A 255,214-nucleotide genomic window follows, 5' to 3' on the forward strand; every position below is an offset into this window, starting at 1 on the left:
ACGCATGCTGTTACAACGCAAGTATTACAACGCAAAACTTTACAACGCATTACACTTGGGGGTGCTGGATAGTGAATAGTTTAATTTATTATTCCAACTCCAGTCCCAGTGGACACTAGGGAAGGTGTTGGATAGTAAATTAAAACTATTCTCTATCCTAGATCGCCCCCCAGTGTAATGCGTTGGACAGGTTTTCGTTGTAATAGTTGCGTTGACACAGCACTGCTTTGTAAAAGTTTTGTTGTAAAGGATGTTTCCCGCCATGTACAGAAGTTTGAGGCCTCGGTATTTCATGTGGCCTAACCTGGCTTCCTGAACACTCTACTATTGCCATGCTAAAATCCACACTGAGCTCTGTCAATGCACTTCTCCAAGCCAGAACCCTCCCACATACAATCCAGAGACCCTCGCATACCCCACGCCTAACTCCAGGCTAGGCCTCGACTCTGTTCTGCACGTCACTAGATGTGCCTTCCAATGCCACGCACGTCCCATCGTTACATCTGCCTCATTTATGCACACCTTATCCAAAACAGGCTCATAATTCTTGGGGCTGGAGTTTACATTAGCATTTCTTGCCCGAGATAAAACTGCCTGCTATGGTGCAATTAAGATACTGGAAGCTCCGGGTAAGCTGTAATAGGCGCCATACATTGCAAGTGACTGCAAAGAAAATAGAGCGGCGGCGGGGGGGGGGCGCTTGCGGAGCAAAGTACAGGCAGGTGCATAGTCAGATGCACACATTTGAATACACAATAACTGACTATTCATTTCCTCAATCCTGAAATTGCCACCCTCCAATGACTGACACCCATGCCTCATGCACAATCAACCACTACGTCTCATGCAGATTTAACCACCCCTTTAACATCAGACTGCTTCATTCGTTGTATGCATGTAAATAATTCTGCATGCTTCTCTGTTTACCTTACAGAGGGGCTGGAGAAGGATTTCAAGCTGTCCTCATAATATTATAAATCCAATACCGAAAACTATTTACACAAACCGACATAGTGGCCTCTAAAACTGCTAACCTACATGCGCCAGGACATGAAGAAGGGCTGCGTAGATCCGCCTATATGATGCTTGATATTTAGTTGTACAAATGGAGCTGACTCAAACATTGTTGCTCTTTGGGTGGACGGGTTTTAACGCCTCTTTTGGCAGTAAAACACCTGAAGTTCCACCAAGTAGTTGGTGTAAAACCCCAGCGGTGGTTTAATTTAATTTAATTGTGGGTTTCTAAAGCGCTAGAATCGACTCCCGAAGGAGTATCTCTGTGCTATAGACCGCTGGGGAACCCGTCCTGGCTTTCCCTGTGAGATGGTCTCTACTGGGTATCTCCAAGGTGAAACCAGGCATTCCCGGCGTTTGTGGGGGGCCGTTGTGGAGATGAGGCAAGCTAATGCCCAGAGTTGCCAAGTGTGATCCCTGGTTAGAGTAGGCACCGAGGCGAGAATTATCCAGTCTGTTGACCCTGGCGCACGACCCTGCCGTGTTGGGAATTGAACCCTGGTCCCGGGCCGTCCTCTGCTTCCGGGTCTGCCACCTCTAACCAGTGAGCCACACCACACCACTTAACGCAGTGATGCCGCTAAGGAGGTGTTCTTTTACTGGGCTTCAAATCTGAGAAGTGGCAGAGATTCACATGTATGCCACGTGTATGCCAGTAAACAGAAAGCTTGCTGGGAGCGATCCATACCCACGAGCGTGGGCATTAACAATAAGGCAATCATGGGGCTCAGGCTCACAGTAGCAATGTCGCAATGGCTCGCGTCTGGCTAACCTCGGGTCTGTGAATACAGCACACCCCACCGCAGGACGTGATTGTGATATTGTGATGATGATTAGCTGATTTTACTTGTCTCACCTGTGACCTGCAGCTTTTGTAGTGGGAACAGACTGCTGCCAAATTATGGAGTTTAAGAGTGGGAGAGGAAGGACAGAGCATGCACCCGGAATACCTTTAAATGTGCCTAAATCATTAAGTGAATTGACACCCGTAAACTTTGCAGCTGAGAAAGCATATCTGTTACACCAAATATGTCTGCTTTCTTATTCTGAAAAGTTGTGTCTAACTGTCAGTAAAACTGGACATTGAAGAAATTCCTAACTGAGACCTGGTGCTGCACACGTCACGACATGCTCCTGCTACAAATAATAGTGGCGGTCTTCCGGTGCGTGTGTGCTTCGCGATCATAAGGCGGACCGGCAGTGTGTCATTTTAAAAAGGTAACGCACGCACGCTGCCACCGCACCTGCTGCAACCACACATGACCAAATCCAGCAAATCAGAGGCCCGGTCACCGGCAACACAAAAAAAGGCATGGATTTACAATTGGCTCAGGTCTTCATGGGGAGACAAAGTGAGAGTGCAGATCTTGTGAACGGTCAATTTTATTCATTTTTTGATGCACACTGTTGATGTGAGTTGGCAGTGGCAATCTGGCCTAGACCTGGCCCTGATAAATAAGGGCCGGTGCTAAGCCCTGGAAAGCACCAGCACAAATGGAAGCACTGGAAGAAAGGACCACATTGATTGCTAAAGGTAAGCCACGTGTAGCACTGAAGGTGCTCTGCGGCTGCGCAGCCTGGACTGACCGCATGTGTGCTCTCTGGGGGGAAGCAGGGGCTGCAGACGAGGCGCAGAGTGGGCTGAAGGAGCTGCAGGAACAACAGGACATTGAAAGGTCGCTTCTCTGGGGAGCTCTTTAATTGAAGATAGCACCAGGTGCTGGAAATAGCGAGTGGCTGAGCAGGTCTGTAAGCAGGCCCCTTTCTGTGTGTTTTACCCGGAGGTTTCACAATTCCAGGCTAGAGTTTTGTGGGCTGACCAACTCATCCCCGCAGGGGACCCTCATAAGAGGGCAGCCCCTTTAGTGCCACAGGATGGCACACTGGACAGCCTAGTGTCCAGTGACCCCTTCGGGCCCGGACTCCCCGGCTGAAGTAGGGGCCCCTCCACGCGGGGTTTGCCCGTGGGGGGCACCGTCCCAGCTCCTACCCCCCCTTTAGCAAGTGTTGAAGTGCCATGGGTGTTCGGGGAGAGGGGAGAGGGATGGGGGTTGGGGACGAATGGTTTGGGTCCCGATGGCAACAGCGGCACCAAGCCTAGTTGGCAAGGCTGCGGCCTCGCTTTCAGTGTAGGGCCTTTATTTCAGCGCCTACTCCACCCTAGGTGACCTTGCCACGACTCTTTCTGGGGGGCTAGGCCTCCTCCACCCCCATGTCTCGGCGTACAGCAGGCCCTTCCACCCTTGGGGGTGCAATCGTGCCATGAGGGGGCAATTAAATAGAGACGCCCCCCCCCCCCCTTAGTGGAGGGTGGGCCAGTCGAGGGCATTAGTACATTGCCAGAAGCTTTAGATTTTGAGCAAGCTCAATGACGAGTAGCAGGCCTCGGGACCAGCTCCCAAGCTTCTGGGGCAGAGGAGCTCTCCAAGCCAGGCCGGCCTAGGCTACCGGGGGCATCTGTCACGTGGCGTTCGGCCTCAGCACCTCCCCACGCGCCATGTCGCGGACCTCTCTGGGGGGGTTAGGCCTCTTTCTACAGCACTTTGAGGCAGTAAGGCTAGCGCTTTACAATTATTAAGGGTAACGCTTTCCAAATAAGGTCAATTTTACGTACTACCCACCACCCCATGCACCTAGGTCGCGGCTCTCGCTAGTGGGTTAGGCCTCTTTCTACAGCGCTTAGAGGCGCGTAAGGGGAGCATGTTGTATCTTGTATCTTCCTGCTGCTCAGCTAGAATGCATTTGTTGTGGAATGTTGGATGGATGGAATGCTAGTGGTTTATGAATGTCAGTTGGGTGAGGGCTGAGCAGCAGGACAGCTGCTCCTGATGGGGTTATCATTATATCTTATTATCTAACATCTTAACTTAAATAAAGTAACTTGCTTAATCTACATGGAAGTTCCAGCTTCTTATTGATTAGATCAGAGCACTTTACAATTGCTTAGGGTAGCGCTTGTCTGAGATGTCTATTGTACGGCCTCTTCACCACCCCAGACGGCTGTGTCGCGGACCTCACTGGGGGGCTAGGCCTCTTTCTACAGCACTGTGAGGCCCGTAAGCGTTTTAATTCTTAAGTGTAGTGCGTGTCTTTAATGTCTATTGTGCGGCCTTATCACCACCCCAGCCGGTTAGGTGGCGGCCCTCTCTGGGGGGCTAGGCCTCTTTTGAAGCGCTTGGAGGCCCTTAAGGGCAGCGCATTTACATTGGTATATGTAGCGCTTGTCTGAGTATGTCTGTTGTACGGGCTCCTCACCGCAGCGCCTTGAGGCCCGTAAAGTCCTTCCCACCACCCCGCCCACACGCCGCGAGGTGGTCTCGGCTTTCGGCAGGCCCCTGGCCCCATGGGGGAGGGGCGACGGGCCATGGGGGGTAGGCTTTAAGGGGTTTATACCCCGGGAATAGGACTCAACTGCAGCTCGGGCATCATGGGGTGGCGTGGTATCGGGTCAAAGGGGGGCTTGTTTATGGTATTTTAACTGCAGAGTGCAGGGCGCCTAGTGTTGACCCGCGGGCAGCAGCTGCACTTGGCTGCGGCGGTCATTTCGGGAATGCATTTTCACGTTCTTGTTGTCCAACCTCCGAGCGCGTCTTTGTCGCGGCTCACTCACGGCTCCCCCCCAACCACCGTTGTTACCATGAGAGGACTCCCAGGCAGGGGGCCATTATAGCGCACTCACAAGGCCCCTCCGCGCAGGTTGCCCGGTGAACTACACAGTGGGACATGGAGGGGGGACCAGGCATGCTGGGCGCCTCCACCCAAGGGCGGGGCTTGGGCCCAGAATGAGCGCTAGCGGGGTCAATCCAATGGATACAGTTCTGCCAAGTGTCACGCTTCAGGTGTGACTCTAACGCATTTCAGTGCGGTGTTCCGCATCACCGCACTGAAATGTATTGTCACACATTTTTAATGCCACCTCTGTGCCCCTGCACGCCGATTCTGCTGCTCCCTGCAGGCTTGCCAGCAGCTCTGGCTCAGACTGCTTGGTTAATAAACAGTTAACTATCTGCTCAGCTCTGTGCTACAATGTTGCAAATCAGCTGCCCTTCTGCCATTGAATCCTGCCTGTGGCGCGGCTGTCAATCACTGACTTACACACCGAATCAGACCCGGGGTCGGGCTCTGCCCTCAGCAGTAGTTGCTACTACTGGAGCTGTGTAGCACCGTGGGGGGTTGAGGGTGATTGATGTCCGGATGTGACCTCACCTCTGCCAAGTCGTCACGTCCGGAAGAGTAAGTGAGGTTCAGAAGTGGCGGGGGACTCAACCTGGTAGTGTGCTGCTCTGCCCAGCCCTGCTGCTAAATAACCCGGCGGGAGGCCTGCAAGTGCCCCCTGTGCATCATCATGTCACTGCTGACAGTTCAGGCGAGGCTTCGCTTGGGACAGTGCAGTGACGGGCTCAGCTGGAGGGACCAGGAGATCACCGCGGTAATCTTAATTGCATTGAAATCTACTCGGAGTTGCACTACAATTTGTTTAATGAAACTGAAATGACAGGTCACGCAATTGAGAGCGTTTACAGTGTAGTGCACGGAACTCCAGAGGTCACTGTAATGTTTAAGAACGCAGGGCAGCGGTCTAGTCACCCGCGTATCCACGGGTGCCTGTGCGCAGACGTCCAACGTCACGCGCACAAGTATAAAATAAAGAGGGCGTGGCCGAGACAGTCAGTCCGGACCACGCGGTTAACCAAGCAGTGTGTCCTGTGTGTCATTCGTGCCGCAGCGCCAGGGTCACCATGCGCCTGCGGCCTTAGATCATCACACTGGCGACGAGGGTCTATGAGCCCATGCTGTGCCCCGAAGCACGCCACTTTCCGCCACGTCCCACAAGCGCTTAGAGAGGCGTTGGGCATGACGACCGGCAGTCTCCGCGCTGAGAGCGCCCTCCGCGTCGTGTTGTAAGGCGGCCCGGCGGGGCGAAACATCTACACGCTTCCCCGTCAAGATAAGGGGGTGGAGCCCAATAAGGCGAACTGCGCCGCCAAGTAGCCAAGTACAGTTCCAGGTGCAAGAACTGGCGCCCGGGCCTGAAGTGGCGGCCTACCACCCTACGGCCCCGCGAGAGACTCAAGCATACAGGCCCGTCCGGCGCTATCGCCCGGAATGAGACGGTTGGACAGCGCACCGGAAGAAAAGAAGGTCAGTGCCGGCGGGAAGAGACCCCAGCAGGTCGGAGCCAGCGTACGGAGAGCCCGCTTCACCCCAAATCGCGCGTCAGCCCAAACTGAGCTGCGCCTAACCTGGCCAGGGGACCACCACAGTCAGAGACCCCACGCTGTGAGCCTAGGCCCCTCCACGTGTCGACATGGCATCAATCCCAGCCATAGAGCCGTTTGTGGTGGATGGTGCACCAGCGTCCCTGGCACCTCGCTGGAAGGACTGGACAGATCGCTTGCAGATCTACTTTGAAGGTGCAGGTACAGCCAGAGACCGCCGCAGGGCGCTGCTATTGCATTTGGGCGGGAAAGACATTCATAGGATATACAAAACCATCGTCGAAGCCACACCCAAGACCTACCTCACACTCCTCAATGCTCTCAATGCACATTTGGAACCCATGGCTAGCAAGGACTATGAAAGATTCATATTTCACCAAGCGAAGCAGGAGGCAGAGGAGTCTTTGGACGCCTATCACGGACGGCTGAAGGAATTAGCCAGCACATGTGGCTTCCGCGATGAGCAAGAAGAGATACGAGGACAGATAATTCAAGGATGCTACTCCTCCAAACTGAGAGTTGCGATCTTGCAAGAGGACGGCAAACCATTGGTAGACATCCTCAAGCTGGGATGCTCCAAAGAACTGTCACAAGCCAGAGCCTCGCAAATGGAGGTTGCCCTACACCCACCCATCAAAGCGGAGCAGATCAACACGGCGGAATAAGTAAATGCCGTCAAACCAAAAGCGCGCCAATACAGTGGGAAGAAGCCACAAGAAAGACGCAGGGAGTGCGGATACTGCGGGGGACAGCCCCACCGCGCGCAAGACTGCCCAGCAAGAGGAAAACGGTGCAGTTCATGCGGGTGGATGAACCACTTCGCAGCGGTTTGCAGGTCAACAAAGTCAAAGAAAGAGGCAGCCCACGCGATAGTGGAGGATCAAGACAGCGAAGATATGGATGATGACACCAGCGACTATCCCGTCCATTACGTATTCGCCATTGACCAACCACAACGCAAGAAGAGGCGCCTCCCGAAGTGTCGTATCAAGATTCACCAACAAGAGGTGAGGGCTACTATTGACACAGGAGCATCCATCGAACTAATGGCGGAAAACGTATATAACCAGCTGAGCGCCAAGCCCCCGCTACGAGAAGCGAAGATCAGGGTGTTCGCATATGGTCAGAAAACGCCAATCCCACTGATAGGGTGCTTCAAGACTGAACTCCAGCACCAAGACTTGAAAGTCCCAACAACTGTCTATGTCACCAAAGAAGGCAGCGGCATGCTGATCAGTGGACAGGCAGCTGAAGGACTCAAGCTGATATCCTTCGCCCTGGCCGTACTGACGGAAGAATTGGACACCATACTGGAAGAGTTCGAAGACACATTCCGAGGCATTGGATGTTTAAAAGGGAAAGAGGTATCCCTCCACATCGACAAGTCGATCCAACCGGTGGCCCTCAGGCACAGGAGAATAGTGTTCCACCTCAGGAAAAAGGTCGAGGAAGAACTGGAAGCCCTGGAGAAACAAGGCATCATTGAGAAGGTCAACGGACCCACTCCCTGGGTATCCCCAATTGTAGTAGCTCGCAAACCGAAGCAACCAGGCCAAGTTCGCATATGTGTGGACATGCGTTTACCCAACGCCGCAGTGAAGAGGGAGAGACACTTAACCCCCACGGTAGATGACATCTTAGGGGAGCTAAATGGGGCACGGTGGTTCTCGAAAATGGACCTCCGCTCGGGCAACCACCAGCTGCCTCTTCATCCCGACTCCCGTTACATAACTACTTTTTCCACCCACGTAGGCCTGAGACGCTACCGACGCCTCAATTTCGGCATCTCAAGCGCCGCCGAGGTATTCCAGAACACCATTCGGGAAGTGCTCAGTGGGCTCCCAGGAGTCCTAAACGTCAGTGACGACCTGCTGATCTATGCCAACTCCATTGAGGAGCACCACCAAGGACTGAGAGGTGTACTGCAGAGAATTAAAGATGCAGAGAGAAACATTACACCGAGAGAAGTGCCAATTTCTGCAAAACAAAATCAGTTTCTTCGGCTACACTTTCTCGGACCAGGGGATAGCCCCAGACCCAGATAAAGTAAAGGATGTGCAAGATGCGCCAGCCCCCTCCAACATATCTGAAGTGAGGAGCTTCCTGGGGATGGTGAACTTCTGTGGACGCTTCGTGCCAGACCTGTCCAATCTCACCAGACCTCTACGAGAACTAACCAAAACTACCACTCCCTGGCAGTGGGGCGATGAACAGGAGAGAGCGTTCCGAGATACCAAAGCGGCCCTATCCGCAGACAAGACACTATCGTACTTTGACCCTGCCAAACCCACCAGCATCGCAGTCAACGCCAGCCCATACGGCCTCGGAGCCGTGTTAACCCAACGCCAAAACAATGAGGAATGGGCCCCCATTGCCTATGCCAGTCGCTCCCTGACAGACACTGAACAGAGATACTCACAGATTGAGCGGGAGACAATATCCACTGGGCATGCAGACACTTTCATGTCTATGTGTACGGACACCCTTTTACCGTGTCAACTGATCACAAGCCACTGATACCCCTGTTCCGGGGGTCAGTTTCAAAGCCACCTCCAAGAATTGAAAAGTGGATTCTCCAACTGCAAGAATATGACTATCAAGTGGAGTACAGGCCAGGGGCGACAAACCCGGCAGACTACCTCTCCAGGCACCCTCGCGCAGCCACCAAGGTTGAGAGAGAAGATGCGGAGGAGACCGAGGAGTACGTGAAAGTTGTGCTCGAAAGGTCAAGACCCCTGCCCATGAGCCTGGAAATGATCATTGAAGCCACACGAAAAGATGAAGTACTGCAACTGGTGGCAAGTGCCGTACAATCCAACGACTGGCGGCCGATCCAAACATCCCTGGGCAAACGAACACTACAGGCCAGAGCGTCACTCGAAGCACTCCTGAGAGTAAAGGAGGAACTGTCCGTTGACACCCGAGGATGCCTGCTGAGAGGCCCGAGGATAGTGATACCGGTAGGTCTGGCCCACCAGGTGGTGGATTTAGCTCACCGAGGGCACCAAGGCATAGTCAAGACAAAGAGCAGACTCCGAGCCAAAGTATGGTTCCCAGAAATGGACACAATGGTGAAGCAGACAATCAGGAGGTGCACGTGGTGCCAAGCCGCCTGTTGGACTTGGGCCTTAGGGCAGGTTCACCCCTAATCTTTTTGCTTTTATTTGTGACCCAGTGTTAGTGATTTTAGGGTCTCTGCGCACTTTTTCCCTGTGTCCCAGAGTAAAGTGCGTGCGTGTAGTATGCCTGGCCTGCTCTCCCATAGGAATGTATGGGGAATGTGTGTGTCCATGTTAGTTCCTGATGCGTGGGGAGTGCAGGCTCGAGTTTAGTATGTATGAACTCGTGAGAATGAATGCTGCACGATGGTATGTGCGGCTTGTATGTGTCTAGAAGGGAAGTGCTACTTCTGGACATTGATGTATGTGTGCAGTGAGGGTGCTGGAGCATGATTGGCTGGAGCTGGCTGGCATGCCAGGCTCCAGGAAGTCTGGATGGGTCTGCCCGGTGGTGAGTGTGAGATCAGCATGAGTGATGTGTGGGAGGAGTGCACCTGGGTCCTGGATGGGCTGGGTTTTTCCCCACACAATGCTGGCTCCGCCCCCCTGTGGTGTATCTAATGACCCTAGCCTACCCAGTGAATGAAAGGGGTGGTTGGGCCATCAAGGGTACTCCCAAGCCAGCTGCAACTGGTTTTCCCCCCACCCTGCACCCTGAAACAAAGGATTTCTTAGTATAAAAATGGGGCTGTGTCCCCACAGAAGTTGTTCTCTGTTCTTCCAGGATCCTTGCCAGAGGGGGCTGTTGCTGTTGCTGGGGCCAGGAGGACCGCCACTTGGCTTGTCTCCCTGCCTGGAGACCCAGTGTGCTGGCTCTGGCCCTGCCTTGCCCCCCCCTGCCTGCCTCCAGACCTTACTGGAGCTATACTTTTGCCAGAGCGCCTGGAAGCGCTTTCATTTGCCTTATAGCGCTAAAGAGCGCTTTATTTTCCTCCCTGGCGCTGGGAGCGCTTCTCTTTGTCCCCTAAGCGCTGGGTGCGCTTTATTTTGATTATAGCGCTTTGGAGCGCTTTGCCAAGCATAGCGAGTGCCTACCTCGCTTTATATTCTAATTTGAGGCCGGTGCCCACCTGGCATTGCCCCGTTTTCATTGTTAATTGGAAGCCGGTGCCCACCCGGCATTGTCCGTGATCACCGCCGCAGCCCGGGCCGAGTGGAAACAGCCGCCCGCGTCATTGCCAGGCCGCGCTGGGATTGGCCCATCCGGCCGAGCCTCCCGCCGCGTCATCGGGGGAGGAGAGAGAGAACCAGGAAGCAAGGCTTCCCGAGGAAAGCGGAGCCTGGCGGCGGAAGGTGCAGGCGGGGCTCCGTTGTGACCGAGGAGCCTGCGCCGCCCAGGAGGAGAGAAGCCGGCCGCGTTTCCCGCCTCCCACAGCACCAGTGAAGTCCCGGTGAGTGCGGGGGCGGGTTCTTTTGTGGTTCTCTGAGCGGCCCCGTTGTGAGAGGGCCGCTCCCACGTGGGCAGCATTTCGTTGTGGGAGCCAAGGGCTCCGGGGGCAATTTATCTTTACGAGCCTGCGAGGCTCCAGGGGCATTGGCAGTTGTTCCTGAGTCCCCAGCAGCGGGACTCCAACGTCGCCCCATAGGTGCTTGAGGCTCACAGCCCCCAGTTGTATTTAGAGCCAAGAGAGGCTCTAGGGGCATTTCATTGTCTAGAGCGCTGAAGCTCTAGAGTGCCGACATCTTTGTTTTGCGAGCCCAGAGAGGCTCTTGGGGACACGAGTGTGGTCAGAGCCCCGAGGCTCCCACCCAGTACTTCCCCTCACCTGTGTTCTTGAGCCCACGAGGCTCCAACGTGTGCCCATCTGTGATTTACAACTGTCCAGCACTTAGTGGACAGTTGCTACGTTTAGGCTTTGTGTGCTGTGCTGCCTGCGCAGCTTCCCTGACATTGAGACTCAGGGCATTTCAGCCCTTGCGAGGCCAGTTGGCCTGGGGGACAATTCTAGTGTGTGCTGCATGCACCCTGCGCAATTTAGGAGTTACTGCTTATGTGATTCCTGCGCAAATGTTCTACCTGCACCTCTGAATGTGTTTTAATGTTTCATGTGCAATTGTTTGTTATTACCTTTACTAAAAGTGACCTGCTTAGGTGATTCTTTATGTTTTATTCCCCTTTGCTAAAAGTGACCTGCTTAGAGGAATGTTTTTTTGTTACCTTTGCTAAAAGTGACCTGCTTAGGTGATTCTTTATGTTTTATTCCCCTTTGCTAAAAGTGACCTGCTTAGAGGAATGTTTTTTTTGTTACCTTTGCTAAAAGTGACCTGCTTAGGTGATTCTTTATGTGTTTTATCCCCTTTGCTAAAAGTGACCTGCTTAGAGGATTGTTTATGTTATTACCTTTGCTAAAAGTGACCTGCTTAGAGGAATGTTGATGTTTTATTGCCTTTGCTAAATGTGACTTGCTTAGGTGATTATTTTAGGTTTCCTTCCCTTTGCTAAAAGTGACTTGCTTAGGTGATGGTTTTCCTTCCATAGGTCCTGATGATAAGGTCCTACTTCCCTGCGTGATTTCCCTACAGTGTTTAGGGTGGCGTAGGAGGTATTTTCCCTTTACCAGTAGTTACTGGTTGTATGCTACATTTACTATTTCTGTGTTACAGTCATTATATGTTGATGTGCTAAAGTGTTATACCTACAAGTATTATTTCTAAAAAGTGCATACCCCTGACAGTGGTCCAGGTGGCCCTGTCCTGTACATAATCCCTTGTAAATCTTGCCCGTGCCTGTTGGCACATTGTAAAGTGTGTGTGTTATCTAATGTGTTTTACTATAATACAAAGGCTATTTTTATATAACCTTGTGTGGAGTTTCCTTTGTGGTGGGCCTAGGGTGTTGTCGCTGGGGTGCGTGCGCGAATACTTAACTCATACCGCCTCCAAGTTTAGCCTTGCTGCTCGCGCCACGTTACCTAGAGGGTGAGCAGGGGTTGCCTTGGTGTGTGACTCCCTTGCCCTGACTTGGAAGTGGTGGTCTCTGACTGACGTTGGCGCAAGCCTTGGCCAGCCAGAGATCCCGTTTCTAACATTGGCGGCAAGCGGTGAGGATAAGGATTTGTGTTTGCGCTGTACCACAGTGGCGACAGGCCACACTACAAAGCTCTACAATTTTAGATAACCACATTTTGGGGATTATTGTTTTTTAGGGAAGTTCAGTTTTGCTTCTCTTGAAAGGTGTCATTTTGTATTTTGTCCAGTACCCTGTTCCCCGCCATGCTCCCAGAGTTTGGTACCTGTGTCACTTGTGGTCAGGTTGAGAAAATCAGGGGTGGTAGAAACTGCCTTACCGGTCCGAGGGGAGGGTTGTGTGTGAATGAGTGGTGTGTTACACTGGACAGTGGAGTGCAAGTTCTCTGAGATAGGAATCTTGCTGAATTGTGTAATTGTATACTCCTGTGTAAGCTCAGACCCCCAGGTTCCCTGTGTCAAACTCTTCTTGAGAACGTCCGCCAAAAAGGAGCCTGTTTTTGATCTCTGTTGTCTTTTTAGGTACAGTAGGTCAGAGCTGGTCAGATTCTGTGAAGAGGGAGGCATGGAGGTGAGTGAGTCGGATACTCAGTCCCAGCTTAGGGACAGCCTGATCCAATGGCAAAAGGGTCAGTGGGATCTTGAGCACAGTGAGAGAGATAGGGCCCGGGCCGCACGCCATGAGGGTGGTGAGTCTGTGGAGAGCCCTGAAGAATGTGAGTTGTATGATGATGACAGTGGATGGATATCAGCAAATAGTGAGGACCCCATAGATAGGGAGTCCCTTGCTGGGTCCAGTGTCAGTACCAGTGCCCCATCCCGTGTCCTGTCCCCAGAGGAGTGGTTGGATAGGAGGGAAGAGCGGGAGCATCAGCTAGCGATGGAACAGCTCAGGTTGGAGCACGCCAAGCTAGAGGCTGAAAGGGCCTTGTTCAGGGAGAAGGTAACCCTAGAGGGTAGGTTATCCCCTGAGTGCAATTTTGATTTTCTGGATTCCCCAGGGAGGGTTGAGTCCAGTGGTGGCAGCTATTTTAGTGCTAGTGTAGACAGTCCCACTCCCAGTTTCCCGAGTGTGGTGCCTGTTTCCCCAGAAGAGGAGTTAAGGTTGAGATTCAGGAACCTTAGGAAACTGTCTCACCAGTCTTGGGAAGAGTTTGTGGATGAATGTCAAGATGCACTGTCTGATTGGCTAGAGGTTCACATGGGAACTGAGATTACCAAGCTATTTGATCTGGTTCTGAGAGAGCAGGTGCTCAATAGTTGTTTGCCAGGATTGCGCCAACACCTGTTGGAATATGGGTTGACTGATCCATACACCCTCGCAGAGGAAGCAGAGCGCTGGGACAGTGCGAGAGGTTCTGTAGAGTCACTAGTGAGTGATTCCAACAATAGTGGGTCAGGTGTCCTCAAGCCCAGCGTGGTGGAGGAGGGTGAGAGTAGCCCAGCTAGGTCCCAGGTTAGTGAGGAGGGTGTAGGGGCTGACTGCCTGTCTCAGTGGAGCGGGAGTGAGTGTGTGACCGAGAGTCCCCAGATGCCCGAAGCCCTGTCACAGAGCCTGGATGGTTTCTTTAGGGAACACCAGGATGGGAACCTAAGCTTGCCTGTTAGTTCACTTGAGGGAGATCTCCTAGTGTGTAGAGGACCTGGAGCATCTGTAAGCGGAGCTTATATGGTTCTAGAGTCTGGCAGTACCGCTCCAGTCGGGAGGGTACAGGAGTCCAGCGAAAGGAGTGATTGGGGGATAGTATGTGAGTCCCCAGAAGTCCTGGAGTGCCAGGCATTGGTTCCACCAAAGGTTCTAGACCGGAGGTTGGAAGGCCAGGTTCAGGATCCGCCTGACCTGAAGGGTGGGACTACTGTAATCAGTGTCCTGACCAGTTCTTTTTCCAGAAGTACCGCCCCGGTTGGGAGGGAGCAGGACTCTGGAAGGGGGTGCAGAGGATGGGAGAGCCCACCTCTGACCCCGGTGCAACCTGAGGGGTTAAACCCTAGGTTGGGAGAATTGTGTTTAGAGGGTACCCCTCGCAGGAGGAGGAGGAACCCTAGAAGAAGAGGTAGGGGGAGGAGAGCCTTCCCTGAGACTCCTGGTCCGCCTGAGGTTGTAGACCCTAGGCTGGAGAACCAGTGGCAGTCTAGCCCTGTCTTGCAGACAGGAAGAGTGGAGCATGGCTATTATGTGCCAGGGGTTACTACCCCCCACTTTGTGAGTAGGCAGGGTCCAGTGGCACCTGGGTGGCCTAGGGCCTGGTCCTGGCCGAGGGCAGCTGGAGAGTACCAGTGGGGTAGCCCAGTTAGTCCCTACAGTAGTTTTAGAAGGAACCCTAGGGGTTCACCGTGGCGTAAAACAGGAGGGTGTCCATGCAGTTGTGGGCCCGCGTCCGTGTTTTATCGCCCCAAGCAGGGAAGTCCATTACGGTGGTGATTGGTCTGCCCTGCGTTTTGGCTGGAAGGGGGTTGTGTTGGACTTGGGCCTTAGGGCAGGTTCACCCCTAATATTTTTGCTTTTATTTGTGACCCAGTGTTAGTGATTTTTGGGTCTCTGCGCACTTTTTCCCTGTGTCCCAGAGTAAAGTGCGTGCGTGTAGTATGCCTGGCCTGCTCTCCCATAGGAATGCATGGGGAATGTGTGTGTCCATGTTAGTTCCTGATGCGTGGGGAGTGCAGGCTCGAGTTTGGTATGTATGAACTCGTGAGAATGAATGCTGCACGATGGTATGTGCGGCTTGTATGTGTCTAGAAGGGAAGTGCTACTTCTGGACATTGATGTATGTGTGCAGTGAGGGTGCTGGAGCGTGATTGGCTGGAGCTGGCTGGCATGCCAGGCTCCAGGAAGTCTGGATGGGTCTGCCCGGTGGTGAGTGTGAGATCAGCATGAGTGATGTGTGGGAGGAGTGCACCTGGGTCCTGGATGGGCTGGGTTTTTCCCCACACAATGCTGGCTCCGCCCCCCTGTGGTGTGTCTAATGACCCTAGCCTCCCCAGTGAATGAAAGGGGTGGTTGGGCCATCAAGGGTACTCCCAAGCCAGCTGCAACTGGTTTTCCCCCCACCCTGCACCCTGAAACAAAGGATTTCTTAGTATGAAAATGGGGCTGTGTCCCCACAGAAGTTGTTCTCTGTTCTTCCAGGATCCTTGCCAGAGGGGGCTGTTGCTGGGGCCAGGAGGACCGCCACTTGGCTTGTCTCCCTGCCTGGAGACCCAGTGTGCTGGCTCTGGCCCTGCCTTTGCCCCCCCCGCCTGCTTCCAGACCTTACTGGAGCTATACTTTTGCCAGAGCGCCTGGAAGCGCTTTCATTTGCCTTATAGCGCTAAAGAGCGCTTTATTTTCCTCCCTGGCGCTGGGAGCGCTTCTCTTTGTCCCCTAAGCGCTGGGTGCGCTTTATTTTGATTATAGCGCTTTGGAGCGCTTTGCCAGGCATAGGAGTGCCTACCTCGCTTTATATTCTAATTTGAGGCCGGTGCCCACCCGGCATTGCCCCGTTTTCATTGTTAATTTGAAGCCGGTGCCCACCCGGCATTGTCCGTGATCACCGTCGCAGCCCGGGCCGAGTGGAAGCAGCCGCCCGCGTCATTGCCAGGCCGCGCTGGGATTAGCCCAGCCGGCCGAGCCTCCCGCCGCGTCATCGGGGGAGGAGAGAGAGAACCAGGAAGCAAGGCTTCCCGAGGAAAGCGGAGCCCGGCGGCGGAAGGTGCAGGCGGGGCTCCGTTGTGACCGAGGAGCCCGCGCCGCCCAGGAGGAGAGAAGCCGGCCGCGTTTCCCGCCTTCCGCAGCACCAGTGAAGTCCCGGTGAGTGCGGGGGCGGGTTCTTTTGTGGTTCTCTGAGCGGCCCCATTGTGAGAGGGCCGCTCCCACGTGGGCAGCATTTCGTTGTGGGAGCCAAGGGCTCCGGGGGCAATTTATCTTTACGAGCCTGCGAGGCTCCAGGGGCATTGGCAGTTGTTCCTGAGTCCCCAGCAGCGGGACTCCAACGTCGCCCCATAGGTGCTTGAGGCTCACAGCCCCCAGTTGTATTTAGAGCCCAGAGAGGCTCTAGGGGCATTTCATTGTTTAGTGCGCTGAAGCTCTAGAGTGCCGACATCTTTGTTTTGCGAGCCCAGAGAGGCTCTTGGGGACACGAGTGTGGTCAGAGCCCCGAGGCTCCCACCCAGTACTTCCCCTCACCTGTGTTCTTGAGCCCACGAGGCTCCAACGTGTGCCCATCTGTGATTTACAACTGTCCAGCACTTAGTGGACAGTTGCTACGTTTAGGCTTTGTGTGCTGTGCTGCCTGCGCAGCTTCCCTGACATTGAGACTCAGGGCATTTCAGCCCTTGCGAGGCCAGTTGGCCTGGGGGACAATTCTAGTGTGTGCTACATGCACCCTGCGCAATTTATGAGTTACTGCTTATGTGATTCCTGCGCAAATGTTCTACCTGCACCTCTGAATGTGTTTTAATGTTTCATGTGCAATTGTTTGTTATTACCTTTGCTAAAAGTGACCTGCTTAGGTGATTCTTTATGTTTTATTCCCCTTTGCTAAAAGTGACCTGCTTAGAGGAATGTTTTTTTTGTTACCTTTGCTAAAAGTGACCTGCTTAGGTATTCTTTATGTTTTATTCCCCTTTGCTAAAAGTGACCTGCTTAGAGGAATGTTTTTTTGTTACCTTTGCTAAAAGTGACCTGCTTAGGTGATTCTTTATGTGTTTTATCCCCTTTGCTAAAAGTGACTTGCTTAGAGGATTGTTTATGTTATTACCTTTGCTAAAAGTGACCTGCTTAGAGGAATGTTGATGTTTTATTGCCTTTGCTAAATGTGACTTGCTTAGGTGATTATTTTAGGTTTCCTTCCCTTTGCTAAAAGTGACTTGCTTAGGTGATGGTTTTCCTTCCATAGGTCCTGATGATAAGGTCCTAGTTCCCTGCGTGATTTCCCTACAGTGTTTAGGGTGGCGTAGGAGGTGTTTTCCCTTTACCAGTAGTTACTGATTGTATGCTACATTTACTATTTCTGTGTTACAGTCATTATATGTTGATGTGCTAAAGTGTTATACCTACAAGTATTATTTCTAAAAAGTGCATACCCCTGACAGTGGTCCAGGTGGCCCTGTCCTGTACATAATCCCTTGTAAATCTTGCCTGTGCCTGTTGGCACATTGTAAAGTGTGTGTGTTATCTAATGTGTTTTTACTATAATACAAAGGCTATTTTTATATAACCTTGTGTGGAGTTTCCTTTGTGGTGGGCCTAGGGTGTTGTCGCTGGGGTGCGTGCGCGAATACTTAACTCATACCGCCTCCAAGTTTAGCCTTGCTGCTCGCGCCACGTTACCTAGAGGGTGAGCAGGGGTTGCCTTGGTGTGTGACTCCCTTGCCCTGACTTGGAAGTGGTGGTCTCTGACTGACGTTGGCGCAAGCCTTGGCCAGCCAGAGATCCCGTTTCTAACACCGCCGGACAACCCGAACGACCACCCCCGGTTATCACCGAAGACAACCCGCAAAGACCATGGGAGTGTGTCAGCGCAGACTTCGGGCACTTACCAGACGGAAGATACGTCCTCATAATCATCGATGACTTTACCAAATACCCGGAAGTGGAGATTGTGGAAACCCAAACCGCCAAGGAGGTCATCGCAAAGTTCGAAAAGACCATAACGACCCATGGCATCTTTGAAGTAGTCAAAACGGACAACGGACCTCCGTTTCAGGGACAACAGTTTGCTGACTATCTCCAAAACTGTGGGATCCACCACCGGAAGGTTACCCCCCTCAAGCCAACAGGGAGGTGGAGAGATTCATGTGTACGTTAAACAAAGTCATAAGAATCGCCCACGCAGAAGAGGCCCCACTGGAGAGAGCAATCTACAGTTTTCTGAGAGAGTACCGTTTGACCCCACACCGGACCACAGAAGCTGCACCAGGTCCATCAGCCATGGGTGAGTGGTCAGGGACACCCTCCCCAATCACCCTGACTGGAGGCCAAGCCGCGTGGACCCACAGAGGACACTCTCCAACCGAACCCGTTCCAACAACGACGCCAGCTCCAGGCGGAAGGCCAAGGACTCGGAGATCCGGGAAAGGGATCGTGTATATGTGAGAGACCGATACCCGGGGAGCAAGTTCCACCTTCTGTTTGAGCCCAGGCGGTGGACAGTGATGCGTCGTACTGGAACCATGGTGACAGCCCAGCGAGGACCCGAAACGGTCACCCGCAACGTATCCTTCTTAAAAAAAGCCCACCCCGACACCTTGTGCCCCCAGGAACCGGAAGGTGTCCAAGACCTCCCCGGCCAACCCGAGGGACCCGACGGATCAGAACTAGAGGGTCGAGACATCCAGGGAGAGAGCATAGGGGAGAGTCCCTCGACACACGGGACCCCCAGGATGGACACCCCCTGCTCTCCCGTTGCTCGTCCTGACGCCCGAGCATCCCCAAGGGTGATCCTGTCGAGGGCCCTGGCCCGAGGAGAAAGGGCCGGGTATAGCCTACGAAAGAATCCAGCACCATCATCCCAGCTGGCGGTCTTTGCGGTGGGCTGAACCAGGGACACTGAACCAAAGACTGGTAATTAGTTTAGCGATTTCTGCTAGATATTGTGATTGCCATTGTTACCCCTTGCGGGGCATTTTCTTTTTCGTTAAATAAAGGTTAGAACGAATGTAATGTTTAAGACTGCAGGGCAGCGGTCTAGTCACCCGCGTATCCGCGGGTGCGTGTGCGCAGACGTCCTACGTCACGCGCGCAAGTATAAAATAAAGAGGGCGTGGCCGAGACAGTCAGTCCGGACCACGCGGTTAACCAAGCAGTGTGTCCTGTGTGTCATTCATGCCGCAGCGCCAGAGTCACCTTGCGCCTGCGGCCTTAGATCATCACAGTCACCTGGATCTTTAAAAACGGTTTAAGTGCTGCTGACAGTAGCTGTGTTGTACTTGACCTGTGCTGCCTCGTAACCGTGGGTCAAGGGGTCACCTGTTAGTTGGGTAATGCAGTGGCTGGAGTCTATGCAGACCGTCACTTTTTCTACTAAAAAATCGAATAGAGGGTGCCACCAAGTCTTTGCTCGGCTTGCCCAGATTGTTCATTTCTACCAGGAGGGGTATATAAACTTTGTTACGTATTCTCTTTTTCTGTGATATGCAGACAGTTTCATTGCATATCACAAGCAAGCATCCCTCGGATGTATTCTACATTGCTGTGCACACTTGAATAATTATCTTAAATTCATTTTTACGTCTGCTGTATACATTTCAAATAAGAGCATTTTTTTAACACAGAAATATGTTAAAACATGCTCTTATCTGAGATGTATACAGCATACGTAAAAAGTTGTACTGAAAAATAAGATAAGTATATCAAAGACTGAGTGAGCTGCATCAGTCTTTGTACTTTGCTCATACTAATGCTGCTTTTAGTGATTCTTGACTCGCTTGTAAATACTGCGTTCCTAAACAGGACAAGAGATTAAATTAAAATTGCACATAATAAGAGACATGCAGTACAAACACCACTGCAGCTGTGTTTCTGTGGGAAGGGTTTGCTTGCACTTAATCCTCCTTTTGCTAGGATCATCATATTAGCTTTTCTCCCTAAAAGAACATTGTGTGATGATAAACCACTTTTTTCCCACTCTTCCACACATCAGGCATGCTGCCACTTATGGGTCTTGGTATGTTTTAAGGCCTCCACTGGGTGACAGACTTTCCTGTTAATTCTCATGTCTAAGGTAATTAGATGACTCCATGTAAGTAGGAACACAATGCTCTAGTCCTAGGATTTTCTGTTAGTTCAAACGATGCGAGCCAGGACTGCAATTCCCAGAATGCAGTAGATTCGTTGTTGAATGAAAATTTACAACAGGAGCAAGGCATCCTTGGTAACATAGGGTTATCTTGTCACCGTACTGGGTCATTGGATCCCCGTTTTCTCATCTCTAACTACATTATAGTATCTCTTCCCTATATACCTGATGGGGTTCTACCTCAAAATCTTATGTCTTCCAGAAGAAAGTAGGCAGCAGTCCTCACCATTGAGGCATCCACGCTGCAAGGGTACGAGCATGGATCTGCCAACCTGCAGTCACAGAAGCATTGCTTATGGATACAGAGAGCTGTCAGAAGCAGCTGGAACCTTCTCTCTCTCATTCCCTTCCTTAATGTGCCGGTCAACCCGGGTCCAACAGCAATTACTTTACTTTCAGCACTGATCAGCAGCGTCAGTGTCAATAGAGCCTTTCTTTAGCTCTGTGACAGGCTGCCTCCGGCTGGAGTGATCTGGTGCTTGCAGCAGGGCTGGGCACATAGGCACCGCTCGCCAAATGGGTAGGACTTCTCAGTTAGGGTTAACTTTGTATTAGGGTTGAGGCTGCTATAGTAGTCTTGAAACAATAACATACAGCCTGGCTGTGACATATGTGTGTCTCACCCTCACTCTCTGGTGTCATTTCTAATATGTATATTGTTCGTGAGAAAGTGTCACTCATAATCGTTGAAATGTCACTCATAATTACATTGAAATTATGAAAATGTCACACATAGCAATCTGAAACCTTGGCAGCTTTGTGGATATGCGGGGGCCGATGGGGGTGGAGGTTCCTTAAAGCGGCACTCACATTTCTTGGAACTTCATAACATGTAGGCGCGTGCCAATAGAAGGAAGCGCTTGGTGTTTTCCAGTGTTGTTGTTGATTTCAGGAATGGTGAAGTGTATTTTCCGGTATGGTAGGAAGTCCGGGGATGCTGCCAAAGGTTGTTAGAGTCACCCCCAGGCCCCAGCCGGTGCCCCATTAGGTCAGTAGGAGCGCCAAGGTTTGGATCCCTCGGTAGGGCCCTGGCTCCCTGGCGAGCAGTCCGCGCAGGGGACGCATGTTTTGTGTTGAGAGGGTGACACAGTGGGTTTGGCCCCTGTCAAGGGAGCCGACGGCCATGCAGACCAGGCGGCGGATCGAGATGGCGCCAGGAAAGGCTAGGGCGCTCGACCTCGGTCCCGGGGATCTGGGTTCGAGTCTCGGTAACGACGCCAAACATCCTGTGATTCTGGGCAAATCACTTAATCTCCCCGTGCCTAACAAAAATGAATGTGCGTTCTCATGTTACGTAACTGGTGCTGTGTAAAGCGCTCTGATACCCGATTCAGTTTGGGTCAAGTTTGCGCTGTATAAAACTCTGCAAAAAAAAATACTGTTGGCCTACTGCCAGTGTGGGTGGGACAGAGATCACTTAGCGCAAATATCTCCAAAAGTTGGTAATAGGAGATAGCGATGTTAGCGACTGTTTCCAGTCGCTAACATCTTGGCACACCCACTTTGCATGTCATTAGTGACAAATTTCTCTGACATGCAAAGCGGGGCCCAAGATGGTCGCTATCTCCTACTAGCTGTCGCTAACTGGTGTTAGCGACAGCTAGGTAATAGGGAGATAATTTTATCTCCGATTTCTTGGCTTTTAAAGCCAAAAAAGCGGAGATAAATCCCTTGATAATATGCCCCTCAATTCCCACTTGATGAAGTGACGGCAGCAGCAGGTGGCCAGAGTTGGACAGCAGGTCACAGCCGTACCACTTGCTTAGCTCAACGCTTGTGCGCTTGGAATACAGCGGATCCTATTTGGTGGAAATGAGCTAATGATTGAAAACATTTAGTTTTCGCTGTTCATCACTCTTTATTTTCGTTTCGTATTTTCATTTTCATGTATGCATTAGGCCCATCTCCTACCAACAGACCATTGCTACAATTCGGCGCCGGTGCAAAGGTGGTGGATTCTATTATTGAAATGCGCTTGTGCCGCATGTACAGGGGACGTCGCCAGCGTAATAATAATAATATTAATAATCCACATTTGTAAAGCGCGAACAATCACCCGTAAGGGTCTCCAGGCGCTGGGGGCCATCGGGAAGATTAAGCGAGCTATTGCCCAGAGTCACATGGTGCTGGGCTGACCTGCCGCCGGCGCTGGGGATCGAACCGTGATCCCCAGATTCCGGAGTCAGTCGCCCTGGCCGCGGCGCCACACCTCTCCCTCAGCGTACATTTAGATCTGGTGTTACCTGTTTTCAGAAGCAGCGACACAAACATCTGTTCCAAACACGACCCCAGCCTGCCCTTCAGCTTTCACCCGAGGAACAGGCAGGGTCTCTAGGATATACCCAGCAGGCAGGGTCTCTAGGATATACCCAGGGACATCTTAAGGATTTTGGGGGCCCTGTGCCAATCGTATTTTGGGGGCCCCTGTTCAGAACAGCTTTGAATTTATGATCCATTTTCATCCATTTCAGGGCCTCTTTGGCCAGGTCACTGACAGTGCTCAGACACAATGGTGCAAATACTAAATGTGTTTACATCTAATATTGAAGAATAGTGACGTGTGTTTTCAATATTGTAACACAACAGCACCTCACTAATATTAGTGCAAAGAATCTCTGTGACCCCCCTCCCATTTCTCTTATATGAGGTCATGTTTTGAGCTAAAAGACATTTTTGTTGGATGTTGTATGAAACAAACACATTTTACTGCAAAATGTCTATAATGTATTCTCACAAATCACACACATTAAAAACACATTTAAGAAAAAACTGTATTAAAAATCATCTGTTTAAAATTATTCAAGGTGATCAGGGCTAGACTCTGCTGTACAGAACTGGCTCTATCAGGGGGCCCTGAAAGGCTGGGGCCCTGGGCCAGAGCCCACTTTGCCCATTCCTTAAAACGTCTCTGGATATACCTGTATATTACCGACCCCAGCCTACCCTGTAAATACAGGCCGAGCACTGCCCTATTAATACAGATCTGAGCCAGCCTTGTAGCAATCAGAGACAACATACAGGACAGGTGGGGTCTTTATATGTTACACCTGTAGTATAAATACTTATCCCAGCCTGATTGTAAATACCGACCCGACCTGTCCTGTAAATACCGACCCCAGCCTGTCCAGTGTAGATACTGACCCAGCCTGTCCTGTAAATACTGACCCCAGCCTGTCCTGTGATGTTCAGAGACAACTTGCGGCACAGGCCGGTTCTAAGGGATATACTTGCCCTTTAATTACCAGCCACAGCCTGTCCTGTAAATACCAGACCCGGTCCTACCTCCGAAACAAGTGTGATTAGTTCCTAATGTGCAGGGATGGGGAAATATCTTCACATTGTGCTAGCATCACACGTGATGAATGCTACTTGACAGGCGTGTAACAGTCAATACAGCCAGGGGTCGACACTGGTACTAAGAGCCTGTACACCAACAGAGTCTTAAAAAAAAAAGCAAGCAAAGTGTACACAGTTTCTTTAGAAATGCCTGCAAAAACTTTTAATTTTGGTTACTTTATTATCAAATTTGTACTGCAAAATGCACCATTTTAACCTATTTAAAAAAATATATATATATACAATTCTCGAGGGGCAGTCGCACCTGATCAGGCAAAGTCTTGCTTCCACTTTACGGCCCACTACTTTCAAACTTCACCAGCCGCCACTGTACTTAATTGTCATTATCCAGTCCATTTTGGATCAGGGTACTATCCTTGTGCTCCTCCACATGAATTGTGCCCTCTAATATTTCAATAAATCATCATGCTTTAATAATAGCTCTCTCTTCCGGAATGACTGAATGCCGTTCTATTTGCACATTGCATTGGACCTATGGGCTTGATATAAAATGAATCTGAGCAATTTTATAATGCACAGATTTGACCCAAAGGCATCAGAGTGTTGTAGTATGTTATCAAAGCTGCGCGCGTGTTTGTTGAGTTAAGTTTGATGTTAGGTTATGGTAGCACAGCGAATGCTGAGGGTCGGCTGGCGATGCAGACGTGACTGGTGTTGCCTGGGCGCACATTGATTAATACCTCCTCTCTGATGGCAATGCACAGCCATCTTCAGGACGCTTGGTGGGCTCTGGCGCGTTTTAACACTGCTTTTTGGAAGTTGTGAGGTCAGGAGTGCATACTCGGGCACAACACCACATGCGGTAGGATTATCAGTTGCCCTTGGTAGAAACTTATTTGGGGGCCCCTGTTTGGAACAGCTTTGAATTTGAAACAGTCCAGCTCTTTCATGCCCACTTTGGGAAGAGTTACTGACAGTTCACAGGCATACTCCTCCAATTTCTAAATGTGTTTCCATACAATATTCGGGGATGGTGACGTGTTTGCAATACGGTAACACAACAGCAGCTCACTAATAGTAATGAAAATAATAAGTGACTCTACCAACTAGCATATAGGAGTTTCTGTTTTGATCTAAAAGAAACCTTTAGTGATGTTGTAAGGGTGGAACACATTGCCCAAGTGGCGTAGGGTGAAGCTTTGCAGGGAGGCATACTGGGCTCGGTAATCTGAACCCTGTGGGTCGGTAGTGCGACCATCGGTGTTCGATTCGCTCTCACAGGTTGAGAAGAATAAAAATAGACTTGGACTTGGTTGGCGCCAATTTCATAAGGAACTTGGGGGCATATTATCTAGAACAGGCGATAAAATTATCGCCGCTTTATCGACAGGAAACTGCTGCTGAAGCAGCGATAATGTCCTTGATAATATGTCCTTGTGAATTCGCCTAGAAGCCCAGGTTCTGGTGTTAACCTGGGCTGCTATGGGAATTCACAAGGGCATATTATCAAGCCCATTATCGCTGCTTTAGCGGCAGTTTCCTGCCGATAAAGCGGCGATAATTTTATCGCCTGTTCTTGATAATATGCCCCTGGGTTCTTCGCAAGCACATGTGCCACCTGTCCAGAAGAGTTGCATTTTCAGTATACTACTACACCAAAGTCATATTAGGGCAGTTCTCCTGGTTGGTGTGCTGTGCGCAAGAGGGGCAGATTCGGGCCTCCTGTCCCTGGGTAGGGGAGGGCAATGCTCTCTCTAGGTGCAGCTGCTGTAGTGCACTCAAATGACGGAAATATCACACAGCTAGGGGACACACCACACATTTCCAGGTAATAGTAGCAGTTAGTACCAGTGCATCTAGGCTAAAGTTAAATAAAGGGGCTTTTAACTCTGTATTTGATTTGCGGCGCTTCAAACACATGAGGTTAAAGGTGAGGCTAGGCTACCATTATAAACTCATGGGTAGACTGCAGCACGGTTGATATTCACCGGCTGCTCAGGACCTGTCAGTACACAGCTGCTTGAACTAAGAACCGACAGATTTAACTTTGCCCACATTAACTTAAGTTGGATCACAATATCACCTTTTCCTTAGACTCAGGGCCACTCCCATTATGGTGAGGCGGCAGCAAGTTGCACAAACCTTGGGGCCTGCAGTAGCCTCTTATATACCACCTCTATTCTGGCCCACACTTGGTCCATCCGGCTATGACTGCACTGCTGGTCTGGCTGATACAACAAAGCCTTTATTTGTTCGATCTCTTTGGATTTAACGGTTTGTTTTATTTTCTGTCCTGGCAATCCACCTTAGTCGCACAAGGGGGAGGGGCACTTACATTTTCTCCCCGTCTAGGTAGTTGCGGGGTACGCACTTGTCAATTTTGTAACTGGTTTACCCCACAAGGTGAGAAAGTCAAGCGTGGACTTCCGGAAGTGTGGCAATGGCCCGCCACTGCTACTTCCAGCAGCAAGTTCACTGGTGCTCAATCTGACAGGGGGGCCTTTTTCTGGTGCGCGGCACCGTCCCTCAATTGTCACCACTGGCGCCTCTGACAGTCGGCCACTAAGTGGCACTGGCTGGCTTTCAGAGAGGACCACTACAACATGCACTGAGTAAGTCAAGATCATTGGTGACTATTGCCTTTGGATTTAACAGTTGTTTTTATTTTCTGTTGCCCAGAATACATTGGACACATATTGGCACGTTATGGCCATATAGGGTTGTTTCTTTGCAGGAGGGCCTGTGATTGGTTTGACTGGTTTTCCTTGTAGAGTCTGGATGTGGGCAGGCAAAAACAACAGTCTAAAATGCAACAGCAGGGGTTCACACGCAGTGGAGGATCCTTGGCTAGGTGCACTGGTAATCTTTTTACCTTAGACAGTATTTATTTAGTGGTTATTCAGGTACTAAGGGGGGAGATCTTACGCAGTTTTTACATGCCAGGAAGTACGTAGTGATGAAGTAATAGTGTCCCAAGTTGCGCAACATGATATATACATTTGGATAGGATGCTTGTTAGAAGTTGCCTTGGGTCCAACGAGTGCCCAAACAGGGCGACTGGTCAAGAGAAAAACATGAATAGTTACTCTGCACAGTGTACTAGAAGGGATGTTGTCTAAGCAGGTCTCAAACTAGCCTTAAATGCATGATGAACACAATTAGTGACATGCCTAAAGAGGTAAACCTTGTGTTAAAGGGATGGGATGTCAAGGGAGATACCTTGGTCGGCTTGCACAGGCAGGCGATTTCCGCAGGGGCTTAGCTAAGCTTGCGGCCAGGAACGGACTTGTACAACTAATGTGATCATGTTCGGGTTACAAGCATGCACCAAAAGATGGATCCTCCAGACCATCCAGGAGAGACAAAAACACCCGCTCTATAGCCAGGTAGCTAGGCAGTTGTGGTAGCTGCCAGATAATTTGTGGGTTGCGTTGCAATAAGCTGAGGGTAACATGGGGTCAGAGCATAATTTGGCTACAATGGTTGAAGAAGGATTGTTTTGGTGTTCCCACTTTTTAAGAAGGGGCAAGTATTTCGTTCATGTGGTTCCCACTTTTAAACGGCAAATACATGAGGACACCCGTGCTCTCACATATCCAATGGCAGGATAGTCACCAAAGGGGGGGAATGGCCATTGATATGTCTTGCCAGGACAGGGATAGCCAATTGTACAAACTGGAGCCTGTAGGGGAGATATATGTTAGAAACATAGACTGGGGTGTGCTGGGCCCTAAACTCCTCACCAAAGCAGCGGGGGCATCAGGCTGTCAGGTGTCTTTGAGGGATGGGCAAGGGCATTAAAGGGCCGTAGTGTGTGACACAGCATTTGCAGGGGCGCAAATGGGTCCCAGCGGATCCACCAAAGGGACTACAGTGAAACATGTGACACAAAATCTTGTTGTCCGACACCATTACTGGTGTAAGTATCAAGGATCACAGGTGGATAGCAGGGACTGGGCATCTGTGACTAGTCGAAGGTTCGGCAAGCAGGGTAGGCTGCGTAAGTGTCACTTCACGAAAGGGTGCAGTGTCTATTAACAGGCACCATACACTTATTGCCTCAAACCTGTTGTGACACCATTACTATGTGCACCAGGGATAAATTAAAAAGAACTATGAAATTGTCTGGTCAATGTGGCTAAGTAATGCACCCTAGAAGAAGACCACAAAGACGAAACAGGGCAAATTAGCAACCAGTTGGGGACAGGTGAACTTAAGTGGTCGGAAATCACCCCCGGCTCCCGTGGCATGGAGCCCGGTCGGGGGAGGCGATGGAGCCTGCGCGCATGAGGTTCATCTGCGCTGTGGGTAAGTTCACTGAGCAGAGTGGCTTAATTAGACATGGGAGCTACACGCCAAATTCACAGGGTGTTTTGAGGACGGTGGGGTACATCTGTCTAGTTTAAGCATGGACCTGTTTCTTGCTGGATAGGGGAGAGGTCCTAGAAATAGCAGGATGTAGGTAGGAATGCTGGCCTTTGTGGGGGGCACTCGCTGCGATGGTCACCACACCCAGGGCTGTGGTGGAGTTACAGGGCGATCCAGAGGTGGAAAGGTACTCAGGGGTACCCTCTTCAGGAGCACAAAGGGTGCTGAGGCCTAATATCCCCAGGAAGTCGGTGTGGTGGACCCTGGGGTGCGACGGCGCCCCGTCTGTCTTACGGGCAGTTGGAAACCTGTACAACTGGGGGTCGCTTGAACGCTCCACCCCTTGTTGGAGGTTGGTGTTAGTAAGAGGGTGGACCGATGGTTCACCGGAAGTGGGAGGGCTATCCCCTCACCACAACCACTAAGCACCGATTGGCTAAGGCATAATTTGTATGCTAATAAACCTGCATCAATTTTTCCCACCAAAAAGTTGTCTTGTCTGCTTATTTATGTTACATGTATGTTGCTGCGGGAGGGCTGGTAAGTGTGGCCGATATTGGCACTATGTGGGCTGACTGGCTCGTCCCCGCAAGGGACCCTCATAAGAGGGCGGCCCCTTTGGTGCCACAGGATGGCACACTCGACAGCCTAGTGTACGGTGACCCCTTAGGGGTACCATTTTTTAACTGATGTATGTACAACAAAAAGTGTTTTTTAAGAACTATTAAAAATCTTGGTAATAATGACAGAACTCTATTATTGATGTATTAAGTCTTCCATTTATCATTGTGTAGAGAAGATACAATTGCCTAGGTGTGTTTCTTCTCATAAACACACGCAAACACATACACATATATATTCTGAATGCCAGCCGACTTAAAAAGAAGATTAAAGTGACAGCAGTGTCTTAAAATTAGGTACAGCCTTTTAACGATTTAATTTTTTTTTGATCAAATGGGCAATTCTCTCGCACACACGGACTAAGTGCACGCTATCCAAATTATTTACATGTATACACTTTAGTTCGCATATAGTAAACATACTCACGTATTTACATGCATGTGTTTGAGTGTGTGAATATGTGATTAGATATGTACCTGAATATATCAGATATATATTTTGCATATTGTGCATAAATACATTATAATCACACACACATATATTCATATAGTCACATATATATCTATGCTTAACCCCTTCCCCGCTCATGACGAGCTCAGCTCGTCATGAGTTGTGCCGCTCGCACCCTCATGACGAGCTGAGCTCGTCATGTAACGCAGCTTTTAAAAAAAAGCCGCACAGATCGAAAAAAGCCGCCGCACGCATGCGGTTAATATAGAAATATATATATATATATATATATATATATATACGCATATACCCACATGTATTTACAATTAATATATGCATATAGTATATTCACGAACACAGATTCACACATACATCTTTATTTATTCATTACGGACATTTGGGGAGAGGAGTTGGCCTAACGGCTAGGGCGCTCGACCTCGGACCTGGGGAACTGGGTTCGAGTCTCGGTAACGACGCCAAAACCTCCTGTGATTCTGGGCAAATCACTTAATCTCCCCGTGCCTAAAATGAATGTGTGTCCGTCCTCATGTAACGTAACTGGTGCTATGTAAAGCGCTCTGATATCTGATTCGGTTCGGGTCTAGTTTGCGCTATATAAAACTCTGCAAAAAAAAAAAATTTGGTATATCATAACTCACCCCGGGAGGGGACTCTCGGTGCTGCTCCTGAGAAGAATAGACATTCTAAAACAACCAAAACTTGGACCTGTTCTTGAGGGCAGTGAGAACCGGGCAGGGACGGCAATGAAGGAAGAGGGCGTTTATTTCCATGATATGGGGCTGCATATCTATGCTTATTTAGATATGTATATATTAACATTTGTATGTGGTTGTAGAGAGGCAGTTTATAGTTATGCATTGGATATTATATACACACGTATGTTCAGTATGTAATCATTGGCGTGCAGACACGTGTGTGCACATTTTTGCTCATGCCTGTTTGTATGCACCCCCTCCTCTCACCTTTCCATGAATGTGTGAATAACCCTGAATTAAACCCTCTCTAATGACGCGCAGTTGGTGCCCATAGCGCCACTTCACTCGTGACTGCTCCTCTTAATAACAGCTGAGAGAGTGTGTCTGATGTCTTATCCTGGTTGGGTTTTCACGGGCGACCCCCCCCCCCGATGCCTGTCTCCTGCAGGCAGGCTTCTTAGGGGTGAATCGGATTGTCACCTCTGTACTGTGTGTGCGTGTGTGTGTATGAGAGAGGGGGGCAGATAGTGAGAAGGGTTGTGTGTGTAAAAGATAGAACAGACAGATTATGTATGCATGTGAGAGAGATTGTGTATGTGTAATAATAATAATAATAATAATAATAATAATAATAATTAGACTTTGAGAGAGAGACTTTGTGTGTGTGCCTTTATGTGAGATAGTATGTGTGTGCACAATAGAGAGAGAAACAGGTTGTATGTCTGTGCGAGAAAGACTGTGTGTGGAAAAGATTGCAAGTGTTTGCATCGGAAATATTGTGTGTGAGAAAGTGTGTGTGTGAGAGAGACTTTGTGTGTGTGCAAGTGAGAAATATTGTTTGTGATAGAGATATTATATGTGTGCCTTTGTGTGAGATTGTATGTGTGTGTGCGAGAGAGAGAGAGACTGTGTGTGTGAGTGAGAAATTGTGTGCGTGTTAAGATAATATTGTAGTGGGGAGCCATAGGTTTCATTGTTGTTTACATGAAGGCAGATTAAAGAATAACACCAGCAACCTTCCTGGGTTGTGTCCACATTCAATTATTACAATTCCCTAATATACGGTCATTCTAATATGAATCATGTTTACCCAGGAGTCCACAGTGGGTCGTTCTTCCGTCCAGGATGTATTGTGACATGCGAATTGTGGAGGCTTTTACAAATTAATCGCGCAGGGCCTTTAGGCAAAAACGCCTGTTAATCTGGAAATGTACAGGCACTTGGAGACATCAGATCTCTGTGATGCGCCCGCTGAATCCCGATATAAGGCTGCAGGCAAACAAATCACCCAGAGTTTTTTTCCCATCCTCTTTTTCACAAGAAATATCGCACCGTTGAAGCCCGGGAGATACAGAATCTCCCACTGCGCACTATGCTGCAGCAAACTACTCAGGCGAAACTATGTATGGTAAACATGTATTATGAGGTACGTGAAGTGACAGTGCTTGAGGGCAGAAATAAGCTACGAGGGACGGTACTTTTTAGGGGACATTGCTGCGCACGCATCCCTCGTGTGCTTGGCACATCATCGCAAATGCGGTGAAAACTAAAGTGATCGCGATGGTGATGACGTGCTAAGCACGCGAGGGTTGCACACTCAGCAATGATTGGAAAGGCGGAGCGAGGCACGCATGCTTGTGCACTTAACTGCAAGCTGGTGGCCGGCAGGTATCACGTTGAAAAGCCCCTTACTAAAGTCGAGCAAGCAGCGCATGCGCTGCTCTAGGATCGACCTAAAAACAAGGAGAAATAAACATATTTCTCCTTTTTACGCCTCACCTCTGGAGGCATACGGATTTGAGGGGGGACGCTGACACTGGGACAAACGCCGTGAGGGCAACGGCCAGTCTTACTTATCTGTCCTTGGGCTAAAGGAAGCCTCCTACTCCCCTTCTGTGCCGTGAGGGCAACGGCGGCAGTTCCTTCACGCCAGACCGGTTGGCAGCGGGAAACCACATCTCCCAGCTGCCCCGGGGCCCGGCGCACCACGCACCACCAGTGAAGACATCTCCGCGCCCGGAGGTGCTACAAAGTGCAAGGAGGGCCGAGAGTGCTTGGGCGACGCTGACACTGGGACAAACGCCGTGAGGGCAACGGCCAGTCTTACTTATCTGTCCTTGGGCAAAAGGAAGCCTCCTACTCCCCTTCTGTGCCGTGAGGGCAACGGCGGCAGTTCCTTCACGCCGGACCGGTTGGCAGCGGGAAACTACATCTCCCAGCTGCCCCGGGGCCCGGCGCACCGCGCACCACCAGTGACGACATCTCCGCGCCCGGAGGCGCTACAAAGTGCAAGGAGGGCCGAGAGTGCTTGGGGGACACCGACACTGGGACAAACGCCGTGAGGGCAATGGCCAGTCTTACTTATCTGTCCTTGGGCAAAAGGAAGCCTCCTACTCCCCTTCAGTGCCGTGAGGGCAACGGCGGCAGTTCCTTCACGCCGGACCGGTTGGCAGCTGGAAACTACATCTCCCAGCTGCCCCGGGGCCCGGCGCACCGCGCACCACCAGTGACGACATCTCCGTGCCCGAAGGCGCTACAAAGTGCAAGGAGGGCCGAGAGTGCTTGGGGGACGCTGACAATGGGACAAACGGCGTGAGGGCAACGGCCAGTCTTACTTATCTGTCCTTGGGCAAAAGGAAGCCTCCTACTCCCCTTCTGTGCCGTGAGGGCAACGCCGGCAGTTCCTTCACGCCGGACCGGTTGGCAGCGGGAAACTACATCTCCCAGCTGCCCCAGGGCCCGGCGCACCACGCACCACCAGTGACGACATCTCCGCGCCCGGAGGTGCTACAAAGTGCATGGAGGGCCGAGAGTGCTTGGGGAACGCTGACACTGGGACAACCGCCGTGAGGGCAACGGCCAGTCTTACTTATCTGTCCTTGGGCAAAAGGAAGCCTCCTACTCCCCTTCTGTGCCGTGAGGGCAACGGCGGCAGTTCCTTCACGCCGGACCGGTTGGCAGCGGGAAACTACATCTCCCAGCTGCCCCGGGGCCCGGCGCACCGCGCACCACCAGTGACGACATCTCCGCGCCCGGAGGCGCTACAAAGTGCAAGGAGGGCTGAGAGTGCTTGGGGGACGCCGACACTGGGACAAACGCCGTGAGGGCAACGGCCAGTCTTACTTATCTGTCCTTGGGCAAAAGGAAGCCTCCTACTCCCCTTCTGTGCCGTGAGGGCAACGCCGGCAGTTCCTTCACGCCGGACCGGTTGGCAGCGGGAAATTACATCTCCCAGCTGCCCCAGGGCCCGGCGCACCGCGCACCACCAGTGACGACATCTCCGCACCCGGAGGCGCTACAAAGTGCAAGGAGGGCCGAGAGTGCTTGGTGGACGCTGACACTGGGACAAACGCCGTGAGGGCAACGGCCAGTCTTACTTATCTGTCCTTGGGCAAAAGGAAGCCTCCTACTCCCCTTCTGTGCCGTGAGGGCAACGCCGGCAGTTTCTTCACGCCGGACCGGTTGGCAGCGGGAAACTACATCTCCCAGCTGACCCGGGGACCAGCGCACCGCGCACCACCAGTGACGGCATCTCCGCGCCCGGAGGTGCTACAAAGTGCAAGGAGCACCTCCCGGCCGGCGGGACGAATCCGGGCGAAGCCCGGGCAAAGGGCGGGCCGTCTGTGGCCGTCCGGGGATGGAGGAGGCCGGGCTGGGCCATTCCCCTTTCATCTGCCCTCCATAGTTCCTAGTTCCTAAGGTACTGTCTCTGCATAGCTTCCAATAGTTAGCTCCGTTTTGTCTGCTGCCTTGTTCCCCTGCTATTCTCCTGCACCATTCTGTACCATCCCTACTATGGGGAACAGGAAGTCTATGGAAGGCGGGGGGGGCTCTCATAACCAAAAGAGGGAAAAAAGCAAAAAAGGCACCCCATGCTGCAATGAATTGTGTGCTGTCTAGAATAGAGGGAATTGTGAATGATTGTGAGGAGGTTATAAGCCAAAGTAGCACTGTAACAGCCAACTGTACAACGTTAGAGGCTATTGAGATCTCCCCCCCATGTCAAGGTAAATTAATTCCTCCTATGTTTACTAAACGAAAACGTGGTGCGAAAGCTGGGAATATCATCCCCGCCCCGTTAGAGGAATATCTCGATCTACCTATCACCATGCATACAAACTCTTCTGTGGCCCCTTCTGAGGAGTTGGATGGGGCGCAAGTACGGGCGTGTTTGGTCCCGTGCTCAAACAGGTTTGCCACTTTGGATTTGGAACTTGACGAGGACGATCCAGCCGTTGTGGGGGGTCATCCTCGTGCCAGTAAGTCCTGCGTAGAGATCCAGGCGAGTTGTAACCTGTGTGGGCCCTTTAAGTCTGATTTGCTGTTGAGGATTTCGGAGCTGGAAAAGCTGGTTGCATCCTTGTGTGACAAGGTAGAGGGTCTACTGGTGGAATGGGTACCCTCCCACAACCTTCGAGCTCAACTCCCCCCGAGAGATAAGCGATTGAGTGGAAAAGATCCGCATAGTGCAGCTCAGGGGTGCCCCCCCAACCTCCCTCTATCACTTGCCAACCACACACACAGCTCCGCAGGGCTACATTTCACAACACCTACCACTAGATCATATGCCGACTCTGCAAGATCTAGGGTAACCCAAGGACGACCCCAGGGGCAGGGCCCAACTCTGGAGGCGACTCGGTCTGTGGCCCCCCTAACAGAGCGCTGACTAGGCGGTTGATAGATACAGGCCCCCAAAGTGGCTCAACTCATCATAACAGGGCCACTGTACATAATGACACAGGTGTCAAAACTGACAACAGTAGGGGTTATGAAAGTAATGAATCCATACACAATAAGGCAATCCACTGGCTGAGACACACTAGGGGTTGTAGAGCCATCATACGGGAGGATATGGTCAAGGTGAGGCGGGTCACTAGGGTGAACTCCGAAACTGATTGCATCGAGATCCAGTTTTCCGATTCTTCCCTAGCAGAAAATCTTTTAGCCTTGGAATTCAGAACATCCCCCCCGATTATTCATCTATCCAGATCCGTCGGTCTCCGCTCTGGATAACGGCCTGGGAGGAGGGAGGTTCCGGACTGTCCCAAGTAGACTGACTAGAGGGGGAGCAAATAGCAGATGACTCCCTTGTTGTGCACAAGAGTCGTGCATTGGGAGCCGATGGTATGTGTATGATGCCATCTGAGATAGAAGGATTAGTATGTAAGGGCCGTGTATCACTGCTAACCCCGGCCTTCCCGGGCCGGGCGGGTCGAGGCATGAAGACCATGACACCGCCACCGTGGGGGGAACATCACTTACAACGAATTTTTTACAACGCACTACCATTACATCGCAACCATTACAACGCAAACCATTACAACGCAATGCGCTGGGGGGCGCTCTAGGATAGGGAATGTATTTAATATACTATCCAACACCTTCCCTGCTATCCACGGGGACTGGAGTTGGAATAGTAAATTAAATAATTCACTATCCAGCGCCTAAAAGCATTATGCGTTGTAATGGTATGCGATGTAAAAACCGCGTTGTAAAGGCATGCGATGTAAAAGCATGCGTTGTAGTGACACCAATCCCCACCGTGGGGACAATCCAGATGCTTTCTTGGAACATAGCTGGATTACAAAAAAAATTAGCCCTTCCTGAGTGGGATGATTTCATCCACAAAACGATATCTACTTGTTCCAGGAGACATGGAGTCTGGTCCCCCTGTACATGCCGGGGTATACTACATACTATATCCCCGCGACAATCTCGGGTAGAGGCCGGCCTTCAGGGGGGCTTTTGATTTGGGTCAGCATTGGTCTGAACTGGTCGATAATCCATCGTAGCACCTCTTCCCAGGACATCTTACATTTATCTATCGGAGGGGGTAAAGAGGTAACCCACATAGAGATCTTTAACATTTACATTAGGGGCTCGCCCAGTGCTGTAGCGGCATCTACCCTATCAGTTTTAGATGCTGAGCTGTCAGCTATCTCCAAAAAAGCATTGTTGCAGGAGATTTTAACTGCACCTTTGAACCCCTGAGTGAAGATGATATTCTGGGCACCAGGGAGGAAGACTCTAAACGGTCCATTCCTACACTTAATCTAGCTCCAATTAAGAAATGGTCCCAAACAGCTATACAGATTAATGCCTTGGCTCTGGAGCATAATTTAAGAGCAGCCAACGGTAGGACCCGTTCACATCCTGGTGGGGCAAATACATTTAATAGGATCAGCTCCCCCTCCCGCATTGATTATAAATTGATAGATGTGGGACTTTGATATGGAGGTCATTCCGAGTTCAGTCAGTGACCACAATCCCCTGTCCATGCAACTTTCTTGACCAGCAGATACCACATCCATCGCCAGGGATATAATCCCGTTGATATCACAAGGGAGGTTCAACCATCCAACTGTAACCGCCGCCTTAGGTGGCATATGGTGGCTAAACAGGATCAGACTCTAGAAAGTATTAGGGCCATACTGGAGTCTAAGAGCTCTGAGCTCGATTTATTACTAAGCCCGTTTCCAAAGGCCACACGGGATCCTAGGTTTACTGAGTTATATCAGGAGACCACGGGCAAAATAGGCGAGTTTAGTATAAAGGACAAGAGGGGTCCCAAACCACACTCCACTCAAACAATAAACTTATGGTATACTGCCCTGTGCCGCGAAAGGAGGCAGGATCTCTCGCTAGCCCTTAGAACAAAAGATCAGGCAAAAATAACAACAGCGAGGCAGGTATACTACAGGACAGTAGACAAAGCGAAGCGGGAGTGGGAAGAAACCCATTGGCAGGAGCTTAAACTGGCAGCCCAGGCGAAGGGCTCCTCCCCGTTCTGGGAGCTTATCAACATCAGTACAAAGAAGGGAGAAGCCTCAATCCCAAACCATATTACACCCCATCAATGGTATGAGCACTTTAGTGGTCTGTACTCAGGAGGAGGGGGGAACCCATCGCTTGACCAGGGGCCTCGGCTGGTCACCTTCGGGATCCAGGATCTGGGGGAGGCATTTGGTTTCGAGGAGGTAAAATCTGCCGTTGCTAGTATCGCCCCGGGTAAGGCGGCGGGCCCAGATGGCCTTCCCGGTGACCTAATACGTCACGATAGTGAGGTTTGGGCCCTTTTTATCCTCCGAGTCCTGAACTGTATTGTGCGTGGCCACCCTGTTCCCGACTCCTGGAAGAGTGCTGAGGTGGTCCCGATCTACAAGAAGGGGGACAGGGAGGATCCTGCCAATTATAGGCCGATCAGCCTAATCGACGTTGTGCAGAAAGTGGTTGGCAGGGTCCTCCTTACGAGGCTAAGGTCATGGATCAATGAGGATGAAGTTCTGTCTCACTTCCAGGCAGGTTTTAGACAGGGAATATGCACGATGGACCAGGTCTTTAGATTCTGTATGATTTGTTGGAAGACGGTAACAATCGAGAAAGGCAGCCTTTACTTGGCATTTATTGATTTAAGAACAGCCTTCGACCTGGTCCCTCGTGCCAGGCTCTGGCAGGTCCTGTCCGATCTAGGTATCCCCACCCCTGATTCTGGATTTGATTGTGCGCCTTCTTGACGGGAATTACGCCAGAGTGAGGTGGGGCAGGCAGGGACACCTGACGGAGAGAGTAGCGGTTGAGAGAGGGGTCCGCCAGGGTTGTGTTTTGGCTCCGACCTTGTTCTCCCTCTTTATCAACGGGGTGGTGGAGCACCTGAGGGAGGACTCGTCTGATGCGCCAACCCTGGCAGGGGAAAAATCACCCACGCTGCTCTTCGCAGATGATACCCTCCTGATCTCTAAAAGCCCTATGGGTTTACAAAAGCTTTTAGATCGGTTTAGCCATTTTTGTGTGTCCAGAGGCTTGTGCATTAATACATCCAAAAGCAAGCTTATGGCACTGGCCCCATCCAAGTGCTTTAGAAATTTCAACAGGCTGGATGACTCCCCTTTGGAATTAGTCATAACTTTTGACTAGCTAGGCGAACGGGTCAACAACCTGATGAAATGGAACTCACATCTGGCTAAGATGTTGTTGAACCATAAACGCGTGTCGGGGGCTATTGCAAGACATCAGTGTCTATCATATAGCCGTCCGATCGCGCCTGCCATTAAGGTGTATAAGGGGAAAGCCTTGCCTTCGTCCCTGTATGGGTCAGGACTGTGGGGATTCGAGAACATCAAGGAGCTAGAGGGATCGGAGAACAAGTTCTACAGGGACTTGGTCTCTCTTCCACCGTCGACCCCTCTGGTTCCTCTCCGCCACGATCTTGGAAAACATGCAATAAGGGATATAGCAAGGCAGCGCTGTGAGAAGTTGGCCTGATATGCAGTGCTCACTATTCTAGTGATCACTATGTATCAGTCCAAACAACCCTTATTGATATTTGGTTGTAAGTCAGCCTGATAGACCAGCTATCCTAGTAGCATGGGCACGTGCAGTCTTTAGGCTAAACTCTAGAGGGCGTGTTAAGCCAGCTGTTTTACCATCACATTTACCCCTTGAACACCAAGTGAAAGGACACCACACAAGTTGTTATGAAAATAAAGTATATTTATTTGTAACAAGACTACCCTGAACTCTTTATGAGTCAGGGAGCTAAGCACATAACAAAACTCTTAAGAAAATACTTAAAGTCGCACAATTTACACAAATGCCCGAGGGGCACGAAAAACCATATATTACAAAAGTGGAATGCGAATTACTAGCAGGTAAGTAACTATTCTCATAGGCTTTAGGATCGCTAGGACTAATCTACTGAACCTTCAGATTGCAAGCAGGAGGCCTAGGGACGTCGTGTGCAGAGTGGGAACTCTCACGCGTAAGGCGGGAAAAAGTCTATGGAGGCTAGTAAAAGCAAAGTTAGTGTTCCCGGGCGAACCCGACTATGTAGAGCTGAAACGACAAAGGATCCTGACACTTAGATAGTTAGACTATGCTGGAGCACCAAAATGCTCAGGTTACCTAGCCCAGGGGCTGCGGCTGCATAGGGCTGAAAAGACGTCGGAGATCCTCGTTGCAGTCTATGGAGCCTGAAGAAAGAAGTTGCTGGCAGGCGACCAGTGAAGAAGTTCGTGGTGATCCAAGCCTGGATCGATGAAGAAGGAGACCTGTAAGCAGAGGGGACCAAGTTCTGAATCACTAGCCAGTGATTAGGTGGGCACCAGGATGGCACCGGACGAAGTCACCTCGACCAGGTGAGTGGGCGACGCTGGGCTCTGCAGTCTCTCGGACCAGGAGGCGTTGTCGGTGACCAGGATGGAGGTGCGAGCTGTCCCACGATGGTATCTGCTGTCGACATCGCTGGACCCAGGATTGGGGCAACAAGTCTTGGCAAATGCAAGCCCACGCGGTGGACTCAAAATGGCGTCTGGAGTGGACCAGGAGGGTCCGGGGTGCTCCTCTGTTGGAGGGGGAGCAAGGGCCAGTCTGGAGCAACCAGACCAGCGGTGTTGTCGTCGTCGTTCGTCGTCAAGAGGGCCACTAGCCAACGGGCAAGTGACCTGGACAACGCGGTGAGCAGCAAAGAGCAGAAGGGCCCCACGCAGATCTCGTGGATGCAAGGGGGCTGGACTTTGGTGCTGGTGCTGCTCAGGGCTGGGGCTTCTCGAACCCCAAAGCACTCACGTGAGGATCCCTCAGAAGTCGTGCTGGGCAAGCGTCGTGTAGTCTTGAAGATGGCCGGTCCCTCGAGGTCTCGTCACACCCACGAATCTCAGCTGGGCTGAAGATGCAGGTAGAGGTCAGAGGTGCCAGGGAAGCCGGTTCTCGTCGAGCTGGGCAGTCTTGATCCGGAGGAGAGACTTACAGCAGACCGCGATGCTTGGATGGTGCCTGCGGATGCAGGGTGACTACTCCTTAGTCACAAGGGAGAAATCTTAGGAAGAAGTCTTGAGTTCCTTTCGTAGAAAGTAGTTTCAGGATTCAAAGATGATCTGATTTGGAAGGGGGCCTGCTCCTACCTTTATCCTGAGAAAAGGGGCTGGCACGCGACTAAGTCCTGCCCTATGGGTGGGACTAGGAGGGGGGTGGTTACACCCCTCTCCTTTGTCCGGTCTCTCCCCAGCTCAGGGGCTGGTGTGCCCCCAGAACTGGTTTGAGCCGGCCTATGCATAGTGAGCACCGGGGTGCCACTTGCAGTCACCTTCCTCTAAAGCCCTGCCTACCTAGGATACACAAAATCCTGTCTGGGACGGTGCTGGCACCGCCCCTGACAGGAAACCCTTTGTCCTTGCCTCCCGCGCTGGGAGGACTCCCAGCAGCAGGAGGGCAGACTTGTGTCTCGGTGGCAGCATCCATCTTGTGGAGCTGAGGCTTGAGTTAACTTTAACCGGGGTTACAGCTACCAACATGTCTTCTCCCTCTAGAGGGGTGGAATGCTACCCCCGTCGCCAGAACTGGCGAGGGGGTAGTATTCCAAAGCATATGACACCTTACACGACATGTTTAGATATTGTCAGACCAAAGTTACCATAACCGCGAGGATTATAAGGCACTTAAGAGTATATGGTCTGACGCTATCATGGAAACGGCTAAGGGATAGATCCCGAAAGCCGCAGACAGGCTCAGCTCATGCCAGAGCACTATCCCACACGATTCCAAGCACTCTGCCTCCAGGATTGTTAAGGCCTGCCATAGGAGTGACTGATAGGAGGTCTGTGTGCCCATTTTAGGTTTAGATATAGGTATACTATATCTAAAGCAAAGGGTGAGTACACCACCTTGCCCCAGCTGTCAAGCAGCTAGTTGTGTCAGTTTAGTTAGTCAGCCCAGGGGTGGCATAATACATGCTGCAGCCCCTGGGAGACTTCTGGGTGCACCTCTGCCCTGGGTACAGGGACTTGGAGAGGGCCCAGTGCCAATTCAGTACCTGGGTACAATTTGGAGTAGAGAGAACAGCTAGGCTGTGGGTCTGATTAGCAGGCCCACAGCCAGGGAAAGTCGTAAACCAGTGAAGCAAAAAGCAAAAAACCTGGGTGATCATAGGATTGCAGACCCTACTCTCCTACATGACCCCCCCCAAACTTTGGGACAATAAACTAACCTTGACCAGGTGAGTCTTCTTGCTCTAAGTGGAAATACCTGGAGAGCCCATCAGCATTGCCATGATCAGTACCAGGTCTATGCTCCACTGTAAAATCCATCCCCTGTAGGGAAATGGACCACCTAAGTAGTTTGGGGTTTTCACCCTTCATCTGATTTAGCCATAAGAGGGGCTTATGGTCGGTCTGAATCTTAAAGTGAGTGCCAAACAAGTATGACCTCAACTTTTTCAGGGCCCACAGCAAAGGCCTCCCTCTCAATGGCTGACCAATTTTTCTCTCTGGGGGTCAGCCTCCTGCTAATAAAAGCAATGGGCTGGTCGTTACCATCAAAATTCAGCTGAGATAGAACAGCTCCCACACCAAACTCAGATTGGACTATGAATGTTTTGGAGTAGTCTGGACTCTTTAGGATAGGTGCTGTGCACATGGCCTGCTTTAGGTCATTGAATGCTTTCTGACAGCTTGCTGTCCACTGAACTTTCTTTGGCATCTTTTTACTTGTCAGGTCATTAAGTGGAGTCACAATGGACCCATAATTCTTGACAAATTTTCTATAGTAACCAGTCAGGCCCAAGAAAGCTCGAACCTGAGTCTGGGTGGTTGGAGGAGCCCAGTCCTTGATGGCCTGTATCTTGCTCTCCAATGGCTGAACCTGGCCTCCACCTACAAGGTGGCCCAGGTATACAACCTGTGTCTGCCCTATCTGGCACTTAGTGGCCTTGATAGTGAGACCTGCCTTTTGCAGTGCCTCTAACACTTTCCTCAGGTGGACCAGGTGATCCTCCCAGGTGGAGCTAAAGACAGCTATATCGTCAAGATAGGCTGCACAGAAGTCATCCAACCCATTGATAACTTGATTCACCAGCCTTTGGAAGGTGGCAGGTGCATTTTTCAAACCAAAGGGCATTACCACAAACTGATAATGCCCACCAGGGGTAGAAAATGCTGTCTTGGGTTTGGCCTCCTCAGCTAACCTGATTTGCCAATACCCAGCTGTCAGGTCAAATGTACTTAAGTAGTTGGCAGAAGCCAATCTATCTATAAGTTCATCTGCTCTTGGTATTGGGTGGGCATCAGTCTTAGTGACTGCATTGAGGCCTCTGTAGTCTACGCAAAACCTCATCTCTTTCTTACCACCCTGGGTGTGAGGCTTTGGCACTAGAACTACTGGGCTAGCCCAAGGGCTATCTGAGGGCTCAATGACTCCCAGCTCCAACATTGTCTGCACTTCTGTCTTGATGCAGTCTCTGACATGATCAGGCTGTCTGTAGATTTTACTCTTGACAGGCAGACTGTCTCCAGTGTCAACTTCATGGGTACACCAATCAGTTTGACTGGGTGTCAGAGAGAACATATGTCTAAAGGATTGCAGAACTTGTCTACAATCCTGTTGCTGATGTTCAGAGAGGCTGCCACAAAAGACAACACCATCTACTGATCCATCATTAGGATTCTGAGTGAGCAGGTCTGGGAGAGGGTCACTCTCTTCCTCCTGTCCCTCATCTGTGGCCATGAGCAAGCCCATGTCCTTCCTGTCGACATATGCCTTGAGCCTGTTTACATGGAGCACCCTGAGGGGGCTCCTGGGAGTTCCAAGGTCCACCAGGTAGGTGACCTCTCCCTTTTGCTCAATGATTGTGTGGGGCCCAGACCATTTGTCTTTGAGTGCTGCTGGGGCCACTGGCTCCAGCACCCACACCTTCTGTCCAGGCTTGTACAGAGTCAGGACAGCCTTTTGGTCATGCCAAGCTTTTTGGAGTTCTTGGCTTGCCTCAAGGTTTTTAGATGCCTTTTCCATATACTCAGCCATCCTGGAGCGGAGACCAAGTACATAGTCCACAATGTTTGTTCCAGGCTTTTTGAGAGGTCTCTCCCATCCTTCCTTTACCAAACAAAGGGGTCCTCTTACAGGATGCCCAAACAGAAGTTCAAAAGGGCTGTGGCCAACCCCCTTCTGTGGGACCTCTCTGTAAGCAAACAAGAGGCAGGGTATCAGGACATCCCATCTTCTCCTGAGAGGTTCAGGTAGTCCATGAATCATCCCTTTGAGGGTCCTGTTGAATCTCTCAACAAGCCCATTGCACTGTGGGTGATAGGGTGTGGTGAACTTGTAGTTGACACCACATTCCTTCCACATTGCAGTCAGATATCCTGACATGAAGTTTGCACCTCTGTCAGAGACGACCTCCTTAGGGAACCCCACTCTGGAGAACACTCCAATTAGGGCTCTTGCCACAACAGGTGCTGTAGTGGTTCTAAGGGGTATAGCTTCAGGATACCTGGTGGCATGATCCACTACCACCAGTATAAACTTGTGCCCTGATGCTGTCTGGGGTTCCATTGGACCAACAATGTCAATCCCCACTCTCTCAAAGGGTACCCCCACCACAGGTAGTGGTATGAGGGGGGCCTTTGTGATGCCACCTGACTTACCACTGGCTTGGCAAGTGACACAGGAGTGACAAAACTCCTTGGTATCTTCATTCATATGGGGCCAGTGAAAGTGTGTGACAAGCCTGTCCCACGTCTTGTTCTGGCCTAAGTGACCTGCAAGGGGAATTTCATGGGCCAAGGTAAGAAGGAAACCTCTCTGAGACAAGGGGATGACCAGCCTCCTGGTTGCACCAGGCTTGGGGTCTCTTGACTCAGAGTACAGGAGTCCATCATCCCAGTATACCTTGTGGGTACCTGTGGCATTCCCTGCAGCCTCAGCAGCAGCCTGCTGTCTGAGGTGTTCAAGTGAGGGGCAGTCCAACTGTGCCTTTCCCTGGTCGTCCCTGGAGGGTCCCCCTGAGCCCAGAAACTCAACCTGATCAGGTTCAAGCTCTTTAGGCTCAGTTTCCCTCAGTTCTTTGAGATCAGCCTCCTCAGAGACTTGATCCACAACCTGGGGCAAGGGGGAAGGCAATGCCTTATCCCTACTGCTCCTCTTCTTGGAAGGTGTCTGGTCCATTGTTCCAGGATCCAGCACCTGTTCAGTGGGGCATCTTTTGGCCTGTGACCTAGTCACAGCAAGGACATGTGCTGGCAAGCCTAACATTTCCATGTGAGTCCTCTGCTCCACTTCTGACCATAGGGATGTTTCCAAATCATTGCCCAACAGACATTCTTATGGGAGGTCTGAACTAACCACAACCTTCTTTGGGCCACTTACCCCTCCCCAGGAGAAATCAACAATTGCCATACTGTGATTGGTAGTGACATTGGTCACCAGGTAATCTGCACCTGGCATGATCTGTCCAGGAAACACAAAGTTAGGTGTCACCATTGTGACACTGGCACAAGTGTCCCTGTAGGCCTGAGCCATTTTTCCATTAATTAAAGGTGTCTGCCTGTATTTGCCCAAAGTATTGGGACTTGCATCAGGGAATATATCCACATCCCCTGTACAGACAAGGACAGCCTGAGTGAGTGTGCCAACTAAGTTGTCAGACCCCTCAGTTCCCAAGGTTAACCCAACTATTCCCTTGGGAGGTGCACTACCACTACTGACTGTACTGGGGGGTGCAGGTGCCTTAGGGGCTGTAGTGGTAGGAGTTTGCCCTCCTCTCTTGGTGCACTCACTAAACCAGTGAGACTTACTTTTACAGTATTGGCACCACCTTTTTGACTGGCCTTCTTGAGTCTTCTTTTTCTGCTGTGAAGCCTGACCCCCACCCTCTTTGGTTTGTTGGGGACCTGTTGAAGACTTCTGGTCATTTTGTTCATTCTTGTTACTACCCTTTTGGTCTGCTTTCTTCTGACCACCCTGGTTCTGAGTCTGGTTCTGCTTGACCCTTGTTCTGACCCACCTGTCTGCCTTCTTTCCCAATTCTTGGGGAGAGGTCAGATCTGAGTCAACAAGGTGCTGATTCAACAACTAGTTCTGACAGTTATTTAAAATCTGCTCTCGCATGATCAGATTGTACAACCCTGTATAATCAGTAACCTTACTGCCCAGCAACCATCCTTCCAAAGCCTTAGTGGCACAATCCACAAAGTCAGACCAATCCTGAGACTGAATTTTCTGGGTATCCCTGAACAGCAACCTGTACTGCTCAGTGGTTAAGCCAAACCCATCAACCAGTGTATTCTTCAGGACTTGGTAATTGTTAGCATCCTCAACTCTAGTAATGAGGAGCTTATCTCTACCTTTGCCTTCAAAGGAGAGCCACAGTATAGCTGCCCACTGACTCTGGGGGATGCACTGGACAGTGCAGGCCCTCTCCAGAGCAGCCATCCACTTGTGGATGTCATCCCCTTGTTTAAAGGGGGCACTATCTTACTCAGGTGTTTAGTATCTAAACTCCTTTCTTTATCTCTTGGGAGATTGCTGCCACCAGTGGGAACTATCCCACTCATCTGCTGCTCCCTAGCAAAGGCAAGCTTCTCTTTGGCCAGGGCAAGTTCTTCCCTTTCAATCCTTAGATTAGCCTGTTTCATCCTTGCTTCATGCTCTCTTCTCTGAGGGGAAGTCAATATCCTCTGGGGAGAAATCCTTCTCCTCTGAGAAGAGGCATTAGAGTGCAGAGATCTATTGGAGTCCCTAGAAGGAGATCTATTTCTCCTAACTCCAAGGTTAGGCCTCATTAGGGTCAGTACTGGGGGCCCCCCAGATCCTTCCCTAAGTAGGTCTAAGTTGGCCCTAGTAAGTCTGCTGACTAGCTCAGGCCTATTGTCTGCCTCATCCCCAGAGAGCTCCTCTTCTTCCTCCTCCTCAACTGCATTTTCAGTGTCAAGGAGGTCTGGATCACCAAGGGTACCCTCTAAGGCTGGCATACTCCCATCTGTATGAGAAGCTTTCCTAGCATCATATGTCTCTAAGAGACCTAACAGAAAGGGAGTGGTGGGGTTAGACCCCTGTTTCAATTTCCTGGAGGTACACAAGTGTCTCAACTCCTGGAAATTGAGAGCTGCATATCTTGAGATGACCTGTGGAGGGTCAACAGCCACAAGGGGAGTCTCTGAAGACTCTCCCTGGGTAGACATGCTTTTCTAGTGAGGTGTAAGTGGTGCACTTACCTACACTATTTGTTTGCCTACTGATCCCTTGCTAAGAGTTGTAGTCAGGGTGTGCTAAGCCCTGTTGAACTACAACAGCGGGTTCAGTAGAACTCAGAGTATTCTAAGTTAAGTTATATGTACCTTGGTACTTATGTGATCTTTCAAATGATATTCTTAGGATACGTGTGGTAAAACAACAGCAAGCTCAAATCCCAACCGCTGCTCACCAATGTGAGAAGTTGGCCTGATATGCAGTGCTCACTATTCTAGTGATCACTATGTATCAGTCCAAACAACCCTTATTGATGTTTGGTTGTAAGTCAACCTGATAGACCAACTATCCTAGTAGCATGGACACGTGCAGTCTTTAGGCTAAACTCTAGAGGGCGTGTTAAGCCAGCTGTTTTACCATCACATTTACCCCTTGAACACCAAGTGAAAGGACACCACACAAGTTGTTATGAAAATAAAGTATATTTATTTGTAACAAGACTACCCTGAACCCTTTATGAGTCAGGGAGCTAAGCACATAACAAAACACTTAAGAAAATACTTAAAGTCGCACAATTTACACAAATGCACGAGGGGCCCGAAAAACCATATATTACAAAAGTGGAATGAGAATTACTAGCAGGTAAGTAACTATTCTCATAGGCTTTAGGATCGCTAGGACTAATCTACTGAACCTTCAGATTGCAAGCAGGAGGCCTAGGGACGTCGTGTGCAGAGTGGGAACTCTCACGCGTAAGGCGGGAAAAAGTCTATGGAGGCTAGTAAAAGCAAAGTTAGTGTTCCCGGGCGAACCCGACTAAGTAGAGCTGAAACGACAAAGGATCCTGACACTTAGATAGTTAGACTATGCTGGAGCACCAAAATGCTCAGGTTACCTAGCCCAGGGGCTGCGGCTGCATAGGGCTGAAAAGACGTCGGAGATCCTCGTTGCAGTCTATGGAGCCTGAAGAAAGAAGTTGCTGGCAGGCGACCAGTGAAGAAGTTTGTGGTGATCCAAGCCTGGATCGATGAAGAAGGAGACCTGTAAGCAGAGGGGACCAAGTTCTGAATCACTAGCCAGTGATTAGGTGGGCACCAGGATGGCACCGGACGAAGTCACCTCGACCAGGTGAGTGGGCGACGCTGGGCTCTGCAGTCTCTCGGACCAGGAGGCGTTGTCGGCGACCAGGATGGAGGTGCGAGCTGTCCCACGATGGTATCTGCTGTCGACGTCGCTGGACCCAGGATTGGGGCAACAAGTCTTGGCAAATGCAAGCCCATGCGGTGGACTCAAAATGGCATCTGGAGTGGACCAGGAGGGTCCGGGGTGCTCCTCTGTTGGAGGGGAGCAAGGGCCAGTCTGGAGCAACCAGACCAGCAGTGTTGTCGTCGTCGTTTGTCGTCAAGAGGGCCACTAGCCAACGGGCAAGTGACCTGGACAACGCGGTGAGCAGCAAAGAGCAGAAGGGCCCCACGCAGATCTCGTGGATGCAAGGGGGCTGGACTTTGGTGCTGGTGCTGCTCAGGGCTGGGGCTTCTCGAACCCCAAAGCACTCACGTGAGGATCCCTCAGAAGTCGTGCTGGGCAAGCGTCGTGTAGTCTTGAAGATGGCCGGTCCCTTGAGGTCTCGTCACACCCACGAATCTCAGCTGGGCTGAAGATCCAGGTAGAGGTCAGAGGTGCCAGGGAAGCCGGTTCTCATCGAGCTGGGCAGTCTTGATCCGGAGGAGAGACTTACAGCAGACCGCAATGCTTGGATGGTGCCTGCGGATGCAGGGTGACTACTCCTTAGTCACAAGGGAGAAATCTTAGGAAGAAGTCTTGAGTTCCTTTCGTAGAAAGTAGTCTCAGGATTCAAAGATGATCTGATTTGGAAGGGGGCCTGCTCCTACCTTTATCCTGAGAAAAGGGGCTGGCACGCGACTAAGTCCTGCCCTATGGGTGGGACTAGGAGAGGGGTGGTTACACCCCTCTCCTTTGTCCGGTCTCTCCCCAGCTCAGGGGCTGGTGTGCCCCCAGAACTGGTTTGAGCCGGCCTATGCATAGTGAGCACCGGGGTGCCACTTGCAGTCACCTTCCTCTAAAGCCCTGCCTACCTAGGATACACAAAATCCTGTCTGGGACGGTGCTGGCACGCCCCTGACAGGAAACCCTTTGTCCTTGCCTCCCGCGCTGGGAGGACTCCCAGCAGCAGGAGGGCAGACTTGTGTCTCGGTGGCAGCATCCATCTTGTGGAGCTGAGGCTTGAGTTAACTTTAACCGGGGTTACAGCTACCAACATGTCTTCTCCCTCTAGAGGGGTGGAATGCTACCCCCGTCGCCAGAACTGGCAAGGGGTAGTATTCCAAAGCGTATGACACCTTATACGACATGTTTAGATATTGTCAGACCAAAGTTACCATAACCGCGAGGATTATAAGGCACTTAAGAGTATATGGTCTGACGCTATCATGGAAACGGCTAAGGGATAGATCCCGAAAGCCGCAGACAGGCTCAGCTCATGCCAGAGCACTATCCCACACGATTCCAAGCACTCTGCCTCCAGGATTGTTAAGGCCTGCCATAGGAGTGACTGATAGGAGATCTGTGTGCCCATTTTAGGTTTAGATATAGGTATACTATATCTAAAGCAAAGGGTGAGTACACCACCTTGCCCCAGCTGTCAAGCAGCTAGTTGTGTCCGTTTAGTTAGTCAGCCCAGGGGTGGCATAATACATGCTGCAGCCCCTGGGAGACTTCTGGGTGCACCTCTGCCCTGGGTACAGGGACTTGGAGAGGGCCCAGTGCCAATTCAGTACCTGGGTACAATTTGGAGTAGAGAGAACAGCTAGGCTGTGGGTCTGATTAGCAGGCCCACAGCCAGGGAAAGTTGTAAACCAGTGAAGCAAAAAACAAAAAACCTGGGTGATCATAGGATTGCAGACCCTACTCTCCTACAAGCGCCCCCTTTTGTTCTGGGTACGTCTTGGAAGGACCCCAGAACTGTGTAACTATGCTGCCGGACTGGCGGAATTGGTTCACTTGGATACAGGCCACAAGATAGCTTGGATAACAAAATTGAAACAGCTGGTGGAGACCATCGGCCTAATAGATGTTTGGGAAAGCCAGAATCCGCCACCAAAGCAACTAGTCAAGAAGGCCTACTGGGAGTGGGTGTCTAATAATGCCATACGAAATTTGAAACTTGGCCCCTTGATGGAGAAATTCTTAGACTTTAATCCTACTCCCAAGCTGGAACCCTTTCTGGATTTCATTGAGTCCCCGACAGATAGGGCATTGTATTTGAAGTTGAGGTCTGGCACACTCGTCTGAATGATTTTACATCAGGCTGGAAACACACAGGGGTGAGGGTAAGCGGGTGCCCTGGTTGTGCTTCCCCCACGGAATCTATTTCCCATTTTCGTTTTGCCTGTCCAGTGTACTGGCAGGCAAGAAGAAGGTGGTTGAAACCTGTGTGCGCTAACCTGGGGGTTAGGAATCACAAGGAGGCACTCTGCATTCTCACAACAGACACCTCTGCCCCTAGTATAGTCTGTGCAACAGCAACATATTTGGGAAGTGCCTGGCTAATCAGATCAAAGTGCTTTAGGCGATAAGTAGCGCCACAAACCCCCGCCTCCTAATGTTCTTGGTTTAGATACATTGTTCTTAAAAAAATTGTATAACTCTTTTAATAGTTTTTTAAACTTTGTACATATTGTTCTTTTAAATTTTAATTCATACTGTATGTATGGCAAGAGATACATTGTTTTTTAAGATACTCACGTTCTTTGCTCTTAACCTACGAATGAATTGTGTAAACTTTTATGATACATGTATCGAATAAAGTCATACGACAACAACAACATACGGATTGGATGGTTCCCCAGGTTTACATCACTTTGTAAATCTGTGGCAGCGTCAAATTCCATGGGTGTTACGTGGGATAACCCACTGCGACGCCCATGGAACGCTTCCTGGGCGCAGAGTAAGGCTATGCTATGATTTGCGCTGCATCAACTTACCCATGATTTATGAGGCCACTCAATATCATGCAGGGTGGGTCTGCTTGGCTTCATAAATCTTTATGAGAGCCCTGCGTCACACGTGTACCAGTTTATTTGGTGCAGAAGTGACGCAGGACTCTCATAAGTAAGCCCCCTACTTTCTGCTGCCCAAACACTGCAGCAGCACATGTCAAAAGAAACCATGTGATTTCAACAGTACCTAAGTGGCAGGAAGATTGGGTGGTTTATTTACTGGCCACTCTTGCTATAATTTGGGAGAGGGAAGTGAACAGCAACTGGTGTAGTATGAAATGAAATGATGACGCACTTGTATAACGCACGACTACCCATAGGCATCTCGGCACTTGTACAAATACCGCCGAGGAACCCTTCCTAGCCTTTCCCTGTGAGGAGCCCACTCCTGGGCACCCCCAAGGTGAAGCCAGGCATCCTCAGCGTTGTTGGGGCCGTTGTAGAGATTAGGCAAGCTATTGCCCAGAGGTGCAGAGTGGGACTCATGATTAGAATAGGCACGAGGCGAGAATTATCAGGTCCGGGGAGATTGAGCCCGAGACCCGCAGAGGCAGAAATTGAACCCTGGTCCCGGCCAGACTGCTGCATCAGGGTCTGCCGCCACTCTAACCATTGAGCCACACTTCTCTACAAGAGGTAGTAGTAGTAACAGAGGGATGTATGTCGTTTCAACGCATGCTTTTACCACGCATGCCTTTACAACGCGGGGATTACAACACAAGTCGTTACAACGACTTGCGTTGGGGGGCGCTGGATGGTGGAATAGTTTAATTTTCTATTCCAACTCCAGTCCCCGTGGATAGTAGGGAAGGTGTTGGATAGAAAATTAAACTATTTCCTATCCAACAGCGCCCTCCAGCGAAAGTCGTTGTAACGTCTTTCGTTGTAATTCCTGCGTTGTACTGGTAGTGCGGGGTAAAAGTTTCGTTGTAAACGATGTTCCCCGTAACAGAGGACTAGCCTGGAGTCTAGTCTTTTGACATTTTTATATTAAACATGATTACGTGTGAGGGAGGCTTTTGAACTGAGATCTGCCCAAGCCAGTCTCCTCCTGCCCACAGTTGAGGGAGTTCTGTATCCACAACCAGACAGGGAATGTTTGCAGGGGTGGGTCCTTATTTCAACAAGGCTGTAGATGTTGCAGACCCTGGGTCATGGGTACTGCCACCTTAGAATCCCCAGAGCCGGGTACTCTCGACAGTGTGCAGCAAAGCAAACAGGAACAGCTGAGAAAGTAAGCAGTTGGACGGTCAGGATTGGATCAACAGCGACACCTACCCATAGTTAGTGTGCATGACAAAAGTCCTTTCCAACCACCATTTCAGCTGATCCAAATTGAACTGAGAAGATATGAGAGATGCCAGTGGAGGATGTCTGCCTCCTGTCTGCCCAGAAAGGGACAATTTCCTGGACCTCCTGTCTCTTGCACCTGAGCTCTGCAGGTGCCCTCAGAGGTCAGGAAAGCTGGACTGTTGTAGCCGCAAGGCTGAAACGGCTGAAAAAGGGATCTCCCTTAGTGGAGGGCCAGCAGTCCAGGCGGAAAATGGGGGGCTCTGAGCTAAGAGAGAACCCTGGCTGGAGTGAGGGGTTAAATCTGTTTCCCAATGCTGACCTGTAATGGAGCTCTGGCAGGAGTGAATGGTCAAGCCTGTGTCCCACTTTGGAACTGTGGCTTGGACCATAGACGCCTCACCAGCTCTATTATAGTTTTAAAATTAACCAGGAAGAGGTTATTTCAAAGCCTTGGAGTTTATTAACCTGTTGAGTAACTGAACCTACCTTGACCACTCGGAATGTGTAAGACAGAAGAGTTTCATGGTGAAGTTTCCATTTTTGTGGGTTTTTTGGGCAAGAGTGGCCTCTGGTGGCCTGTTTGTGAATGTACCAGGATTAATACTTGTTTTTATAGTCCCATTCTGTCTTCTTCAATATGCACATTTCTCAGCCTCGACCCCTGTGACTGCAACTCCTGCATGTGGTTTTTGTAATTTTTCTTCCAAAATTCATACTTACTTATTCAGTTGTTATCATTCAGTCTAGTCAGTATATTGTTTATCTCGCGTACTAATTTATGCCGTGAATTTTACTCTTCGCTTTTCTGACTTTTTTAAAAATTGTTTTTGGGCTGCTTAAATATTTAAATCAAGCATTAGTTGAGTCACTTTCTAGTCATATTATATCAGACACCTGCTAAACTAATTCAAGTTGACGAACAAAAATTGTGGCCTGTCCAGATGCTTTCTTGGTAATAATGTGCTAGGGGAGCTTTTGCACCTGCACTGTAGACTATCCTTACTTGAGCGTAATTGAATTCAGTATGCCTTGGTAAATGTGTTTGGAAATTCTACCATACATGCTTTTGAGAACATTGATTGATTTTTGGGTTTTCTCCTGAAATTGACAAATAACGTAAATAGCGAAGCCCCCCCCCCCATGAAGGTGTCACAGGCAGCGGCGGCTTCTGTTCTAAGGCAGAGAGCGTCGCCCCTCAGGAAAAATAAAATAATATAAACACCATGTTATTATCATTTTAATTTTCAGAAGGCTCTGAAGTTGCGGGACATGGCTACCCACAGAGCAGGGTCGAGGAGCCGTGAGCACTTTATAAGTGCTCATGACAGTTTTGCCGGCTGTCTTGGGTCTGCCAAACAGTCATGCGCACTTAGCATGTTACCCACCCGGCTGTATTGCACAGCCTTGGTGGTGAACATGGACATCCTCCCACTGCATGTCTAAACGCGCTGACCAATCACGACGCTGCTGTCACGCTGGTGATAGCAGCGTCGCAATTGGCTAGGGGAGTCTGCTTCCTGCTTCAACCAAAGCAGACAGAGAAAAAGCGGCAGCTGTCAGGTAAGTGAATTTTTCTTAAACCCCCGCTTTGCCTCTCCACCCACCCCACTCTAACTCATCCCATCACTACTGTCCCGTAGCAGCCGCTACTGGTCACAGGGGATGTTATGCTCGTACAAACCTTGCCACCTTAATGGGATCTACAACTAAGCACATTCCTGCACCATCATTGCATGGACAACAAGCATTGGCAAATCCACCGGTTCTGGCATTGGCTGGACATGCTTTGGCGTTGTCAATGCTTGTTTTGTTGTAACCTTTTCCCCAAAAACTTAGATTTTTGGTTTAGTTTCAGCATACTCTCCAGTATAAAAAAAAATTGCTAAAAGTCAAAATATAGTTTTGGTCTTAAAAAGTACACTGTGCCATAACAGTCCCTGACACTATAGGGAATTACTTTGAGGGTGGATGCACTCCTTGTGAAAGAGCAGCATACTGTGCTTTACAGTAAAGTTATCCAATGGCTCATGTGGGTTGATTAACTGCTGCATGTGCTGTTTATGCTGCTGTGTGTGGGTGACAAATGAGATTGAAACAGCAACAGACCAATGGATGAAGGGGGGGGGGGGGTAAGAGCTACAGTAAGTAAGAAAGTACATTATCTATGTAAATGTAGTGAAATCATAAGGTCTTGGGTAATGCCAAACCTAAAAAACATGAAAGTGTTGCGACCCCTTCCGCAGTAAAGTGCAAGGAAGCATCACAGAGCACTGGGACAGGTAAGGAGGGGGAGCACCACTTGAGCGGTGCAGTGAATGGGTAGCAAGGTGCCTGTGGAAGGATACGTAAACATGTGCAATTGTTGAAAGCCTTTTGCATTTACATGTATGCGGGCAACTTGACTGAGGCATCAGGCATAGTCAGGCCAGCAGGGCCGGACTGGGAACCAAAACCGGCCCTGGCAAAGTGCTCGGCCGCTTTGCCAGGGCCGCTTTTCGGCCGATTTTGTTACAGGGCCGATTTTGCAGCTATGCTGGAAAAACGGCTCTGTAACAAAAACGGCCCGCATGGCCCAAAACCGGCCCCCACCCTTGCGGCCGACCGGGGGATTGCCCGGTGCCCGCAACGGCCAGTCCGGGCCTGCAGGCCAGGCTATCACAACGTTGTAAACTCCACACAACCAGAAGTCTGGGTGACTACCGGCAAACCATGAACCCTAATATCTGAATGAATACCTAACAGAAGGCACTTAGGGCCACATGTACAAACCTTTTTGCTGGTTGCAAATGGGCCGATTCACAGAATTGACTCATTTGTGAATGTGGAAAGGTTTTTCGGGATGTAGAAAGCCCTAGTTGCTGTTTGGTAACATGTTACAGAATCACAAATTGGGTTTTCGATTCGGTGTTAGGAAGAGCGTGTTTAGGGCTTCCCTTCCTATTACCGAATCGGAGTGGTATGTCTGTATATTTTGCTTCTGAAATGCAGTCGCAAAACACTTGCAATATACAGACAGTTTCAAATCAATAGCAACCTCTTCGCACATAAAAAAAAAATGCATTATTTAAAAGCAATCACAGACACAGTGGTCTGCTGACTCCAGCAGGCCACCACCCTGTGATTTTAGTGATTCCCAAAGGGTTGCAAACCGAGAAATACCGCATTAATATCCATGAGGCAGGTCTATTTGTGACCCACTGGGGATCGCAAATGAAACTCAAAAGAGTTTCATGCATTTGAAACAGCAATTTCTTTATTAGGATTCGCATGAAATCTCAATTAAGAACTTGCAATTTCAAAGTTCTCTACATGTGGCCCCTTGGCCCTTGAAGTCTAAATCAACGCTGTTCCCTTTGTTCCGCGACCTGCTTTCTTTCTCTTCTGTTCACTCAAGCCGACAGCAGTATACAGACAAGCGCCTCAACTCAACATATTCCTGTTTTACATTAGCCTCTGTGGGGACATTTCAGAAATATTAGCTGTCCATGGGCCATATGTAGGAAGCCTAATTGCACTCGCCAATGCTGAAATTATCAGAATTTCAGCATTTGCGATCGCAATTAGGGCAGTGTGCTATGTAGCACAAAAAAACCCACATGCAAAATAAGGAATCGCAAAATTTGCGATTCCTTTTTTTTGCTATTGCATTTAAGGAATCGCAAATTGCGATTCCTTAAATGCAATGTAGGAAGCACCCAAGTTGTGCAAATTTTGGCTTAAGGAATCGCAAAATACCATCAACTTCAGATTGGTGGTATTTTGCGATTTCTTTGAAAAATGCACTTTTTGGCATTTTTCAAAGTGCCATGTGAGTCACATATATGCCCTTAGGGCATGTATGTGGGCCACATGTGTGCACATGTTAATTTCAGGGGTGCAAAAGAGTGTCCTATTGACACCCTTACAACCCTGAAATTGCATTCTCAATTTGCGATTCTCTAATTGAGAATCGCAAATTGAGAATGTCTTCCCATTCATTCCTATTGGCCTTCGAGCCCATAGGAATGAATGAGAAGGTATTCCTTATTTGCGAATCTCAATTTGCAATTCGCAAATAAGGAATAAGTGGGATTCTCAAAACAATTTTGCTGATCCTACCTACATTGCGTTTTGCGATTTTCTAATTGTGATTCCCAAAAAATCGCAATTTGAGAATCGCAAAACACAAATTACCTACATATGGCCCATAGTCATCTCAGATTCTCCCCTTTAATCTCCCACCCACCATTCCCCACTCCCAGCAGCCAATCTCAGGCAGAACATGGCGGCGCTCGAGAGCCAAGATGATAATTCTCTTCTCCTCACCGAGAGATGGAAACAGACACACCTAGAATTGAACTTTGGAGACCACGTGGACTTATATATCCATTTTATTGGAAAATTCACAGACAATCAATCAATCAATTTCTAAAGCGCAGCCAATCACCCAGCAGGGTATCCAAGCACTTACGGGCCTGAGGAACTCAGTCCAATCACTCGGTACAATCCTGCTAAATCTACAGATATGACCATAGGACATCATTTGTAAAAGGTGGGCGGTGCCCTTTCTCGGAGACCACCATCTTCCTCCTCCTCTTGGACTCACTCGTCTTCGATCCTTAATTTGAGGATGGCCCTGCAGTCATTTGACATGGTGGCCATAGCACGGTACCCTTCGACATGGAGCTCAAGGCTTTGGGCGGATTTTGATAGTTGGGCTCTAGCAAAAGCCTTGTTGGGGCTCATTTTGTAATACATCTCTTTGTAGAGCTCCCCCAGGCCAGAGTATTGCATGTCGTCCTTATAGATGTACAGCGCATAACATATGTCGTATAGGTTGTAATCGAATGGGTTGGAGAACATCAGGCAGAGGGTTAAGTTCCCGCAGTCGTAGGTCAGAAGACCGACGCTTCCAGTTGGAGCCAGTTGCTTTTTAACGAAGACGCAGTTTCGCGTTTCTCCAGGATGGATGGTCGGCGCTGGAGGAATAGAGTTGTAACCACTTTCACAGAAAGTCCTGTTGGCAGAAATTGAAATCATAAGACATTACTTGCGATGAACTTTGATATATCATGTCATTATAATGAATATTATTAGGAACCAAGAACACAGTCATGGAGGACATTGTGTGCTATGGCTTTTTAAAATTGAGGGGTTGAGGGTTAAACAGCACCAAATGTTTTGTTTCTAATTTACTTTCCAGTGCTTGTTTTGTGCTGGAAAGTACATGAAAAGTCACGCAAAGCAGCGTGAAGCACTCCTTTGCATTTCTCAGAGCCAAGGGGGCACTACACAGGTGGTACATGGGCGTTCTCATGCAATCACCCATGCCTTTCAATGCAAAACCCTATCTACAAACAATAGCAGACAGGGTTTAGCCCCAAAAGTTATTGCCATTTGAAAAGAGGAATGTTCTTATTTCTCCTTTATTTTCCAACTTTGCATGCATGATGCACTGTGCAACACACATACAAAATAGGAATTTTTTGAAAGTGTGTATAAGCATAACATTATGTACTGGAAGAGAACCCTTTCTGTACAAAACCTATGGTAGACTCAAGCACACACTAACACTGTAGCTCTAAGATGTATGCCTGGCACGCATCAGCTAAAATCTGCACTCCCGCTAGGGAGAGGGGAGGAGAGAGCCATATCTCTGAAGGTATGGTGCTCTCCTGCTCCCTCCCTGTCATGCAACGCAGCATTTTGGGTTGCTGCGCTGCATTCCGCAAATATTCAGACAATCTGGGCCTGAATCTGTGATATATAAGGAACTTCACAGGTAATCATCGAACCTTAGCCATCAAGGTGTAGCAGTCTATAAAGTAGCACATCAGAGGGGCAAACAGGTATAATCTGTTCTATGTGCCATACCAACAGAGAGTGACCAGAAAAAACAGGGGGGTCACAAGAACAAACATGGAAAAAATGATGAAAGGGAGTCAGAAGGTCATAGTGAGTATTGAACCAAAGATGTGGCGTGGGGGGAAGAGGAAAAAAGAAATCAGTTGAGTCGCCCTGGTAACCAGATGTTCCTTATTAAATACAAGCATCTTTGGCTCCTTACTTTTTAGTGTCCTTCCACAACTGGTGCACTTTTCTCTCTCGTAATATATCTTTATAAATACCCATTTGCCTTTAGATTTCACCCATAATTCATAGAGTGTTTCAATCTGTAAGACATTTCAGACAGTTCTAAGTCATCCATGTATTATGAGCGTTTGCATCAATTTTATATGAAAGTCTGTACTGAGTCATAGCCCATGATCACCAATGAATGTTAATGTAAATGTTTTTGAGCTTGTAAAGCGCACTGCTACCCGTCCATAGGTCTCCTGGCGCTGTATAACTCTGGGAAACCCGTCCTGGCTTTCCCTGTGGGATGGTCCCTTGCTGGGAGTCCCCAAGGTGGAGCCAGGCATCCCCGGAATTGGTGGGGCCGTTGTGGAGATTAGGCAAGCTAATGCCCAGAGTTGCGGAGTGGAACCCCTGATTAGAGTAAGCACCGAAGCGAGAATTATCGAGTCCGCTGACCAAGGTCCACGACCCTGCCGCGTCGGAAATTGAACCCTGGTCTCGGGCTGACTTCTGCTCTCGGACCTGCCGCCTCTAACTAGTGAGCCACACCACTCCACAAGTAGTGTGGAATAACATAACTGGGGTTGTATAATGAAAAGTGCCCAGGTGCGCAACGGGCATGTGCGCCTACTTTGCATCCCAGGGCACAGTGGTATTGCCGGAAGGGCTGCATATGCTTGCGTGGCCCCTTCTATAATACAGATCGCGCTGGCATACATACATCAACACTATCCCCAGAGGGTGTTCCCTCATTTCCATGGGAGTGTAGCCCCATGCAATGAGGCAATCCCGTTTCCTCTGCACCGCAGGGTATTATAGACATGGGCGCAGAGGTAATGAAGCTGTCAGGAGGTGCAGTGACAGTGCGCCATCTTTGGAGGGGGGAAAGGAGGGAACACCCCCTTGTGATAGTGCTGGCTCTATATGTATTACTGAAAGGGCCACACAAGCGTCTGCATCCCGTTCTGTAATACCAAAGTGCCCCTGGGATGCGCAAAGTGGGCACACATGCCCGTTGGGCCCCCTGGGCACTTTCCATAATACAGACCCTGGTTTTGGGACCCATCCAGGGATTTGGGCTAGATGTACAAGGTTTTGGACTGTCGCAATTGACCTGGTTTGCAGAATTGTAAAAAAAAGTAAGTGTCCTAGCAAATACATAACGTCAATGGGCTCTGCCCCTTGAATGGAACAGTTTTTAAGAATAGCCTAGCAACAGCTTTACATATCCGCAAGACTTGGAGAATAATACATAATTTAACTATAATAAATATAAGCAAATGGGGGCTTTAGGTCAGCTCTCTTCAGCTATTGCTCAGTTGAACTGTCAGTCATACTTTGGTTCAGCCCACAGGACGGCATACATAGAGAGGGGCAATGGCTGTGCTCTAGTCAGAAACTGGCCTTCTTGGCAGTGCCATGCACAGATTGGATCAACCAGTAGGCCACTCATTCGGTATTTGTGTGTCAGGTGGTGTGAGGGAAGGCTTTTTTCACTTCTCCTCTGCATCCACCTAGGGCAGAGTTCTTCAAACTTTTTGATGCGGAGACCCCCTTGTCAAAATTGTTTAGGCGTAGGGACCCCCTTCTGACAAAAAATTTGAGAACCTGGTACTCCTCATCATTGACAACTATCAACAACCATAAACGCCCCTAATTCCCACGGCAAATAACGTTTACGGTTGGGAAATAATATCAAACAGTGTGTAGCAAACCAAGGGTCAGTGAGCGTGGGGGTGTAGTCAAAGGTGTAGCTAAAAACAAAGGGCCTAATTTATGAGGAATTGACGTAGGGCAGTGCTGCGCGTCTTCTTGCTGTGCTGCCCTACACCAATGCAAAAGGACAGAAATGCACCGTATTTATAAAATATGATGCATTCCTGTCCTCTTCCCTTGTGTTGGCGCACAACTTGCTGTCCAGCACTAGCATAGGCAGGATTGTTTTTGTACATGATGGGGCACCTTCCTTCACAAAAACAATCCTGATAGGCGTTTTTCTCTTTCTATGTGAGCTGCAGAATGTAGCACACATCGAAAGAGGAATAAATGAGGAGAACTGAAAACATTTCTCCTCGTTCCACCTATGCTGGGGAGACGTCGGTTTTTGGAGCTGCTCCAGGTTTACGTGATTTTGTAAATATGGGGCAGCATCAAAATCCATGGCTGTTGTGTGGGAACCCCACGCAAAGGCCTTGCAACCCCTCCTTGATGCAGAGTAAAGCAGCGCAGTGACTTGCAATGCTATGTCTTACATCTATGAGGCTATGCAAAGCCATATAAGTGGCTTTGCACCGCCTCCTAGGTATGGTTGAGATGCTTGTGCCACAGGAGCCTCAAAAAAGTGATGCTTTGGCGATGCAAGTCTATCATAAATAAGCCCCAAAATATTCTGTACATTTTCACCATCAGATATCTGCATATAAAATAATGGGCAGCGTAAATGAAAAATACATTTTAAAAAGGTGTTACTCAGTGAGAAATGCACAGTAGTTCAATATGAAACCTCTATTAGTTAATGCACTGCAGAGGTATGTGTGTAACAGAGAGCCACCGAATTGAATCTTGTTTTGTGCAGTGGAGATTAGTGACCTGTATTTTTAGTGCTACCAGGGCACAGCATGTGACAGAAAGCACTGTGAATATGTAAGTCATTATTTTAGGCTTGCATTACAATCAGTGTAAGATAGACTGCTACAAAATGCACAAAATGGTGCTTCCAAAAGGTAGATTTTAGGAATACCAGGGCGTATGTAATGCAATTGTTTTTTACATAACTGTCTGTTCAACACCTCCTTTGGGGTATTAAGGGCTGTGTAAATGCAGTTACTATTAAAAGCATGCACATCATAGCCCAGTTGTTAACTCTTTGCATTACCACTCCAAAAACCCCAAATCGTTGTGATCCCAAAGCTTGGAGTGATTGCATCAATTAAAGTAAGAACCAGCTTCCAAACACCCTTTACACTTGCAGATTAACTAACAGAGCACATTTGCACTTCGTTCAGGCAAGCAGGCTTCGTGGCAGAAAGCTTTTCACACACTAGACAATTGATGAAACTTCAGCTGATAACAATATAAATTAGCCGTCCCAGGACGGCTGACTTTTTCCAAGAGGAAAGCAAGCATTTTGAATTGCAGGAGCAAGTGAAGCTGGAGAATGCGCGACCCCCTTCCCAAGACTCCACGGCCCCCCTGGGGGTCGCGCCCCACAGATTGAAGACCTCTGATCTGGGGGGGAGGAAGCAGTAACAGGCAACGAGTCAGTCATTGACTTCCCACCCTCGGTGGGGCAGCTGTGTGAGGCGGTGAGGCTGTCGACTTTGGAGCTTTCTCTTGATTTGATGAGGGCGAGTGGAATCCAAATCCAACCAATCCCGGAGCTGCTCTCAAGCTGCTTTCAGCATAAGAGCAGTTCCAGGATTGTTTGGAGCAGGCTAACCCAGCACTCATTTTGAGTCTGGGGAACTGTGCCAGCAATGCCCTAGAGGTTTGACAGCCCTGGGATTGCTGAGTCTATAGTGCACATGTCAGCCTGGCTGTAGCAAGACAGCCGGCCAGTGCGACATGCACACTGGCAGGATCAGCAGTTAGCCTGCAATCGCAGGATTCAGCCTCGCCCCCTGCCCTCACACTTGCGCTGTACCCAGTGGAAGCTGGTGGCAAAATAAAATGGCATGGCCATGCCATTTAATTTATGTGTGTTTGCCTGCTGCACCCGCAGCAGGTGGGGTGACACTCCTCCGCCCTTTAGGAGGAACCACCCCTGTGCACAACAGAAGCAGGAGTGGGTGTGTTCTTCGGCTAAAAACGGTAATCCAAAATTGCAACCTGAAGCATTGCAAGAAGCTTGACTATTACCCTTTCTAAAGTTCTCCGGTGCTTGTAGCTTGTCCGGCCTGAACGACAAGTACTGTGGGGTAGCCAGGGGTCCTCGGGCGAGCCCTTGCTGAGGTGGTGGTGTTGGCAGGTGGGGACGTCTCTGCTCGTTCAAGAACTCTGCAGCTGCAGGATGTGAACCATGAGGCAAATGATGAGCCAGATTTGTAAAGGGGTGTACGAGTACATAATTGAGCACTCCTGTAATACTATGTTGATACTAACAACAAAACAAGGAGTGGGGGGTCTAAGGGAAGTTTAAAGACTAAGCCCAGATTATCATCCCCTAATGACTAACCTGTAAAACTCAATAAACTTGGGGGTCTAATAAAGAGTAAAGAGGTACTAAAAAAAACACTAAGATTTACAGCCTCAGTAGGTGCAAGGTTAGGATACCTTTCAATCTTAGAAGTGTTACTGAAAAAACCAACACATGTAACCACCAGCAAGAGTAGGTGAAACCCAAAGTCCAGAGATGGATTCCCATCAAATTTTTGGTAGTGCTCTAGTTATTATCATCTGGTCATCCTAAGGTAGGGATGGGTCGCCTCTAGAACATCGAGACATATCCAGATCCCACCTTAACAGACTGGGTAACAGCCAACAGTTACTTGTAGACCAAGTGTAAGAACACTGACTGGGAAGGTGCAGTTCAAAAAATGATAACGAGTGTATGTGACTAATATTAAAAATAGAATAGAAGACTTCCAATAACTGCTTTAATGGTTGAAAGTCTCTTTCTCAATTAAAAACAAGAACAGCGCAAAACAGCAGTTTTAACAAATAGCTGCACATGGGCCTACATGTTTCTGCCTAAAGAGGGGGAAAAAACCTCCCAAGGCTTTCCTCAGGGCCTCTGTTCTAATAAATTTCTGCCACTGCAAGTAAGTGTTACCAACCAAACCATATACAAACTGTGAATAAATCAAATCATAAAGGATATCAATTATAGTTCCTCCATGTTAAATGGTTTAAAGTTCCCCCATAATGACAGGGGATAAAGCCTCACCTCACCTGGACCTATCTCAGGATGAAGGAGGCCACGCACTCTCCGTCGTTGCCCCGGACTTAGCGTTAATTTTGATGGGAATCCATCTCTGGACTTTGGGTTTCACCTACTCTTGCTGGTGGTTACATGTGTTGGTTTTTTCAGTAACACTTCTAAGATTGAAAGGTATCCTAACCTTGCCACTACTGACGCTGTAAATCTTAGTGTTTTTTGAGTACCTCTTTACTCTTTATTAGACCTCCAGGTTTATTGAGTTTTACATACTATGTTGATACTCACAAACACATCTGTGAATCACGCCTGAATGTTCTAAATCTATTATCATTTTCCATGTCCCTTTGTGGACAATTTGCAAAGGCATGCAAGAGTACCTGCAAGAGTACTACAGGAGTACTACTATACATGAGATGTAGCACACCATATTTCTCAATACTGAATGCACTGTTACTCACTTCATTTTTGGAAGGTATACATCTTTAGCATTTGCAAGGTAGGTTTCTTTCTATCATACAAAAGAAAATGTAGACCAGTTTAGAAAGAGTGGATTAAAATCAGTTCAGTCTACATTTTGTTTAAATGTTATTAGTTCATGATGAGGTGTTTAGAACACCCTGTGCTTTGTTTCTTTACTGTTCTAAGTAAAACCTAAAAATGAGTACAATGGTAAGTGAAGCAGTACGCCTACAAAAGCATCAATTCCATTTTGTAGTAAAATCACTTAGTTTGCCATACTCTATTCTCGCTGAAACATTCAATTTCAATTCAATTCAATTCAATGGTTCTTTTTTCGGCATTTAAAAAATACCATAAAAGTGCATAATAACTATTAAAATTCAAATGCAATTCATTAGCCCATAATTAAACAATTGGCAGACAATACATTCAGCACCTCCCTCTTGAGTTTCTTAGCCTTACAGAAACCTGAATAAAATTCATAATACAAAACAGAGTATAGGGATCATTAGCCATTTGCAAAAACAGTAATGCAACCTTGGCATGTTTAAACTTAGCTTGTTTTAAAATTCCCACTAAAAACCTACGCCTAGGCAGAGTGTAAAAAGAACATAACAGTACAAAATGAAGGGTATCCTGCGGAGACCTATTGTCGCAGCCGCAGGTACCCTCTGCTCAACTGTTGATGTAAAACCTGTTGGGTCAGCCAGTATGTGATGTAAAAGGTTGAGCCTAAAACGTGTCATTAAAAATCTGTCCTGTGCATTATGTAAGAGGGCAAGATAGGGTTCCATTCCTTCCTCTGTTTTCAATAATCTATGAGCACCAACTGTGGGTTTCCGTTCTTCTAAGGCAGCCCTACGTGCCGCTGCCTGTTCCCCAAAACATTTTTTGACTCTCAATTTGTCATAGGGGATAATTTCATTGGGGTTAGTAAAAAGATTCTTGCAACCAATACCCTCCAGTGTGCCCTTCACATATTTTAACCAGGGGATACTCATTCCTTTCTCTCTTTTCAGGCAGTCTGTGATAATTTGTCTGCTTAGATCTGCCTCGGTATTGGTCCAGATCTTCAGCCAGGCTATAATAGGTCTAAACTTGATTAGGTCTTCAATCTATGCCCCTCCTAATTCCTCATGTATAATATGGGCAGGGATACTTTGCGGAGTTTTAAGTACCTTTCTGAAATATTTATTTTCCTCTGCCTGTAACTGTTGGATGTTTGCAAAGCCCCAAACCTCTGACCCATAAGCCACTTTAGAGCAGTAGATCGATCTGTACAAGTTCATAACTTGTTCAGGTGACCACCCTCCCAGCCTGCGTCCATAGTTCATTATTGCACCGGTTGAGGCCACCAATTTGGAGCGTTGTTTTTCCACTAGGGGTTTAAAGTTTAACAACCCATCAAATAACAAGCCTAGATAGGAAAAATACTGAACCTGCCCTAATTTGTGAGTGCCTATCTTGTAAGAGAACTTCTTACAGGGTTTGACTCCTGTCAGCATAACGTAAGACTTATCCAAATTTGCAGATAAGTCTAATGTGTTCATAAAGCTGACAAACCCGTCAATCAACCTCTGAAGCCCCTTGGGGGTGCGGGCTAAAAACACCACGTCATCCGCATATAACAGGACCGGGACTGGGCGAGTACCTACTTGGGGGAATCTACTCCTAGTTTACCTAATTCCAAGTCTAAATTGTTGATATATAGGGAAAATAGAAAAGGAGCTAAAATACAGCCCTGCCTGACCCCACTATTGCATGGAAAAAGTGATGTAGTACCCCGTTCTGAGTTAAAGCGCACTTTGGCAGAGGTGTTCCAGTGCAATGCTTTCAGTAAATTAACTAGGTCCGGGTCAACCCCTAAGCTCATCATCAGGGCCCACAGCTTCTCTCTGTTAACATGGTCGAAAGCAGCAGAGAGATCCATGAAACCTAGGTTGCCTCGTTGCTAGCTAGGGTGTATTTGGCAACCAGGAGGTAGAGGTTCAGACATTGATCCGTTGTTGACCTTCCCTCCCTGAACTCATACTGTGTGTCAGTAATGATTTGGTGTGCATCAGCCCATTCCGTTAGGCGATTAAGGACCACACGACCCAACACTTTCGCCGTTACATCGATCTGGGATATCGGGCGGTAACTGTGGGGATTGTCCCTATTTCCTTTTTTAAAGATAGGGACTATTATTGCTGTTGACCAAGACCACGGAAGACCAAATTCAACCGCCGCGTTTAAGACCCTCGTCAGGATCGGGGCCCACAACTCCACCTTGCTTAGGTAGAGATCAGGTGGTATGCCATCTGGACCTGGCGCTTTATTTTTAGATAAACCTTGGAAGGCCCCTACTACTTCCTACAAAGTAAACTCGATCCTGGCTACCCACCGATGGCTTGGCCCATCACCCTCATTATTTTCAATGGTATGATTGTATAAGTTTTTAAAATGATTATGCCATTGTTCTGGGAGAATTGTATTACATATTTCTGGGGCATTAGCATCCTGAAAACATGGTTTATTTATGATTTTCCAGAACGCTGTCAAATCCCTTCTGTCTGCTGCCTCCCTAAGGTCCTCCCAGGCTTGAGATTGGAGGGAATATTTTCTAGATTTTAAAGCCTTTTTGTATACAAGCCTGCATTGGGCAATGTGTGACTTGTCCCGGAGTAGGGTTTTCAAGCTGGATTTCAGCTCCTTATGTGCCCGTGAGCAGTCTTTGTCGAACCACCTGGGGGTATTGTTAGCTCTCACCTTCTTGGTGGTCTTTAATAGTCCATCGATTAGGTGCGCCATATCCTCAAATGCCTCAACAACAGCGACATCCTCTAAGGAAAGATCGAGACACACCTTGAATGCCTCTCCACCTTTCTCCATTAAAGATTTATAAAAGGTGTCCCATCTACTTTGGACCATCTGAGTCGTCTCCCCTGGTCCGTTGCCCTCTCTATGCTGCCTACCCCTGGAGTGACATTTTTGTTAGACGGGCCTTTTAGTTCCAGCACTAGGGGGTTATGGTCACTGTGTATACTCCATTCGATGTCTACCCCTTTGACCCACAGCTGGAGACCACAATATAATCAATAAAGGAACGACAGCCTCTACCCTTAAATGTAGGATTAATCTCGTCTCCACTTCCCAATGCCACAAGGTCAATAGTGTGCACCAGGGCATGTCTTTTCAATACCCGATCCAATTCCATCCCCTCGGGGGAGTGCAGGAAGTGTAGGCCATCCTCCATCGTGCAACGGGACCATTCCTTATTAACAGGTCTCAGGGTTGGGCACAGGTGGCAGTTAAAGTCGCCAGCTAGAACCAAAAGCGGCGCCACCGTGCTTTTCCCTGAGTCTGTCTCCGCATTTAGATAAGTGTCCAATTCTTTTATTATGGATCCCTTCCCATTGGCTCCCACAGCATTATACAAGTTAATCAGGATGATGTTTAACCCTTTGTTGTGTAACCCAAGGGCCTGCATGTTGTGTGAAGGCCAGTTTAGGTTGGTCCACACTCCTTCCACCTGCAAGTCCACGTATGTGATCAGCCATCCCATAGCTCTCCCTGATGGTGATTTCTGGGCAGGCACTGCAAAACACTTATACCCCGCTAGATAAAAAGGGTTGCTATCAATCCCCCAGGTTTCCTGCAAACAGATTACCTGAAACTAGGTGATATATACCTTCCAATCCTGGTTATCAAATTTTGCTTATTACACCAAGGAGCTTAGGGGATTCAAGGAACAGGTCGTACCCCTCTCCATATACTAGCAACAACACAGGACCTGTTCCTTATTTTGCTGCCAGTCCCGCTATGTTCCATGATAGAAACTTTAGCCCCTCCTGCATTTGTGTCATCCTTAGCGAAGGTGTGATTAGATTGTTGATTTCTATCCTATCACTAATCAGGCCTTCCTTGGGCCTAAGTGAAGTGTGTAATTTCATCTGTTGCTGAGGGCGCAAGGGGATGATCTCCATCCCCGTTGTTTCCATATCAGTTATGGGCCTGTCTCGTAAGCCCTCACTGGTCCTGCCCATTGTCTCAGCAACTGTACCTGATAAATCTGCCAATAAGGGGTGATAGTATATGATCGAGGACTGTACCAAGTCCTGGGAGGAGCCTATTTCCCTACAATATCTCTTTTGGGGTGCTCTATCCTTCGATAGTCAGTCCAATTCTTTCAGGGACATCAGGGGATCAAATCTGTTCCTCAAGTTTATTACTCCTTGATTCATGAGTGGCGCATGTATGGGTGGACGACAAAGCCCATCCAGATTATACCCACTTCTGCTTTGCCACACGCGATCTAAGCCCTGGCTGCGGATACCCCTTAAATAAAAAAAGCTTAAGGGCATAGATCTGATGTTACTAGAGTGAGTAGTCGGTCCCCACCTTACTATTTAATCAACAACGTGGTGGTTCCTAAAGTTTACCACAATGCAATACCCGATGGTATCCTTTGGCCTATTCCCCAGCCAGTTCACCCTACGAACCAACACAATTTCCCCCTGTTCATTACCTGCTAGAGGCCTGTACTTGTTCAGCCAGAACACAGTTTTGTTTTTAAGCTCGTCATAAGCCTCTGTCTGGTCTGGCCTCAACTCCGGGACCCCCGTTAATACAATTGCATATGGGGCCGCTTCGGGGGGCAAGTCAATACGGGGCAGAGAGTCAGTGGTTGCCCTGAATTGTGATCCTTCTGCTTCGGACCGAGTCGGGGGTTCAGGTGAAGGCTGTCTATGTACAAGAGCTTGGTGAGTGCCTTTTGCCACTCCAGAGGTGACCTCACCTGAGGTGGTAGTGTCACCTTTGGGTACCCGGCTAATGTGTGACCGCTGGGGGCCTGGGGATTGAAAAGGGCATATGGCAGTGGTGTATTGTCCTATTGGGGGTTACAAGATAATATCATGGCCGGGTTTGTGGTGATAGACTCCCCCGCTATGGTGCTGGTTGGTAGGGGCAATGTAATGCCGCCCCCTGCCCCTTTGTTTTTACCAGGGTTACTACCTTATCCAACCTACTAAGAATTAATTTCATTTGAGTGTTAATAAGCTGCTCAAAATGAGTCTGTGGGTCGGTGATAATTTGGGCTACCCACGTTGTGGGGACTTGTATATGTGGCTCGCTCCCTCCATGTGCCCCTGCAGCTGTACTGGGCTTTACAGTCGGCGCCTCGGTGGGTTTACCCCTCTTCTGCCTTGCTTTCTTGGTGCTAGTCTTCTTTTTATTGCCAGTTAGTACTGTCTCCCCCCTTTTTTGTATCCCTTGTTCATTATTAGTCCCCACCTGGGCACAGGAAATATCGATTACCTCGGGATCTGGCAGAATAAGTGATGGGGTTAGAGAAACTTCTATATCACAATCCTGTGTTAAGGGTGTTAGATCAATTTGCGGGGTTAATGAGAGATGCCTCTCTGTGCGCTCTATTTCGTTTGCCACTGCCCCAATAGCTTTACGAAACATTTTATCTATTGCTGTTGGTTTGTCAAGTGTAGGGGGGATTCCCTTTTTTTACCAGCCAAACTAGGGTCAGGTGGTGTTAGCAAAGCGTACCTGGATGACCTTGTTTGGACCGTGCTGGCCATTGTATATGAGGTCTATTGGAATATGGGCTTACAGCAATTGCTAGTGGGTTAACTTGCAAAACTCAAATAAAAAATACAATGCCCACTACTGCGGCCAATCACAGCCACCCCAGTTATCCAAACACAACAAGCCCACTACACCCCCTTGTCACAGAGCCCAAAGCAATCTCAAATAGCTCCCCCTGTTACATTAATCATGATCAGATGCCACCCTTGTTACTAACCCACTGTATGGTCCTGGTTTTGTACCGCAGTTCAAGCCCAAGTTCTTAGAGGGGGGTCCCAGCCCAGCCTCTGCCGGCCCCAGACAGCCACAGACGGCCCCGCCCTTGTCACAGGCTTCTCCCGGCGCCGCCCGCGTGTGTCCCGTGACGCGGGAGGATCGACTCTCCTTTCAGTGCCTACGGGCGTAAGTGGGCGGAAGTGGGTGTCGACAGGACTGCAGGGCGACCTGGGAGCTGTAGTCCCCTCCTCAGCGGTCGCGCAGTGATTCTGTCCGCGGCAGCGAGGGAGACCCACAGCAAGGGTAGAACATCAGGGCAGGTAGGTAAATGCCCGTTGAGATGCACAGCCCCAACGAATAGCCAGCAGACCCTCGCTCCACCGCAGGATCGACTCTCCTTTCAGTGCCTGGGTGTTTGACCAGTGGCCCGGTGGCAGTGGGCTGATTGGTCATAATTTGGCGAGTTCCTGCTTCCCACGCATCCCGCCCCACTGATTACGAGCGGAGGCGATTTCTTGCTGAATATTGGATTTCTATTTTTAAAACACTGTTACTAACTGATTTTAAAGTTATGCAGGTTCTGACCTTATTCTACTTGCAGGGGTGAGTTGCCGACTGGGGCTGATCGTATTTTCGGGGGCTCCCAGCGGCAGCGGGCGCCATTTTGGCTCGGGCAATACTTCCCATCATAGCCCTGCCACTCCCCCGCCGCTCCGCCCCTATTTAGGAGCGCGTTTCCCTTCCCCTCTCGTGTTTGACCAGTGGCCCGGTGGCAGTGGGCTGATTGGTCATAATTTGGCGAGTTCCTGCTTCCCACGCATCCCGCCCCGCTGATTACGAGCGGAGGCGATTTCTTGCTGAATATTGGATTTCTATTTTTAAAACACTGTTACTAACTGATTTTAAAGTTATGCAGGTTCTGACCTTATTCTACTTGCAGGGGTGAGTTGCCGACTGGGGCTGATCATATTTTCGGGGGCTCCCAGCGGCAGCGGGCGCCATTTTGGCTCGGGCAATACTTCCCATCATAGCCCTGCCACTCCCCCGCCGCTCCGCCCCTATTTAGGAGCGCGTTTCCCTTCCCCTCTCGTGTTTGACCAGTGGCCCGGTGGCAGTGGGCTGATTGGTCATAATTTGGCGAGTTCCTGCTTCCCACGCATCCCGCCCCGCTGATTACGAGCGGAGGCGATTTCTTGCTGAATATTGGATTTCTATTTTTAAAACACTGTTACTAACTGATTTTAAAGTTATGCAGGTTCTGACCTTATACTACTTGCAGGGGTGAGTTGCCGACTGGGGCTGATCGTATTTTCGGGGGCTCCCAGCGGCAGCGGGCGCCATTTTGGCTCGGGCAATACTTCCCATCATAGCCCTGCCACTCCCCCGCCGCTCCGCCCCTATTTATACGGACAATATGAGGCAGCGCAGCGGACGAGCGCAGCGGGCGCGACGGAGGCGCGCCGGAGTTGCGCCTGAGTCAAGCCCGTCTGCGCCCGTCCGCGGCCGGCAGGGGCTAGGGGCGCGAGACGCTGCTGGTCTTATCTCCTACTCATCGTCTCAGCTGCGCCTCTACTGGGTCCCCGGTAGCATTAACCCCTCAACCACAACCTATCTACACCATCTTGGCCTATATCGCCTCCCTTCTGATTCCCTCCCTGAGGTAGTACTCCCACTAGCATCACCAGCCCCTACACTCCCCCCGCTCACCCTTCACTTTCTGCCTCCCCCGCCCAACGGCTCACTACCTCGGTTGCCCTCCTTAACACTAGGTCTGCAGTAAATCACCAATATGAGATATCTGATTACATCGACTCCTATGAACCTGATCTCCTTTTTTTAACCGAGACCTGGTTCAAGACTGACTCCCTGCCTAACGTACTAGCCGCAATACCATCGACATATTCTGCTATTCGTGCGGACCGTCCCGAAGGCAAGCGGGGCGGTGGAGTGGCCTTAATAGCCCGTTCTGATTTCAACTTTCAAGCCCTTCCCTTCCCCCCTATCATTGATGTCGACCTCCTTGTAGCTCGTTCTACTTCCCATCAAGCCCCCCTCACTTTTGTTCTTATCTATCGCCCTCCCCAGCCCACCCCTTCGTTTCTCCCTAATATTCAGACCCTTTTGGCCACCCTGTTAGTTAATAATTCTTCTGTATTAGTTTTAGGGGACCTCAATTACTGGCCTAACGACCCTGCTGAAACCCCACAATCCAAGGAATTTACATGCCTTATGGAAAGTTTGAACTTTGTTCCGCTCATCCATAGTCCTACCCACTCACATGGCCACACGCTCAATCAAATCTGGACACTGAACATTCCATCCACACCTCCTACCATATCCCCCTGTCTATGGTCGGATCATTTTATTATCAGGCTTTCCCTCACCCTTGCACCTTTGCTCAAACCCCCTCTTCCCAAAAACACCTGGGTTCGGAAATGGGGAAAGATCGATATGCCCTCCTTTTGTTCAACCCTGACCAAGACCTGTCCCGATTTATCCGACCTATCAGTCGTCCCGCAGCTGGCCGCTATTAACAACTGGCTCACGGTGGCAGGCGACGAATTTGCCCCTCTTAAGCGGCTCTCAGTTAAGCGGACCCATGCAGCCAATCGTTGGTTCACTCCCGATCTTAAAGTAAAAAAACTAGCTGCAAGAAGGGCTGAACGAACTTGGAGAAGAACCTACGGCCCAAAAAGCAATCTATTTGGCCGTCTTGCAGACTTATAAAAAAAGCATTCTGGAAGCAAAAACTGAATACTACACCAACAGGATAATGGTCGCGGAGTCACAGTCGAAGGAAATCTTCTCCACCGTTCATGAGCTCGCCTCATCCACCAGAGCCACGGCTACTATCCCCCCGTCCCAATCCCTCTGTGACTCGCTTAACGAGTTCTTTATAGACAAAGTTGTTAAGATCAAACACAACATCCCCCCGCCCTCCTCCACCTTTGTTGACCCTTTCCCTCCCCCCACCACCGCTAAACTGACTAAAATCCCACTTCTAACTGTTGAAACCCTCCTTCCTCTGCTACATCGGGTCAAATCAGGTTCTCCCCTGGATTTTGCCCCTGCTAGTATTCTTAGGGAAGTCTACTTAGCCTGCCCTTCCCCCCCTCTAACCCTTCTTAATGCCTCACTTACCCTTGGTCATGTTCCCAGTCCACACAAATCGGCGGCTGTCATCCCAATCCTAAAAAAATTGGACGCCGATCCCTCCTCCCCCTCAAACTACCGCCCCATTTCACTCCTTCCCTACCTTGCAAAAGTGCTTGAATCTCATATCACTACCACATTAAGCACTCACATTGAGGCAAATCACTGCCTCTCCCCCTGCCAAGCTGGGTTCCGCCCCCTGCACTCTACAGAAAAAGTGGTCATTTCAGTCATGGACAAGCTGCGTGAAGGTATCGACATCAACCTTCTGCAAGCCCTGATTCTTTTAGATCTATCCGCCGCTTTTGACACGGTGGACCACACCATCCTCCTTAACCGTGTCAGGGCGGCGGGCATAGAAGGCCTAGCCCTCTCCTGGCTGGAGTCTTTTCTTGCTGGGAGGACTCAGGCAGTCCGGTTGGCTGACTTTACGGCGGCCTCTCGCAAAGTAGAATGCGGGGTCCCCCAGGGCTCATCACTTTCCCCTCTTTTGTTCAACCTTTATATCTTTCCTCTCATTTTTATGTTACAGCAACTGGAGGTCACCGTGTTTAATTACACGGATGATCTCCAGTTAATCTTCAATTTGTCTCACTCACCTTCATCTGCCCTGAACGTTCAAACTATCATGACCCTCATTCAAGATTGGATGAACTGCAGCCCCTCAAACTCAACCCGGACAAGACCGAGCTGGTCTTGACCGGAGGTGGCTGCAGTCCGTGGTCTCCTTCTTTTTGGCCCCCCTCCCTTGGAACCCCTCCACTCCCCGTGGCCAAAGTAAAAACCCTGGGAATTTTTCTTAACCCCCAACTCACGGTTCACCCACAAGTCAGTTCGGTGGTTTCCTCATGTTTTTTCTCCCTTAGGGTAATCAGGAAGGTCTCTCGTTTTTTCACCCCCTCAGCCCTTAAAATCATTATGTTAGCCATGGTACTATCCCGTATAGACTATGGAAACATAGTCTATAACGGAGCCCCTGCATACCTGATTCACCGCCTACAACTGGTGCAGAATCAGGCGGCCCGCCTGATCCATGGCCTACCCTGATATCACCGGGTTACCCCACTACTTAAAACACTGCACTGGCTCCCTGTTAGAGAGCGTGCCCTGTTCAAACTCGGCTGCCTTGTGTACCAGGCCAGATCGGGCACTGCCCCCGAGTTTATCTGCTCCCTTATCAAGCCATATTGTCCAGGCAGAGAACTTCGCTCAGCCCATTTGGCCCTTCTCACCATCCCCCGCTTTAAAAAGCAGAGGGCCGGCGGAGCGAGATTCGCTGTCCTGGCTCCAACTTTTTGGAACTCTCTCCCTGTTACTTTACGCACTTCAACCTCCTACCCTTTGTTTCGAAAAGATCTCAAAACCTTTCTGTTTACGCAAGCTTATCTGACCTAACTTCTCAGCTGCTGTCTGTCCACTGATCACCACTAGCGCCATGAAACCGCTGGGTATGCGAGCGCTGTACAAATGTTTTTAAATTCAAATTCAAATGCCTCCAGGCAGAAGTGGGCGGAAGTGGGTGTTGACAGGACTGCAGGGCGTCCTGGGAGCTGTTGTCCCCTCCTCAGAGGCCGCGCGGTGATTCTGTCCGCGGCAGCGAGGGAGACCCACAGCAAGGGTAGAACATCAGGGCAGGAAGTTAATTGCCCTTTGAGATGCACAGCCCCAATGAATAGCCAGCAGACCCCCGCTCCACCGCAGGATCGACTCTCCTTTCAGCGCTTCAGGGCGGAAGTGGGCGTCGACAGGACTGCAGGACGATCTGGGAGCTGTAGTCACCTCATCAGCGGCCGCGCGGTGATTCTGTCCGCGGCAGCGAGGGAGACCCTCAGCAAGGGTAGAACGTCAGGGCAGGTAGGTAAATGCCCGTTGAGATGCATAGCCCCAACGAATAGCCAGCAGACCCCCGCTCCACCGCAGGATCGACTCTCCTTTCAGCGCCTCCGGGCAGAAGTGGGCGTCGACAGGACTGCAGGGCGACCTGGGAGCTGTAGTCCCCTCCTCAGCGGCCGCGCGGTGATTCTGTCCGCGGCAGCGAGGGAGACCCACATCAAGGGTAGAACGTCAGGGCAGGTAGGTAAATGCCCATTGAGATGCACAGCCCCAACAAATAGCCAGCAGACCCCCGCTCCACCACAGGATCGACTCTCCTTTCAGCGCCTCCGGGCGGAAATGGGCAGAAGTGGGCGCCGACAGGACTGCAGGGCGACCTGGGAGCTGTAGTCCCCTCCTCAGCGGCCGCGCAGTGATTCTGTCCGCGGCAGCGAGGGAGACCCACAGCAAGGGTAGAATGTCAGGGCAGGTAGGTAAATGCCCATTGAGATGCACAGCCCCAACGAATAGCAAACATTCACTTTAATTATGATTGGAATAAACGTTCAAGTATATGGTTTACAGATGACTTCCTCCAACTGGGCAGGGAATGTTCCAAGCCTGGCCTATTTATGTCTCTTTGAGACCTTTTGTTTTCTAACAGTGGGCTCAGAGGCCGCCCTTTGCTTACCATTGGTTGGTTTCATAGCCAGTCTCATTCCCTTGCTTCCTACTGGGCAGTTGCAGTTGGTTTCTTCCTCTTCCTGTGTTTGTCCCTCCCCTGGAGTATGAATGCAGTATTTGTGTTCTTCCACTTATCATGTTTTTATGGGTTCCTTTTTACTTTGTGTTTAAATACTCTACAAGAGTCGTATTTTTGAGACGTCTACCTTATGTACTTGCTCTTCCTCATTTTTCCGCTCGCCTGCTGACCCTCTGCTGTCTGTCTGCTTGCCCCAGCCCATCCCTCCCATTATAATTATGCTTGCCCCGGCCCCTCCTACCCCTACCTGTTGTCGTCATCTTGCCCCCAGCCCCTCTGTCCCACTGTCTGCTGCATATGTGCTTTCTACCAACCCCTCCCTCCCACCCTCCATTGTCCATGTTGGTTCCCAACTCGGCTTCCCTCCTTCTGTATTGCCCTCTGACCTGCGCTTCCTCCGTGTTGCTTTCCCATTCTCCTCGTGCTGCCTCCTGTCCCTCCCCCGCTGTGTTGCCTCCCACCTTCCACCCCACAATAAACAATACAAATGCTATAACATGGCCAGTGCTAGTCGTGTCTTAGTGCTTTTTTCCCCACACTCTCCATTGTCCGTGTTGCCCCCATGCACACTCACTACCTTGTGCCTCACAATGAATGAAAAAAGGCTATGATGCAATGCTTCTGTACAGCATGGCTAAAAAATATTGACAAAGGAAATATCGCTTTCATTGGCAAGATCTATTTGGTCTGCCAATGCTAGTTTTAAAAACAAATTAGTACTTGATGAAGGTTGGAGTCTTGGCTTTCTTCAATTAATCGACTTGAGACTAATAGACCAAACTGCCATTACAATGATTGATAAAATAAAAGTCCAGGACTGGATATAGTGTTCCAGACGGCATGGTGTCATCTGATATCCCTTGATTGAATGCACCTGTTGCTGCTAATCAAGTAGTCCATTGTTAGAAATGGGGGTCTCTAGTTGGCAGAGATAGGTACCTTTGTCCTAATAGGGACCCTTGCTTCTAGTCAGGGTAGGGGGATACACTCCTAAAGTATGCCCTGATCACCCCCTTGGTAGCTTGGCATGAGCAGACAGGCTTACCTCAGAGGCAGTGTGTAAAGCATTTGTGAACACATACAGCAATACAGTGAAACCACTACAAATTGACACCGCACCAGTTTAGAAAAAAAGTAATCTTTATCTGAACCAAAACAAGACCAAACGACAAAAACTCACAATACAGTATTAAAAAGAAAGGCTTTCAAATGGTAGAAATAGTTTAGTTCAAAGCACATTGTAAATGCTACACTCTTCACAAAAGTACCTTGGATGTGTCACGCAAAACAAACATAATGGCCGCCGGGAATGTGATGTGTTCGTTCCTTATACTCAGGGAAGGTGATGTGTTGTTTACTTGCTCCTGGGGAGGTGATGTGTCTGTTCCTTACTGCAGCACAGGTGACATGATGCGTCAATTCCTTAACGGAGAGGAGGTGATGCGTAGTTTTCTTACTGCGTGAGGAGTTGATGCGTCTGTTTCTTACTGTGGCCCCCAAAGATACGACAGTCTTGGCGCCGCGATGCATCGATCCGGTATGATGCGTGGCTTCATGCAGCCGCACAGAAGGCTTGCGTCGGGATGGGTCTGGTGATCTCGGACTTCGGAGATCATTGCACCCGATGCGTCGTAAGCAAATACTCGAGCCGCAGCAGGATCTGACGGATTCTTCGGTGATGCATCGGAAAACAGGTGCGGAACCAACACGCTTCTTCAATGTTGCATCGATTTTCTAGCACCCAGCGACAAACAGTCTCTAGAGGTCCTAAACAACAGCAGGCACCTCCACGCAGGTTGGAATTCCCAGCAAGGAAATTCAGGGGACCTGGTGGTGAAGTCTTTGTGTCCCTGGGACTTCAGAACAGGAATCAAGCTCAGTTTCAAGCCCTTGGAGATCTTTTCTTCAAGCAGATGACAAAGCAAACAGCAAAGCCCTTTTTCTCCTTTCCTTGGCAGCAAGCAGCTACTGCAGGCCAACCCCAGACAGCAAACAGCACATGGGCAGTATTTCTCCCCAGCTTATCCAGCTCTTCTCCTTGGCAAAGGTTCCTCTTGATTCCCAGAAGTGATCTAAAAGTCTGGGCCCCTCTTTTCATACCCAAAATTCTTTGTTCTCTGAAGGCTGAGAGTGTCTGTACCCAGCCAAATCCAGTTCTGTGAGGCACTTTGCAAGTGCTCAACAACCTCCATTGTCAGTGTGAGCCCCGGCTCCACACACACCACAGGAAGGGCGGAGCCGTCATTGTAGAAGGCAGGCACAGCCCTATTCAGGTGAAGGTGCTACTCCTTCGACCACTCCAAATGCAGACCAGGCCTATTCAACCCAGCCCTGACTCATCAGACTTATGGAGTTGCTCCCCCCTCCAGCCCCTGTCATCCAAAAGCCAGACATGCAATACACAAACCTAGCAGAGGCACACTGGATGGCTGAGCAAGAAAATACCTACTTTCTAAAAGTGATATTTTCAAACACAGAATGTAAACATCACTTACACTAAACGATGCATCTTTGGATTCTGAGTCCATGCATAGTAAACTTTAATTCTCTACCTTGTTATCAGAGACAGTTATGTTTATAAGATGTTATAAACCAACTTCTCATTCCGTCCTATGGGAACAGGTAGCCTTGCAATAGTAAAACACGAAATTGTCAGTAATTCACTATCAGGACATGCCACACACACCAGGGCATGTCCGATCTTTCACATACACTGCACCCTGCCCACAGGGGTACCTTGGGCCTACCTTAGGGGGGACTTACTTTTTATTTATTTATTTATTTAATGCAATTTTATATAGCGCGAACTTTACCGAAAGGTTTCAGAGCGCTTTACATAAGAACCAGTTGCAAAACATAAGGACTAAGGTTTATATGCATTACATAAAAGATACATCCAAAACTACAGGTCACCCCACTTTGAAGAGCCGCCAAACAGGTAGGTTAAAATCTTCGTTTTTATTGCACGTTTACAGCGCAGAGAGGGAAGAGCAGAAGTCCTGTATAAATGATAGCCTGACGCGTTTCATGCTCGTTGGAGCACTTCCTCAGAGGCTTGTAGGACACTGCGCCGAGCATAGAGTTTCTTTTAATCACTTGCACCTGCCATGATAAGCGTTAGCACTCCCAGTGATTGCTGGTGCATGAAGTCCAAATCATTACGCTGTTTGTGCGCTGCTCTCACAATGTCTCAAATGTTCAAAAATAACACCACAGTGGGCCAGGAAATTGCAATCCTCGTTCCTGCGCCGTGAATACCCGCCTGCAACACGACCTTCCTGTAATAATCACGCTGCTCTCCATTAGCTGCAGCATGAACCACTCATGTGTGCGGGGCTCTTCCCGACCGGGACCGGCCGGTTAAACATCCAAAACTACAGGTCACCCCACTTTGAAGAGCCGCCAAACAGGTAGGTTAAAATCTTCGTTTTTATTGCAGGTTTACAGCGCAGAGAAGGAAGAGCAGAAGTCCTGTATAAATGATAGCCTGACGCGTTTCATGCTCGTTGGAGCACTTCCTCAGAGGCTTGTAGGACACTGCGCCGAGCATAGAGTTTCTTTTAATCACTTGCACCTGCCATGATAAGCGTTAGCACTCCCAGTGCTTGCTGGTGCATGAAGTCCAAATCATTACGCTGTTTGTGCGCTGCTCTCACAATGTCTCAAATGTTCAAAAATAACACCACAGTGGGCCAGGAAATTGCAATCCTCGTTCCTGCGCCGTGAATACCCGCCTGCAACACGACCTTCCTGTAATAATCACGCTGCTCTCCATTAGCTGCAGCATGAACCACTCATGTGTGCGGGGCTCTTCCCGACCGGGACCGGCCGGTTAAACATCCAAAACTACAGGTCACCCCACTTTGAAGAGCCGCCAAACAGGTAGGTTAAAATCTTCGTTTTTATTGCAGGTTTACAGCGCAGAGAGGGAAGAGCAGAAGTCCTGTATAAATGATAGCCTGACGCGTTTCATGCTCGTTGGAGCACTTCCTCAGAGGCTTGTAGGACACTGCGCCGAGCATAGAGTTTCTTTTAATCACTTGCACCTGCCATGATAAGCGTTAGCACTCCCAGTGCTTGCTGGTGCATGAAGTCCAAATCATTACGCTGTTTGTGCGCTGCTCTCACAATTTCTCAAATGTTCAAAAATAACACCACAGTGGGCCAGGAAATTGCAATCCTCGTTCCTGCGCCGTGAATACCCGCCTGCAACACGACCTTCCTGTAATAATCACGCTGCTCTCCATTAGCTGCAGCATGAACCACTCATGTGTGCGGGGCTCTTCCCGACCGGGACCGGCCGGTTAAACATCCAAAACTACAGGTCACCCCACTTTGAAGAGCCGCCAAACAGGTAGGTTAAAATCTTCGTTTTTATTGCAGGTTTACAGCGCAGAGAGGGCAGAGCAGAAGTCCATAAAAGATACATACAGAAAAAATTGCAAATGTACAAGATGTAAAGCCACACAAAGAAGAGACTAGTAATTAGAGTTATCTCTAAATACATGGGGAAGAGATACAAATGGATATACTCTAAGAGTCACATAGGAATGGTAGAGAGTACAAAGGTCTATTGCATTTACTAGTGATTAGAGTTATCTCTATATACATAGGGAAGGGATACGAATGGATATACTCTAAGAGTCACATAGGAATGGTAGAGATTACAAAGGCCTACTGCATATACTAGTGATTAGAGTTATCTCTACACATATAGGGAAGGGATCTGAATGGATATAGTCTAAGACTCACATAAGAATGGTAGAGACTACAAAGGTCAACTGCATATACTAGTGATTAGAGTTATCTCTATATACATAGATATACAAATAGATTTTCTCAGGTCAAGATCCAAAAAACAGGAGAGCAGAGTTCCATTAAGTGGGGTAGGAGGGGGGACGTAGTCACAACACCAAGGGAGGGTGGGAGGGATACAAGGGTATAGAGAAAAGGCAAATCAGAAAAAGGAAGAAATATTTAAGGATCGTCAAGGGGGACATGAAGGAACAGGGGAAAGGACGAGGTAATGGACAAGATGGGAGGTCAGGGTCCAGAGAAAAGAGGCCGTGGACAGCAGCAAAATGGCGGCCAGGACGAAAGGAAAATAACGTAAAGAAGTCCATCAGAGTGACCCAGTGAGTATGGATTAGAGTGCCAGAAGAGGTCTGGGGGGTGCATAGTTCAGAAATCAAAGACAGGAAGCGCTCTCCCGAGTACAGGCTCGTGGCCTGCATGTTCCAGTGGTAGCTCCCGGCGCTGGAGCTGCTGTTCTGGCTGCAGGGCGAGCTGTAGAGGGAGCCCTGGCTGGGCGAATAGTTGAGGGACAAGGAGGGAGGGATGCCAGTCCTGGGTGCGGCGAGGAGTGGGGTCATGATGTTATCCACGCTGAAGCCCTGGCCGTGGTGCTGCGGTTGCTGCTGGTGGGGGTCAGGGCCCTCCAGGCTGAGGCAGCGGCCAGAGGGGCTGCTGCTTGACATGCTGCTGCTACTGTCCAGGCTCTCGATCTTGGGCATGGGGTGCAGCGCCGGGGAGGCGGCCTGCTGGGGCGACAGGGCGACATTCTCCGTCTTGGTGTCCTGGATGCGCAACATGGTGGAAGGTGTCTCCCATCTTGAGATGACTTTGTGTGCTACTGCGACCAGTGTTTGCAACCGAAAACTCTAATTTTGGGGCCAGCTACACACGTTAGGGCAGTGATATTATGCCCAAGCGCCTCCAACCAAATTTTGGCGCAGGAACCCGCTCTCTATTCCGGAGTGGAGTGCTGCAAAGATCACCCCTGTAGCCTGGAGAGCAGGGTCGGCGGGAGCTTCAGCTCCAGGCGCATTTGAGGGCAATTTCGTCCGCCATGTTAAAGTCAGGAATTAAGGATGTAAGAAAATGCCATGTAAGAAACATACATGTTTCTAACATTTAATGAAAAGGGATGGTTGGGTCCTGGCAAGTGGGTGCACTTGCCAAGTCGACATGGCAGGTACAAACTGCACGCACACTCTGCAGTGGTAGGTCTGAGTTACCTTTTCAGGGCTACTCATGTGGGTGGTATGATCAGTGCTGCAGGCCCACTAGTAGTTTTTGATTTACTGGCCCTGGCACACTCAGTGCACTTTACTAGGGACTGACAGGTAAATCAAATATACAGTCATGGAAACACCAATCCACAACAATTTCACAGAGAGCATATGCACTTTAGCACTGATTAGCAGGGGTAAAGTACCGATAGTCCTAAAACTAACACAAACAGGTCAGAGAAAAATTGTAAGTAGAGGCAAAAAGTTTGGGCATAACACTGCAAAAAGGGCCATTTCCAAAATCCATGTTAATAGTTTGACAAAATTTACATCTCACAATGTAATGCAAACAATTATAATGGGTATAAAGCATTGGCAAAGAGAACATGCATATTCTTAATATGTGATGTCAGTTTATATAAACCATACATGCATATATATATATATATATATATATATATATATATATATATATATATATATATATATATATATATATATATTACCTACTGGCGATAGCCAGTAGGTATATATAGTTAGGATTGTTTTCCATATAGAAATCGCCACATTCTATTGGGAATAACTTTGGCGCTGGTTGAGGAATCTTCCTGAAATTTTCCTTAACTTTGCCTCGCGGCGCTCCGGTCTTTCCCTGAAAGTTTGGGGGGGATTCGTCAAGCGAATTCACTGAAAAAACCATAGGTTTCAGGCCTTATATAGTTAGGAATTAGCATTTAAAAAACCTTTGAAATTCACTGAAAAAACCATAGGTTTCAGGCCTTATATAGTTAGGAATTAGCATTTAAAAAAACCTTGCAAATTCACTGAAAAAAACATAGGTTTCAGGCCTTATATAGTTAGGAATTAGCATTTAAAAAACCTTTGAAATTCACTGAAAAAAACATAGGTTTCAGGAGTTATATAGTTAGGAATTAGCTTTTAAAAAACCTTTGAAATTCACTCAAAAAACTATAAGTTTTAGTGGTGTTATAGTTAGCTGGACATTTTACTCATACAAAACCATTGAAATTGCTCCTATATAGTTAGTTGTACTAACTATATTTCAGACAGAAAAAAATACTTACTTTTACATTCTCTTGGTTTTGAAGGGAGGTCTGTTTTCAAACATCTTCTTGAACTTCCTGAAGGTGATCCTGCCTTAAATGATGTGTATTTGGAGACTGAACAAACACTTAAACGGGCAACATCCTTTACAACGCAACTTTTACCACGCAGTGCCTTTACGACACAACTTTTACAACGCAAACCATTACAACGCATTGCGCTGGGGGGCGCTCTAGGATAGGGAATAGGTTTAATTTACTATCCAACACCTTCCCTACTATCCACGGGGACTGGAGTTGGAATAGTAAATTAAACTATTCACTATCCAGCTCCCCAAAGCACTATGCGTTGTAAAGGCATGCGTTGTAAAAACAGTGTTGTAAAGGCATGCGTGGTAAAAGCATGCGTTGTAGTGTCATACATACACTTAAACTTCATTTTGACAATCAACCCAGCCTCATGGTACTGAGACACAAGTTTTTTAAGAGGAAACAATCAGATAACGAAGATGTTGATTCTTATATATCACCTTTAAGAAAATTGGCTGGTGATTGTAAATTTGAGAACTTCACCGACCAACTTATAAGAGAACAATTTGTGTGTCATTGTAAAGATAAGAGTATAAGACAAAAATTACTCTCTATGAGCGATCCATCTTTAGACGAAACTATAAAAACAGCTAAGAGCATTGAAATTTCCATAGTTTCTTTAAAGGAATTGGAAGAGAAAGTTGTTGAGCCTATAAATGCCATCAATCTCAATTCTACAGTTAAGACTTTTAAAAAACCAGTCAAGTCCAGTTTTTCAAACCAGCCTAAGTCTTCCAAACCTTTTAAAACTAATACTACAGATTCTAATGTTTGCATAAGATGTGTTAACTTGTCTCATCCTAAATGGTCACGTTGTCCAGGTTCCAATGTTACATGTAACTATTGTAAAAGAGTTGGACATTTCGTCAAGGTATGTCTCAAATTAAAGGGACAAGGGCAAAAGAGTTTTAAAAAAACCTACTGTATGCATGGTTGATTCAGATTCTTCATCAGATAGTGAAGTTGTCTCTGCTGTTACTGATCTTATGCATAAAGAAGTGGTCGAAGGCGACCCTAAAGATTGTGTTGATCCCATAATAGATATTCAAGTTGGATTTAAATGTATAAAACTTCTGGTTGATTCAGGTGCAAAGATAACCATGATAACACAGAAACTTTTTGATCAAACATGGAAGGGCGCACAACCTCTTCTTCCTCCTGACCGTACACCAGTGTGATGCGAAGGCTGGAAAATTGATCTTTTAGGCTACTGAAGATGAATTGTGCTTTAAGGGGAGACGGATTAGGGGTAAAATATATGTTGCCATTAAAGGTCTAGATATTTTAGGATGGTTTCATCAATGTCTTTTCAAGATGATTTTGAGACCAGGAACCAAATACCAAGTTCTTGTTGTTGATTGCGATGATGAGGTTCAGTCTCTTAAAAAGGAGTTTCCCTCTGTTTTTAATGGGGAACTTGGGAAAATAAAGGGATTTAAACACAAAATAATTGTCAAGGATGGGTCGTTGCCAGTCAAGCATAAGTTGAGGGGTGTACCTTATAGTGTAAGAGAAGATTTAGATATTGAACTAAAACAACTGTGTGAAAAGGGTGTTACTGAGCCTACAGAGTCATCCCTGTGGCTTTCACCTTTGGTCGTTGCCAGGAAGAGGGGTGGTCAACTTCGCATATGTGTGGATTTGAGGTCAGTGAATAAAGAAATTTGGGTTGACTCACATCCCTTACCTAAAATTCAAGATCTCTTTGCGTCTACCAAGGGTGCTAAATTTTTTACCAAACTGGGCCTAGCTAGCGCCTATCACCAGATTGAATTACACCCAGAAACACAACATCTCACAGTCTTCGTCTCTCCTCTGGGGACGTTTTAATACCGACGTATGCCATTTGGATTGGCATCCGCTGCGTCAGTGTTTCAACTTGTGATGAATAATATTCTCAGAGGAGTTGACGGAGTGCTGGTCTTCCAAGATGACGTACTTATTTTTGCAAAGGATTCTCAGTCACATGACAAAATCTTGCAGAATTTTTTGAGTCTTTTTCAAGAGCATGGAGTTGTTCTGAAGTTAGAGAAATGTAAATTATTTTGCACTGAAGTCGAATATTTAGGGCACATTCTTACTCAAGATGGAATTAAACCAAGACCTGGTTTGTTAGAGGCTATTTCTAATGCCGCCACTCCCACAGATAAAACAGGTGTGAAGTCTCTTTTAGGTCTCTGTGAGTATTACTCCAGATTTATACCTCACTATGCTACCATTGTTAGGCCCATTAGTAATTTATTGAAGAAGGGAAGCAAATTTGTGTGGAGTGATGAATGTGTCATGGCTTTTAAAAAGGTTAAAGACAGTCTGAGTCAAAGTTCTGACTTAAAGCCCTTTGATCCAAGTCTTCCTTGCTGTTTGATAGTTGATGTTAGTCAAGTGGGCTTAGGAGCCACCATGACCCAAGTAGAGGATGGTGTTGAGAGAAAAATTGGTTTTGCTTCAAGGGTTCTACGAGCTCCTGAATTGCAATATTCAGTTATAGAAAAGGAACTTTTGGCTTGCGCATGGGCTATTGATAAATGTCGTTCATATGTGTGGGGCAAACGATTTTTTTTTACAAACAGACCGTTGGTTAATATTTTAAGTGGAACAATAACTAAGTGTTCTAATCCTAGGATCATGCGTATGATGAGCAGATTATTGCAATATCATTTTGACGTTAAGCATATTTCGGGTGGTAGGAATGGAAGAGTGGATTTTCTTTCAAGGTTTCCCTCTGTAGACTCAGATGATGATGATGTTTCATTTGCTGATCTCATTGATGAAGATTGCGAAGACTGTCTTGTTGCTGGTGTGGACATTCCAGAACTTAAATTTTGTTATGAAGAGGAGTGGAGGTTGGCTTTTGACAATGATGTATTCTTCAAGAGGTGTGTAACTTTATTAAGTCTGGATGGGCAAGAGAAAAGGTTCTCTCTCCTCCTCTTCAACCATTTTCAAAGATTGAAGATGAGTTGTTGGTGAAAGACGATATTCTTTTACGCAATGACAAACTTATCCCACCACATGTTTTTAGGAAAGGTATCTTAATTAGGGCTCATGAGGGACAATTAGGATCTTCTTTTACCAAGCGCCGTATCCGTGATACATTTTGGTGGCCGGGTATGGATGCAGAGGTCGATGAATTTGTCATGGACTGCAACATCTGCAAAACATCTGTAAAGTCTCTCAAAACCTGTGTTCCTCCACTAATTCCAGTGGAATGTCATGATCATCCATGGCAAAAGGTTGGAATTGATATTATGAGACCCTACATAACTCTCAGTGGAGGTGCAAGGTTTATTTTGGTTATAATTGATTATGCTTCAAAATGGCCTGAATTTAAGTTAGTCAAGGATGTTGATTCTAAGGCCATTATTGATTTCTTGAGTGAAGTATGGAGCAGAGAAGGTTTTCCGGAAATTCTTGTTTCTGATAATGGGAAACAATTTGTCTCTAAAGAATTTGAAGATTTCATGTCCATCTCTGAGGTCAAACACCGCAGAAGTTCTCTATATCATCCTCGAGGAAATGGGCTTGTCGAGAGAATGAATAGAGTGTTGGGTGATTGTGTGAAATGGGCAAAGGCTAGAAATTGTGATGTTGCTAAATCGCTTAACAGCATGATTTGGTTTTATAGAACTGCTTCTCACTCTTCAACACAATTTTCCCCTTTCGAGCTGATGAGAGGAAGGAAACCAAATACTTCTTTTTGTCCAGATTGGATGTCTAAGTGGGTTAAAAATTAATCTGATGTAGAGAAATTAATGTCTTTTGTTAAAGAAAGTGCATCTGTCACTCAAGAGAAACAAAAGTTGAGTTTTGACACTAAGAAAGGGTAAAAAATGAGCACTTTGAATGTTGGTGATTATGTTAGAATCAGGAAATCCATTCATGTCAACAAAGGGAAAAGTAAATTTAGACCTCCTGTGAAAGTTCTGAAAATAGTAGGTAATGCTATTCAAATTGATGGAGGATTTTGTTGGAATTTGGGTAAAGTTGCTAAAGTTAATTATTCCAACCACAAACCATTTTCTAAGAGTGATAAAGAGTTAGTCTCTAATACTCTTTCCAGAAAGAGCTCACGTTCAATTGTTAAACCTATTAGGTATGGAGATTAATTATAGTTTTAATTTTAAAGTTTTGGGTAGTCATCACTGGTGACTACTTTCATGTATATTGTTAGAACATTCGTTTTTGTTTATATATATATTTTTTGTTGACTAAGAAGAGAAGGTAATGTAGTAATCTGTGATGCTAATCACTTATTTTATGTGCAGTGTTGCTTTAAGATTGTACCAGTGATGCTTGGTTACTTTGGAATGTATAATGGTGTATAATGGTGATTTTGAGATGGTGTCTGTAGTAGCAAGATGATTACTATGCTGGCTCTATATCCATGTAATCCTAATGAAATATTCTCAAGACAATTAGCTGATTCCAGCGTGTTTACTACAATATATATATATTTATATTTATATGGGAATAAAATCATTGCACCTGATCCTGCGGTCTGTCTCCTTTCTCGCTGGTTTTGCTGTATGCTTGCCGGAGGTGTTGTGGAGCTTTTCTTGGAGATATATATATATATATATATATATATATATATATACATATATATAGTAGGAGTGCTGCGCCATTTGTTCGAATATATATATATAGATTCACTGAAAAAACCATAGGTTATAGACCATATATAGTTAGGAATTAGCATTTACAAAACCTTGAAAATTCACTGAAAAAACCATAGGTTATAGACCATATATAGTTAGGAATTAGCATTTAAAAAACCTTATTTTACTCACACAAAACCATTGAAATTCCATATATAGTTAGTTGCACTAACTATATATTGCGCACCCGCAATCCACTGCTGATGATGTCACATATTACATCATTCATGACATGGTCAGTGACATCACTGATGACATCACTGATGACATCTCAAATGACATCACTGATGACAACATCCAGTGACTATGTTTCTGTAAAGTTAAAATATGTCTTACATATTGAAGAATGAGTGGATGTATAAGTGTCTGGACGAAGGATTTAGTAGGTGCATGACTGAATGTATGAGTGAGTGATTAAATGTGTCTCACTGAGTGCATGGGTTAGTGACTAAACTGTCTTAATTTGTGCATCATTATGTCTGTTGTTCTGTAAACTGCTGCATGTGTTGATCAGTAGCTATATGAGTAACTATATGGGTTATTGATTGATTGCCCAAGTATTTGCATGGGAGACTGAGTGTGTGTGTGGCTGGATGGGAGGTGTGTGACTCTGTACAGATCAATGTGTACTTGTATCAATGATTGTATAAGAGAGTAAGTATGTGTTAGTATATGGTTGAAAACGTAAGGTGCTCTATGTTTAACTGTATAGAGTAGAAAATGGAAGTGTGATTGATTCTTTACAGGACTGACTAGGTGTGTGAGTAACTCCATGGATGAGTGGCAGAGTGTGAGTGTCTGTATAGGTGTATGAGTGCATATGATTGTGTTGTAAACATGAGTGATTGTATGTATGAATGATTGTATGGGTGAATGAGTGAATGTGTGTGTAGACGTAGGAATCAGTGAGTACGTATGTAGTAACTAGTATTGGTGTGTCAATGGTTTCAAAAATTATACTCTGTTTTTAACACTGGGTGAAACAGAGGTTATATTAAAATGTGAGGAGATGCATTGTATTGTCACATGAATGATATCATAAGTGAGATGTCATCAGTGATGTCATTTGAGATGTCATCAGTGATGTCATCAGTGATGTCACTGACCATGTCATGAATGATGTAATATGTGACATCATCAGCAGTGGATTGCGGGTGCGCAATATATAGTTAGTGCAACTAACTATATATGGAATTTCAATGGTTTTGTGTGAGTAAAATAAGGTTTTTTAAATGCTAATTCCTAACTATATATGGTCTATAACCTATGGTTTTTTCAGTGAATTTTCAAGGTTTTGTAAATGCTAATTCCTAACTATATATGGTCTATAACCTATGGTTTTTTCAGTGAATTTCAATGGTTTTTTAATAGCAAATATCATAAGCTGTCGAATGTCAAGTACGTGGTAAGAATTTTTTTTTTCGTGTTTATGCACACTGATCTGCTTTGATTGCTGCCCCCCACCCCTCATTTCTATTAGGAGTACTCTCTCTTTGCAGATAGTGAAGGGTAGTTAACGCAGCCCTTTCCCCCTTTGTAATCCGTCGTGCCTGCTTCTCTCTCCATTTGATTGATTGTTCTCTTTGGTTCATTCTCTATTTACAAACAAGCACAGAGTCGCAATACTCTGTTTAGTCTTTGCAGATAGCGAAAAATCGTGTAAAAAAACAAAAGGAATCGAGCAAAATCAGTAGGCCACTAATGGGATCTCTTTTGACCTCGCTAAAATAGAAACATTAGGAACAACCTGTTGAAAATAGCAATGCGTATGTATATAAGCGGCGTTCATTTGTGTTCACAGTACCCCTTGTTGATTGTTTCAATCGAGCATTGAATTGTTCGAAGTTAATTCTCTTAACGATCTTCTCTACCTGCAAACGAGGAAGAATAGGAATATTCTATCTCCCTTTGCAGATAGTGAAGGGTAGGTAACGCAAGCCTTTAACACGTCGTACCTATTTCATTCCTCATTGATTGATTGATTGTCCGAACATTGACTGTTTGGGAATTAGTTCTTTTTGGAGGTATTCCCTGTTTGCAAATAAACGTAGGAAAATCTTTGCAAGTAGTGAAAGGGTACGTAATGCGGACCGTTCTCCCCCGTTGTAATCTGTCATGCCTATCTACTCCCCACTGATTGATGCACCTTTTTCACCCGGACCATTTACTAGAGATACGTCATCTGGCCCGACCAGAGAGCACCCCTAGTGAAAAGGACATATGCAATAATAACGAAGTGATCACTGTATCCTGTTAACAGAAACTTTACCATGAAACAACCTGGAAAGAAAAAAATAGGAAAACGAAAATCAGTAGGCCACTGATGAACATGAACTTTTATTAAACAACGAACAAAGAAACGATAACATAACGTAATGATAAAACCTATTAATGTCCTAGAAACAAGAAAACGTTAAAATATGCCAGTGGTGAGAGACCAGAAAAACAGTAAGAGAAACCAAATCACCCCTCGCTGTCCCACCGCCTGCCACGCCAAAAAAATCGATAGACTAGGGAAAATGCAAGTCAGTAGAACATCCACCCCCACTCTGGAAACTTCCAAGGTGGGGCAGGGTTCCGGCTACGCCCAGCCGGGAGCAGCCCATATAAGGCAGGTCCTGCTGCCACGCCTCGGCCAGGAGATCCTAACGTAGGGTGTAGCCGGAGGAGAGGCCGAGACCAGCGGGACCCGGCCAGGGGATTGCCTTTACAACGCTGAACAGTTGCAGGGGGGGGGAATGTCTCCTCGACCCTCCCCTCTCTCTCCCAGTCCGGCCGCGGTGGCCCTTGAGAGTTGCAGGTAGTCCCGCCACATGCTCTTCCGGTCCGACCACCAACGGTCGGGGGGCCGAGGCCGACGGGATCCGGCTGCAGCCGATAAACCAAGAAACCCGTTCATGGGGCCAGAGCCAGGGGCGTCCGGCCGACATCCACCGGAAGCCCGGCCCGAAGACGGACGGGACACTTCTTTCTTTTATAATGGCTGCGACAACACTGGAGGGGGATGTCTTGCACATGCCTCCGACCCCCCCCTCGTCCTCATCGCCTGGTCCGGCCATAACAAATCTCAAGCGAGACGCCGTGGGGTGCACTGGGAGGGAGAGACGGTGCGAACAGGCCTCTCCCGCCTCCCCAGGTGGAGGCTTCCCAGCTGCACCCTCAGCGCTCCAGGCGGTGGCATCCTAACAACTCCAGTGCTGCACAGTTTCGGAACGACCTAGATAACGGTTCTTCCACTGTGGCCATGCTGCAACGTCTCGCCCGGCAGGGTGGAGCCCGTCCGCTCATGTGACCCCGCGATCGCCGGTAGCTGCCGAACTCTCAAAATGGCGGTCGACCTGGCAAGAGCGGGCCCAACATAAAGAAATGGCCCGGTCACTGGTTGACTCCACCACCGTAGTCCTCCACGACCTTGAAGATTCTAGAGGAGCCGCGGGAGTCTCCGACCCCCGATGGGGAATGACTGCCATGATCGCCCGTGGAGTGACGAAACTGTATCCGCGGGACGTCGGCGCTCCCATGCTGGCGCCAGCCTCACTTTGAATTACTACAATCCTGCAGACCTCACTTCCGGTGAAAGCACAGTGTGACCCGGTAGGAAAAATTATTGCACCCCCTCCCCTTTTTGACTGATAGTTCAAACCACCGATCCTTTCCTTTGCCCTTTTAACGGAACTTTGGACTGCCTCCCCCTCTTTTACATTTTCTAGAGAAAACAAAACATTAACCACTACATTAGCATAGCAGTTGACACCAGAACTGTTTTCAAATTGAAAACCAACAACATCTTCAACAGAATCCTTTTTGTTTCTGCTGTGACCCTGCTACAGCACAGGCATTGTCCCCAGCAGTAATTCTGCAATGCCGGTAAGAATAGCTGTGGTGCCTACTGGACTCACTCACCCCCGCGGCGCCCCACGCCGTTATTTGCTGGGCGGCAACTTGCTAGACATCACTTTCGTGCCATCTAGATTTCAGCGCGTTCTGCTGCCTTGGAACTATTCGCACAACAGACCGCTACTGACAAGAATATTTCATTATTGGTCCTGTCAATTTCAATAAATCTATTGGATAATTAAAAAGAAATTGCCACGGTCTCTTCGTTGTTTAAATGTTTTTACTGTTTTTGTTTTGTTGTATATATTTATATGTTATTAAAGTTTTATATTCCTACTACTTTGTTGGAGTGCTATATATTTTTAATGTGACACATAATTGTAAAAACTTTGATGTACAAAGAGTCATTCCTGGAATCTTCCGCTTCAGGCTCGGTCCTCTCCCCAATCACAATACAGGATGGTTTTCAGATAGTAGGAACGCGTGTGCTGTGACGGATCACATCGGGTGTGGGCCTTGATCTACTATAACTCCTTTGAAGAGGGGTGATTCTTTACAGCTGGGGCCATAAACTACATCTGCAGGGCTAGCTGATAGCCTAGGACCGGCCTGGACATTCGGACACAGAGGAAGAGGAGTGTCAGAGGGTGCGGTAGTGAATAGGGCGAAAGGGAGGTGTCGGGCGGGCACAGAGTGTGATTCTCAGGGAAGAGCAGCGCAGATGGGGGAAGGTTTATTGCCCATGCATAAGACAGAGAGCGGTGGTGACCAGTGCCTGGGGGAGATGCTTACGAGGGTGAGGAGCCATGCTACGAATCGACAGCGTGCAGAGAGTGGGTCTGGTCAAGACATCTAAAATGGCTGCCGTGCACGACAAAAGTGTGGCATTTCAAAAAAGGCAAGATGGCGCAGACAATGTTTTTCAACACTTCCTCATTTCCTTCGAATCGAACGTTAACAGACGTTGGGGCATATTACCAAAGTTAAGCGATATTTATCGCTAACGATGCTTACCAACCAATTTTTTACCACTAAGCATCGTCAGAAATTATCGAAGATAAACCTTACTATTATCAAGGTTTATCGCAAATGCGATAATAAACGGCCGCAATGCATGAATATCGCTAAAAACTCAGCGATATTCATGCATTACCGAGCTAATGCTCTTAGCCATGTTATCCACCTCCCATTGGATAACATGGCTAAGAACTGCTCAGGGCAGGTGTTACTTTTTGGAGATATTCGCGCTTAGCGCGAATATCTCCAAAAGTTGGTAATAGGAGATAGATATCTTGCATGTTGTAATGCAAGTTATTGTGGTATATGGAACTCATACCATAATCTCTCAGGAAAGCAGAAACTGATCCTTTTGGAACCGCCTAAAAAGGCCTAGGGGGTGAGGAGTACTCTACTTTGCCCCCTTTTCACGTTCCGAACTATTTTATTTTACTCTCTTCTGTAATTACACAAAATAGCAGCGATAAGATGCATCGGAGACACACAGTGAGAGAAAGGAGGCCGGAGATGAAGAAGACATGTCAAATACACATTGGAGATAATATAGTGGCAGAAGGGAAGTAAATATGAGTAAACTTACCATGTAACATAAAAATGTTGCACTCTATACTATAAGTCTCATTTTATACTACAATCACTTCGCTACAACCTCATAAATTAAAAATAAAAATAAATAATGTCTCAAACAATTTTTGATTTCTAAATATAAATTTATTCTTCAGAATTTTCTAAATTTGAAACAACTACTAACATGTCCTCATCAGTAATTTCCTCTTCAATCATCTCATCTGGAATCTCCTCATTAAAAGTCTGCAATGATGATTCTTGTAACTCTATGGTCTCCAAACACTCGATAAATTCGCCATCAAGAGATTGATCAAAAAAATCATTCAAGTCATCTCCTCCTTCTGACAATATTTCATTATTGGTGCTGTCAATTTCAATCAATGTAGTGGAATCATTCAAGTCATCTCCTCGTGACAATATTTCATTATTGGTGCTCTCAATTTCAATCAATGTAGTGGAATCATTCAAGTCATCTCCTCCTTGTGACAATATTTCATTATTGGTGCTGTCCATTTCAATCAATCTAATGGAATCATACAAGCCATCTCCTCCTTGTGACAATATTTCATTATTGGTGCTCTCAATTTCAATCAATGTAGTGGAATCATTCAAGTCATCTCCTTGTGACAATATTTCATTCTTGGTGCTGTCCATTTCAATCAATCTAATGGAATCATACAAGTCATGTCCTCCTTGTGACAATATTTCATTATTGGTGCTCTCAATTTCAATCAATGTAGTGGACAATTCAAAAGAAATTGCCACGGTCTCTTCATTGTGAGCCATTTTATTTTGAAATTGCTTGCTGTAAATTGCAGAAAAAAATAATCACTTTCATTTATCGTTTTTAGTAATACATAATATAAAACTAACTTCATCAAGTATTTAGTATAACAGAAGGACAGCAAATAAATAACAGAAAACATTTTTCAAATTATCTTCAAGTGTACAACATAGTTCCCCTTACAAATTAACAACTCACCTTTTTAAAAGTAGCAGAAGTGTTAGTACTGTGTAAATCAAACACCAGAAATTCACCACCAAAAATTCCTCACAAATGTACCTCAGACAGTAGTATCACAAAATGGCTGTGGTTTCCTCTCATTTAACATATATACATAACCAATTAACTTTCATCACACACAAATACAAAACCAAAGTAACATTTTAATTGGTTCTAAATTTCAACACTTTCAAATGTGTTTTCCCCATGCAATTTTCCATAGGACATTTACATACGTCTACAGCCTGAATGGCTGAACGGAATTACACCAAACTTGGCAAAATGGTACATCAAACCTAAGAGGTCAGGAAGGATCTACTATGCCCCCTTATGGTCATTTCCCCCTTCGCTTTGGCCTCCTCTTGTCTCTCAATCCTACCGAGGGACAAGATGGCGGCCGCTACGGACTGTTTGGAATGTTGACAGACGACGGAGAACCAATCAGCTTCGCAAAGCTCCGTAACGCGAAAAGTACGCGAAGCGGAGCGCTGTTACAGATATATATCTTTTTTTCAACGTTAATTTCTCAAAATCCACTGGAGCACATATATTGAGACCTAGCAAAGGCACATCGGGCTACCAGTCCCTAATATTTTGCCAAGTTTCGTGCAAATCCATTCAGCCGTTCGATTATTATTATTTTGGTTTTTTTTTGCCCCGCGGGGCCCTTTTAAAACCTCCACATCAAACCTAGGGGGTCAGCGAGGATCTACTATGCCCCCTTATAGTTATTTCCCCCTTTGTTTTGACCTCCTCTTGTCTCTCGATCCTACCGAGAGACAAGATGGCGGCCGCTACGGACTGTTTGGAATGTTGACAGACGCCGGAGAACCAATCAGCTTCGCTTCACAAAGCTCCGTTGCGCGAAAAGTCCGCGAACCAGAGCGCTAACCGGTCCGCTGTTACAGATATATATCTTTTTTTAAACGTTAATTTCTCAAAATCCACTGGAGCACATATATTGAGACCTACAAAAGGCACATCGGGCTACCAGTCCCTACAATTTTGCCAAGTTTCGTGCAAATCCATTCAGCCGTTCGGGCTAAAAGTGAGGCCAACCGCCCTATGGAAAACTCAATGTTAAAAACACGTTTTGGGACCCCCCTTTTTTCTCGGCCCCCACTGGACGAACCCCCCCCAAATTTTCAAGGGCTGCTCAGAAACAAAATGTGCCATTTTCCTGAAAATTTCAGCCGATTCCGTCCACAAACGCCAAAGTTATTAGACATAGAATTTTCAAAAAACCCATAGAGAAAAAATCCTAACTATATATACCTACTGGCGACCGCCAGTAGGTAATATACACACATATATATATATATATATATATATATTCACTGAAAAAACCATAGGTTATAGACCATATATAGTTAGGAATTAGCATTTACAAAACCTTGAAAATTCACTGAAAAAACCATAGGTTATAGACCATATATAGTTAGGAATTAGCATTTACAAAACCTTATTTTACTCACACAAAACCATTGAAATTCGCATATATAGTTAGTTGCACTAACTATATATCGCGCACCCGCAATCCGCTGCTGATCATGTCACATATTACATCATTCATGACATGGTCAGTGACATCACTGATGACATCACTGATGACATCTCAAATGACATCACTGATGACATCACTGATGACATCTCAAATGACACCACTGATGACATCACTGATGACATCACTGATGATATCTCAAATGACATCACTGATGACATCACTGAATCACTGATGACATCTCAAATGACAACACTGATGACATCACTGATGACATCACTGATGACATCTCAAATGACATCACTGATGACATCACTGATGACATCTCATTTGACATTACTGATCACATCACTGATGACATCATTCATGTGATAATACGATGAACCTCTTCAGACTCTAATATAACCTTAGATACACTCAGTGTAAACAGACACTCACAGACTGTCACTCATCCATGGAGTTACTCACACACCTAGTCAGTCATGCAAAGAATCAATCACACCTCCATTTCCTCAACTATACAGTTATACACACCTTACTTATTCAAACATATACTAACACATATTTACTCTCTTATACAATCCCTGATACAAGTTCACAATGATCCATACAGCCACTCACACATTCACTGGCTCTTATGCACAGTTATTTATATATGTCAACTCTCACATGTACTGTGTTTTACATATGTACTTACTTTGACATGTAGCACTGAGATATCCATTCACTCACCAATACACTCATGCACACAGTCAACCGCCCATACAGCTGTTTCGACATGCACTTTTGAACCCATACATCTAGTGAATCAACTGCTCACACATCAATGCACAGAGTCATACACCTCCCAGCCACCCACACACACACTCAGTCTCCCATACAAATACTTGGGCAACCAATCAATAACCCATATAGTTACTCATATAGCTACTGATCAACACATGCAGCAGTTTACAGAACAACAGACATAATGATGCACAAATTAAGACAGTTTAGTCACTAACCCATGCACTCAGTGAGACACATTTAATCACTCACTCATACAGTCAGTCATGCACCTACTAAATCCTTCATCCAGACACTTATACATCCACTCATTCTTCAATATGTAAGACATATTTTAACTTTACAGAAACATACAGTCACTGGATGTTGTCATCAGTGATGTCATCAGTGATGTCATTTGAGATGTCATCAGTGATGTCATCAGTGATGTCACTGACCATGTCATGAACGATGTAATATGTGACATGATCAGCAGTGGATTGCGGGTGCGCGATATATAGTTAGTGCAACTAACTATATATGCGAATTTCAATGGTTTTGTGTGAGTAAAATAAGGTTTTGTAAATGCTAATTCCTAACTATATATGGTCTATAACCTATGGTTTTTTCAGTGAATTTTCAAGGTTTTGTAAATGCTAATTCCTAACTATATATGGTCTATAACCTATGGTTTTTTCAGTGAATTTCAATGTTTTTTTCTTAGCAAATATCAAAAGCTCTAAAATGTATTCTTCTTTTAAAGGAAAAATATATTTTATATGTATTTAATATAATTTTTTTATGTATATAAATTTTTTGAGGGAACGAATTTATCAACTATCATGCTGAAGAAGAGTGTGGGGAAAAAAAAACAAAGAGGAGGACTAAGAGGAAAGAACAATCAGTTCAAAAATACAATTGCTTTAAAGCATGAAGTGCTTTTCCACACATTTACATTTAAATAACCCATATTAGAACATACAAAATATCTACAGAGGAGACGGTGTACATTGAATTTTAGACTCTTCATTGGTACCTACATGTTGGTACTTACATCACCCACACAACACAACAGCTCTATTCAGAGCTACCCTACCTCAAAGCACTCTAAAATATTATTTTAATATTTCCCTTGGTTTTCCCTTCGTTACGCTTTCCGGAACGCTTTTTTTTTTCCTATATGGGCCTCCTCAGCCACCCTCAGAAAACCTAGGGGGTCAGGATATGTCTCCCGTGCCCCCTTATACCCATTCCCAACATTGTTTATCCTCCATCTTGTGACTAAATTTGTCCGAAACACAAGATGGCGGACTCCCGTTACGCTACCGGTGAGCTACCCGGTTCGCGCACCGGGTAGCGCTTCCACCGCGAAAAATCAAAAAAAAATGTATTTTATTTTTTTGCCCCACGGGGGCCTTTAATAGCCCCCACATCAATCCTAGGGGGTCAGGAGGGGTCTACCTTGCCCCCTTTCATTCATTTCCACCTCTTGTCTCTCGATCCTACCGAGAGACAAGATGGCGGCCGCTCCGGACTGTTTAGAATGTTGACAGTCACCAGAGAGCCAATCCGCTTCTCCTCGCGGAGTTCCGTTCCGTTACGCGTCTGGTACGCGAACCGGGGCGCTAACCGGGACGCTGTCACAGATATATATATTTTTTTGAACGTTAATTTCTCGAAATCCACTGGAGCACATATCTTGAGACCTAGCAAAGGCACATCGGGCAAACAGTCTCTACAATTTTGCCAAGTTTCATAGAAATCCATTCAGCCGTTCGAGCTAAAAGTGAGTCCAACCGCCCTATGGAAAACTCAATGTTAAAAACACGTTTTGGGACCCTCTTTTTTCTCGGCCCCCGCTTGACGAAACCCCCCCAAACTTTCAGGGGACGCTCGGAAACAAAATGTGCCATTTTTCAGAAAATTTCAGCCAATTCCGTCCATCAACGCCAAAGTTATTCAACATAGAATTTCCAGAAATCCCTATTCAAAAAAATCCTAACTATATATACCTACTGGCGACCGCCAGTAGGTAATATATATATATATATAACATTTCTATGGCAAAATAAAACCCCTCATTTTGTTCCTTTTCAAATTAAATGTATTAAGTGTTACCACTTTATTCCAATCAAGATGACTTCAGGTGTGCCATACTTTTGTCATAAGTAAGACTGTTAGCGTTCTAGTTGTTCTTTAGAACACTCTGGGACATTTTGTCATTGGGCTATAGTTGGGCTACATCTGGCTGATATTTGGGCTACATTTGGGCTCTTTTGTCTCTGGTGGCCATCTTTGGAGACTGCATATCAGAATTTTTTTAATGAAATATAAGAGGATTTGAGAAGTTACTCAAAATGTGCCCTAATTTTTCTTTCTTCAGCACTAATCATAATTTCTATGGCAAAATGAACCCCCTCATTTTGTTCCTTTGCAAATTAAATGTTTTAAGTGTTAACACTTTATTCCAATCAAGATGACTTCAGGTGTGCCATACTTTTGTCATAAGTAAGACTGTTAGTGCTCTAGTTGTTCTTTAGAACACTCTGGGACATTCTGTCACTGGGCTATAGTTGGGCTACATCTGGCTGATATTTGGGCTACATTTGTTTTTTTTGTCTCTGGTGGCCATCTTTGGGCTACATTGGGCTACATTGGGCTACATTTGGGCTCTAACATATATATAGCCCAATGTAGCCCAATATATATTTTTCAAAGTTAATTTTCGTAAAAACCACTGGAGCATATATCTTGAGACATAGCAAAGGCACATCGGGCTACCAGTCCCTACAATTTTGCCCAGTTTTGTGGAAATCCATTCAGCCGTTCGAGCTAAAAGTGAGTCCAACCGCCCTATGGAAAACTCAATGTTAAAAACACGTTTTGGGACCCCCCTTTTTTCTCGGCCCCCGCTTGACGAAACCCCCCCCCCAAACTTTAAGGGGACGCTCAGAAACAAAATGTGCCATTTTCCTGAAAATTTCAGCCAATTCCGTCCATCAACGCCAAAGTTATTCAACATAGAATTTTCAGAAATCCCTATTCAAAAAAATCCTAACTATATATACCTACTGGCGACTGCCAGTAGGTAATATATATATATATATATATATAACATTTCTATGGCAAAATGAAACCCCTCATTTTGTTCCTTATTTAAATTAAATGTATTAAGTGTTACCACTTTATTCCAATCAAGATGACTTCAGGTGTGCCATACTTTTGTCATAAGTAAGACTGTTAGCGTTCTAGTTGTTCTTTAGAACACTCTGGGACATTCTGTCATTGGGCTATAGTTGGGCTACATCTGGCTGATATTTGGGCTACATTTGGGCTCTTTTGTCTCTGGTGGCCATCTTGGGAGACTGCATATCAGAATTTTTCTAATGAAATATAAGAGGATTTGAGAAGTCACTCAAAATGTGCCCTAATTTTTTTTTCTTCAGCACTAATCATAATTTCTATGGCAAAATGAACCCCCTCATTTTGTTCCTTTGCAAATTAAATGTTTTAAGTGTTAACACTTTATTCCAATCAAGATGACTTCAGGTGTGCCATACTTTTGTTATAAGTAAGACTGTTAGCGCTGTAGTTGTTCTGTAGAACACTCTGGGACATTCTGTCACTGGGCTATAGTTGGGCTACATCTGGCTGATATTTGGGCTACATTTGTTTTTTTTTGTCTCTGGTGGCCATCTTTGGGCTACATTGGGCTACATTGGGCTACATTGGGCTACATTTGGGCTCTAACATATATATAGCCAAATGTAGCCCAATATATATTTTTCAAAGTTAATTTTCGTAAAAACCACTGGAGCATATATCTTGAGACATAGCAAAGGCACATCGGGCTACCAGTCCCTACAATTTTGCCAAGTTTTGTGGAAATCCATTCAGCCGTTCGAGCTAAAAGTGAGTCCAACCGCCCTATGGAAAACTCAATGTTATAAACACGTTTTGGGACCCCCCTTTTTTCTCGGCCCCCGCTTGACGAACCCCCCCCCAAACTTTCAGGGGATGCTCAGAAACAAAATGTGCCACTTTCCTGAAAATTTCAGCCAATTCCGTCCATCAACGCCAAAGTTATTCAACATAGAATTTTCAGAAATCCCTATTAAAAAAAATCCTAACTATATATACCTACTGGCGACCGCCAGTAGGTAATATATATATATGTATATGCAATATACAACGTACATTTTTTACTCATTTAAAATATATAAACAACACACTCCGATATATTGCTTATCATGCCACAATTTTGACATTGCTAATTCCTTACATTTTCTTTTCTTTTTTCGGAGTCCCATGATCGTATATCATTTGTTACTGAAAAGGGCTCTTCTACTAGACCACAGACCCACTCGCTTCCACAAGCCTGATGAGACTTTTGTTCTACTTCTAACTGAAGCGAGTCAAGCAACACGTTTCAGCCCAGCCTCTTACCACTTCCTCTAATCTTCTGCACGTTCCATCTCGATATTCGCTTAGCACAGCCATTGTTTCACATGTGTAATTTCCCCTTCACACTCCTTTTCCTGCATTACCACATATAAGAGCAACTTGAAATACAAAATTTCAGAATATGGGCCATACTGGAACCTCTGTTTAGTATATTTAGATAATAATCTTACTCAATGAAAACAATCTATGCCACAGTTAGGGAACTATCACAAGTGACTTGCCTTTTGGTTCACTACTGGCATTATTGTCAGGGTGGTGGCTGGGAAGGGGACGAATATTTCTAAGCTCCTCTTTAGAAACCATGACTTCTAATAAATACTACTCAATGCAGTGATGCAATCTTATGTACTAAAGTAAAATGCTTCTGCATGTCCAAAGAATACACTTTTTGAATTTCCCCCCAAAATGTTTATTGCAGAATTCACATGCCAAATGTGTTGATGGCTCAGCTCGTGTTGTGACTCAACCCCAGGCTCAGTCGTGCACATTATATTTGTGACTCGCCCACCTCAAATGCCTGTCTTTGTCTTCGAATCTGGCCTTTATTATAAAGTCGCTAATAATAGTCCAAGCTCGAAGCGACAGTGAGAGAAAGATGCATTTGTGTCTGGGCATCAGATGGTTTCTGAGAAACAAAGCCACTTCTGTCGCGTTACACAGTTGAGGTGGGGCTGTGCAAACAGTTAGCAAGCAGAGAAAGCCATGGCCATCCCTTCCCCCCAGTTAGAGGTGGGCGAGCCACTGAAGGCTCGCGCCAGGAGCCTGGCTCTGACTTTGCAGCCTCGAGCCCAAATCAAGCTGAGCTTTCACAGGAGTCGATGTGACCTCGTGACTGCAGCTGCTGTCAACAATGTAACATGAGGAACCAGGTTCAAGTGCAGCCTCGGCAGAGAATCCTGTGAATCCTGAAGAATCTCTCTGTGCCGAAAACACAAGAATAATGTTGTGAAGAACTCCTAGGTCATTGGGCACGGTTCGAGCTATGTAAAACTGTCAAAAATAATAATGCAGATTCTGTGTGTCACCCACAGTTTTATCTCATCTGTCATGAATTAGGGACAATGCGTTTGATGTCAGAAAGAGAAACCCATCTAATAGCTGAATTGCATTGTGTGAAACTGGAAAATATAGGATTGTTCCTGACTTCCCTGATTGACCGCATTTTGTGATCCTATTCATTTGTGTACAGTACACATGACAACTGACTTGCCTCTTAGTTTACTAATAGTACAGTAATCAGGTTGGGACAGGAATGCTTCTTAGTGCATGTTTAGAAATGCTCACTTTAAGAAATATATCCAATGCTGATGTACTAAGGTGGAACACTTCCTGGTGTGAAAGAAATGCACTTTATTGAAGACACCTTATCACATTCTAACATGAGTTTTGCAGCATTAATTAATGGCAAATATTTTCAAGGTTTGGCTCGTGCTCAGATTGTGAAGGTGAGTAGCGACCCATGGCTCGAGCCCCCCCTTGTAATTTGTTGGCTTGCCCAACTCTGCCTCCAAAAGTGTATGCTTAGTGGGGGGAATACACAGGTGAGTCCTATGCAGTGTCTGCTTTGCTTTTAAAGTTGAGAAGCCCCACCCACTGCTTAGTGGTACAGCAATGTGCAGGGACCCTTACTGGAAGCAAGAAACAATGGGCAGTCATGGATAGCAAAATGTAGCTGTCATTTGTGTGCACTGGGCTACTAACACCACATGCATCGGTGCCACTGCACCTACTCCACTGCTGATAACAACACCTCTGGGGCTCCTAACTGAAAGCTGGGTTGTGAGCAAGGCACAACTGCAGGGGGCTTCCAAGCAGAGGTCACAGTGCATACAAAAAGGATGGAAACTGTGATCCAGAGTGCAATAAGGGCGTGGTCAGAGGCGTGGCTAAAAGGAACAGCATGTTATGTAATTATTTTGGTTGTCTTTCACTTACTGGTAACCATATGGAACATATCAAGCACACCTTAAATGAAGAAGAAACACAAGTGCTCTGTTTGAGATGCTCTGTTGGGATGGATGGCCCTTTAGGGTGATGTGACTGCTGCAGATGTCCGCGTGAGTGAGAGTGGGGTGACTGATCTGATTGAATCCTGCTTGTTGCTTTGGGGATAAGTAAGTAACGTGTGTTCATAGAGCTGCAAGGTCCCAGCCTATGAGAGGAAGCAGATATACATGTACCCGTTTGGTAAAAGTGCAAAGAGATCCCTCTCTAGTTCTTTTGATTGTTTGTGAATAGTTGCGGTTTATTCTCACTTCAGTTTTTGGGGCTAATGCACAAATGAAAGTAAGAATACAAGGTACAGTTTTACTTAACTATAAAATGTCTTTGTGAAAAACCCTTTCAGGTTTTAGGATAAAACAAGTGCCTTCAAAATATATATTTTAAATATTACGTGATCGGTCTGTACCTAGTGCAAACATTCAAAAGGCTCTCTTAAAGGGCTACTCCCCAGAATTCAGCTGGTATCACCTTCGCAGTGATCTAAAAAAGACAAGGCTTTGTCTCTGTGGTGCTTCGAATGACTCCACCACTGGAAGCCCGCAGAGGCAGCCTGTAGATTCGCTCATTAACCAGTTGCACGTGTATTTTCTGAGCTCGAACTGAGGGGAAGGTTTGTTTCTTTCTTCAGCTGAGTGTCCCTTCTCTCTACTCACAGTGCCAGAGACCCCACCTTACATTTCAGACCGCGACAACCCCAGGAGGCCATTAACTGTTCTGGATTTTCTTTCTCAAAACGTATATGAACTGCTTAAATGTAAAAGAATGCATGAAAACGTCATTTCAAGTGGATCCTGTCGACTTTGACCTCGCTTCCGGGTGTTTCTGGGGCATAGAGGACTTCAATGCAGTATCTAACGGCGAGATGGACGCCTGGGACAGACAAACAGCCGCCAGAGGGCATCAGCGCACGTGCCAAAAACAAGGAGGATGCCCCGGTGTCCACCGCGCGCCAGGTGGGCTTCGACCAGTTTATGAGGCGAATTGGAACGAATTCCACTGAAATATATATGTGCTTGATCACAATGCTTAACATTTTACTCGACAATGGTGAGAGAACATTATGTTACATGGGGATGGGAGACACTAGATTATTTGTTGCGAATTTTTGAGTATTTAGTGCACTTTAGTGCTTTTTCTTTTTCTACTATTACCCAAGCGCCAGAGAATTAGTTTCACATTATTCACAACTTTGACAATTATTTACTTAACGCTGGTCCTTGTATGTATGTATGTAGGTATGTATGTATGAATGTATGTATGTATGCATATATTTCTATATTCTATATATATGGTATTTCCATAGCAAGAAATTAGGCTATTAGTGCTTTCCCTTTTTTTTTTTTTACAATTACCAAAGCTTTTGATAATTCGTTATAAAGAAAATCAATAAGTCACTCATGTGTGCAATTTATATTTTTACAGCTTTTTAGTTGGATGCATAGCGTTGTTGTAATTCCACTGTAAAGAAAAAACCTTTGCAAATCTAAGTGAATATGAATGTAGTACACACAAATCAAACAATACTTTTTTTTACAATTATCAAAGCTTTTGATAATTCGTTATAAAAAAAATCAATAAGTCACTCATGTGTGCAATTTATATTTTTACAGCTTTTTAGTTGGATGCATAACGTTGTTGTAATCCCACTGTAAAGAAAAAACTTAGCAAATCTAAGTGCATATGAATGTAGTACACACAAATCAAACAATACATTTTTGTTAGTGGATTCATTATTGGAGTCTGAATTACACTAGCAGAGGGTGGGACGATTTGCTTATGTCCAAAACATAAGTGAGGGCAGAGGGAGCCCATGCGAAGCAGTCTTCTCGGTGGGTGGGCAAGACTTTTTCTGAAGAGACACGGCATGTTTATTTTTAGATACATGATTCATTCACCATGGTGAAGTGGTTAAGTACCGTGGAGATGTATGCTTCTGTCTCTCTGTCTTCAGATCTCCTTGTGGCATTCAACAGAGCATAACATAAATACTTTCCTGAACAGGAAGCAGTGCCTTTCATATTTTAAGGAATTCATTTATGAATTAGCATGCTGAGGTGAATGCAGTTTTAGCTCTTATCCAGCTCTATTCAATCAATTGGTAGATTGTTATTTTGAATTGAATAGATTAGGAATATGAACTTGTCAGTAGGCAATACATTTTGCAATACTCCTGTCACTGCACAGAGATTTCTGTATGTAGAATATTGTGGTGTGTTTTTTTCCTCCTCATAATTCTTGTCAGCTAAACTATTATTATGTTTCTGCTTATTTCCATGGCTTCTGTGGTCACTTTTCAGTATTTACTAATCTCACGACTCCCCATTCAATAAATGAACTAAGCAAATGGGAGAGAGCAGAAAGCTTTCTTTAATTTCAATAAAACTAGTCTTCCTTCAGATCTAAAACATACATGCTTCCTTGAAATCATAGTATACCATTAACCACTCTCACCCTGAAGTGACCCAACCTGAAAACAATGTTGTTAAAATGTCTGCACAATGTCTTTTGAATTCCACCCTAAAAAATACTTCTCTGTCAGTTCTGCTGAAAAAAAAAAAATACCCACTGTCTCCTGTTAAAACACCTGGAAACCCTTCTTTGGAAGTTTAATGAGAGGAGATGAAAGGTCTTTGGCATTTATGAAGGAGAGTAGTAAAGCTCTGCAAAGGCTAGAGACAGATGGTCTACAGCTGGAAGGACATTCTTAAGAATATAGAATTAGCAATGTGGCGGACGAACTGCCTAAGCTGATCAAAAAAAGGAAATAAATATCTTCACTTAAACTTCAATCTGAGGATTTAGAAAACAGGAATCATAGGACTAGCTTAACGGTATGGGGTGTCTTAAAATCGACAGAAGTAGGTGACTTATCTAAATTCCTAACATCAGTTTTTTCCAAAGGTAACAGGCAATCAGAGTTTGTAGATGGTTAGCATCCAGAGAGCTCATGGAGTGGGGAAGGATTGCTGTTAACAGCAAAACATACTCCAAATCTTGGTGCATCATTATCTGTTTTTTGGAATATATTGATCTTTTAAGCGCTGAAGCAATAAGAAAGAATGACAAATTGAGTTAGAATGGGCAGATTTTTAAAAATTTCTTTGGATGTTACAAGAGACCCATCCTCTGAATGGAAATTATTTTTGGATGGGGAACCACATTAAAAAATCTCCATGCTAGATATGGCTTTATCCATCCCTGTTTTTTCACAGTCACAAATAAAAGTAAATAGTTTCTTATTCTGAACCTGTCAAACCTACAAAATAGAACTATAGTGAAAGAGATGATGAAATGGCTATTTCTAAACATGGACTAGTTTAAAATGATTCCCCTTTTTTATTCATGTTTCTGTTTTAATACTTTAATCTGTTCTTCCATTCAATTTTAAATATAGAGTATTATATAATCTTTTTAAATATCCTGTTTCCTTCTAGGTTTTGTGGCCCCATTGTGATATGTTGTATTGAATGCTAATATGTTTCCTATCAAGCCTCTTATCTGTTGCTGTGATTCGTGAGCTGTCTCTGTTTTAGTGTGATCTTCAACATATTCTATGGTCATTCCTTTTGTTCTCCAATTTACTTTTGTTGTCTCCCTTTTTGGATATTCATCTTCCTTTTGTCCTTAGTGGGTTAACCTCCGTTATCCATTCATATTCTAGATATATATTTTTTTTATGTTTTTCATTGAACAATTCTACCACTTATTCAAAGCAATGTAGGGAGGTTCTTCATTCTTTTTCATTACATTAGATAGTAACAACAATGTCTCGAATGTCAAGGACTCCATAAACCAGTTAAGAGCCTTAACTCGACTTTCCAGAATGCATATAGATTTTGCATTTTTACAAGAGAATCATTAAAATTACTTTGAATCTCAAATGGTGGTAAGATTGTGGATGGGTAATTTTCCTGCTTTGGGTAAAAAGAATGGGGTAGATATATTATGTTATAGATCGCTCAAAATGGTTGTAATCTCTCCCTATCACTATTCGACATACATGAACCTAATAGTTTTAATCTATCATTTTCGAAATCCATCAAGGAGAAATTATTACCTTGTGAAGATGATAACCAAATTTTAGCTGCTAGCTATAATTTTACCCTGATAAGAAATCAGATGATAAATGCATGCCTAATAAAAATGCATAACATATCTAACAAAATGATTACACATAGAGTGCTATCGAATTCATGGATAACTTGTAATCACAATAAGTTAGTGTTTACTTATTTCCCTGCTACATCATTCACAGTCTAGTTTACGTTTATTTTGGTGGCATAAATCTCACTGTTAATTTGCTGCTTTCTAAACTTAGTTGTATTTTGATGTCAGATCATGCCCAGGGCTTCTTTCAGCATTTGATCTTGCATTGGGGCAAATTAAGAACAGATAGAGATTTAATTCTGCATTATTTGAACATTTTACTTTTTTTAAAAAGAATTTTAACATTTTACTAATTCGTTTTTGGAAATCAGTACTTAAGCTGTTTGATTTTAAAGCTGCCTCAAGGGATTTTATTATTAGATATGTGTCTAAAATGACATAAATTAACAGAGAGCAGATAACATTTACGGAATAATAAGAGTTTGGAGCACCTACACTATTTTACGAAATTTAGGTATAGTATGTCCATGCAAACAATATTAATGTCAAAATATTGTTTATTTAGTTCACTAATGAGCAAGCAAGTGTTAACCGTTTTTAGGCTCAAAGCTAAATATTATGGAGGTAATAAGGTCAGAAAACAGTTGACAGAATCATCTAGAGATAAAAAGAGATATCTATTGTGTGGACTTAGTCACCCAGTCAAATAACTTTATTAGGCAAAATAGCAATAAAGTACAAAAACATTAAGATGCATCACATATTAGTCAGTACAGTAATTTCTTTTAAAACAGAAATTAAAAAATGTATTAACACCCAAAAAGACATATCATCAGGTAAACCTCCTTAGTAATTCATCAATGGTTAAAACAGATTAAAATGTAATCACAAATTAAAAACATAAACACTGTATTCATGCTATATTATGACCAATAAATGTTAAATTATAGGAATAGCCACAAAGAGTCCACCTTTTGAATAAAAGCTCAGTATTTTTTTCAATTTTTGACAGGTATTTTATAAAACTGATACCCGAGCAACAGATTTCTGTGGTAACTAGCTGCTGTAAATGAACCATTCCCTTCTTAGAAGTACTAATATTAGCAGAACATAAAACTGGAACAAAAAAGTGTGAATGCTATGATCGATATAACATGCAAAAAAAGCATAAAGTGAACAGTACTTTATTGGGAGTGATTGCCACAAGGACAATTATTGACTCAATTATTGATGAAAATATTGGATGTGTTTAGATGACTCACAGGAACATTGTGGATGATTTCCTTAATTTTTACTTCAATTTATTTTCTTCTGAATTCTTTTTTCTAAACTGACACTGATAAATACTTTTCCGAAATGCAAACAGAAAGTTTATGTCATTAAGAGATAACCTCCTTCGGAGATGATTGAAAACTAGATGAAGGAATGTATACACTTAACTAATTTCAAAACAGAAAAGCCAAACTCTGTATGAAATGTATTTACATTTTTATTCCCATTGTTTTTGCAGATTTTTTGGATTCTATGTTGCTCTTTCTTCATGAGCATGTTTGCTCAACTTCTAATTCTTACTGACATTTTTTGTAAGCTATTATTTTTCTCATTCCTAAGCCCGGAGAGTACACCACCTTTTGTAAGAACTATCACCCTGCATCATTAATTGTAAAATACTTGCTAACATATTTTTGAATTGATTATAGAATTCTGTACCTAATCTTATGAGAGCAAATTGTGTTTGTTACAATGCCAGATTTTTGTTAAATATTATCATCATGGCAAATGTCCTCATTTTACAGCATTGTCTTTGGTCACTGAAAAAAGTTTGATCACTGCAGTTGAGACTTTATTTTTATCTCAGTTACCCCCTTTTCATCTTTGCTGCTTTAGTTCTTTGTTCTCCTCTACTCTTTTGTTCTTATTGTATCTCTATATTTTTGGGTTATCTTTCGATTCTCATAGCATGCTTGCATATTTCATTTCCATATTATTCCTGTAATTCCATGTTTTTTGTTTTCTATTATAATGACATTATATTTATATTATGTTTGTTGTATTGCTAATCCCTAACACATTTGCCACTTGATTGATTGATTGGTGAATTTGTGAGCCACTCTGTGAATGTCAGTAGGAATCGATGGTTGGATGAACGGCCACATAAACATAAGTATGAGTGAACAAATGCATGGTTGATTAGTGACTGAGTGCATGAACACATTAAAGAGTGAATCTTTAGATGAAAACTCTTGTTGTTTTAGGTACAGGAGAGATGTAATGGCTATTAAAATACTGGTTTCCATTGCCTAACTTACTGTACAGTGTAGAGATCAAATTCCTGAAAAAGAGCACACAGAAAACCTAGTGAAAAATAATATGCTTGGCAACAAGAGTTCATTGAATCAGAGGAAAGTTAGACCCCAAAAAAACCCAGATGTACCAGTGGTGGCCAAGAATACCTTACTTTGGAGATTTCAGGGTGAGCGACTTGGTAGCATTGGCTATCTCGATTCCCACACATCTGGTAGAACTTATCTTCGGTACAATGTCTTCAATGAAGGCTTTCTCGGCCATCGTTGCTGAAAGACTTGCTATTCGTCTGTCACTGAGCACTTGCCGCCGAAGGGACCTCTCTTCTGTTGCTTCTGTGCTTCTCTTGCACAATGGTAGAGGAGTGGCAAAAGAAGCTAAGTTGTCTGACAAGAAGCCTCAGCCCACATGCTTTCGTGAAGGGTAGATGAATATTTTTTCACTGAACACGCCCAAGAAAATTGACATGAGCTAGCTGATCAGGCGTGGAGCCATCACTCTCAGTTAGCACCGGAGGGGACACAATGGCAGCGATTGATGCTGGTGTGGTGGATGTGTATTGATGTTCAAATCTGTGGTTGTTCTTGGACTAATCAATACATTTCCTACTGTTTAGTTTTCAGAAAAGCATACATAACATAAAAGGACAATGCAAGTATAAGAAACAAAGCTCTCTAGAACATGAAGACCCCGATTATAAGTCAGGTGAAATGGAATTCCCCTGTGGCCTTTGCTGCACCTGATCACAATAGGCATTGTGCTTCTGTGGGAACATCCTTTACGACGCGGATGTTACCCCACGCTACCATTATGACGTGTCTCTTACAACGCAAGTCGTAACCACGACTTGCGTTGGAGGGCGCTCAAGGACAAGGAATAGTTCATTTACTATTCCAACACCTTCCCTACTATCCACGGGCACTGGTGTTGGAATAGTAAATTAAACTATTCCTAAGTCCGCACCCTACAGCGCAAGTCGTGGTAACGACTTGCGTTGTAAAACACGCGTTGTAACGGTACGCGTGGTAATAGCCCGCGTCGTACCGTCATACATCCGTGCTTCTGCATTCTGCACCCTGTTGTCCTATATGTGAAAAAACTGGACTCAATTTAACCAGTTGGAAATTTCAACCAGTAAAATTGCATGAGATATAATGGCTGCCTAGCATTGTCTCCTGGTCCCTGACAAGCATTTTCTCTGGCAAGGGGAAACATTGCCAGAATAACATTCCTTGTTCCCCCAGTACCTTCCCAGCCCTCTTCCCCCCACCACCCCTGTCCTGAAGGGACGCACCTGTTCCTATTTACAACCTGCTGTAATCAAGTTGTATATGGGAACCATAAACCCCTCCAAATAGGGAATACATTGCAAAATGTTTCACTGTTATTCCATGGCTGCACAGGTATTCCCCATTTTAAGTGATCTGACACATAATATTTGAATTCTATACAAAGATACTGTTGGGAGATGGTAATTCTGGCCTCCAGTAATCTCCACATAGAAATCCAATCTAGGAATTATCGGACCTAATAGGTAAGAGTCAAATAAAGGTGAGATAGCATTATTAATCATCTGCATAATGTGGAGGTGGGAGAGGGGCAACAAAAATGTATTTTTCAAATAGATACTAACACTGCTCTGCTTTTGTAATACATCTATGGCCCAATGTTGTTTGAATTTGTTATGTGCAACTCCAAAGTAGGCAAAACATCAGGCTAACCTTCATGTAGTATAAAAGCAATTATTGGTAGATGCCTCTTTTATTATTAATTTTGGAAGTATTTTTTTATCTGAATTTAATAGTAAAATAGTCTTGAACAGACATCAGTTTTGAAGAACCTTGCTGGGTCACAGCATTAATGCGCTCCCTCGTTGTAAGGTGGTGACTGCGTTGGTTCCGTGTTGAATGACCTCTTTCAACTTTTCCAACTGTGAGTAAGTGAGTTCTTTCAACAATATGTGATTTTTGGAATTCTGCAATCAGCTGATTTAGACAGAGGATTTTTCTGATTGTAATAAATGTTATATCTGAAATATGAGCGTCCACCTTCTCCTGTTAGCGTTAACATGTCATTGCCGCTGTGTGTTAAAATAATAAATGAATAACATGTATGCATATGTATGGTATTTATATAGCGCATACCTAGCCAAAAGACAGAGGAGCTCTGTACATGGTTGAGGAAAGAACCCAAATTCCTAAAATTGTTTCTGCAATGCATTGACAGTATTTGCAATGACCTCAAATGGGAAAAAGTCTGCCTCGGCCCTGTCTGGGTGTCTTTTTTAAACTGTGCACACATTTCAGCAGAAGTTCTTCCACCAATCTTAGTGGCAGAGTGAAATTATAACATACATTGTTGCAGAAAATAATTGTGTCAGCATATTTACAAGTGTGTCTTGCCACCAGAACCTCACTTTTAGCGATGTTCTGGTGGCAAAATCCCCTTCTAGTTATTTACAAAGCAGCGTTAAAACACTGAACATGGCATAACGCTGCCTTGTAAATAAGGCCCCTTTTCATTCTTCACTTACCATGAAAGGGCAGTTCAATGAGTGTTGAAGTGGGCGTTCCACTACAACACTCATTGCTTTTTGATGTTGCTCCATATTTACAAGGCCGGGGCAGCGCCAAAAACTCAGACCAGGGAATACCTGGTCTTAGACTGGCAATATGAGGAGAAATTATTTATTTCTCGTAGTTTTTTTTCTTTTCATGTGTGCTGCATCCTATACTACAAATAGAAAGACCAAATCACCTTTCAAGATTGTTTATTGTTAGAACTGGGGGTCTCTAGTTGGCAATGGCTGGCACCTTTGTCCAAATAGGGACCCTTGCTTCTAAGTCAGGATAAAGAGATTACACTCCTAGATAACCCCTGCTCACCCATGTTGGTAGCTTGGCATGAGCAGACAGGCTTATCTCAGAGGCAGCGTATTAATCACTTGTGAACATATACTGTAATACAGTGAAAACACTATAGATGGACACCACAAAGGTTTTATAAAAATAAATATTCTTTATATAGACTTAACACAAGACCACAAATGACAAAAATCCACAATACTGTACTTAAAGTTGACATAAAGATGGTAGAAGTTGCTTAATTCAAGTTGGTGATAAATGCGACAAAGTTCTCAACAAAGTACCTGGATGCTTAACGCAAAACAAACAAAAGGTTTGCAGGAATGGAGATGTGTCGGTTCCTTGCTTCGGGGGAGACGATGCGTCGCACCTCAATGCTTGCGCAGAGTAGGGGATGCATCTTGATCCTTACTGGAGAGGAGGTGATGCGTAGATTCTCGTGATGCATTCTTGTTTAGATGCAGCAAGATGGCGCTTTGATGCGATGCGACGATCCGGTGCGATGCAATAAGATGGCGCCCTTGATGCGATGATGTGAAGACGATGCGTGCACGCCCTGACGGCTTTACGGCGAACTTTGTACTTTGGAGCCGCAACAGGCCCTGCGACACGCTTCTCCGGTGATGCGACGGCGACCCTTACCGTTGCAACACGCTTCTCCGGTGATGCGACAGCAAACAGCTGCGACGAAGACATGCTTCTCGGGAGATGCGGCGGTGGCCCGCTTCTCTGACGATGCGACAACAACAGCTGTGATGGTGAGACGCTTCTTCTCGTTGAGTCACGCTTCCAGCTCTCAGCGACACGCAGGCTTCTGCAGATAGAATTCCCAGCAAGGAAATTCAGAGGGGAGCTGGTAGTGAAGTCTTCTGTCCCTGAGACTTCTGCAGGAGGCAAGCACAAGTTCAAGCCCTTGGAGCAATATTCTGCAAGATGATGAAAGTTCTTAAAAAGTTCCTTCTCCTTTCCTTGGCAATGAAGAGACCACTGAAGGCCAACCCAGCAAACAGCACACTGGCAGAGGGGCAGTACAAACTCCTGCAGCTTTCTTTGGTTCTTCTCTTTGGCAAAAGGTTTGTCCTGTTTCCAGAAGTGATTTAAAGTTCTTGGGTCTGGGTCCCAATATTTATACTACTTTTCTCTTTGTTCTCTGAAGGCAGAGAGGCCTCTGCCTAGTCCAAACCAGTTCTGGTCAGTCCTGGAGCACTTTGTTGACAAGACTCTTCTTTCCTTTCACATTGTAGGCCAGGGACATCAGACACACCACAGAAGGTGGAGCCGGCATTGTGGAGGGAAAGCACAGCTCTATTCAGGTCCCAGGTGCAACTCCTCCCTCCCATCTGCATGCAGATCTCTCTATTCAGCACTGTGCTGACTCACCCTGTCCCATTGATTCCCACAGCCCCTGTCACTCAAACTCCAGACATGGAATATACAACCTAGCAGAGGCAGGCTTGGATAGTTAGGCAAGAAAATACCCACTTTCTAAAAGTGGTATTTTCAAACACAGAATGTTAAAACCAACTTTACTAAACGATGTAGGTTATCATTCTGAGATCAGGCATACTAAATTCGAATTTCCACCATGTTCCCTGAGTCAGTTAGGATTATAAGATGTAATAATCAAACTGCCCATTCTGGCCTATGGGGAGCAGGAAGCCTTGCAATAGTGAAAAACTAAAATGGCTGTAATTCACTATTAGGACATGCCACACATACACCAGGGCATGTCCTACCTATACTTACAATGCACCCTGCCCTTGGGCCTACCTTAGGGTCTCATAGATATGGAATATTCCAAGCTTGTGAGGTGTTCCATGGGCGATGCAGTGGGCTTTCCATGTAACACTCATAGATTTTGATGCTGCCTCAGATTTACAAGAACATTTAAACCAGAGGAAGCGACAAATCTTTATGTTTCACGGTGTGACGAGAAGAAATCTCTTTATTTCGCCCCGTTATTTCCTCTCGCTCCTGGCCAGATTATGAGTTTGGCTGTGTGGGAGTGACTGCCATGCCGGGGGTCTGCTCCCGCATGGCCAAACCCATGTGCCCACGCCCGCCAGACTACTAATTTCCTCGTGTTTGTTGGTCATTGCGGCAGAACATAGCTTACAAAATTTTTTTTTCTCAGTTCTAGGTGAACTAAATCTCCATCTGGAGAATCAAAACTGCTAAAACACGAAGAAATTCATATTAGGCTTTGCAGTGTACGTTTGACACAATAAGTTGTGTGACACCTACCCACTAACATGGTTAGCTGCTAGATCCTATATTCACAAACATACTCCAATATGTCACATGCGTCCCAATAGAAATCTACTGGTCATACCATAAAATAATACCTTTCCAACTAAATTTAATATGCAAAAGAGCAAATATACCCAAGCAACCCAGACTAAGGTGATGTTGGTCAAAATTGGACATAGCAGCATTGGAGAACACGCTTAATGATTCAACCCCAGACATGGAAGGAGACATCGCCACTAGGTACCCTAAGTTTGAAACATGACTGCTTAACACCCTAAACAACCTAGTTCCTCTAAAACAACAAAAAGGTCAAGCTCTCAGTAGGACATGTGCTACAGTTTTCAACAGTATTATCTAACCTGGAAAAGGAATCAAAAAGATTGGAAAGAGCCTGGAGAAATATAAGAAGGCAGTCAAAAATTATCACTACGCTATCAGGGTTGCAAGAGGTAGCTTGTTTTCCACCAAGATTGAGCATGCATCAAATTCCTTCAAGGTATTGTTCAAGTTGGCGAATAGCTTGATGATACCTGCAAAAAAATCAAACTGGTCCTCCTCTGTTGGAATAGGGATGTAATATGCCCGTCAACATTTTAATGGAAGGATAGTATAGGATAGGAAATGTTTTTATAGAGCGCTCGAATGGCGAAGCATCTTGGCGAGGTGAAATAGGGGATTTGGACGGCTATGACTAAGTTTTAACCCCTTCGGCGCTCATGACGAGCTGGGCTCGTCATGAGTTGTGCCGCTCGCACGCTGATGACGAGCTCAGCTCGTCATGTAACTCGGCTTTTTGAAAAAAGCTGCGCAGCACAAAAATAGCCGCCGCACGCATGCGGTTAAGGAGGGGAAACAGTCGTCTTTTTAGTGCCTTCCTGAAATGAAGCCTGTTGGACATTAATCTCAAGAAAATCGGCAGCTGGTTCCAGAGTTTGGCTTCAGTGTGAGACATACTTCTACCTCCACGACTGGCTTTGCGAATCCTAGGAGTGGAAATGAAACCGGTCTCCGTGGATCTAAGGTTTCTGGTGGGGGAATACCAGGAGAAAAGATTCCGAAAGTCGGCAGGCCCTCCTCCGCTGAACAGAGTCTTATGAATAAGGCACAGGGCCTTGAATTCTGACCTTTGCTGGATCAGGAGCCAGTGCAGTCACCTAATAGCAGCAGAAGTAGGGTGTCCTTTAGGAATGTTTAGCAGTAACCGATCAGCAACGATTGTAGTTTTAGCCTCTGGACTTTATCAATGCCTATATATAGCGCATTGATGAGGGCAACTATCACAGATTTCCTTAGATCCTGTGGGATAAAAGGAATATCTTCCTGAGAAGCTTCAATATGGAGAAACAGGAAGAGGTCACGCTATCGATCTGGGCTGAAAAGTTAAGCTGGTCATCAAAAAGGACCCCAAGGTTCTTGACTTTATTGGATGGAAACAGGACATTGACCTGCCTCTGCCGGCTACCATGTAGAGTTCCATAAGGACGGTCCGCTGCCAAATTCCATCACCTCGGTTTTATTGATCTTAAGATAGTTACGACTCATCAAGCTCATGATATGGGTCATGCAGGCATGGAATTTAACAGCAGTGGCCTTATACTGTGTGGATACAGAGATAACAATCTGTGAGTCGTCAGCATAAGAAACTAATGAAAAAACATACTCTTTTATAAGTGCAGCAAGAGAAGCAACGTATACATTGAACAGTGTGGGTGATAGTGCAGACCCCTGCGGCACATCACAGGGTATGCAAAAAGCTTGGGATTGCATATTATCCTAATGTATGACTTGCTGCCTAGAGGCCAGGAAGGGAGAGAGTAGGGACAGAGCCAATTCCCCAATCCCCACGGCCCTCAGACGCCTTACTAACACCGTGTGATTCACGGTGTCAAATGCAGCAGAGAGGTCTAAAAGAAAGAGGATGGCTCTGCCCCCTCCATCCACCTGCTGCGAATTTCCTCCGTTGCCATGGTCAGGGCGGTCTCGGTTGAGTGACATGACCGGAAGCCATGCTGGCTGGAATCTAGACATTTGTTAGTGTCTAGATATCGCATTAGCTCCTGATTTATTGCCTTCTTGAGGATTTTTGCTGTGACTGGCAGACTGGAGATGGGTCGATAGTTCTTCATGTCCATGGGGTCTAGAGTAGTTTTTTTAAATGGGTCTTATGCAGGCTGTTTTCCATATTGACGGGTATATTCCCCAGTTAAGCACTTGGTTTAGGAGAGGTGTTAAATATGTACTAATCGGCCCAGAGACCAAGTGTAAGATTTTTGGCCGACATGGGTCATACGGAGATCCAGATTTGATGGAGAGTAACATTTTATTCACTTCTACCAAGGAGAGGGTGCTAAAACGTACTAATCCGCTGTCAGAAGCTATTTCCTCCAGTACCAAATTAGGGTCATTTTCAGCGGACTGCCTGTTATTGTGGAGATCATCATAGATAGATTGCACCTTGGTTTGAAAAAATTCGCAATTTAATTGCAGAATGCTTGGTCGGGGTTAAATGTACTGACCTGTTGGGGTTGAGATAGCACTTGGACAGTTTTAAAAAGCTCCTTAGAGCAGTTTTTAGCAGCCTCAATTCTTACGGCATAATATACGTTTTTGGCTTTAATGATTGCCTCTTTGTAGGATTTAAGTGCCATATTATATGCATCCTTATGTTCGATGCTATAGTCGCCCTCCAAATGCGTTCAACTCTTTCTACACATGGCTTTTAGGCTTTTAAGCTCTGGCCCATACCAAGATGACGTAGCCCGGGATCTTTTTACTTTAGTGAGTCTTTCGGGTGCCACCTGGTCAACTGCTGTAGTGATCCAGTTGTTAAATTGGACAGCCTCATCATTGTTGTCATGGACCAGCACGGGAGGGCAGATGTTTAGGGCCTGCTCAAGTTCAACTCCTTTGACTTTGTTCCAGGATCTGATTTTAAGACTAACCGCCTTATTTACAGTGGGAACATTTATTTTGATGATGTTGATATCAAAATAAATCGCCCTCTGGTCAGTCCAAGTGAGAACGGAAGTTTTAACCTGCGTGACATCAGAGGTGTTCGTGACGATGCCATCAAGTGTTTGGCCAGCTGAATCAGTGGGTCTGAGCACTAGTTGGGACAGGCCATAGCCAGCTAGATTATCCAATAACCTACTGGTGTCAGAATTATTATTAAGGTCAAGTTGGTAGTTGAAAACACCTAGAATAAGGAGTGATTTGGAATCTAGGAAGATTCCAATAGAGTCTGCAGAGCTAGGGTAAAAGATGCGCTTGGGCCAGGTGGCCGATACAAAAGTATGCCATGGAGGGTGAAGCTATTGTTGCCTTTCAGCACGAAGCGCATTGCCTCGGCTGATAACTGAGTAATGGTCTCTACATGTACTTTTAAGTGGTTGCGATAGATTATCGCTATTCCTCCGCCACTGTTCCCTGCCCTATCCTGGCTGGATACTGAGTAACTTGGTGGAAGTGCAATATTCCAGTCAGGGGCAGATGCTTGGTTGGACCATGTTTCAGTTAAGAATATTAGGTCAAGTGTAGAGTCCTCCTGTAAGCATTTTAGCTGATATTTATGTTTGTTGAGTGAGCGCATGTTAAGCAGTAGACAATGTAGTGGCTGGTCGCACATTGTCCCCACCTCACTGTTCACATGGTTGGGGTCAGCAATTGGGCAATCTATACTCATTGAGTCTCCCTCGGATGTATTCCCCCTTCTATTGGTGTTCTTGTGACTAGGATGGTGGGTGCTTACTGCCATGGTGCAGCAAAACTCCCAGCAGGTACACTTGAAGTCTGTGACTTCCCCCCCTTACGTTGTAAATGTCAGGAGAGGAACACTCACCTCTTCTCATCGCCAATAGCTGGCTACTCGTATATACCTTGGACCGTAAACGGGCAGGGTCTCTGGCGCTGGACGCGCTCCGGGCGCCAACGGGCGGAGACTGGCTTGCCTTAGGTGCGCCTTCGGCATGCCCGCTGCGCACGTCTGCTGTGCGTCCTTGGCAGCATTTGATTTAAATGGTGGGGAGCGGTAAAACACCCGCCTCCTCCACGCCCCAAAATCCGTCACTAGCGAGGGTGGGTCAGGATTTAATGTTAAAAGGGGGAAAAGGGGTAAAATCGACCTTGACAGACATGCTTAATCAATCAGTTCAGTCTGGCTTACTTCCAACAGCATGGAAACACAACATTGTTAAACCCTTATGAAAGAATTTGTCGGCCGACCATGTGAACACTACAGACCAATCTCCCTTATTCCAGTGCCCAGCAAAATACTGGAAACATTTGTTAACACAATTCTGTTGCTTTTTCTGGAAACAGGTGGAATCCTACATCCTTCCCAGACAGGGTTTCAGACCAGGAAACAGCACAGAAACTGCTCTACTGGCAGCCACGGAGGAACTAAGAGCCATCCTGCACCAATGCAGATCTGCAGACTTAGTCTTACGGAACCTCAGTGTGGCTTTTGACACGGTCTCTCATCCAGTATTGATCAATGGGCTGGAAGAAACAGACATTGACGATACAGCACTTAAATGGTTCTCCGACTTTCTTGAAAACACGACTTTTCAAGTGTGTGAAGAAGACACACAGTCTAATAGCTACTTGTTAAAATGTTGGGGAACCGCAGGGCTCCTCACTAAGCCCCACTCTGTTAATCTGGAAATCCTCCCGCTGGAAGAGATGATCAAACCTTATGGTTTCTCTATAATATCTTAAACGGATAACACACAAATCGTCATGTCCCTCTCTCATCAAACTGGAAAAATATCCATTCAACTTAATAACTGCCTGAAACACATAATAGATTGGATGTCGGCAAGTGGTCTGAAGTTGAATGGGGAAAAGACGGGGGCTTTAATGGTCGGAAACACTGATATGGCTGCCGGAGAAGGTGGTGCAAGGCCTAGTAATCTCTAGATTCGACTACGGGAACTCCCTTTATCTAGAGAGAGTCCCAAATCTGTTGTAAAAAGACTTCAAGTTATACATACTGCTGCAGCATGGATCCTTCTGAAAATCCCCAAGCATTATTCAGCCACTACAGCCCTGGCAACTCTAAATTGGCTTCCAGTGCTTAAAAGAATCCAATTTAATTCACTCTGCATGGTTCGTAGAGCAATATCCAATAAAAGGACCCATGCATATCCAAAAATGCTAAAACCTTACTGTTCTACAAGAACAATGTGCTCCACAAACTAAGGGGGATATCAGCAAGGACCGGCGATAATTATCGCTTAGCGCACTTAGCGCTAGGATAATTATCGCCAGCCAACTCTGAATTTTAACGCGGAGATAACGTGCTATCAGCAACGCTTATCTCCAAAGCGATAAAATTCAGAGTGCAAGCTGCCAACTGTGCAATTGTCGCTGGAAATCCAGCGATAATCGCACAACTTTTGGCGATAGCTTACTGATAGGGCTACACATACTTAGCCATGATATTCACCTTCCATAGGATATCATGGCTAAGTCAGTTTCAAAGCAGGCGTAAGGAAAGTAGCGATAACAGAGGTTATCGCTACTTTTCTTGTCGCTATGCTTCTTTGCGTGAGGCTTGATAATAGGAGAAATGCCGCTTAGCGACATTTCTCCCGTTATCCTGGGGAGGAACGCCCACTTTCCATCTCATTAGAGATGCAAAGCTGTGCGTTAACGGAAAGGGCGAAGAAGCATGGATTCACGCGTTAGCATGTCCTTGCTAATAGGGCGTTAAAATTATCGCTGCTTTTCGTCCAAAAATGGACGCTAAAGCGGCGATAATTTTAACTCCGGCACTTGCTGATATGCCCCTAACATCTGGCAGCAGTCCCCAAGATAAAAAAGTCAGGGGTGGAGTGCGCTCGTTCGGCTTCTTTGCTCCAAAACTATGGAATGGTCTCCCACTGGAGTTAAGAAGGACAGAACTCAAATGCAGGAAATCCCTTCAAACTGTCCTTTTCAGCTAACGGCCCGCTCTAGGCCGCACAACGTGGATACGGTCTTAGCTCTGGGAGGTCCTCCTGGGTAGCCATGAGCTTTAGAAATCCACAAGAACAGAAAAGACTAGAATAGGCCTGCTCCGAAAAAACAATTCACTGCCATTTCCTTTAAAGTTGATAAGCTGATATAGAAAGAGATGCTTCCCCTGCACCTTTAAATATTAAATCTTATGAAAATGCAAAGATCGAGCCTTAACTTAAAGAACCTTTAATTAGACTCAATGCCCAATTTAATGCCTCAGTCTACGGATCCAAGAAAAGTGATCAAACTGGGCGAAGCAATTGAACTGTTAATGCTGTTGATTTTGTGAGTACAGGTAAGAATCAATGTTTCATCGATTATGCTGCTGCCCAGTACTGTAAAAAGCACAATACACTTTATTAAGACTAATGGCCTCTGACCCTCTGGGCCGGTCACCCCACGCATCGTGCACACTCCCCGTGAGTGAGCCCAGGCTGCCCCCGTTCACGCCAAGTGCCACCGCTGCCGGCAGCTGAGCTCCTGGTTCCCGCCTAGTGCCGCCGCTGCCCACAGCTGGGCTCCCGGTTCTCGACCGCCGGTACTGCATCTGCCCTGTCTGCGCTGCGTGTCATCTCCCTGTGTTAATTGTATTTTCTGTTAACTGTGCTGCATTTTTCCTCCGTGTTAATTTTGCTTCTGTTATACTTTACTTCCTCTGTTTGCCCCTTGTTGTTGTGCCCAGCCCCTGCCGCGTTTACCGCCACCTCCCCGCTCCCCGCCGCTGCCCCCCTGCGGCCCGCCCCCTTCCCTCGGTCGCCCTTCCCATTCGCCGCCCCGCTCCCGCCTCCCAGCTGCTCCACCCTCGCTCCGCCCCCCCACTCTCCACATATGGCAGAGTGGCAAACGCGCAGCGTTGACGCGCAGCGGGCGCGCCAAAGGTAAGCCCGTCTGCGCCCGTCCGCGCCTGGCCCGCGCCCAGCGCCCGGACCCCTGTCCCCCGCAGACTCCAGCCCACCCGCCGGACCTACGACGCCACCGAACTCAACGCACTCAACACCGGCCGGATCCCAGGATGCTACCGAGCCACCCCGAGACGCACACACGGACCCTTCAGCTGCCACTCCGGACCTGCACAGCACCCGCACCCTCCAAGCAGAAAACCAGCAGCAATCACCTGAAGTGTATCCTGCTCAACACCCGCTCCGTCCACAGACACGCCGAGGAGCTCTGGAACCTGCTCGACACAACATCACCAGACGTCGCCTTCCTCACGGAAACCTGGATGAACGCCTCCTCAGCACCCGACATCGCCATCGCCATCCCGGACGGATACAAGATCACCCGGAGGGACCGCGTCAATCAGACCGGAGGAGGCATCGTCATCATCCACAGGAACACCATCCGCATCACGACCAACACCGTCGACACCCTCAGAGCCGCCGAACACCTGCACTTCCAGATCCACACCGACCCCAAGACCACCCTCAGAGGCACCCTCATCTACAGACCCCCGGGACCACGCACACAATTCAGCGAAGACATCGCCGACTTCATCAGACCGCACGCCTTCCCCTCCGCTGACTACATCCTCCTCGGGGACCTCAACTTCCACCTGGAGAACAACAACGACCGCAACACCACCACCCTAATGGACAACCTCGCCAACCTCGGTCTCAAGCAGCTGGTGACCACCCCCACCCACTACGCCGGACACACGCTCGACCCCGTCTTCTCCTCCAGCAAGGACATCGCCTTCAGCCACGCCACCGGACTCCACTGGACGGACCACAGCTGCGTCCACTTCAGCTTCAAAAAGAACACGATCCACCTTCACCAGCAACAGGTTGCACGCAGAAGCTGGAACAAGATCACAGCCGACCAGCTCGCCGCATCCCTGAGCCAGGACCCCCCGCCAGCTCAGCGAACCCCAGCCAGGCCGCCAACAACCTCACGAGGTGGATCAGCAACTGCGCAGACGACCTCGCCCCACTGAGGACCCCGCCCAGCAGACCCGGCAGTAAGAAAGCACCATGGTTCACCGAAAAACTCAAGAGCTCCAAGAAGAACTGCCGAGCCCTCGAGAGAGCCTGGCGCAGAGACCCAACACCAGACAACATGACCACCCTCAAGCTCGCCACCCGAAAACACCACCAAATGATCCACACCACCAAGAAAACCGCATTCAAGGAGCGACTAGACAACAATGCACACAACAGCAAGGAACTCTTCAACATCGTCAAAGAGCTCTCCAACCCCAGCGCCGGAAACAACGACATCACCCCATCGCAAGACCTCTGCAACTCCCTCGCTTCCTACTTCCACAACAAGATCGCAGATATACACAACAGCTTCAGCACACAGCCAACGCTCCCCACGACCGCACCTGCGCCCCCCACCACCACCCTCTACGCCTGGACCCCGATAAACACCGAAGAAACCCTACGCACGATGAACTCCATCCACTCCGGATCTCCAACCGACCCCTGCCCTCACCACGTCTTCAACAAGGCCAACTCCATAATCGCGCCCCACCTGCGGGACATCATCAACACCTCCTTCGCCACCGCAACCTTCCCGGAGAGCTGGAAGCATGCCGAACTCAGCGCTCTACTGAAGAAACCATCAGCGGACCCCACCGAACTCAAAAACTACCGCCCCATCTCGCTCCTCCCGTTTCCAGCCAAAGTCATCGAGAAGACCGTCAACAAGCAGCTGGCCGCCTTCCTCGAGACGAATGCATCCCTCGACCTCTCGCAGTCTGGCTTCCGGGCCAACCACAGCACCGAGACCGCCCTCATTGCAGCCACTGACGACATCCGAGCCCTGCTCGACAACGGGGAAACAGCGGCCCTCATCCTCCTGGACCTCTCCGCAGCATTCGACACTGTCTGCCACCGCACCCTAGTACAGCGCCTCAGCAATATCGGAATCCAAGAGAAGGCACTAGAATGGATCACCTCCTTCCTCGCCGGAAGGACACAGAGAGTCCGCCTCCCCCCGTTCAAATCAGAGGCCACCGAAGTCATCTGCAGCATCCCCCAAGGTTCATCGCTCAGCCCCACCCTCTTCAATGTCTACATGAGCCCCCTTGCGGCCATCGCATGCCAACACAACCTCAACATCATCTCTTACGCCGACGACACCCAGCTGATCCTCTCCCTCACCAACGACCCCGCCACCGCCAGAGCCAACCTACACGAAGGGATGAAAGACGTAGCCGAGTGGATGATGAACAGCCGCCTGAAACTGAACTCAGACAAGACGGAAGTCCTCATCCTGGGATCGTCGCCCTCCGCCTGGGACGACTCCTGGTGGCCCCCTGCCCTGGGCAGCGCACCCAAACCAACGGACCACGCACGAAACCTGGGCTTCATCCTGGACTCCTCCCTCTCCATGACCAAACAAGTCAAAGCTGTCTCCTCGTCATGCTTCAACATCCTGCGCATGCTACGCAAGAGCTTCCGGTGGATCCCCACCGAGACTAGGAAGACGGTCACCCAGGCCCTCGTCACCAGCCGACTGGACTAAGGCAACTCCCTCTATGCCGGAACCACTGCCAAACTCCAGGTGAGACTCCAGCGGATCCAGAACGTCTCAGCAAGACTCATCCTGGACATCCCCCAACACAGCCACATCTCCGGACACCTGAGAGACCTGCACTGGCTCCCGATCAACAAGAGAATCACGTTCCGACTCCTCACCCACGCACACAAAGCCCTGCACAACCAAGGCCCAAGATACCTCAACAACCGCCTCAACTTCTACACTCCCACCCGCCAGCTTCGATCGACCAACCCCGCCCTCGCCGCCGTCCCCCGCATCCGAAGAGCCACCACAGGAGGAAGGTCCTTCTCCTACCTGGCCGCCAAGACGTGGAACTCCCTCCCCACCCACCTCCGCCTCACCCAAGACCACCTCGCCTTCAGGAAGCAGCTCAAGACCTGGCTGTTCGAGCAGTAGCGGACCCCCCCCCAAGCGCCTTGAGACCCTCTGGGTGAGTAGCGCGCTATATAAATGCCTTGATTGATTGATTGATTGGCCTCATTTAGAAAATTTTGGCTCAGGGCAATGCCGCAAAGCTTCTTGCTGCACTTCCCTATATCCATACAAAAGGGCTGGAATGTGCAGTATTGATGAGATATGACGCATTCCTGTCTACTTTCACTCTGCTGGTACATAACGCAAGGCACCTTTACACCATGGTGCAAGGGTGCCTGTGTTGTAGACATTTTTGTTTTTGTGAAGGAAGAGACACCTTCCTACACAAAAACAATCAATTGAGACGTTTTCCTCCATTGGAAAGAACGAGGAGAAATACAGTGATTTCAGACAGTTTTGACACATTCACGGATTTGCACTATGTTGTAAATCTGGAAATGTATCAAAATCCATGGCCATTGAGTGGGAACACCTATGGCAATGCCCATGGCACCCCTCCCCAATGCAGTGTGATGCAATGCAGCAACATGCGTGGCGTTGCTTTACACCAAATCTACACAGCCATGAAAAGCCATGCAGAGTGGGTTTTCATGGCCTCGTAGATATGGCTCTGCACTCTGCACCACTTGAATGTAAAAAGAAGCGATGTTCCGGTAGCGCAAGGGGCTTGGAAATAGACCCTAATGTTTTTAAAACCAAAGATTGAAACTTGTAAGGAGGTTATACTCCCTAAGCACAAACAGATTGTTGGACTTTGTCTGGTTTGTGAAATTTCCCAAAATTGTGCATGTCGCCATTAACTGCCCTAATACCCCTGTACAATAGAGGGTTAATTCTATCGTCACCCGGGTCTCTAAGAATCCTGTCCTCTCGTCTCAAAGCCTACTTGTGTGCACCTTTGTATTTATATATATATTCATTTACAATATAATTTTTTTATAACACTGTGATTTTAAATGGTGTTATTGTATCAATTTTTATTATTTGCCACAATAAAGGTTTTTTACTTACTTACAAAGTTATCAAAAAAGAAAAAATATGTTTACCTATGGTGTAAATTAAATATATTTATATATGATTAAAGAAACAATATTAAACAAATTTTTGTTTAGATTTTCAAAAACCTTTATTAGAAAAAAGAAATCATGCCACATTACAAGCTGGCATTCCACTTACATTAGAACGCTGCATGGTGGGGTGGTGGAGGCCGAAAGTAGCACATACATGGCCCAACAGTGATTAAGTGGTATTTAAGCCAGACTAGAGGGAGCACAAGTAATCTGGCCCGGGGGAAGGATGAGATCAGCGACACCATCACGGTCATTTGGGGTGTATGAACTCGGGGAAGGTGCTGCTGGACTTTCAGAGGCGGTATTTGTTGGAGATAGGAGATGAGGGGAGCCCATGTGTTACATCTACAACATCTACAAGAAACCTCTTGCAGACATTGCACGCCAGCACAACCTCAACATCATCTCCTATGCCGACGACACCCAACTGATCCTCTCCCTCACCAGAGACCCCACCACCGCCAGAACGAGCCTACACGAAGGGATGAAAGACGTCGCCGAGTGGATGAAGAACAGCCGCCTGAAACTGAACTCAGACAAGACGGAAGTCCTCGTCCTGGGACCATCACCCTCCCCCTGGGACGACTCCTGGTGGCCCCCCGCCCTGGGCTCCACTCCCAAGCCGACAGACCACGCACGCAACCTGGGCTTCATCCTGGACTCCTCCCTCTCGATGACCAGACAAGTCAACGCCATCTCCTCGTCATGCTTCAACACCCTACGCATGCTCCGCAAGATCTTCCGATGGATCCCGACCGAAACCAGGAAGACGGTCACCCAGGCACTCGTCACCAGCCGACTGGACTACGGAAACGCCCTCTACGCCGGAACCACAGCCAAACTACAGAAAAGACTCCAACGCATCGAGAACGCCTCCGCCCGACTCATCCTGGACATCCCCCAACGCAGCCACATCTCCGGCCACCTGAGGGACCTGCACTGGCTCCCCGTCAACAAGAGGATCACGTTCAGGCTCCTCACCCACGCACACAAATCTCTCCATGACCTGGGCCCCAAGTACCCCAACGACCGCCTGACCTTCTACACGCCCACCCGCCAGCTACGTTCCACAAGCCTCGCCCTCGCCGCCGTGCCAGGCATCCTAAGAGCCACCGCCGGTTGGAGATCCTTCTCTTACATGGCAGCCAAGACATGGAACTCCCTCCCCATCCATCTTCGGCTGACCCAGGACCATCTCGCCTTCAGGAGACAACTCAAGACCTGGCTATTCGAGCAGTAGCGGACCCCTTCCCCAAGCGCCTTGAGACCCTGCCGGGTGAGTAGTGCGCTATACAAATGTTATGATTGATTGATTGATTGATTGTGTTAGGGGGTCTGCTGGCCACAGGCATCAGATCCCAAAACTCACCCAGGAGTGTCCGGCAGTGGGCTGCATCATTCAGCCAAATAATGACTGAGAGAGCTGGCTTGCGCCCCCAGTGCATGACTACCCTATGCTTAGTAAGCACCAATAGCATTGCATTTAGTTTATGGTTGGCATCTTGCATGTGTTTGACGTAGCCCAGGAGACATATCAGGGGATCAGAAGTGAATCGTTCAAGTGTGATGTCACTAATGGCGGCGCACACCCACTGCCAAAATGATGATACCCTGGGGCACAACCAGGCCAGGTGGACGAAGTCCGCACCGGGAGCCGAGCAGTGTGCGCATCTGTCGCTGTCAAGTAAGCCCATCTTGTGTAAGGATGCGGGGGTGCGGTAGAGCCTCTGTAAATACTTAAAATGAATAAGCCTCAGAAGATGGTTGGGGGAGAGGCGCTTGATCTGGTTGCAGCAGTAGAGCCACTGCTCAGGAGGGAGGTCTCTCTCTAAGTCGACACTCCACGCATTGCGGGCACGCTCAGTGTTAGTGGAGGGTGCGACCAATGAAAGAGCATATAGTCTAGTGACCAGCTTTCACGGGGAGCTGAAGGAATGATTAAGGGCTAATTTAGATTTTAGATTTAGAATGGTTGATGAATGATTATCATTTACTGTAAATGAAATAATCAGAGTGGTATTAGGCAATTCCAGTTTTATTAAGTCTTACTGAACTTTTTTTTTGTGATCTTCTTTATTTGTGACTCCATAATATATCACATTACATAGTATGACATTACGAACAAAGTACAGTCTTTTAACTTTTCCCCCACCCCATATTCCCCCCTTGTTTGTTTTTGCACCATTTCCATTACGCTTGCAGCCAAGAACACAAATAACATGCACGTCATTATTAGGCACCTCCCCAATGCCTCCTCCCCTGTCCCCTCCCAGCCCTCCCCATGCATCAGTCTCCAAAGTACAGCGCCTAGGTAACCCCCCAATTACGAACATCAGAGTCCATTGCATTGATATCTCCCAGCCCCAAATGTTCACTCCCTCTCTGATACCCAAACCTGCAAGTGTCTGCGATCTCTCATAGTCCTCCATCAAGGCCGTGATAGTGTCTCCATTTGCCCCACACTCTACGAAATTTCTTCGGACAGCCCCTTGCCCGATATGTGTCCCTTTCGGCTGCCATGTATAGGTCCATGCCCCTTCTCCATTCCTCAATCAGCGGAGCATCAGGCGCCCCCCATTTCCTAGCTATATCCCTCTTGGCCCCTACCAGGGCTAGCCCCAGAAAAATCAGGAGTGGGCGTGCTAGGTCCACATCATTAGTCATCCCTAATAGTACTACCTTCGGGACCGGCGGGGTATCTGTCTCCAGCACCTCCCCAAGTTCAGCTAAGACCTCCCCCCAGTACGTTTGAATGCGGGGACAGGACCAAATGATATGCAGGAAGTCTCCCCTATCATGGCCACAGCGTAGACAGCACGGGTCAGGTATCCTCCCCAATCTATAAAGCCGCACTCTATCAAAATATGACCTATGCAGGACCTTAAATTGGATCAAACTGAGGCGTGATATGATTGCTACCTCTCTAGGGTGCATCAGTACTACCCCCAATCCACATCATCCATTTCTCCCACCTCCCGTACCCATGAGTTCCTGAGGCCTTCTAATTTGTTCGGTCTATTATTCATGATGGTTTTATATGTCAGGGACACAGCTTTCCCCGGGATTTGTTCCTGTAAAAGGCGGCCTTCTAGTGGGGCATATTCGGGGAGTACCTCCAGCGATGACACTTCCGCCCTCCATGCATGTCTGAGTTGCATATATTTAAAGAGAGAGCTGGGAGTGGTGGAGTCCATACTCCTTTTGGAGCGACGGGAAGGATTGTAAGACCCCATTTTTAATCACATCCCCTAGAGTAGAGATACCGATGGCATCCCACTCCTGGAACCCCTTCAGCTTGTGTAATTCCTTCAGCGAGGTGCAGTGCCACAGTGGGGTTTGCTTCGTCGGTTTGCAGTCCCACTGTATTGCCTTTGTCGCCCTCTTCCATGCTCCCAGCGTGATTCTAGTAGCCGGTTGTAATCTGGCCTGCCCCTTCCCTCCATAGATGTAATGAAGACAGCTGTGGATGCCCATCTTGTGTCGTTCTAGTGCATAGGTGGGGTGTGTGGCGGGTGCGTGGAGCCATTCATTTATGGGTGCCAGGTGTTCTGCCCAGTAATAGGCCTCCAGGTCAGGCAAGGATATTCCACCATCGTATTGATGTCTCTGTAAGGTCGAGAGAGCTACTCTGGGCTGTTTACCCAACCCCATATAGGACCTCAACGCCGCATGAATGTCTTGGAATGTCTTGCATGGCAAGGGAAAGTATTCATTCTGAAATGCGTACAGAAATCTGGGGAGCGTGACCATTTTAAACATAGCTGCCCGCCCCAGAATCGTCAGTGGGAGCGATTACCATCTATTAGCGTAGTCAGAGAAAGTGCGTAGGACCCGGCTGATATTGCGTTCGTAGGAGAAATTACCGTCAATCGTGACAAATATTCCTAAGTACATAAACCCCTCCCTAGTTGTTTTCAGTCTCTTGGGCAGCATGGGCCAGTCCTCCCTACCTCGTGGGTCGTACATCGTCGACTTGTGCAAGTTAATCTGGTAGCCTGAGTTATTCCCGTAACGATCTAATTCTTCAAACAGTGCCGGTATGGTAGTGTCCGGGAGTGTAACATAGAGTAGAACATCGTCCACGTAGAGGGATAGCTTCTCATCTGCTCCGTCCGCTGGCCCCATCCGGAACCCGGTAATTCCTACATTTTGTCTCACTGCACAGACCAGCACTTCAATGGATAGCGCAAACAACATAGTGCCTGGTGCCTCATTGAATCGGGAAGGCCTCCGATAATGCCCCATTCACCCTAATCCTAGCACTGGGGCTGTTATACAAGAGACTGATCTTATGTCTATACTTAGGCCCGAATCCCATGCGCTCCAGCACACCCTCTAGAAAGGGCCAGTGGACAGCATCAAACGCCTTCTCGGCGTCCAGGGAAAGGAACCAGTGGGGCTCAGTCCTGTCCTCCACCTCCCTAAGCCAGTTATGGGTCCGTCTTAGATTATATCTGGTGGCCCGTTCCGGGATGAACCCCGTTTGATCTAGATGGACCAGCCCTGATACCACCCGTCGCATGCGGAGTGCTAGGATCGTGGCATATAGTTTCGCCTCTACATTGAGGAGGGAGATGGGGCGGTAGGACGAGCAATCGTCTGCCGGCTTCCCCTGCTTGTAGATCGAGACAATTGTTGCCTGTCTGAGGTCCAGGGGGAACTGCCCCTCCTTCTCAGCATCAAGGAATAGGCCCAGCAGGTGGTGGGTCAGGAGATCTGCCGTTTTCTTAAAGAATTCAGCTGGGAAACCATTCGGGCCTGGGACCTTTCCCGTTCGGAGCTTCGTCAGTGCCGCCCTTACTTCTTCCTCCATTATGTCTGCCTCTAAGTCCACCCGGTCAGATTCTTCAAGCTCCGTAATAGTAATATGTGCCATGTATTGCATTGCATCCTCCTTTGAGCCCAGGTCCCGCGCTTCATAGCAGGACCTATAGAATGCAGCGAATACCTCCGCTATCTCAGCATCTGTGTCAGCCCACTTCCCCCGATCGTCCCTTACTTTATCCACCCAGCGATCATCTCTTTCCTTCCTACTTAGCCAGGCCAAGAGCCTCCCGGATTTGTCTCCTACATCATATAGACGATGTAGAGTAGCCAGGGCCTGTGTCTTCTCTTCACCTGTCACCAATTGCCTATACTGAGTTTTCAGATCGGAGAGTCGCCGAAGTGTTCTCGGGTCTCTGGTTTGCAGATGTTCCGTTTCAAGTCTCAGTATCTGTGATTCTAGTTCCTGTACCTCGACCTGAATTTTCCTCCTGTTGTCTGCAAGTCTACAATGGGCTCTGTCTCTAAGTACCACCTTAAGTGCTTCCCAAAGAGTTACTCGGGATTCTACTGTACCAACATTTTCTGCCAAGTACACCCTTACATCTGCCTTCAGGCCCCTGAGGAGTTCTGCGTTTTGTAGGTCCCATGCTGACAGCCTGAGTATCTTGGGGCCCTCCCTCCTTCTCTTACCCACCTCTATCAAAAGGGGGGAGTGATCAGACACACCACGCGCACAGTACTCTGCTGTGTATGATACCTGCAGCGCCTGCCGTGTCATAAAAATGTATTCCAGGCAGGAGTACACTTTGTGGGCCCCCGAGAAAAAGGAATAGGCCTTGGTGCCCGGGTGGAACCACCTCCACACGTCCAGTAGTCCAAGCGCGACATAGAGTTGGCCAGTGGTGTCATATGTGAAGGTTTAGCACGGTCGCCTGTCCTATCCTGCGCAGGGTCCATTACGTCGTTAACCCCTTCCACGCTCATGACGAGCTGGGCTCGTCATGCAGTAGCCTCCTGCTACACTGATGACGAGCCCAGCTCGTCATGTTGTGTGGGATTGACGATTTCTCAGCACAGCAGGGGAATATGCTGAGCATCCATGGGGTTAAAGTCCCCACCAAGGATTTGGGTCGTGTCAAGGAGAATATCAGAGACTCCCCGTAGTGTGCCTGCCTGGAGTTTGGGAGGGGCGTATGCTGACATTAATGTGTACTCCTTCCTTCTCCATCTACCACGCACCCCTACATAGGTACCCTGGGAGTCTGTCCAAACCTGCGCTATTGTCATGGGTGGATGTTTTTTAAACAGGATAGCCACTCCTCTAGAGCCCGAAGTGAAGCCCGCCAGGACTCTATACTGCCCCCTCGCCAAGAAGGCGCATTTTGTACCTTGCAGATGCGTTTCTTGGAGGAGAACTACGTCTGCCCCCGATCTTTTAATATAGTTATGAACCAAGTCCCCGTTTAATCTTACAGCCTAGGCCATTTACGTTCCAGGTTAGTATTTTAATGCCCTCTTTAGGCCGAGTCACTCCCTGCGGGTCACCCATGGGCAGGTCTTGCATTGTGGGCAGTTGGGATTCCATGCCCAATGACGGGTTCTGTGTTGAAGTGTGTGCGTGTGCTTGAACAGTGTATGACAAAACAAACTCCCTCCCCCCCTGCCATCTCTAAACTCTCAGAAACCAAAAACACCCACAACTCCCCCCCCCACCCTACCAACCCCCCCCCCCTGCGGCCCCAGCTTCCACATAGCCCGGACTACCGGCGGAGAGGGTCTGTCGCCCACCCTTAGTTCCCCCCTACAGAACTTACGATTGCACCTTAGCGAGCGGGGAGTAACCCCACCCGCCTAGTCAGTCTGCAATGCAAAGTGCCTAATATAAACAACCAACGCAAAGACATGTATAAAGGGGTGTGTGTAACTTGCGTGCCCCTTCTACGATGCGCTGCAGTGCCACAGATTAGTCCTGTCCCTTTTTCAGGAATGCGAGTCTTGAGTTTCAGTGTCGGGCTCTTCGGGGGGGCCTCTTTCCCCCTGTTCCATCTCATGTATTGCCTTCTCCAGAGGATGTAGGGATTGATCAGTCACCTCCTCTTCTCCCGAGGTCCGGTCTCCTGTGTCATCGTCTTCCTCCGTGCCATCATGATCGGTTAAGCAGTTGTATCTGGATCCAGACATCGCCTTTGCCCCCGCCGATACTGCCGGAGGCAACCTTTTTCGACCCTGTGTGCTAGAACTCGGATATGGGGTCGTCTGTGTGTGCCTCCCACTCCATGGTTTCTTTACCCTTTGGGTTTTAGGTGGACTCCGACGGAAGCCTGCCGCCGCCATCTCTTCCCTTAGACTGCGGCCCTCCTCTACTGCTCCTCGTAGTATAGGTCGTTCTTCCAACCATTGCCATGCCTCCTCTGGTCGGTTGAAAAAGTGCGTTCTCCCTTCATATAGTACTTTTAGCTTCGCCGGGAAGAGTAGCATGTACCTTAGGTTTAAGTCTCTCAGCTTTGCCTTTATCGTGTCATAAGATCGTCTCTGTTTCTGGACCTCTTGCTGTAGTCCGGAAAGATCATTATGTTAGTGTTCTCCAGCCGTATCTCCCCTTTCTTCCTGGCTTCCCGCAAGATAAGGTCTCTATCCGCAAAATTGAGGAAGCGCGCAATTATCGGTCTTGGCCGTGCCCCCTCCGGTGGTCTCGCCAGCAATGCCCTGTGCGCCCTTTCGATGATGAAGCAGTTCGAGAACTGCACCTGTGGGAATGTTGTCTTTAGCCAGGAGTAGAGATAGGCCGCCACGTCCGTCCCCTCAATGCCTTTTCTAAAACCCACAAAGCGGAGGTTATTGCGTCTTGCTCTGTTTTTCCGCATCGTCCACCTTCCACAGTAATTGCCGGTGCGATGCCTGAAGTTCCGCCATTTCCTTCTGGAGAGTGGTAATAGAGTCCTCCGCTTCTCCAATTCTCGTTTCCGCCGTCGTCCCCCGCTCCGTGAGGTTCCGAAAGTCCTGACGCAGGAGGAGCACCTCCGAGCCCACCTCTCCTATCTTGACCTCCAGAGCTGCCCTTGAGTCTTGTATATCCGTTCTGGATGGCTGTATCGCTTCCAGTAACATGGCGGTGTCAGAGCGCGCGCCCTGGGTCGTAGGAGGTGGCTCCCTTAGTTGGCGGGCCGTGGCAAAGCTGTCAATAGTTTCCTGCCGTGTGGACCTAACCACTGGGTCTTTTTTCCCCTTCTTGAGCGTCTTTATACGTGTCCAGATGGCGCGCTGGCCGTCCTCGCGTCGCCCACGCAGGATTTTTAATGCTCTCCACGTCACACTCTGTGCATTCCGCCACTGTCTCGGGGTCAGTCAACCCGGCAGGGGAGGGCAGCCGGTCTGTCTGTTGTGAGGGAGTCACCTGTGCATGTCTGTTGTCCAATGCCTCCATGTCTCCCCCCGTAGGCCTCCTTCACCCCTCCGGGGCGAAATCCTCCAAATTGGGGGCGGTATGGTGCTGTGTGCCTGTGAGGGTCGCAGAGTCCCGCCAATCCCACCTCTGGGTAGAGCCTTCTCGGCGCGGATATAAGTTGTCTGCCGGACCCTCCCTGGGGCCCCATTATCTGCCGGGGGTCAAACGTGTGTGGAGGTCATGTGTGGAGGTTACCGCCCCCCTCAGATCGGTGTGCAGGTCTCTAGTCCCAGACGCCTCCGCACCTCCAGAGTGCTCCGCAGTCACCGAGATGGTGTCACGCTGCTCTGCTCAGGGGGTGTATTAATGCCTTTCCGGGCCCCCTATCACCGCTACTCATCCAACTCTGTGTGGTCGGGGACCGGGATCGAGGCCCTCATCGCCGCCGGTGCACCATCGCGTCTCCGGGCGCCATCTTGGTTAGGGTGTTCTCGTGACGCCCGGTCTCCCCAGGTGGGGGCTGCCTCCAGGAACAGTCCAGGGTGAGTTGGGTCTTTCTTAGGTCCCCCAATGTCGGCCACCTTAAGCAACAGAACAGGGAGCAAGGAGTTACCGTGTCTGGCATCGCCCAGCGCCGACGGCTGCCATCTTGGTAAAGTTGGGCTCACGAGCGGGCGATTCCAGAGCGATTTCCTCCATCTGAGCGCTGAGTTTCTGCAGGCTTCTTATCTCTATGTGCTACAGGACACTTCCGGACCCCTTGCCATGACTTTGGGGTAACAGGACTTAGGATATCGACGGATCGTAGTGCAGCTCGTCGGGAGCTCCGCGTTTGCGCGTCTTAACCGGTCATGCCGCTGGCCACGCCCCCCCAGTCTTACTGAACTTTAGACCTTGTTCACAGACTTGGTTACTGAGAAGGTTGCTATGTTAGACAGCAGGTCTAGCAGCTTCCTCAACCTCCACACAGCATTGTCCTAACTCTTGCAGAACAACAACTCACATGGGAGCCAAGCAACAAGTTTCAGCCTCAGTCTCTTACCACTTCCTCCCCTCTTCTGCACGTACCATTGCTCTCAGCGCTCGGCTCAGCTACTGTTACAACTCTGCAATTTTCCACTTCACACTTCTTTTCGTGCATCAGCACCTTGAAATCCAACTGTTCAGAATGTGCACTGTATAAAAACTCCATTTGTGTCGAGTTAAATAGACAATAATCTAGCTCCATCTATGATACCAACATAGGCCACCTATAGGGTCCGCTTAACAATAGACTTGCCTTTGGGTTCACTTATGGAATCATTGCCAGTGTGGTGAGGAGAGGTGTGAGTGTATGTGAGCTCTTGTGTAGAAACTATGACCTTTAATAAATACTAATCGATGCAGTGATGCAATCTAATGTACTAACGTGAAATGCTTCTGCATGTAGAAAAGTACTCTCTTTTTAGACACTGAAGACTGTTTTTGATATTTTTATAAAATCTTTCACATATCAAATATATTGATGGCTCAGCTCGTATTGTGAATCCAGTTGTTAATATAATGTTGCGTTTGATGGTCCAAGTTCGAAACAACAGCGAGAGAAACGTGTTTGTGACTGGGTATCAGCTGTTTTTGGAGAAACAAAGTCAGTTAAGTTGCATTACACAAGTTAGGTGGGACTGTGCAAATAGTCAGCAAACAGAGTCAGCCAGGCCCACCTCTCCCCCCAGTAGTGTATGCAAAGTGGGGGTAATACATAGATAAGACCTGCATGCTGCTTGCTTTGATTTTAAAGCTGACAAGCTCACATTGGCACTTTTTTAAGAACTCACCTAGCTACACTCAACCAGGGCCTACCTTCTCCATTCACTAATACAGACACCCTCCTCATACTGCATTCACAATAACCACTGAAACTCTGCACTCAGGTACATGCCCTTTTGTTTTTTTATTTGTTCATTTTACAATATTTCATTTTTTGCAACACAGTTGTTAGAAATTGGATTGCTGATTGACTGGGAAATGAGCCCTAGGCAAGCAGCAACCACAATCCTAGTCAAGGTAAGAGGCAGACAAACCCTAAATTAACTTGTGCTCACCCTCTCGTAGCTTGGCTCAGAGAAGTTAGGCTTAACTTTAGAGGCAAAGGGTAAAGTATTTGTGCAACACTTCAAACAGTAAAGACACACTCAAAAAGATTCCACACCAGGTTAGAATAATAGTGATTAATGTAATAAATAAAACAAGACCATCACAAACAAACTCCAATACGTAGAACTTGAGATATTGCATTTCAAACCTTTTAGATAAATATAACAAAAAGCTCTATTTGAGATATCTGGTCACGCCAAGTCAGGGCAAAGCCAAAAGTTCAGGTCAATCATGATGGAACACGGGCCAGATACATGGACACAGTTAGGCCTGTTGAGCCAAAGTACCTTAATCCTAGTTGTGGAGTGCTTGCGTGGATCCACATGGACTATGCGTTGCTCAACAGAAGCGAGGCATCAGTTCCTAGTTGCAGCGAGGGCTGTGAGGTCCTGATGCATTGTCGTCGAGGATCCTGTCAACAGAGCTTGCAATGCGAAGTTGAGTGTGGAGGATGCGCGATGCAGCAGAGGCGATGTGTCATTTCAGATGGGCACTGCAGCTGCAATGCGAGATCTGCCTTTGTTGATGAGGCTGCCATTGACAGGGGATACGAGGATCTTGTGGCAAGTAGAGGGCAGCCGCAGTTCCGAAGGCAAAGATCAGTCCCAGATGCATAGGCTTTTGTAATGCAAGTCTTTGGTGACTGATCCAATCTATGAGTCAGTGGCAAGGCTTTGGTTCTGCTTGAAGATGTGTTGGTTCTGTGGGGGATGCGTTAGTCAGCAGAGAATGTGTCTTTTCCGCTTGAGATACATGTTAGGCCCACTTTCAAGGGAGCAGGATTGGGGTGCACCACCTGACGGTACAGAGTCTAGGCGCAGAAGCAGGTTGGTTGGAAATCTTTTATGTCCCTCAGACTGCAGATCAGGAGGCCAGCCAGCTAGCCCTTGGGGTCAATCTGGGTTATGGGGACAAGTGATGCAGGTCCATCCCTTCTCACCCAGGCAGGAGGGCAGCAGAGCAAAGCAGGAGTCCAGCAAAGCAGCAGTGATGCAGAGGGACAATCCTTCAGTAGCACAGCAGTCTTTGTTCTTGGCGGAGTATTCACAGGTCTAGACGTGTACTGAAGTGGTGGTGTCAGAGGTCCAGTACTTATACCCAGTTGTGCTATTGTCTCAATTTTTATTAATTGCCACCGTAAAGGTGTTTTACTTACTTACAAAGTAATATAAAAAGAAAAATATGTTTAACCTATGATGCAAGTTAAATATATTTATATATGATTAAAGAACTAATATTAAAAATAATTAAGGGTTAATTCAGGTTTACGGTTTAGAATGATTGAGGAATTATATAATTTACTGTAAACAAAGTCGTTGCTGATCAGATTGTATTATGTTAGTTTCATTAAGTCTTACTGAACCTTTGACCTTGTTCACAGACTTTACTTACTGAGAAGGTTTCAGTGCTAGACAACAGGTCTAGCAGCTTCCTCAACCTCCACCACAGCATTGTCCTAACTCTTGCATAACAACAACTTGCAGGGGAGCCAAGCAACATATATCAGCCTCAGCCTCTTACCACTTCCTCCCCTCTTCTGCACGTACCCTCTCTCTCGGCACTCAACTCAACTATTGTAACAACTCTGCAACTTTTCACTACACACTTCATAAGCCACCTATAGGGTGCATATTAAAATGGACTCGCCTTTGGGTTCACTAATGGAATCATTTTCAGGGTGGTGAGTAGAAGTGTGAATGTTTGTGAGCTCTTGTGTAGAAACTATGACTTGTAATTGCTGTGATGCAATCTAACCTACTAAAGTGAAATGGTTCTGCATGTAAAAAACAATACTCTTTTTTTACATTAAAGACCATTTTTGATTTTTTATGAAACCTTTTACATGCCTAATATATTAATGGCTCAGCTTGTGTTATGACTCCTAGAGCTAAGCCAGATGCTTGGCCCAGTTCTGCACATTAATTGTCTGGCTTTCCCACCTCTAATGCCAAGTATGTCTTGAAAACTTACGTGAAGTGTGTCTTCAAAGCTGGCCTTTATTATAAAGTCATGATTGATGGTCCAAGCTCGAAACAATAGCGAGAGAAACATGTGTTTGACAATTATGTTGTATTGCACAATAAAGGTTGAACTGTACAAGTAGTGAGTAAACAGGTAAGTCCTGCGTGCTGCCTGCTTTGATTTAACGTTAAGGTCACATAGGCAGTTCTCTAATAACCCACCTAGCCTGCACTCAACCAGGGCCTACCCTCACCATTCACTAATGCAGACACCCCCCTCATACTGCTTTCACAATAACCACTGAAACTCTGCACTCAGGTTTTGATGCCATCATTAATGCTTTAGACAGAGTTCCACTATGCCATATGTGACTTTGAGGGATCCTGACTGGCCTCAGCCCCCTGCACTGCTACACTGAACGATATCGAGACCCAAGAGGTAAGCCCCAAGATAAACTTTGACTGGTGTTACCCAAAAGACTTTCCTAACCTCTAATTCATTGTACCAGGCCTTAAATTGCACTAAGCCCCCAATCAATCAATCAATCAATCAATCAATCAATATTCTTTATTCAATTAAAAAGTCATCCCTATACCAAATGTCTTCATCCCATCAGCATGCTTAGAAAAATATTGACCAACACCTAATATCAACATCAAATTAAAGGCATACAAGAAGGACTACTGTTAGAAGACAGAGGAACAACTAAATACATCTCATCCTCAGTAAACCTTCAACTCTTCCTCAATGATTAAGCCCAACGGTGTCTTGGTTTCCAATTCAATTGTGTAGCATGATTTGTAGGGCTGTAACATCAGTTCTCTATCAGCTCCAATTTGATTTTTTGAAGCTTTCTAAATTCCCAAGTGTTTCAGCAATTCACGTTAAATATCAAGTATCTCGTTTAAATGTCTTTCAACTGGGTCCTTGCCCGTCATTGTTTTTGACAGCTCTCGTATGCTCCACAATATGTTTTTTAGTTTTTGAAAAGTATCATCGAAGAAAAATTAAGAAAAAAACATTGGAATTTGTAACTTATGAAACACAGCCCATAACTCATATAAAAGCCATGCAAACTATAACTTGTACACCAAATGCAATCCTCATGGTCTCACCCTTAACTTAATAGGCGCAGTTTCAAATGTTGCAAATAACCTCATAGATGATATTAATTATTATATTTCCCTTACCACTTTGACAGAAATGACAATGAATGTAGTGTAATAAATTGGTTTAAATATGTACAGTTGCATAGTTACATTTCACTTTTAGGTATTGTTATTTATTGTTATAAATATTGTCGGCATTACATTTGGGGCCCAATTTATGGCTTGCATTACAATTTAGCGAGTTATAGATAGTGCTCCTAACCATGATTTGAAATTTCAGTGTTTTTAGTTAAAAATGGTTACCATAATTGTCATTTAACTGTGGTTTTTAGGTGAAGGTCTGAGGTTCTTCAAAAACATAGTTTGAGGTTTTAGAACCAACTCATCACTACACGCTGTCTTTGATGTGCGCAGCAGGGAGTTGACGTGCCTTCTGCAGTTAGGCCCTACACCCACCCCACCATATGTAGTAAAACAAAATTAACATTTCCATTTCCAAATAGGGACACTGTTTAAGTGCTAATTTCTCCATAAATACCAAAATGATTTATACTAAACTAAGTAAACGCGCTTCCTTCAGTGACGTTTTATTTTTATGACGTATTTGGTGAAGTCCTGTTTAGCTCTTTTTTTTGTATCAGGAGCAGGAAATCCCAGGGAAGTTAAAATGGGAAATATCACTTTTTGTAGAATTGCACTGAACTGCACCAGTTATTAGGAAATTTAACTACAGAGGTGCTATCATTAACCCTTAGAAAGCTCTGGAATAAACTTCAGCCACCACATTTACTTCATTGTTTAAAAAAGATGTGTTATTTTACATTTAATAATGGTGCTTCATAGCTTTAAATCGTGGTCCAGCTAGTTCATGTGTCTAGTTTTTTATGAAGGTTGTGTACAGGTTAACCAGCAGAGGCAACTTGGAGCTGTGCCCTAATTACCAACTCTTCAGACAATATGCCCTCAGATCTTTCTTATGTAATTTTGTTATCGTACTGGAATATTATACAATTACCTATGACCTTTCTGGTCAATTATAGCATTAAGATTAGATTATATCCTCAGAACAGAGGTTATTGAATCTGATACTCACAGATTTACCTGTGCCAGAATCAGAATGCATCTACAAATATTATTTGCTTTGAGAACTAGGCCGTGACAACCAGAAACCATACTCTAAAAGTAAGCTGATCAAGGAAAGAAAGTTTAGTTTGAAGGGATTAGAAAAACCATGGGTAACCCTTTCTCATTCACAGTAAAATGAGCACCTTAAATCTCAAATGGAGATGGTATGTAGCACTCCCGGTGCATGCTTACAACTGTATCCTAAATAACATCAGTGGCAAAACTGTCCACCACAGTTCTTTTTGGGCTGAGGACAAAAGTTTGTGGTATACTAGAAGCATGAAGGCTTATGCGTTTGGAAAGTGTGGTGGTGGAATTGTGTGGTGTTTGAGTCTGGGTGCACAGGCGTGTATGTGATGGGTGTGTGGAATATGATAGGAATATTTGTGAAATGTAGACCATGGATAAAGGAAATAAAGTTGGCATGGTTCTTAGGAGCAAGTGGTGGTGTTTATTCATTCCTCTGCCACTGCTGTAAACTTTTATATACCAATAAACCTCAAGGCACTCCAAGCCATGCCCAAGTGTCTTTTCAAAATGATGCCTTTTTTTTATAAATCTCCAACAAGAGGAAAACTCTAACCCAAATTGGTACGATTTACAACCCGGGGTATGCAAGTGCACTATCTGGCTAGGGGTGAGTCCCCATCTTCAAAGAACTGGACTTTAAGTTGGAGCTCCCTTCCTTCACAAGGATGAGCACTGATTTCAATACAGAATTCTGGGGACTGTGCTGTGGTGCTTCTAGAAAATGGAAATGATTAACATCCATTTTGTCACTGGAAGGACCAAGCTCGAAAGAACTACTGGATCTGTGCTTGTCTACCATGCTACTACTGTGAACATGCCTACATGAAGTTCCTATCTAGCCAAGGGATTCGAAAGACATAAACACAACACCTTGAGTCACTCTCTTTCTGAAGATGGCTCTGCATGCTAAGCACACTCTTCCCTACACAACTTTTTTTTTTTTACGTTTCCTGAATCTGCTCTTTTTGTGAAGAAGTCCAGTACCAAGTTGGTTTGTAAATTGGCTGGATATAAAAAAAAAACCTTAACAAAGACTTGACAATTCCAATATGTGTTATAGTGCATGTGGGCTTACACTTCATTTATCTCCCCAGGTCTGACACCTTTCTGCCCCAGTCATCCCCAAGGCCAAGAAGCAGTTGACCCAGAGTTACTCAGACCTGCAAGTGATGAGATAGCTATATTTTAATGGCTCAACCAATTAAACTGATACAGATCAGGATCAACACCCCTGCTCATCGTATAGACAAGCTCACCAACCCTGGTGGCTCTCTACGTACCTGTCACCAGGACACCATCAGACTGGAGGCTAAGAATGGTAAAAAAGAAAAAAACAAGGCGCCAAGTCTTTCCCATCAATGCACTCGGAATCTAGCACTCCTGTATCCATCAGGACTGTCCCAATGCTTAATCCAATTTAGCAAGGAGCATTTAAGAGCACTACATCACAGTGTGCAAAACAGGAAACGCCTGCTCCCAGAATCAAGCTACATCTCCTATCTCTTGTTAACTCTATGCTTGTCTTTGACTCTGTATAGCTCTTCACTGTCTTTTGTCTTTGTTTGAGCTATACAATTAGCATATCTATGCATACATATAAGTAGATACAAACCGTAGCAAAGTGAATTAATAACTGGGGAGGCATTAGTCCACCACAAGTAATAGTGAGCCTCATGTACTAAGAGTCGGTCCAGTAAAAGTGGTTGCAAATTGCACATGGATCTTCAGTAAATGTAATGTAATGTAATGTATGTATACTTGTAAAGCGCACTGTTACCTCGTTACGTGGCGTCCTGGTGCTGTATACCGCTGGGGAACCCGTCCTGGCTTTCCCTGTGAGAGGGCACCCCCAAGGTGAAGCCAGGCATCCCCGGCGCTGCTAGGGCCGTTGTGGAGATTAAGCAAGCTATTGCCCAGAGTTGCAGAGTGGGACCCATGGTTAGCGTAGGCACCTAGGCGAGAAGTATCGAGTCCGCGGACATTGACTCAAGACCCTGCCGCATCGGGAATTGAACCCTGGTCCCGGGCCGACCTCTGCTTCAGGGTCTGCCGCTTCTAACCAGTGAGCCACACTTCTCCTCAATTCTGATTTTGTAAACGTATGTATTAATGGGCTGATTCACAAAATCAGCATTTGTAGTTGCTTGCATCTGATCTATCTCATAATTATGCATGTGGTCAGTTCCAAATTGTGACCCAATACAATGATCCATGATCACAGGGATGGTGGCCTGCAGGGAACAGCAGACCATCATGTCTGTGATTGCTTACCCTGGAAGAATGATCTTTTCAAATTTCACAGAGGAAAAAGAGATTTTATAGGGACCCGTCCCCATTTGTTAATGAGTTACCACCTCATTTGAGGTGTCTGTAAAATATTAATTTTGTACAACTGGATTTCGGACAAAACATTAATACTTACCAAAGTGAATCAATATCTGGAAGGGGTGTCCCTAAAGTGCCCATCCGAAATACTGCAAAAAACCTTTTTGAATCATTAAATGGGTTAATATGTTTCAAAAAGAGTTTTAGTATTCACAAACACCCTGATTTACCGAATCAGAGTTTTTTTTTTTACTAAAACCCTTATGTTAGATTTGGGGGTCTCTAGATGGCACAGGTAGGTACTTGTGACAAATAGGAACCCTTGCCTCTAGTCAGGGTAAGGGGGTACACTCCTAAAATAACCCCTGCTCACCCCCTTGGTAGCTTGGCTCAAGCAGACAGGCTTATCTCAGAGGCAGTGTGTAAAGCATTTGTTAATACATACAGTAATCAAGTGACAACACTACAGATGGATACCGCACAGGTTTTATATAAAAAATAAGTATTCTTTATATAGACTTAACACAAGACCACAAACAACAAAAGTCCATAATACAATACTTAAAATGGTAGGATTAGCTTAGTTCTCTTTAGTTCTTAAAATGCGACACTTTGAGTCAATGTGCCTTAAGATGCGACACGCAGGGCAACGAAAGTGTTGCACTGATGGTGATGCGTTGAAAGTTTGGGGCAAAGGAATAAAGACGTCGTTCTCTTGTTGTTGCGGCACACTTCTCCGATGATGCGAGAAGCCTCTACTCGATGCGTCAGCTGCTGCGGCAACACCCTTGTACCATGATGTGACGACAACAGCGTTGGCGGGGACACTCTTCTCCTACGTTGCGAGACGCTTCCGCACGATGCGACAACTGCAGTGGTGACACCCTTGTTCTGTGATGCGACGACAACAGCTTTGACGGCGGCACGCTTCTCCATGGATGCGAGGCGCTTCTCTTGATGCGGTGCAATGCAACAGCTACAGCGGCGACATCCAAGATTTGTCGGTAGCAACAGCAACGGCAACACGCTTCTTCTCCAGTGCGAGACGCTTCTCTCGATGCTGTGCAATACGACAGCTACAATGGCAACATCCACGATGCGACGGCAGCAGCAGTGACGGCGATACTCTTTTTCTTTCTTACGAGGTGCTTCCAGCTCCTTGCATCATGCAGTCCCTCAGAAGGCCCAAAACAGCAGCAGGCACTTCCAAAGAACTCTTGGGGAGCTGGGGGTTGAAATCTGTCATCCCTGAGACTTCAGCAGGAGGCAAGCTTTTCTCTCAAGCCCTTGGAGATCCTTTACAAGTTAAATAAAGTGCACACAACGTCCTTTCTCCTTTCTTTGTCAGTCAGGCAACCACTGCAGGCAAATCCCCCAAGCAGCACTTCAGCTTAGGGATAGTCTCTCCTCGGTTTCTTCAGGTTCCTCTCCTCAGCAAAGGTTTCTTCTTGTTTGTCCAAAAGTGATCTAAATTCTTGGGATCAGGGTGCCAATACTTATACCCCAAAATCCTTTGTCCTCTGAGGGCAGAGGGGCCTTTGTCTAGTCCAAACCAGTTCTGGTCAGTCCTGGAGCACTCTGTTTACATGACTCCTTCTTTCCTTTCACAGTGCAGAGCAGAGACATCAGACACACCACAGGAGGTGGAGCCGGCATTGTGGAGGGCAGGCACAGTCCTATTCAGGTCCCAGGTGAAACTCCTCCCTCCCATCTAGATGCAGATCTCTCTATTCACCACTGGGCTGACTCACCCTGCCTCCTGGAATCTCCCAGCCCTGACACTCAAACTCCAGACAAGGAATACACAACCTAGCAGAGGCAGGCTTGGATAGTTAGACAAGAAAATACCTACTTTCTAAAAATGGTATTTTCAAACACAGAATGTTAAAACCAATTTTACTAAAAGATGTATTTTATCATTCTGAGTTCAGGCATACTAAACTCGAATTTCTACAGTGTTCTCTGAGTCAGTTAGGATTATAAGATGTAATAATCTAACTGCCCATTCTGGCCTATGGAGAACAGGTAGCCTTGCAATAGTGAAAAACTAAAATTGCTGTAATTCACTATTAGGGCATGCCATACTCACCGGGCATGTCCTACCTAATACTTACAATGCACCCTGCCCTTGGGCCTACCATAGGGGTGTCTTATATGAAGAAAAGGGAAGGGTTAGGGACTACCAAGTCGGTGCACTTGCCCAGTCAACAGGGCAGCATCAGACTGCACACAGGCTCTGCAATGGCAGACCTTAGACACACTTTTACAGGCTGTACTAGGGTCTGACAAGTAATCCAAAATAAGCCAATCATGGGATCACTTATTCATACATCAATTTACAATTGGGAGAGCATATGCACTTTAGCACTGATCAGCAGTGGTAAAGTGCCCAGAGTCATGAAACCAACAAAAACAGGTCAGACAAAATACAGGAGGAAGGCAAAATGTTCAGGGATGACCCTGGAAAAAGGGCCAAGTCCAACACCTTAGTACGTGAGGCTCAGTGTCATTAACCTAGGTTAGGTTTAGTCAAAGGTTTCAACAATTTAAATCTGAGCTAAACTCTTGGTAGCTATGACACACTGGAGACAGACTTAACTTATTGAAAATGTGTAAAGATTCTAGAAATACTAAACATTTAAAAAGTTAAAAACACAACACAATGTAAAAATACCACTTCGATTTATAAAAATGGAAGAATATGTTATATGCAAAATGTCATCAAGATGACAAAAATCCAATAAGGGGAATAGAAGATATGATTTTTTAAAGATTTAGGCAAAAATGTGGCACCCACAAGTATATCATCATTCAGTGATCACTGTTCATAAGTGACTGGGTCCCAGGTAAGATTTAAGGCTGGCTGCAATGGAGCACTGGTCAGATACTCCAAGCAAGCTTATTCTGGTCAAAGATTTTACCTTAAGACTTAGGGCCTGATTTATATCTTGGTGGACATGTACTCTGTCACAACGGAGACGGATCTCCCATTCATGGAATTATAAATCTCATTACTCCCTATGGGATTTATATTTCAGTGGACTCCAATATCTGGGTAAGCTCAGATAGTGCACCCAGGAACTATCAATATTATATCCTCTGCATATCAATATGGCGTTTCTTCTGACCCCTCAATGTCTCGAGCTGGGAGAGTCTGTTCAAATGGGAACCCAGAAGGTCCATGTATTGGTGCAGAAAATGAACGGGCAGGCCCAGGATCACATAAGCTATTCACACTTAAATCTTCCCCTTGAATGCTTTCCATATGTTGCTGTTTTAACAAATCTGCCACCCCGCCCCCATCAGCTGTGGAATCCAAATTAAAAAAAAGTTTACTTATGGTTAAGTCTCAACACGGATTTCCATGTTATGGAGTAGAAGGATGTCCTATTTGTCAGGAGGATGAAATGGATTGGCTCCTCAACTAAGTAGCTGAAGGGGGATTGTATTGTTATCAATTGCCGTAATCCAAGTTTAGCTCACCGCCTGATCTTTCCCAATAATGACAGAGCCAGAAGGCCAAGGGCATTATTCTTATTGCATTGTTTTTTGTTTTTTACAAACATTTACAACCTAGAGAGAATTCTGCACCCCAGTGATCATTGCCCAATGCCAGGGTGGATGATGGTCGACTAGCCCTTGCGGTTACCAACAGATTCTCTGACCTATCAGGCTTAGAGGCGACTGAGTGACCATAATTTAACCATAACCTCTCTGAAGGTCACAAGAACCTGGTAAAATCTTGCCCTGGCCCTGGAAGGTCTTTGTTCTTCATTACTGCTAACAGGATAGAATCCATGTGCCCACTGCCCACCAGAATACTAATTTCTTCGTGTCTGTAGGTCATTGTCGCAGAACATAGCTTACAAAAAACAATTTCTGAACTAAATCTCCATCTGGAGAATCAAAACTGCTAAAACACAAAAAACTTCATATTAGGGTTTGCGGTGTACAATTGACACAACAAGTTGTGTGACACCTACCCACTACATGATTACCTGCTAGATCCTATATTCACAAACATACTCAAACTAGACACATGCGTCCCGATAGAAATCTACTGGTCATACCATAAAATAATACCTTTCCAAATAAATTTAAGAGGCAAAGGAGCAAATATACCCAAGCAACCCGGTGATGTTGGTCAAAATTGGACATAGCAGCATTGGAGAACATACTTATTAATTCTATCCCAGACATGGTAGGAGACATCGCCACTAGGTACACTAAGTTTGAAACAGGGTTGCTTAACACCCTAAACAAGCTAGTTCCTCTAAAACAACAAAAAGGCCAAGCTCTCAGTTGGACATGTGCTACGGTTTCCAACAGAATTATCTCACCTGAAAAAGGAATCAAAACGATTGGAAAGAGCCTGGAGAAAAAAACTATAATGAAATCAGTAAAGATAACTATAAGAAGGTAGTCAAAAATTATCACTACACCTATCAGGGATGCAAGAGGTTGCTGGTTTTCCACCCCGATTAAAAATGTGTCAAATTCCTTCAAGGTATCGTTCAAGTTGGTGAATAGCTTGATGATACCTGCAAAAAAATCAAACTGGTTCTCCTCTGTTGGAATAGCGATGTAATATGCCCGTCAACTTTTTAATGGAAAAAGTAAACAACATCCTTCTCTCACTAACAGGGAATAATGGGGCAAATAAACCTCTTCAGCTGCCACTTGTAATCAGCACAGTGAAAGGGAAACTAACCGCCTTCCTTGAAATAAATATGGACACAAAAGAAATTTTAAAATCTGTAAATAAGGCTTGCCCCAGGACCCAGACCCCCAGGGTTTAATGATAAAAGGGGGAAAAGTGGTAAAATCGACCTTGTCAGACATACTTAATCATTCATTTCAGTTGGGTTTAGTTCCAACAGCATGGAAACACATCATTGTTAAACCCTTATGAAAGAATTTGTCGGCCGACCTCCTTCTATGTGAAAACTACAGACCAATCTCCCTTATTCCAGGGCCCAGCAAAATACTGGAAACATTTGTTAACAACATTCTGTTGCTATATCTGGAAACAGGTAGAAACCTATATCCTTCCCAAACAGGGCTTCAGACCAGGAAACTGCATAGAAACTGCTCTACTGGCAGCCACAGAGGATCTAAGAGCCATCCTGGACCAATGCAGTTCTGCAGACTTAGTCTTACGGAACCTCAGTGCGGCTTTTGACACCGTCTCTCATCCAGTATTGATCAATTGTGGGAAAGAAACAGGCAGTGATGGTACGGCACTTCAATTTTTCAATTCAAGAATCTTTATTCGGTGAATAAAAAACACCATAAAAGCACATTTATATACACAAATAAGAATAAAACATTATTAAATACTGATTGAGATCCTTGTACATAATTGATACAGTAAAAAGATTTGCCAACAAAGGGCCAAATAAATACAAATTCACAATTTTTCATTCATCTCCGCCTGTCTGTCTTAAACGAATAGCGACTTTAATAAAATTCAGAATGCTACATAGCGTTAATGGGTCAGAGGCTTTTAACAGAAATACTAGGGCATCCCTGGCGTGTTCCAGTCGCGCTTTTTTAAAAATATTTACAAGGAATCTACGCCTGGGCATGGAAAAATAGGGACAAAGCAAAACAAAGTGAAGGGTATCCTGCGGAGACCGATTGTCGCAGCCGCAGGGACCCTTCTGCTCAATAGATGAGGTAAACCCTGCAGGTATAGCCAACATGAAGGGGAGCAGATTCAGTCTGAGACGGCACATTAAAAATCTGTCCTGTGCATTATGCAGAAGAAATAAGTAAGGCTCCATACCCTCCACACTTTTTACCAATCCATGGGCCCTTACAGTCTTTTTCACTCCTTCAGCATCAGCTCGACGTTGGGTTTCTTGCCCCAAAAATAATTCCCCTACTAGTTTCTTGTGCTGTGCTGAAATAATGGCAGGGTTCGTGAAAAGATTCCCCAGCCCTATCTCCTCCAGGGTATTTTTCACGTATTTGAGCCAGGGGATGCGCATTGAATGGGTCCTACCTAAGCAGTCCAATAGTATTTCTCTACTTAAATGCGCATCCGGGTTTATCCATATTTTTAACCACGCCACTATAGGTCTAAGTTTTACTAAATCTTCCAAATATGGTCTCCCTAACTCCCTGTGGGCTATGAAACCAGCCGTGCTGGGTGGCACCCTCAGGATTGCTTTCAAATACCTATTTTCTTCCTGTTGGATACTAATTGTATTCACAAACCCCCAGACTTCTGCCCCATAAATTACTTTGGAGCATGTTATGGAGCCGTACAGATTCATCACCTGTTCCGGACTCCATCTGCCCACCCTCCTGCCATATCCAGCTATTGCCCCATTAGAAGCGATCATTTTTGTGCAACGTTCCGTCACCAGAGGGGTAAATTGCAGGGCACCGTCAAAAGTTACCCCAAGGTAGGAGAACGTCTTGACCTGCTCCAAGCAATGTGAGCCAATTGTGTAAACAAATTTGGTGAAAGGTTTTTTGCCGGCCAGAAGCACATATGATTTCCCTAGGTTAACAAATAAGTCTAGGTTACTCATGAACTCCACAAACCCCTCTATCACGGTTTGTAGGCTGCGTGGTGTTCTTGCTAATAAAACCGCATCATCTGCATAAAGCAGGACGGGGATATGCCGCAGCCCAACCCTCGGGCAGTCTGTTTTTAAACCCAGAAGGAACTGCTCCAGGTTGTTGATATAAAGAGAGAACAGAAAAGGGGCAAGTATGCAACCTTGTCTGACTCCACTCCTACATGGAAAGGAGTCAGACAGGCCTCCCTCCCTGTTGAATCTAACCTTGGCCGTGGTGTCACTATGCAGTTCCCTCAGTATGGTGATTAGGCCACTTTCTATCCCCATACCTGACATCATATCCCACAGCTTTCCTCTGTTGACGTGATCGAATGCTGCTGCCAGGTCCATGAATCCCATACACATGGGTTCGTCGCTGGCCAGGGTATACTTGGCAGTCAGCATATATAGGTTTAGGCACTGGTCACTGGTGGACCTCCCTATCCTGAACCCATACTGGGTATCCGAGAAGATGTTGTTCTCTTCTGTCCATTCGGTCAGTCTATTCAGGATTGCCCTTCCCAAAAGTTTGGCCGATACGTCAATCAGGGAAATGGGCCGATAGCACTTCGGGTCATCCCTATTACCCTTCTTAAAAATTGGTACAATGATCGCCTTGGACCATGAAGGGGGGAGACCACAGGTAATAGCGGTATTTAAGACCCTAGTCATCAAGGGATCCCATAGATCTATATTACTGAGGAACAGGTCTGGCGGAATTCCGTCCGGGCCCGGGGCTTTATTTTTTGTTAGACCCTCCATCCCTGTCATAATCTCCTTAAGAGTGAATGTAACTGGTGGGGCCTGACTCAAAAATTCCGGTGGTTCCACCTGGGTACCCGGCTCGTAATTATATAAACCCCTAAAATGGGTTACCCATTGCTCCGGAAGAATATTAGCCCCTATCTCCGGAGAATCCTTTTCTAAAAAGGTCGGTTTATTGATGATTCTCCAGAACCCCGCTAAATCTTTTCTTTCCCCAGCTTCTCTTAGATCTGCCCATGCTTCTGCCTGTAAGGCAAGTTTCCTCCTTTTAATCTCTTTTTTATACCTTTCTCTACTGAGCCTAATAATCTGTGAATCCCGTGGTTTCGTCTTGAGGGAACATTTCAGTTCCCTCAGTGCCTTAGAACAATCTCTATCGAACCAGCGGGGACTTGCCTGGTTACGTATGGGCCCACTAGATCTCAATAATTCGTCAATTAGATTAGCAATGTGGACAAACGCTTCCAGGACCCTTGGACCCTGTATTTCCAAATCTAAACAGTCATTAATAGCCACTAGACCCTTATCGCCCAGAGTTTTATAAAACTGTGCCCCATCAATTTTAGACCACTTCAATCTCCTGCCTTGATCAGTGGCCCTCTCCTCGATTAGGCAACGGGATTTAGTTACACTGCCCGCTTTGTAAAGAAACGTTAAGGTGAGCGGATTATGATCACTAAAACCGCTCCACTCTATCCCTACACTAGTTATTTTATTAATCAACGGTCTCGAGACCAAGATGTAATCTATGATAGATGCACAGCCCCTACCCTTGAAAGTTGGTGGGAGCATACCGTCCAACTGTGGGTCTATCATGTTAATGGTGTGCTCTAGGTCATACTTAACCCGAAGCAACCCAAGAGCAGCCCCAGTCGGCGTATGTACAAAATGCGGCCCCTTCTCAATCGGGCATTGCGCCCAATCTGTATTTGCCTTTATTAGTGCCGGACAGAGGTGACAATTAAAATCTCCTGCCAAAAGTACGCCATGATACGGCCCTTTGTTCTGAGACATAATTTCTTGACCCAGCCTCTGGTCAAGTTCAGCCAGTAGGGATGAATTGGAATTTGATGTCTCACTGTTATAAAAATTAAAAACAGACAATTTCAACCCCTTACCAGAAAACCGAACTGCCTGTATTCCATACAAATTCCAGTCGAGAGACAACCAGATACCTGGGAGGGATAAATCTACATAAACAGCTAAGCCCCCCATTGCTCTCCCAGAACTGGATTTTCGGGCGGGGACAAAAAAGCACTTGTAACCCTGAAGATGGTAATTATTCACCACAGCCCATGTCTCCTGTAAACAAATAACATTGAATTTCCTGACATAGTCAACCCACTCCTTGTTATTAAATATTCCAGCTAAGCCCGCTACATTCCAAGAAATAATTCTCATGTCCTCTCCATCCAATACTGCACCCCCCTGACTCCTTGATCCCATCTCCTGCAACTCCCCTTGTGTGTCCCCCCCACCTCCTCCCACCAACCCATCTACAGCCATACCCTTATCTTCAAAGAACATAGATTCCTCCGCCCTAGATGTTTGAATTTGCGGGGTCCGGTGTCTTTGCTCCTCCGATATTAATACTTGAACACCCTTTTCTATGTTCTCCTTAGGGGCCTTCTCTGTTTGTCAATCCACCCCCTCTAGGCCGTTCAGGCAATCAAACCGATTATAGGTAGGGAGAGGAGGTACTGGTCTGCCAAATAGTGGCCTGGGCTGAAAGGCCTGGTGATTCCCCCTTCTCCCAGCCCTCTCCCATCTATCATGATTTTGGGGTGGGTAAAATGGGCCTGGGGCGATGGGAAAAAAGAAGGACACACGAAGGGTTTGGATGGTAGATTCCCTTGATATGTTTTCCCCTTGACATATGTGCGACACCGTACCCTTGTCCCTAAAACTCACCAGTAAACAGTCCCCAGGTATGGTTTTTTGGGTTCTCCCTACCCATGGGACCCTTCTTACCATTATAATTTCGTTATTAAGATGTCTTGGGAGGGGTCTATTTCTGTTTAGCCACTTGATTACCCTGGTTTTTAAGGCACAGAAATCCTCTACTTCTCCTTCATCAAGTTGCGGGACCCCTGCCATAACCACAGTAAGGTCATTAGTCTCTGGTGGTAAGTTGGGACGACGGGGTCTTGCAGGGGGCTTCCTTTGATGGTCTGGGAAGATGTTATCTACCGGGTGTGCCGAAGCTACTGGTACAAGAGAGGGATTAAGTGTATTTACACAGAGTGGGTTGGTAGTTACAGGTTTAGGGTTTAGGGATTGATGCGGGACTACACCCTTTACAGCTTGTGGTGGAGCTGGGTTTTCTACCCGGGGTGCCGACCCTTGTGGGGCCACTATGGTGGTACTAGATTCTGGGTCACTTCCCTGTCGACCAGCGCGAGTTTTCAGACTTCCCAATGTAGCCTCCAATATGGTTAGCCTGATCTCAATCTTTTTTATACTTTCGCTGATTGGAAGTAGCAGCGACCTTAACAGAAATTCCACATTTCCCAACGGCACAACAGAGAGGGGAACATTAACAATACTGGTCCCTGCATTATCAATCCGGGCAGGAGATGTATTCTCCTGAACGTTAGATTTTGGGAGTGACTCTGCCGGTACTTTTACTATAGATGCGGGATTTTTTAAGGATTTGCCAAAGTCCAAGTGTGAAGTCTTGGGTTTACTACTTCCCTGCGCTCCCTTTGCCCTTCTCCTACGCTTTTTTGGAGGGGGTCCCAAAATTACTTGTGTATTCACTGCTTTCCATTTGGGGTTTCTATCATTGTGAACTTTGGGCGGTTGTGAGATTAAATCAATAGTCCCCCTGGTGGGGCTGGGGCTAATGACCAGAGCTGGACTCCTAATCCCAACTGGTGGGGTGGTAACACACTCCCTTAGCAGGAGTGGAACATCCTCAATGCGAGTAGGCTCCTCCCTAAATGTGATAGATTGTTCTCCCATGGGGGTATTTTTCAGATTATCTACTGATCGTCTCCGTTCCGCCCTTAGCCTGGACAAGTTTCCCTCTTTGTCAGCCTCCCCCACTGCCCGTGAGAAATAATTTTCAAGTGTCCCAATTTTCGCTCCTCCCGGTTTCTGTGGGGTACTCTCCCTTACCGGGGAAGGCATTATTTTACTCAGAGATGGGCAGATATGCCTCACAGGGCAGGTAAACACCTTGGTAGTTCAATGGTTCCAACAGTTCCAGCAGTTACTTCTGCACAGTCTAACGAACAAAACCAAGAGAGTAGGCCCAGCCCAGCCTACTCCGGCCTGTGACGGCCTTGGACGGTCCCGCCCTTGTCCCGGGCTTCTCCCGGCGCCCTCCCGCGCGCTCCCGCGCCGCGGGGGAAGCTGCTCCTAATATAGGGAGTGGGTGTTTAGGGGGCGTGTCCAGCAGGGAGAGGGAGAGCGTCCAGGTGCAGGGAATGATGGCAGCACAGGGACTCCTGGGCAATGGAGTCCCTGATCCTCACCTGGCGCTCGCAGCCCTCTTCCCGAGTTTCCAGCAGCTCCCCTTCTCCACACGCAGTAATGGTGCGCCCAGTCACACAGGCGAAGCGGGACCCGCGGAGCGGGTACCGCGAGGTAAAACAGCAGGACAAAGCAGCCAAATCCGAAGAGAACGGACCTCGCAGGGCAGAGCTCGCACTCCCCAAACAGTCAGTGTCTCCCAAAGAGCTCAAGGCGGGCAGGCTCTTTACAGCGGAGCTTAGGGGGCGTGTCCAGCAGGGAGAGGGAGAGCGTCCAGGTGCAGGGAATGATGGCAGCACAGGGACTCCTGGGCAATGGAGTCCCTGATCCTCACCTGGCGCTCGCAGCCCTCTTCCCAAGTTTCCAGCAGCTCCCCTTCTCCACACGCAGTAATGGTGCGCCCAGTCACACAGGCGAAGCGGGACCCGCGGAGCGGGTACCGCGAGGTAAAACAGCAGGACAAAGCAGCCAAATCCGAAGAGAACGGACCTCGCAGGGCAGAGCTCGCACTCCCCAAACAGTCAGTGTCTCCCCAAGCCAAGCTCTCAGTTGGACATGTGCTACGGTTTCCAACAGAATTATCTCACCTGAAAAAGGAATCAAAACGATTGGAAAGAGCCTGGAGAAAAAAACTATAATGAAATCAGTAAAGATAACTATAAGAAGGTAGTCAAAAATTATCACTACACTATCAGGGATGCAAGAGGTTGCTGGTTTTCCACCCCGATTAAAAATGTGTCAAATTCCTTCAAGGTATCGTTCAAGTTGGTGAATAGCTTGATGATACCTGCAAAAAAATCAAACTGGTTCTCCTCTGTTGGAATAGCGATGTAATATGCCCGTCAACTTTTTAATGGAAAAAGTGAACAACATCCTTCTCTCACTAACAGGGAATAATGGGGCAAATAAACCTCTTCAGCTGCCACTTGTAATCAGCAAAGTGAAAGGGAAACTAACCGCCTTCCTTGAAATAATTATGGACACAAAAGAAATTTTAAAATCTGTAAATAAGGCTTGCCCCAGGACCCAGACCCCCAGGGTTTAATGATAAAAGGGGGAAAAGTGCTAAAATCGACCTTGTCAGACATACTTAATCATTCAGTTCAGTTGGGTTTAGTTCCAACAGCATGGAAACACATCATTGTTAAACCCTTATGAAAGAATTTGTCGGCCGACCTCCTTCTATGTGAAAACTACAGACCAATGTCCCTTATTCCAGGGCCCAGCAAAATACTGGAAACATTTGTTAACAACATTCTGTTGCTATATCTGGAAACAGGTAGAAACCTATATCCTTCCCAAACAGGGCTTCAGACCAGGAAACAGCATAGAAACTGCTCTACTGGCAGCCACAGAGGAACTAAGAGCCATCCTGGACCAATGCAGTTCTGCAGACTTAGTCTTACGGAACCTCAGTGCGGCTTTTGACACCGTCTCTCATCCAGTATTGATCAATTGTGGGAAAGAAACAGGCAGTGATGGTACGGCACTTAAATGGTTCTCCGACTTTCTTAAAAACAGGACTTTTCAAGTGTGTAAAGAAGCCACACAGTTTAATTGCTACCCTTTAAAATGTTAGGGAACCGCAGGGCTCCTCACTAAGCCCCACTCTGTTAAACTGTAAGTCCTCCACTGGCAGAGATTAGCAAAGCTTATGGTTTCTCTATAAAATCTTACGCGATGACACACAAATCGTCATCTCCCTCTTGCATTAAACTGGAAAAATATCCATTCAACTTAATAACTGCCTAAAACACATAGTAGACTTGATGTTGGCCAGTGGTCTGAAAATGAAAAGACGGGGCCTTAAGTGGTGGGGAACAATCCAGCCAAATTGAGAAAGTTGAAGTGGCCAGATTCTCTCAGAACACAACCCATTCCCAAATTGGAAGTCAAGAGCCTGGGCTTTGTGGTCAACAGCAGGCTCACCATAGAAGTTCAAGCCAAGAAGCTGGCGTCAAATTGCTTTAGACTACTCAACACATTGAGAAAACTACTGAGATGACTGTCGGAACCATCATGTAGAGAAGGTGATGCAAGGCCTTGTAATCTCTGGATTCAACTTATTGAACACCCTTTATCTGGAGAGGCCCAAATTTGTTGTGAAAAGACTCCAAGTTATACACAACGCTACAGCATGGATCCTTCTGAAAATCCCCAAGTATCATTCAGCCAGTACAGCCCTGGTTACTCTAAATTGGCTTCCAGTGCTCAAAACAATCCAATTTAATTCACTCTGAATGATTCATAGAGCAATGTACAAAAATTGACCATAGCATATCCAAAAATGCTAACACCTTACATTTCTAAGAGAACAATGTGCTCCACAAACCAACATCTGTCAGCAGTGCCTAAGATAAAATAGCCAGGGGTGTAGTGCGTTCGGTCGGCTTCTTTGCTCCAAAACTCTGGAATAGTCTCCCACTGGATTGAAGAAGGACAGAGTCAGAACTCAAATGCAGGAAATCCCTTTAAACTATCCTTTTCAGCTAATGTGCCATCCTAGGTCGCACCGTGTGGATACGGTATTAGCTCTGGGAGGTCCTCCTGGGTAGCCATGAGCTTTAGAAATCCACAAGAATAGAATAGACTAGAATGGGCCTGCTCTGAAAAAACAATTCACTGCCATTTCCTGTAAAGCTGATAAGCTGATATAGAAAAAATCGGAGATGCTTCCCAAGCACCTCTAATTATGAAATCTTATAAAAATGCAAAGATCGAGCCTTATCTTAAAGAACCTTTGAACAGACTCAACGCCCAATTTAATGCCTCAGTCTACAGATCCAAGACAATTGAACAAACTGGGCGAATATGAAGCATTCCTGTCCACTTTCACTGCACTGGCACATAAATGGCTGCCTTGCGCCAACGCAGGCACCTTTACACCATGGTTTAAGGGTACCTGTGTTGTAGAATTTTTTGTTTTTGTTCAGGAAGAGACACCTTCCGGCAAAAGAACAATCAATGGATGCATTTTCGTCCATTGGTAAGAACGAGGAGAAATAAAGTGATTTCAGACTGTTTTGATGCATTCACAGATTTACGCTATGTTGTAATTCTGGAAATGTATCAAAATCCATGGCCATTGAGTGGGAACACCCATGGCAACACCCATGGCACGCCTCCCCAATGCAGTGTGAGGCAATGCAGCAACATGCGTGGCGTCGCTTTACAACAAATCTACAAAGCCATGAAAAGCCATGCAGAGTGGGTTTTCATGGCCTCGTAGATATGGCTCTACACTCTGCACCGCCTGAATGTAAAAAGAAGCAATGTTCCAGCAGCGCAAGGGGCTTGGAAATAGGCCCTAATGTTTTTAAAACCAAAGATTGAAACTTGTAAGGAGGTTATACTCCCTAAGCACAAACAGATTGATGGACTTTGTCCGGTTTGTGAAATTTCCAAAAATTGTGCATGTCACCATTAACTGCCTTAATACCCCTGTACAATGGAGGGTTAATTCTATTGTCACTCCCTCTAGGAATCCTGTCCTTTCAGCTCAAAGCCTACTTGTGTGCACCTTTGTATTTATATATATTCATTTTACAATATAATTTTTTTTATAACACTGTGATTTTAAAAGGTGTTGTTGTATCAGTTTTATTAATTGCCACAATAAAGGTTTTTTACTTACTTACAAAGTTATCAAAAAATAAAAAATATGTTTTCCTATGGTGTAAATTAAATGTATTTATATATGATTAAAGAAACAATATTAAAAGATTTTTTTTCTTGATTTTCAAAAACCTTTATTAGAAAAAGGAAATCATGCCACATTACAAGCTGGCATCACAACAATAAATACAATAGGCATTCCACTTACAATAGAACTCTGCATGGTGGGTTGGTGGAGGCCGAAAGTAGCCCAACAGTGATTAAGTGGTATTTAAGCCAGACTAGAGGAAGCACAATTAATCTGGCCTGGGGGAAGGATGAGACCAGCGATACCATCATGGTCATTTGCTGTGTATGAACTGGGGGAAGGCGCTGCTGGACTTTCAGAGGCGGTATTTGTTGGAGATAGGAGATGAGGGGAGCCCATGTGTCAGGGGCCCTGCTGGCCACAGGCATCAGATCCCAAAACTCACCCAGGAGTGTCTGGCAGTGGGCTGCATCATCCAGCCAAATAATGACTGAGAGAGCCGGCCTGCGCCCCCAGTGCATGGCTACCCTATGCTTAGTAAGCACCAATAGCGTTGCATTTAGTTTACGGTTGGCATCTTGCATGTGTTTGACGTAGCCCAGGAGACATATCATGGTATCAGAAGTGAATCGTTCAAGTGTGATGTCACTAATGGCAGTGCACACCCCCTTCCAAAGCGATGATACCCTGGGGCACAACCAGACCAGGTGGACGAAGTCCGCACCGGGAGCCGAGCAGCGTGCGCATCTGACGCTGTCAAGTAAGCCCATCTTGTGTAAGGATGCGGGGGTGCGGTAGAGCCTGTGTAAATACTTAAAATGAATAAGCCTCAGACGATAGTTGGGGAGAGGCGCTTGATCTGGTTGCAGCAGTAGAGCCACTGCTCAGGAGGGAGGTCTCGCTCTAAGTCCACATTCCACGCATTGCGGGTACGCTCAGTGTTGTTGGAGGATGCGACCAATAAAAGAGTATATAGTCTAGTGACCAGCTTTCGCGGGCAGCGGGAGGAATGAATAAGGGCTAATTTAGATTTTAGGTTTAGAATGGTTGATGAATGAATATCATTTATTGTAAATGAAATAATCAGAGTGGTATTAGGCAGTTCCAGTTTCGTTAAGTATAACTGAACTTTTTACCTTGTTCACAGATTGCTTACTGAGAAGGTTGCAGTGCTAGACAACAGATCTAGCAGCTTCCTCAACCTCCACACAGCGTTGTCCTAACTCTTGCAGAACAACAACTCACACGGGAGCCAAGCAACACGTTTCAGCCTCAGCCTCTTACCACTTCCTCCCCTCTTCTGCACGTACCATTGCTCTCAGCGCTTGGCTCAGCTACTGTTACAACGCTGCAATTTTCCACTTCACACTTTTTTTCGTGCATCAGCACCTTGAAATCCAACAGTTCAGAATGTGCACTGTATAAAACCTCCAATTGTGTCGAGTTAAATAGACAATAATCTAGCTCCATCTATGAAAACAACATAGGCCACCTATAGGGTCCGCATAACAATAGACTTGCCTTTGGGTTCACTTATGGAATCATTGCCAGGGTGTTGGGGAGAGGTGTGAGTGTATGTGAGCTCTTGTGTAGGAACTATGACCTTTAATAACTACTAATCGATGCAATGATGCAATCTAATGTACTAAAGTGAAATGCTTCTGCATGTAGAATAATACTCTCTTTTTTTACACTGTAGACCGTTTTTGATATTTTTATAAAATCTTTTACATGTCAAGTATATTGATGGCTCAGCTCGTATTGTGAATCCTAGAGCCAAGCGAGGTGATTGGCCCAGTTCTGCACATTAATTTTCTGGCTTGCCCACCTCTAATGCCTTAGTGTGTCTTCAAAGCTGGTCGTTATTATAATGTCGCGATTTATGGTCCAAGTTCGAAACAACAGTGGGAGAAACATGTGTTTGTGACTGGGTATCAGCTGTTTTTTGAGAAACAAAGTCAGTTAAGTTGCATTGCACAAGTTAAGTTTCACTGTGCAAGTAGCCTCCGACAGAGTCAGCCATGGCCACCTCTTCCCCCAGTAGTGTATGCAAAGTGGGGTGTCATATTGATACGCTTTGCCTATATGCTGTGTTAAGTTAGATTGAGCTTATTAGAAGATTAAACGCCATTTTTCCTTTCTGCTGCTTTTGCACACGACACATAAACTGTTGTTTTAGCTTTGAGCCTAGTAGAGCGCTTTGGATTCACACGAGAATAATATGTTATTACTCTGATATCAACTTTGCTTAGAGAACTGTGTCTGTACAGTGAGTGCTGAAGCCTTCAAGGATAACTCGACACAGTGGTTGTTGTGAGGTCTGATCTTCGCACCTTCCTAGACATAACATACATGCAGCGGCAGCCAACTTCTGGCTTAAGGCACGTTTTATATTGCTTCACGCAGAGCACCCGAACACACTTGATGGTGCTTCGCATGCAGAGAGCTGGTGGAAGATGATGTGATCCCTTACCACTAGGATCTTGAGGTATGGGGCCGCCCTGCTAAAACCCAATGAGACCTTCTTAGATATAATATAATATGCTAGTTAGGGAGGGTGAGAATTAAGTGTTGTTAAACCCGATTCATTTCAGCATTTTAGCATGTTGTCACCTTTTGCATTCTATGGACTAGTAACTATGCTGATTACTTTGCTTCTTATAATATGTTTGCTGGTATTATCTAAGATACTGCGTTTGAGATTCCTGCATTAGTGAATAAACATTTCAAATATGCTTGCGTCCTCATTTACTCCTTGTTTTGAATTGAAATGATTGTATAACGAAAGAGTGTACATGTGTTCCATGTTACCTGAGGTTATCTAAGTCCATGTTCTGGTTTGTCTAAGTATTGGGAGTTTGTAATGACCAATGAGACACTGTAGCTAGTCAGGTAAGGGGATTTTGGGTACTAAGGTGAGTTTGGTACACCCTAACTTACTGAGGTTCCAGGTCTCTATGCACAGTTCTGTAGGAGAACAGGATCCCTGCTACAGGGGGTAATACATAGATAAGACCTGCATGCTGCTTGCTTTGATTTTAAAGCTGACAAGCTCACATAGGCACTTCTTTAAAAAAACTCACCTAGCCTACACTCAACCAGGGCCTACCCTCACCATTCTCTAATACAGACACCCTCCTCATACTGCTTTCACAATAACCACTGAAACTCTGCACTCAGGTACATGCCCCTTTGTTTTTATATTTGTTCATTTTACAATATTGCATTTTTTGCAACACAGTTGTTAGAAATTGGGTTGCTGGTTCACTGGGAAATGAGCCCTAGGCAAGCAGCAACCACATTCCTAGTCAAGGTAAGAGGCAGACAAACCCTAAATTAACCTTTGCTCACTCTCTCGTAGCTTGGCACAGAGACGTTAGGTTTAACTTTAGAGGCAAAGGGTAAAGTATTTGTGCAACACTTCAAACAGTAAAAACACACTCAAAAAGATTCCATACCAGGCTAGAATAATAGAGATTAATGTAATAAATAAAACAAGACCATCACAACCAAACTCTAATACGTAGAACTTGAGATATTGCATTTCAAACCTTTTAGATAAATATAGCAAAAAGCGCTATTTGAGATATCTGGTCACGCCAAGTCAGGGCAAAGCCAAAAGTTGAGGTCAATCATGATGGAACACGGGCCAGATACTCGGACACAGTTAGGCCTGTTGAAACAAAGTACCTTAATCCTAGTTGTGGAGTGCTTGCGTGGATCCACATGGACTATGCGTCGCGCAACTGAAGCGAGGCGACAGTTCCTAGTTGCAGCGAGGCCGGGCTGTGAGGTCTTGATGCATTGTCGTCGAGGATCCTGTCAACAGAGCTTGCAATGCGAAATCCAGTGTGGAGGATGCGCGATGCAGCAGAGGCGATGCGTCATTTCAGATGGGCACTGCAGCTGCAATGCGGAGATCTGTCATTTTTGATGAGGCTGCCATTGACAGGGGATACGAGGAGCTTGCGCCAAGTAGAGGGCAGCCGCAGTTCCGAAGGCAAAGCATCAGTCCCAGATGCATAGGCTATTGTAATGCAAGTCTTTTGTGACTGATCCAATCTATGCGTCAGTGGCAAGGCATTGGTTCTGCTTGAAGATGCAGCGTTCAGTCAAGGAGATGCGTTGTTTCTTTGGAGAATGTGTCTTTTCCGCTGGAGATACATGTTAGGCCCACTTCCAAGGGAGCAGGATTGGGGTTGCACCACCTGACGGTGCAGAATCACAGATGGCAGAGTCTAGGTGCAGAGGCAGGTTGGTTGGAAATCTTTTATGTTCCTCAGACTGCAGATCAGGAGGCCAGCCAGTTAGCCCTTGAAGTCAATCTGGGTTATGGGGACAAGTGATGCAGGTCCAGCCCTTCTCACCCGGGCAAGAGGGCAGCAGAGCAAAACAGGAGTCCAGCAAATCAGCAGTAATGAGGAGGGGCAGTCCTTCAGCAGCACAGCAGTCTTTCTTCCTGGCGGAGTATTCACAGGTCTAGAAGTGTACTGAAGTGGTGGTGTCAGAGGTCCAGTACTTATACCCAGTTGTGCTATTGTATCAATTTGTATTAATTGCCACAGTAAAGGTTTTTTACTTACGTACAAAATAATCTAAAAAGAAAAATATGTTTAACCTATGATGCACGTTAAATATATTTATATACGATTAAATATAAAAAATAATTAAGGGTTAATTCAGGTTTACGGTTTAGAATGATTCAGGAATTATATAATTTACTGTAAATTAAGTAATTGCCAATCAGATTGTATTAGGCATTTCCAGTTTCATTAGGTCTTACTGAACTTTTGATCTTGTTCACAGACTTGCTTACTGAGAAGGTTGCAGTGCTAGACAACAGGTCTAGCAGCTTACTCAACCTCCACAATAGCGTTATCCTAACTCTTGCATAACAACAATTTGCAGGGGAGCCAAGCAACATATTTTAGCCTCAGCCTCTTACCACTTCCTCCCCTCTTCTGCATGTACCATCGCTCTTGGCACTCAACTCAACTATTGTAACAACTCTGCAATTTTTCACTAAACACTTCATAAGCCACCCATAGGGTGCATTTTACAATGGACTCGCCTTTGGGTTCACTAATGGAATCATTGTTAGGGTGATGAGGAGAAGTGTGAATGTTTGTGAGCTCTTGTGTAGAAACTATGACTTGTAATAATTGCAGTGATGCAATCTAAACTACTAAAGTGAAATGCTTCTGCATGTAAAAAAACAATACTCTTTTTTTACATTGAAAATTTTGATTTTTTATGAAACCTTTTACATGTCGAATATATAATGGCTCAGCTTGTGTTATGACTCCTAGAGTGAAGCCAGATGCTTGGCCCAGTTCTGCAAATTAATTGCCTGGCTTTCCCACCTCTAATGCCAAGTATGTATTTAAAGCTGGCCTTAAGTGTGTCTTCAAAGCTGACGATTATTATTCCAAGCTCGAAACAATAGCCAGAGAAACATGTGTTTGTGACTGTGCATCAGATGGTTTCAGAGAAAAAAAGTCAATGATGTTGTATTGCATAGCAGAGGTTGAACTGTAAAAGTAGTGTGTGCTGCCTGCTTTGATTTAAAGTTAATGTCACATAGGCAGTTCTTTAATAACTCACCTAGCCTGCACTCAACCAGGGCCTACCCTCACCATTCACTAATACAGACACCCCCCCATACTGCTTTCACAATAACCACTGAAACTGTACTCAGGTTTTGATGCCAATCATTAAGGGTTTAAACAGAGTTCAACAGTGACATATGTGACTTTGAGGGATCCTGACTGGCCTCAGCATCCTGCACTGCTAAACTGGATGATATTGAGACCCAAGAGGTAAGCCCCAAGATAAACTTTGACCGGTGTTACCCAAAAGACTTTCCTAACCCCCATTTAATTGTAGCAGGCCTTGAGTTGCACCGCGGCCCCAGTCACTCAATCAATCAATCAATATTCTTTATTCGATAAAAAAATAATCATAGATGACAAACACAGTATAAAATAGATATCAACATCAGCACAAGTTAAACTTTTGATTGCTTTAGAACCCAGAGTAGTAACATGAAAGAAAAAAACAGACTGTGGGTGTATTTAAAAACTGTAGCTACAATAATGCCGGTCTGACTTGAATAAAAGTAATATGCTTTAAGAATGGGAGTATAAATTTAAATCGCAAATGATTGTATTTCGGGCAAATCATGACAATGTGTAAAGTGTCATTAGCTGAGACATTATCACAGTTACACAAGGGCATCATTGAGTCCTTAAAACAGCCGTGATTAGAAGGCAATAGTTGCAGGAATAAGTTAAGCCTCAAACCTGTCAATAGACGTCGCTTGTGGTGGGACAGATTCCAAGTAAGATAAGGCTCCAGTCCACTGACAGTTTTCACCAGTATCGCGTGATACACTGAGTGTTTATGTAGTGCTATGACCTCGCAATCTGCTGCCATCTTGTCTCTGAATGCATTTTTGACACATCCATGATCGGGGTTAGCTATACTACTCACATTGGTATAGAGCTCAGGTCTCCATAAAGATTTCATTTTTAGAGGAGCCATGGGATCATGGAAGAGTTATCCATATTCATGCAATCTTGCGTGATCAGACTTTTAAGACCTAACTCCTCCTTTGTCCAAGCTGAGAGCCAGAGCTTCAAGGGAACAGAGTCAAAGCTGATCAATAATATAGCCCAAACCCAGCTCTTTGTGCACAATTGTGAAGGGTGTGCTTTGGGGAACACCTATCAGCCCCCTGAGAAATTTGTTTTCAGCTGTTTGAATTGGGGTGACATGCCCATGCCCCAGATATCACATCCATAGCTGGCTAATGAAATGCACTTAGCATTGAAAATTTCTAAGACTGAATTTATGTGGGTGTGTTTGAGCCGACAGGAGAAAACTCCTATGCTAAATGAAAGCCGTCTCATTATGGGTTATATGCAAACAACAGTTGAGGCCAGAGTCTAATTGAACACCCAAATAATGTAACATATCAAGTTTGCTAATATGGTGACCTTCTTCTGATAATTTCATCGTTTTAGTTTTAGGTAGGCCAAACTTCATCACATGTGATTTAGAAAAATTGGTGTATAGACCAAGGTTGATCATAAAGTCAATAAGAAGAATGAGAAATTTCTGTAACCTCTTGGCCATCTGAGCGAATATTACATTGTCATATGCAAAAAGCAAAGCAGAGATTGGGCAGCCACCGGCTTTGGAGACATCCAAACGAGGGTTGGTCAGTACTAGTTCTAGTTGATTGATAAATTATTTTTATAAAAATGGCGCTAAAATACAGCCCTGACAGACCCCACGCTTCAATTTAAAGTGATGTGTGCATTCACCATTAGGCCCACATCGGACTGTGCAAACTGTGCAAAAGATAAATTAATGAGGGCTCTTATCCCATCTGGGCCCTCATGAGCCACAGCTTGGATCTGTTAACTCTAGCAAAAGCAGAGCTGAGGTCCGTGAAGGCCATATGGATTGTCTCCCTCTTGACCTTGGTGTACTTACAGATCAGCAGATAGAGATTCAAAAGTTTTGCTCAATGGTACCATGCCATGGCCTGAACATGTATTGCTGGTTGGATCGAATGATGTCCTCCTCAGTCCAGGTTAAGAGGCGATCCAACAGGACCCGGCCAATAAGTTACACCTCCAAATCAATGAAAGATATGGGCGTAGGACCTATTGCCCTTCTATAAGATTGCCGATATGACTGATTGACTGGGGGTCTCTAGTTGGCAATGGCTTGCCCCTCTAACCAAATAGGGACCCTTGCTTCTAGTCAGGGAAAGGGGAGTACAGTCCTGGATAACCCCTGCTCACCCCCTTGGTGGCTTGGCACGAATAGACAGGCTTATCTCAGAGGCATTGTGTAAAGCATTTTTGAACACATACAGTAATACAGTGAAAACACTAGAGATAGACACCACACAGGTTTTATAAAAATAAGTATTCTTTATATAGACTTAACACAAGACCATAAGCAACAAAAATCCACAATACTGTAATCGAAAATAATACTTCAAGATGGTAGAGGTAGTTCAAAAATAGGTTATTCACTGAAAAGCAGTCTTTAGCAACAGATAACCCCAACTGGAGTTATCACAATGTCAAGGTAAAAGAAATCCCAAAGTAATGCATAGAGCGCGAGTTACGCGATGTCGGGCCCTGACTCAAAACAGACCCACACAAAACAGTACCTTGGAAAAACGAAAACAAAAACAGCTCACAACATCAGGGAGATGCGGTGTCGTTGCCGCTGCGCGGCATCGGTTCCTTTTTTCGGGGGGCAATGCGCCGGGTCCTCAAGGGGAGACATCAGTTCCTTACCGGAGAGGAGGTGGTGTCACAGTGGCACCGAAACCACGGTTCCACATGATGTCACGATGTTGATGGATTCTTGACCACCCAGGTCGAGGATCGGCCCTGCGATGATGTCGGCTTTGGAGTCGATGTGGCACAGCAGCAGGCGTCGGGCCTACGACGCAAGATGGAGCAGCACTCACACTTATGGCAGGTTACGATGTCGCTTGCTGACGTCGATGTGGCACGGCGGACGGCGTCAGGTCTAAGTTGTAAGTAAGAGCCGCGCTCATGGCTTCAATGCAGAGTACGGCGTTGCTCGCCACCTCAGTGTTGCAATTTACTTCTGTATCAGCTAGACCAGCGAGTTCCAGATGCAGGCAAACAGAAGGAATGAAGTATTTTGCATCCCTAAGCTCAAATTCAAGCCCTTTGGAGAAATATTCTGCAAGATGATGAAAGTTCCTTAAAAGTTCCTTCTCCTTTCCTTGGCAATAAAGAAGCCACTGCAGGCCAACCCAGCAAACAGCACACTGGCAAAGGGGCCGTCCAAACTCCTGCAGCTTGTTTGGTACTTCTGCTTGGCAAAGGTTTGTCTTGTTTTCCAAGAAGCGATCTAAAGTCCTGGGGTCTGGGCCCCAGTATTTATACCAATAAATCATTTGTTCTCTGAAGGCAGCGGGTCCTGTACCTAGTCCAAACCAGTTCTGGGTGCATTCTGTCAGTACACAACTACTTCCCCTGTCAGTGTGGGCCAGGGTCATCAGACACACCACAGGAGGTGGGGTGGAGCCAGCTTTGTGGAAGGCAGGCACAGCCCTATTCAGGCCCAGGTGCTACTCCTCCCATCACTTCCAATGCAGATAGGTCTATTCAGCCTTGTGCTGACTCACCCTGTCTCCTGGAGCCTCCCCAGTCCCTGTCACTCACAAACCAGACATGCAATACACAACCAAGCAGAGGCAGGCCGGTTGGTTAGGTAAGAAAATACCTACTTCCTAAAAGTGGTATCTCCAAACACATAATGATAAAACCAACTTCACTAAAAGATGTATATTATCATTCTGAGTTCAGGCATACTAAATTCGTTTTTCTACCATGTTCCCTGGGTCAGTTAGGATTAATAGGTGTTATAATCAAACTGCCCATTCTGGCCTATGGGAACAGGTAGCCTTGCAATAGTGAAAATTGAAAAAGACTGTAATTCACTATCAGAACATGCCACACACATCAGGGCATGTCCCACCTTTTGCATACAAGGCACCCTGCCCTAGGACCTACATTAGTAACATATAGAAAAGGGAAGGTTTAGGGACTGGTAGGTGGGTGCACTTACCAAGTCGACATGGCAGTACTAGACTGCCCACAAGCTCTGAAATAGAAGGCCTAAGCCATATTTTACAAGCTGCTTCTGTGGGTGGCACTCAGTGCTGCAAGCTCACCAGCAGCATTTGACTTACAGGCCCTGGGCACACATGGTGCACTGTACTAGGGTCTGACAAGTAAATCAAATAAGCCAATCATGGAGTCACTAATCCATTAAAACAATTTACAATAGAGAGCTTTTGCACTTTAGCACTGATCAGCAGTGGTAAAGTTCCCATAGTCATTAAACCAACCGAAAAAGGTCAGAGAAACTACAGGAGGAAGGCAAAAAGTTCAGGGATGACTGTGCAAAAAGGGCCAAGTCCAACAGACACCAAGTCGGCGGAAGGGGGGCTTTAACAGGTGAGTTTAGATGCAAAGTTATTAAAGGGGCACACAAATTGACAGAAGATTTAAAGAGGTCCCTCTCCACTCCATTAGGCCCAGGGGCTTTATTAGAGGGACGGCAGGAGATAGCTGCGGTGACCATTGCCAGTTGGAAAACAATTGTGTGACTGTCCTATCATCATTCATCTCAACAGCTTCTTACTCGTGAATATTGATGGCCTTGAAGTGCTTGACCCAAGCTTGTGGTGTAATAGAAGTTGCCCGATTGGGGAGTTGGTCACTATGAAAAGAGGGAACAATTTACCACTCGCCAAAAGGTGGCACTGTCTTGCTGCATACTTGCAGTCAGGAGGTTTTCCCAGGCCTCTTCTTTCAGCCGGATCTTACGCACCATACAGCTCTAGATTGCCCTGGCCCTTTTGACCTGATCTTGACACCAATTTATTTTGTACATGATTTTCAGCCAATCCTTGTCTGCTTTAGAGCACTTTTTATCAAACCATTGGACTACTCAGGTCATTGAAGGAGCACCTGCTTTTCAAACAGCAGATTTAATTACCTTACCAATATTGGAAAAAGACAGCTTGATACTTTGTGCCGAGGCCTCCTCTGAAAGACGTATATGAAAATTGGCTTGGCACGGAGTAACCAGTTTGTAAACAAAATCTGAGGGACAATATAGACCCACCGTCCCTGGTCGGTGTGGAAGATTGGCTCTTTGTATAGGGAGTGCCAGAGAAATGTAGCCGACAAAGGGTTGTGGTCCCTCAAATTATGCCACAATACTTTAAAATCTACAAGGGCTAAGGACAAACAAAAAGACACAGAAACATAATCTATTGTAGTGCTATGACCTCCCCCCTTGAACATAGGTATCCTCTTTGACTATCTCCTCTTGTCTTGAATCCATTAAATTGATCAAATGAGCCAGAAAGTTTGGAACTCATGTACATGTATCCCCAACGGGACCCAACCTTCATCCCACAAAACAAGAGATTGAGATAGGTAAAGTGCACGTGTGTCCAAAGTAGCAGAAAATAGCCATTTTACACTCAAGACTCATCAGCTAAAGTCCATTACACTAGCTCACTAACATTGTGAGAGTTTACACCTGGCTCTTGCTGGGTTTCTCACCCTAAATCTTAAGCAAGAAATCAAACCATGTCCATGGAGCACAGAATATGATTCTCTCATTTGTCATTTGGAACAAGAATTCATGTTATAGATGGTATCCCAAGTCATCTTAACTAGAGTGCAGCCCAAGTGGGCTAATTGCATTCATACTAATCAAATATTCTTTGACCAACTATAAATAACAAATTGCTGTTGTCATCCCATTTTTTAAATCTCGACACTAGACATTGTCAGTACACTCCTCTAGGTAAGTTGGACAGCAGTTGGATAATAAGAATTGAAAATAATAATTCATGCTTGATTGATATGCAAATAGTTGAATCTTGGTTTCTTAATCTCCTAGAGTAGAAATGAAATAACAATTACAGAAAATATATTTTTATCTGCTCACGTATAATTAAAGGCCCCTCTAAATCCTTATCTATGCAAATCCATGTAATAACCATACCAAATGTCTTCATCCGTTCAGCATGCTTAGAAAAACATTGACCAAGTCCTAAAATCAACATCAAATTAAAGGCAGGCAAAAAGGACAACCTTTAGAAGACAGAAGAATGCATAAATACATCTGATCCTCAATAAACCTTCAACTCTTCCTCAATGATTAAGTCCAAGGGTGTCCCAGTTTCCAATTCAATTGTGTAGCATGATTTCAAGTGCTGTAGCATCAGTTCTTTATCACCTCCACTGTGATTATTTGAAGCTTTTTAAATTCCACAGTGCTTCAGCAATTAACTTTTAATATCAAGTATCTCACTGAAATGTCTTTCAACTGGGTTGTTGCCCGTCATTGTTTTTGATAGCTCTAATATGCTCCACATATGTTTTTTACTTGATGAATAGTGTTCATCAAATAAAACTGAAAAAAACATTGAACTGCGCAACTTATGAAGCACATCCCATAACGCACATAAAAGCCATGCAAACTATAACTTGCACACCAAATGCAATCCTCATGGCATCACCCTTAATGTAATAGAGGCAGTTTCAAGTGTTGCAAATCACCTCATAGATGAGATAAATTATTGTATTGCCCTTAACACTTTGACATAAATGATTATGAATGTAGTATAATAAATTGGTTTAAATATGTATAGCTGCTTAGTTACATTTCACTTTTAGGTATTGCTATGTATTGTTATAAATATTGTAGGCATTGCATTTGGTGCCCAGTTCATGGTTTGCATTATAATTTAATGAGTTATAGATTGTGCTCCCAACCATAATTTGAAATTCTAGTGTTTTTAGTTAAAATTGGTTACCACAATTGTCATTTAACTTTAGGTGAATTTCTAACGTTTTTCAAAAAGATAGTTTGAGGTTTTATAACCAAAGCTAACCATAACTACACTTTAACATTTGCTTAAAGTAAGCTGATGAAGGAAAAAAAGTTCAGCTTGATGAGGTTAGAAACATCAAGGCTAACCCTTTCCCATCCACAGTATAATGAGCACCTTGAATCCAAAATGGAGACAGTTTTTAGCACTCCCTGTGCATGCTTACATGTGTATCCTAAATAACTTCAGTGGCAAAGCTGTCTACCACCTTTCTTTTTCGGAGGAGGACAATAGATTTGTGGCAAATTAGAAGCATGAAGGCTGATGCGTTTGGAAAGTGTGGTGGTGGAATGTGTGGTGATTGAGTCTGGGTGCACAGGGGTGTTTGTGATGGGTGTGTGGCAGTTGATGGCAAAATATGTGAAATGTAGACTATGGATACAAGAAATACAGTTGGCATGGTTCTTAGGAGCAAACAGCAGTGCTTATTCATTCCTCTGCCTACTGCTGTAAGCTTTTATATACCACTAATCTTCAAGGCACTCCAAGCCATGCCCAAGTGTCTTTTCAAAATGATGCCTTTCCTATAAATACCCTGCAAGAGGAAAATTCTAACCCAAACCGGTAGGATTTACAACCCACAGGATAGGCAAGTTTACTAAATGGCAAGGGACTAGGCACCATCTTCAAAGTACTGGACGTTAAGTAGGAGCTCCATCCCTTCTCAAGGAGGAGCACTGATTTCAATACACAATTCTGGTGACAGTGCTATGGTACCTCTAGAAAATGGAACTGATTAACAACCATTTTTGTCACTGCTAGGGCCAAGCTCAAAAGAACTACCGGATCTTTGCTTGTCTACCATGCTACTACTGTGAATATGTCTACACGAAGTTCCCATCTAGCCAAACGACTTAAAAGACATAAGAACAGCACCTAGAACCACTCTCTTTCTGAATGATGGCTCTGCATCCTAAGCACACTATTTCCCTACACAACCTTTCATTTTGTTTGACTACCCCTGAACTGGTAGTGAGACAAAATATCGAAATTAAAATATCGATATAGAATAATATCGATGTTTTAATATCGATGGTATAGAATATCGATTTCCAAAATATCGACAGACAGAATATAGTTTTTTTTAAGGTATGTATGTTACTAATATCGAAAATATCTAAATTTACTAATATCGACATTTTGTTTAGTGTTATGTATTTTATTATTTTGTTTATATGTTTGTTAAATATGTTTTGTAATGTATGTTTGAAAATTAGTAAATTTGTTTACATTTTGCGTTTTAGTATCAGAGCGGGTTGTGGGTTTATAGGGGAATAGGGTGGGAAGTAATTTAATAATAATAACTAATTAATATAATTATGTCAATATTTTTAATTAATAATTAATTGGTAATTAATTTATATTAATTAGTTAATTACATTAATTAGAGTTAATGTTTTAATATATATAAATTTTTGTTATTGTTAATTAATTAATTGGTAATTAAATATTATTAATTAGTAAAATAAATTAATTAGAGTTAATGTGCTAATATATTACATTTATTGTTATTGTTAAGTAATAATTAATTGGTAATTAAATATTATTAAATATTTAATTAAATTAATTAGAGTTATTGTGTTAATATGTTTAATGTTTTTGTTATTGTTAATTAATAATTAATTGGTAATTAATCATTATTAAGTGATTAAATGATGTGATGTGTTTATGTGTAGTGGGTTGTGTGTTTATAGGAGGATAGGGTGTGATATAATTAAATTTAATTAATTAAAGAGATTGTATTTATTTGTTGGTATTTATTGTTAATTAATTAGTAATTAATATGTGTTAATTAGTTCATTTATAATTACATCAATTTAGTAATATTAATTGTTATTAATTGATTAATAGAAATTTATATTAATTTTGTTTATTTGTATGTGCAGTGTGTTGTGTGTTAAAGGGGGAGTAGTGTGGGAAGTAATTTTAACCCCTACGCTATCCAGCGCTTTCCCTACTGTTGCACCCTTTGGAGTGGGAATAGTAATTTTTACCTCTAGGCTATCCAATGCTTTCCCTACTGTTGCACCCTCTGGAGTGGGAATAGTAATTTTAACCCCTACGCTATCCAACGCTTTCCCTACTGTTGCACTCTCTGGAGTGGGAATAGTAATTTTTACCCCTACGCTATCCAACGCTTTCCCTACTGTTGCACCCTCTGGAGTGGGAATAGTAATTTTAACCCCTACGCTATCCAACGCTTTCCCTACTGTTGCACTCTCTGGAGTGGGAATAGTAAATGTTACCCCTACGCTATCCAACGCTTTCCCTAATGTTGCACCCTTTGGAGTGGGAATAGTAATTTTTACCCCTACGCTATCCAACGCTTTCCCTACTGTTGCACCCTTTGGAGTGGGAATAGTAATTTTTACCCCTACGCTATCCAACGCTTTCCCTACTGTTGCACCCTCTGGAGTGGGAATAGTAATTTTTACCCCTACGCTAGCCAACACTTTCCCTACTGTTGCACCCTCTGGAGTGGGAATAGTCATTTTTACCCCTACGCTATCCAACGCTTTCCCTACTGTTGCACCCTCTGGAGTGGGAATAGTAATTTAAACCCCTACGCTATCCAACACTTTCCCTACTGTTGCACCCTCTGGAGTGGGAATAGTAATTTTTACCCCTACGCTATCCAACGCTTTCCCTACTGTTGCACCCTCTGGAGTGGGAATAGTAATTTAAAGCCCTACGCTATCCAACGCTTTCCCTACTGTTGCACCCTCTGGAGTGGGAATAGTAAATTTTACCCCTACGCTATCCAACGATTTTCCTACTGTTGCAATATGTGTAGTATGTATATATATTAATTTATATAGTTTTTAATTTATTTTAAATGTATATGTATTAGTTATAATTTTCTAAATATGTTTTAATGTTTTTATTTAATATTTGTAAAATTATATGTATTTTTAAACTATTTTTACAGTATTATTAATACATTTAAAAAAACAATATTTTTACTTTCGATATTTTTGTACTACGATATTAAATTTTCGATATTTTTGTACTTACCTTTTTGAAGATATAACTCCGATATTTTTGACTTCGATATTTTTGTATCGATATTTTTGTAGGTCGATATTCTGTCTGTCGATATTATGTCATAGATTCCCCTGAACTTGCCCTTTTTGTGAAAAAGTCCAGTACCAAGTTGTAAATTTGCTGGATAGAAAAAACCATTAGAAAGATTTGACTATTCCAATATGTGTTATAGTTCATGTGGGCTTACACATCATTTGTCTCCCAAGGTCTGAAACCTTTCGGCCCCAGTCATCACCAAGGCCAAGGAGCAGTTGACCCAGAGTTACCCAGACCCTCAGGTGGTGAGATAGCTATATTTTATTGGTTCAACAAATTATGTCCCTAAACTAATACAGTTACCAGATAACAATCAACACCCCTGCTCATTGTATAGACAAGCTCACCAACCCTGGTGGCTCTCTGTGTACCGCAACCAGGACACCATCAGACTGGAGGCTAAGAATGGTAAAAAAGAAAAAACAAGGCGCCAAGTCTTTCCCAGCAATGCACTCGGAATCTAGCACCCCTGTATCCATCAGGACTGTCCCAATGCTACTCCAATTTAGCAAGTAGCTTTAAAGAGCACTACATCACAGTGGGCCAACAGGAAGCTTCTGCTCCCAGAATCAAGCAACATCTCCTATCTCTTGTTGACTGTATGCTTGTCTTTGACTCTGTATAGCTCTTCAGTGCCTTTTGACTAGGTTTGAGTTATATAATTAGCATATCTATTCATACAAATATGTACATACATAGTGTAACAAAGTGAATTAATAATTGGGGAGGTGGTAGTCCACCACAAGTAATTGTGGGATTTATGTACTAAGAATCGGTCCGGTAAAAGTGGTTGCAAATTGCACATGGATCTTTATTAAATCGATTCTGATTTCGTAAGCTGACGTATGTATTAATGGGTTGATTCACAAAATCAGGATGTGTAGCTGGTTGCATTTGGCCTATCTCATAATTATGCATGAGGTCAATTCCAAATTGTGACCCAATACAATTGTCTACGATCTCAGGGATGGTGGCCTGCTGGGGTCAGCAGACCATCATGTCTGTGATTGCTTTTTAATAAAATAATCTTTTTTTTTATGATGCATCTCATTTTGCTAAAAGGAAAATGGAATATGTTTAAAAAAACCTTTTAAAGCATTTTTTAGGAGTATGCAGTGGTCCCACTTACCACTGTGTACTCCCGAAGAATGATCTTCAAACTTCACAGAGGGAAAATAGATCATTTAGGGACCCGTCCCCATTTATGAGTTGAGTTACCACCTCCTTTGAGATGTCTGTAAAATATTAATATTATGCAACTGGATTTCGGTCATAACATTAATACATATCAAAGTGAATTGATGTTTGGAAGGGATACCCTTAAAGTGCTAATACCAAATACCGCAAAAACCCTTTTGAATTATTAAATGGGTTAGTATGTTTCAAGAAGGGTTTCAGTATCCATAAACACTCTGATTTACCATTTACCCTTAGTATGTGAGGCTCAGTGTCATTAACCTGTTACGTCCAGTCAAAGGTTTCAACAATTTAAATCTGAGCTCAACTCCTGATAGCCGTGGCACACTGGAGACAGACTGAACTTATAGAAAATGTGTAAACGTTTTAGAAATGCCAAACATTTAAAGTGTTAAAAACACAATACAATATAACAATCCCACTTCAATTTATAAAAATGGAAGAAAAGTTTGACATGCAAAATGTCATAAAAATACCAAAAATCCAATAAGAGGAATAGAAGATATGAATTTTTTAAGGATATAGGCAAAAATGTGGCAAGTAAAAGTAAAACGCTAATCAATGATCACTGTCCATAAGTGACTGGGTCCTAGGTATGATTTATGGCTGGTTGCAATGGAGAGCTGTTTGTATACATCAAGAAAGTTTATCCTGGTCAAACATTTTACCTTAACCCTTTAAGTGCTGCTGTCGGCCAACGGTCGTCACGGGCACTACCTCCCCAGTGCTGCGTGCGACCGTTGGACGTCCATTCAGCACTGGATAATGGACAGCGCAGCACTGGGGAGGTATATTTACGAAGCTCCTAAGGTGTTAAGGATTAGGTCCTGATTTATATCTTGGTGGACAGGTTACTCTTTCACAACAGTGACGGATATCCTGTCCATGGAAATATAAATCTTATTACATCCTATGGGATTTATATTTCAGAAGATGTGGGTTGGCTCAGATATTGCACCCTGGACCAATCAATATTATATCCTCTGCGTTTCTTCCGACCCCTCGATATCTCGAACTGGAAGAGTCTGTTCATATCAGAAGGTCCATGTATTGGTGCAAAGAATGGATGGGCAGGCAAAGCATCACATTAGCTAGTAACAATTTAACCCATGCACTGCGCGCTTCGGCCAACAGCCGTAGCAAGCTCTACCTTCGTAGTGCTGCGCACTTCCGTTGGCTGAAGCTGCCCCACCCCCGCACAGAAACGCCCACACCGCGGTGGATTTTAAGCCGCGGTTAACGGGTTAATCTTCCCTTGAATGCTGTCCATATATTGCTGTTTTAACAAATGTGCCACCCCGCCCCCTTCTGCTGAGGAATCTACAAATCAACTTTAAATTAAGTTTTGCTTCTGGTTCAGTCACAACACCAATTTTCATATTATGGAGTAGAAAGATATCCTATTTGTCAGGAGGGTGAGATGGATTGGCTCCTCAGCTAAGCATCTGAAAGGGGATTGTATTGTTAGCAACTACCATAATCCAAGTTTAGCTCGCCACCTGATCTTCTCCTATAATGACAGAGCCAGAAGGCCAAGGGATTTAATCCCTTTCCTTTGGTTTTTTTTAACAAACATTTAAAACCTTCAGAGGATTCTGCACCCCAGCGATTATTACCTAATGCCAGGGTGGTTGATGGTCGACTACCCCTTGCGGTTACCAATAGGTTGTCTGACCTATCAGGCTTAGAGGATACTGACTGACCATAATTTAACCGTAAACTCTCCAAGGGCCATGAGAACCAGGTCAAATCTTTCCCTTGCCCTGGAAGGTCTTTGTACTTCATTACTGCTAACCAGATACACTCTTTGGTTGATATAGTCAGATAGAATGCCACTGGCTTGTAGTCAAAGCTACAAGATCAGAATTGGAATGGTTACATCTCTAAATTCGATATAGCGATGCTGCAAGAAACTTGGATATTGAAAGATATTGTTTGGTATAGCTACAAGAGATTTTCTGCCTCTGCTATTGTCTCACCAGGGCACAGAGTACTGGGGGGACTGGTGACAATGATGTGTAATTCAAGGGTTTTAAGGATGTTCCAGTTGTCTGCAATCATCAGGGGATACTAACTTTGGGGCTTATTCTTATTAATATGTAAAAAATTGTGTTTTTTGTCATTAACTTTTATAATCCAGTTTGTGAGCTAGGATTAGCTGATATTTTGTCTACTTTAAAAACCTGAATCACTTGGTGTATCTAATAAATTTCATGCTATAATAGATGGAGATTTTAATGCTAATCTAGCTACCAATGCCACTATGCAAGAGCCATTTGAGGTTAAGAATAATCAAATTTACACTCAGGTTATTGATTGTGGGGGTCAGAAACTTTTACAGGCCCCTCTGATTTGTGGATTACTTAATACAGCTGAAATTGTGGGTGATCTATTTAAACAGACACCCGCTTTCTTGGGCAGGGTCAAGGCACAGTGATTGATTATATGTTTTTTTTTACTGAAGATTTGGGTTGGATGATTCTTTCTGGGGGGAGGGGGCAAGTGATAATGAACATAGTGACCATAACCCCATACAATTGGTATTTGATCTGCCTAATAGTAGGCACACCTACAAACCCTGCATCTGACTGATCTGGGTATAAAGGATAATGGGGCTAAGGGTGAATTGCTGCAGATCCCATTTTCCATCTGGGTTGACTGCCTAGGTGGGATCCAACCTAGTTCTGATTATTGTTTACTTGTCAGCAGATTAACCCCCCCATCATTTAAAATTCTATATCCCTTTGGGAAATTGAATAATTCTATTAGAAACCTGATTAACAGTAACCGTAAACCAGCTAGGAGTTTGATAGCCCGTGCAAAGCTGCGAATAAAAGGTTACACCTAGCTCTTAATTGGAAACCTAGCAATCAGCTACTGGTACCAGCTGCTGGGCTGGACTGCAAGCAGTCCATTAGAAATAGGAAATTGGTAATCCAGGAGGAAATGTGGGAGAGTCTTGTTCAAGCATGCAAAGAAAAGGATACCTTGAGATTTTTTAACATTGTAATTAAAGTGAACATCATACATCCTTCAGATTAAGCAATCTACCAAGTTCCAAAATTGCAGATCTAAGAGTTGTCTTTCTTGCAACAATAAAAATATGGAGGAAAAAAAAAGTAATTAAAGTGAACATTAGTGCTTTTATGACAGAGGGAATGGGTCCATTATTAATTGCGAGGGTTGGTTGGACCATTTAGGTAGATTTACTCCTTTAGGGAATATCCTGGTAAAAGCTGGATGGTTGCAGCTTAACGTTTTCCTTAAAGATTAGATTTGACCTTGACGAAGTCATTGGGGCAATTTTAAATAATCCGTCTAAAAAGGCACCAGGCCCTGATGGGGTGCTGATGGGCTTTTATGAAGATAACTTTTCATTGCGGTTACACATCAACACCAATGTTCTTAATGCTGCACTCTTCCAGAAAATACGGCTTCCATTGGGCCTGTTTTTAAGAGAGGCAAAAGGAAGGGCCTCTGGTGTTATACACAAATTTCTCTGTTGGATTCAATGGTGAAGATTGTGGGGCGTATTGTTTTACATAAGATTGGAGATTGGACCAAACAAAATAATATCCTTAGCTTTGTGAGGTATGGGTTCACAGAAGGTCTTGGGACCCATGAAAGTGTCTAAATGTACATATTTTGATAGGGAAGTACTGGATCACTAAAAAAGGCTAATTATTTCTTGCTTCTATAGATCTTAGCAGCACCTTTCACCAAGTAAATCACTCTAAACTCCACAGGATTTGCATGCAGGGGTCAGTGCATCAGTTAGGTATGGTGTGAAGGGCAATTGCACCTAATCTTTTAACTTGTCCATGGGTATTCGCCAGGGATGTGTTTTAACCCCCATTTTATTTCTTTTATATATCGATGGGCTGTACTCCTTTTTGGTCACTGTGAGGTCTTGTAGGTACTTTTGCCAAATTTATGGATGATTTAGACATGGAAGTAAATATATCTAAGATGTATTATATGGTGTGTGGAAAGCACCTACGCAAAATTGCACCCACGTTTAAGGAACAAAATATTAGGTGGGTTAGCGATTTCTCTTTCCTGGATGTCACTTTCAATTTCTTTGGCAGTTGGATGCACTGCGTTTCGAAATGCTACTCCCGCTTTAACCACTCTGTGGGGACCGTGTTTGGTTTTGCTTCTAGAGACGGAAATAAACTGATCGTGCCTTTATTGGAGGTGTACAAACTTAAGTGCCTACCTATTATGACTTTTGGGGCATCTATCTGGGGTTAGCTTACAACAATAGAAGAATTGTTTTGTGTGTTGGACCAGGTAGTCTCTTTTTTCTGCATGGGGAATTGGGCTTAATTTTTGTAGAAGACCGCATCAAGCTTGCACTACTTCTCCGATGGATCATGGGTTGGGTGAATACACATACTTAATTTAATCTGTAGATTAATACTGATTGTTTAGCTTGTGATCTGGGGCACAAAATTCCACGGTTGAGTTATATCATGAGTACTGCAGAAACCTTGGGAAGACCAGAGTTATTTTTATTCCCACATCTTTTGAACCAAAGGAAGTGAGGTTTTATTTAGAAGGAGGTTATGAGATTTGCATCTGCTGCTAGAGATGTAAAGAAACTGTGGAAACCATCTTTTAGAATGTATATGTTTAAGACATGTGAGGGTATTGAACCTCATTTCTCACAGTTCAAAAATGCTTGGAAAAAACCACTCCTGGCTCAGTTCCAATTGCCTTCTGTCGTATGAAATCTTTGTTTCCCTTTGTGACAGGATGATATAAAATCTATTGTATTTTGCCCATGCTTCTGACACAAATGCACTTTACCTTCTTTTGTAAATATTTTTAACCTTTTAGACACAGACATTAATTACCTATTACAGCTCAGAGCTTTCAAAAATGTAGATCAGACTTTTATTATCCCTGTTTGTTATCTGATCCTGTTGTGTGTTTTTCAGCGGGGGGAGGCTTTTTAAAAAACGTCCTTCGATGGCATTCCTCTGTGAACTTTTAATCTATTCTTACATGTATTTTGTAATGTATTTATCTCCTGTGTTACACTGCGTTTTAATATGATGATTGTTCTTCTGTCATAATTTTTTAATAATCGAATAAAGATGATGATGATGATTATGATGATGCATATTATCACCTATTCCTCACTGAGTCAATCTTTCCACCAGACCTAAGCCACTGTCTCTACTTCAAGACAGTTTTTACACCTCATTAAGGAAGAGCACTGACTGGCAGCTACTTTCAGGCTTATGCAAAATAGCCACCAGGAGCTTCAGGCAGGGAAAAAGTAACTTTCTAAAAGTTACTGTTCTTAAATATTTACTATAATCCAACTTCACCATTGAATTACATTTTTAATAGTTATTAAGAATAGTGAACACACTATTTCTCAAGATGGTAGAATTAATATTTAATCTGTACTCTAGTTTTCTTCATATGATAGTAAGAGCCCTCCACATTGAAAATAGCATTGGGTGGGTGACTCTGGGGACATGCTATCATTATATTTATACTTGTCCCCATGTTAAATACCTTGCATTCTAAACTTTGGGCTACAAGGACCACATAGGGGTGACAAAATAATGTTTAAAAGAAAGGTTTTTCCCTTGTAAAAGGGACATTTTTGTGGGTCATGCTGCAGTTTAAAACTGCAGCAATCATACTACATTAGTACGCCGAAGCCTTATTTTTCTTATCATACTCATGAATGCGCCATAAGTGCTGCAGTCCACATGTGACACTTAACTTTTGAGGCTATGGGTGTACTTTCTGCACGATATATTATGGCCTTAATGAGGAGCTAAATATGTCAATCAAGGATTAGCCAATTTTTACATGTTTTAAGGGTCAGAGTACATACACTGGGCACTGGACGGCAGAACCCCCGAGTCTATTAAGCAGAAATAACAATCCGCAAAAAATAGTGGTGGCCACGCAAGAAAGAAGATTTTCTCACACATACATATACAAATACATACCTACATCCATATATACACCATGCCTGTGTTCTAGCTATGAGTCCTCCATCCAGACCCTTTGTTTCTACTTTGTTTTACTCCTTTACAGGCTTTAACTGTGTTTTTGTTTTTTCCACTAGTTTGTTATTGTTTGTTATTAATAGGATAAACAATAATATATGTTTGTAGATGTAAAGTAAAAGCAAAAAGGTTTTGGCTGATGGTTTTCAGTTATAATTTTCCAATATGATGTTTGCAGATGGTTAGTGCTGACAATTAGCATTCATGAACAGTACACATTGTGTTGTGTCCCCATCTAACAATCAAATTCTTTTTTTTAATTTTTAATTTTTGCCGTGATTAGGAAATAAGTGAGTGTTGCTGCTCCTTGAAATGTCAAGGGGGAGCACTAAGGGGCATATTACCAAGCAATAGCGATAATTATCGCTATTGCTTGGTTAGAGACAAAAAATTACCGCTGAGCTGCGGCGATTTTTATCGCAAATAAACCTTGGTATTACCAAGGTTTATCGCAAATGCGATAAAAATCGGTCGCAATGCATGAATATCGCTGAAAAGTCAGCGATATTCATGCATTACCGAGCTAATGCTCTTAGCCATGTTATCCACCTCCCATTGGATAACATGGCTAAGAACTGCTCAGGGCAGGTATTAGCTTTTGGAGATATTCGCACTTTGCGCGAGTATCTCCATAAGTTGGTAATAGGAGATAGCGATGTTAGCGACTGTTTCCAGTCGCTAACATCTTGGCACGCCCACTTTGCATGTAATTAGTGATAAATATCACTGACATGCAAAGTGGGGCCCAAGATGGTCGCTATCTTCTACTAGCTGTCGCTAACTGGTGTTAGCGACAGCTAGGTAATAGGGAGATCATTTTATCTCCACTTTCTTGGCTTTTAAAGCCAAAAAAGCGGAGATAAACCCCCTTGATAATATGCCTCTAAGTGTTTTTAAAATACCCCTCACACACTACGAATCCCATAGTGTCATGCTTCATCATAGGGGTCTTCCCGTCCCTCTACAGGGCGGGGCGTGCTATTACCTACAACTACGCGGGAGCACTTGGTTTTATGAAAATAGGCTATGCGTGGTGTGGGTAGTGAGAGAGGTAGTGTCTGTGAAAAGATACAAAAAAGGGGGGTAATTAAAAATTCCCTGGCTAGTAGAAAAAAACAAACTTTATTCACTTTCCCTAGCTGGAAACATTAAAAAGGGGGGGTTATATAGAGGGTGTATTTGAATTAAATACCCTCTACTGGGTCAACATGTTTCGTAAGCAGTCCCCACTGCTTTACTCATCAGGACCTAGTGTGATCCCTACTGCACCTCTGTGCTGCCCCGAGAACTCACGGAGCAGCACGGTGGTAACAAAAGGTTGCTAAGTATTAAATCATACCTTGGATTCTCAGGGACGACTTATTCCGAAGGGGTTCTGAAATCACAAATAAGAAAATAACACAGGACAGTGTTTAGTAGGAATAATTGCTTAACTGGTAATTATTCATTAATCAGAGCGCAAGACCAAGTTCTTTTGATGTTTCTCAAAATGTTTTAAAGAGCACTAAATAATTGTCTGTTACACCGCAGGACCTTCAATAAATGTCTCTTGATCTTTTCTTCCAGGCGCGATGTTATTGCCAATGTTAATCATCACAATATGCAAGATATGCGAGAATGTCAAAATATGGCCAAAAATGCTTACCGAAGCTTTTATAGTTTGTTTCAGCACAAGAGTAAGTTACCGATTGCAGCGTTTGAAGTTATCTCGTGTTGTTTCTTTTCTTTCTGCAGGTTTAAAAGAAAGCTCTCGGCAGGGGCGCCGATCCAGGAAGAAGTCAGGAGAGCCTCCGGAAGGACCGGGGAATCGGAGGATGCAGCAGGGAAGCAGAAGAAGAGTAGCGGACCCGAAGCCGGCTTCTATATCAGGTATTATTATTTTGAAACAACAGGAGTGAAAACCCATCAACCAGGTCGGGATTGGGGTAATAGGCTATATACATTGAACAATATCCCAACTGGTATGATTAGAGGACAAATACTAAGGATATGAAAACATTATCCATGGAGGCACAAGGAGACTCTATACATTCATTTTCAGTGCTAAAAGCATCAATTTAATTCAACATATTTAGGGGATAGGACAGCAGAGAATTACAGTTAAATATCAGCACTGCAATTGTGGATACAAAATTTCAATGTACAGTGTACAAGGTGCACGAGTGAAAAGTGAGTGACACTACGGCGACGCAAGTGACAGAGGGATCAGCGGGGACGGCGCAAAGTGTTCAGTGCAAAAATATTTACAGTGACTTCGAACATAGGGATTTCTAAACACTTTCAACAATTGATTTAGTACATCATTTTCACAGAGAATCGCTTTGCAGGAAGCGCCTAAAATCAGGCTGAAGGGTCAACGGCGTTTCGATCCGTGCAGTTTAGGATCATCTTCAGGACTAGATAGGTCGGTGCAGTCCCGGAGTAACAAATAACTCTTAGAGATTGATTCCTAGCACAGAACCGATCACATTCAGGATCGGCTTCCGAACCCGCCGACTATTTCTTCATCAGCTTGACCCTCGGATCGTAAGAGACCGGGACTTTCCAGACTTAAATCGACATCCATTGCTGACATTTGATTGACCCCACGCCTCAGCTCAATCTTTGATGGTCTTCGAGATCCATGTTTTTACCACCATGGTACCCACGGGACTCTCACTCAACCCAAGGAGCCTTACCCCCACTTCCGGTTATTTGTTACTCCGGCACTGCACTGAACACTTTGTGCCGTCCCCGCTGATCCCTCTGTCACTTGCGTCACCGTGGTGTCACTCACTTTTCACTCGTGCACCTTGTACACTCTTGGGTCATTGAAATTTTGTATCCACAATTGCAGTGCTGATATTTAACTGTAATTCTTTGCTGTCCTATACCCTAAATATGTTGAATTAAATTGATGCTTTTAGCACTGAAAATAAATGTATAGAGTCTCCTTGTGCCTCCATGGATAATGTTTTCATATCCTTAGTATTTGTCCTCTAATCATACCAGTTGGGATATTGTTCAATGTATATAGGGGCAGATTTATGAGGCACTTGCGCCACGTTTACCCCACTGTTGCGTCACGCAAGGCGGCGTAAACGTGGCGCATCCCTACGAACGATTTACAACGTGACGCATCTAGGCAGATGCGTCACGCTGTAAAGCCCTGCGCCGCTTGTGGGCGTTCCGGCGCAGGGTGGGCGTTCCGGGGCAGGTGCGCCTCGCAAAAGTGGCTGAGTGAAATCTATAAGATTTCACTCAGTCACTTTCAGGCCAATGCTGCGTCAAAAGCCTGCGCCTGCTTGAAGCAGGCGTAGGTCTTGACGCAGAATTGTTAAGATGGGGCACCCCCGAGCCTTGCTGGGGCTGCGTCGCGCTTGCGACGCAACTCCAGCAATGCGCCACATTATAAATGCGGCGCACCATGGGTGGCGGAGCTGTGGCGCACATTAACTGGCGCATCCCTCGGGATGCGCCAGTTAACATAAATCTGCCCCATATTCTCTATCAGGTAAGCAGGATCTTGGAAACAGGTCTGGCGATCCCAGCGGTGACGCGACGAAGTAAAGTAAAGTTTGGCAGCTGGGTGGGGTTTTTATAGCTGACAGCGCATGAGCATCTTCACGAGTCTAGCGCTCCGCACGTGTTCTGATTCTACAGTTTGAACACCGGGCCCACGTGTATGAATACAACGTTTATAGCAGCAGTCAACAGCACTGGGCTGTCAATATGAGTAAACAAACATTGCTACCTACAAGGAACAATGGAATACCCTAGTAAATGTCACGAGATGTACAAAAGACATCATGTAAGAAACCACTACCTAATTCTTAACAACAAATATTCGGATGTCTATGAATACTTCACAAGGGCATTTTACTCATAAGGGCGCAACTAGGCAACATTATAACTTTGGTGTCAATGGTTATTCAGACAATCTGGATGAACCCTTAACAGTCACCATGGTCCTCTTCACATCAGTCACAGTTCAGTACCCATGTTCATAGCGAGTCCGGAATTTCCATCTGTGTCTCTGAACCTTCATGATGACTTGTCTCCTTGGTGTAGTTGACGAGTTATGGCTCTTCTGGCCTGGCTGGCTGTGATGATATGTTTTTCCCTTCTTCTGAGGGCACCTTCTTCGTCAAAGGGAGAGGGTGTCCACCCCGGTATGGTAGGGAGACCATCTCGGCGGGTTCCATTGAACATGAGTGCCCATGGTGCCTGACGCGTGGAGCTCTGAGGGGTGTTCCGGTATTCCCGCAGAAACTTTTGTAGGTATTGCTCAGGATCGGCGTGCTCAATTACGGCGATGTGAAGGGTTTTGTTGATGGTACTCATAAACCTTTCAATTTTGCCGTTGGCTTGGGGCCACTGCGGGGGGATACGTCTGTGCTGGATGCAATGATGTCGTAGAATTCGGTCCTTGGAACGGGGTCCCATTGTCACTCCTGAGATCTTCCAGGCACCCGAACATGGCGAACATCTCCTCCAGTACAGGGTCAATCTGTGAGAACGCCGTTGAGTTGACGACCTCCACGACGGAGTACTACAAGTACTTCAAGTAGCTGTCAATCAGAGCTAGGGTGACTCTGCTGTCGGGGAAGCTCCCGAAGTCAACATTTAAGTTTTCCCAGGGAATTCTCCCATGCTCTTCCGTGTGGAGCACACGCCACCTGACAGGAGGGGCACCTCTTGACCGTCTCGTCGACCCGGGCATTCATTCCCGGGAATCAAACCTTTTCCCGCATGCGGGCATTCATCTTCTCCTCCCCTTGGTGCCCTCCGTGGGCGAGTTGTGTTGCTCGCAGCTGGAGCGACGCGAGGATAACAAACCAAGATCCTTTTAGTAGGATTCCTGTTTGGGTGATGCTTAGCTTATTCCTGACTCTCCACATGTGTGTTAGGCTCTCCTTTTCCGGGCCTGACCATGAGCTGGCTGACTGTAGAAACAGGTGCCAGTGTCTTCCTTGGACAGCTTCCCGGACCTTAGTGATAACTGGGTCTGCTTCTGCCATGGCCACCACCTCATCAAGGGTCAGCGCTAAAGGGCACGTGAGTGCAGAGATCATGTTCAGGTGGGCCTCTGTGGAGTGGACACCGGGTTCTTCACATCCATCTTCCGCTGGGGCTGAGTGTCTCGAGAGAAAGTCGGCAGGGTTTTTGGCACCCTGGCGATATGCCACGTCCATCTCATACTGCTGGAGTCCAATGGCCCATCTTTCGATTTGTGGCGGCAGGTGGTGCGCCGAAGCTTTGAACAAAGGCACCAGAGGTTGATGGTCCGTGATGACCTTGAACAGGTGTCCGCATATGTACAGGTAGCAATGCCGGCATACCCAGCGGATTGCAAGGGCTTCTCTCTCGATCTGGGCATAGCATTTTTCAGTCGGGGAGAGTGCTTTGCTGGCATGGGCTAAGGTGGCCCACCGTTCAGGCTCTTGCTCCTAGGTGAAGACGGCCCCAGGCCTATGGGGCTGCTGTTGACCAATATCCCTGTCCGCTTGGCATGGTTAAAGTATACAAACTTGGTGTGGTAGAGGAGAGCATTGTTGACTGCCTGAAAGACCGCTTCTTCAGCTGGGCCCCACTGCTACATGGCATCTGCTCAGGTGAGGTTTCAGAGTGGCTCCGCAATAGTGGCCAGGTCTGGGATGAAGCGACCACAGTATGTGGACATCCCGAGGAAACTGCGGACCTCCACCACTGTTGGTGCTGGTGCGTTCTTGATGGCCTGGGATTTCTCAGGTTCAACCTGGATTCCTTCCTGCGTAAAGGTATAGCTGAAGAACTCTATCTGTCATTGGAATAGCAGGCATTTCTCCCTGTGAAAGGTGACTACGTGGTCTTGGAGCCTTTTCAGCGTGGCCCTCAGGTGCTAGTAGTGTTCTTCGGCTGTCTGTGAGTGGATGAGGATGTCGTCACTCACATTTAACATGCCTGACAGCCCGACCAGGATTTCTTTGACCGCATTCTGGAAAATCTCGGCGGCTGAAGATATGCTGGAATTTAGAAGTTTGTACCTTCTGAGTTCTAAATGCATGCTGAACACAGCAGCCCACCTGGAAACCAGTGCACCCTACCGAGCTCAGTCATTTCCCCTGCTACACAAACTTCACTGGTTACCCATATGCAAAAGAATCCAATTCAAAATCTGCTGCATGGTGTTCAAAGGCCTAAACCAGATGGGTCCTACATATCTGGCAGACAAACTGGTCAGACACACACCATCACGTACCCTTCGCTCAAAAGGGAAAGGCCTTCTTATCATCCCACGAATAAAACAAACCAGATTGGGAGGAAAATCGTTCTCCTACCTAGCCCCCCAACTCTGGAACCAATTACCTCTAGACATTCCCCTCTGCACTAATTATCTGAGCTTTAGGAAAAAACTCAAAACTTCACTTTTTTAACACTGCAGTGCTTTTCCTTTACACGTCCACAGCGCGGAGATACTCCAACTGGGGTGATTCATGCGCTCTACAAATGACATAAATAAAATAAATAAATAAACATGGTTATGTACCGGCTCTCTTTAGCAAGCACCAGCTTGTTATAGCCGGCATTCAGGTCTAGCTTTGAAAACCATCTGGACCCATTCAGGTCGGCCACAATGTCGTCCATGGTCATCATTATGAGGCGTTCACGCCCAATGGCCTTGCTGGGGAGGCACATATCAATGCAGAGCCTTATTTTTCCTGGTTGGCGGGGCTTCCTTGAGACGTTCTCTATCACACCTTTATCGTCCCATGCCTCAGCGCTGTTGGCATGATGGTCGGGTGTATATGCAGCTTGATTGGAGCTTTCCATATCTGTCCCAGCCCCTTGAACAGGTCCTCAAACTGATTAGTTCCTTGGTCTGGTCAGCTTTCATGCTTCAGGCGAATTTCACCAGCCCTATGCCTTCTGCTGCATGACTGCTCAACAGTGTATCGGCCTCTTGGTTGATAACATGGATGTCAACTGTGATTTTGTTGTCTCCCAACCACACTGGCATGGTCATTTTGCCTCGGAGGGGCAACAGTGACTCACTCCCACAAGCACAGATATTCGTCTTTGAAGGCCGAAGTTCTGGTTTGGGCTTTAGTTTGTTATATTGCTGGATTCCCATGACGGTGACTGATGCACCGGTGTTGATCACCGAGTTGACTTCCAACCCTGCTATATGCACTATATATTGGGGCTGGGGACGCCTCCGTCTCTTCAGCGCTTGAGTGAAACAGACTAAATATGTCTCCCTTCCTCATCAGATGAGGTGTTGACTGCCTGGTAGAGATTATGAGTTTGAGTTTGAGTTTGAGTTTAAAAGTATTTCTAGAGCGCGCGTACACCTGGCGGTTTCATGGCGCTATAAAGTACTGGACCCAGAGGGGCAGGAAGGATGGGGAAAATAGAGAGAAGCAGTTATGAAGAGAAGGCTTGCGTGAAGAGAAAAGTTTTTAGAGCCTTGCGGAAGAGTGTGTAGTGGGCGCAAGATCTGAGGTGGGCCGGAAGAGAGTTCCAAAGCACTGGGGCAAGTGTGGAAACTTTAGTGCCTCCCCACTTTTTGCGTTTGAAACGAGGGACTATGAGCAGTTGTTGGGCAGAAGAGCGTTCCTCTTTCTTCCTCCCTGGTGAGGACGACAGTGAGGCACTTGATAGTTGGCAGACTAATTTCCGCACTTGCTTGGGCTGTGCTCCTTCTTTCCTTTGTGTGTTCTTTCGCATAGTGAGGAAAAATGGTTGGCAGTGCCGCAGTTGGTGCATGTCTTCCCTTGGGCTGGGCAAGACTGGGGGGGTGCTCTTCATACCCACAGTACCTGCATTGTCTCTTCGGCGTTGGCGGTGGGCGATCCCTTGTTTTGTTGGACCTGTCGCACATTCTGATTGCATCCGCTCATTCAGTCTTGACGGTAACGCTTTTCTCTGTGTTGTGCATCAGCGCCAGGTCCATTTACTCTGCACACGGCTGAGAGGTGTGGCACTGTGCTAACACTAGTATGTCGTTCATTGGTATGTCCGCTGCCTCAATATGAGGCCTGCAGTACCTCACTGCGGATCCCCAGGATTAGTTGTGCCCTGATTTCCTCTGCAGCCCTGTCTCCTACGAGGTGAGTACTGGCGAGCTCTCTCAGCCTTGCATTTAAAGAGTACACCGATTCCCCTTCTCTTTGCCGGGCTTGCCTCAATTTGAAATGCTCAAAGTCCAGATTTAATTGAGGATCAAACTGCGTATTTTTAAGCCAGTGGTCATATCCACGTGAGTTGGAGTCTTAGCTGGGACGTCCATGTAAGTGTGTTATCGTTGTTGTCATTTTTTAGGGCAGAGTGCAGTCTTTATTATTTACCCTCGTCTTTTTCGGTTGCCAGGAATTCTTTGGACTACGGGATCGAGAAATCTCTCTTTTTAAACATATGAGCAGGTCCAATTCTATCTTTAGGTGAGTTTTTTCCTGATATTTCCCTAATGGAGACATAGTCTCTCCTTAGTTTCATTATCATCTTTCGCCACAGTTTCGTTATTTAGTTCTTGGTGACCAAGGTTATTACCGTTTGGTCCTCTGACTATCCCTGGGGGGCTTAACCTGCGTATTAGTCTCATTATGGTGTCTCCACATTACACCTGTGGGGTTCCCATTTTCTAAGGTGGCTGAGCTTTCCCCACCTAAACATAAGGGGTGGTCTGTATTTGCTTAGAACCGTGGCTGCACTATTTTTTATGATACCCATGACCACTGCTGGGGTTTTGAAAAAAGATGTTAGTGTCAGTAACTTCAGGGATGTATGTCGTTACCACGCATACTTTTACAACGCATGCCTTTACCACGCAACTTTTACAACGCAAGTTGTTGCAATGACTTGCGTTGGAGGGTGCTGGATAGTGAATAGTTTAATTCACTATTCCAACTCCAGTCCCTGTGGATAGTAGGGAAGGTTTTGGATAGTAAATTAAACTATTACCTATCCTAGAGCGCCCCCCAGCGCAAGTCGTTGTAACGATTTGCGTTGTAAAAGTTGCGTGGTAAAGGTAGTGCGTGGTAAAAGTTGTGTTGTAAACGCTGTTTACCAACTTCAGTGGCTAGGCGTTGTCTTATATTTTTTTACTCTAGTCTGTAGTGCTTTTACCAAACCTTGCCTTGTGACCTAGATTTTAATGCATCCCTCAACACATCTGGGTGCTTCGGCAACCTGAATCCGCTTCTTAAATCCTCTTCTTATTTAATTCAAAGAGTATGTAGATTTGCATCATGGCTTGGATTTCCTTCTTATTCACTTGTTTATTCTTTTTTCTTTGTATTCTGTTATTCTCTTCTTTGGTGACCCCGTATTGGAGTCGCTTTACACGGTGTAAACATGTCATACGAATTTTTTCATATAGTAGTATGGTTCTTTACAATTTGACCCTTTTCTGGTGCACTTCTTCTTGGGCTATTGCTTCCATGCTCCGGTAGTAACAGTACGTGAATATTTACATAAAACGAATATGTATTTTATATTATATTTTGTTGTCTCTACAGACCTGTTTTTAACATATATCGTCACAGAGCCCCTTGCACTATATATCCAGAGACAGTGCATGGTACACAGATGGACTGCGGCCAGTGAATCATACGTTTTCTCAGCGCCCTGATGAAGGAATTTTCTGTGCATTACACATTACCGAAATGCTCTTCGGTGCATCTCTCTTTGTTCTTTAATTTAGTGAACACTGCATTGTAACCTTATGTATGTATGTAGTTGTGTATTAACATGGTTGTTGTTTTTTTTTTGTTCACAGGTGTTGATATATTTGTGCTGTCTGATGTTATGTATTTTCGTTTGATGCATGTATAACATGTGGTGTTTCTCAACCTGGTAATGGGGCTCATTAACAATTGATGTGCTATATAGATGTTTTTTAAGAATGTTTGATGTACACGTGTGACATCAAAATATCAAAATACTAAACTATAAAAATGATTTATATTTTTGATAATAAATGTTGAAAAACATTGGTCTGTGGGACCTTATTCGAATTTGTGGGACGTGGGATCGTATTCTAAAGTATTGATTGGGGAGAAGTGTTTTGTTGCTTAAGCGCTGCGAGGCCCTAGGGCAGTTATGCGCTATACAAATGCAATTTTTCATTTCATTTTCATTTCATTGCTGTACATTGTTTTCCCTGCTTGCTTCTCCTTAATTATTTGGATTACCAGGGACCCTCTTGAGTTTTTTCACGATAACGTGTATGCTACATGACCTTTCCTGGAAAGCTTCCAAGTTAAAGGAAATCTGAACTGCAGACAATCTCAAAGAAAGATCCCAGTGAGAACCAGGGAACAACTAAATCTGCAAGATTAAACCTTTTTCATGGTTCAACACTGACTCCTTGTCCAAAAGCTCAGCCTGTGACTGCTGTTGTGCCCACTCTTCAATACTGCAACAGATGTAAAGGTTAGGTACACAAGCAAGGAACAGTGAAACAGTGGTTGGCAGCTGGAATAATCCTGTAATTGATGGGAGGGCTACTTGGATTCTGTTATCTTGACGCGCCGTCTGGCTACTATAAGTAGCTCGTGGTGTGTCCTACTCAGCATTGTAGGGAGCGCCTTCCTCCTACTGTAGATCCTGAGGCTGTGTCAAAAGTCCATCGCAATGAAGACCCTACTCTTCTCCACGCTGCTGGCCCTAACAACGGCCTATATATTACCGTATGGTAAGTACTTGGGGCCTCATTGATGAGGTTTTGCCGTAGGGACGCGCAGCAGGCCTTCCTGCTGCGCTTCCCTACGCCAAAAGAAAAAAGGCAAGAATGCGCCGTATCTATAAGATATGGCGCATTCCTGTCCTTTTTTCCTGCGCTGGTGCACAATGGGCTGCCTGCGCCAATGCAGGCACCTTTGCACAATGGTGCAAGGGCGCCTGCGTTGCGGGGATGATTGTTTTTGTACATGAAGGGAAACCTTCATGTACAGAAATAATCGTAAGAGGCGTTTCCACTTTCTACGTGTGCTGCAGCACACATAGAAAAAGGAAAAAAGAGGAGCAATAAAACAATTTCTCCTCGTTGCGCCTTCCTTACGCCTCTCCTCGGGAGGCGTAAGCTTTTGGCACTGCCTCAGATTTACGATTTCTCGTAAATCTGGGGCAGTGTCAAAAGGCCATGGATGATGCTGGGAAGCCCCCAGCAACACCCATTGCACGCCCCTCTAACGCAGAACACTGCGTTAAAGGGGCTGATATTTATCAGGCAGCAGTACGCCAAAAAAAGTAGCTTAGTGCTGCCTGATAAATATCACGCAGGCAGCTGCGCCATGGAACGTCACAAAAAGTGACGTTCCGATGGCGCAACGGGCCTCATAAATGAGGCCCTTAGACTCTAAGGCCTAGATTTACCAAACTGTCACAGAAATTGCTGCGCTAGGGGAGTGCTGGAAAGCACCTATTCTACAGAGATGTGGCACTAGCCTTCTCTTTCCCTAGTAATGGTGCACAATTAGCCTGCCGAACGCACAAACCTCGGGCTATTGTGCAAAGGTGTCTCTAGGAGTCTAGCATAGCCCCGTTAATGAAATAGTGTATTTAAACTAACTTTAAAACTTTTCCCACTTCAGATGTAGGTTGGACAGTGCAGAACACATGTAAAGTGGGAAAAGTTAGGAGAAATAAAAGCATTTCTCCTTTTATTTTAAGATCTGCTTCAAAGGGGCGTTATTTTTTTAAGTAAAGTCATGTCTACTGTTGTTAAAAGAGAGGAATTTTCGTCAACAACTATGGGTGATTGCATGGGAATGCCTATGTACCACCCATGGGACACACCCTTGATGCAGAGCAACACAAAACAGTGCTTGGTTCTCCCTTGAGTTTCTTTCAGGCAACTTTTCAGCACAAAGTGTTTTGTGCTTGAAAGTAAATCCAACAAAAAACATTTTGCACAGGTTTGCACCACATTTGTTAAGTAAACCCAATGCAAGAGATTTGTTAATCTGGCCCTTTTTGAGTAAGCAGGATGCTAAACTCACTGAACCCACTACTTCAGGGTTCTTTTTGGTTAGGCAGCACCCAGGCTACAACATCTGAGAGTCTCTCTAGTAAAGGTAAGTTCAAATGGCATTTTTAAGCATTTAGCTTTTGGCTTTGTTTTTCAGATGTGCATAATTTGTCAAACCTAATGGATCTCTATGCTCTGAAAACCAGCTGATACTCACAAAGGGCCTAGCCATATACAAAACATGTTTACCTTATTGTTAGATGGTGCATACATACTATATTGCATGTGGTATATTGCATGAAAATATTAGTGCATGCTATGCATCCACCTAACCACTGCAGGACCTAGGAAGTATAGACAAGAATATCTGGGCCCTTATATATATTAGGGCATGCTTATCCTGTCCCGCTCTATTATAGATAATGCACCAACCTCAGGCCAGCCGTGAGCTTATGCTACCATAATAATAATAATACACATTTGTAAAGCGCACAATCACCTGTAAGGGTCTCTAGGCGCTGGGGGCCGTCGGGAAGAGTAAGCAAGCTATTGCCCAGAGTCACATGGTGCTGGGTTAATCTGCCGCCGGAGCTGGGGATCGAACCGTGATCCCCAAATTCCAGAGTCAGTCGCCCTGGGCGCGGCGCCACACCTCTACCATGGGGCAGTGCATTCAATTGCAATATGGAGGGGTTGCTTCAAAGCTGCTTCATGTTTCACTGCGCAGGCGGCAACCAGCCTGCACTTTCAAGAGGGGGTAGAGATCCCCGTGCATGCGAGTGCAGTGAGTGGCTGGACTTGCTGCCAGGAGGATGTCTGTGGAGTCCATGGCACCCTCTGTGCCATTCTGGAGGGCGGCCATTAAGGGTGCGCACTGATAGTGCTCCACCTTTTGGTGGAACACTTTCAGTGTGCCTCCTGGCGGCTTCTATGACTTTGCGACTGCCATCCATATTATGGCGCAGAGGCAACACAATTCTCCAATTTAAATGAGGGAGTGCCCCCTTGAGATAGTACTGGGGCTACATATCACCAGCGATATCAGTATTATAGGAGGGGGCGCCTAAGCATCTGTGGCCCCTCCTGTGATACCAAAGTACCTTGGAGCGCACAAAGCGGGTGCACATGCCCGTTGTGACTGGAGGACACTGTCTGTAATACGGACCCTGGTGTTAAAAAGAGTATCCACTTACTGTGATGATGTAGTGGTGGGGTTGACTCGATGTGATATTATTGCAGGGTATTACCTAGCAGGATATAGTGTCACAACACCTGCCAGAGCCTTACTTTATTAAGGTCAAACTTTTGTTGGTTTCTGACACAAATTAAAGTGAGAGGCAGGATGCTGAGAACACTGTGTTTATAATTTCCATTTAATAGGCATTGGCTAACTCAAAGGACTCATGTGGTGATCATATGTTCTTGTGAGGGACCGTTCCTCAGGCTGTCCCTGCGATGGTGTGTTAGCACGTGTGAAGTTTTGTGTGTATATCTGTACAACTCATGTTTTACTGGAGAAACACCACTCATACACCAATGCATAACATGAACATCACTGGGCAGAAACAACATGTGCTAGAAAATGTGAATCTTTTTTAGAGACTGCACGCAAAACTTGAAATATCTAAAAGTGTGAAAGACAATGTGTTAATCCTGTACCTTACATATGGGTATTTCAGCTAGGTTTGGATTAAATGTTTCTTTCCGTCCAATGAATTGGTGGAATTTGGCCACTCCCCGTTACTCTTGAAACACAGAGTTCCAGCCAAATGCAGCCAATCACCGTGTGGCGGAGTTTTCTCTCAAATGGCTCCAGAAATTTGAGGGCGAGCAAGGGTTGGTGTTGGCCAGCGTGATTTTCGAACATGGTCGGTCGCGGACAGAATGCTGTTTCTCAAGAAGATTTGCTGACACTCAAGTAGATTTTCTCGCTGAGTTTTTATATAGCTCTGCGGAGTTCTCTGGAGTGAATTTCTGCGAGTTCCGCCCACACCTAATTGGTAATCACTGAATTTGTACATCATAATTGCATTCTTAGAAAAGGATTAAGAACTGACACATTGTTGAGTTGCATATAACTGGCTTAGGGCATGTACGCCTGTCCCCATTTATTGTCAGGTGCCACGTCACTCGTGACGCCAGTGCTGGATGGGTGTGGCGTGAGTAGGAGAGGCCAGCCCTTGGGGAGTGGATGGTGAGACAGTACTGGGAAAACACTAGAATGAGTCCAGCCGGACTCTACATCATGCATTGCTAACCTGGCTGTGGAACACTACACTGGGTCCAAGGCTAAGTCACAGCGCTGGGACGCCCCATTGCTGGGGTAGCCATGCGCTTTACAAGACAACCTAACATAACATTTTAACCAGGGTCGGACTGGGAACCAAAACCAGCCCTGGCAAAGTGCTTGGCTGGCCCCCCGTTGGGTTGGGGGTGCGGCCGAGCTGTTTGCCACGACCGGTTTCGGCAGATTTTGGTTCAGCCGCAGATATTGCAACTATGTTGCAAAAACACCCCTCTAACAAAATCGGCCCCCCGGGGCCCAAAACATCTGTAACATCCAAAGCCACTTGCTGTGATCCACATCCGTGGAGGATAAAGACGTTTAGGGCCAAGGGAGGGATTTCGTTTGTCTAGTAGGGTGTCTTGGAGTTCAATCCTAGAAAGTCAAACGTAGTTTCATAGTTCCTCAAACCTCATTGAGAAGGTCTGTGTCTGCTTCGTTTCTTGATTAGCCACTTCGGACTAAAACAGGAGCTACTAGTTGGCGTGGCTTTGTTGCCACTTCCGGCTAAAACAGGAGCTCCTAGTTGGCGTGGCTTTGTCGCCACTTCCGGCTAAAACAGGAGCTATTAGTGGAGTGGCTTTGTGTGTCAGTGGGAGTGAATGAAAGTTTTCAAAGCTTCTGCGGGTCTGTTTTTGGAAGGCCTATCAATGTAGACCGCGTTCTCACAGTCCAGATGGGACATAATCTGGTATCTTGTTGCTTCCGCCTTAGTTTGTTTGGAGAAAAGCAAGTGTCTTCTTGAGGGCTATAAGTGGGTCACTAATGCTTTCATGTGAACTGCAGTCTTCTGGGAGGAGTTGCACAGGACACCTGCGCCAAGATTTATTAACACTTTAACATAGCTGTCAAGGTTTCAGATTGCTTATGCGTGACATTTCTATTGTTCAGTGTCCTGATGCGTGACATTTCTGTGGTTCAGTGGGCTTATGTGTGACATTTCGTTGCTTTGAGTGACACTATAGAAACAAGCTGTTATGCCTTGTGTCATTCTGCGCATAGACTGAGTATAAGCTGTGTAGAAATGGCTTTGAATGCTATCACTTGTTCGCCTGGCAGTTAGGCGTTGCATCATGTTGCTTGAGAAACACATTCACCTTCATCGTCGATAGAAAAAAATATATTACCACAAGAAGGTGGTGCTGCGATACATTACTATTGACCTGAGGCATTTAACACAGCAGACACAGCTAGGACTAGCCTGATCTGATTAACCACTGGGATGCCCTCGGGTAACCAGGCGCTTTATAAATGCTACCTCATTCATTCATTCATTCATTAACAACCAATCTGGCAGCGGGAAAAGAGCAAATATTGCCCTCAGAATGTAAAGTGCTGTTGGCTACAAAGCTGGGCCTGATAGAATGACTTCCCCAAACGTCAAAGGAATTTGCAATATGCATATTCTCAATTTACCTAAAATAACTTCTGAAAAACAATATATTTGGATCTCCAAACATCAAAATTCACTGTCTTGGTTCTGTGAAGTTTGTTTTTGCTTTCAGATGGTTTCATCAGTAATGCCCCCCCCCCCCCCCCTCAGCAAGGAACTGAAACTTTTACTGATGCTTTTGCATCAGCATCCTGTCATTACAAGCCAGACAGGTGACGAGATGCTGTCAGAGCTCACCGATGTGCCATCATTATGTGTTAGAACCTTAGACAGCTGTGGCTTTTGTACCAACCACTTTTGCATTCTGGGAGTTGTAGTTTTACCTTTTTTTCTTATGGTCTGTTGCCTAAAAATTCAGAACTTGTTGAAAGTACATTAAGTTCATCTCAGCCTACATAAGCTTCAAGGCCAACTAATAGTTGAATGGATGCGTGAGGGGGTTGTACCACTGCCAAAACATCTTTCAAAAACAACCCTGTGTCATACGCGCATTATCCCATTCCTGATATGCTATATTCAGGGCTTTAAATAGGATGAAAAAACAAGGGGAGGAGAGGTCTGTCAAAGGGGCGTGACCGATCTAATTAAGGGCGTGGCTTAATGACACTTAAGCTAAAAACCTGTGCTTGGCTTAGTGTGCCGCCTGACTGGTATTTTGCTGCTTCTGTCATTACATCCACATATATGATACAACAAGAAAAGTTACACATACAACAAGCTAGGATTATTGGCTTTGTCAATGGTTGTTAGTTGCATAAGATGAATAAGCAACTATGGCGTACTTGTATAGATGATTGAAAATGCATCAGTTCTAACATGATGACTGTGAAAGAACTACAACGAGTCTCTTTGAAGTTACATCGAAGGCAGTGAAGGGTGATTTGTACTGCTGCAGAATTAAGATTTTTTTCATCCTGACGGTGAGGGGAAAATGGAGAGCCCTATAGTGACCCGTCTCAGCACCTGGTTTTAAGGACTGCCGGTGCTGAGCACCACCAGGACCCGGCCCACTTAACCCCTCCTGTGCTCATGACAAACTCAGCTCGTCATGAGCCACAGCGCTCCGGTGCTCATGACGAGTTGAGCTCGTCATGACCGCGCCCGTTTGATGGAACGCTCGCACGCTGGGCCGATTCCCCTGCGGTGCTCAGCGTTCCATTAAAACGGGCATGCAACATCGGCACCCTAGCACCATGGTACAAGGGTGCCTGTGTTGCATGCAGGATTGTATTTGTGCAGGAAGGTGCACATTCCTGCACAAAAATCCTTCGAGGCAAATTTCTCTTTCTATGTGTGCGGCTGAATGAAGCTCACATAGAAAGAGGAAGTAAAAGGGAGAAATAATGATAATGCATCAAAAACCTGAGGGAAGCCTTCCAAGGGCAGAGTAAGGCAACACAGTGATTTGCGCTGCGTTGCTTTACTTCAGATTTATGGAGCACGCAGGGCCACACAAAGGGGCCTTGCTAGGCTTCATAAATTGCATTTCAGGTTTTCGTTTACAACGTGCCACATTGCATGGTACAAACGCGTTGCAAACCGACCCACAAATATGCCCCTAAGAGAGTTACAACAGTAAACTGCAGGAGTGTTGGACCTGCGATGGGCAAGCCCAGCACAAAGGGGGTAGCTTGGCTCAAGTGACAAGGCAAGTGAAGGCTGTAGTGTTAAGCCGGCTTTGACCCAATAATAACCCTTCATGCAGCCACACCAAAAAGAAGGACACCACACCACTGCTGTGGAAAAATACGATTCCTTTATGTAAAAATTCTCTGTAAATAGGGATGATTGGGATAGCACATAAACATTTCTTTTGGTCACACAATTCTGGGCTTCAATTCTGTAATGAGTAATACCATAAATAATATCAGGAATAAATAGCATCAATAAATAGAATAAATATTAACAGTAATAAATATCACAAATCAATATAATAAATATCACTTTCGCCTAGCAGAATAAATACTGGTTCATTTAAATAAATAAACACATGTTCATTCTGGTAACGCTGCCACCAATTAAATATTTCAGGAACATTACATTTGCATTACGTTTCAGTTTGGAAAGATAACTCTCTTACAGTTTGTGTTGGTTTCAAGGACAATGTATACAGGCTTCTCTGGGCACAGAATGCGTTTTGGGACTCTTTAAGGCTCATTCAGGGAGCATGCGCGTGTATCTAAACGGCAAGGAAACACAGTGAACACTTTATTTGCACACGGCGGTCACCGGGATAGGACCTCTGCTTGCCGGTAGAGTCTCTATGCGCCTACGGGCTTTGTCACCGCCAGCACTCAGGCGGCACCAGTTCCAAGTCTTTAGACTGACGAACGGGCTGCCGGCAAGGTCACACAACCTTCGCGCTCAGTTAAAACAATGCCGGTTCACAGTTTCTTCACAACGCTGCACACTACTGGAAGAAACGGGCCCACCTCACATTGGCTGTGATCGTAAAGCAATTCAGTCAGGGCACAGCACTCCTCACGCCAGCGACGGGGTTCTCAGGGGCTCACTGGACCTCCCTCTGACTTCCGCATACAGGGTGGTTCCCGCCCACGGCTACAGCTTCTGGGTCACTGGGGAGTGGCAGGGACGCTAGTCCCGCCCAACAAAGGCCGGCGTTCCCCGCCCCGGCGCACCACCTCACCTTCAGTCCACGCAGGGAGCACACTACGCTGGTGGGGCTCGGAGACGTCCGAGCTCCCCTCTAGAGGCGCCTGTCACGAAGGGGGCACAGTCGACGATCGCGGTCGCGGCGAACTTGCTCTCGCCACGCGACTCGTGAAATCTAACGTAATTCACCACCGGGGGGGCGGGGAGCACACGCAATTGGCCACAGTCTTTGGGGGAAATGAGGCACTCGCTGGGCAGGCGCTGTGGGCGCAATGTCACCGCTAATGCGGATAACTGGAACGCCAGTCAGGGTCAATGCCAATGACCTTTGCCACTCTACTACCCGCGCTACCAGCCACCTCAGGGGTCAACAGGGCAGGTGTCAATCTGGTGTCAAGTCTGGAATCTCTTCTCTCCTTTGATCTAAAATGGCCGCCAGGGACTGAGCCTTATATAGCCAGTGCCCTGGGGTGCTGGCACGAGCCAGAAGGTTCTAGAACCTTCTCTGGCTGTGACAATGACATGGCCCTTTGGAGATGTATTTAGGCCACTCCGAGCCACCGTACTGTGGTTCTAGAGCAGCCATTTTGTGTACCTGAGAGAAAATAAAGAAATTCTTGTCAGAAAAGCGCGCCAAACAAAGGGCGCCAAAACCTCCAAAGGTCAAAGTTCATGAAGGCTCCAATGGGAGTCACTCATATGAGGGAAAAGGGTGTCCACCATTTTAGGGCCATATCTTCAGGTTGACAACCCCAGTTTGTAACGCCACAGGTTTCGTCATGTGTCTTGTAAATAGGTGCCACAAACCTTGTGAGCAACTGGGCGTCAAGGAACATCTAACCCCATGAGACAGCACATAAAAAGGTCCTGGCAGACAAAGAAAAGCGACAAATTTTGGGAGGTACAGGGGAACAAAAGAAATCATATTGGTGAGGGGACTCTCAGAAGCAGACATGTCTAACACGCGTGTCCCCCAGCTGAAAGTGGGGAGAACTACCCATCCCCTTGGGAGTCCTCACCACTAAGGCGGAAATACCTGGAGAGACCGTCTGCATTGGCGTGGTCAACTCCGGGCTGGTGTTCCAACCGAAAGTCCATTCCCTGTAGGGAGATAGACCACCTCAACAGTTTGGGGTTTTCCCCCTTCATTTGCATGAGCCAACTAAGGGGTCGGTGGTCTGTCTGAACAAGGAAGTGTGAACCAAACAAGTATGGTCGCAGCTTCTTCAGTGCCCAGACCACCGCAAAGGCGTCCCGCTCGATGGTACTCCACCTCTGTTCCCGGGGAAGCAGTCTCCGTGACAGAAAGACCACGGGTTGATTCAGACCCTCTTCATTGAGTTGCGATAACACCGCCCCAATGCCAATGTCGGATGCATCTGTCTGGACAATGAATTCCTTCGTGAAATCCGGAGCCTTCAGGACTGGAGCTTTACACAATGCTTGTTTCAGAGTGTCGAAGGCTCGCTGACAAGCCTCCGTCCAGATGACTCTCCTGGGTTGCTTCTTGGCCTTGAGTTCTGTAAGGGGTGCCACGATAGTGCCATACCCCTTTGCGAATCGCCTGTAGTAACCTGTGAGGCCCAGGAAGGCTCGGACCTCAGTCTGGGTCTTGGGGGGTTTCCAGGCCATGATTGCCTCAATCTTCGCCTGAAGGGGCCGCACCGTTCCCCTGCCCACCAAGTGACCTAAGTACACTACCGACCCCTGTCCAATCTGACATTTGCTGGCCTTGATCGTCAAGCCAGCCCGTTCCAGGGTCTGGAGAACGGCTTGCAAATGCTGCAAGTGATCCTCCCAACTGTTACTGAAGACAGCTATGTCATCCAAGTAAGCAGCAGAGAATGACTCCATCCCGGTGAGGATCGTGTTCACCAGCCGCTGAAAAGTGGCAGGAGCGTTCTTGAGCCCAAAGGGCATGACGCAGAACTGGTAGTAACCATCAGGTGTGGAGAAGGCTGACCTTTCCTTGGCTCCATCAGTCATGGGAATCTGCCAGTACCCTGCAGTAAGGTCAATGGTACTGAGATATTGGGCAGCTCCCAACCGGTCAATTAATTCATCCGCCCGAGGGATTGGATGAGCATCCGTCTTGGTTACCGAATTTAGTCCTCGGTAGTCCACACAGAATCGCAATTCTGGTGTGGCGCCAGGTGGGGCAGCTTTGGGAACCGAAACCACCGGGCTAGAACAAGGGCTACTTGAAGGTTCGATGACTCCTAGCTCCAGCATCTTAGCTACTTCGCTTTGGATACTGGCCTTCACCTTGTCAGACAGCCGGTAAGACTTCGACTTCACAGGTGGGCTGTCTCCAGTGTCCACATCATGGGTACACAGGTGGGTCTTGCCCGGGACAAGGGAGAACAGAGGAGCGAATGACCCCAAGACCTGGCGACATTCCTCCTGCTGCTCAGGAGTCAGGGATGGTGAGAGTTTCACTCCCTCCACCGACCCATCCTTTTCTTGAGACGCAAAAAGGTCAGGGAGAGGCTCAGTGTCCTCTTCCTCCGAACCGTCAGTCACCATTACCAACATGCCTTCGGGCCTCTCATAGTGGGGTTTGAGGCGATTGGCATGGAACACCCGATGCGGGCGCCGCGGGGTCTTTACGTCCACCAGATAGGTAGTCTTGCCCATCTTTTCCAACACCTCATAGGGGCCTGTCCAATGGTCCTGGAGGGCGCTCAGCTCCCCAGGCTCCATCACCCACACCTTCTGTCCAGGCTCCAACTCCACTGGGTGAGCATTGTGGTCATACCACGCTTTCATGACTGCCTGGCTGGCTTCCAAGTTGTCAGAAGCTTGCTTCCACAACTTAGCCATTTGGCTTCAGAAGGCCAGCATGTAGCTCACCACATCCTGGGGAACGTTCCGGGGAGACTTTTCCCAGGAGTCCCTCACCAGGCTGAGAGGTCCACGTACAGGGTGCCCGTACAAAAGCTCGAAGGGGCTGAAGCCCACTCCCTTCTGTGGCACTTCCCTGTAGGAAAAGAGCAAACAGGGTAGGAGGACGTCCCATTTCCTCCGCAGGCTTTCGGGTAGACTTCTGATCAGACCCTTCAAGGTTTGGTTGAACCTTTCCACAAGATCATTGGTCTGTGGGTGATAAGGAGTGGTGAACCGGTAGGTCACTCCACACTCCTTCCACATTGCCCGCATATATGCTGACATGAAGTTGGTCCCCCTGTCAGACACAACTTCTTTGGGGAATCCCACTCGGGTAAAGATCCCCATCAGGGCCTTCGCCACTACCGGTGCTGTAATGGTTCTCAGAGGGATTGCCTCTGGATACCTTGTGGCGTGATCCACCAGTACTAGGAAAAACCTGTGACCGGATGATGTCGGTGGATCTAGGGGCCCAGGTATGTCGATGCCCACCCTTTCAAAGGGGGTACCAACGACAGGAAGTGGTTCCAGGGGAGCCTTCAGCTTCATCCCTGTTTTCCCACTGGCTTGGCATGACACGCACGACCGACAGTATGCGTCAGACGCCACCCTCATTCGAGGCCAATAAAAGTGGGGGACAAGCCGGGCAAAGGTCTTGTCCTGACCCAAGTGTCCTGCCAAGGGAATCTCGTGAGCCAACTCTAATAGGAAGGCTCGGTAACACTGTGGGACCACCAGGGCCCGTGACAATCCTTGCACTGGTGCCCTGGGCTCACTGTAGAGGAGACCATCCTCCCAGTAAACACGATAGTTCCCAGACTCGTTACCTGCTGCCTGGACTTCAGCCTGTTGCCTCAGACCCTCGAGGGTGGGACATTCCCTCTGTCCCTTGCTTAGTTCCTCCCTGGATGGTCCTCCTTCCACTCACCACTCAGCGGGGATAGGTAAGTCCTCCAACGGAACTATGTCCTCCTCCGCGGACTCCGGGTCCACCTCCACAGGTGGCCTATCCGTCTCACGGGGCACGGACCTCGAGGCAGGCTCTTCCTGTCCTCGAGATGTTCCCTCATCCGCAGCTGGGTGGGCCATTGTTCCAGGCTCCAACCCACGCGACTTCTCCTCCCGAGCAGCCGCAGACCTGGTACTCACACAGGCCCAATCAGGTGTACCCAGCATCTCAGTATGAGTCCGGTATTCCACCTCCTTCCAAGCATTGTGCTCCATTTCATTACCCAGCAGACAATCGACTGGCACGGGGCTTACGGCAACTCGAAGTGAACCTGCAACCCCTCCCCACTCAAAGGGAACCTCGGCCACAGGATAGTGACCCATTCTGCCGTCAGCCATCGCGGCTGGATGGAGTACGCCTGGAATCACCTGCTCCGAGGACACCAGATGACTCCTTACCATAGTCATACTGGCTCCTGTATCTCTCAGAGCTTCCCCTCTATGGCCATTGATGGTGACCCATTGCCCATACTTGGTAGTATTTGAGGGCACCTGGATCTTTGGAACCATCTCCCGATCACCTAGGGACACTAAGGTGACACCCACCCTCTCCCTTCCCTTATCTAAGGGCATCTCCTCCCCGAGCACTACACTAGTGACTCCCAGGGTCTTTCCTCCAGTGGGAGGGGGTAGTCTCTTTGGGCATTTTACGTCTCCCTTATAATGTCCAATACCACCACACTCAAAGCAATGGACAACCCTTGGCTGCTGACTCTGGCCAGGATTAGGGCGCTTCTGCGGGTTAGCCTTAAAGTTGGAGAAGGAACTTTCCCCCTTAAAGTTATTTTGGGGGCCTTTGGAGAACTCCTGTTTCTTTTTATCTTCTTCCCCCTTTCTTCTGGGGAGCACCCTGTCCGGACTTCTGATAATCTCCTCCCATCCCCTTCGTAGACACTCGGGTACTTGCCCAAATGTCTGCCTCCTCAGCAAGCTTACGGGGGCAAGTAAGTTTGCTGTCTACCAGGTGTTGCCTCAGCTCGGGAAGACATTTCTGGAGTAGATGTTCCTTGAGTATTAGGTCGTACAACCCTCGATAGTCCTCCACCTCACTACCTTGGACCCACCCATCTATGGCTTTTTTTGCATAATCCAGGAAGTCAACCCAATTCTGTGAGCTCAGTTTGTGGCTGCCCCTGAACCTTTGCCGGTATTTCTCTGGGGTCAACCCAAACTTCCTGATGAGCGCCACCTTCATGGCGGGGTTATCTACCTGTTCCTCCCGGTCTAGGGCCAATAGGGCATCCCTACCTGTCGGAGGCATGTACCGGTATAATCCACCCCCCCAATGCTTCTCATGGATCCCATGGGCTCTTAAGGAGACCTCATAGGCTGCCAGCCACTTGGCTATGTCGTCTCCAGCGGTGTAACTGGCGACTACGTCCTTGGGTAAATGGGGCCTGGGCTCCCTGGCAAATTCCTTTGACTCGACACCCTGCCGAGTGATGTTATGGACCTGGAGGTCGAGTTCTCGTAGCTTGAACTCGTGTTCCATTCTCCTCCCTGCCATTCTCTCTTCCATCTCCATCTTGGCCAATTCCCACCTTAACTGTCTTTCCTCTCTCCTGTCGACTAACTCGGTCTCTGACAACCCTCTTGAGGATACACTGCTGCCCTTCCGTGAGGCTACCTTGGGGCTGATTGACATCACACCCACCCCCAGGGGACATTCCGCAGTTCCCTCAATGACAGTACCTCTGTCTGACTCCTCCTCCTCCACCGTTCCCTCCGTGTGTGCTTCCACCCAGGCTCGCAGACTAGTACGGAGCTCCTCTCTTTTGGCCCCTCACCTAACGAACACTCCCCTTTCCTGACAGAAATCCTTGAGCTGTGCCACAGTATAGGTCTCCAGCTCTGACATTTCGAATTCCATCTTGTCAGTGAAAAGTGTGGACAACCACCCCGAAGTAGGTTACAAGGATAGGAACTCTGAGGGTCACTTCCACCCACCTCCAGGAAGAATTTAGAAAAAGCAAAAGATTGAATTAGAGGGCCGCTAGGAGAAAACTCTGGGTGTGTACCTGTGGTGCACACTGAATTATTATGGGGTACAAAACAAGCACGGCTCGTGATCCCACCCGCTGAGTACCAATTTTATGTTGGACCTGCGATGGGCAAGCCCAGCACAAAGGGGGTAGCTTGGCTCAAGTGACAAGGCAAGTGAAGGCTGTAGTGTTAAGCCGGCTTTGACCCAATAATAACCCTTCATGCAGCCACACCAAAAAGAAGGACACCACACCACTGCTGTAGAAAAATACGATTCCTTTATGTAAAAATTCTCTGTAAATAGGGATGATTGGGATAGCACATATACATTTCTTTTGGTCACACAATTCTGGGCTTCAATTCTGTAATGAGTAATACCATAAATAATATCAGTAATAAATAGCATCAATAAATAGAATAAATATTAACAGTAATAAATATCACAAATCAATATAATAAATATCACTTTCGCCTAGCAGAATAAATACTGGTTCATTTAAATAAATAAAAACATGTTCATTCTGGTATCGCTGCCACCAATTAAATATTTCAGGAACATTACATTTGCATTACGTTTCAGTTTGGAAAGATAACTCTCTTACAGTTTCTGTTGGTTTCAAGGACAATGTGTACAGGCTTCTCTGGGCACAGAATGCGTTTTGGGACTCTTTAAGGCTCATTCAGGGAGCATGCGCGTGTATCTAAAAGGCAAGGAAACACAGTGAACACTTTATTTGCACACGGCGGTCACCGGAATAGGACCTCTGCTTGCCGGTGGAGTCTCTACGCACCTACAGGCTTTGTCACCGCTAGCACTCAGGCGGCACCAGTTCCAAGTCTTTAGACTGACGAACGGGCTGCCGGCAAGGTCACACAACCTTCGCGCTCAGTTAAAACAATGCCGGTTCACAGTTTCTTCACAACGCTGCACACTACTTTAAGAAACGGGCCAACCTCACATTGGCTGTGATCGTAAAGCAATTCAGTCAGGGCACAGCACTCCTCACGCCAGCGACGGGGTTCTCAGGGGCTCACTGGACCTCCCTCCGACTTCCGCATACAGGGTGGTTCCCGCCCACAGCTACAGCTTCTGGGTCACTGGGGAGTGGCAGGGACGCTAGTCCCGCCCAACAAAGGCCGGCGTTCCCCGCCCCGGCGCACCACCTCACCTTCAGTCCGCGCAGGGAGCGCTCTACGCTGGTGGGGCTCGGAGACGTCCGAGCTCCCCTCTAGAGGCGCCTGTCACGAAGGGGGCACAGTCGACGATCGCGGTCGCGGCGAACTTGCTCTCGCCACGCGACTCGTGAAATCTGTCATAATTCACCACCGGGGGGGCGGGGAGCACACGCAATTGGCCACAGTCTTTGGGGGAAATGAGGCACTCGCTGGGCAGGCGCTGTAGGCACAAGGTCACCGCTAATGCGGATAACTGGAACGCCAGCCAGGGTCAATGCCAATGACCTTTGCCACTCTACTGCCCGCGCTACCAGCCACCTCAGGGGTCAACAGGGCAGGTGTCAATCTGGTGTCAAGTCTGGAACCTCTTCTCTCCTTTGATCTAAAATGGCCGCCAGGGACTGAGCCTTATATAGCCAGTGCCCTGGGGTGCTGGCACGAGCCAGAAGGTTCTAGAACCTTCTCTGGCTGTGACAATGACATGGCCCTTTGGAGGTGTATTTAGGCCACTCCCAGCCACCGTACTGTGGTTCTAGAGCAGCCATTTTGTGTACCTGAGAGAAAATAAAGACATTCTTGTCAGAAAAGCGCGCCAAACAAAGGGCGCCAAAACCTCCAAAGGTCAAAGTTCATGAAGGCTCCAATGGGAGTCACTCACATGAGGGAAAAGGGTGTCCACCATTTTAGGGCCATATCTTCAGGTTGACAACCCCAGTTTGTAACGCCACAGGTTTCGTCATGTGTCTTGTAAATAGGTGCCACAAACCTTGTGAGCAACTGGGCATCAAGGAACATCTAACCCCATGAGACAGCACATAAAAAGTCCTGGCAGACAAAGAAAAGCGACAAATTTTGGGATTTACAGGGGAACAAAAGAAATCATATTGGTGAGGGGACTCTCAGAAGCAGACAGGTCTAACACGGAGTAAATAGAAACTCATTTCAGGCTGTGAGTTGGAGTGACCCGAGTCTAAATATGCCCGTAGAGTGAAATGGCTTACTGAAATGAGGGTAAACCTTTGATTGTTTGAATAATGCAGGTAATTGCGTGCTAGTGTGACATTGTTGAACTGGAAGTTTACGTGTTGTTGCAATGTAAAGTAAAATCAAAGAGTTGCGGGTGGTTACGTGAAGGTTAGTGGAGTAGTGTGGATAAGAGTGAGCTGGAGTGATCTGGTTCACTTCAAAGGTTGGGCAGCAGCATGAGACATTGCCACTGGGAGAATGAATGAGTGGGTGATGGAGGACATATGGGCATAATTGACACATTAAGTCATTTATGACATTGGATGGTATCTCTGTGCACTAAACCTATCATCTGAATATTTGTATATCATAGATTACTCAGAGGATTTTGAGAGACCAGGAATGTGTATTGATGAATACTTCAGAAAGCACCCTGAAGAGATGGAAATTTTTGTTACCAGGCTGACTGAAACATCTGGAGAAACATCTGATCCCAACGGTTCTACTGGAGGTCATTCCTACCAGGAAACAGACTGGTCACTTGAGCAGATGAGAAATGACTTCCCCCTTCTTCAAAAATCCAGTCTCTGCCATCTTCTTGGCTTTTCTGAGTTGAGGAACTGCTCTCTGGACAGAGATTGCGGTTACTTCCAAAAATGCTGCTGGACCGTGTGTGGCATGCGATGCGTCTTGCCGATATTTGGTAAGAAGAGACTAGAGAATAGTGTCATAATTCATGTTCTTGTAGTGACCTCTGCAGATTGATAATGTTGTCCAGGTTCACAGTATTCGGTAAAGTTACGGAAAGAGTGTATTGATAGAAACGTACCCCGAACATTGGATTGGATGGAAACCATGTATGGTCTGTGTTTGGAAGTCAGATGGTCCAGGCCAGAAGTGTTGTACATATCATGTGTGCAGCAGGTGCAGTGGGGGTCCATATTTGTAAGTAGCCTACTGCACTTGATTATTGCTGTATTTTACCTCCCATTTGTGCGGCAGGTGGCCCATTTTCCCTGCTTGCATTTGGCATCCCTACTACATTTAAGGTCTTGTCCACTAGACATACTTCAGCACAACATGACTGTGCCCTAGTTGTCATGTTATGTGAACATGTGCTTATATACATCCTAATGGCTGTGTCACAGTAGAATGGGGTTTTAGGTGCATCAGTGCTTTCACCTGAAACAGGGATCAGCTCTAATCAGTGCCAGTGATTCTAGAAAGCCCAGGAAAAATCAATCTTCATCTTGAGGACAACACTGGAGAATGAGGTAACACTACCAGACCTCAACATCTGCAGGAATGTCTTTGAGGTGGTTTGTAGTAATGGAGGAAGACCGGGTAAAGAAAACATCAACAGCAGCAGATGATGACACTCCAATTGTTTTTATACCCAACTCTGTGCTACCTAACTCTTTTTCCAAACCCACAACTGATGCAGAATGTATCTTTGCTTCCCATTTATAATTGATCACATTTCCTGTTCTGCTCCTTTTTCTGGCAATGTCTTCTCTGAGATCCAGGGTTATTTGCCACTTCTGTAGGAACTAAAGTCTTCACAAGGCAAGAAAGGCTGTGCTACCCTACTTTGCTTCAAAGTTATGTGCTATCATTTATTTCCTCAGAGGACTCAATATTCAGTGTAGCCTACTGGAAATCTTCCATGATTTGTTGGCATTGTACCCAGTCGCGGCCGGCATTAATCACAGGTGTTAGGGGGGTAAAAAATGTACCTGTCTGCCAGCCGGGTACAGTATTTTCTCGGCTCCTGCTCCTGCTCTCCTGCCTCTGGCAGGAAAAGGAAGCAGGCAGCCCCCCCTCCACGCCCCTAAGCCAATCACAATGCTGCAATGGCAGCGTTGTGATTGGTGGGAACGCTGCTCAGCCAGGGGCTTACGGGGAAGCCATTTTCTCCATGGAGGCTGCATAGCAGCCAGCATGGAGAACAGTGAAGTGCGCATGACTGGTTTTGGCGGCCCCAGAGGACTGACCAAACAGTCAACGCGCCCTCAGGAGTGGGCACTCCCCTCCTCCCCTGCTCAGCCCTCGCAAAGGAAGCCCAGCTCAACTGCCCGCCCGCAACCAAACGCTTCTGCTTTCTCGCAGTGCGAGAAGCATTAACATAGAATGGTAGTTATTACCATTTATGTTTCTGCATCTCGCACTGCGACAAAGCAGTGGGGCGAACGCTCCTCTGCCCTAGTGGAGGAACCTCCCCTTATTGTACCTGTTGAACACCTCCTTGGGCAGGGAGAGCACAGAAAGGGTACAACCACTGTTGGCAATTACCATCTATTGCGTGGTGCATTCTTCAATTTTTGCCCTTTTTGTATTTCTGAATTTACTCTGTCCTCTACGGCCCTGCTAAATGGTATTAAAATTCCTGTGCTTCACTTTAAACGTGATTACATTAAGGTACCTCTAATTGACTTATTTAACTTGCCCTTGTATATGGTGTAGAAAATGTACCCAGAGCCTGAAAGCTTGTGGACTGCTGCTACTATTGTGCTATCCACAGAGAGGGCCTTAAAAACATGGCTAAAGGCCTGTCAGAGGTAGCCTTTCTGCAGGGCCTAAAACCCTTTTGTTCAACCTGTCAAAATAAAGGTATTTGAAAGTTGGTAAACCATGATGTTAAATATTAATAAGGTGCCACTAAGTACACCTTTTTAATCTCAAGGTGGGGTGTTGATATGTAACAGTGGAACATGTGCAAAACTTAAATTGACATGTTCCTCCAGTGACTAGGTCCCAAAGTTATTTTCAATGGCAGGGCTGTAGCTGAATCATAAAAAAATGCTAAAGTACAGATTATAGACCTTGATCTGTAACTTTTGATATGAAATAGCTACAAAAGGGTCCTGTGAGCACTTGAAATGACCCAGAGAAGCTGCTCCAGAAATCCTGAAAAGTTGGGACTTCTAAGACCTTTGGAGCTGTCTTTGGTACCTTGTGGCAAAGGTGTCCAATTGTGATGCACCTTCTTCGTATACAGCCCCAGGCTTGCCCTGCAGGTGGATTTTGAAAAATCTTCGACCTGGATGAACCTTCTTTGGGTATCTGACCTGCACTCGATCGTGATCTGCCTTGAAACTGCACCTAGGTCCTGGGCCATTCCACTTACTATCAGTGGCACTTAGGGCTTTTTGATGCTATTTTTATTTAAAACTGTAAAACAATAGGATCTCCGGTTCTCCAAATTTTTGTCGCTTTTGTGTCCTTTTGTTTATTTCATTTTACTCTACTTTTCTAATTTGTTTTGCTTGTGCTTTTGATTTTATTACTTTTTTGGCACTTTTAAATACTTTGCAGATTGTCCTCAGAGAAGCCCGTCTGCTCTGTGCCATAGCTATCAAGGGTTTGAGCTCAGTTTAATTTAGTAACTTTGATGGTTCACCCTGACAAGTTAGTGAAATTATTTCTTGAAGTGAACATCAACTAATCCTTTTTCTTGCACCCACCAATAATCTGGTGTGGCTCCTGCCTCCATACACCAGACAATGGCAACATTGTTGGTGGGTGGGGGTGCAGGACTTGTCAGTGGTACCCTAAACTGCAGAGCCTGCACTTTTAATTGGACAAGGGAATATACATCGACATTGTTCCAAAAACATGCAATCTGCCCAGGGACTGTACCCCAGCATCCCATGCCTCTGTGTGGTGCAAGGCACTGCCCTGCATCTACAGTGGAGTGTTTGGTTGACTTTGGAGTTTGCATTTTATCCTGCCTTCGAAATGTCAGAGAGGAATGCCCATGAAAGGCACTTGGGTAGGCTGGCTGGCATTTCTACTTTTAAAGGTAACTTGCCAAAAGGTTGACCCGTATCTCCTTTAAGTGCTTGCAATGAAGGTACATTTCAACCACTAATCTGTACTTCACCTGAGAGAAGGTCTGATGCATAAGCCCCTAGAGGCATTTGCCAGGAGCAGGATTCTGCATGCTGCTGTGGCCTCTAAAGTTATCAAGACATCTAGAACCCCTGTTGCCTGGAAAAGGAGAAGGCTGTTCTGCCAAGTGTGGAGCTCAGCGGGTCCTTCAGCAGGAGGGTAAAGAGCATGATCCTGCAGACTGAAGCCTGCTCTATGTTATTGTGAGGAAATGAGCCATCCAGGAACCACACGCAGGGTGGTGTAGTGGGGTGGGTAGCAGTAAACTCGGCTATCATTTGAAACAGTTGGAAATCCTTCCATATTTGATCAAAAACACTGTTGTGTGCAATGTTACTGTACATATTCAGCATCATCAATAAAAGGCACGTTCAGTAAATAGTTAATTAATAATATTATTTAGTTTGCTAAAGCAGCGGATTCAATTTACAGAAAACATGTATATGCAAAGTAGCACACAGTTCCCATAAACAGAACATAGTGTGTTGGGTACCTTGATAGTGGATTACAGAAACCAAGATTTGATGGTGGTGGGGAGGACATCTAATTGCAACAGCATTATATAGAATTCTGTGCAGTGGATTTTCATATATTTACACTACAGAGTTGGACATAGCTACATTACATTACATTACACATATTTACAAAATGAAGTACAAAATAAATTGCCTACACTCATGTGATACGTATTTGTCTAATAATAGTGATAACATATTTTTACAATGATATTCATATTGCATTTTAGTCATTACTTAGTTGTGACAATTACACATTTTAGTAATGTCCACTTTAATAGTACTCTTGAATGTCTGGTGAGGCTCAAGTGACTTTGCTGGGATTTTAAGGCATGCCATAGGAATCACTGCATGTCTCAGCAGCGAGCACCTAACTTGCTGGCCCCACCTGCTGGCTGGCGAATTCTAAACCAGGGATTAGCCCCTACGTCCAGCAATTTAGACTCATTCATTCATTCATTAATCTTTATTCGACTATCTAAAGATAGCCATAAAAGAACAGTCATTATAAAAATAGAACAAATACAATCATATTATAAAAACATTGCAACATATACATTTGTATTGACCATAACGTTCGTACTTATACATCAATGGGGCAATTCATAATTTTTACACATAAAATGATAATTTATAAAACGAATCGTATTTAAAACCATATCAATTCAATAATCCTCTAATCTTATATTTTTCTTCTTATTAATTGATTTAAAAATTAACAGGGCAACACTATAACAAGTCAGGGGTCACCTAGTCTTACTAAAAATTTCATAGCCTCTTTATATGACCTGATATTATAAGTAATAAATAGTGGCTTTAAATAAAAACGTCTAAAAATCTTATAAAATTTACAAAACAGCATAAAATGCAACGTGATCTGTTTGCTTAGATTGTCATATGGACATAAAAAATCTGCAGGTAGATGTAACCACATAGTAGGAAAAGCTACAGGGAAATGAACAATGCCACATCTAAATCTCGGTAATACAAAGCTATGCTGTGCATAAGTCACATATGACAAATATTTATTAGTGGTCATATCGCTGCTATCCATACTAATATTATAAAGAGACAGCCCAAACCTTTGAGGCGGGTAATCTCAGTAACCACAGCACCAATCACAACACCCAATACAGCATTGGAGAGGGCAGTTGCAGCAGAAGGACATAGGCTATGCAGACACCCACCATATACATTTAAAAGGTAAAAGAACCCTGCCAGCAAAGCAGTCCTTTGTGGGCGTGTCTGCGTTGTGCTGTGGGCGTGTGCTGGGGGCGTGACAAACGCTGGGGGCGTGACAAACGCTGGGGGCGTGTGCTACGTTCCGCCCTTCATGCCATGTGGGTTGTACATACAAAATAATCATATTGTGTGCTGTGGGCGTGTGCTGGGGGCGTGACAAATGCTGGGGGCGTGACAAACGCTGGGGGCGTGTGCTACGTTCCGCCTTTCATGCCATGTGGGTCATACATACAAAATAATCATATCATGTGCTTCTGTGGGCGTCTGCTGGGGGCGTGACAAATGCTGGGGGCTTGTGCTACGTTCCGCCCTTCATGCCATGTGGGTCGTACATACAAAATAATCATATCGGAAAAATAATACAAGGCTCACATTCACAGCTTGCCCCGGGCCTCAAGCGAATGAGCGTGTCTGCGGGGAAAATTACTGTAGCGTCTCCAGCGCGCTGTCACTCAACTGTGTGCATAAATTAATTTACACACAGCGACCAAAAAATGCACGGGAGCAAGAGCGTTCAATGGGCGTCTGCGTTCAGCTGGAGGCGAGCCAATTACGCAATTGCGCCGCATCAATGGGCGTCACAAACGAGAGTGGGCAAGGCAATTGCGTATTGGAAGGGCGTACACAATTTGCGCGGCAATCGGCAGCCACCAATCGCCTCACATTCTAAAAATAGGATACCAATTGCGCACCTGGGCTATGCCTTCAATGGACGTCTGCGTTCACCTGGAGGCGTGGTAAGTAACCGTTCGCTCGACTCCCTTGGGGGACTGCCCGTTGTCTCACACATACTGGGGACTTGGCCTGGGTGCATCTCAAAGGGCCGAATGTACTGTGTGCCTTGGACTGGGTGCGTCTGAAAGGGCCGAATGCAGTGTGGGCCTTGCCCTGGGTGCGTATCAAAAACACTCGGGCCGAAGACCATCGGTGTGGGTCCTAAACAAATAATAAGAGCGGGGAAAAACTTTCAAGGCTCACACAATTGTAATTTTTGTACGTTCGCGGCTGGACCTCAAGCGGGGGCACACACGACTGAGCGTGTCTCCGGGGACTATTATTGCAGCCTCTCCTGCGCGCTGTCACTCAACTCTCTCATTAAATGAAATTACACGCGGCTGCTAACATCAACCATGGCTGCAGCTGGGCCTCAAGCATTATCCTCAAGAATTCCTAAACTCCCTTAACCCTTCCGGACTTCCACCTCATTTACTCCAACTTAAAGTAGGAATACCTATCATGTTATTACGAAACCTACATTCACCCAATCTATGCAATGGTACGCACCTACAGGTCAAAACTATTTTGCCATATATCATTACAGCAACAATTCTCTCAGGCCCAACTGCTGGACAGTTAGCTCACATTCCACGCATACCCATGATACCTACTGATCTGACATTTCAATTTAAATGCTTACAGTTCCCTATTAACATTGCATTTGCATCCACCATTAACAAATCTCAAGGTCAAACGTAGAAAGTCATAGGCATTGACTTACGAGAAGACTGCTCCACTCATGGACAGTTATATGTCGCATTCTCTAGATCCGGCATGTTCAAAACCAATTTATTCTCCGTCCAGATTCAAATGAAACAAAAAATGTTGTCTACCGCGAGATTTTAAAATAAATTGCCCTTGCCAAATACACACATTGCACACATTCTATTTCATACCCGGACAACATCGGGACGGGCTGCTAGTATGATATATACTGAGACACAATAGGTTTGTTCTTTTCAGTCATTAACCTTAGATCTTTCCTGTTTTGTAAAAAGGTGTCTCTAATTATTTTCTTAGAGTCGATTAAAGTTTTGGACGTTTCTGTCCATACTGATGTTTTATATATATATTTTTTGTAGGACAGTATTAACGTATAGCAGCCATGGAATTTTAAGTGCATTTTGCAGATTAAGGCAATCGAAAATAATTGATCTGGTAAAACCTGTTCTTCCCTTTTCCATATTGAAACCCATAGTAGTAGAGGTCGGGCCAATAGGACATTTTCTAAAAACTGGAGACCCACCTCATAATGAGCAATGGTATTGGTTGCGGTTTCGGTAAATAAAGCAACCATTTCAAGAACAGGTTTTCTTGAATTTGCAGGTCTTTAGTATTTGAGTGACCCCATAGCCCTGCCTCATAAAGGGCTATACTCGTGCCTTTAGCTTTTAATAAGGCTACCATCTCATTAACTGGTGGACGCCCCAGATTGGAAGAAAATTTAAAAATACCTTGAGTTGTGTTGAGACCAAAAGCCATTGTCCACAAAAACAATACCTAAATAACAAAAGGAATTCAGTCTTAATAGGAGTTTTTTCAATATAAAGAGTTTTAAGGGGTTGGGGTTTGGGTTTGGACCCACAAATCATGGTGTAAGTTTTAGATTTATTCATGACCATTTTCTTCTGCATCATAAAGTCAGAAAATGCGTCCATCAATCTCTGTAGGCCTATTGGGGTTCTTGTAACAAGTACGGCGTTGTCCACATATGATAAAATCGGTGTCGGTGGCCTGCCAGCATAAGGACTTTGGCCTGTATTGCATGTAAGTGATTATCAATCCCATTTAAAAAATAAGGAGAATAAAATTATTGCTAATATGCACCCTTGTCGAATCCCCCTTCCCACCTTAAAATTTGGAATACATTCTCCCTGGAGACCAAAACGGACCTGTGTAGATAACTTTTCATACAGGCGGGAGAGGAACCCAATTATAGCCCTGGGAACTCTAATCTCTGTTAGGGTTGACCACAACAAATGGTGTTCCACTGAATCAAATGCCCTGCTTAGGTTGGCAAAGCAGAGATATAAGGATCCTGCCTTTTCCCTAGTATATTTGCCAATCAGCAGTTCTAGGTTAGTACATTGTTTGACAGTCTCTAAACGTTTTCTAAACCCGTATTGGACTCGTGTCAAGACAGAGTATTCGGTTGCCCATTCTTCAAGTCTGAAAAGGAGGACGCTACTCATTACTTTCATTGCGGTATCTATGAGTGAAATTGGGCGATAATTTATAAGGTCTTCTTTATTCCCCTTTTTAAATATGGGAATGATAATAGATTCACCCAATGACTTGGGGATTATATCTGTGGCAGCTATATTAAGCACTCTGGTTAGGATGGGTCCCCATAAGGTAGGCACTGTTTTAAAAACATCAACCGGGACACCATCCGGGCCTGGGACCCATCCTCCTGCGCTCGCATGGATAGCCTGAATGACTTCCTAATTTTTAATGTTCAAGGGGAGGTTACTTCCCACATCTAATAGCCCATCCTGCCACATGATCGTCTCCCTATTGCTACCAAAAATGTTGGAGAAATGTTCCACCCATTTGTCCACTGGGAAAAAAGAGAAGAATTCTGCAGTGGTATCATTCTTCAAAAATGGGGCATTTATCGTCTCCCAGAAAAGTTTATTATTTTGAGTTTTTGCTGCACTAGCCACATTTTCCCAAGCCTCTTCCTTAAGTGTCCTTTTCCGGACCACTATGGCTGCCTTATATTCCTGCTATAAGGATTGAATGTTAGATAAGTCACCTGGAGATTGAGGCAGGGCATGCTTCAAGCCCCTTAGAGCTTTAGTGCAGGCACCGTCAAACCACCCCTTCTTCTTACTGCCTAGTGGCCCAGAAGTCTTTGTTAAAATAGATTTAATCACTTTAGTAATATTAAAGCACTTCTGGATCAGTACTAATGGAGTGATTTCCTCCTGAAGACAATATGCAATTTCACTTTGGTTGGAAGGTACTATTTTCCTCATTGTCAAGGAGGGATTGGCACCTGTCCATTTATTTGATACCCCATTTGTCCCAACAGGTTTTATATGATTAGCTGAGTTAAAAACATCCATCTTTTTACCCCAGAAAAAAAAGTTTGTTTTAGAAGGTTATGGTCACTAAACAATGAGGGTACCACAGTAAGGTTGCCACACGAGTGGCTTACAGAGGCAGAAACCAATACATGGTCAATTAAAAAATTAAAGTTTCTGCCTATAAAAGTTGGATTAGAGGACTCATTTATGCCACTGGCTCCTCTAAGGAGGTAAAAATTATATTTGACCATAATCTGATTGAGCGCTTCCCCGTAAGCATTGAGGCAACAATTATAAGATTCCTCGTCTATATTTATGAGGCCACATGGCTTTGTATTAGGAGCTCCACATGCCTGCAAGTTAAAATCTCCTGTCCAAATTAAAGCATACTCAGTATTGACTATGGATAAGAACTTTTCCAGACCCTAATCAATAGCTGTTACCACACTATCGCGTGGGCTGCCGAAGACATTGTTGTAAAAATGTACTATTATCAAATCTTTCACCCCTTGTTTATTTAGCCATAGCAATTGTGCATATGGGCCCACAATTATAACCTTCCTAACATTTACCATGATTTTATTGGAAATGAGGATTTGCAGGCCCCCTTTGCTCAGCCAGATTGTGATCTTATAGCTGCTAAAAAATGGGATGAATATCCTTCCACATGGACCTGGCTAATACACCAGATCTCGTGGAAGCATACAATATCATAGCCAAGGATGAAATTAGCCCAGTCAGATGTTAAGACCTTACCAGAAAGACCATTTACGTTCCAGGTAGCAAACATAAAAGCATCATTGTAGGAATTCTCTTCCTGGTGGTTTACTATCAGATTCACAGAGTCACTGCTTCTATCACCATTAATAGGCATAAAATAGTTTGCTGCTACTGAGGGTAAGTGCAAGGTGTTTACGCTTATAGGCTGTGGTCCCATAATGCTATTACCAGGTGCCATGGTATCACCAACTGCATCACTGGCTGGCTGTACACCAATCAATGTCCCCTGGCCACTGTAGATATGACCTTCAGGAGGGACAATCCTAATGCTATGGGCATTTTGAGTAAAATCCCTTGCTACAGAGTTCATAGATTTTATTCCCAAACTAAAAGAGTTGGTTGAGATTGGCCCTCTTTGCGTGGTCAAGCTAGGCAGAGGAGTAAGTCAATCTATGTCGTCCAGGGATGGGAGAATGTCAGATCTAATATATAAGGGCAATCTGAATCGTTCATGTGCATTAAGATAAGTGGGTCTCTGTTTTAAAGGGGAGTTAGTATTATGCATTGGGGGATAGAAAAAACCAAGGGGCTATACATTTATGCCACTTCTAATTGTACGATCATTACCGAGTCTGCATAAAACCTCAAATACCAATCTCAGTGATCTAAATGTAAGTACAATACAGTGACCGTTTTTTTGTCCCTTCTCCCCACCCAGCCTACTCGTCTCTCCATTTTGAACTTGCCAAAAAGGGCCTCAGTGAGCCAGTTTTTTGACCCGAGCCAACGGAGAGCCTTGTTTCTCAATCCCTCCCATGTTTCCTTAACCATGGGGGTGAGCTGCAGAACATTTGCTAGTATGATGGTATATGGAGTGGCTTCCGGGGGTAAATGTAATCTGGCCTCCTCCCTAACCAGCTGGGTTGTGCAGGGAATGGGCGGGGACTGGATATCTCTTGGCTTATTATAACCCAGGGCACCAGAGTAGGAAGTGCTGCTGAAGCCCTTATGACCTTCAGGCACTTTATCTGAAGTATGCGGGGGTTCCGTCTGCAAGAGGGGAGCTACCTTACCATCTTCCCGCACAAAATGTAAGGAGTTGTATGAAGGATTGATAAACGAAGTCTCGCGCCCTGTCTTTAAGAGATCCTCAATGGCAATAACTCTAGTCAACAATTTATCAACGGAATCAGAGGCAATATTATTATTAGATACGTTAGGTGCAACTGGTACAGCTAGGCCCGCACCATCCCCTACAATATCAGTGAAGTGTGACCCCTCTAATTTACCAATCAGGGTGGTCAATACAATATCCATGTGATCTAAACGACCTTGGAGCGAAGCGAGGCTGTTATCTAAAAGTTCTTTGAGGCGCATAAAAGCGATGTCAGAAACAGTCACCCCAGGGGTGTTTAGAACAACATCCCCCCGGGGTACATTATAAAGAAGTGGCAGAGGCGGCTTCAGTCTGCGTGCTGATGGAACAGGTATAAATTGTTACACTGTTGGCCTGCTGGGACCGTTTCGGTTGTTTGGTTTTTTAAATATGTGCTCCCCTCCTTCGCTTCACTAGTCGCTCCTTCGTTTTATCCTCATCATGGGGTTTAGAAGTCCGAGTTCTTGTAGCTCTGCCAAATCCTTAAGGGGTAGCTGCAGGGATTACTTCCTAGATGGATACGATATAGGATTGTGACTGGCCTTGGGTGATAGGAGACGTTTGAATATGAGGAGCAACTCCCAAGTTAATATGACCCAGGGAAAGGCCCCTCTGCAATGGTATGGGATCCAGAGAGAGACGCCTCTCAGTTAGTGCATACTTGTGGCTAAGCATTGATTCTGCCATAACAATAAAGGTGTCCAAGGTCCCCGCAACTCCCTTGTGCTTGCTCATTATTAAACTCCGATGTTAACAACACCACATGCGCAGATAATGGTGAACAACAGTATAGGAATGCCACAGTACCTGGAAATAGTTAATAATTAGTTCAAATAGCCCTCCCATCCGTTGTTAGAGGGGTGGCCCAGCCCAGACTCTTCCGGGCGATGACAAGCGCAGACGGGCCCGCCCTTGGCCCAGGCACACCTATTCGCGTCCCGCGCTGCGGGTGCCCGTTGCCGCTTTTAAAGCACCGTTTGGCGCTGAAAGCTGACTTCTGGGGCCGGGTGCCACGAGGAGAGTGCTGGCAGATTTGCGCATCCCCCAGGACTAGGGCGCAAGTGGCAGGAAGCAAGAGCAGGTGGCAGGAGCAGGCGGCAGGTAGGAGCGGGACTCTAAAACACATCCCCTCTGCTTGACAAGTCAAATAAGACCTCATATTTTCTGCACTATAAATGATGTTTCCTATAAGGCAGTTTTGGAGGAACATCTTGTAGGGTATTCACAGGTTAATCATTTTAACAGTATGACAGCAATATGATGATAACAGGAATGCAGTGTTTTTTCTGAAATGATGTAATTTCAGATGTCATAAGTGTTGTTATCAATGCTATAATTTCACATGCTTAAAGTCATATAATATGCAAGGGCATAACACATCTAAGGAGGAGTTTCAGTTAATGTACTGTGACAAGACTGTGTACAAAGGTGAGTGACTTGTAGTAAATTGAAGTTGGTGCATAAATTCAAAATGTAAGTTAGAACTATAACTATAGAATGTCTAATGTTTGTATAGTTTAGGTTGGATTTGAATATAGGATGTTTTCCTAATTATTGCTTATCTTTAACATTAGTTTTTTTCATAGAGTTTAAAGTTTTTTATTTTTAAATAAACATATGTTTCACATTGTAGTGTACAGTGTCATTTAACTGAGTGTTTCTAAGTGCATGCTATTTCACTATACCCCACTCCACTGTATGCCACTACAATCTAGGCCAGTCCACTATACACCACTTTACTGCCACTTCATTGTACGCTACTCCGCTCTATGCCATTCCACTTTACGCCATACCACTTTAAGCTATTACAGTGTGTGCCATTACACTCTATGGCTCTCCACTGTACAATATTCCACTATATGCTACTCCAGTCTACGTCACTCCACTGTATGCTACTGCACTGTATGCTATTCCGCTGTATGCCGCTGTGCCTTACGCCACTCCACTGTACACCACTCTACTGTACACTACTCCACTATACCAACTCCACTGTACACAATCCCTCTGTACACAACTATACTCTACGACACTTTGCTATGACCTATTCCACCGTACTCCACTCCACTGTATGCCTCTCCAATATACACCACGCCACTGTACACCACTCCACTGCAATCAATCAATCAATCACTGCATTTATAGAGCGTGCTACTCACCCGTGAGGGTCTCAAGGCGCTGACGGGGGGGGGGGGATTCTGCTACTGCTCGAATAGCCAGGTCTTGAAGTGTTTCCTGAAGGTGAGGTGGTCCTGGGTCAGTCGTAGGTGTGAAGGGAGGGAGTTCCATGTTTTGGCTGCCAGGTTGGAGAATGATCTTCCTCCGGTGGTGGTTCTGTGAATCCATGGGATGGTGGCGAGGGCGAGGCTGATGGAGCGGAGCTGGCGGGTGGGGGTGTAGAACGAGAGGCGTTTGTTGAGGTATTCGGGGCCCATGTCGTGGAGCGCTTTGTGTGCGTGGGTGAGGAGCCTGAACGTGATCCTCTTGCTGACCGGGAGCCAGTGCAGGTTTCTCAGGTGGGCGGATATGTGGCTGTGGCGAGGAATGCGGAGGATGAGTCGTGCGGAGGCGTTCTGTATGCGTTGTAGTCATTTCTTGAGTTTGGCGGTGGTTCCTGCGTATAGGGTGTTTCCGTAGTCCAGTCAGCTGGTGACGGGGGCGTGGGTGACAGTCTTTCTGGTTTCGGTTGGGATCCACTTGAAGATTTTTCAGAGCATGCGCTGGGTGTTAAAGCAAGAGGACGAGTTGGCGTTGACTTGCTTGGTCATTGAGAGGGAGGAGTCCAGGATGAATCCCAGGTTGCGAGCGTGGTCCGAGGGTGTCGGCGCAGAGCCCTGCGCCGTGGGCCACCAGGAGTCGTCCCAGGTGAGTGGGGATTGTCCGAGGGTGAGGACTTCGGTCTTGTCTGAGTTCAGCTTCAGGTGGCTGAGCTTCATCCATTCTGCGACGTCTTTCATTCCTTCCTGGAGGTTGTTTTTGGCAGTGGCTGGGTCTTTGGTGAGAGAGAGTATCAGCTGGGTGTCGTCGGCGTAGGAGATGATGTTGATGTTGTGTTTGCGTGCGATGGCGGCGAGGGGGGTCATGTAGATATTGAAGAGGGTTGGGCTGAGCGAGGAGCCTTGGGGGACACCGCAGATGATCTCGGTGGCCGCTGAGCGGAAGGGAGGGAGGCGGAACCTCTGGGTTCTGCCGGAGAGGAACGAGGTGATCCAGTCCAGGTCCTTTCCTTGGATCCCAGTGCTGAAGAGGCAGGTTATTAGGGTGCGGTGGCATACGGTATCAAAGGCTGCCGAGAGGTCCAGGAGGATGAGAGCGGTTGTTTCTCCGTTGTCCATCCTGGTCCTGATGTCGTCGGTGGCTGCGATGAGGGCGGTCTCGGTGCTGTGGTTGGCTCGAAATCTGGACTGGGACGGGTCGAGCGAGTTGTTTGCCTCAAGGAATGCAGTCAGCTGTTTATTGACGGTCTTCTCGATGACTTTTGCCGGGAAGGAAAGAAGAGAAATGGGGCGGAAGTTTTTGAGGTCTTTGGGGTCTGCCGTGGGTTTTTTCAGAAGGGGGTTGATTTCTGCGTGCTTCCAGCTCTCAGGGAAGGTGGCTGACGTGAAGGAGTTGATAATGACGTTCCGGAGGTGGGGTGCGATGATGATGTTGGCTTTGTTGAAGATATGATGGGGGCATAGGTCAGAGGGGGAGCCGGAGTGGATGGTGTTCATGACGTGGGAGGTGTCTTCTGTGCGGATGGGGGTCCAGGTGCTGAGGGTGGTGGTGGGGGTCGTTGGTTCGGTGACTGGAGGCGGAGTCTGGGGTCCAAAGCTGTCGTGTATATCTGTGATCTTGCGGTGGAAGAATGTGGCGAGGGAGTTGCAGAGGTCTTGTGATGGTGTGATGTCGCTGCTGCTGGCACTGGGGTTGGAGAGCTCTTTGACGATGCTGAAGAGTTCCTTGCAGTTGTGGGTGTTGTTGTCTAGCCGCTCTTTGAACGATGCCCTTTTGGTGGTGCGGATCATCTGGTGGTGTTCGCGAGTGGCGTTCTTGAGGGCTGTCAGGTTTTCTGTTGTCCGTTCGTGGCGCCATGTTTTTTCGAGGGTTTGGCAGGATTTCTTTGATTCTTTGAGGGCGTCTGTGAACCATGATGTTTTCCTGTTGCCGGTCTTGCTTGGGGGGTTCTGCAGTGGGGCAAGGTCGTCGGCGCAGTAGGTGATCCACTGTGCGAGGTTGTGGGCTGCTTTGTTGGTGTTCGCGGTGTCGGCTGGCGGGTTCTGGTTTAGTGATGAGAGGAGCTGGTCTGTGGTGATTTTGATCCAGCATCTGCGGGGAATTTGTCGTGTGCAGTGGTGCGATGTATTCTTTTCGAAGGTGAAGTGGATGCGTCTGTAGTCGGTCCAGTGTAGTACGGTGGAGTGGCGGAAGGAGACGTGGTTGCTGGCGGAGAAGATGGGGTTGAGCGTGTGGCCGGCGAGGTGGGTGGGGGTGTTCACCAGTTGTTTGAGTCCGAGGTTGGCGAGGTTGTCGAGCACGGTGGAGGTGCTGTTGTCGTTGTTTTTCTCCAGGTGGAAGTTCAGGTCCCCTAAGAGGATGTATTCTGGTGAGGCTAGGGCGTGCGGGCTGATGAAGTCGGCGATGGTTTCGCTGGGGGTCTGTAGATGAGCGTTCCTCTAAGGGTGGTCTTGGGGTCGGTATGAATCTAGAAGTGTAGGTGTTCGGCGGCGGAGAGTGTGTCTTCGATGTTGGTCGTGATGTTGATGGTGTTCCTGTAGACGATGGCGATTCCTCCTCCGGTTTGGTTGACGCGGTCCTTCCGTGTGATTTTGTAGCCGTCCGGGATGGCTATGGCGATGTCAGGGGCCGAGGAAGCGTTCATCCAGGTTTCCATGAGGAAGGTGACATCTGGTGCTGTTGTGCGAAGAGGTCCCAGAGTTCGACAGCGTGTTTGTGGACGGAGCGGGTGTTGAGGAGGATGCACTTTAGGTTGTTGTTGCTGTTGCTGCTGTGTTTGGTGGTCGGGGGCAGGTTCGAAGGCAGGTGAATTTGCAGGCTTTGCTGGCAAAGGGTCCGTGGGATCATTTCTGGGTGGCTCGGTAGCAGGCGGGTGGTTGTCTGGTGTTGAGTGCGTTGAGGGTGGTGGAGTCATATCTTAGTCGGGTACTCTGGGTGGGGCGGGGGTCAGGGATTCTGGCGTTGGACGCGGTCCAGGTGCGGACGGGCTTGTCTTTGGCGCGCCTCCATATGAGGGGCTGTGGGAGGGAGGAGCAGCTGGGAGGTGGGAGCGGAGTGGCGGATGGGACAGCGGGGGGCGGGGCCGCAGGGACGCAGCGGCGGGAAAAGGTGGCACGGAGGGGAAACGGGGGAGTGGGGCAGGGAGGCACAGAGAAACGAAGGGAGACAACAGTGATCAGGGGGTACAGAATGCAAAAAAATGGAGGAGAGGGGTACAAGGGCACAGAAAACAAAGGGAGGCAACAGTGATCAGGCACAGAAGGACTTACTCAGGCAGCAGCGAGAGCACTAGCAGGGCAGCGCCACAGGAGGACCGGACGGCGACCTACCTGCTGGCAGGGTCAAGGGTCGCACTGCACTGTATGCCACTCCACTCTATGCTATTCCATTCTATGCCGCTCCACTGTATGCAGCTCACTCTATCTCACTGCATGGTAGTCCTCTCTACGCAAATTCAGTCTATGGTATTTTACTGCATGCCACTCCATTGTATTGTGCTCGACTCTACCACACTCCACTGTATGCTATTCCACTATACCCCACTTTACTGTATGCTATTCCACTCTACCCCACTCCAATGTACGCCACTACAGTTTAGGACACCTCACTATAGGCCACTCGACTGTACGCCATTTCACTCCACTCCATTCCACTCTACACCACACCGCAGTGCGCCTTGACACTCTACGCAAACAACACTCAATACCATGACACTGCTTGCCACAATACTCTATGATACAACACTCTATGATATAACACTGTATGACACTGCACTACTCCAGTCTATGCCACTCAAGTCTACTCTGCTCTACAAATCTCTACCCCATTCTACCAAACTGTACTCTACTGTATACTGATAAACTGTACTTCAGTTTATGTCACTATAGAACACTGTCTACTCTATGCAACTCTCCCAGACTGTACTCGACTCTACAACACTCTACGCAACTCCCTCAACACCACTTCACCAGAATGTACTTCACTTCACTCTACAACACACTACTCCACTCTACTAAACTCTACTCCAATCTGCGCCACTTCACTTAATGGCACTGTATCCCACTTGACTCTACAACACTGTAAGCCACTCTAGTCTGTGACTGTTTCTCACACTCTATGACACAGCATACCACTCCACTCAGTAACAGTTTACACCACTCTATATTATGCCACTACACTGTACTCCACTCCACGCCACAGCACTATACGAGATGTCATTCTACTGTATGGTAGTTTGAAAGTGTACCCCATCCTACGCCAATGGATGATACTCCAATGAATGCCGCCCCACTCTACAGCACTCCACCACATTCTATACCACTGTTCCACACTGTACGCTGCTACACTCCACTGTAGAACACTCTACTGCACTTTACAACACTCTACTCCACTCCAACACACACTATGTAACTACCGCTATGCCTTTCCACCACACTTTACTCCACTCTTCTCTATGACATACTACCCCCCTGTTCTCAAAATGTACTCTACAACGCGACTGTATGCCACTCCCCTCTACTAGACTCTGTGACACTCAACTCTACAACACTCTATACCACTACACTCTACCACACTCCATGACACTGTACGCACTCCATTCTACAATACAACACACCACTCCCCTCCCCTCCACTCCACTGTACCACACAGTACTCAGCTATATAACATTTTACGACACTGTATGATACAACAGGCCACTATGCTCCGCTCCACGCTATATGCTGCACAACATACTACTCCACTGTATAACAGGATACTACACTCAATCCTATTCGACTCCACTTCACTCGACCCCACTGAATGATACTATAGCTCACTCTATGCCACCATTCAACACTCCATTCTATGCCAGTACATTGTATGACACCCTACTGTATTATTTACAACTCCACTCTACAACACTCTACTACACTCTAGGCCTCTATATGACACTTTAATCCACTCCATAACCCTCCAGGACTACGCTGTATGACACTCTAGCACATTCTTCTCCACTCCTCTCTATGACATGCCACTCCCCTATATGACAACACTCGCCAACACTGTACACCACTATACCATGATTTAAAACACATTTTTATTAAAAAATAAAAAGCATTTAAATTCAATGAAAAAAACAAAAGTTAAAGAAAAGTTATAATTGGACAACTTTATTTATTCCTCCCATAGAAACCAAAGTTAAACTATACAAACATTAGAAATTCTAAGGTTTTATTTATAACTTACATATCTAATTTATGCACCACCTTGAATTTACTACAAATCACGCACCTCTGTACACAGTGTTGTCACCTCATTCTCTATTCTACATTAACTACATATACACACACATAAAATACATTTATACACACATGTTTCTTCATCATAATGGGAGCCCCCAAACCACGCTACAAAGATTTACCATTTTCAGCTCCATTAGAATTATACAGCATGTTTATCTAAATTAAGTGTCAAGATTGCCTAATTTATGCAAACAAGAAAAATTATGCAGCAGATTGTCTGACTGTTCATTTTCCATCCATTTGAGCTACAAGCAACATTTCTCTAGACATCTGCAAATTATGTGGCACTGTATGTGACAAATGTGGCAAATGCATAATTATGTGGTATATTAAGCAGGCACAGAATCATAAAATCCACTTGCCCTCAGGATTATCCATTGTTTTAGCAGTCATTTATTAGTAATTAGTGCCTAGTGTTAGTTGCATTTTTATGGAAATTGATTTTTTAAGCTAAGACCCTCTAAATAAACATGTGATTCAAAAAATCCATCACCGATATAAAGTGCATATGTGGTCCTCTTTTACCGTCCCACGATTAGTTTGTTATTTACAAACCACTTGGCCGTTAGCCTTGTTGTTATGATGTCACCAAAATCTCTTGTTAATATTGGAGCTGGTCACAAGGTGAAGTTTGTAGTACACTTAGGGGTCGATTCTGATCCGGTAAAAAGCGCTGCGAATTGCCGTTCGGAGCATTTTTCCCGTACGAATCGTACCCTACAACGTCCCCCGTACGTACGACGAAGTACTATTCGTACCAGGAGCTGGACTCCGTACAAATCGTACAGGGACCGTACAAATCAAATCCCTGTACTAATCTCCCTCGGAACCCGCTGTACGCGACATCTGTACGGTTCGTGGCTGCTTTTTCCGAACCGGCAAGTACGATTCGTGTTGGGTACGCACCGTACAACCCTTTTTCTACGGGAGCTGAAAACAGCCGTAAAAGCAGAGTTCGCCCCGGAACAGGTACAGAGACCCCCCCCCCCTGGTACTGTGCGCAGCTGCGGTTGGTAGGGGAGTACCTGCCGGGGCGGTGACGTGGGGAGGGGGAGGGGCAGGCTGGGGGTTAGTAATATATGGATAATGGAGGTTTGTAGGTAAGTAAACATTTAAATAAATCAAACGAATTTCGTTGCGCGCACTGCATTGCATTTGAGGATGCAGTGCATGCAACGAAATTCGTTTGATTTATTTAAATGTTTACTTACCTGCAAACCTCCATTATCCATACATTACTAACCCCCACCCTGCCCCTCCCCACGTCACTGCCCCGGCAGGTACTCCCCTACCGACCGCGGCTGACGGTGCGTATACCCCATGATCACAGGGGTACGGTGCGTACCCCCCATGATCGCAGGGGTACGGTGCGTACCCCTGCGAGGATGTATGACGTTACAACGCATACTTTTACAACGACTACCATTACAACAAATTTTTTACAACGCAAAAACTTTTACAACGCATACCATTACAACGCAAGATTTTACAACGCAAGTACCTTTACAACGCATACCATTACAACGTAAATATTGGTAAGTATATAATATTTTTTTTAATATAAATTATTTTAAATTATTAAAATATAATTACATTTTAATTAATTTAATTTAAATATAATTTTAATTTATTTTTACAAATTAACCCTGTACCCCAAAAACCCAAAACTGACCCTGAACCCTAAAAATTTTTTTTTAATTTAAATTAATTTAAATTATTAAAATATAATAAATTTTTATTTAATTACATTTAATTAATTTAATTTAAATATAATTTTTTTTTATTTTTACAAATTAACCCTGTACCCCAAAAACCCAAAACTGTCCCTGAACCCTAAAAATACCCCTTTACACAAAAACTGAAAACTGACCCTGAACCCTAAAAATACCCCTTTACCCAAAAACTGAAAACTGACCCTGAACCCTAAAAATACCCCTTTACCCAAAAACTGAAAACTGACCCTGAACCCTAAAAATACCCCTTTACCCAAAAACTGAAAACTGACCCTGAACCCTAAAAATACCCCTTTACCCAAAAACTGAAAACTGACCCTGAACCCTAAAAATGCCCCTTTACACAAAAACTGAAAACTGACCCTGAACCCTAAAAATACCCCTTTACCCAAAAACTGAAAACTGACCCTGAACCCTAAAAATACCCCTTTACCCAAAAACTGAAAACTGACCCTGAACCCTAAAAATACCCCTTTACCCAAAAACTGAAAACTGACCCTGAACCCTAAAAATACCCCTTTACCCAAAAACCCAAACATATAATATTTTAAAAATAATTAAATACTTACCAATACTTACGTTGTAATGGTATGCGTTGTAAAGGTACTTGCGTTGTAAAATCCTGCGTTGTAATGGTATGCGTTGTAAAAGTTTTTGCGTTGTAAAAGTTTCGTAATGGTAGTTCGCTGTAAAAGTTGCGTTGTAAAGGTTGTTTCCCCCCTGCGATCATGGGGGGTACGCACCATACGGTGTGTATGTGAATGTGCGCTTTTCCCTACGAATAGCCCTTACCTGACGTGGACCGTACGAATTGCGTCCTGATACCCCGTTCCGGATCGTACTCGTCGAGTCGTACGGTGTGTGTACGAGTCGTACCGAAACGGCTCCGGATGCAAATCGTACGGACGAGAATTTTACCGGACCGGAATCGGCCCCCAAGTAGTATTACAGTACTACTACTAACATTCTGCAAAATGTTATTCACAAACCTACATGTGAGACTCTCTGCCTCTTCCTTCTTTCATGTGTGAAAATCTCCGCCCGACTGCGTAGATCTCCCTACACTTATGGATACGGTTTAGTAGAATACGTCGGAGAGACAAGGGGTCAGTGTAGAGGAAAATTGAAGAATAGTGCCTACACGATTTGTCAACAAAAGTTCAAAGAGAAAATTCAAGCGTTCTTTGAAAGTTTCAAGTTCGTGGTTTTTATTTTTTGGTTACATCTGCGGAAAAAGGACAGCCGACACGTGTTTCGCCCTAGTGGCCTATTGGCCGTGGGCTTTTTCAAGGCAAAAGTCAGTTGTGCGGACGGTTGCATTCATGATGCTGTAAGAAGCCGGTATGTGATATCTGCGGTCCTGGAACAAAAAAGGGGTCAGTGGCAGTAAAATGAGGAATACTTAGTACTAAATAGGAGGGTAAGAAGGAGGTGTAAGAAGGGGTCAAGGGAAGGTTAAGGAGGAGTTTAGGAAGGGCCACACACCTGCCAACAGAAGAATAAGCCTATTACTATACAAAAATAGCACTTCTATTGTAACTAGAACCAAAAAAGAACCCAAAGCAGTTGTAATTGTACTCCAGCTCAGAGCTGAAGTCCAGCATCACAAATTATCAAAACACTGGTACTGCAACACCCTCCCAAAGAAAATAACGGAAGGCCATAGGTAATAATGCTGAAATAAATAAATTAATTTAAACTTTAAAAAAATATATAAATGCAATTTAAAGTAAAAAAATAAAATATATAATATATATACATGTAGCATTTTTTTAAATAATTAAATTGTTTGAAAATAATTCGATTCATAATTTTTATCTTTCGAATTATTCTAAAGAGTCTACTTTAGTTTCACATTTATTTTTCAAATACATCTTCAAAAAATAATTTCATTTTAATAAACAATACATTTTAATGACAAATTTTATTGAAAATTTAATTTGTAGCAGTGAAGCACGTTTTTAAGTTTTGCCCTACATTTAAAAAATATATCAAATTTATGTACATTAAGATTTAACTTAAAATATCTTTATTATCTTTTTAAAGTTTATTAAACTTTTTTGCTTCACCATAACAGTTACCCTAGAGAGAAAGCCACCTCCCTGGCACAGACGTTCGTCTATGTGTGAAAAGTTAATATTAGTAGCTTGACACTACCCCTTGAATTCAGATGTTGGGGACATATAAGTCTACACTTTACATTAACTTTACTCTCGGAAATGGTGAACAGCCAAATAGGGCTAATTCAAATCTCTTTTTCCAAACCCACACACAAGCACAAACACACACTGTAGTTATAGTTCAGCCATTCTGAGAAGGCATTTATGCAAGTATCATGGTCACTCTAGCCCCAGAAACTGCTCTGCTCATCTACTTCAGCTCTTACAGTAGAATGCACTAGCCATTAAGTAACCAGCCTGCCTTGTCCAGAAAACCAGCCCATATAGATACAAAAACAGCCTACAGTAGCCTTTAGTTCAGCCCTTCTGGTATAGCTCTTTTGCCAGATAGACCAAATCGAGGTTGGGAGGGCAAACTGGACTCCCCAGTTATTTGGTGGAAATTCAGTTTTACCAAATTGTTGGTCTGCTAAGCAACGCCAATTGAAAGCCTCATTTCTGGACCTAGGACATTTGTTCTGCTCCAACCTCCTGAACACATTAAAAAAATGTCAAGCACTAGTACTGTCCCTCCAGGGTTTAATTGTTGGATCAGATCTTGCCACAGAGACTATTCTCCAGAGACCACTCGCCCTTGGCCAAATAATTACTAAAGAACATTGATGACACTCTAATTGTTTCTTGCCCACTGTTTTCTAGTGAATGTCTGCATGGATTACTAAGGTATGTTGCAATGCAAGGCTTCAACAGTGCTTGTGGTTTCTTAAACCCAAGTTAAGATACACATTTTAAACTTTCTATACTTTTTACAGAGATGAATTTTATGGCGACACTTGCAGGCTTCTATCTTTGTTGAAATGACTAATTTATTCTGTCTCATATTGTGTCTGTTCACTAGTCTTTCTGTAGTGCACCTTGTTTCTGTTTGTCTCTGTTTTTGCTACTATTTTTGTTTGCCTTTCTCTCTGTCATTATTTCTTTATGTGCCTCTACTCCTACTATTTCCTTTTTTCTCTCTATGTCTCCCAATGTCACAATTGCCTTATTTCTGCTTTAATCTAGTTCTAGCTGCTTTTGTTCTTATAGTTAATTTTGTTTTTCATTCAACCCATTCTTCATGATTGACCCTCTGTCCAAACTGAGGGCTTTGGTTGCGAAAACTTAGAACACTGCAACATTGATCCCCCTTGCTTTTGCTTTAACCCCTTGCCTATTTTGACAATTTGTATTAGAGTTGAAGACCGCTTTTCTGCCACATGTCAGATGATGGTTTACTGTATATTGTCTAGTGGTTTTAGCACAGTGGATTCTGCAAAAAGCTTTAACAGATATCAGGCAAGGTTGGGCTTTCTGAAGACTCTACGTAGGGTTTTTCAGTAAACAGAAAAATTGGCACACATCAGGTAGCGGTGAAAGTAGAAAAAATACAAAATAGGGACAGTGCTACTTGGTCAGGGGGAACCCAAAACCCCTGAAATAGAGTAGGCCGAGGCCAACCGTGTATAATGCAAACCAGTGATACTTCCAACCCGGTTCTAATGGTCGGTTCTAGTGGCAGTTGAGCTCTATCCGTATCCTGCAGGCTTTCCTGTTCTGACGGCTGCACCCGCCCGTTATTTTCACGGCTCCCACTACACGGGCATCGAGCCCTCATTACTTATCGCCACCATTGGCCATTTCCTACACTTTACCCATTAGAACCGGGTTGGAAGTATCACCGGTACCCCGATCCCGTTTAATTTTGGATCTATTCAGCCCTGAAGAGTCACAGGCTAATTCCCGATTGACGAAACACGTGTTGGCTTGTTTCTTCTTGGGATCTCCTCTTGAAGGAGGACCACAGTCACAAGGTTTGGCTATCTCTTGACCCCTGTCACCGGAACAGAAGGATCCACAAAAGCAGCAAGGGCTGTGCAAGCCAGGGGAGGGGCAGGGGGGTCAAATACTATAACCCTATGTGTGCAACATAGTGCTCATTCACAATGATCGTGTTTTTGAAGATCTTTCTTGAAGCATTCATCAATTTCCATGCTTTCCCTTTCAGAAGTTGAACTTGTTGATGAACCAGATTATCAGTTACTGGATATGTCGCTGTCTCCAGATGAAGAAGACCTACAAGAGTTTGAATTTCTTGATGTGACCGAGATCCCACTTCAAGAAGGAGAACCCATGGCTAGGCAGAAACAACTAATCAGTGGGAATGGGGAAGATGGCAATGAAGAAGAGGCTAGCTAAGAATCAGAGAGAGGATACGGAAGAGGGAGAGGGAGGGGCAGTGGGGAGGAAGAGGAAAGAGTCATGGAAAAGAAAAACACAAGGTAACTGGGGAGGCAGAAGAAAAGGGTAAATGGGTAGAAAAAGTGAGGAAGGAAAGAACTGCCATAGGCATAGTAGAATAAAAGGGGGCAAGACAAAAAAGTGAAAAAAGCAATTGAAAGTGAGTGAAGAACTTGGAGGGCTGGGGAAGGGGATGAGTCTTTGACAATGTTATATCATTTCTCCACTATTCCTCTGCGCTTTTTCTAAAAAGTGCGAATACTGGGAAGAAATATTGTAAAACTTCAAATTAGAATAAATATGGCTTTTCAAAGTCGATGCACGGATCTGGTTCATTTATTATTTTGAGAATGGTTTATTGTTCTTGTAAGAGATTGGGGCCAAGAGTGAAAGGACATAAAGGAAGAATGGAAAGGAACTATGAAAGAAGATGGAGATGGGGACACACGAAGCTAAAGGAATAACACAGATCAATTCATGAAAAGAACATATGCAAAGAGGACTACCTATGTTGAGTTGCACGTGTGTATTGCTTCTAATTTTGCTGCTTACCCACACACAGCCCTCATTTGCTGACACCTTAAATAAGACACTACTTGATTTTAGTATCAAACACTACCACCCACATTATAGAGAAGCTTTCAATGTGATCTGGCAGCTTTGCTTGATGCAAGTGTACCACTGATAAGGCAATGTGTACTAGAATATCAATGCTTTCTGGTAGCACAAACTGAGACTTATGGAACACTAAACAAAAGGAAGGGCTCCTATTAAATAGAAGGAAAGACCGGCAGTCAGATACATTTGCACTTTATCCTCATGAAAGAATAAACAAGGATAAAATAATAAAGATATAAAAAAAATTGCTTTGGGCCGCATTCTATTCCACTATTTTTAGCTTGTACATGCCATTACACTAAGGAAGCAAAAACATTCCAGACATGAAAAACAATCTCTAGCCCAAGTGAATATTTAGTGGCTTAAATTATAGAAGCATTATATCCCTCAATGTTTGCGCTCTTATCTAGTTTCATGTAATTTGTTTTTAGCATCTGTAATTTATATCTATATTTATATCTATATTTATTGCTATGCCAATGAAAATGAAAATGGCCCAATAATGCATGGTATGAGAAGCAACCTTACTAATAATCATATATACACATCTACATATTGCACTGATTTCCGGCCTAGTACTACATCTTAAAGTCACACATTAACATGTCCCTCTAAATATGCGGGTGCTGACTACTGGTGACTATATTGCACCCCTACAAATTTCAGAATAACATGGTGCTCTATCATGTACAAGGCAGTGTAAAGCCACGTTAAGTGGCTTAACACGGTATACAACCTTTACCACGCAATACCATTACCACGCATCTTTTACAACGTAAAGACTTTTACCACGCATACTTTTACAACGGATACTATTACAACGCAAGTACTTTTACAACGCATGTACTTTTACAACGCATTTCGTAAAATAAAGGGGTATTTTAAGGGTTAAGGGTTAGGTTTGGGTTTTTGGGTACAGGGGTATTTTTAGGGTTCCGGGCTAGGTTTGGGTTTTTGGGTACAAGGGTATTTTTAGGGTTCAGGGCTAGGTTTGGGTTTTTGGGTACAGGGGTATTTTTAGGGTTCAGGGCTAGGTTTGGGTTTTTGGGTACAGGGGTATTTTTAGGGTTCAGAGCTAGGTTTGGGTTTTAAATAAAAATAAATTAAAATTAAATTAAATTATATTAATTTTAATTACTTACATTTTTAAAAATATTATATACTTACCAATACTTACGTTGTAATGGTATGCGTTGTAAAGGCATCTGCGATGTAAAAAAAATGCGTTGTAATGGTAGGTCGTTGTAATGGATCCTGCATTGTAAAAATTGCGTTATAAAGGTATGCGTGCTAAAAGTATGCGTTGTAACGTCATACATCCGCTTAACACTGCCTTTTATATAATGCAAGGCCCCTATCGGCACGGGAATGTCACACAAAGTGACATTCCCATGGTGATAGGGGCTTGTACATATGCCCCCAATTGTGATAATGTGAAAGAGTCGGGGGTAGCTTCTGAAGAATATAGTATCGTTCCTAAATGTTATAAACATGTATATTGAATATACATGTTTATAACATTTAGGAATGCATTCTGTACTTTCGGAAAGAGAAATCGTAACATTTCCTGAATCCAATTCAATGGATTTGTTAAATCATGTCTCTTTTTCAATGATTAAATATTTTGCTAATAGTGCACCCGTTTTATAACTGCTTGTTGATTTGTATGCCAAGTTATTATGGCCACTTCTGTCTGACCTAATACAAAGACTATCGTCAACACTTTTAGTCATACATTTATCAGAGAAAATCTTAGTTTTACTCAATCGGTCATGATTGTCACAGCAATATTCCTAAACATTTCTTTAGATTTACTTAATAGAGATTTATAAATATTACTACATTAAGAAGCTCATTTGTATACTTTAGCTATAAAATGATGTTTCTCAGCCACTTCTATGAATTAGGTCCCACAGCCATAATTATCTTCTGACAACTTATTATAAGCTTGCAAAAGTGATAGCTACACATGAACCAACGACAATTCTGTGTTTGCAAGAAATATGGAAAATCAAAAAGAATAAATGTCCTCTAAGAGCAATATGTTCTGAAGAAAAAAGAAGCAGATCTTACTTGCAAAACATATTCTATTGTTGTTAATCCATGCAAATGTTGTACACTGGTATACAGCAAAGAGTCATCTATTGACACCAAACAGTATTCTTTTCATGGGAACATCCTTTTAATCAGGTTAAAAAATTCATGGTGTAATGGACATAATGACGTAGGGAAATAAGAACTTGTTTACATAAATAGCAATATGTTGTGTTGCACACCCAATACTAGTTATGGTTTGTTTTCCTGGTTGAGTGGGTAGAGATTTATGAACTTTGCATAAAAGGAATTTTAGAGATTCTGCATCTTCTATTTATAAGGGACCCGCCCGACCATTTTTCTAATACTGCATCAAATGGACCATCACATGCTATGGTAGGATCACTTTAGAGTTGCTCATACTATTTGTCATAATTCAGCTGTATGTACACCTCCTCTAAATACACAATATTGGCAACCTCAATCAAGGGCCTAATAATTAGTATCCAGATTTATGAAACATTCACACAACACAGCACAGCATATATAGTTGCTGCGCTACATTGCATGAAAGAGGAGGGAGCAGAACAGTGCCATATCTACTAAGATATAGTGATGTTTTCCTCAATCCCTGAGCTGGAGCACTTAGGCTACCATTTGTCAATGCACAAGCCCTTGTGTCATAGTGCAAATGGGGGTGCTGTCTGCACTGAATTACGTTAAATAATAGTGAATAAGCCCCATAATTCCTTTGCCTAGTTGGTTGCCCTGAATATGTCAGTGAAAAAGTGGAATAATACATTATACAATGATTGTGATGGAGCGATTGCAAGATCCCAGTTTGGTAGTATATATTATGTGTATTTATTACTGTGATAGGGTTCCCTCCAAACCTTTTGCATATGTTTATGAATATTCAACTGAGCCCTGTTAGAAATGGCCCTTTTTGTAGGGTTCCTCCTTTTTTTCCTGACCTGCTGATCAGTGCTAAAGTGCATATGCTCTCCCTGTATAGATTATTATTATGATTGGTAATCCTCGATTGGCATATTTGTCTTACCAGTAGGTCCCTAGTAAAGTGCACTAAGTGTGCCAGGGCTGGTAAGTCAAATGCTACTAGTTGGCCTGCAGCACTGATTGTGCCAACTACCTAAGTAGCCCTAAAAGAGAAGTCTCAGGCCTGCCACCGCAGTGCCTGCGAGCAGATGCTAACTGCCATCCTGACCTGACAAGGGCACCCACTTGCCAGGCCCTACCACTCCCTTCCTGTGCACAAAGGACACCCCTATAGCAGGCCCAAGGGACCCCTATGGGCAGGTTACAGTGCCTGCAGAAGGTAGGAAATGTACTGACATGTGTACTATGTCCTGATAGTGAAATACTGTCAATTCGTTTTTCACTATTGAGAAGTTATCTTGCCCATAGCATGGAATGGGGAATGCTGTGTACCATGTGTACCTGCATATCTTCCCATAGGAGTGAGATAGCCCATTGGAGTCTGGTATCCCTGAATTCTGTGTTTGAAAATAGCAATTTTAGAAACTGGCTATTTTCTTGTTCAACCTTCCAGTATGCCTCTGCCTGGTTGTGGATTGACTGTCTGGTTTGAGAGTGACAGGGGCTGGGGTGGCACCGGGAGTCTAGGTGAGTAAGCATTAGGCTGAATAGACCTATCTGCATTTGGAATGGTGGCAGGAGTAGCACCTTGGGCCTGAATAGGGTCGTGCCTGCCTACAACAGTGCTGGCTCCACCTCCTGCCGTGCGTCTGAAGACGCTGGCCCACCTTCAAAAAGGACGAAGTTATGCACGGCAGAGTGCACCAAGGACTGGTTTGAACTGGGTCCAGGTCCCCTAACACATGAAGAACAAAGACTATTGGGGTACAAATTAAGAGCTGAAACTCCAGTAAAATTTGTATACTTCTACAATCAATAGGAACTGCTGCCAAGAAGATCAACTGAAGTACCAGAGGAGAAGTACTACCCTTGCTGTGTGCTCTGGGGCTGTCCTGCAGTTTGCTGATTCTACTCAGGGTGAGGACAAGGGACTTTGCTGTGTGCTGTGTCCAGAAGCAAAGAGTCTCCAAGGGCCTGAGGAGAGCTGGCCTCCTGTTATTGGAAACAAAGGGTCATCAAAGTTTCCAGGCAACATCTTTCAAGCTTCTGTTTGTGTATCACTGCGCACAGCTTGTATTTCTCGTGAACCCTGCACGTCTAAAGATTGCTTCGATCCCAACCCAGAGTGGCCCTGCGATGTTACGTGTTGAGCCTGAGCCAAACTGGTGGCCCGGTTCAAGTTCACCAGATCTGCGAGCCACTAGGGACTGTCACCGCCGCTGACCCATCCGCAAGATTGGGTCGCTGCTTGTTTGTTTAAGCCTGGGAGCGGCAGCGGACTGCCTCTGATCAGGGAAGCCGCTCTGATCCTTTTTGTCCAGCAGGACATCGACGAACAAGAGAAGGAGCCACGCTCAAAGCTGGGAGGGTTGGCCCTACCTCCTCCGTGAGGCACTTTGGAGGGAAGAAGAGTTCCGATCGCCCCGGCGGAGGCCACAGTGCAAGAAAAGCTCCACAGGTAAATCTCCCACCGCATTGCTGCTTTGCATTTGCTTGAACGGGTTGGGAGTTAACGGGTCAGCTGAGGGTGGCTCGTGTGACCAGGGATCATTGTGGGCCATTGTGTAGACTGCAGGTTTGCCGGGGACTGTGCCGGGGACTGTGCCGGCATTTATCAAAGAGGTCAGAATGGCCCGTACTGGCTCATCAAGAGTGCTGCGATATCGGGGTCCGTCTTTTGTTAGGAAGTGTTCACTTCACACCTTGGGGCATTACTTCACCTGCACTGGCCGCAGAGTCAGCTTTGGGATAATCGTGAAGGGCACAGGGCTGCAGGGTCCGCGTCCGTTGGTGCCAACGTGAAGGGGGTTGTGATAGCCTGTTTAGACACTTAGGGCTCAATGTAGGTAGCCAAATACCGGTCGGTAAAGGCCGAAAATCGGTAATTTCGGCCTTTACCGACCAGTATAAGAGCATTGAGATGTATGTGACTAAAAACTTACCGAATCGGTAAATACCAGTCGGTAAAATACCGAATCGGTATCACACGATTCGGAATATACCGAATTCTTATTTACAGATTCAGTAATAAAGAAATGGTAATTTTCCGAATCGGAAAATACCGAATTCATATTTACCGAGTCGGTAAATAAGAAATGGTAAAAATGGCTTGTTGAGATGTAGCAAATCCCAAAAATACCGAATACCATGAAAATCGGTATTTAAGAGTCTGTATTTACCATGGATTGGAAGCAGGTGGAAACCAGGAACAGGATATATAAGAAGGCCCCAAAATGCAACAGTGCAACCACAATGGCGGCTTTCTACGTTATTGTAAGGGGGCTACGGTTACAGGCAGCAGGAGAGAGGGTCTGGCTAAGGGAGGAGCAGGTGTGTAGGCAGAGGATCACCCTCTTCCAACTGACTGAAGCTGAGATCCTGCAAAGGTACTGACTCCACCCCAGAACCATCCTGGACTTGATCAGGGACCTCCACCCATATCTGGAACACCCAACCCCAAGAGCACACGCCATCCCACCCCATGTGCAGGTGCTGTGCTGCCTACACCTTCTTGCCTCTGGGAGCTACCAGCATGTGATAGCTACAGTAGGTGGGGTGTCCCAGAACTGCCTGTCACGGTTTTTCAGAAATTTCTTGATGCCATGATGCAGAGGATGGAACACTACATTGAGTTCCCTGACACACCTGCAGAACTAGCTAAGACGAAAAACGATTTCTATCAACTTGCACAGTTCCCTCACATCATAGGCTGTATCGATGGGACGCACATCCCACTATGCCCACCTGCAGCAACTGAACACATATATAGAAACAGGAAATCCACAAATTCTATCAATGTGCAGGTGATCTGCAACGCTGGCAACATAATTACGGACATTGTAGCCAAATTTCCTGGGAGTACCCACGACTCCTACATATTCCAGAACAGTGGGATATACAGACGCCTTGTGGCTGGTGATTTTGGTGATGGATACCTGCTAGGTAAGTATGTGTGAGACACCCTGATAGTCTATGCAGAAGGAAAAATCGTGAGTATGTGACTAATCAATATTTCATTTTACACCCAGGTGACAGTGCATATGCCCTGCGTTCATTTGTGCTCACCCCCTACCTGAACCTGTAGAAAAGTCAGCCCATATCGCACCCGATGCCCAGGCTGCTGGTGCAGGGAGACTCTTCGTTCCCATCATAAATAATTACCAAATGAAGAGACGGGCACTGGAAGTAGGAAAACAAGAACAGAGTTTATTACTCATGAGGAGAGCATGTCATTTGGGACACTCGCATAGTGTCTTCGGGAGGTGCTCTAACAAGTTTCTCTGAGGCTTCGCCTTTTATACACAGGTTTGTGGCACACAGGCATCCTTTATTACAATCAATACATTGTGAAGTATGAAGATATTCCAACACGTGGCTACAGTAGGGGCCCTTATCCTTCATGCAGTAGGAGGGGCTGTCACGCAGCTGGGTGTTCTGCTGATTCCATTGGAATGTGTGTGCCTGATCGAATCTCAGGGGGTAGGGTGGCCATGATCAATAGTGGCTTCTTTCAAGAAAGACGAGTGCATACAGTAGTGGGCAATAAACTGTATCCTCGGGCTAAGGGATGACCAGCGGTCCGTGCAAACAATTAGGTTCAGAGGAAGAGGTCATCAAAGGAGGGGTATTCATGGAGGGACAGGAGGTGTTGGTCAGGCGCGGGGTGCGATTCTCAGAGACAGAGTCATGCGGGAGGGGAGGGCTCATGACTTGTGCATGTGAGTGCGGGGGCGGTCAGGGTGCATGGGGGACGCTTGCAGGGTCAGGGAAGTGTGCCGATGATCGATCGTGAACTAGGAGACCATGATACCTAAAATGGCTGTCGTGTACGTATGTGCATGGGTCTATGCTAGCGGGATGACACAGTCAGTGTTTTAGCGATATCCGTTCTGCTTACAACAAGGGGTACATTAAACACAAAATGAACGCCGCTTATGTACATACACATTGCCATTTTCAACAGTCGCCGCTTTTTTACATAAGCAAGTTCAGTTTCTACATAGTTAATGCGATAGGCAGAATGCACTACATGTTAATTTACATTTGTTGGGTTCTTCATACAATCCTAGAGATCGGCATAATATTTTAGTCGGAGTCAAGAAAAGAGGTTCCGAAACATTACAGCATCAAGTTCAGACTTTTTCTCCGATGACATTAATTAAGAGTAATCTGATACCTTCGGGTCTTATCAGTACTTTGGAAAGCTAGATACATGGGTGACCGGTGAAACATTTTTGTAAGCAATAAAATTGAGGGGGGGAATGCAATTCGATGTAAGCAACTAGTCAAGGGGTGGGTAGAAAGTTCAGGAAGGGGGGTCTTAGTGAAAATGTCTTTTTCAATGACGAGCCACCACTGGTAGACTCTGGTAGTCCGTTTTCTTTTCGTTGGCGCTTTTGAGCACCGGCGGTGAAGCTATAAGTCCAGCTCGGAATCATCCTTACGCGTTGCAGGGTGCGATCAGTCCTCTGCTGTTAGATCACAGTCCTGTTTCCTAACTCATTTTCTTAGGGGTGCCTCATGCTGGGCACCTGCGTGTCTTTCTTTTTCCGTGGCAAAATCCCATTCCATAGTCAAAAGTTTATATGAAAGAGTTTGTTGAATAATCGAGGGAAGAGAGGGCGGAGTGGGGCCAGATCTTCGAACACACCAAGAGACCAAGGGAGCAAAGGACAATGAGCAGGCAGGCCCATCAGTCAGACTCAAAAGGGGACGGGGACTTCAGGCACGAGTGGGTCAGCAAGTCGAGGGCTTCAAGGTAGCCCTTCATTCTTTCATCTGCCGAGTTTGAGAGTTGTGCCTCGTCCCGCGTCTCGTTGCTCTGCGGCTCCACCTTTGGTTGCGGTCACATGTGCTTCATGATCTGTGGCCAGGCTGTGCGTCACGTCCAGCTCCTCTCCTCCGGTTATTATATCTTTAAATGAGTAGAAAACAAGTTTTTAGAAAAACTGGCAGGAGAAGACATTTATACATCTCAATTCCGTCCCCAATCCTATGTAGGTGGGGGATAAGTTCATCGGTCACAGTCAGAAGTCGTCATTTATGGAGTCTGTAGGAGTGCATTGCTATGGAATTCATAACCCTGTTCGGCGCTCATTCGTGACGTACGTGGAGAGAAATTGGACTTTTATACACAGTGTATTATAGCAAACTCAAAGTCGAGTCCTTATGTAGAGACTCGCCCTTCCCTTTAACCCAAGCATCGACAATCTTACATCTCCCTTCGGGGTCGGCTAACTCTTGTAAGTGGGGCGTTATCGTCATGAAGAAGGGGGAGGGGGTGGACGTAAAACATGCTCTTCTTGGGGAGTGAACGTTAATCAAGGTCATCAATTTCGCTTTCGAGGGTAGATGACATGAAGCAGGGGTTAATCGGGGGAAACGGGGACGTTTTGGGCAGGGAGCTGGGGTCGATCGGGAGAAGTGGGGTACTCTGGACATCCACCCTTTAGTGCAGAGAAGCGAAGTAATCTGTGCATTGGGAATTGCATTTTTAGCGAACTGAGAAACAGGAGGCCATTGACGTTATAGTCCCCCTATAAAGGCCAGATTAGGGGACGTTAGTCGTCTGACCCGTCCTTTCTTTCATGACCAACTCGGGTTCTATTGTTTTGCAGAAAGGAGAGGTAGTAATATGGCAAGTTACAGTCGTTTTAGTTCCTGTCAATTTTTCCAAACACCTTTGTGTTCGAGGAAACCCAATTAGGTGTTGTGCCGGGAGGGGCACAACGTTACCATACAAGGAAAGAGGGAACAGGGGGGTTTTAGAGAGGGAGAGAGAGAGAGAGAGAGAGAGGGAGAGAGAGAGAGAGGAAAGAGGGAGAGAGAGAGAGAGAGAGAGAGAGAGAGAGAGAGAGAGAGAGAGAGAGAGAGAGAGAGAGAGAGAGAGAGAGAGAGAGCACTCTAAGTGGTTCATTCAGTACACGTGTGACATGGAGAGAGAAAGAGAGGGGGAGAGAGAGAGAGAGACGTGTACAATAATGGACCATTCAGTGCGCGCACAACATAGAACAACAGGGGTTAAGTAATACGGAAATCCATACATTACGTACACACAAACTCAGACGGGGAAGACAGTACATGTATTATACACAAAAATCCAAGACAAAACATAAAACAGTTATTGGCCAAAATTATCCTTTTCTGTATGCTGTGCATCCTTGTCATCCTAAGCTCTTTTTTTTTCTTTCTTTTTCTTCTCTTTTATTCGTCGGCTGCCCTTACTGGTGGCTTTGATTGTACACACTTACGCCGTTGGCAATTGGTCATGAACTGACCTGGTCGGGCTAATGCTCACGGCGGTATTTTCGAGTTATTTTAGCAAATGTGTTTCCAGGCTGAGACAACGGTTGGTGTCAATTGGAGAACAATGGGGCAGCTTTTAGTTACTTGTCTATGAGGATGCGAAAAGGAGGTAATAGGTCTTTAAGTATCGGCAATATCCCTAGTCCTCCCGTCGGAGGGTACTTGTGTAATCCTTACCTCGGAATTTTCCTTAAACCTTCCCTATTTAGTTAAGTGTGGAGGGTTTAATCATGTGCGCACATTAGTTTAGATTGTATTATTCGGAGTGCGTGGGCACCATAATCGAACGCCTTTTTCCCGTCTCTTCGTCCGTTAGATCACCATTTTCTTTTTTCGTATTTTTAACCGATGTTCCAAAGTGACCTGCAGAAAAGAGGGAAAAAGAAGGGGCGGGGGCAGCATTTAAGAATACATCAGCGCGCATAAACCCGAAAAGGCTTTTACTTACTACATACGCGGTCTATCTCCCCGGAACGCAGTTCTTGTCAATTCGACATTTAAGCCCAGATGAACCTTTTAGTGTGCGAGAGATGATTATCGGAAGCCGGTGGATAGCATAGGTCACCCAAGTGTGGTATTACGGATCGTATGTAGGGAGGCCAGATGGCACTCCTTTGGAGCGACTTAGGGGCATTTTAGCACAATTTTTCTGATACAGGTAGCATATAAAGTATAGACTGAATTCCAGGGTCTTTTAGCGGTTGCTTTAGGCCGTACAAAGATGTGCAAAGTACATACAACAAAACCTGTACCATTCATTTTTGCAGTATCTCTGCGTACTATACTTTTTAATCCTTAAACAGTGGTCATTTATTTGAAACTTACTAATTCACACGTGACAACTACGTTTGCTTTTTCCAGAAAATCTTTAATAAGAATGTCGGTGCATAAATATGGGCCTACAACCCCGTGGGCCGGCCACGGAGCAGGCTGGAACTGTAGATGTGGGGATACTTTATTAGTAAAAACTTTAGTGGAGTCGGTGGTCGTTTATTTCATAATCTAAAAGTGCGACAAGTGCAACAAAATCATGTCGAGACTTCAGCGTGAGCGAGTGTCATGAGTGTTGGGCTTCCAACTTTCAATAATCATGATGCGCCAAACTTAACAACAATTCATTGTCCGAATGTTCAATTAATACCCATCTGATGTCAATTTACCGTCTGAACACATAATCAGTACCCACCCAATATCAATTCATTGTCCGAACATATAGCCAGTACCCATCCCATATCAATTCATTTCCCGAACTGACAGTACACATCCTGAATCAATTAATTGTCCGAACATATAATTAGTACACATCCTATATCAATTCATGTGGTTAAAAAAAACCCTTCATACATATCTCATGACACCAGGGCTGAACAATCGGGGTACAACAAGGAGTTGAAAGTTTCATTTGCATCGGCGCCATTTTGGGTGCGGTCAGGCAGAACCAGGCATAGTCTAAATTTCTACTAACTCGTGGTTGACCCAGAGCTTCTTTTGGCAGTCCAAAAGTTCCGTTAAAGGGCAAAAGAAAGGATCGGTGGTCTGAACCATCAATCAAAAGGGGAGGGAGGCAACAATGTTCCTACCGGGTCATACTGTGCTTTCACCGGAACTGATCCGAACTGTAGTCTGCAGGATTCTAGTCATTCAAACTGAGGCTGGCAACAGCATGGGAGCGCCGACGTCCTGCAGCTACATTTCCATTGTTCCGTGGGATATAATGGCATTCATTCCCCATCGGGGGTATCTGCAGGGTCGGGGACTCCCGCGGCTCCTCTAGAATCTTCAGGGACGAGGAGAACCTTTATGGTGGAGTCAACAGGTGACCGGGCCATTCCTTCGTGCTGGGCCCGCTCTTGCCAGGTCGATCGCCATTTTGAGAGTTCGGCAGCTACCGGCGATCGCGGGGTCAAATGAGCGGACGGGCACCACCCTGCCGGGCGAGGCGTTGCAGCATCGCCACAGTGGAAGAACCCTTTTCCGGGCGCCTGGAGCGCTGAGGGTGCAGCTGGGAAGCCTCCACCTGGGGAGGCGGGGGAGACTTGTTCGAACCGTCTCTCCCTCCCAGTGCACCCCACGGCGTCTCGCTTGACATTTGTTATGGCCGGACCAGGCGATGAGGACGAGGGGGGGGGGGTCGGAGGCATGTGCAAGACATCCCCCCCCAGTGTTGTCGCTGCCATTATGGAAGAAAAAAGAAAGAAGTGGCGCCTGGCATGTTTTCGGGTCGGGCCTCCGGTTGATGGTGGCCGGACGCTCTTCGCCCTGGCCCCAGGAACAGGTCCCTTAGTCCATCCTTGGGACAGACCTTGGCGCTTGGCGCCTCTCCTGGGCCTTTCGTGTAGTGGCCTCTCAACTCCCAGGCCCTCCATGGATGCTGGTCCAGACTGGGAGAGAGAGGGGAGGGTCGAGGACATAGACATTCCCCCCACCTGCAACTCTCCAGGGTTGTCGTAGCAGTCCCCTTGGCCGGGTCCCTTCGGCCTCGGCTCTCCTCCGGCTACACCCTATGTGATGATCTCCGGCCGACGGTTGGCAGCAGGACCCGCCCTATATGTGTTGCTTCCGGCTGGGCGTAGCCGCAAACCTGTTGCACTTTGGAAGTTTCCAGAATGGGGGCGGATGTCTGTTGCTTTGTATCTTTCTCAGGTTGCCGTTATTGGGCGTGGCAGGCGGTGGGACAGACATGTTTGGGGCAGTGAGGGGCGATGAAGCCTCGTTGCCTTGTGGCCGTTGCAATGCCACGCTTGGTTTCTCTTACTGTTTTCAGGTTTCTTATTACGGGCTTATTTCTAACGTTTCTTGTTTCTAGGACAATAATAGATTTTGTCATTAAGTATTGTTATCGTTTCCTTGTTCGTTATTTAATAAAAAGTTCATCAGTGGCCTACTGATTTCGTTCTCCTATTCCTTTCTTTCCAGGTTGTTTCATGCTAAAGTTTCTGTTAACAGGATACAGTGATCACTTCGTTATTATTGTATATGTCCTTTTCACTAGGGGTGCTCTCTGGTCGGGCCAGATGACCTACCTCTAGTAAATGGTCCGGGTGAAACTGGCGTATCAATCAGTGGGGAGTAGATAGGCATGACAGATTACAACTGGGAACAAAGGTCCGCATTACCTACCCTTTCACTACTTGCAAAGATTTTCCTACGTTTATTTGCAAACAGGGAATACCTCCAAAAAGAACCAATTTCCAAACAGTCAAATGTTCGGACAAACAATCAATCAATGAGGAACGAAATAGGTACGACGTGTTAAAGGTTTGTGTTACCTACCCTTCACTATCTGCAAAGGGAGAGAGAATATTCCTATTCTTCCCCGTTTGCAGGCAGAGAAGATCCTTAAGAGAACCAACTTCGAACAATTCAATGCTCGATTCAAACAATCAATCAATGGGGAGAAAAATAGGTATGACGGATTACAATGGGGACAAAAGTCTGCATTACCTATCCTTCACTATCTGCAAAGACTAAACAGAGTATGGCGACTCTGTGCTTGTTTGCAAATAGAGAATCTCTCAGAGACAATCAATAAGTAATACTAGTATTTTCAAACAATCAATCAATCAATTTCGCAATTTGTCGTGTGTCACGACCTTACCCGGACCGGACCATGTGGACAGTTCTTCGCCTTCCTTTTTCCAGCGCCCGATCGTTCTCTTTCTCCATGTTTTTACCGCAGCATTCCTGTGGGATTCCAGTCAGGACAATAGGTCATTTGAGAGAGGTCCGTTCGGAATCGGTGAAGTTCATTCAATCGGCAGCCGGACGAGGGCCCTCTCAAGGCAGGTATACTCCAATCATTTAGATGTTCACCTCATCGTCTGGACCTCTCTTACCGGACCTTATGTCGCTGATTTTGGCGTTGGGACGCCAATTGTAGAAAAGTCAGCCCATATCGCACCCGATGCCCAGGCTGCTGGTGCAGGGCGACTCTTCGTTCCCATCATAAATAATTACCAAATGAAGAGACGGGCACTGGAAGTAGGAAAACAAGAACAGAGTTTATTACTCATGAGGAGAGCATGTCATTTGGGACACTCGCATAGTGTCTTCGGGAGGTGCTCTAACAAGTTTCTCTGAGGCTTCGCCTTTTATACACAGGTTTGTGGCACGCAGGCATCCTTTATTACAATCAATACATTGTGAAGTATGAAGATATTCCAACACGTGGCTACAGTAGGGGCCCTTATCCTTCATTCAGTAGGAGGGGCTGTCACGCAGCTGGGTGTTCTGCTGATTCCATTGGAATGTGTGTGCCTGATCGAATCTCAGGGGGTGGGGTGGCCATGATCAATAGTGGCTTCTTTCAAGAAAGACGAGTGCATACAGTAGTGGGCAATAAACTGTATCCTCGGGCTAAGGGATGACCAGCGGTCCGTGCAAACAATTAGGTTCAGAGGAAGAGGTCATCAAAGGAGGGATATTCATGGAGGGACAGGAGGTGTTGGTCAGGCGCGGGGTGCGATTCTCAGAGACAGAGTCATGCGGGAGGGGAGGGCTCATGACTTGTGCATGTGAGTGCGGAGGGCGGTCAGGGTGCATGGGGGAAGCTTGCAGGGTCAGGGAAGTGTGCCGATGATCGATCGTGAACTAGGAGACCATGATACCTAAAATGGCTGTTGTGTACGTGTGTGCATGGGTCTATGCTAGCGGGATGACACAGTCAGTGTTTTAGCGATATCCGTTCTGCTTACAACAAGGGGTACATTGAACACAAAATGAACGCCGCTTATGTACATACACATTGCCATTTTCAACAAACCCATCCACCAGGAGCAAAAGCCGTCACAACGTGGCACACAGAACAACACGTTGCGTGGTGGAACGCACTTTTGGACTGCTAAAAAGTAGATTTAGGTGCCTCCATAAGAGTGGAGGTGCACGGCAATACACGCCAATTATCTGTTGCAAGATTATTGCGACCTGCGCCATGCTGCACAATCTTGCCACCAAGGAGGGCACTGAGATTGAACTAACATATCATGAGGACATAGATGATGGGACAGGACAAGCCGATCACAATGCAGCAGGAGCAGCACCAGCAACAGATGGTAGACTGCGACGCGTAGAAATCACCAACAGATACTTTTAATAGAGTGATGACACACAGGCATGTTCATGTCTTGAAGCACTCACTTTAATATGCACTACTGCACTATTCAAGACCACATAAACCAAATTAAATTCACTTTTCACACTGGGTGGCCAAAGTTTACTTCACTGTGACCTGTCCTCTGTTCATTATCATTTGTTAATGTTTGCGCTTACGCATAATGTTGTGTGAGCCACGGGGCAGGGGGTCAACCTGCGCAGTGGATTCCAGTGTCATCTGCATGGAGTCTGCTTCTCCGACGAATGTCCTGTACAGGCGTGCTGGACCCACTCCTGCTTGTGGACTCCTCTGTGTCCCCAACACACGTGTTACCAGCAGTGGCTGTCTGCTGTGTCATCAGTACCTCCATAGCAGAGGTCACCCTCCCCATACCCCTGGACAAGTCACTGCAGCAGTGCACAATGTCAGTCTGCATGTTCACTGACCGGCGGCATAGCAGTGTGGTTGAAGTTGCCAGATGGTTGATTGACTGATTCAGCTGCTTGACCTAGCGCCTATACCTGCGCCTTTGTGTGTGGTCACTCTCCAGCCTGTCACAGAGGGAACCCATGCGCACACCCATGTCCCTCACCCCCTCTGCCATGGACTCCATTCCTTTTCCCATGGACTCCATTCCTTTTGCCATGGCGCATATCCCCCGATCAATGTTTGCCATCCTGCTGTTCAGGATGCACACCTGTCTGTGCACTGCCATGATCCCTTTGGCATGCATGCGCTGGACCTTAACCATAGTGGCTTCCAGACCAGCAAAGACCCCCTGCACATTCTGCTCCTTGTCACGCTCACGTGCCCTACGGCCACGGTCACTTGCACGGCCAGATCCTAATGACCCCTGTTGCCCTGCGTTGCCAGCCAGTGGTGGAGTGCTAGGTCTGGGTGCCTCCACCTCTTCCTCATCAGAGCTTTCCAGGATCCTTAATGGTGGACGTCCTGCCTCCTTTGCCTCACATGCACAGAGGACCCTGAGCTTGGTGTTGTGGCATCTGCAGGTGCTGCCGGAGTCTGTGTCTCGAACAGCAGGGGTGACAGTGGCTGTGCTGTAGTGTCTTCCTCCATTGCTGTGGGTGCGTGCGTTGTGGTAGTGTCCTCAGGGACAGTGCTAGGTCCTGCTGTGTCTGTGGGCTTCTCCCTCGCAGCCGTTGTTGGTGCACTTGACTCCCCTCCCTGCGCTGCACTGCGCGATGACTCTCCTGTGGGCAGACATGGACAATGATCAGCTGTGTGTTTTCATTACACAAATTCCTAACACACAATTTCATATGCCTCAACCTCTTGTGTATGGGGAGTGTGGCATGGCATGCAGTGTTGAGTGTTGACTGCTTTGATGAATGTTCCTATGACTACGACTACCATGATGCATTGCTGGTGACTACTGTCATGTGTGCTGGATTGTGAGTGAGTCACCCACATTGGGGAAGGGCCCAGGGAATGGGTGGGGTACATGTCCCTGCATCTTACCTTTCTTTCTTGCAGCTCTGGCTGAGCTGTCAGCATCCCCAATCCCGTGTATGCTCTCAGGCTGCATGGTGGATTCCACAAGCTGCTCCAGTTCAGTGAGGCTTGGTGCACGGCTCTTCCCCCCACCTGTGGCTGCGGATTCCTTCCTCTGGGTGCCAATCTTCTTTTTGGTGGTGATCCTCAGATCATACCACCTTTTCTTGATGTCATCTATTTCACGATGTGTGACTCCTAGGGCATTTACTTTGCTCTGGATTGCCAGCCAGGTGCTCCTCTTTACAGACTCTGCTACTTGCAGGGACTGTATCCCAAAAAGCTGGCTGTAATGCTGCACTACCTCCTCCACGAGCACCTGGAGCTCAGTTGTGCTGAATTTCAGCTTCCTCTTTCTCTCACATCCATCCTTTTGGCCTTCCTGGGACTCCATGGTGATGCTCTGCTGGGCTCAGTGCAGCCTGCTCCTCTGTCTCCCCTCCAGCTCTCTCTACAGTTCTGCTGCTCTGCACCTGCATGGGTGTGGCCACCTCCAGGTACTGGGGTGTGGTACTTGCATCTGATTGGTTGATTTCTCAGTTGCTTTGTTGTGGGGTTTGGTGGGTGTCCCTGATTGGTTCACTGGCTCACATGTCATCTATTCGAATTTTCGAGATCGGATTTTACCGATTCGGTAAATACCGATTCGGTAAATACCGATTCAGTAATCTCCAAGTCGGTGTCTCCCATTCATTCCTATGGGACTGGAGGCCCATAGGGTTGAATGGGTGTTACCGAATCGGAGATTACCGATTCGGTGATTACCGAATCGGTATTTACCGAGTGTGGATTCCAAATGTTTCCGAATCGGTATTTTTTACCGATTATTTTCCTACATCTGGTTTTCCGGTTCATAAAGACCGATTCGGTATGATTTGGTATTTACGAACCGGTAAAAATAAATTACCTACATCGGACCCTCAATCCTGAACTGTCTTGCCCTAGTGAACCTTGGTATAAAAGAAATACAGAACTCTGCAAATCTATTTTCTTTCTCCATTCATAAATCATATCACAGACATTCCTAAAGAGAATCTAATTGTGTATGCAGACTTTTTTGTTGTTTTTGGTCTTGCCTAAACTCATACCTATTTTTATAAATAGAGGTGTGGTGACCATTTGTGGTGTTTCACTGTGTTACTGTGGGTGTTTGTACAAATACTTTACACATTGCCTTGGGGATAAGCCTGTCTGCTTGTGCCAAGCTACCAAGGGGGTGAGCAGGGGTTATCTAGAGTGTGTATCCCCCTTACTCTGACTAGAAGCAAGGCTCCCTATTTGGACCAAGTTACCTACCTCTACCAACTAGAGACCCCCAGTTCTAACAAGCCCCATATCTGTTTTTATCCTCAATCATATCTTTTACATTTAGAATCTATTTTATCCAATTCCTGGTTGAACTGGGAAGCTGTATGTTTGTGACAAGGCTTTTGTAAGGATAACACCTTACCTATTCACTACCACATTGAGGTTTGGCGACTTAAAGGGGGACTGCTGTTTGCGGTCCGCCACTCTAGGTGCGCAGGCCCTTGGCGCTAGGTTGTTCCTTTGTGGGCTGCTGCCTGTGGTCAATGCCTTCCTTTCACTGGGACTCCTTTCCTTCTGTCCAGTATCCTTAGCGGCATCGATCTTAGTTTTTCCTGAGGCACTCAGCTCCACCTAACCAGCACAGAAACTAAAGTATTGATGTTTTTCCAATGTGGAAAGCCCATCTGAAAGAATGCATGAACACACATATATTCCAAGACTGTATTTCCCACATTTTGCGTCTGTTGAATAGATAGCTGCTTGTTGACATTTAGTTTGATATTTAGGCCAGGAAAATCATGGTCCAAGCACTCGTCCTGTCCCAGCTGGACTATGCAAACACACTCTATTTAGGGGCCCGCTGCCACAATCACGAAATTACAAATCATCCAGAATAGGGCCGTAAGACTTTTACTGGGCACTCCTAAACATCAGTCAGCCAAATCTGCTCTGAAATCTCTGCATTGGCTCCCTGTCCAAGAGAGAGTCAAGTTCAAATCCCTATGTATCGTCCATAAATCTTTATCCAAAACTGGTCCACCCATTCTTTACAATATTATTCAGCCCTATGAGCCCAATAGAAGTCTTCGATCCAAATCCTTGAACCTGGCCACTATCCCTAGGATTAGGAAGGCAAGAAGTGGAGGCCGACAATTCTCGCTTAATGCTGCCAGACTCTGGAACTCCCTTCCCCACCATCTGAGAGCAGAACCTAATCATCTCTCCTTTCACAGATCTCTAAAAACACTACTGTTTCCTTAATCTGGCTTGAGCCCTCATTGCGGCTACTGTAAGTGCTGGGATGCCTCCGGGTAGCCATGCGCTATATAAATGTTATTCAATTTCAATTTCAATATATTTTTACCCATATTCCAAATCGAATATGGTGAAGCTACACTTGAGTTCCCTCACTCAGTTTTCGTCTAGTTTTTTCCTGCTCTTTGCAATGCTGTGTGGCCTGCCAGCTGGGCTGATCTCTAGTTCTCCCCTTTCCTGATGGATATTATTGTTGGGAGCAATTCTAGACTTCCAGTTTTAATCTGGTGTCTGAGCCTGTTCCCAGAGTTAATAGACCATTCCTATGCACCAAGAAGATCTAATACCTGCCACCAAAAATATCTGCTCTTGACAGGTTGTGATCCACAAAAATAAAATATTGATCAGGTCCAGGAATTAATAGCTGCTGTAACAACTAAAACTGGAAACACACCCTTATGTATGTCTCTTCTTGCTGTACTACAACAAGGCTCACTGGATCCTCCACTGGCTGACTTATCTGAACTAAAATGTGACAGTCCTATGAAGCTAAAGACTTTCTTACATACCTTGTCAGGTCCTTTTATCCTTTAAACACCATATTTATGCCACAGATTGATCCACCGTGGGGTTTATCATGAGTAATGTGAACGCAAATTCCTTGACATAGGCTCCGCCCTTAGTAGCTGAAGTATATCCACTTCTGCACAATTTTCTGGGCTGCCCTGCTCACTTTAAAAAAAGATGTTTGACCATCAAGAGATCTTAGAAATAATATGAATATGCATACCTATATTTCAAACTTCCAAGGTTTGACTAGAGAAGTCAACTGGCCACATTCAGCCCATTTCATGCTGTTCCATAAATGCTTTAACGATGACTCGAAAGATAAACTTAAAGTTGCATTTTTTGCAGGAAAGTTTTCTCCAGTAGAAAGAAATTATTCAGTCCTGGAAAAAGGGCTCCTTGCGCTAAAAATCAGCTTTTATTCAATTGAGCCTTTTTTTATTCGAAGCACATTTTCTGATAACGGTCAGCACAAACCACTGAAATCTTCATGTTCTCTAACAGTCAGAGGGGCATATTACCAACAACTAGCGATAATTATCGCTATGTTGGCTTAGCGGCAATATTTTTATCGCCGTGCTGCGGCGATTTTTATCGCTTAGGAACCTTGCTATTATCAAGGTTTATCTCCTAAGCGATAAAAATCGCCCGAAATGCATGAATATCGCTGAAAAGTCAGCGATATTCATGCATTACCGAGCTAATGCTCTTAGCCATGTTATCCACCTACCATTGGATAACATGGCTAAGAACTGCTATGGGGCAGGTGTTAGCTTATGGAGATATTCGCGCTTAGCGCGAATATCTCCAAAAGTTGGTAATAGGAGATAGCGATGTTAGCGAATGTTTCCAGTCGCTAACATCTTGGCACGCCCACTTTGCATGTCATTAGCTATAAATTTCACTGACATGCAAAGCGGGGCTCAAGATGGCCGCTATCTCCTACTAGCTGTCGCTAACTCGTGTTAGCGACAGTGAGGTAATAGGGAGATAATTTTATCTCCGCTTTCTTGGCTTTTAAAGCCAAAAAAGCGGAGATAATCCCCCTTGATAATATGCCCCAGAGTGTCAGAATAGTAGACAAGCTCAGTGGGCATCTTTTTTCAACAGCACACATGGAAAGAGGAAGAATCCTCTAAAGATTATTCTGGTGCAGTAAGGTGTCCCTTTCTGCACAAAACAATCCTGCCTGCGTTGGCACTAGGCAGCACATAGTGTGTCAGCGCAAGGAGATGGCAGGAATGTGCCACATTCCTGCCCTCTCCCTGTCACAAAACACAGTGCAGCAAGAGGTCTTGCTGCAATGCATTGCACAATTTTTGATAAATAAGAACTATAGTCTTCACAAATTAGTGAGTAAAGAAACGCCTCTTTTTGCCCCCACATTCTTGGACTGATGCTGCTGGATTTCTATCTCTGAGAGTGCACTTAGGCTTGCTAACCAGATCTCAGTGCCGGTGTTCTAACCACTAAAGATATGTTCAATTGGATGCACCCAATTGGCAAGTACTGACTTACTTATAAGACTCGAGTATATGGTACCCATGGGTATCCAGGACTGCAGCACTAATTGTGGATCTCAGCCTGCCGCTGCGTACTGAAAAGGCAGTGTTTACACTCCAAGTTTGACTTTGCCATTCCACCTAATAGCAAAGCCCCCATTTCCCTTAATGTTATATACAAGTTTGCCATAAGGAAGGCCTATCGACCTCTATTGGAGCTATATATTATTAAGGGGGACATACATTTTTCGTATGTCTTAAGAGCAATTCTTCCAAATTGTCGCTTTGCTGTGGAAAGGTTGATAGCCCCATTGGATAACACTGGGTTACTGGTTGGCACCTCAACCTGGCTAAGCTATGAATGGAGCTACCTACCTGGGTCAAGTAAGGTATAAATTAATCATGGCATTAAACCCGGCCTGATGCTCAGGTCGAATTTCAGGTCACTATTAAAGTAAACAACTCTTAGAAAGTTGCCACTCTGCACTCCAGCAAGTCCAACAACCTCACAAAGGCCCTAGCATACAGACACCTTTCTACCTGCCTGGGGAGATGGGTGCCTGAATCTCAGGCCCGGGGACAAAGGCAGTTTGCACAGAGCGAGGTGTGACCTCCTGTGTCAGGATGGCCACTCTGGGTGTAAGCCCAAAAGGCGAGCTTCAAAGGGGAATCCACCTCTAAAGGGCCGACGGCAACAACACCCCCGAGCAGGATGCCTTTTGTTCCTGCAGACAAATTGGCTAATTAGGAGACAGAGCTAGAGAGGGAAAACCTGTCCCCAAAAAAGTTTTCCAGTGGGCATGTGGCCCATTGGTAGCCTCACCTCTAGGGTGGGCTACAGTGCTGCTGAAGACCAAGGAAGGGGTGTGCTATATTGAAACAGCCAAGAACTGGTTCCTCTGGGATAGCCAGATGCCGCACACTGCAGAAAAAACTTTACTAGGAAGGAGAGGTCACAGAAGCCCAGCAATTGTGTGGTGCGGCACCCTGATGCACCATTAAAATTAGCCAGGGGTGTTACGAACAGATGCACATCAGTTTGGGAACCACTGAAGCGCTGTCATTCTACGTTCTCTCATATAATTCTGCATCTCTGTTTTTGGTCTGTCTTTCCTTGTAATGAGTCAAACAAGCAGTGGTGTTCGTCAATGCATATCAGGATTTGCCTGCATCTTAATTTTCCATGTATAAACTCTTAGGGGCATATTTACAAGGGGATATCACCACCAGAACATCAGTTTTAGCAGCGTTCTGGTGGCGCTATGCCCTTCTCCATATTTACACAGCGGCAGTAAGCCACTTTTTGTGGCTTCACACCACCTTGTAAATAAAGCCCCTTTAAAAGCATCACTTAGTGTGTAAGGTGTGTGTAATGGGTGTTGCTGGGGGTGCTCCACCACAACAGCCATTGCTTTTGACGCTGCCCCAGATTCACAAGGACATGTAAATCTAAGGCAGCGCCAAAAACGAATGCCATGCAAGAGCAGGCGTTACAATGGCAAAACGAGAAAAATACATTTATTTCTCCTTTTTTGGGGCTTTTTCTATGTGTGCTGCATTCTGCATTCCCTGCAATGTAGGCACCCTTGTACTATTGAGCAAGGGAGCCTGCTTTGGCGCTGGGCAGCTAAATTTAGCGCCAGCGCTAGGGAAAACACAGGGGTGCACCTTATTCTTCTGAAAACGGTGCATTCCCGCTTTTTAAAAATGTTGGAGTGTGGCGCTGCCAAATTTGGCACAGCTCCGTGCGCCGACATTTTCTCATTAATTTGCCCCTTAGTTTGGAATGTTCATAAATATTTCTTTTCCACTGTGCACTATATAGCAAAATGCCTTTATCAGTGTTTCAGTTTATAGAATGTATTTTATGCACCAACTTGTCACTAGAGGGAGCCAAAACATAAAAAAGCAGATTTCTCCAGAAGGGATTCTAAAATGTGTCATACCGGTCACACAAAGATAGTTACAACAAGTGCATTAGCCCACTATCTACACAGGGGGAGAACAACACGTAATATCTTGATCTGTAGCCTGCACAGTAACCACGCGGTTACTGCAGTGGTCTATTAGAAGCACAGTTATCACAAATATTAATAAAAACCACTGGCTATTCGAATAAGGTACGTCACAAATGGAACTGTGATAGAATAATCATACTTCTAACATCCCAAAGATGAATGAAAGTTTGAATTCACACAGCCAGCATTGGAATCTGTAACGTGCATGCTCGACACAGTGGTCGGCTCAACCTACTGAGTTAGAAATACCGGCCAGTACATGAGAAAGCACAATAACACAGCTCCCTGGCTTCTTGATAGGAGCAAGTGGAATAAGGATCCCAAAGGCTGATTGCTGCAAAATAACATTTTAAATATTTCCTCAAACTTTGTTTCTTATTTGAAGGAAATTAAAACTCATCATCCTTGCAGAGGAACCTTGGGGGTGGGTAGACCCCCAGTTTATTCAATTCAATTCAAAACAGCTTTATTCGGAGTAAAATATACATCCATAAAAGCATTCTAAAACAAAACATTTTTAAATTCATCCGAAATACAATATATACATTTTTTAAAATTCAGACATTTCTTAAGACCTTATTCAATGCAAGTGTTACCATTATATGTTAACAAACAATGCTATATACAGTACGTTAGTCAAGGGAATTTATAGAAACCTTCATTTCATAATTACATTCATGCTAATGACGTAATTTAAATTTACACAAGAATGTAAAAATATTAAAAAGTGTCACACCTTGTGCAACATAGATGCATATATGCAAAAAAAACGCATATGATTAAAATCACTATAAAATACATGTTCTGTACAAGTTCTACACTTTTGTTGTAACAACTCTAATTATCCTCATCAGTGTTTTCATATGATAATTCATCTAAGTACGCCAATTCCTTTCTTTTCATTATTGCGCGTATAATAAAATGTACAACAATGCACATTATCTTCATATATACAGTTTATTTAAACTTTCCTGGAAGCAGAAACATAACTACAAATGACGAGGAAAGTTTAAATAAACTGTATATATGAAGATGTGAACACATCTAACATGGGCTTCCATTGGAATTCATAGAGCATATTATCAAGGCCATTATTGCCGCTTTATCGGCAGTTTCCTGCCGATAAAAGCGGCGATGATGTATCGCCTGTCCTTGATAATATGCCCCACAGTTTTCACACTACATTTGTGATTCTGTGTTTCTAGCAGCAGCGAGCTCCTTTGGCTTCCATTTTCCAGATTCAGTTGTGAAACACAGATTCCCGATGTGTGCCTGGGGCTCTTACAGTCTCCTGTGAGTGAGAGGAGGAGGCAGCGGGTCGGTGGGGTCTGGGTCCTCTTTTATGCGTCTCTCACAGCTGTATCACCATGATCCTGTGCCGCTGCCAGGAGACTGGCTCCATCCGTCCCGGGCCATTGACGGCAGCAAGCCCAAAGTGAGCACCTCCACTCGGGGACGGATACACTGAGGGGTGGGTGGGGAGAGTACAAGATACGCACCTTCACCGCAAGGCACAGTGGGGAAAGAACCTTTACATCGTGGTAATTAGACTGCGATGCCTTTACAACGTGGTGGTTACAATGACCGCGTTGTTACAACGCAATGCCATAACTAAGCAAGTCATTACAACGACTTGAAGTAGATGGCGCTCTAAGATAAGGAATTGTATAATTTACCATTCCAACACCTTCCCTGCTGTTGCGTACGCTGGAGTTGAAATAGTAAATGATATATTCCTAATGTTACAGCGTCATCTACTGCAAGTCGATGTAATAACTTGCGTAGTAATGGCATCGTGTTCTAACAACGCAGTCGTTGTAACGTTGTTATGGAATGCAATGTATTTGCATGCGTTATAGCATGCTATATTCGCACACTGAGGGGCCAGGTGTAGAGGGCTAATGAGAATCGAGGTATGAACTTCAACTCGGATGTCCGGCACTGGCACACTGAGGGGGCAGGAGATCCTAGGTGGGTACTACTGCCGGAGGCAAATGCTGCTACACTGAAGGGGCTAGTGGAGAGGGACAGTGGGAACCAGTTGCGGACTTCCATCCTGCATGCGCACACTGCCGGCAAACTGAGAGGGTTAGTGGAAAGAGGGAGGGAGGGCCAAAGTGCACACCTTCACCACAAAAATGGCATCCATGCACACTCTAATGATAAACATAAATATCGTAGTCGTAGTTAACAGTCTTTGTAGAGACAAAGGTTAGTAAAAACCACAGTTCAACAGTATGTAACACGAGTGATCCAGTGTTGATGTAGGGTAAGTAGCACAGCGGGGTAAAGGCACGTGACTCCTAGTTACCGTTACGTGGAGCGGGTGAGAGGACGGGTGCGTCCGGAAAGAATTCTTAATGTGCGCCGGATAAGCCCACCTTCACCTCCAGCACTGAACTGGCACACAGAGAAATCAGGAGGGAAAAATGGACCATGGGCCAAAGGTCATTCTCCTCCTGAGTGCGTCAGGGCAGCACTGTGAGGGAAACAGAGTGTAGATGAGGCAGCAACTCCAAGATAATGACCACCTTCCCTGGACAAACTGATAGGGCTTGAGGGGAGATGGGGCAGCAGGCACAAGGTGAATCCCTCCACACCAGGGTGTAGAATGAGGGCTGCTGGCATACTGAGTGTGCTATAGTGAAGAAGTCAGAGCAGGCCCAGGATGACCGCTGCTCCATGTGCGCACGGTGTGCACCCGGTGGACATAACTAGAGGAGGCCAATGGTAAATACATCAACTCTGAGATGCTGTAGGAAGACCACTGGTGGTACAGAGTATCCAGCAAAGCTGGAGGGAAGGGCCTAGCACCTGCATTCATGAATCCATGAGTGTGCACACTACTGTGGGGGCTGCAGGCAAGAGGGAGGCCATATGATTATAATACCTTCACAACACAACATGTGTATTTGTAAAGCGCACGTTCACCACTACAGGTTTCTTGGCACTGAATAACAGATGTTTGTTGTTACCAAGTCAATGGTACTCATTTTATCGACCTCATATGGATGAAAGGCTGAGTGGACCTGCTGGGATTTGAACCACTTACCATTTAGTCCACTGAGCCACCAGACCCGGCAGCATCAGCTTCATCCCAGTTGCCCCAAAAAAGGAACATATTGGGAGCTGCATACAAACAGCCAATTGGTCAAGTGAGCTGCAGGTCAAAAAAGTTTGGGAACAGCTGCAATAGGACATTGGCTAGTGACCACATAGCCCTCTTGAGGATGCTTCCTGGGATAAATGTGACACCCATGGAAGCTTGCCCCTCTGATCAGACTGAAATTAGAGACAGGGCCAAAGAAGGACTGCCCTGCACAGAGAGAGGCTGCATCATCGTCAGAAGGACTTCACCTGCCGCACTGTGGGCTAGCAACGTTTGGACTGTGCCTGCAACTCCTGACTCAGGGAAAAGTTGACTACCAGCCCCAACCTCAATCACTGACTCCAAGGCTAAGTCGTCTGATCCCCTGGAACCAGCTCCAGGGACACAAGAGTTGAATATGCCCAAACTAACAAGTTTGTAGCTACTGCAGAAGTGTTGCTGCTACCAGTTGCCGGGAGCACAAATGGACAAATCCAACATAGCCGAAAGTTGCACCCATGTATGTCAGACCCAGTAGTGCTATCAAAGACTGGATTCATCGTACCCAAGAGGCACTAGACCACACCTAAAGGTAGACCAGTAGCCCAGCATCGGCTGGCCAGCTACTGTACAGTAGATGACTTTGAGGGACCTCCACCAGG

The 255,214-nt window shown here is 46.0% G+C and overlaps 2 protein-coding genes across 2 annotated transcripts; one reads left to right on the forward strand and one right to left on the reverse strand.

Annotated features, from left to right (window-relative positions):
• Positions 1-55,107: 55,107 nt before the first annotated feature.
• Positions 55,108-107,433, reverse strand: LOC144767797 (uncharacterized). Its single transcript, XM_078651176.1, has 2 exons — positions 107,221-107,433; positions 55,108-55,751 (listed from the first exon to the last, which is right to left on the reverse strand). Exons 1-2 carry the CDS (start codon positions 107,328-107,330, stop codon positions 55,337-55,339), a joined length of 525 nt encoding a protein of 174 aa, XP_078507302.1. The 5' UTR covers positions 107,331-107,433; the 3' UTR covers positions 55,108-55,336.
• LOC144767796 (uncharacterized) lies at positions 101,436-228,382 on the forward strand. The gene is made up of 4 exons (XM_078651175.1): positions 101,436-101,702; positions 178,951-179,085; positions 203,831-204,160; positions 228,184-228,382. Exons 1-4 carry the CDS (start codon positions 101,498-101,500, stop codon positions 228,372-228,374), a joined length of 861 nt encoding a protein of 286 aa, XP_078507301.1. The 5' UTR covers positions 101,436-101,497; the 3' UTR covers positions 228,375-228,382.
• Positions 228,383-255,214: the final 26,832 nt, after the last annotated feature.

The sequence above is a fragment of the Lissotriton helveticus genome, chromosome 7, assembly GCF_964261635.1.
Source record: "Lissotriton helveticus chromosome 7, aLisHel1.1, whole genome shotgun sequence".
Lineage (NCBI taxonomy): Eukaryota > Metazoa > Chordata > Amphibia > Caudata > Salamandridae > Lissotriton > Lissotriton helveticus.

Bases quoted from the DNA above. Each gene is read 5' to 3' on its own strand.
- LOC144767797 (XM_078651176.1), bottom strand. From the start codon at position 107,330: ATGGCCGAGAAAGCCTTCATTGAAGACATTGTACCGAAGATAAGTTCT. The intron at 55,752-107,220 runs GTAAGGTATTCT...TTCTGCCAACAG, and splicing joins CTCACCCTGAAATCTCCAAA to GACTTTCTGTGAAAGTGGTT.
- LOC144767796 (XM_078651175.1), top strand. From the start codon at position 101,498: ATGCAGTATCTAACGGCGAGATGGACGCCTGGGACAGACAAACAGCCG. The intron at 101,703-178,950 runs GTGAGAGAACAT...TTCTTTCTGCAG, and splicing joins TAACATTTTACTCGACAATG to GTTTAAAAGAAAGCTCTCGG. The intron at 204,161-228,183 runs GTAAGAAGAGAC...TTTCCCTTTCAG, and splicing joins ATGCGTCTTGCCGATATTTG to AAGTTGAACTTGTTGATGAA.